The 288,358-nt window shown below is 32.4% G+C and overlaps 1 protein-coding gene across 1 annotated transcript; it reads left to right on the top strand.

The window, feature by feature from the left end:
- The first annotated feature begins 133,527 nt into the window (after positions 1 to 133,527).
- On the top strand, positions 133,528 to 240,127 carry LOC129231182 (metabotropic glutamate receptor 6-like). Its single transcript, XM_054865429.1, has 8 exons — positions 133,528 to 134,092; positions 134,864 to 135,006; positions 155,051 to 155,239; positions 158,283 to 158,453; positions 190,454 to 190,598; positions 211,389 to 211,922; positions 230,999 to 232,246; positions 239,913 to 240,127. The coding sequence occupies exons 1-8, from the start codon at positions 133,528 to 133,530 to the stop codon at positions 240,125 to 240,127; spliced, it is 3,210 nt and encodes a 1,069-aa protein (XP_054721404.1).
- The last annotated feature ends 48,231 nt before the right edge of the window (positions 240,128 to 288,358 follow it).

Here is a 288,358-nt window from a genome sequence, read left to right as displayed (position 1 = left end):
TTTTATCGTTTTTCAATTTTTCTTATCTAGAGGATGTAGAACTAGATTGTGAATCCTAAATTATGATATTTCTTTTAATTTCGGACAAAAACATTTTTTCTTGCTTTTAGTTTAACTTGTTATTTTTTAACCTCATTTTGACCTTTTTCAAAACGTAATTAACATATAAACTTCTTTACGAATAAACGTCAGCTTCAAAGATATGGAGCAAAAAACTTTTTAAATTTTCAAACTTAGGATGACAGACTAAGAAGACTGTCCTAGAGCATGAAAAAAAATCTTCACTAAATGTTACATAATAAATTGTTTACAAAAATGAAAAGCGACGCTTTTTGTTCAAACAGCTTCAGTTCGATTTCAGCTCAAAAGGGAGGAATATCTGCGACAAGGACCAACTAACGGTTTCAAATACTATGAGCGTCATTACTCCTTACATTGGTTCTTATGCCTTCCAGGATAAAACGAAATAAGCCAATTACTAAGACATGTTATTCGTTTCTTTTATATAGAAACGGATTTCCCCTTTTTGTGCTATTTTTATCCCCATTTTATTTTTATTTCAAAATTATGTCCGTTTAAAACAAAAGTAACATTTAAAAATGGAATAAACAATTGTTTCAGGCAATGGCATTTTAAAGTAAGTGAACAAGAACTTCTTCAAGCCTAAGAAAGCCTCTTTTCCTTTATACCAACTTTTTCAGCCAGTAATTCTCTCATATCTTCAACTCTCAGCTTTGCATACTTATGCAAATGATTCAAACAAATGCAAATTTTACGTTTAAAACTATATTTATTCGGAACTCCAGCGCTCGAATACGCTACCTTGCGGTGATTTACAAAACTGCAAATGAAACTAAAACATTGCCACGTTGCGTTCCACGTGTGTCTGTTGACGTAAACACAGGCAGTTTGTTCTGAGTATTTATTAACGCAATCGATGTGTCTTAGTTTGCTTTCAGCTACAGAAATTAATTCGTCCCTTAGTAGTATTCTCGAGCTTCTCAAAATAATGTTAGTTTTCATTATTTCCTTAATAATTGGTAAAAGCGAAAATACTGGATTAACAAACCTGGATAACGTTATACAAGGTAAAAATTTTATTGTTTTGTATGAATTTGTAAGAATATGGGGGTTCTTTTTAATCTTAAATTAATTAAACTTACCATATTTTACAGCAGCATTTAGTTGGAATGGACAGTATGCAAAATATTTTCTTGAATATATTATCATAGAACAAAATGAAAAATGTTTAACCGAGAAAGAATTTACTTTATTCCTTTTATTCTCAGCTGAAAGGTATCGCCAAATTTGTTTAGGGTTATAGTTTTGGTATTGTGCGAGCAAAGTAACCTTGGCGAGATTTCGCGTTTTTAGTTAAACTATTTTCAATTTTTATCATGAGTGGAATAAAATGGTAGTAAGATTACAGAATTCGATAAGTAAAAAGAAATAATTGTCAATCAACTGAAAAGAAAACTACCACCATATATCCGTGAGAATTTTGTTGATGATTTTCATAACATGACACAATTAAATCGTAACTCAGAAATTAGAAAAATCGAAACAGAAAATTTTTAAATTAACCGATTCGGGAATTCAAGAGAAATAACTCAGCTACAAATGGAAAACAAGCGTTAGCCAAAGCAAAGCAAAGAAGTATCATCTTCTTTTGGTAATAATTTGTAATGTCATATTAAATTTTCTAGCATTAATTGTTATTCTTGTCAGGCCAGAATTATTATTTAGTTTTATCAAGAATTGATAAATATCGAATTCAACATCGTGAAAATGGCTGCTTCGAACTATGAACTACGTACTTTGCATTAATGTTTGACGTTTAGGAATGCTTCTTGAATTCTCATTTCTTTCTACGTGGGTCAGAATATCAACAAGACTTTGAAAATTAATTTAAAAAGAATAAAGCGAAAAAATCATACGTACGAACAAAAATCACAACACTTTTAGCATTTTCTTCGTTACCATGTGCGTTTGTTTTAGTTTTCAATTCCGCCATTAGACAGTGACTTCAGTGCCCCCTATAGTTCATTGGAGTTGCGAATTACTGCAAAACCATTGCTATAGATCTTGAACTTTATTAAATTTTGAGCGGTCCCTTTTCAGTAAAAATTCACTTTTTAATTTTTATTTCTTTTTTAAATTTAATATAGAAGACATACGAAAGTAATAATCGAGAGATAAACTTTTAAAAAGAAAACGATTATAAATATAACATTTTAAACTGCAACAAACGTCCCCTCAATAAATTTAAAATAAAAAAAAATCAAGCATAAAATATATATCTCATTTAATTTCTTGATTGTCTTTATTGTCATTTAATGATATGCAAGGCTTAGTTGTAGGCCAAACAGCAATCTCTGAGGCTCCTAGTCCATTTTGTATTACCACTGCATTAATGCCACTGTGTGTGCAGGGAGGGGGAGGACTAAGTGACAAGGAGCCACATTATAAATTTAACTTACATGTGATCTTAAGAAAATATTGTCTTTCTTTAGAAAAGGAAAATACATGGTTTTTATAGTCCTTTAGTTTGCTTAGCTTTGCATAAATCTTTCGAGATTTTTTGTAGTTGATTATATTTTTTAAAATAAAATTTGTTAAGTGCTTATTAAAAATAAATATAAATAATATTTCTTTGAATCATATGAGACAGTGAGAAGCAAAAGAAATGTAAAAGCCAAAATTTAAAATTTGGAGATAGCCAATACAGATGGTAGGTGAACCGCTCCTATGTCTTGGGACATGATGTAGTACTATTAGCGCTGGTAAATGCTGCTATAAAGCATAATTTATAAAAACCTTTAATGAAAGCCTATTTAGAACAGTTACTTTAAGGGTCATTCTCCAGAAAATAACTTTTGAATGTAAATATTTCTTAATTTCGAAACCTCTTTGTCTGATTGTTTTCTATCCTTACATGAAAGTGTAACATACTAGAAGTAACCATAAGCAATGGCTCAGCTAAGTTCCAATTAGTTTAAGCATAAATAAAAAAAAAAAATACCTTGTTCACAAAAATAAAAAATGTTTAAAAATCGACCCCAATTTAATATCAAAGTAGTAATTTTGTTAATTGTGCAAACAATGAGCTATTTTAATGATGAGTGGGGATCTAGTATTAAGCTTTCTTAATTAAAGTACGGCTTAATTTTTAGTTAATCTTTTAGTTCAAATGTGTGTTAAAGAATAGTATTTACTGAATTTGACAATATACTAGCAATTTATTATTTTGTTTGAATGCCTAATACTGATGTATTTCCCCTCCATCATTTGTCACCTCAGAAATAATGACAATGATAAGGTCTGTCACGGAGGTGAGATTTACGGAGGTGAGGATCCTTCCATTAATATAGGCCTAATGGATACATTTTTCGGGATTTTTTTTCCTTCGTTGCTACAATATGCACATGTTAAACATACGAAAACATAAGATAAATAAATACCTTTGTGCTGAATAGTAAAGTCAGACCAAACAACGTAAGTAGAAGCACAAATTTATAAATTACAGCAGACACGTGTTTCGGCGTTACAGGGAACGCCTTTTTCAATGCAAAAATAATGAGCTTATGGATGAAAAGACATCCGACAAAAGCCAAGAGCAGATAAGCATGCAGCTTAAAAGATAAAAACAGCGGATTAGCCAAACACCAATGACAAAGTTATAAACCTTTCAGGAACCAATAGGAATGCAAGTTAAAGGTTCGAGGAGATGTCCACTTTTTTTAAATTAATGTACATCCCTGAAATTCAAGTTCACGGAGGTGAGAAGTTAGACAAACCACACACAAAATCTATCTTCTTGTTTTTCGACAAAAATCTCACAACCTCTCTATGGCTGAAAATAACCAAAGGGGATTACCTTGTATCATGGAAAATAAAAAAGGTCATTGCTATTATTTGTTAGTGAGAAATGGCAGTTTGAGTTTAGGTAACGGAGGTGAGAATTTATTGTGTGGCATGATTCCTTTTCCTGCTAAAACGAACTACAATACACAATTAAACAATTAAATAAAGTTAAACAATTAGTACTTGAGACACTTGTGAAAGGAATAATAAATAAATAAGTATGTACTTTTAATTAAATAAGTTATTAAGCAACATAAACAGTTACACCAGGCGTGTGAAATGCAACGGAGGTGAGAATTCACATGTTGTGATAATATATTAAACAAAATATATTAAACAAAAAACCTGAAAAGATATTAAACAAAAAAATATTATGAAAAAAAATGTTGGCAGGTTTAAACAGATATATTTTTGATGAAATTACCAAGCAATTGTTAAATGAATTGTTCCCTAAAGTTTTTACAGTAAAGGGAGTGTGACAAAAAAAAAAAAGCATTGTGAAGAATGACCCTTAAACGCGTTTCACTCAAGATTTGAAAATGTCCACTTGCATCCCTTTGCTTCTCACCTCTTTGCTTCTCATATTCCTATTTAGATGTTCTTTGTAATGAAAATGTATAGTTCAATAATTTCTTAGATTGAAGGAAATTTATCTGATGATTGTGTTAGCAATATGATTTATTTTTTTAAATATCCGATTTTTTAGCATGCTTTTCGTAAGATATTTAGTGAGCTCTTTATCTTGAGAAGGGTACATTGTGAAAAATTCAGAAAAAAATGCGAAGAAACTATTACCGTAAAATGAAGGGTTTGCAAAACAGAAAATTGTTCCAATAAATTTTATCAGAAAAAAAGAGCTGATGTGTGCATCACATGACTTCCTTTTACTTCAATTTAATGTCATTTTCCCATTATTGGCAATTTTAATGTGATTCAATTGCTTACTCTCTAAATATCACCAACAGTGGCCAAATTGAAACTAAATTAAAAAAAAAAAAATTGCCAAATTTGTTGCCAAGTTGGCGACAAAACTTGGCGACCAAAAGACTGGCAATATATCGCCAAGTGTCCGACAAAATATAGCACCACTTGAGTTTACATCGAAATTAACAATGATTTCCCCCCAAAAAAGAGAAAAAGACCCCCTTAGGAACATCCGAATGCAACCAAAAGGAAAAGTACACAACTAGACCCAACTAGGAGTCTATGTATCAAATTTTAACTTTCTAGGACATACCGTTTTTGAGTTATGTGTGAGATACATACACACATACACAAATACGCAAGTACATACGGACGTCACGAGAAAATTCGTTGTAATTAACTCGGGTGTCTGTACGTTTCTAGGCATATATCCACGTATGGTCGGGTCGAAAAAAAAACTCAACATTTATTCGGGGGTGAGCAAAATGGAAATTAAGACCGATTTGAGTGAAAAATTTTTCGCGAATACAATACTTCCTTTTTTGTAAAAGGAAGTAATAAGCGATTGCAGCACCAATTACGGGACATATGAGGCAAAAGATATATTGTCCATTCTTCGTTCTCCTGTTGAGAGCTGTTACGTATAAAGGCTAGAAACTAGTCTGCGAATCATAGGAACTCTGATTTGAACTTCACTTCTTGCATCTCGTTTGTACTCAGCTCAACCAACCACAACGTACTCGTTTTTTTTCCCCGCAACATTTTACCAGTAAAATAAGAATTTACGGTAAAAAGTACTGGCAACAAGGATGCCTGTGCTTGTTGCCGTAACATTTCAGGAGCCATTATTAACATCGTACTTTATTCTCTCTATTTTAAAATTGATTTTTACTATTCTCATACACATAATAGCCAAAATCCCTGATCGAGTAACGATGTAACGTAACCAACAATGAAACTTGCATTAGTGAACAAGGGAGGGCATTAGCTATTATTTGAGCGCCTAAAATTTGGAAACTTCTTTTAAAAAGGTAGTGGTCTCACAACTATTTTTTTTTAAATTAAAAAGCAGTAAAATAGTAAAATTAAATTGACATCGATTCATATAAAATTTATTATGTTGTAATCAGTAGTTCCTGAGAAAATTTAAATATTATCAATTGTATATATTTCGAATTAATTTTATTTTAACAAAAAGTAGTAAATTTAATCAGATTTTATCCCTCGCGAAGTTGGTCGCTACGGTACTTCCGATTACTCAGGGCTGAACTAGATCCAGTAACTTTCCTGTTACCAGAACATAAACGGTTCAGATCAAGTTCAGCCTTGGATTTTTTATTGCAACTTTACAATATTTTTTCGCAACGGTGACGAGCTAAGAACAACTTGATGCTGATTATAATTTCGAAAAGAAAATCCATAAAAGCTTAAAACGTTTGATGAGTTGCTTATTTCACGGCCTAATGAATAGAATCGTTATTTGACATTTTATATACGATTCAGTGTGTATTTTTCAATGTGATTTCATTCATAGTTTGCTTTTCAAATATGAAACAGTTTACACTTTACAATATTGGCTAATGAGTAGGCCCTATCTCAAAGGACGACAGATGAAGAAGGAAAGAAATGAAGATGGTTCCGCAAAGCCATGAAATTGCTGGACAGCGCAACTATATGCTAAAAAAACAGCCTTTTATAGAAGATAATTTCAAAAAATAAAGAATTAGAAATTCAAAAAGCTTGATGAGTCAACTTTAAATACAAATTGGTTCAAGTTGATACACACGAAAATTAATTATGCTGACGTAATAAGTAACGAAATGAAGTTTTTAGGTGTTGCTCTTAAAGAAAAGTCGCATAAAATGTTTGAAGTATTATCCCGAGTAAGATGATAAACGTAAATCTGATTTACAGGTAATACAACCATGATATATCTTCTCCGAAATACGCTCTTTTAATTATTTAAAGAGAAATGACCTTCCTTAAAAGGTTTTTTTTTTTCTTTTTTTTATTATTTCTCAAAGGAAAAAAAATAAAATTTAGGAGTTACACGTTTTAACTTGACCAACCGCTGCAAATACAAACAACTTTAGATAAAATCATGCTGCCTAGTGAAAAAACAGTATCTTGTTTTCGTTTATGTAGTTACGTAATCACCTTATAAGACAGTTGAAAGCAAATCATAAAAAATACTTTGGTGTACGAAAAGCAATTTCTTAACAACAACTATGAAATAAAAAATGACATGTTCTCCTGCGTACGTATTTCAAATCAGTTTGTGTCTGTTACTTCCTTATAAGACTCAGTTCTGGGGACCAAAGTACTTGATAATTAAAGTATTTGTACCAATCTAACCCTGTATCAACTAACCCCGGGGTCCCATAATATTCATTTCCTTGATACCTTCAATCTGTAACCTTTGTATGGGAACATTTTCGACTAAGTCTGGCAAAATTTCGCGATTTAGTTAAAAGTTTAGCTTTTATTCCATTATTACCTCAATTATCGAATACATTTTTGATTGAATCTTGTTTTTGTGTGTGTTTCAACTTATTATTTATAATAATTTTATAAATTTGTCAGAATTCCGGGTTATTTACATCACTATTTTCTATGTATTTAGAATGTATGTGGACTTTTTTTTTTTTTTTTTTTTTTGCACTGAAAAAAGTTAAGCTCTGAAAAATACGTACACCGTTTTCATTGCTTACTTACGTCTTAAAAAGTTACGTCTTAATATTACTCGAAATTTAAGACTTAATACAACAATTGAAAAAATATTTTTTTCAGTTGAAAATCATTGTTATTAGCCTCAAACACTACTAGTAACTACTCTTTAGTTCAATAATTTAGTTAATAACTTGACATTACTGTATGAGGAAGCGAAATCTTTGTTTAATTATGTACTGTTTAAAATTATATTGAATGACACCTTTTGTCTATATTATGCCTTTTATGCCGTTTTGCTAGTGAACCCCGGAAACTTTTGCATTGACATTAGTGTTCCACGCAACCTTGAAGTAGAATATCTGCAACGAAAAGTTCCGGATTTTGCATTTATAATATGTTATCCAGAAACACATTACTAACCAACCAAAGTGCATAAGTTTATGCATTATTAATAATGGATCTTTCAAAAAACTGCCTACGCTCCACACTTACTACATTCTACATTGATGACCTTGTAATAACGAGAAAAACGTACGTAAGTGATATAATAGCGTCGGTTTGCTCGTGAATTATTTTAGTACATGAGTAAACATCATTTCTTTTTAAACAAAACTACTCGCATATTTTATGCACCTAAATAAATCAATTTAAGGACTGGAACGAAAGAACTTATCATAATTTATGATGTCATTCTTCTTACTTGACTTAGTCTGAAGCTTCTGGTTCGCTTTTATCGCTTGACTGTTCTTTTGTACAGTCATCGATCATCGTCGATTATTGCTTCCAGCGTACAGAATATTTCAGAATTCATTAGCCTTATTCTCACATCGTTGATCTGTAAGCCGCAAAACCTAGCCTCCAAAGATAAATCTGTGACGAACGAAAAAAAAATTGTTTTTTTTTTCCTCGTGAATCAATGATATTAAAAATGTACTATTTCATCGCATTTCCTTATGAAATAAGAAAAAAAAATGTTTGGAGAACTGTTCAACATTTTTCTACACGTCTAAACAGAATTGAATGAAAAACAACAATATTAGTGTTTTATTGTCCAGGCATAAGAAAATAGCTGCTGCAAAAAAAAAAGAATAAATAAATAAAATAAATAAAATTTGAAACTTTTTTTTACAATTTTTGTTTAATTTCTGCGAATAAAATTGTCATTTAAGGTGTTATGCTAGTGTATCCATTTGATCTTTAAAAAAAAATAATGTTTTGCAAGTATGATTGTTCTTTCTTTTGCAATTTTTGCTAGCTTGATAGTATATTTTCTTTCAAAAAGCTAATCAAATTTTGGCACGTTACTAAGAAGACAACAATGAAAGAATTCATAAAAATGTCAGAAAAATGTTAATTTCGCCAAAATGAAAACTTCTATATTACTGTATTTTTTCGATGGGGAATGTTCTAAGAAAGGACAATTTCCTGTCCCAGGCTCATAGCAACCTTAAAAAAGGGTTTTTCCTTTTTTTTATTATTTATTTCAATTTTGTTATTTATTACCCTATAAAGAAAACAATAACAGGCGTTTAACTTAATATAAATATTAACATGACATTAGCATTCCATGTCCCTAATTAGATTTTCAGTCTTTAAAAGGATGCCTAAGAAAGCACAAAAAAAAAAATGTATCTCTAAAATATTTTTTTGCAATGCTTTCAGTACCCTTAGTTGAAACTAGGTTCATTGTTTGCTTGATTGCATACAATGTTTCTTGCATAGTCAAAATTTGTCCCCAGCATTTACCAACAGATTTCAGGGCTTTCATGACTATAGTCACACCTAGTATACTAGGTGTGACTCGCAGCTCAAAAACCTTTCAGTTTTAGTAGCAACCATCATAACTCTAATCGTAAAATAAGAATTTTGTGCGCAGAAATTTCTAAGTTTTCTGGTTAGTTGTACTTAATATCAAAGTAAGTAGAGAGAAAAAAACTACGTCAGTCATTACTTTCCTTACTAATAATGAGTTACTTAAACATTATTATGCAATTTTGTTCTTTTTATGCTTATCATTGGTGAAACTTCGTTCAATTATGTAAAATTGTAGCGAAGGTAGCAACATTTTATGTCTTGTCATGTGAAATACGTTGAAATCGCGTTACAATCCAGTGCAAATTTACAAACATGTGGAAGGTATAAATAGATGGAGGATAAAATGAAACTAAGAGCATTAGAACAAATATTTTAGCAGCTTATTTTTTTCGGAACTTATTTTTTAAACTTTGGATATTGAATACATAAGTTTAGTCAAAACTTAATTGAAGAATTAGTTGATAAATACTTTTAAGCATGTTCAGCACTCAAGCACTTCAAATAAAATTGTTTTAACTTTAAATAAATCTAATGAAATATTTATGATTCAATTCATTTGTTAACAAAGATCAAGGAAAATTTTTAAAAAACGCATTTAAAAAATTGCCAAACTTAAAAATTTAACCCTGAATATCTCTTAAATGAATGACGATGTTTTGTGAACGTTTATAGCAAATTAAAAATACATATCTTGCCTTTAGAAAAAAATTACAACGGCACCCTTGTGAAAAGTTATAATATTTGCAAAGAATTACCCTATCTGAACCTTGCTATACTTTTAAATTATGTATAACGTCTGGCAAAATATTTTCAATACTTTAGAATTTTGTTTTCAGAAAGTTTTTTTTTTTTTTTAATTCTTTCATGAATTTATAAAAGTAAACTAATAATGAGTTTTATTTGTTAAAATTATTAGTTCGTATATGCTATCATCATTCAATAAATACGTATTGGTGTATTTTACACTAATACTACATTTAGAAAAGTTTTATTAGTACTTTTGTAGGTGATATATGCCCAGAGGATGGAAATAAATATATGTTTGAGATATAGTTAGAAAATATAAATTTTTTCAAATTTTAAAGCTGAAAAAATTCGTTTGTTTACGTCGATTAAACACTCAGGAACATTGAAAATAGCATATCCAAGAAGGAAACATTGGATTGAAGTGAAATTTAATATGCAGAATAATATAGGTGAGAGATACACGTGATCCCAAAATCTAGACAATTAAACAAATACAGGCTAAGAAATGAGATAAATACAGTGTTACTTTAATAGCGCGTTGGACCCTCTTTTGCTGCAATACAAGCCGCAACACGGTCCGGCATTGAGCTAATTAAACGTCTGATGTTGTGCTGAGGCAGATGGACACACAAATTTTGAACAGTCACTTCTAAATCTTGCATAGAGTAGCACGGCGGTATCTGCGGTTTCATCTGATCTCATACATGCTCTATAGGGGATACGTCGGGGGAGCGGGCTGGCCATGGAAGAGTCTCAAAAGGACTTAAGAAGTCTTGAGCAACTCTAGCTGTATGCGGGCGAACATTATCTTGCTTGAAAGTTGATCCTGGAGGGCCATTTAGGAACGGTCCTGGATGTGGTTGCAGAATGTCATGAACATAACGCTAGCCCGTTAAGGTTCCACGTACCACAACTAGAGTGGACCGGCTATCATAAGCTACATCTTCCCAGATCACTTTGCCCACTGTGCGGGTAGTGTGTCGCGCGATAGAATGGGTGGAATGGTACTTTTCTACAGGGCGCCTCCACACCCGTGCACGGTTATCATCCGACCCCAAAACGAACCGGAATTCATCACCGAACACCACCTTTTGCCAGTCAATGACATCTCACATCGCTCTGGCTTCGCACCATTGCAGATGGAGTTGCGTATGTTTTGATGTTAAAGGAAGTACACGAAAAGGACGCTTGGACTGCAGATTCACTTCCGCTAGACGTCTAGAAATGGTTCGAGGAACAACTGCTACCCTTACGTCTGCTTGAATGGTGAACCGAGTCACAGAGGGATCCACGAGCGCTTGCTGGACGATCCTTCGATCCTCTCTCCTCGCTGTCGTCCTGGTTGCTCCAGACCCGGTTTTTCGCACGTAAGTACCATTTCGTGTCCACTTCCTCCTACAGTTTCTAAAGAAACACTTCTAACGATTCACCTGGGCAGCAACACGCCTCGTCGACCAGCCAGCAATATTCATGCCGATGATCAAACCTGTCTCAAACTCACTTAACTGTGAGAAGCGTTTTTAACTCGCCTACCTGGCATCCTTCACTCATTAAGGTTCTCCAACAATCGAAATGTAATCGTAACGTTTATAAATCTTAAATTATGCACTGGTTTATTAAGCACTTTTTTCCCGATTGCACCAATACTGTGGGTAAATGGTTATGCGCATTGACACATCAAACTTTGATCATTTGCATATCAAATGTCACTCTTATATGCAAAATTTCGCGATTGTACCTTTCTTCTTTCTTGGGGAGCTCTTTTCAATGTTCTTGAGGGTATTTTGGGGGGAAAATTCAGTATGTTAGTTTGACATTAGAAATGAGACTTGTCATTCTGCATTGCAGTTGTCATGAATTGTATACTAAATAAATAATCAAAATTATTTTTACTGACTATTTGTCTAGTTGAAAACTAGCTGTATAGTAGAAAAACCAGAATCATACTGTGTACAATGAAATCATTGAATATTAATATTCTTCTTATACGCAAAGTTTCGCGAGTGTACCTTTCTCGGGGCGCTATTTTCAATGTTCCTGAGTGTATGTTGCTAAGCAAGAGGCTATGATTTTTGCTTATTTATGTATAAATAGGTTTGTTTAAGGGGATAGTGGAATTTAAAAAATAATAATAATATTATTCAATCGTCCTGAAATTTTGCACAGACATTCACATGACTATTATATAACTTACCTTCAAATTTCATAAAAATATATTTAAAGTAACAGAATAATTAATTATTTGGTAATTAAAATTGACGTATAGTGAGCAAATAAAGAAAAGTCCCCTGCGCTACAATTTTCAAAATACACTAATAAAATTGATACATATCATTATTTACATACATATACATGAAATTAAATGATAAACTTATTTTGAAATTCCAGTTAAGTATTAAAAAAAAAATCTTCAAAATCTTAAATCCTTAACCAAAAATTCCATGTACAAAAATTTTCAAAAGTAAATCAGAAATGAATTTAGACGTCTATCGACTTACTTCGCATTTAATTTGATTTGGAAGACTTTGAAGTACCAAACGCTAAAATTTTTAAGTAATCCGACAGTTTTTATTGTGCAGAGAACTTTTTGAACTTTGTGAAACGTGGAAAATTTTCGTTCTGAGTAAAATGAGTTTTTCTTTTCAAAACTTGATAAAACTATACAAATATGAAAAACTTCTTTATTTGGCACTGCATTTCAATAAGTATAAACATTACAGTTTTTCCAATAAATAGGTAAACTTATAAATATTATTTTTATTTTTACAAGATTCACTATAGCTGCCACACTACCTCGAATCCGCAACAACTACAATAAAAGCCTAGATTTCAAAAAATACTCTCATAAATTTTTAAATGTTACTGATCATCTATTTTCATGTTACTGTTCTATACAAAAATTAATTTTCAAGTAAGTAGATGTTATACGCATAAAAGTAGTGCCCCTAGGCATTTGGTTTCAGGATAACATATATTCCTTCGTACTTAGCAAAAATACCTGCTCAGTGATATGATTAGTATTTGAATTATTAGTAAATAATATAATGGTATATTTATTTATAAGAAATACTACTTGAATTATGAATGAGACGCATAATATGAAATTATAGACAAAATTCGAAAATATGGATCATGGAAGCATGTTTTAGGATGACATGGAAATAATTAATTTGTGCGTAATCAAAAATTTGAATTATAATTGAAAATTTGTGCTAACAACATTTGTTAGTCAGAAATGATAGATTTAGTTATAAGTAATAAAATTGTAAATGCGACATAGTATGAAATTATACACATTGCAAACATATTTTGACGAAAAGTATTTTTTCAGGAAAATCACATCTATTTATAATTATTGTTCGACAGTTCGACCATGTTTACAGAAGAAATGTTATCTGAATGAGTCTAACAGGGTAAAAGTCAAAATTTGATTCACATATTTTTTTCTTTTCAAAGTTTCACTGCTCTGAATGCAACAAAACTGACTCCCCTGTAAAATAAAAGAAACGCCTGCAAGCTGGGTGTTTTGTCTTTTCATCACATGAGTAGTGGAACAGTATCTGCTTTGCATAATAGTATTTAAAAAGCACCGGCACTATATAAACCATCACTAACTGTTTTTTTGAGTAATTTTTTTTTATTCTCATTTGTTTATATTCGTTCCTTGATTTCCGTTTGCATTGAGATAGGGATCTGCTGTCCCGTCTTTCAGCAAGTAGTAGGGTTTCATGGTTCGGATTAGTATTAAAAAGTGACTTATAAATCTGAACTGTTTGCACACAACCTAAGTGAAATTCACTCACGGCAAACATACGGCAAATTCTAGTCTTTTCCTCGACAACAAACACTTCTTTAGGGCATTTGTTCCAAATTACATGGTGGAGACGTTTATTAGCATTTTGGGTCTTGCCAGAAATGCAACGCTGCAACAACGCATCCACAACTAGACGTTGATATACTGGCATAATTTTTCCCCCGACACTTTCTGACAATTGTGTCTTCACCACGTGTGAATGGCTTTTAGGTGTTTTGTTGGATGCCAGTGCACGTTGATAAAAACACCACGATGTTGCTCCTTCAGGACATTTCTTGTGCTGTGGTTTTTCATCAGTTGACATGCAATGAGAAAGGGTAGCAAGTACGGAAGTTTTCATTTTCTGTAAATCAGGGGCATTTTCTTTCAGGGGTTTTCTGTAATAGTTTTGCAGTTTCGCGATAACAGCTTGAGTGAGGTTTCCTTTCTTGTTACCCCCAAGAGTCAATTTTTTCACCAGCCATTCCTTAACTTTGTTGCGTAAAGCTGTGCCCAACCTTTTTGCAACGTGGTTCATGCATTCTTCTTTTTAAATGGCAATATCTTCTCCATAAATATTCTCTTCGGTCAAACTCTGGAATGTTTTTGAATCACTATCACTTATTATTGTTGTATAACGCATTTTATTCTTTTCAATAGAACGTTTAAAAAGTTTTAAAGCTGCGTGAACCTCCATTTTTCCTGAGGAACCACAAAAATTTTTCTGGCAAACAGATTCATGTCCTTTTTTCCAAAAGTTGAATTCTGCAGAATCCTCTCCAAGATCACGAGTGGCATTTGAGCACTCTGTACAATATTTAGACATAATTTCATAGTCTACAACTAACTTCGTAGTCGAGTCAATTACCAGACCAATGCCATGTAGTGAAGTATGTCCCCGCTTCATCCACGTACCGTCGTAGGAGACTGTAATGTCGAAAACATTATTTAACGCAAGGTTGGCATCCAAATATGACTTACGAAATTCATTGCGAGAAACTGCAAGCACATTTTCTTTGAATGTTTCATTCCGATCGCACAATATGTCCAGATACTTTGAAATTTTTTTCCGATCCATAGTTGGCATCTCCATAGTTATCGAAAAGTTCTCCATGGCAGCATATCCTCTACCTGTGCTCAAAAAAGCACCCACAAGTTTTTCATTCACATCAAATCTTCTGGTGAAAGGTTCGCGGTGACTTGAAAATGTGGATCCAAAATCCTTCCCACAAGACTCGCAAAACACATTCAATTTTCTTGAATAACCGTAAGACCCACCGAAACTAACATTTAACGAGTGTACACCACATTCATCAGAAGGTAAGTTTCTAAGGAGAGGCGAAAAAAGATTTCTCACTCATCAAAACATATCCAACTGCATCACAGGACTGATTCACTAGAACTTCGGAATGTTCTGAAGGAGAGTTTGATGTTGAAGGAATTTCGGAAACTGTTTTTAGTTTTTACTGGATCAACTGGGTGATTTTTTTTTTTTTTTTTTTTTTTGCAGCAGCTATTGCTTTGCTGCGTTTAGTTGGACGCCCCTTAGGCTTTCGATAGCTAGAACTTATTGAATGCATTAACAATTCACTGCTTCACTCAACGTATAGAAACGAGCTGATGTGTGCATCACATGACTTCCTTTTACACCAATTTAATGCTATTTCCCTATTATTGCAATTTTAATGGGATTATCTCTCTAACTCTTTAAATATCACTAGCAATGGCCACATTGAAAGCAGATTTAAAAAAAAAAAAAAAAAAAATCGCCAAATTTTTCGCCAAGTTGGCGACAAAACTTGGCAACCAAAAGACTGGCGATATATCGCCAAGTGACCGCCAAATTATAACACCACTTGAGTTTGCATCGAAATTAACAATGATTTCCCCCCAAAAAGGTGCAAAAGACCCCTTTAGAAATACCCGAATGCAACCAAAATAGGAGGTGCACAACTAGACCCCACTACGAGTCTATGTACCAAATTTCAACTTTCTAGGACATACCATTTTTGAGTTATGCGAGATACATACGCACATACGCACATACACACATACGCACATACATACAGACGTCACGAGAAAAGTCGTTGTAATTACCTCGGTGATGGTCAAAATGGATATTTCGCGTGTCTATACATTCTTAGGCACTTTTCCGCATGTGGTCGAATCGAAAAAAAAACTCAACATTCATTTGGGGGTGAGCAAAATGGAAATTAAGGGCGATTTTTGAGTGAAAATTTTTTCGCGAATACAATACTTCCTTTTTTGTAAAAGGAAGTAAAAATAGTAACCACAAAATTACTAAGTAACACTAATCAACAATTACTAAATAATAAACAATAATTACACTAGTACTAACTTATACTACCCAAATTCAAAATAATAGAATATCAGAACTGTTTGAACAAAACTTGTCCCTGAATCGGGAAAAATGAACACATGCAAATTAAAAAGACAAACTCATTATTCATGAATGGGTTGTTGTTGAAATCAATTTAAACAACTTTTCAGATATTATTTTATTAATTTATGGATCATTAACACATTGGAAAAATAAATAGATTTTTTATATGGGTAAAAAAATTAGAATAATATATTCATTCAATGTGAGTTTTAAATGTAGCGAAAATATTTGCATACCTGTTATCCTATAGTTTGTCACAAGTATGGAGTTTGGCGCTCGGATAATTTTACGCTCTTTTAAGAGCTTTTTACTGCTCAAAATGGGTCGTCAAGGTGATAAATAGGAAAAAAACGAAGTTACATATTGTATCATATCTTAAAGTTAGAAAAAACCTATCCAACTCAATTCAAATGAACCTTTTATAATCTATGGTATGTAAGATTTTAAAGGAATATAGAAGGACTGGCCAACTAAAAAGTAACCGAAGTAAACGAAGTAGAAAAATTGTAACACCTGGAAGAGATGAACCCAAATTAAAGTAATTTGTCCAAAATAATTGTTGAAAAATGCTTCTGTTGTCCATAAGTGTTGGACAGAATGTATAGTCATTTTATCCACGTCAACTACACTTGCACGGTTGCATAAACTGCAATTTTAATTGAGGATCTACGAAGTAAGACCAAAGATAAACATGAAGCAGAAACGTGCACGATTCTCTTGGAGCAAAGAGAAGCTCAAACAGGTGCAACAAGGTTGGAAAAGAGTTATATTCAGTGATGAATCTTTTTTTTTTTTTTTTGAAATATTTGTGAGCAAAAAAAGTTGTTCAGGTTTGACGTTTAAGAATAAAAGCGTATGAGAAATCTTGTGTAATACGTTCTCTCCACTTTGACACATTCTTCTTGGTTTGTGGGTGCATGATGGCTGCTGGAATTGGGAAGATATGTATATCGCGTAAAATGAAACAATGCGTGACTTCCACTGTTTATCAATAATACTGCATGATACTTCATCTGAGGCAGAGCAGTTACACATTTAGTGACACAAGTTACCTTTCAGCAAGATTCTACTCCGCGTCACATCTCTAAATCAACTCGAAGGCTTAAAACACAAAGAGGATTTTCGGTATTAAACTGGTCAAGCAACTCTACCAATATCAATACGATCAAGAATTTGTGGTACCGTCAAATCTAAAAAAAGGAGTTCAAGACCTGGTGCTCGCGAACAAAATTGCGCTCGTTGCCGCATTGAAGAGGATATGGAAACAGTGTCAGAAACAATTAATGGAAAAAGGTGGTAGAATCCGTGTGAGAAAGGATTAAAGCATTGAATCCAGCAAAAAATGACGCATTCTAGTATTGATATTGTTTGTTTTGAAAGTGTTTTTCCCCCTTTAATTTGAATATTCTAATTTTTTGACTCAATGTAAATCTTCATCACTATAAACTTTTGGATTATTCTTTCCAAGATTATTTTTAATTGAGTATATTTGAAATGAAATGCACACTTTAAAGTCTAAGAAAGGCGGCACGGTCATTTAAATGCCTAATTTGCACTTATATATGGTTAGAATAAACTTTTTTCCAAAAAAAGGGAAGTATTATTGTTTTGAATTTGGGTTGTAGATAATATTAATAACCTATACTAATAGAAAGGTACAAATAAATGCCTAATAGTAACCTAATAATAAACAATAACTAATGAATAAGTTTTAAAGAACTAGTATAATATAATAAACTAATAGTAGATTAGTTCTGAAAAGAAGTTTTTGTTGAGCAGTTAGCAGACGAATTATTATAAACAATGCACAGAAACAGTTTCAAGCGAATTGTAAACAGAACAATAAGTGACAGTTACAGTTAAACCTAATGTTTTTGCCAAACTAAAGCATGTAAATGATATTTGCTGAGCAAAAAAATAATTTTTAGTAATTATAAATCGAACAAAATGCAGCTGAAAAATTTTGACAGCTGCCAAAAAAGGGGCGTGGTCGTTTTTTATACAAACTTTGTGAGCTAACAACTCTAGAAATAATCAGCGAAATCAAAAAAAAAAAAAAAAAAAAACCAGTTATGGCAGACAGTGTCAATTATTTTTGAACAAAAGTTTGAAAAATCGAAAATTCTGCCGATTTTTGGGAATTTGAAGGTCCACTATCCCCTTAATATTGTTTTTAATATGATTTAACCGTTCATCGAAAAATGATTATAAATTATCAGCATTCAGAATATGATTGTGGACACGAATGAAACTTTCTCTATTGAATGTTTTGCTAATGACTTTGAACAATACATTTATAACCACAAACATTCAGGTAGTTGAAAAATATGATCTAATTTTATTATTTTCTCTGTTTACCTTCAACAAAATAATTTTATCTCACATAAAGGTAAGATAAACCCAAGATTTTCTCTGTAACGCAACATACTTTTTAAAGGTTGGTTTCCCAGTTGTTTTATTTTGAAACAATAAAAAATAAATTCATTTTCTCTAAAAATGCTTTTAAAAATAATTATATATTTCATAAAATGATCTTTTGCAAAAAAAAAAAAAAAAAAAAAAACGGCTCTAAATGTATATACATATTTTTGGGGGAGGGTGGTTTTTTAAGAAAAAAATAATTTTAAAATATCATTCCAAAATGAGAGCGTATAATATTTTGAAAATACTCTTCATTTCGTAAAAAGTAAATTTTCAAGTCACATGTATTTGTTTTTAATCAGAACTACGTGTGAAAAGAATTTTTTTTAGCTGTTCGCAATGTATTTTTACAGCTAATGTTTACACAATAGCTACAAATATTGACGCTCCTTATACAGATTTCTTAAAAAATAAGGCCACTTAAATAGCTAGGAGAAGCACAAAGCTAATCACGCTTTTTCTCCGCAGTAGAAATAAGCAGTCACGGATTTATTTAAAAAAGAAAATTTGGGGTGGAACGAAATATGTTTTTGACGATGATTTAGGAGCAAGATATATTTTCATAATCCTCATTTGCCCTCGGTTTCACCCCCTCCACTCAAAATCAACAGGTTCACTCCAAAATTACAACAAATGAGAAACCGCAATTCGAAACAAGGCTCTTGCGCAGATTTAAGCGGCTCTTATGATACCTTCTTTACCACTTGGAGCGCGTACAGCGCAAGAGGGCGCTAACGTAACTCAGGAGCGCTTAAAAAGAAATTGGGATGTTGGAGCCAGTGGCGATCAGTCGCTCCCCAAATCTTCTCGACGGCAGTCAATACCTTGTGATCTACCCTAAAAAACCTTCGGCAGAAATAAGGAGAACACAATGCCCGATAACTCGAATGAACCTCGTTTTATATGCTCTATCGTACTTATGATTGCGCTAGTGGTCACTTTTTTTTGTCAAGTTAAATTTTCGCGCGGTTCCTTTCTTAAAGAGGACCATTTCTCACCGGCCGTCCAAGATAACTTTACTTACGTGCCAAAGTGGAGAAAGTTTGAGCTTCCGCTCATCCCCCCGCACCACTCTTATCGAAGAAAGTCGGCTGCGAAGGCGCGGCAACTTAAATTTTCCGGGAGAGGTTTTTCAAGGAGAATACGGATTGCAAAATCTTTGGAAGATAATTACACGTGGCCTGTTAAGAGAATAGCGGAGATTGATGGTAATATTGTTCTCGGCGGACTCATGATGATTCATGAGAGGGAAGATAGGAAGATATGTGGACCCATTATGCCACAAGGGGGCATTCAAGCTCTAGAGTGCATGCTCTACACTTTAGACTGGATTAACAATCAAACCAATTTTTTGCCTGGGATAAAGTTGGGATGTTATGTATTAGATGACTGTGATAAAGATACGTATGGCTTAGAGCAAGCTGTTGATTTCATTAAAGGTAACTTTTTTTATTTTCGATATTTGTATTTTTCTTCAAGGATTGTACTTAAGTAATATTGTTTTCCTGTTCTCTTTTTTTTTTTGTTGGTAATTACAATGTTTCATCTTGGACGATTCTTTCTTAAAATAACATTACACATTTTTCCAAGTTAAATTTTACGTATTTATTTTTGACATAAACAGTAAGCCAGTGGTTTTCTAACCATCTCCAAAAATATTTATCAAATGCGAATGAATTTCTCTTTCGAAGGGAAACTCGGTTACAACAGAAATTTTATCGATGCGGATACTTTGTCAGAGAGGAAAAATATGAAATTTATTTTAAGAAATCTGCAGCATTTATCTACACTGCTTTTAATTATTTCTCTTAAATTCTTCTTTTGCTTGTTTCAAGTTAGAAGTTTCTATCAGGATTTCTTAGGTTTTCATAAGATTTGTTAAGTATCTAAATGTTGAACGAGCATTGTGAGTATAATTAAACAAATTTATTGAGATGGAAAAAATTTAAAGTTAAAGTTCGTAAGTATGGAATATTTGTTGTGGATATTCTACGTCATTTTTTTTTGTTTCAAGGTTTAAATAGAAATAGTTTATTAGAATTGTTATTTTTGAATATTTTGATATCCCTGAACAATGTTTTCAACATTTTTCTTTGGTAATCTACAAATATTATATATATATATATATATATATATATATATATATATATATATATAATGGGATAAACAAAAAATCATAATATATGCATATATATATATATATATATATATATATATATATATATGTTTTTACTATGAAAATTAATTTTCCAGACCATTCGAAGCAGCGCAATCAAAAGTTAAAAATATTAAAAATAAAATCTTGGTGTAGTATTGTCATGAATCTCAAGTAACTTTTCTAAATAAGTAATTTATTTACAAAACAAAAAATATCATATTGATTATACGTTTTTTTCTAGACACAGCAAGTAACTTTATCATACACGCGTTGAAAAAACTTTACATTAAAAAAAAATAAAAGGGATTCTTTATTTGTTTAGAAAACTTTTGTCCTGCATGTTAAATAATTTTCTCAAAGTAAAAGTTAAGAAAATATATTTAAGAATTACATTCAAAACAAAAAACATCCACTACATCACTGTATTTTTCTGCTTATTTTTTAACACACCATTCTGATGATTTACCTTTATATTGTGTACACGATTTAATCAAAACTAAAATCAAACATTTGCCTTAACTTCATAACATTAAAAACATGTAATTACCCATATCAAACTAATTATAATTATATACACTATATTTTAACAAGCATTGGAATTTTTTTAATTCCATTTAGCATTTATTTTACTTAAATTTAAAATTGTATAATAATAAGTATTTCCGTCAAAAATATGTAGAAAAAAAATATTAAAAAAGGGAAAACGTTTTGCGCTAAAACTTTGAAATATTCTTTGCAGTTTTATTTTCGGAAGAAAAATATAATATAAAATTTTGAAAAAATACTGAGTTTTTATTTTACATTTTTAAACATTTCTGTTCTGGATAAAAGATAATGTTTCCGAACCGTAAACGTCCTAAAAGATAGTGAAGAATTGTGGATCAAAATTCTGTATAGAAAATACTTGTATCATTTAAAACATTTTTAAGAACCTATTTTTGAGACTAATTTATTATTACGTATTATTTTTAATATATATTTTTGTATTAATTTCTTTCATGCGTATTTGCTTAAATATTTAATGTATGATAATATTTTCTTCTTAGCTTTAATTTCAGTAAAAATAAAAAGCAGCATAAAAACCTAAATAGGGGTTGCTTTGATTTATATGTCAGCTCAATCTAAAATTAAATTCTACCAGGAGAACTTTTCTACAATAATCGCAAGTATTGTGCGAGTATTGTTTTCGTTATACGTATATCTTATTATGAATCTATTTCGTTATGCTATGCCTGAAAATCCTTTAAATAAAAAAAATGTGATATTCAAAGCTAGTTTGTGTAATCAGTGTTTATAACTCTTACGAGATAATTTTGACTTTGAATATTAATACTAAATTGGGCCACCTGAATGACTTCCATTAGAAATAAACTACAGCGGTGTTTTTATCCAGAAGAGTCCCTCATGTACTTAAAAGAAGATACTATACCTAGATTAGTTTTTCACATTAGTATACCTCTGGCAATATTAAAATATTTTGATGATTTCATTTAACCCGAATTAACAGGACATGTTTAATATAAATTTAGTATTATTTAATACTATTTGAAAGCATTATTGAGTTTGCAGCATGTCTCCAAAGTTTTGTGCTATACACACAGTTGTTTCTTAGCGTTTCGTGAATATTTCTATGTGTTAAACCGGACGAGAAAAATATACAGTGGATCCCGTTTTTTTGGAATATCGGATAATAGAATATCCCGCTTAATGTAATAAAATTTCAGTCTACTGCAACGTTGATGCGTGTTATTTTTATCCCGGATAATGGAATATCCCGCTTATTAAAATAATTTTTCATGTAAAATGCCTATTCCATTAAGCGGGCTCGACTGTACAATTATGCTCCTGCATCTTTAGTTATTCTTTCTTACAATTCAACAATTTAGTTATTCTTTTTTTCAAGTTTTACGAGCGCTCATGTACCTCAAACAAGATACCCTGCTTTCTACATTGTTATGCATATTCATAGTTACAAAAGTTGTCTAAAATTTTACTATTTCGACATTTTTTTTTTGTCGATACTGAAAGGTGGAAGCATAAAAATAAAAAAGGAAACAATTATCTCCTGGTATTTAATTAAGTTTAATACGAATTAAAGTTTCATGCGACTGTTAAATCTTGAAAATTGCCGATTTTTTAAAAACAAAAATGCTTTCCAGTCTTTCCAGGACTATTTAAAACAATTTGGTTTGAAAAATCTATAATTAAGAAAGTTAGAGAAAACGTATCATCTGTTTTTTATACAATTTACCGTAAAAAATTAATTAAAAGTAGTATTTCTCAAAATGTTTTTTTTTTTTTTTTTGATATTGAGCGCATGATACCTCAACACCTAAGGCAAAATTTTACGTGAAATTTTTACTGAACATGCATCGTGCCTTGTTTTACAAAGTGAATCACAATTTGTGCATAATTTTGTCCCTGGAAAAATACGGAAGGCATAAAAAAGATTCAATTTTCACAATTTGTGTGACACTTTAATTTAAATTGCTATATAAAATAGAAAATACACATAAGTGCTAAAAAAAATGTTGTTTAATTTCTTGAGTGATTATTTAAATACAAAAATTATTCTATTCTGATCAATATGTTTCTGTAATAATGCGCCACAAAATGACTAATTCGTTTTTTATCAAAAAAATATTTAAGTAAGTAATAAATATGAGCATAAAGACTTGCCAATGTATGGGTTTAAAATACATGCAGTAAAAGAACATATGTTTTTTTTCCAGAAAAAAAATCAGCGTCTCAAACGTATTCTTTCAGAGTTATAGTTTATCGAATTCTACTGTAATTCATCCATTTCTTGAAGTTTACAGGGTCGTATTTCCCCTTAATTGTGCAATAATAATTTCAGTGGTAAAAATCTTAAATCTTTGAACATTCCTCTTAATGATTCTACTTTTAAAATCACTTTTTGTTTCCATGTATTTTTGGTTTTTAAAAATCATATCAAAATACGTATAGTCACAGCATTTTTTTTTTTTACTTTTGTATGTTTTTAAACTTAGGTACAAATTTAACATTAGATGTTTTACAGACATTTTTGCGGAATTAACTTATAAAATAATAACTATAAAAATGCTACACTTTGCTCTATATTTAAAAAATGCGCACTCTTACATATAAGTTAATTATTATTTTTGTAATTAAAGTCACTTTTTAAATACTTGAAATCATTGAAAACTTATCGATTGCAGATATAACCAAGCTTACTATTTTAGTTAAATGCTCATTATATTTTAAAATACTCATTCTAAAAATTATAGATTGTGATTTAACTGTTTTTTTGAAATTAGTTTTTTTTTCAAATTAAAATCATCTGGTACCTAAATTTTACGCTATGTACTAGCCTGTACAATCAGAACAGGGACTCGATTTAGCAATTTATTATAATGATGTTGTTGATGATGATTTTATCCATGCGTTTTACTGTGGACACATGGTACAAACATGGGTAGAGCTGGTTTTGAAAAAAAAAAAACTGGCTTTTGGCAGTCGTTTTCGGTTTTATTGAGAGGGTCTCGTTTTAAATCATCTTTGTCAAGATTGTATAGATAACATGATAATCAAATTATGAAAGAAAAACTTCCGAAAATTCATGGATGGAGAGGGTTTTCTTACTAACGCTACAACAAAATATAATTGAAATTTATTTTACCTTAATATTGTGTATTAGTACACAAACCAGGTAGGAAAATGGGGCGGGGGGGGGGGTCATTTGACCCAGCGGGGATCTTATTGTGAGCCGTAACGTTTAAGCACCACGCCGTACATTTTGCTTCGTACATTCGACTACACCGGTAGCAGGAAGTAACACATCGGGAACGGGTATTTTAGGATACAAGATTTTGCACGGCATATAGTTAATTTTAAAGATGATCAATTAAAAGTCATTTTTAACTTATCGCCGTACAAAAAAAAAAATGGTCCGGAAAGGCCCAAAAGTTTTGGTTTTCCCATTTTTTTACGGGGACTTGTCCAGTGATTTTTCCACGTACGGCATCAGCATATTATCTTTTCTTTTTATGTATAATTTCATATTTTTTAGTGCCGTACACATTTATTGGTACGGGGGGGGGGAATATAGGGGTGTCAACTCCTGCTTTCCGACCAAAGGTTGCAGGTCATTTGATACATCATAAAATTTTAGGATCAAAAGATTTTGTAAGCATATTGTTAATTTTAAAGATAATCAATTAAATGTCATTTTTAACTTATTCCCAATTTTTTTCAGTGATTTTACCATGAACGGCATTAGCATATTGTCTTTTCTTTTTATGCATAATTTCATTTTTTATTCATTACCCTACCAATTCATTGGTACTGTGGTGAAAATATGGGAGTACCATCCCCTCCATGCAGACCGAAGGTTGAAGGTTATTTGCTCCGTCATAAATTTTTAAGATTCTAAAACGTCTTTAAATAACAATATGATTTGATATAATGCCGGACATTTTTCGTGGAACATATGACTCTTGAGGACGGGGATCAAATATTTTTATACGGCATATACATACTTTTTAGTGATAATAAAATTTAAGAAAACTAAATGCCGCCTGAAAAAATAGTACCTACTCGATAAAAAATTTTCTAACTTTTTTTTATAATTCATATAAATCAATCACTTAATAGATTACTGCAGATAAGTTGATACCGTACAGTGTCCGCAATATTCAATTCAAATTCTGGCATTATTTTTTTTTTTTTGTCATGTCGTATGTACGAGTATTTACAGGGACAAGATTGCAAACAATACCTTACATCAGTATTTTTATTCAAAATTTATTGAAACTGTTTTTGAATTAAAGTATCGTTTTCGTTTTTAATAAAAATGTAGTGTTTTAAAAATTCATAAGTTGTTAGTATAATAAATATATTTTAGACGTAAAAGGTCAAACAATGGTGTGTTTATTTCAATTTTCTTGCTGCATAACATAGATTATTACATTAAAATTAAAATCAAGTAAGTATACGAATCATAACAATAATAATATTTAGAATATTTATTTAAAATTTAATTGAATAGATTGAAAATTTCAATCTATTCAATAATCAATTAATAAAATAAAAAGTTTGTCTGTATCTGTGTGTGTGTGCATTTGTGGTACACTTCCAGAGAAAACGGTTAAACCTAGAAAGATAACATTTGATACACAAAAAATTGGAAATTTGTCCCGTAAATGCCCACCTCCGAGCCCAATTTTTGATAATTTAGAAAAAAATGTTATTTAAGGTTTCATGCGATTTTTGGCAAATTTTTTCATTTTTTACTTCACAGGCGGAAGACTAATTGAGTCACGGGAATATTTTTCTTATCCGAGTGTAGGAAATGTAATTTTAATCAAGATAAAAAAGAAAAAAAAAACTTTGAAAAAAGAGTGATTTTTGCATTTTTTAGGAATTTTTGACAAATACCTTTATTTTGGACTTTATCCGTCCTATGGCGTTTCCTAAAACCATCCAATAAAAAGTATGAAAGCTTCTGTTTTAAAACTTAAGTACCTTATAAAACAAAACATTTCGCCCTCTTTATAAAAAAAATGTAAAAATGCCAAAATATGCAACAGGTTTTTTTTCCACGATTTTCCGAAGCAGAACAACCACAGATCTCAATTTCTCCAGATCCTTCACGCTCGGTCGAGAGAAATAAAAAAGAAAACGATCTTCTCGACTTCCAGCCATGACGTCACAGCATCGGTTGGATTCCTGAATCGAATACTGCACTGAAGTCCCACTTAAAATGTACGACATTAGAATTTTTTTATAAGAACTACATGCTCTTAATAAAATAATCTTAATGCCGTACGAAAATTTATGACAAAAATATACCCTTAAAAAATCGTTGAAAAACACATCAGTTACAATTAACCCTTTACTGAAAAATGTACGGCATTATTATTTTCTTTTTAAACCTTAGGTAAGCTCATAAACCGTATAATATTACCAATTTACTTCTTCAGTCAACCACACTGAAAATTTAAACTTTTTTTTTCAAACTATCAATTTTACCTCATTGTTTAAAATTATTATATTGTTGTACCACTCATTTTAAACGGCAATTGTATAGAAAGATTATATATTCCGGCCTGTATTCAAAAACTTATTGCCGTAGAAATAAATGGAACTAATGTGAAAAGTTCATTGTTATTATAAAATTAACGTTTTTTTTAAATAATATTGTCATTGACCAAAATTTTTAGACAGCATAATTTTCGAAATTGATTTTGAATATTTAAGAATGTTTCTCAACTAATGCCGTACATTTTCAAATGACCTGCAACCCTAGTTCTGAAATGAAGGGCTGGCAGTCCCATATATTCATCCAACGTACCAATTGAAAAAAAATGAAATTATATATAAAAAGAAAATATGCTAATGCCGTACATGGTAAAATCACTGAAAAAGTCCGTAAAATAATTGCAAAAGAAAAAAATAGGGGCCTTTCTAGACCCATTTTTTTTGGTACGGCAATAAGTTAAAAATGACTTTTAATTAATCATCTTTAAAATTTTATGCCGTACAAAATCTTTTCATCTTAAAATACCCTTTCCCCGGTGCGTAACTTCCTGTACCAGTGTAGTCGCATGTACCACCCAAAATGTACGGTGTGGTGCTTGAACTCTTTTTTTACGAGCTACACTACGGCTTAAAATAACATTCCTGGAGGGTCAAATGACCCCCTCCCCCCATTTTCGACAGGGCTTGTGTACTATATGATCAAAACGCGATATTTTTTTTTTTTAAAAAAGAGAGATGTCAATTACAGATTAATCCGCTGTTGATAATCGGCCGAACAATCGGCGGAGCCGATTAATGATCACAATAGTTATTTTCATCAATACTACCAGTTTCTCCGCCTCAGTTTGTTTTTTCTTTAAAAACGAATAGCTTGTTTCTGAGCGACGATTAATTTTCTTCATTTTCCTAATTTTCTAAAAAAATAAAAAAAATAATCGAAGTTCCATCTAATTTCTTTGCCGTGCCAATTTTCTTATTACTGTTAATAGGTTACATTATGATAACTAGACATGAAAATTACTTTCAAAGCATTTTGGGTTGCCTATAGTCAGAAGGCTAATTTAAAAGCACTTCAAAGTTAATTTTTATATTTTAACTATTATTATCGATTTAATCCAAGACTTACTTTTTAAAAAACTTCTAAGGATATCTAAACTCACTATGCTAAACGAGAAAAGTATGTTGTATACGAAAAAAAGTAGCTACAATGTATACATAAGTAAAAAAAAAACGATTAATTGCATAAATTTGCAGATTGTTGCAGACGTGTGTTGGCGTAAAAAGGAATGCCTTTTTCACTGCAAAAAATGTGAGCTTAGGGATGAAAAACATTCTACTATTATTGTAAATGTGTTTTTTTTTCAATACAAAAAATTAATTTGAAAATTCTTATGCTCGCAGAAAATTATTGTTAGTAAATTTATTCATTATTGTTTCCTGTTTAAAACATTGTAGAGTAACTTTATTTAAAAAAATATTTTATCCATTGGTTAATTATAAAAATTTACCAGATTCTAATAGAAATGAAGTAGAGGAATGTAGGGCAAAGTGAAATATTTACTCTGCTTTTAGCGCCACTTACCTAGTAATATTTTAACTATATAGTAACCCAAGTAGAGTACACTAGTGAAAGAAATTAAGAGAATTTTCAGATTTGGTCAATTATTTCCAGAACTACTGGACCGATTTCAATGAAATTCGGTATGTACATACATTGAAACAATACAAACCAAATAGCCGTCTAAAATTTAAAATGCACACTCATGGTCATAAAAAACGCTCGTTATAGTCGGATGGTATAAAACAGCAGTTGCAAAATTGAACAAAAAATGGATTAGTAGGGGATATGATCCCCTGTAACAGACATATAGGCCTCGCAGAGTGATTCTTTACTTGAAATTAAGCATTTTATGGGATCCTGGGGGCAATTTTTTCCACTCGTTCCACAACGCTATACTCAGGCTGAAGAGTGTACCCGGAGGGGTATTGCGAGTTGCTATTGCCCTCCCGAGAGCGTCCCAGACATGCTCTATAGGATTGGAATCTAGAGATCTGCTTGGCCAATTTATCCTGTGAATATCCTCCGGTTCAGGAAATTTGTCGACCAGAATAACTCTATGTGGTCGTGTGTAAACATCCATTAAAATTAACTCAGGGCTAACAACGCCCCTCAAGAGGTGAGCGTAGGGCTCCAAGGCCACATCCCTGTACCTCACAACTGTAACAGAACCTCTCTCAAAGACATGGAGGGGTGTGCAGCCATCCAACATGATGCCTGCCCAGACCGTCAAACCTCCTCATCCATAATAGTCGATTTCGCGGTTATTGGAGGGCAGGTAGTGGCTCCCGGTTCTGCTTAAACGACTATTATTGTCCTACGTTCATTGGATTGAAGCAGAAACCTGTTACCTACCCTCCAATATGCTCGAAATCGACCATTATGACGGTGGTGGTTTGACGGTCTGAACAGGCATCATGTTGGGTGGCCGCACTTCCCTCCATGTCTTTGAGAGAGGCTTTGACAGTTGCGAGGTATAGAGATGTGGTCTTGGAACCCTATGCTCACCTCTTGAGAGGTACTGTTAGCCCTGGGGTAATTTTAATGGATGTTAACGCAAGGCCACATAGAGCTCTTCTGGTCGACGAATTTCTGGAAGGGGAGGATATTTACTGGAAGGTTAAGCCAAGCAGATCTCTAGACTCCAATCCTATAGAGTATGTCTGGGACGCTCCCGGAAGAGCAATAGCAACTCTTCTCCGGGGACCATCCATAGTCTGAGAACAGCGTTATATAACGAGTGGAAACGATTGCCCCAGGATCCCATAAACTACTTCATTTCAAGTATGGAGTCACTCTGCAAGGTCTATAGGTTTCTTAGAGGGGGCCATACCCCCTTAACCCATTTTGTTCAATTTTGCAACCGCTGTTTTCATACCATCTAACTCTAACGAGTGTTATTTATAGACATGCGTGTGTATTTTAAATCTTGGACGGTTATTTGTTTTGCATTGTTTCAATGTATGTACATACTAAATTTCATTAAAGTCGGCCCAGTAGTTCTGGAGATAATTGACTATATTTGAAAATTATCTTAATTTCTTACACCAGTGTATATTCTAGACAAAAAGAAAATCTCTGAAAACCAAAGAATGTGATTATACAGGCATTTTTTTTTCTTAAATGATCCTCATTTTGTAATGTTTGGTTAGAATTTTGTGTCATTAAATAAAAAAAAAATTCTTACCACCATTTTATATTTTAAATGAGACACACAAATATTCGGTGCTGTATTTATTTGTTTTAATTTTAAGCTTATTTACATTTTAAATTTTTTGTATAGTTAGTCAAGTGCATGCTGGGCAAAAGGGAGGGAAAATGAAATATTTCATTTCATTTACTTATCTTGTTGTTTGTGATGCCTCTAGGAAAAACCCATGGTAATGGATAACCCGTTTTTGAAGCTGATATAAGTGGCTTCCGTTTTACTGAGCCCCATTTAGGTGGAAGTCCGACTCGTGCTCGAAAGCATAAGACAGATAGCTCAATTAAGATTTCATTACAATACAAAGAAAACAAAAGAACACCCAGGGCAGCAGGCAGAAATCGAAACCCGCGCCTATCTGCTTGCAAGCAGTTGCTCAGCTATACCGCTCGGCCTCCCTCCATTTACTTATTCAATCCTTTATCAAATGACTTATGTATTCATTTATTAATTATTTCGTTTTCCATTCCTTCCTTTTTTAATCCACTTTTGTATTCATTCTTTCACTTGTTTTCTTATTTAATTCACTATTTTATTCATTTTTTTCCTTTTTTTGTATATTAACTTATTTGTGTATTCGTTTGTTTTATTTCCTCTTAATTTTATTCATTCATTCATTCTTTAATTTACTCATTTATTTGATCAAAAATATCCTTAACAACCGAATAGATAGTATTTTCATTAGAAAAAATGCAAATTTTTGTTTTAAAATATATTGTCCTTTCTTTATGTACCGTAATTTTCAGAACAAATTTCCAGTTTGGTAATTTTTTTAAAAGGTAGCTTTCGTAACTATTTCACTCTGCCCCACATTCCCCTACTCATGTTTTTCGCATTCCTATTTAAAAGTGGAATTTAACTATTCATAATAGTGTCATTTGAATATCAGCTGTGAGGGTTATTTTTTAATATTTCATTCAGTTTTACTCACTTTTGTTTTTACTATGCATATTTTCGTTTTATATGTTATAGTAATTTTTGCAGAAAAGTACACTCATTTATAGTAGATAAATATTTTCATCATAGTTTCTTGCTGGAGGTACTCTCACGAAAAAAAGAGCCGATTAATTGGCAAAACGGCCCATTTTGTCATATCAATCGGTACTGCCAATTATTCGGAACTCCAGCATGTATATTTAACTCCTTTTACTATAGAAGTTAACTCGTCTTTCCTTGCAGATAAGAAAATTTTGCGTTTACCACTCTTTCCGCAAAAGTAATATGACCTATCAACAATTAAACTTATTTTCTTACGTAACATCCTAACCTCCCCCTTTCCCCCGAATCGAAAAAAAACAATCTCATTTTAAAGTATTTAGCCACAAAAGTTCAACTTGGTTCTAAAATGTACGGTCAGTTATACATTTAAATAAATGTAATTATCTTTCGCAATTGAATGTGAGCTAATAATTTTTCTATAAAGATGTATACAATTATGCTCGAGTAAAAATGTAAAACAATCACAAACGTTTGAAAAAGTATTTACAGCTCTGATTTAATTTGAAGAAAAAATATGTAAATCCAGTGACCCTTAACAAAACTAATGTCTTACGCATTGTTGCATATTGTTAATTATTTTTGAAACTTAAACCATCGTGTTCTATAAACCAACACTTACTATCAGCTGCAATGCTAGAGACTTCTTATAAAATTCCTTTGTGTTTACAAATCTGTCCTTTTTTCAGCTGATAAAAGAAAATTTACGCAAGATATACAAGTAGTGATTGCAAATACCGGGATACCGAATAACCGGTATTTCAAGCAATTTTGCAATTTCGTACTGCCGGTATTTGCTGAGGTAAAATACCGGTATTTTCGGTATTAGCTGAAAATAATAAATCGTTTTAATTAAAAAAAAATTCAATTTAACTTAAATATTTTATTTATATTTTGAATGTACATTCCTTTTTCCACGATACAGAACCAAAAATCAATCTATTGATGTAAAAATTTCGCTTCAAAACCATGAACTAATAGAATATCATTAAACAAAAGTACATTGTGAACCATGTTTTTATTTTTTCCCTAATCACTCACTTTCCCTTTTGCAAAAGTTAATTTCGGGTGTAATTTTAAATGCATTTGTCCGATGAACACTTTATTCCAACCATTAATTGCAGGAATACTACATGATTTTATTTTCTTAAATATTTGTCTCAACTGTACTATATTTTGCCATAAATCTTTTCTTGTTAGCATTACAAATGGTAATTTGTTGTCACCAGTATTGGTTTGTTGTGCTAACTCGCTATTTGGTTTCATATGTGTTAAGATAATATTTAGAAATTATATAGTGCCTTGAAAATTTGCATAGAGGAAAATCATAAATGTGTTCCATGAATTGAAAGATAATTTTCAGATATTTACATAGTTTATAATCGTAAATGCCTTTGAAAAGAAAGCGAAAACGAATAAGAGAACCGAACAAGATCAAATTTAGTCAAGTTTATCGTAAATTTCAAACCAAAGGACTAATAAAAAATAAACACAAACCTCTCCTGCTCAAGAGAAAATAATGTTAATATTGGAAAAGTATAGTCTCTCGGAAAGAAATTACGACTAGCTTTAGATTAAAAAAATAATAGTAATACAAACAATACAAAAGAAACACACTAACACGCTAAAGGGTTTATCCAAAAAAGAAATGCAACAGACCGATTCATTTGAAGATAAAAGACTTTTATGCAATTAAAGGAGGTGCATCACGCACTGTTAACAGTACCATCGACCTGCGTGAATTCAGAAAGAGCATTTTCAACTGTTGGAAAGTTGAGCACTAAAATTAGTTCCAGGCTTAGAGGCAATTCATTAGATGCGTTCTGTTTTTTACTATAATTCATTTTTTATTATGAGATTAGTTCCTTCATTTTATATTTGTTTACAATAAGTCTTCATAACAATACAATTTTTGTACAAAACTATGAACGGTGGCAACAAAACAATATGTTTTCAAGCAATTTTTGAGAAATTTGAAATACCGCGGTATTAATGCCGGTATTCCGGTATCACGTTTTAAAAATACCGAATACCGGTATTGAATTTTTGGTCCGGTATTGCAATCCCTATATACAAGCAACCATAATAAAGTATTTACACATATATATTAAATGCGTCGTATTTCCAAAAAGTTAGTTATGTACAGATGGTTTTGCCTTTGATACCATTGCATCTTAAACACCCAGAGAAAGGTAGTTTTAAAGGAACGCCGTTTATAAAGTATGCATTCAGTCTGGCTTAGCTTTGTTCAAGTTTGCAATATGTCTCTCTTAAATGGTTTTAAAAACCGTGCCGTCACCCACGGTTTTTAAAACCATTTAAAACCACGGTTTTTAAAACCATTTAAAACCATTTAAAACCATTAAAATCAACACACTTTTTCTACCGTTTATTGACTGATTTTTTTTCGACGGTAATACAATCATTTTTCTTCACCAAGACATGTTCGCGAAATACAGTGGGAAAAACCGTTGGTTTAAAAAAATGACTAGAAAAACAATAGGCATTACATAAAGGTTTTTTAGCCTATAAGCCAAACTATCTCCTCACAAATCTGTCGATACTTCATCAGTGCGTAAAAAATTGAAAAGGTTGCCGAAATGCTATAAATAATTCTATGTTTGACCAGTAGGGATTTTTTAAGTGCAGCAACCTTTTTTTAAATATTAGCAATATTTTGCCAAAGTCTCAAATTTTTATCTAAAACAACTGGTAACGAAGCTCTATTTTATTATAAAAAATAATTAAAGCAACAAAATTACCAGCTGACATGTAAATATACAAAAAATTTGTGTTAAATTTTCTTTCTTGTTTTTTCAAGACTTTGCTGCCCTTATACAAATTATAAATGAACAGTCTTGAAGTTCTATATCCTAATTACGTGACGAAATTTTTATGATTTCCTTATAACGCTTTCATCTTTAATATTTCGCAACATACAAAACAGTTATATATATTTGTTCAAGAAAAGAAAAACAAATAGTGGTGAATCTACAAAATAGTTACATTATCGGTATATCATTTTCAAAGTAATAAGCACTAAACTATTCAAATTGATTTAATTTATTCAAATAACTCCTTCGATAACTTAGTTTTAGTAACTAGTACTTCATCAGCCACACAGAAATTCTTGTCATCCATATCAAAATTGACTTTTCTCGAACAAAGAAATATTGACAATAGTTCCATTAAATGTGATCCGTGGATATTCCCATGGCATTATTCGTATCTCAATGATCGTCGGCAAAAGGTTTGAATAATGTTCGTCACGTCACCTTCAGTGGCAAGTCTCATTCTTCGCAGGTAAACGAATCTACCGTTAATATTTATTGCATGAATCCAGTTTTTATTGAGTAAGAAGTCTTATTGCAGCTAGATAGTAGTTGTTTTTATTTTATGTGGTACAGCTTCCGTAAAAATAAAGAAATAAATAAGAACGAAACATACTCGTTTTGTTCGTGATATTTTAGCTATAAAATAATGTCATAATTTCCATAACTCATCATTAGAAAAAAATCATGTCTTATCTGTTTCAACGACATTGAAGCAAGCATAAATTTTATGTATACATTCGTAAATTGATACAACTTGATAGATAGTAATTTATTATTACTAAGCACAAATACTTTAACTAGAACATTGACTGCAGAAGCAAAAAATATTCCTATCAAACAATGTTGAACTTAATCAGATTTTTTCGGTGATAGAGTCACTGTAGGGTGGAGCGAAAACGCTCAAAAAAAAAAAAAAATATTAGCACACAAGAAAATGGCCCGTCAAGATATGACGGATGAAAATCACTTCTACATTTGAACGAAACAATTGCCTGTTTGAGGACATTTTGATAGTTGAAATTTTAACCTATAACTCCAGTGGATTAAACCTAAACCCCAGCGTTAGTTGTTGACCACTTTCATTCACAGTCTTACCTAATCCAGTTCAGTCTTTTTGAAATAAGCATTTCCCTGCTTGTAAAACATTCCCAATTTTTTTTGTCAAATTATAAATAACTTAGTGAATTTTTGGTGCTTCATCATTGAAATGCTGTCGCGCATGCTATGGCGAGAGTTTAACTGTTGATGACGTCAGCGTTACTTGATCAGTATATATATATATATATAGTATTATGTATATATAAAGAAACACTATTATATACTGTATTTGTAACTTGGACAATTCAACCAAAATGAACTTCACTACTCAGTTCAATAGGCGCCATAGGAAGTTTAATAACCCATAATCGATGTTTTAAATAGGATGTGACAAATAATCAATGTTTCAAATAGGATTTTTGACAAATATGAAAAATACATCTAGAAAAACACTCTTGGATTAACGTTGTTAAATTTTGTATTTTTGAGAATTACTTATACAATGGTTCAAATTTCTACAGACAGATCAACGGAATACCAATGGGTACATATTTTTCTAGTGCATTTGTAAATCTATTTTTGCATTATTATGAATCTATTTTTTTAATAAACAGTATAGAAGCATTTAGATATATTGATGACATCATTTTTAACAACAATGATTTTCACAATTTACATAAAGAAATTTACCCAAATGAACTACTGCTGAAACAAACAAGAAAGGATGAGTCAGTTAATTTCCTTGATCTCAATATTCAACTAAATAATAAAGATCTCAGTATAGATTTGCATGCTAAACGTCAGGATTTAGATTTTAAAGTGTATTCTTTAATTCATTTTCACAGTTGTAGCAGTAAAAAAGTGTTCAAAAATATAATTATTTCACAAATTACTAGATATAAAAAAAATCTGCAATTATAAAACAAATCTGAAAACAGCGATTCAAATTTTAACTGCAACTCTAACTGAGAACCTATATGTGGAGCATCTTACGAAACATTTTATTTGCAAGCTTGTGGAGGATTAGCGGTAGGTAAATTTTTCTGTTTCTTGAATTTGATTGTTATACGTTCTTTCTTTTGATATTGAGTTTAATTATGAGTTTTGTTCTCCTGTAGTTTAAATTAGTTACGTAATGGTTCTAATTATCTTTATATAAAGTTTGTAAATGTTCATTGTTCTTACTTCTTGTCATGCTGATATTCTGGACTCTCGGTACACCCATTTGCTTGTTTTGGGCGATGTCGGGAACTAGTGCTGCTTTTTTAGGCAATTTCACCAGCAAAACTCACGAAACATCTCATGGTTTTTCCCTACCCATGGGGAGTACCCGCTGATGAGGCCCCAGGGTAGTTAGGGATTTTTTTCAATTTTTCGTTCTCCTCTTATTCAATCATTATATTACTATTAAATGATTATATATATACACATATACACTGCTCGACATTGAAAATGCAACACCAAGAAGGAGTGTTCAGAAATTTATGCAAATTCTAGAGTACACGTACATCACTAAGTTATGTAAATGATGTGAAATGCGCAGCTCTCCGACGCACGTGAAGATATAAGGGAAGGAACTTGCAGAATGGGCAATATTCGTGTCGTTATTTCTGACTGAAGAATTATCGAAGAAATTTTGTTTTTGTTTTGGAGGAATCGTGTAACACGAGAAAATGCCAGGCCGCCGTCAACGAAGGCACTTCCAGCAGATAGGCGATTTTACGAGAGGTATGGTGATCGGACTGAGAAGGGGAGGTTGATCCGTACGTCAAATCGCAGCTGATACCCACATGGATACGAGAACGGTGCCTCGGCTGTAACAAAGTTGGTTAGAACAACGAAATGTGGCAAGATTGAGGGGTGCAGGGGCAGCCAGAGTGACGTCAGAACGCGTGGATCGACGCATCCCCCGACAAGCTGTAGCAGACCCACAAGTCACTTGTTCCTCGATTCTGCAGTAGGTGCAAGATACCCTGAATGTTCCCGTGTCAACCAGAACCATTTCCCGTCGTTTGGTCGCACGTGGTCTGCAATCATAGCGTCCGGTAAGAAGACTGCCATTGACCCCACAACATAGACAGCAACGTTTAGTATTGTGCCGGACTAGAGGTACGTGGGTGACAGAATGGCGAAATGTCGTGTTCTCAGATGAATCCCGCTACTGTTTCTCCAGTGATAGTCGCCGCATACGTGTGTGGCGTCGACGTGGAGACAAATCTAATCCGGCAGTAACTGTGGAACGTCCCGCCGCACGACAACGTGGCATAATGGTTTGGGGCGCAATTGCGTACAATTCCATATCACCTCTAGTTCGTATTCAGGGCACTATGACGGCCCAACGATACTTGGGTAATGTGCTGCGGCCGTAGGCAATCCCTTACCATTAAGGGCTACCTAATGCAATTTTTCAGGTGGATAACGCCCGACCACACAGTGCTCACATCTGCCAACATGGTCTCTAAGGCACACAGATGCTTCCCTGGCCACCATACTCTCCTGACCTGTCACCAATCGAACATGTGTGGGATGTGATTTGACGCCGTTTGCAGACTCTGTCCCTGCCTCGTTCAGAAGACAAACTGTGGCAAACAGTTGAAAGGGAATGGAAAGCCATCCCTCTGGACACCCACCGCACCCTTATTTACTCTATGCCTAGACGTGTTTCTTCGTGTATCGCTGTCCGCGGTGGTCCTACATCCTTACTGAGCCGACGCCGTTCTCGCTCTGTATTCTGCATATCATTTTGAAATAAAGATCATTTATTATTCCTTGCTGTCTCTGTCTTTTTGCCGAATTTCATCACTTTCTGACCACTCCTTTCATTTTCAATGTCGAGCAGTGTATTTTAGTATAAATATATTAGGTTTGCCCTTAGCTATAGGGCATTTTTCGAAAGTTAAAATTTTATTGCTCCCAACCTCTTATCTTGTTCTAATGGACAAAAGAACAGCCTGTGCAAAATTTCCCTTCAATCGAACAGTTTCTAGGGGTGCCTCAAATGCCTTAAAGTTCAGTCAGTCCTAGAAATCTTGTATTTTTTTTTTTTTTAATTGCATTTTTCTTAAACATCACAACAATTTCTAGAGAATAAATACTTTTTATTAGGACTAATAATTCAAGAGAATCAAAACATAGTAAAATAAGCCAATGTTGAACATCATTTTTTCATAAGTGAGGATTTTGTATCAGTAGGGCAGTTTTTAGTCTTCAGCAACGATGTGTGAACCAATTTTTTTCCCTCACTTTCATCTTCTATGAGAATATTATTGTGTTCTTGAATTGATTTTACTTCTCTGTCTGCAGCATCATTCACCAAAATTATTTTGTCAAGTTTTTCCATTCCTCTTATAATATCCAAATTCAACCTTCCAAGTTTAAGCCTTTGTTTAGGAAATCGGAACTGATAGAAAATCGTTTAAAGAAATATTTTGTAACAGGTATTACAAAATATGTATCTTCTTCTAGCATAATTTGAGTCATAGTTCTCTTAACCGTGGTTGGAATAATAGCTGATAAGGAAAGACCCATAGTTTTGTGAGCCAAATTTAAGCTATGGTTTGAAAAAAATCCGAGAGTAACTTGACTGATTTCTGGATCAATATCCTGATAATTGATCAGTTGACGCATGAATAGAAAATCCAGATAGAGAACTTAAACAGCTTCCGGAGAGAGAAAGCAGGCTCGAACGTAGACTCGAGCACAATAAAAATACATAATGTTCCTAAAGAGTTCCTCTCCCTTTTATATATCTGAAACTGACGCTAAAGAGAAAAATCTTGAGTACATAAAGAGCCTTTGACATCTACCTAGCATGACTTTATAGTTCTTGGCGTACGAAATGATATCCCATTCTTTAGAATCCCGGTAAGAGTATTAGAACTAATTTTAACAAATCTCGATAATCATCACGATGTAGTTTCTGAATAGAAGAGTGTTGTTCAAGAAATCCGAACATGGTTGAGAATATATCAAGTACTCCCATCTTACCAGATATATATCTTTTTTGCCAAATTTTGTCCTCGTCCTCTGTCAATGACGTCAAAACCATCGTTGCTTAGGTTGTTTGAAGCTAGAAGCTAAATTATAAGCTGTTTATGAGAAATTGTTATTCCATTTCTTTATAAGTTCTTTTCTTTCGAACAACTCTTTTTTTTCCTTTTCTTTCTTTTCCTTCTCTTTTTGTGCAGCACCAATCATGGATTTCTGGCGTTCTTTTTCGCACTGAAGAGAGAATTCAGAATTTCCTCTACTTTTCATTTTTGATCTCTTTCAAAGCCTCTGCACGCGCAATGTCATAGAAATCAGGGCCGTCCGAAGGGGGGGGGGGCGAGCGGGGCAATCGCCCCGGGCGCCACGAAATGAGGGGGCGCCGCAAGGCACCTCTCGTTTCGACGGAACACGACGACATTCACACGAAATGAGGGGCCGCCTTGAGGTGCCTCTCTTCGTATAAAATGCCCCGATTGTATAAAATTAGGGACGCCTTGCGGCGCCCCCTCATTTCAGGTATCATAGATACGCAGCCATAGACACACAAAATAGAGAATCATTGCAATGATTCTCTATTTTGTCCTATGGCACGAAAATATTCCTGTCTCTCAGTCTCCAAAACATTCGTTTCCTTTGTATCATTGAGACAGATACAATTTCTGAGAATATAACTGTTTAGAATCAAACAAAAGGCACTTCTCATTTGTCTAGTTCTCACCAAATTTGCTTGAGTTCTACTCCTGCATGCAGTGACGTAACGAGAAAACTTTTTAAGGGGGCACTTTGAAAAAAAATGTTTTTTTTTTTATTGATCTGGTAGGAAAAAAGGTCAAAAGTTGTCCGGTCAAAATTTTGAAACTTTTAGTTTTAAAAACTCAATTTTAGCCTTAAAACGCGATTATAGGCCATGTTTATTGACTTTAGGGTAAGGGAGGAAGCTCAGAGAGTGTTTTCGATCGTATATTTTTAAAAATAGATTGAAATCAATTCCTTCTCCCCCTGAAGTTTTTGAAATTGAAGTTTCAAAAACGCAGCTTTAGACAAACTTTGAAAATTTTATGGATAGGAGAATCTGCAGCATTTTACAGGAAAATTGTTCAAAATTATGGTCAAAAATTTTAAACTTTGTTTTACTTTCAGGGGCTATCCCACTTAAATTTTTTGTAAGTGTCGTTTGAAAAACCCATTGCTTGTGATATTAAAGAAAAGCGGCATGGAGAAGAATATTTTCTTAAACTTAGTTCTTAAAAGCAATTTGTAAGGCTATATTTTGTAATATTAGAGCCAGTGATTTTTTGAAATTCGAGCTACAAAAACGCAATGGGGTCGTTTCCAAAATTTTAAAAGTATTTTTTTCTGAAAGAGCATGCTTTAAAACATAGAATCTGACCATTTTTCAAATAATTTCTTTAAGTTTAATATTTTTAAAAAATTACCTAAATCGGTGCTCATTCATTCGTTTAACGCTTCTGCCGATGACATCACAAATGATGAAATGCCATTCAGTGTTGCCATTCACGGTCCAAAATATTTAATTCGCATCTTTACTCACGTGTATTGGCAACAATATGGTTGATAGCAAGCGTAGAGCGCAATTGTTGTTCGCTTCTTGATTATCATTACGTGGAAATGCGGTAGAAAGATGCGCCATAGTGCATCATTTGTGACGTCATAAAGACCACACCGTGTTTGAAGAATCGGACATTTTAAAAAATTAATTAAAAAATAACTGTTGGGAAAATGAAAGTATTTTCCGAGTCGATGATTATTTTTTTGCTTATTCTATCAATTTTAGTGTCAAAAAGTATTACTTTTGACTGAAGGAAACAACCCCATTCTGAGCGATTTTCGGTGTTGTTGAGTATTTGTGGGCTTCTCCCTAAAACTTACAAATATTTGATGGAAAAGAATAACATCTTTGTTTATAACATATAAGAAAGCTAATATTAAATTGGTATACAAGTAAAACCAAAAAACTCTTGAAAAGAATCATTGGATGAGTTCAGATCAAAAATTAATTTTAATGTAAGTAATTTTCTTCGATAAATACATGTTCTCTTTATAATCAGAAAATTATATTCGTGTTCTTAGTTTGATCAACATGAATACCCAATTCAGTTTTAATTGTTTGTTTTTTATCTAGTGTGATAACATTTTACTAGATAAATATTTGGATTTTTAACATTTCCGTTTTTCGAAAAGTTTTTGGGGCATTAATGTTTTACAAATATTAAAAACAGATTCATTGCTTGTGTTTTAATTTGCCTTATGCATAGCCCTTTGATTGTTCTGTTTAACAATATGTAAAAAATTCAAGTATGTACTATGCACTGATGTTATAACTAACTTCATTTTTCTGTGTGTGTATGTATAGGGGGGGGGGCGCCAGGAAACTTTCGTTCCGGGCGCCGCACAGTGGGGCGAAAACGAGAAAAACCGCTTAAAAGGGTATTTTTTTTCTATAGTCAACCAATTGAGGATTGATATATTTGCACAGTCCTACATCTTGGGCAATCATAACTGAAATTTTAGAGCCATTCGTCCACTACAAAGCTGTATGTAGCCTTTAGATGGTGAAGAACCATGAATGAAGGGGATTTAAACAAATTGCTTTTAAGCAATCTATACATTTTTTTCTTATTAATGGCGGGTATATTTAATTTCTCTCGGGTCCGACGATAGTAAAACAGCAACAAAAAAAGAATAATCGAATATTCAAACCAATAATTGGTTTTGATCAGCACCGAAAACTGGGGAATTCAAAGTTATTTTTTTCAAAACGCTCTACAAAAAAATGTCCTCGTATGTCCTCTTAGAAATTAATATTAATCGGTCATCAATAGTCTGTAGAAAGACCCTGAAAAGGAATTAGCTGCGTAAACCTGCGAACTTTGGACCCAGAGCCCAAACAAATCGAGAAAAATCCATTATAACATGCCTGCGTAAACAAACAAGCGAGAGAGGTTTAAAAACACTTTTAAGCGCTTTTTGGCGTTTTCGCCCCACTGTGCGCCGTCAGCTCTTCGGACGGCCCTGGAGAAATGATTCATAATTTCAGGTCTCTCCCCTCCAAAATATCTTTTCTCCTTTTTTTTAACCTCAACTTCTTGAAAAAAAAAACTCTGTAATTGTTTCATGCATCATAGAGTTAGGCTAATTTATCAATTCATTGTCCGTTCTTCTAGTAGGAATTCGTGCATTTTTGCTAGAAAACAGAATTTCCTGAAGCAATAATGCTGCACTTCTTGCTGTTTGGTCATTGTAAAAAAGAAAAAAAAAAGCGCTTAAAACTTGCCTATTTGATGGTATTTTCAGTCCAACAATTTGATTGGAAATGTAATCGAGAAAATAGTTATAAAAATACAGCTACTGGTAGACATTGGTGCTATGTTACAGGCCTAGTTGGATTGCACAATTTTCAGGCAGAAGTTATCAGCAGAACAAACCGCTTCTTAAGTGGAAATTAGTGACAAAAATTAGTGTTTCCCCCCTCAAGCCGAGTTAGGTCCCTAGATGGAATAATAAACAGTTTAAACCACTGCAAGTTGCTTAATAACCCTCACGATATAAACTACCTCAATGAAATTACAAGATTGCGAAACTTACCGTCTTATAATCATAATAACTATGATAATGAAATTTAACTAGAAAGTGCAAAATAAATTTAAAAAAATTATTAAATAAAAACAGAAAACCCGACCGTGTAAAAACCAAACAAACTAACTATATATATATATATATATATATATATATATAAACCCAGTAGTTGAGAATGTTATTAAGTACTACTGAGTAACTACACCATTGAAATAGTTTTATAATCAATACACACATAAGACAAATCATAAATTCAAAAGCAGAATAGATGGATCAACAGTAGGGGGCTCATTCCTTCTTAATCAATCAAAGAACCCCGTAAAATTTTTTTGGTCACATATTTATTTTTTTTTTTGGTTTTAACACAGTCGGGATTTTTTTTTTCCTTTTATTCCTGCCATATCTATAAGTAATGTCTTACATCCACATACGAAGGTAGAATTTTACCTTTACAGTTATCAGGAGTAGGGTAGACCGGGGCACGTTTACGCATGGGGCACGTTTACGCAGTGCCTTTTTCAAAACGAATTATTACTGGAGAGCCAACAGTCATAATAGATTGATGATACTCCTTAGCAAATATTCTCACAACTTTTTGAGCATTAGTCGAGCTTTGGTCCAGCATGCAGAAAGAATAATATGTTTTCTACCAAGTTAATTAAACTTTGCCTTGAACGTTTTGAAGCTTATTGTGAATAAAAATGCTTAGTTAAGAAAAAAAATATATAAAAATTAGCAGAATTGTATCTATTTTTTGAGAATTGTATTTGTATAAACTGAATGTTATTTTTTTTTTTTTTTTTTTGGCACCATAAAAATAAACCTACACGTGGCGACGGGTCAAGTTTATGCGTTAAATGTCGGAGCACCTTTACGATCGTTCTTACTGTATCTTACTTAAACGTGCCCCTGACACTTTTTTCGCTCCAAACTGTCTCAAACATTTTTAGTATTTTCCGGCTACTTAGTTTTGAAAATTACCATTTAATTTGTAGTTTAGTTATACATTCGTATCTTATGGCTTACAATCATATAGTGCTGTCTTCATGCCCCTTCAGCTTCAATTTTATACACTATTCAGTCTGTAATAAATTTGCTTTATCTTAGCGATGTTAAGAAATTATGTTCAAAACACTAACAGAACCACGTTAGGTGTCAAAATAAATATGCGTGAACGTGCCCCGGTGTCCGGTGCAAGTTGACGCAACCGACTTGGACTCAAAAATAATTTTCTGAACGATTAAAACACAAACTGAGCAACAACCGAATATACCAATTTTGACTCCATTAACTGCTTCATAAAACCGCAATGTCCTAAGCTAAAACATAAAATTTAGAAAATTCATTGAAAAAAATCCTCGTAAATGTGCCCCGGTCTACCTTACCAAACACTAGATGAAACTATTGTGATAGAATCTGAGAGTTTTGAAATGCCATAAGTAAAGCAAGCGTTAACCAAAAATACACTGAACTTGAGGGGAAAGGCAAATTGGGTTACCTAAACTAAACTGTATGCTCTAATAATAGAATAACAACCATTTCAAATGAAAAACGCAGTTGTCAGCATTGAACGCAGAAAACTCCTTAGTCATAGCCAGAAAAACATGCGCGATACGCTTGCTTATGGGACGACCAAGGTTATTCAAATAATTATGCATTGTTTATATTTATTACTCTAAATATTAATTTTTATTTTTCCTAGTTTAAATTGGGTGACATTCTATTTTATCCATTATATGTTTGCCAGTTTGGTGAGAAATTTGGATAAGGACTGAAAAATTAAAGTTATATTAGCAGCAAAAGATAATATTTGAAAAAGGTTAATATTTTGTATCTATACAATAATATAAAGCTGAAGAGTTTGTTTGTTTGAACGCGCTAATCTCAGAAACTACTGGTTCGAATTGAAAAAATTCTTTTTGTGTTGAATAGTCCATTTATTAAGAGAGGCTATAGAGCCTATATAACATCACGCTATGACTAACAGGAGTGGATCAACAATAAATTGAAATTCAATCAATAATAATCATGATGCATTTTTTGTTACGTCAATAGTTCGAAATTTTGGGCCCCGAATAGCTCAGTCGGTAAAGCGCTGGACCAGCAACCCTAGGGTTTATGTTTGAACCCGACTTCGGGCGGGAAAATTTTCAGCATTTATTAACCGACTTTAAAAAAAATAATTTATAGCCATGCAATGATAACTTGTATCTGGAACGCATTTTATGCCTTCTATTTTTAACATTACTGCACGGAGGACGGCTTTCTTGATTGTATGATGCTGAATAATGTTGGAATTTACTTTTTTCCGTATCTTGTACTGTTCGAGTCCGTCGGTCTGTAAGTTGCTTCACTACATAGCACATGCTAACTTGAATATACCTAGACGATATTTTTATGACTATAGCCCTTGTCGTTCAAATTTCTTTGAAATGTCAACGGGCTCTAGCGGGTGCACTGTATTTCTTGCTTTTATTTTTTCACGTCAATACAGAAACAGCTATACCCATTCCTATTTTCCATTTCTTTGCATCATTCATTTTTTACTATGATAGATTTGTTAACTTCAGTTTTAAAGAAAAAAGGAATGGTTAACTTCGGAAACATGTTGATCATGTTCAAACAGAGTTACTCGTTACCCGGGCGGCTGATTTTCATGGCGTTTGATGAGGTCAGTGGTGAGTGCAATGACTGTCCGTAGTTTGTTTTTGTATCACTGTTGAAGAACAACAGTGACGTAAAAATAATTTTTTGGGAAATTAAGTTTTAATGTTTTTTGATATTGCGAAACCTTAAAGCGTACGGTGAAACAGCGACATAATTGTATTTCGACTTTTGGTCGCTAGATCGTAGTATCAACAAACAATAACGTAAATGGTTGTAACGTAGGGTTAAAAACTAATAATGTTGAATTCCAGGTCGATTAATTTAAAAGTAAAGAATAGGTACACGGATACGCCTGTGTCATCACTTTCAAATACGTTTTTTTTTTTCTCTGCTAGTATTTCACAGATTTCTTTTCTTTTTAGTCCAATTTTAAGAACATTTTGCCGAGCAAATTACCATAACGTGAACGAGTAAAATACAATAGCATGGGTGAGCAAATAAACATAGCAAATTAGCAAGAAATTCATCATCCATTACTTGTAAATATACAGGCTAACCAAATGAACTTTTAATTTTATATTACGGGCAAAGCCGTGCGGGTACCGCTAGTTATAAATAAAGATAGTATAGTGTACAGTATATTGATTATATTATATCCTTAAGTTCTGACCCCCTAGTATGGATGTGGCTTGAAAGAAGTGCTTGTGTTTATTATTAAGTTTTTAATAACGTACTGCCCACAAATTCTTCCTAAATCAGTAATCAAAACGGGGTTAAAAAATCTTAACCATATGAATCATAATTTTAAATAGCAGTAGTATAAATTAGGGTACAATGATTCGATTTCATCCGTAACTCCTTATTTCTTCAGCGTTGATGAAGTGCAAACGAAGAGGTCCGATAACGATAACATGTGGCATATATTTTTAAAGAAATTAGCGCACTTACAAGTAACCCTACCCAAGTGTGAATCACCGATTGAAATAAAACTTTGCTCATCAATAGAACACTTTAAAATATTGAACACGTGTGCATTTTTGTTTTTTAATTTTAATTTGCAACACCACTTTTAACGGGGGGAATTTACCCCTAAACATAGGACAGTCGATAGATTGGAGGGAACAATATGTATTTTTATGTTAAGTTTTATTTACAAAAATTCAAATAATGAGTTTTCTTTTTTTTTTAAACTACACAAAATAAATTTGACGTTTTTCAGAATTTTCCTGAAAATACAAAAAATTGTGATAAACCACCTTTTGCAATATTACCTCGTCATGGTGAATGACCCTGAAACTTAAATCTTGTGAGAAAGTGATGTTATGTATCAATAGAAAGCTTTTTTATCTACTATAATTAGGATATGTTTAGTTGCAGTCCTTTTTATAAACACACATTTTGTTTTGCACATTTTAAGTTTTTTTTTACAGGCCAATTTTTATTTTGAACAATTTTCAAAATAGAAATCTTAACATTTTTTAAGATTACTTATCTTGTCATATGGGAGCTTCATGACAAATTTTATTGAAATCGGAAATGGTGAGATCAAGAAGGTGATTTATCTGGCAAGGAATTGCTCCTAAGCTACGCAACGGGGTAAGAGATTCTGAGTAATGATTTACTCCTATAAATAGTATTTTCAGAATAATCCTGAAACACGTCAAATTTAGTTTTAGTTTTTGAAATGTTTCGATCATTAATTGACTTTTTGACATCAAGAATACAAGTAAAAGAATATAGTGTGCTCACTAATATCCCAATTATCCAATATTTAGGGGGAAATTTCACTCAGTAAAGATGTCTGTTGCCGATAAAAAAATAAATAAAAAAAACACAGGTTCAATAATTTAAAGTGTTCTATCGATGAGCAAAGTTTTTTTTCCAATCGGTGTTTCACACTTGGGTAGTAGGGTGGGCCGAAAAAAGGAAATTTTCGAGAAGCAACTTCCAATAGCAAGAAAAAGTTGTGTATTGCCATCCCAAACATGGGGAAAATAGTGAAAAAAAATAATATTTATTACTTCAGATCGCGCATTGGCAGGGAAGTTTGGAAAAAAGGTAAAAAATGGTCAATTTTCCAATATTTTTATAAACATTCAAATGCTCAAAATTTTTGTTCTAATACCGTTTACTTGCTTCCTTTTAATACATTATATATCTTTCAAAATATTTGCATTCCTTTACAGCTTTTAGTTGGCGCATAAGCCACAACGTGAAATTAACCAAGAATTGACGTTTTTAGCTTATTTTGTACATTGCAGTATTTCTTCTTTTAGATCCCAGTTATGATTTTTTTACATTAAATGTGCATTGAACAGTTTTTGCCTGGAAATGCAATTATATTTTATTGCATTAACATCCCAGAACGCACCACAAGTAGGTGGTTGCACTTTGTGCTCCACCTTGCTTTTCCCTAGAGTAGTTATTTTCAGGACTTATATATTTGTGAAGTAACTTACGTTCACAATTACTATATGATTTTAATCAATGCTAAACGTTTTGATCAAGATTTGAACTTGAATTTACGACTCAGTTTTGTCATTGATATTTCCGAATGTAAAGTTTTTCCGATAAATCGATCTCTTGCGCCTAATACATCAAATGAACGACACTGTAATCCAATTCTTTTTATGTTTCGCCTCTTGCCGACTGCCATGACCACTAACAAATTCTCAGAAATAGCAAAAGCAGGCATTTCTTTGAATCACCGGATCCCTGATGCTTAGAGGATCATCTAACACCTGACTTGTAGATTTTGCAACTTTAAATAAGTGTACTGGTCCATGTTTCACGGACGTTTGTTCTTTTCTTTAAAATTTTATTTTATCGAATATTTGGGAGATGGAGATCAATATCACATTTTCATTTCTGTAGTACATTGACAATATCCATCAAATATACTTTTGCTCGCTTTTTAAGTCAGTTTTTAAAACTCGATTTCTTCCGACCAAGTTCTATCTAGTTTAAGTATACATAATTATACAAAAACAGTTGAAGCTTTACCCATAATTCTGTTTTTGTTCCTCTTTTACACTCCGTCTGTTGAAATGGTTATTTAATTGGTTAGTGAGTCGGTAGATTGGGTATTTTGGGATGAATGAGACATGATATGGATTAATGTGAAAAACTTTATACTCGCTATCATCAATGCAAAAATCGAGTCCCAAATCTAACTTTAAACCTTGATTCAAAGTTAGAAAATTGCTTAAAACAATGTAGTTTTTGTGAATGTATTTTTTTTTTTACAAATGTATAAGTTCTGTAAATAACTAGTCTTCTTTGAAATTGCAGGGTGGAACGCCAAATGAAACCACCTACTTGTGGTGGGTTCTGGGTATAATGTAATAAAATATAATTGCATTTCCAACAAAGAGTTGCATATTACACATTTATTGTAAAAAAATTATAACTTGAATCTAAAAAAGAAGAAATACCGCAATGTGCAAAATAAGCTAAAAACGTAGATTTTTGATTAAGTTCACGAAACTTTGTGGCTTATAACGAACTAAAAAAATGAAAAAAGGAATGTAAATATTTTCAAAGATATATGAAGAAAGTATTCAAAGGAAGCGAGTAAACGGTTTTAGAACATTAATTTCAAACATTTTGGTTTTTATAAAAATATTTGAAAATTGACCATTTTTTACCTTTTTTTTCAAACTTTGCTGCCAATGCGCGATCTGAAGACTCAAATATTATTTTTTTTTATTATTTTTCCCATGTTTAGTATGGCAATACACAACTATTTTTTGCTATTAGAACTTGTTTTTCGAAAAGTTCCTTTTTTCGGCCCACCCTATTGGGTAGGGTTACTTGTTAGTTTCTCCAATGGTTGAAATCAAGCCCGGTTGATGGTTTCTAGACCATGAATGGTGTTTTTGTGTAGAATTCACATGTAGAGATTATTGATTCTATAACCTCTATAATTTCTTGCCGATTAATGTAGAGATGGTGCGGAAAAAATGGCTCCTAGTTTTTTTTTTTTTTATTGTACTAATAATTCTTATTGTCAGTTACTTTGTGCCACGGCAGGAGCAAGGGTAAAAAACCTAACAAATGACGACAAGTGACGGGTTGTTTTCGTCAATTTTTCAGTTCTCTGAATTTATTTTGTTCTGCTTCTTGGCGTTTTGATTGGTTGTTTTCATCTAATGCCATTTTTTCGATGGTTCAATTCTAATCCGTAAAGTTTGGTATAATTGCGGGACATTTACTGATATGCATTTACTCACGACTTGCATGTTTTGTGTTGGGCAACTCTTTCATTGATAAAAGGGCTACATTTGAGATTTAATATAGCTGTTTGCTACATTTTATTCGCATATTTTCTTTTTTTTTGGAATTTTACCTATAAAATAACACAAAACACTCTTGATCATTTGCTCATTTAGTATGAAATTCAGTATCTCTGAAGTTAAACTCGAATCTAACGTCACATTGACTTTAACGTTATGAATGCCACGGATCCATAAATATTCCGTTATAACCAAAATTACTTCTTTTTGAAGTAAGACAAAGATTGGAATTCCTTTGTTAAATATTTAATTATTTCCTTGCTTGAGTATATCTGAGTGAGTCATGGAGAGAGAACTATTTTGCAAGCTATTTGTACAACTGGAACACAAGCAGCCAAAGTAATCGCAGCGAAAAGCAATGAAAAGTAAAAGCTTTTCGTATAAACACGCATAGTTGCATTCAAAGATCGCGTAGTTCCTTTGAGTTAAAATATACATCAAAATAAGCATACAATGTTCGCTGCAAACCAAAATTACCGAAAGCATGAATTAGATAATAATTTGTTGCGTTGAATAAATTTCTAACTGAAAATAAGTTTACTTTATCTTTTGTTGAGCAAGCCGATTGAAAGATTTCGCAAATTTTACCAAACGTAATGAACACTGCAAAAGTATTTTTAAATCTCCTGCATGTTTCAAAATCTTTTGAACATTACCTTTGAATTGAGTATTCCTCTTTTAAGTAATCTTATACATTAAACATATTTCCCGCCCATCACTAGTCCTTTATTTGACATTATTGATATATGGGGTTAAAATTTCAGTTAGTTGAGATCTTAAGGGAATATAAATAACTTCCACTATGTGCTTGTCAAATAAATATATTTTTTGGGAGAAGTCTTTAGATTGCAACAGTGTCCAATTGTAACGTTTTCGAAGTCTATAATTAGCTCAGTGAATTAATTTATATACATAATAAAGATGTTTAGCTTCTTTTTAACTTTAAGAAAATTAAAAATTGCGATTTCTACAGTACAGTTCACTGCCAGACAAAATTATGAACTCCAAAATTTTAATAGCCTTTTAACCCTATATACTTAACTCAATGTCATTTATATCTTTTATAAAAATGAATAAAAGCAATAGTTAGAAACCTCGGCGCAAGTTGGGGACAGTTCAGATTTTCCCGGGTTTTGTTTTATATTGTCATATATGAAGAAAAAAAATCTTTCATCATGTAAAAGAACTAGAGATCTCCAGAAAATCTGGCCGCTACATGTGCTCAAGCAGTCAACGACCCATTTGAAAGTGAAGTTAAGATACAACTATTTGTGTATGCTAAATTTCAGAAAGAAAATGTAAAAATTAAAAACCAATAAGCGTACTTTTAAGAATAGGACTGCGTGCACGACATCAGTACAAGTAGAGGTATGTGGAGTACAATAACAATGACATAGTCAGCATTCCCCGGTGTTACTAAAACAAGCATTCCAGTTTAAAAAACCAAACACCACTTTTGCCCTCTCACAAATTGAGATTATCCATTTTCATGGCCTCTGTATATAAAATGATGTAAAGTAATTCGACAAATATGTTTCACAAAACTGCTTGAAATTTTACAATGAACTTCTACACGAAGATTATGCTATAAGTGATACTGGTGACGAACTAGTAGACTGATTATAAGTAACACACACACGAAAAGAAAACAATAAATTGGGTAGACTGAACAGATAGATATTGACCAGCACCCAATGAATAAACAACTCGTGATTTTTTGTTTCTTAAAGGTCCCAAAATATTTTTTCTAGATTAATTAGCTACAATAGTTTCTTGCTTGAAATTTTACGGCTTCTAACACCTGATTGGTTACCACCCTTGGTCATGTATTTTTTTTTTTTTACTGATAAAATTCTAGAATTTTTATGACTGCATCCCTCATTTTTCTTGCAAAATAATAAGGATGGTTTTGCGTATGCAACTACTGTGAAAAATGTTAGTTATATTTATAAATTTTATTTTTTGATTATACAAAAGTTAGACTATGAATATTTCGACTATGATTTGAACTGTTTCAGTCAATACAGAATGCGTTTATTTTCAGGTAGAGGGGTGTTCAGTCACTGGTTAGAAAAATTGCGAAAAATCAGTTAATGAACGCAAGTTCACCCCCCACCCCGTTAGGACAAAATATAATCCTGCATCATCGAAATGACGCCCTAGATATGTTTTTCTTACACAATATTTCTTAAAGGGTAAGGAAAGGGAAAGAAAAAAAAATCCCCACGAATTGAAAACTAGCTTAAAACAGGAGGTTCAGGGCTGAAAATTATTCAGAAGACAAGAGGCTCACCCTTATCATTTTTCTCCGTATAGATATATATAGGAATACTTGCTATAGTAATTTCAAGCTTGAAAATTTTTCCAACTTCTTATTGGAAATTTTTCAAAATTGGCAGAAATCGTGTTTTGGCAAATTTTAAAGTAAAATATCTCAAAACGGATTGAGTGAAAAAATATGAATTAATGCAGATAACACCTTTTAATGACAACAAAATATGAGAACAATTGGACAACTAAGACTCAACTGCTTATATTGCATCAAAATCGGACGAACATTACATTTAACATGCATAACATTTTAGCTTAATTAATGGTAAGAATCCTAATTTTAACAAAATGTTGTTGGGACTGAGCGTGTAGTATGTGTGTGTAAGTAATGTAGTATGTGTAAATTTCCTTACTTAGTATGATACATTTATAATCTTATCAACGTATCAAAAAATTTCAAATTTCGGTGCAGTTTTTCTGTCATTTCACAAACGTTCCGCTCAAAACCATTGTTAGTTATTCAGGGATTATCTTCCTTATAATTTAACTTAAGGAATGGAATGTACACTGAAGTGTACTTCCATTCCGTAACGAGCACTGAAGCATGCAGTTTTTTTTTTGCTCATTAAATGAAAAACCTCTTGCGTGGAACAAAAAGCTACCCCCCCCCCCCCATCCAATGCAGTATAATACCTATAACCAAACTGGTCAAAGACGCAAGTTAAATATATAAAGATTTGTTACTGACAACTGCGAGAAGTGTTAAGCTAATTTAAGAAGTTACTTCAGTTACTTACAAGAAATCTTTATGACGGTAAACATTTTTTTTTACAAGTTGTTGAAGAAATTCGAAAAGTCACCACACCAAAACAATCTATGTTGAAAGTCTATTATTTTTTTTTTTTTTATAAACTGAAACTGCAAATTCAGTTACAAACTGTTTTAAGTGTCTGAATAACACACACTTACAGTAAGTTTAAATATTTTGCCTTTAATTGTAAATGACTAGCAAAATTCAGTATAAATACCTAAAAACCTTCCAAATTCACAAAAAATTGAAAACTGTTGGACATTTAAGCACACGTTTTTTTTTATGAGTAAGAGGTCAAAATTTTGTCAAATTGTTAGAATTGATAATAGTAAAAAAAAATACGGAGTTCCTTGATCTCTACGGATATTTTTTTTTACCATATGTTTGTGAACCACTCTAATGGGTATGGAATGTGTAGAAACTTTTTTTTTTGATCAAGGATTGTAAATGACGATGCTTTCAGGCTAAAGTGTTCTCCAAATAAAAATAGTAAAATGAGGAAACATTAAGACAGTTCAAGGAGAATTATATGTCCTATTATGTACTGAATAAAAAGCAAGCATGAATAATTTTTTTGTCTGATTTTTAATTGAATCGGTTTTTAACGAGCACTCGGTTGAAGGTCTCATAAGCGAACTCGACTAAATTTATACGCGCAAAGCGTTTTAAGCCGCATTACTAAGTTCATTTGTAAACTAGTAGTAAATACGATATGGACCGATACAAGCCGAGAAAAAACAGATATCGGTAAAAGCTTTTGGAAAATTTTCTCTTAATCTTCAAGTCAATATTTATATTACACAGCTCTTAAAGCATTGCAAGTAGCAAAACATTTTCACAATGTGGTTTTATCTCATTTAAAATTTCGAACAGTTTAGAAGAAACAAGGAAAATAGCATTCCCTGAAATTTTCATCTACGAAAACTTATGAAACTACGAAGACTATGAAATAAACTTTTTTAAAAGAACAATGGACGTATTTGTTACTCAAAAAAATAACACTGCATGCATCAGAAGGAGTGAAAAGAAGCGCAAAGAGACGAGGTGAAAAAAAAAAAGGAAAGCTTATAGACCTAAGAGAGAAAGGAAAATGAAGAGAAATAAAGGCAGAAGAGGAGAAAAAAGAAGATAAGGTGATAAAAGTGGCACGAGAAAATGAAAAATAAAGTCAAAGAGAGGCAAGAGAAAAAAAAATCAAGTACATTCAACGAAGAACGGAATGTAGTTTTTTTTAAATTAGTGCAATAAAAGTAATAACCAATTAATTCTACCTGAATATAGAATGCTAACAGTAGCTAACCAGATATTAAAGCAGAATATTAATACTCTCGTTATTGTATTTTCTTATATTTTTGGATCAGGAAATGGATTCAAACGAAAAAAAAGCGTAGTTTTAAAGAGTCACTTAAAAAAGAAAAAATATACTTATCAGTACTCTATTGATATATCCTATATCAATTGAAAAAATTACAATGAATACGCTGTTAAAACTGCGGGATGCATATGACACCTATAAAGGTAAAACGTTGTAGCACCAGCTGCAGCCCCTTAAGAGGGCTATTTTGTACTTACGGGAACCAGAGGGAGCCAAATGGCATCCCTCAAGGTGCCACACGAACAAAATGGCACCTTTAAAGGTCACATAGGGATTACATAAGGATTCCGTTGGCAGTGCTACAGAATGTCCCCCTAAGGGAACATCTGTAAATGAAACCCGCAGTTTAAATACTGTGTACTAAAGAAAAATTACTCACCAATGAGCTCGCAATTAACATGAAATATAGTATTAAAAGTAACGATAGCATAATACTCAGTTTGAAACAAGAAAATATTTTTGGTATTTTTCAATTCCTATCCCATTTCCAACAAAAATACATTTTTCTGATTCTCAAAACACTTCTAGCGTAACGGGAAAAAAAGTAAAGAAGCTCAAAGTATAATAACAATAAAAAAACAAAGGGAAGTTTGGGAAAACAATGATAAAACAAATAAAAAAAATCATTCTTATCAAAAGCAAAACATCCTGAATTATTACGTACACGTGTTTCAAGATAACAAATAAACTGTTTGCCAATGAAAACGTTTTGAGTTTACTAAGTTAAGCAGCAGTGTAACGGAATAAACTTTGAAATTCAATTTTAAGGAAGTATCTTAAGTGGAATTTCTTTGATATGCAGCTGATGAATTGGGTTTCAAAGCTTTATCGAATCGCAAAAATGCTATTTTGCCGAGTATAAGTTACCGAAAATAGTAAACAATTAAAGAGCTTTCATCTTAAAAATTTTGATAAGTTTCTTGATTGAAATACCAGAAAAGCTAATCGGTCTAAATGAATATTTAAAAAAATATATGAAAGCTAACTACGACATTTCTGCTTCTAGGAAATGGAAAAAAAAAAAAAACCCGTCAGCTACCGCTGCGCTTTTACATTATCTTTCCTTTGATGATAAGTTAGGAACTAACTGCAGGGGTACCGAACCGTAATGGTTCGTTTTGCACGGAATTGACAAGTCGTTACATCTTTAGGTTCATTTATTTGAAAACTAGTAGAAATACAACTATGAAGCGAGGTATTGTATTATTAAATAATATATAACTGACATTAGATACTAACGTTAAAAACGTGTTATGTTTTCGTACAATTTTAAAGTAAAACACACACACACACATATTGAAGCATACTGCATTTTCTGAGCGGTAAAATATGTACTAAGAATAAGAACTGCTTTAATGTTAAATATTAATAGAAAGAATATATATAATTTTATGATCGTTGTAATAAGATTCTAGCTGTTATCATCAATAAGTACTTTATTAAACAACATTTTCTTAATGACTTCTTTCTTTAGTTGAAACTATCATTTTGACGTATGCGTGCACTAATTCAAAATTTAATCCTCCTGCATTTTCTAAGAAACATTTATATAAATGCCTTGATTTGTATTTCAAATACAGGAAAATAGATTACGAGCTTACTTGTAAACATTTGTATAAAGTATGAATCATTTCGTCAAACTTATCCCTTAATGCCTCTTTCAATGGAGCCAATAACATTTTCCCGCATACACTGTAAAAAAAACTGTAAATTTTGAAGAAGTTATCCGTATTTTTTACAGAAAAAACTGTTCATAATAAAATACAGGATTTCTCTGTTTTTTTGAATCTGTAACCGGTTATAAGCGTTAACTGTTACCATCGCCTCACCGCGTACTTTGTTTTTCTTCGAAATTTCGCCCGCCTGTTTGGATTTTGGTTCTCGTGCTCGAGGTTTTTGATCTTATATTTATTTAAAGCGAGTAAGTCTTAAATCGTTTGCAACTTCCATTTCATTGCATCCTAATCAATATTTTATTATTATGTTTTTTTGTCATCTGTTACAGAGGCATATTCGGAAATTTACCTTTGTATACATGTATTTCGTAGTAGTATAGTAAATATTGAAATGTATTTATAAAAGTATAGTTTCATTTTTTAATCTTCATAAAATAATAAATCAGCTTGAATAAATAATAAAAATACGGAAGATTTCTGTAAAATAAACGGAAGAAAACTGGCGTAGTGGATGACAGTTTTTTTCCGTAAATTTTACAGATTTTTTTTACAGTGTATAGTACAGAAAATGTTTTCTTTTTCAAATAATGCATCATCTTGCTTTCACGTCAGTTTTCAGTCTTTTTTTTTTCCTTTTTTTTTTCCTATTTCCGTTGCGAAGGTAGGTCCGTCTTTCACATTACAAATTCGCATACTTTGCTATGGATTGTATTCAGGTCTCATTAGTTTTAAATATAAAAAAGCAAACACGTTCGAATTATTTCTATGCGTTGAGTGGAAAATCACAAAATAAACTATTCATCACTTTTGAATATTTGCTGCGCCATGAATCACAAAATGCTACTTCTAGTCCGACCAGTGCATTATGTTTTCTTTAGTATTCACAAGCGCCCAATGTACGGAAATTGCTTGCACAGCAAATATTTACTGCTTCGGTTTTTTCCCTTTATTACTTGGTACTTTAAATGTAGTTTGTTTATTTTTTGCAATATTCTGCAACCTTTTTTTTATTTAACAGTTCGGTTTAAAAAATCGGTAATAGCTGAAATCTTAATTATATAATCTAAATGATCTAAATCATCATCTTTTTTTTAAATTGACTAAAAGGCAAATAAAAATGCATTTAATTACTGCAACTAATATGAAGTCACTCGGCAAATAAATTCTGGAGAAGGAAAAACATATACAAGTGAGAAAGTTAAAATAGTTGCGAGATACAGAACGATCAAACAAAGCTAAAGCATGAAAACACGACGTTTTATGCGTAATGTAACATTTAGTGCGTAATTTATAGAAACTATTGTGAAAGCGTGTTAAAATATTCGTAACAGCGTTTGTTGACTGCTGTAAATGGGCACTATGACAATCCAATGAGACCAACCTGTTCCTAATTTCGTTGGATCCATGTACAGGGGCAATGCCACGGTAGCAGACATATCAATTGTTGCACAAAACACCCTATAAAGATTCATTTTATGTTAGATTATTTTTTTTATTGCATGAAGAACTCGAACTCTACTTTCATAAAATGCAATAAAATTTTTTTGAAGATATCACATAATATTCGTCCGCTACTGTTCCAAAACATAATATTTGAATATTGCATCTGGAAATATTCAAAATTTTATTGTATCACATTGAGTAGAGCCAATGTTTTTTTATAGTGTTGATGCAATGAAAACAATGATCTAAAATGTTTTGAAGTCATTATAGGATGGGTTTCTGCAAAAATGTACACTTTTATCAAACTCGAATCGTACACAGATATCAGACTATGGGGATAGTATATCAGACTTCCGTTATAGACATTCAATTCCCCTTTCAGTGTATGTAGTTTTCGCACTTTTTCAATGCAAGACTCGTCTAACAAGATATTGTGTCTTGTCGAAACGTTTTCAAGTATGATACGTAGGAGAAAAAGTGTCCATGGTCCGAAATTATGCACTTTTGTTTAAACATATCCAACAGTGTCCTTTTTTTTAAACTCCACTCCCTTTTCTGCCTAAATGTTATGAGAAATAGAGATTATCGAGGTTAACGTCTACAAGCTGTATATTAGGGAAGGCAGAGTTTTTTTGTTTTTTTTTCTTTTTTGAAATTGATTTTGACATAGTGCAAATCTATTTTAAAAGATAATAGTTTGGTTTGATTTAATACTAGTATTTTTTCTTTTTTTTTTGTTAAAGACCAAGACACCCCCCCCCCCCCCACTCCTTTTTTTTTACATCTTTGTACTAATTCATAAAACATCAGCATCCTACTCTTAATGGAAGGTTGGTCTCAAACATCCTTCATTTTTACACTTCTTCTAATTTCCCATTTTTTAAATTGTAGACGGGTGAGAACCTTTTTTCTACAAAAATGATTTTTTCTCAGATTTTCCGCCTTTTAAAAATGATGTTAGTCAAAAAGATTTGAAAGTTTTTTTTTTTTTAATCCATTGGACCTGGAATTACCTTTGACACTATCACCTATTGTTTGTATACAGCAAACAATCTAGATTGCAGTAGTAACTCTGTAGGTTTTGTGCGATGGATTTTCAAAAACTTCTTGTACCAAAGTAGAGCTGTAGAGGAACTCCGCAAAATGTTACTAAAACTGCTTTAATGCTTTTAAATGAGCGAGTGTAGGGAGAAAAAAAAAGTAGTTTTTTAATGTTGATAGTGATAGATTAAACACTAGGTAACGAACACATAATTACACAAAATCAACTATTAAAGCTCACCTGCCGTGACCTTGTCATGGAAGCAATCTGTAACCTTCGCAAAGGTATTTACTTTGTGCGTTCTTTGAGCCATCAAGTTGCGAACATTTATATAGTCCAGTGTACCACCGCACAGCAAAGCATAAGCAGAAGATCCACTTGTTGCTCAAACTTCTTGGAATACCTAAAAATATATAAACTACTCGATGTAGCAGATAAAATGGCAACAAGGACAGATGAAATCCCTCATGATTTATATTTCTGATTAATTTAGAATTGCTCGGTTTTATTTTAGCTTTATTTTATTTTACTTACATACTTCGAGCTGCAGAAAAAAAACATTATTGCAGGAATAAAGACGCGAAATATAGAAGGTCTAGCAAAAGTAAAATTATAAAAAGATGATGCTGGCAATAAAAAATTCGCAAAGAACAATTGAACTTTTTTTCTCATATAAATATCAGGTATTCTTTTCTAGCAGTCGAGTTTACAAAACTATTAGTTCAGAAAGTTCAAAGATTTCAGGTATTCCCAGGAGTGATAGTAGCAAGTAAGGGTTCTATGAATTATTTGCTGTACATTAGTGCACTGACCTGTACAAATTTTTATACCTGAGTTTGTTTTCTAATTATTAATCAAATGAAAAACCGCTAGCTGATCTCGGAACATAAGTAACCCCTCCCTCCAACCAATGCAAATATATTCTCAATTACAGATTTTTCCAAAAACGATTAAAATATAAAAAGAATTATGAATGACAATGATGAGAAAGATAATCAGCTGCGTATAAAGCTAGTTAAAATTCACAAAAAAAAAACTCGAATATTGCTCAGTATTGAGAAGCCTCGATTTGACGGTAAGAAAGTAGGATTAAAAAGTGAAAAACCGTTTTTCATATTGAAAAAAAAGCATTTTGAAGCACAGGACAAATTTCTTTGTTAGTTGTCAATAAAAATGTTGCATAATGGGTCGGGGTTAAGGACCACAAAAAGAAAAAAAAAATCTTTAATTTCAGTATTTAACCGCAACCCTCTTTCTTCAAAATGGAAAGGGGAATGGAAAAATAAATTACATTAAAGCGAACTGTTTTCTTCAAAATAAAAACTGATATTTGATTAAAAACAGTGCTATAAATAAAATTCTATAAACAATTTTTATTAGTAGTGTTTCTTAAATGGCATGCAGAGAAACAGATTTTAAAAGTTTGTACAAATTTAAAATATATGTAAATCCCTGATCATGCACAACATTCACGCTTGACAGCGGGAATTCTATAGCTGGTTGTCAGTGTTGGGCATTAATCAATTATTTTTTCAATTGCCTTGTTAGTTGATTAAAAAAGTAATTGCAATTAAATTTATTTTTTTAAATTGTTTTATGAAACAATTAAAACTAACAATTAACTTAATGTATCAATAGGTACAGCGCAGCGTACAGATTTCAAAGTATTATTCGAATTCGTATTTTCGTTCAGTGTTGATTGTTTGCTCGCCGCGTGAACTATTCTTGTCTTGGCAAGTTTTTTCCACACGTAAATGTTTGTGTTTTAATTAAGTGTTTTAAAATTGTGCAAATCATTGTTTTATAGTTTAACCTGTAACAGAGGAAATCAGAAAGGACATAAAAGGGGACGTAAGATCTCAGAAACCGCTCTGTTTATTTTTTTTTAATAGTGTAATTAAGATGCATATCTGTAATTTCCCTCAGATGTTCTTCAGACTTTTACTAGCACGATTTTTTTTTTTTTTTAAATTGAAACATACCTTTTTTGAGGATATTTTGCTGTAGTCATAAGATTTTTGAGAAAAGTCATATGCTGCAGTAAATAATTCATTACTCGTTATAAAGTTACTAATACATGAAATTCACCGCCAGCTCAGTCATTTCCAGCCGAGGACTGCAGTTTCGTACTTATTAGCACTCATTAGCCAAGCATAGGAAAGTGCATGAGCTGGAGATGGAAAATATCTTAAGGAAGTCAAGAGTGCCAAACAAACTGGTAGCTAATATAGAATTAGCGCAGACCAGACGAGTTACCGAAGCAATGGTTCGGTTCAACTTTAGTATTTCATATATTTCTGCTTTAGCCCTGGCTATTGGGTGGTAATTTACTGAAAGTTACTGATATTTTATTGATATTTTATTTGTTGCTAACATGTGTATTTAAATAGATAGTAATATGGTACCCGTTTAGCATCCACGTTCCAGGAAGACCTGTCGTCTGTAGCATATATTGTACAAAACCAGTAATTTTTTTATGAGTTAGTTTTAATTAAAATTCACAGAACAATCGACAATTGTTAATTGTAGTAAACTGCAATTAACAATTGTTAATTGTAGTAAACTACAATTAACAATTAATTGTTAACTGTGGTAAACTACAACTAACAATTAATTAATTGTTAACTGTAGTAAACTACAATTAACAATTAATTGTTAACTGTGGTAAACTACAACTAACAATTAATTAATTGTTAACTGTAGTAAACTACAATTAACAAATAATTGTTAATTGTAATTTTCCACAATTACAATTGATAGTTGTTGTGGTTACGTTTATCAATTAATCAATTGTTAATCTTCAATTGTCAATGCAATTAAAATTTGCCCAACTCTGCTGGTTGTTAAGCGCAATTTTTCGAATAACATCTACAATGTGACTTTTTTTGCTTATTTTTTGCTGGTAGAGGTGAAAAAAAACTTCGAAATGATCTTGCATTTAAAGTTCGCGTGAATATTGAAAAATTAGCTTGAAAAAAATAAATAAAAACTCAAATTACGCGAGTTCTTTGTCTTTTCATTTCTATCTTCGAGAACACACCAAACTGACTATTCCTCTATACGTTATCAGGAATCACTTACTTTGTGATAAATATGAACTAGGGATGAGTATAATATGCATTTTTTAAAGATTTTGTAAATAATTAACTTAATATTGTGTGGAAGCTGCTTTGCACGATATGGCAAGAGGGGTGCGATACAAATATTGATGGTCTAATTTGCTTTTGGGCATCTATCGGATACAAAGGCTGAAGGGTACAATCAATTTCAAATAATTAAACCGTATCATTTTCAACAATTGAATTTCAATTTGTTTCCAACTTAATGAGATTTTGCTTAACTTTTTCAAAACAGCTGACAGAAGAATTTCATTCGTCGATCGATAACAGTTTCGGACACTTCTCCTTTCATGTTATTATCACGGTGAAGGTATTTTTTTAGTAAATTAATATATATCCTACACAATGCGAAAAGTAAGGTTTTTTTCTGCTTGATTCTGTTTTTCCTACCAGTTACACAAATCAAGTTATTTGCTTCACCAATCAGCTGGTTTCTTAGTAAAAAGAAACCATTTTTTTCACTAATCTTTCGTCGTGTAAATTTAGATAACGATTATATAGCAGAAAAAACTCATGCCAGGCATAGCAATTACTCGGCAGTCGAGTTAAGCGAGAACCGTCAAAAACATTTCCCAACACGCAAAGCAAATAAATAAATGTGACAGCTTAAATGAAAAGAATACAGTAAATATCATAATATTGTTTATAAATAAATAAAATAGCTGAGTGGACATTTGTTTGCATTTTACTAAATGGTGTTGAAGCAATTCACACAGCTTTCAAAAACTAGAAACATATTGGCGCGGATTATAGGCAAATATAGTATCTTGAAATCTAAAGCGTACAAAAAAACTTCTTGCAAATTATAAGAATTACTGGGTCCAATTAAATTTTTAAACTTTTAAAAATCTGTTATGCATAAATATTGTTCGACATGATTTTATATTTTTTCTATAAATAAAATAATCATAAATGCATTATGTATTTTTATACATAATGCAGTAAGCTCGGATACTTGACACTGGCGTCATATAAAACGTACATTTTTTTAGCAAAAGTTAGCATTTTTCTTTTTACACTCACACCCAGGATAACCAGTTTCGTTCTTCCGACATTATCTTCATTATCTAGCAGCGTAAGTTATATATCCAGATAGAACGTTTCGTTTTAGAAAAGTTTTTAAATGGTTACTAACGTTGTGTCAAGCATTTTAAAATGTACATTAACCATTTAAACGTCAATGTGCTTTCTGGATAGGGCTGGGCATATTGCATGACATAATTTTTGCTTCATTTTTTAGGTCCGGTTTAGAGGACATGTTACACCCCCATTTCATTCGCGCAAAACTGCTAGCCAGGTTAAATTTTCTTTTTCCCTTTACGTTGCTTATTACGTAGCACACGTAATAATATCTGGAGTTATCTAAGACTACACAGCCGTCATAAAAAACAATTTTCTGATTGAATTTAAAATTGTTGACGCGTTTTTCCACTCAACAATTTTCCCTAGAACTATTTAGCTACTAAACGAAGTATTTATATATGAGTTGCAGAGAAGTCGTTCGGACGAGAATATATGCACATTTGAAAATAAATGGTTTTTATCTACGATAACTTTAATACAAGACTCAGAATGTGTATTTCGGTCGTTTAACTATTTCTAAAGCCGCTATTTCTTCTTGGAATGGCTATTATGACGAAATAAATTGTTACGTAATTAATTTTCGCCGCAATAAAGTATGTTATTCACATATAACTCTAAAACCCTCGCGTGACATTTTTCTTTCATAATAGTGCTTTAGTACGTTTGTTCTCAATCTACGCAGCGCAAGGCTAATAATTTAAAACCTATTCACCATGTTTTCTGCGACTGAGTCTTCCAGAAGCAAATTCTATTAGAAGCACATTTGCAAATAAATAGCTTTCCGTTCTTGAAACTTTTAAAAAACGCATCCAATGTACAGTTCGTTCGTTTGTCTATTTCTGATTACAGTGAAAATGTCTTCCCCGATAAAAGATTTAAAAAGAAAACAGAAGCTTTATTTGATAACTAGTAGTTATCAAATAAAGATTCTGTAATTACATCTTCTGTTAAAGCGGAGTTAAGATACAAAAAGAAGTATTTTAAATTAATAAGAAAGTAACCTTTCTTCCCACCTTCAGAAGGTAAAAGTTTCATTTGAAATCATTTTCAATAAAAGTTTAATCTAAGCTTTAAGCGTATTCTGCGTAATAAGAATCGTCCTTATAGAATAACGACAACACCCCTCAAACAACCCTGACCCCTTTCCCACGAAATAAAAAAAAAAAAAAATTGAAATAGGCATTAACTTGTAACAACTGGAACGAAACGAAAACTACCCCAAAACTGTGTGAAAAACTTTCAGAACAAAAAAACAAAAATCAGATTTTAAGCTCGTCCTGTTATAATATTGTCACGCCTAGTCAAGTATGTTTAAAACTAGTTAAGTTGTATTTATTTTTTTTATAATAACAAAATTTGATTTATTAAATACAATCAAAACCAGATGCAAAATTTTATTATTATAGTAGCTTTTAAAGTCCCGATCGAATGTGTTTTGTTTGATTGTGGAAAATATTTTTTTTGCTTATTCATTCATTTCATCTAGTAACATTTTTAAGTGCGTTATTTTTAATTTTCTATCAAGAGTATTTCATGCATTCGTTTAGGTTTGTTTAATTAATCAAAAATTCTCAAACTGGATGATTTCCCTAAAAGAATAATGTTGTAACATTAAGAAAAGTAGTTGAAAAATGATATCAGTGAAAATATTTTTTTAAATGCTAAACGATAAAAAAGTAAATAGATTTGCTTAAACTTGATTATTTGAATTTAAAAATCGTGGCTTCAAAAATAGATTTTCAATGCAATATTTTTATCTATACTTTTTGGCTAGTATTTCCCACACATTACCTAGAATAATGGCCGCACAAAGTAAATATCGACTTATCAAATGTTAATTTGATTAGATGTCAAGCCACATTTCCGTGCAAGTTGTTCAAAAAAAAAATAAAAATCTGCTTCGAAACTTAACTTTTGAAGTTTTAAACGAACTCTCTGTTTGCGTGCAGCAGCGAAGTTACCTGAATCTTTTGCTTAAGCAAAACAATTTTACTTGACTTCCTTGCCTTCAAGTTTTGCTGAAACTTTTAAAACGGAAATTCGGAGTTGATGCGCATTTTCACAAGACATTTCAGAACCACGGCAATTAGTGTAAAAACTTTTTATTTATTTTTACAGAATGCAGCGTTATGAGCATGAAAGTCATGATAAATCTCAAATAAATAACTGAGTTTGTATTTTAATAAATAATGAAATTAGTAAGAGGTTGTTAATTTATCACTTATTCAATTAAGTATATTTCATCTAATTCATAGTTATAGGACCTATTGGACTTGCGTGGTTCTTTGAAAGAAAAATGCTGTTAGAATGTTGATACTCCATATGCATAAATGTACTTTGATCGGTTGCTACAGTATTTAATTGAATCGTTTATTTCGAAACTTGGTCAAGTGACAAAATTGCTAATTTTAGGAAAACATCTATGTTACCATATAAAATTATTTAACGATGATTACAGCATTGTTTATTGAAAGAAATGTACCTAAATATGTATCCATTTTAGTTTAAGACATTGTAAAGAAAAATTTTAATACGAAGGTAAAAATGCTTTTTCAAAATTTTAGAGTTGTTCGCTTCACTGGTTTTTGAAATAATCGGTTCAATTGCACTCTAAGCATGCCCTAAGGCCCTTAACAACAGTTTTAGAGTTCGCCCTGAATTATAAAGACTATATCAGGAGGCTTAAAAGCTGTGGTTAATCCGGGATGATGTCGACTATTGCGGGAATAAACTATCATTAGAAGGTAAATGGCAGTACCTGAAGAAATTAATTTGAGATAATTGAAGAAACGTGTTTTGGATTAAATTTTAGCAATAGTGAAACGTTGGAATTTGATGTAGTTTCGTAATCTACTTTCAGCTAAAGAACAATATCTGCCAAACAGGCAAAATAATGAAAAATGGGAAGATATTGCTCTTTACATTCGCACAGTAGTATTTCTGTCCTTTGATTCTCTTTCGACTTCTGTTAAAATCTAAAATGATTAACCGAAGTAGGAGTCTCAAACTCCTGACGGTTCCATTGGCAACCAAGTCCGTCAATATTTTAAGGAAAGAAAGTGACGCAACTCAAAGTTTTGGCAAAATGTTCAAACTATTGACTTAAAATCTAAATGTAATGCTCTTTCTTGATACAAAGGCGCACAAAGTTAGCTTGCACAGCTGGGGCATGGTGTCGTAAAAACGTCACATTATTGAAATTTCGTTATTTAGAAGAAACATTCTCGAACTGTAAGTATGTATGTTTGAATCAGACAATAAAACCTAACCAGTAAACGTAATTTTTTGTGCGTATTGTAATATTCGAGATTAACATTGCTTAAAACTACTATTGCGCAAAACCATGATTTTCTCAAACGCTGTTTTTTGAGTTGAGTCACTTTCTTATTCCGTCGTAATTATGAAACCTTAAAATGCTAAATGTTTTCATCATATTCTAACGCAAAATATCAGTTACAAACCATAACAGCATATTTTTTTCAAACCTGATATTTGAATGCTTAGAAGAATAAATATTAAAAGATCTTCAACAGAAGTATTGCATTAACTTGGTAGATGTTTCCGTAACAAGGACTTTCCCCATCAAAATGTTTGATTACACAAGCAGTAGAATGTTTCTTAAAATGCTTTGAGGTAGCTAAGAGTTTCATTTAAGCACTGAGAGCCTTGAGACATATCTATGCGGAAAAACAGTCTCAGCGTGTTCGTCGAGACGCAATTGTTTTTACCTTTGTATATCCAAAAACCCATCATATTCGATTGAAGTTGAGTTTTTAATCACCTTTAAAATAAATCCTCTTGCTTGACTGCATTTTTTCCTTTCAGAGTTCAAGTATATTTTCTTATTATGCTTGATATTTTTTTCCCCAGAGCCGCTATAAAATACTGATCTAGTAACATCTGTTTAATATGTTAACCATAAGTCTGAAGCATTTCGGCAAAAATCCTTTATTGACAAGAGCCAGCAAATCCTAGAAGTAACTGATTTCTTGATAAACAAAAAACTAAAATAATTAATGAAATAGATGCATTAAACTGTAATTAATACTGTTGAATGAATGTAGAGGCAGACAATTCAGGGGCGAGGGGGGGGAATCTGTTGTTAACCACAAAAGTTGGTACAAAATCATGTGTAAATAAACAAATCTCAGTGCGTAAATGCATATAAAATGCAAAAGTAAAACACACAAAATATATTAAAACTGTATCATATCTAACGGTGTAAAAATCATTGATGTTTAAACAAAATAGTTTGATTTCCAAAAACATGACAAAAAAGTTAATAGTTGCATTTACTGGTTTTGAGAAGAAGTAAAACTAGTAACAACTGTTCATTGCAAAACATTTGGAATTAAAAATTTAATTCCAAATAATGGAAATATATCTTATTCAATCCATTTGCACGGGTTTGACAGTTTTACACGTATAGTTGCAATTTTTTTCCGGATTTTTAAACTTTGGCTCATAATTGCTACACATTCGAATACAAGGATCCATGTATCATAATATGCCACATCAACTTAAAAGAAAAATTCTTGTATTTCAAAAATAATGATTTGTATGTCTGGCGAGCCACCCGGCACTCATACAAATCGATTTTCAAGCGCACTCAAACCCGTTTTATTAGGTCTTTTTTGAGCAATCACGAATTGCTTATTGTTTTCACTTGACAGTTGAATGACGTCCGTCCTTTGACCTTATTCTTTTATGCTTCTAATGCAGGCGTCCATGTGCTTTGGAATAGAATTACCTTTAAACTATCTTCTCGACTTTACACAATATTTTTTAGCGAAAACAGTATCCAAAACACAACTTTCAACATTCAACACGTAAAATCCAGCCCCTGGCATTCATTTGAATTTTGACGTTTTTATTTCAAATTATGGTTACGATAAAAGCCATTAGTAGGAACAAGAAACCAAACGAGTTGGGTCCTATTGCAATTCGTGATTGCGAAACACATAATTTAAATTCAATTTTCAATTTATTTTTTGTCCGGTACTGAAATAAAATATTCAATCAAATTCAGACATAATTGACGAAACGACCTATGAAACGAGTGCAAGGCAGTATCTTTAAGTGACGGTGATTTTGAACTAGTTTACCACATGAAAGTTCGTATGCCTTTTCAATAATTTCGTGTTTGCAAAATGGAAACATATGCAAATAAAATGCTTATTAATGTTTGCATGTGTATTTGAAAACAAATTTATAAAAGCTTTGGAGATATTCTAAGTGGCTGCTGTATCTTGAAATCATTTAAAGAAGCAATTCCTAGTCATATCGTCAGGTTTTTAGTTATTTCCAGGATATGCGGTTCCTATCCACCATACAAAAATATTTTTTTTAAGTAAACCTCTCTTCTGTCTTGGGGCAAGACATAGTATTAGTAGTCCTGGTAGTTTGTTATACAACATGATTTAGAAAAAAAATTTCAATGAAAGCCTACCTAGGACTTCATCTTTTAACGCGTTTTACTTAAAACTTGAAAGTTTCCACTTACATCCCTTTGCTTCTCGCTGCCTCATGATAGGAAATAGTGGTTCCTTTTGTTCCAACAATTAAAATCTAAAGTTTAAAACTTAAGTTCTAATATGCAACAATTGTAAAACCCCGAATTTAACGATTGTCAAGGGACTGGAAAAAGGTATCGTGAAATCAAGGATATCTTTAAATCGAGGAGCATAGACATTCAATGCAGTCAAACATGACCGAGAATTTAAAATTAATAGTTGAATTTACTGTCTTTGAGAAGAAGTAAAACTAGTAAAATAACTCTTCATTGCAAAACATTACAAGCATAACAAAAATGAAAAAGGCAGTAAAAGAAACGAAATAATAAAAAAAAAATCACAAACTAACCTTAATTACCATGTCTACAACACAAGTCCTAAGGCAGCACGAACAAACGCGGCAAAACTTCTCTTGGAACTGATGTGATATACCCCACCCTTGGCGACTTTTTCCTGTTGGCGCTAAGAAAGCGTCGCCAAGAAAACGATGTATGACGACATATGTCATACATCGTTCTTAGCGATGCTTTTTTAGCGCCAACAGGAAAAAATCAGATAAAAAAAACATGATCAAAGCACTTCAGAACACAATATATATAAAAACAACATAAAAGCACAACAAAAAACATCACGAATATATGCTTCAAAAATGTACAGGGCCGGGGTTTTTTGTAAACATATTAAAATACAATGAAATAAATTATTGTATTAATTACAAGTCGAAATTAATGCATTAATTTTTTTTTCATCATTTCTCCGGGATACGAGCCCTCGGTCTCATAGTACTTTCGTAATGAGACCTCGGCTCGCCGGCCCTGCCTCAGTCTCATTACGAAAGTACTATGAGACCTCTGGCTCGCCAGGACCTCGCTCCGCTCGGTCCGTTATCCCTCCGACTGTTAATATACATTATAGTCGGAGTATGGTCACAATTCTGTATATTTATGTATATTATGCATATTCATGTGTATGTACACCCAAGGGTGGCTCCTTCCGTTCAGTGTACAATAATGACAGAGTTTTAAGTGTGAAATATGCACCATTATTGTGCAGATTTATTTATATATAAATTCAGCATTTTTAAGAGTACAACCGAAAGAACTTTCAATTGTTAACATAAATATCAGTACCTAAAGGAGGCACGTTAATGTCTAAATAATTCGTGGCATCGATAAGAATTAACTTTTAGAACAAAATAACCGTACTATTTCTGTAAAATTAATTTACATACAGTAAAAATAAAGTTAAAAACTACAAGAACCCCTCAAGGATTTGTAAAAACAAAGAATTTTGGAAGTGAGAGGTTTTTTTTTTTGAATTCTAAAATAAAGAACTTACCTTTTTATATGGTATAAATATTCACACTCAGTCTAAAAACGTGCCATCATATGACAATGGCACGTTACAGATACACACCACGTTGGAGTTAACTTTTAATTAACCTTCAAGTTTGAAGAAACTTGCATTTTCTAATGTTTTTACTTCAAAACACAACTACTGAATTTAAACTAACACAAAATAAGCATTAATGTAAGGTATATTGCACGAAACAACACCACGTATATCTCCTGCGTGAAACCCAAACAACCCAAGGTAAACAAGTTTGAACAGATCTGTAAGATTGCCTTCGGGTTGCTAAACACAGGTTAGTTTGGCCAGGGGATGCCATGCATAAAAAATTATCGCCTCATTGGCGAGAAAAATATTTTAATTTTGTGCAAAAAAAATCGAATGTCGCCAAAAGGGGGGGGGGTATATCACATCTGTACCGTTTATTTTGATGAGGACTACAATCTGAGTGCCTTGCGTCCCTTACGCATGATATATTTTTATTACACACATAAACAACACATGAAGGAGTTCACATCACAAGGAAGGGAAAGTACAACCGGAGCGGGGGTGGGAGTGTGCCAATGTCAAGCAGTCACTCAGACCGCTCGGCCATTGAGGCCCCCACTTCACTTCATCTTATGAATTTCTAGAGAGTATTGGAAAGGTGAAGGGAGGTTGCTAAAAAAATACCTTGATTGATTTAGGGAGCTACGCCCGTTTCCGAGGAAAATGAACTGGACTTGTCTTGACTCTGGATGCATGTTAAGTTGAATAATCGAGCAAGATAGTATGTATCTTAACAATGACGGAGCATTTTTTTTTTTTTTGGAAAACGTCTGTAAGTAATAGGGGAAACTATGAAATGATACTATAAACACACGAGCAAAAATTTAAAATAAATCACAAAGTATCTTATGATTTCACTAAGGGTCGAAATTTTGCAAAAATATCCAAAACTCACGTAAATCTTAGTATTATAGTTTTTTTTTTAATTTTATTGTTTTTATTTTCTACTTGCGCAATAGCAAAAGCTTTGGCTACATTTGGAAGGAGGCACCAGTGGATTTTAGTGCTACGCTAGCGGTCGAAAACGGACTGAACGCTACCGTTTCCGAGCAAAAGGACTCCACCGGCATCGGCGTGAAAGGGACCTGTTTCCGAATGAAGCCGTTGTGTAACATTTCACAAAACATTTCTATAACATTTGATGTCAATCAAAAAATATTTTCTGGTTCCATTTTGGTCCCGGAAAACTGCCAAAAAACCCTGACAATTTTGTAAATTTTATTATTTTATGTAATTTCAAAAATACCAATATATATAAATGCTATATTATCAGCGTACATATTTTTATTTTTAATCTTAATGGGCAATTCCATGGGTAACTGACTGACATTCACAGAACAAAACGATAAGTATTTTTAAACATAAACAACAAAATATATATTTTAAAAAAAGTTATTTTCCCCTCGATTATTGTACTTCTTAAGCTGAATTTCATGGTATAATTGAATTTCTGAAATACATGGTTGGGTGATTTTAGAATTTTTTTTAAAAGCATGGTAACTGATTGACATGAATGCAACCTGTGTGAAAAGTAATACTGATTCAATAAAAGATTTTTCTGAAAGTAAAAGGAATTTTTATTAAATTCAAATCAGGATCAAGGAACAATGAATAAACTTTCGGCCTATGGTATTTGAGTTGAAAAATATTGCTACAATAAAGAATTACAGTAATTAGAACAGCTTGGTAACTGACTGACATCCCGGTAACTGACTGACATTTCTGAAATTTTCTAACTATACTAATGCAAATGTTCAAAATTAAGCAGCAAAACAAATAAATAAGTTTACATAATAGGTAAGCAATGGATATACATTTGTTAGATTTGATACAGTGGACTCCGGTTAACTGAATCAGTGGTTAATTGAGTCAACCGCTTTAATGAATCAAATTGCCAAAACAGAACAAAATCCAGCTTTATTGAACTAGCCGCTTTATTGAATCAGCAGCTTTATGGGATCAAATCTGTTTAGAACAAATGTGATTCATATAATCGGTGACCACTGTATTGCTAAAAAAATATTTCCAGTATTTACGACAATTTGGTAACTTACTGACATATTGGCAACTGACTAATTTTACAAACATGCAACACAAAATATCCATTAAAAAAACCATTTTCTCCTAGTTTATTGATTACTTCAAGCTGAATTTAATGGTACTAGGGGGCTATCGCCCCCTGCTCGCTATCGCTCGCCAACCCCCGGAACTGCTTACGCAGTTCCCTGTGGATCGCTTCGCGATCCATGCTCGCTTCGCTCGCTCGCTGTATGCCAATACATTAGCCTAGCTAAAATTTTCCGTAAAAATTAAAGTTGGTAATTGCATTTAGGTCACCATCCATTTAACCAATATGAAAATTACGTTCATAATGTTAATTTGTCTGCTTTAGCCAGATTTTCGACAGTTTAACTTTGCTGTATGTAAGATGACTGCCTTGGCAATGTGCACAACTTTACCATTATAGATACAAAAGTGTCTGTCATTGCTTTGGAGAGATTGCACTTCTACCTGTTGGTCCGCGGAAGGTATTTTATTTCCCTTCTACCACCCATTGGAAAACCAATGAAGGCATTCCCCTATCCGCCACCTGGGGACGCGCCCTCTAGGGGTTACAGGCTCCCCCGAGGGATGTATTTACATTATTTACACTCTTATATATTTACATATTTACACTCTTATATATTCTAATCTGAGAAAACATCCTCATATACACAATTAAAAATGTCCCGTTTGGGAGCCACAACTGACACTGCTTCAAAAGATCTTGTTCTTGATAATGCCACATAGAGCTGGCCATGACTAAAAACAGGCTCAGAGAGCACCAAACATATTTTCTCAAACGTTTGTCCTTCTTGTTGTTATTCTGAATCCTTGCCACGTCACGAACAAAAAATGGTTTAACTAAAAACGCGAAAACTCGCCAAGGCTACTTTGCTTGCACAATACTAAAACTACTATAACCCTAAACAAATTTGGCGAAACCTTTCAGCTGAGAATAAAAGGAATAAAGTAAATTCTTTCTCGGTTATTCATTTTGAACTGAACTGTCGTACTGAAGCAGAGAATAGACGACGCTCAAAGCGCCTACGCGTTCAAAACAACATTGCCGATGAACATGATTGTGGAGCAATGTGTGAAGAATGCGAATTTTGTGGTGCTCTTTATTGGCAGAAAGAGCGTAATACTGCAAATAAATATACTAAATGTTGCCATGACGGAAAGGTGCGGTTACCGGCATTGTGTGACGCACCTGATCTGTTGAAGGAACTGCTGACTGAAAATTCCCCAGCCGCTTAAAAATTAGCGGCAGCGAATCAGAGAATACAACTCTGGAAATGGCTCGTCTTAAATTGGATTCAAGAACGGTTTCCTGCCTTCTTTGAGCTTTTCTTTGCTGATTAAGGTTGAAATGGGCCACAGCCCGACTCAAACTCATCTCAAAAAAAAAAAAAGTTCGTTGAGTATTCTGTGATTCAAGATTTCAAAACAACGTAGAAGTTTGTTTACATGATTTATCGGCGAAGTGTTGCCAACAGAGGTTTAGAAATTCACCCCTTCATTTGCCGGCACGTAAGAGAATTATATATATAGATAATTGAATTTTCAAAATGCATTTTTGATGATTTAAACAAAATGTTAAAAGCATGGTAACTGACAGACATTAATGCAACTTGGGGGAAAAGTAATATAGATTCAATAAAAGATTCTCCTCTAAAAGCAAAAGGAATTATTCATAAATTTAAATTGGGATCAAAGAAAAATTAATAACCATCCGGCATATGGCATATGGTTTCAAAAATAATACTAAAATAACAAAATTACTGTAATTAGAATAGCTTCGTGAGCTAACTGACTGACATTTCTAAATTTCCTATGTATCCAAACATAAAAAATTCAGAGTTACGCAGTAAAACATACAAATAAGTGTACAAAAAAGCAGAGCTTTCTTTGCCATTAGGGCAAGACCAGGGACCCTCAGCCTATGAGGACCCAAAATAATAGACCGTATAGAAAATTACTACAAAATATAGTTTTAATATGTAAATTATGACGTTTAAAAGCAAGGGCGATACAAAACGTATAAAAAAATTGATTTTTAATATCAAAATAACAATTTTTGTGCTACCTAGTATTTTGTTCAAGTAATTTACATCCTTAGTGTACCTTAGCTGTAATATATGAAATAACAAAAACTGTAGGCGCTTGCAACTCTACAGCACTTCCTTCGATAGTATTTTTTTTTTTTTTTTTGTAGCATCTATTATAATGTGTTTGACCGAATGTCCAATAGCCTTAAAATTTGTAAATAAAACTCTTTGCAAAAGAAAAGCAATTAAAATAAGATTTTTTTTTATCGATAATCTCTTCTTTCTTCATAGTTTTTTATTATTATTATTTTTTTAAGTGCTAGAGGATTTTTTTTTCTTTTTTTTCAATGTTTAAAAATAGATCACATCTTGTAAAACTATTGAGCTATAAAAGGTAAGCTATTTCTATTTCGTTTACATCATCTTAGCCACTCATATGTTTGAACAAATCCTTTTTTAAAGAATTTCACCTTAGCCTTTCCCCTATTACAATCTATCAGTCTTTCTACAAAATATTGTAGATCACAAGAAACTCCATAAAAATGTTCTTTACTAGCAGTCGCTTCCCATACTTTGTCTTTTGGCTGTATTGACTGCAGAATGCTCTTCTGTTATGAATTGATGTATTTTTTTTTGAATATTAGGCAATTAGTTTTGAAATTTAGGTCCAAACATTACTAAATTATGTAAGAATGAATAATTAATAAAATCAATAAAATATATTATCATTCTTAAAAAATAAAAGAGTTGGGTTGTTTGATATCACTTAAAAGGCAAAAAATTAAAAAAATATGTTTTCAGGAGTATTAAATTTAATACATTGCAACCATTTTATAATTTAACCAAATGTCAGTCAGTTACCGTATCAAGTGTGTCAGTCAGTTACCAAGGAATTTTCGGTGTTCCGGATGTAAACTTCAATTCTACCTATTCAGCATTTAAATACTCCTGATATAACGAAACACTATAAAGATATTTTTTTAATATAAGCTTAAAGTATAAAACTGTATTATGAGTACTAAAAATGCACTAACCTGTTTTCCTTTTAGTTAGAATTTGTTTTTAGGAAAAACTTTGATTACTACATTCAAATTTTTCCCCAAAAACCCGGAAAGGACATACGCAGCTGTTACGGCTTTCTTTCAATACGAAAAAAATTATAAATTAAAATTTAACTTAGTATACTTTACAAATATACATTTCAAGTTTTTAAATGATGTACAATACTTATAGTTTTGTTAATATTGAAATGTTGATGCTCAGGTTGACATTTCCGTGGAATTTCCCTAATTGTATTTCTAAATGTAATCTATACTAATAATATAATGCTGAAGAGTTTTTTTTAAACGCGCTAATCTCGGGGTCTACTGGTTCGAATTGAAAAATTATTTTTGCGTTGAACAGTCCATTCATTTAGGAAAGCTATAAGATATTTCTTTTTTTTTTTAAACCAGATTGACGAAATGTTTGTAATTGCAAATAAAATTTTTAATTAATTATTTAGTTTTATGAATTCCTAATAGATGGCGGGGGTAAGTTTATTTTCTATGCATTCTTAATAGATAGTGGGGTAAGTTAACTCATCGAGAGGGTGCTAGCCGACAGTGTCGATAGTTACGAGGAATCATGCTGCGCGGCTCAGGCGTGTGGTCGGCTACGCTATTATTGTGGGACTGTTTTGGTCAGCGAACTGATTTTTGAATGCGTTTTTTTTTTTTTTTTTTTTCGATATTCGGGAACATAATTTCATTTTGTAGGATTTTTCTATTGGATTTGGTTTTCCTTATTTCTTTAAATTTTGTTTTTGTTCTTATATTTGAAGATCGTTACTTATCTAAGTAAATAATTTCATTTGTCATGCTATTCAATTGTAATTGTTCCTTATAACGTTTTTATTACAGTATTGTTTATTTGGCGAAACATTTTAAATTGCAGAAATAAAAAACACTTCACTCACTGAAGGGCAAGGTTATGGCAGCGTGATTGCTTGGCGAGATTAGCAATGAACTATACAGTTGAAGGGTTATTTTGAGCTTTAAAGCTAATGTTAATCTTATTCTGGCGAATAGGAAAAAAATCCAAAGAGACTCTAATAGGTTTTTGAAAATGAGTGTACGCATTTTCGTTAAAGAAAATTGATCATTTCATACAGAAGGGATGGAATAGATTGTGATTTTTTTTATTCAACGGACTTCCTTTAAATTCTAAGAACGTGCATCGCCGTGCTGGTACTGCTAGTTTGAAATAAATATAAACTAGCTGACCCGCACAAAGTCTTCGCGCTTAATAGCGGTAATTTAAAAATCCGAATTTTCTAACGGCAGTTTATTGAGAAACAGTGACAATGAATTGTTTAGGGTACGGTGGGCCACATTGTTACGCGGAGCACACTGTTACAATTCACATATCTCCTTCTCTGTATTTACGACGAAAAAATAACTTTTAAGCTTTTAATTTCTTTCCGAACGTATTATATTTAAGAAAGTGATGACACTTTTCACTTTTTCCGAGTATTTAGTTACAAACTACCGTTAAGTAGCTTTTTGTAAATGTAACCTAAAATGTCCACTTGAGTTTTATAATTCGTTTTGCCTCTTCGGGGCACTGTGTGATACTGTGCCGACAAATTAACTGACTAACATTGGGGATAATAAATATGACGTTAGGACGTTAGCTATTTACGTAGAAATGGCAAAGTTTATAATCACTTCTACTTTTCTATCACTTCTACTACTATCACTTCTAATACTAAAATAAATAGAGTTTGTATATGATTTTAATGCAACGGCGCAAAAGTGGTTCATAATCCTACGATGACTTTAGATTATGTATTCTTGCAACTTTGGATAAAAAATTATCTTAGGGAAAAAAATTGTTTTAAAACGACAAAACCCATGGTGGGGTCGAACTCATGATCTTTGCGTTTTGAAAACGACGCTCTAACCAACTAACCTACGCGGTTTCTGCCGTAGGGTGTTATACATTAAAAACGATGTGTCTTTAAAAACAGAGTAAACCGATATTTTTTTAAAGAGCCACTATGTGAATTTTATGTTAATTTTTTGCTGGAAAGCGCTGAAAATAAAATCTTTAAAATGATGCCTTACTCACGAAAATTAAGGCATTTTTCATGAAGATTTGTCACAAAAAAAAAGCGTTGTTGAAAATGACGTATATAGCGGACCGCACACGAAATTTATAACTCTACTCCAAAAAAAAAAAAGTAAATACTTTTTTAAAAAATTAAACTTATGCTTCTATTTTGTTAAAATAATTTTAAAAAGTTAATTTGTGTTTTAGCGTGATTAAATCAACCTTTTGCTTCCTGATTTTCAACAATAACACTGCAGCTCAGAATCGTGCAATGAGGTTATATTACATATTAATAGAAACTTCGGTAAGAAGTGTTTTCATTTTTTTTTAAATTTATACAATGTCATATAGCAGGCATTTTTTATGATTTCCTTCGTATTCTAATAAATATTCATAGGTTAAGTAAATAAAAAGCATAATTTCAACTTGGGGTAGTAATTTTTACTTCCTTTTACAAAAAAGGAAGTATTGTATTCGCGAAAAAATTTTCAGTCAAAAATCGACCTTAATTTCCAGTTTACTCACCCCCGAATAACCTAAGAAACGTATAGACACGCGAAATATCCATAATGACGATTCCCGAGTTAATTACAACGAATTTTCTCGTGACGTCTGTATGTGCTTGTGTATGTATGTGCGTATGTGCGGATGTGCGTATGTATGTCGCATAACTCAAGAACGGTAAGTCCTAGAAAGTTGAAATTTGGTACGTAGGCTCCTAGTGGGGTCTAGTTGTGCAGCTCTTCTTTTAGTTGCATTCGGGTGTTTCTAAAGGAGTCTTTTGCCCGTTTTTGGGGGAAATCATTGTTAATTTCGATGTAAACTCAAGTGGTGTTATAATTTGGCAGACACTTGGCGATATATCGCCAGTCTTTTGGTCGCCAAGTTTGGTCACCAACTTGGCGACAAATTTGGCGATTTTTTTTATTTTTTTTAATCCGTTTCAATTTGGCCACTATTGGTGATATTTAGAGAGTAAACTATTGAATCACATTAAAATTGCCAGAAATGCGGAAATGACATTAAATTGGAGTAAAAGGAAGTTATGTGATGCACACATCAGCTTGTTTTATTTGTAAATAAGGTCAACAACTGTCATTAGAAGAATCTGCACTACGCCATACAAAGAAAACTGTTTTTTCTGCAAAAAAAAAAAAAAAAGATTCCCTTAAAGTCTGAAATAGTGATTTCAATACCGGTATACTGGTATACCGAACACCGGTATTTTGAGCAATTTTGCATTTTCGTAATACCTGTATTTGCTAAGGTAAAATACCGGTATTTTCGGTATTAGCTGAAAATAATAAGTAGTTTCAAGGCGACAAGGGAGTTAATTTCAGTTTTTTTTCCAATTTTTGCTCTATTTCTTTAAAAATTTGTGTGCTAACATATTTTGGCAATGTATAACACTGTACCAAAATTCATTGAAAATTTTTCAAAATTTAATTTGTTTTTGAAAAATTTAAATTTTAAATGAGCGTGTTTAAAAAAGCTCAGAGCGCAATATATTTTGAAATTTTGCTTCGATAAAAATGTTGCGGGGTGTTTCAAGACAAGGTAACAGAATGCACCCTACACCAACTATGTAGTAGTTGTCTAAAAAAATATATAATTTAAAAAAAAGTGAAATATTACGAAAAATTTAAAAAATCACGATTGAAAAGAACATTCTTGCATGTTATAGTGCTATTTTTATTAGAAAAATTTAGTTTGATAGCACAAGTTAATCTTACACATATATTGAATGCACACAAAACATTTTAAGTAAATTGAACAAAAATTAAGCCGCCTGGAACTTTTCGAAATAATTGAAATGTTGAAAAACCGTAATGGGAGGAAAACGGCAATTTTTATGAAAAATTGTCAATAACTGCTTTTTTTACATATAAGTTGTAGGTAATTATCTTTATTGTATAGCAGTATGATAAATAGTTAATGTAGTGTTAAAAAATAAGAATTTTTTTGAAATATTGAGTGTTTTAAACTTTTGCCGTTGTAATATCATACAATATGAACTTGCTAAAAAAATCAGAGGAATGGTAATATCTTTATAAAAAAAGTAGAAATATTTTGGCTGAATGTTATACTTTTTTTCACATAAGTATATATAAATATATTACTTGGGCATTCTCTGTTTAATTTTTATTATTATTTTCAATTTAATTTTTTTTAATATTATGTAAATACTTCTTGGTTACTGGGGTAACAAATGTAATTCGGGGACCAAGTCCACGATGCCAATTGCCGCATTATGTCAAATGTCGGCATTGCTTCAGTCACCTTGCACCAATCATTTATATTGATATATAAAATTTTCATAGTTGTTTTGATTTGCACAGCAATTGGTGAGATTTTCTGCCTCGTCATCTTTAAGTGTAATCTAGACAGCTACTGTACTAACTTTAAAAAAGCTTGGAATGCTCAACGATGATGCTTTGGTTAAAAAAAAATTCATACAACATTGCAAATTTTGATATGTTGAAGGATACACCAATAAAGATAACAGCACCTGTTCAATTATCCAGCTGTAAAAAGTAGTCTGGATTTTGCTGCGTGTGATACCCATGTTGCTGCAAACCTTTTTTATATTTATAAGACAACCTTAAAAATATGGATGAATAATATAATGAGAATACATATGAAATAAACTTCAATTATTTGAAGAATGAAACTATATGCATAAATATAAGCTGCGAATAAACAATCAAATAGCCAATAACTCATGGCAAAAAACAATTAGCTAATGTGTAGAACATGTAATGATTTTTGACAACATTAGGGAAATCTGATGGTTACAGTAACATGATCAAATAGAGAGCAGATCTTCTATGTGGGTTCAGCTTGTTTATTATCCTGTTACTAATATATAATCAATAATAGAACTTTATACACTAAATATTCAAAATAAATTTTCAACGAGAGTGTTTTAAAATTGACCGGCCCCATAGGTCACGCCCTCGCGTTTCAAAATTTCAGCATTTTTAGTTCAACATTTTTGTTTTTTTAGATTTCTCTTGTGTTTATAGTCACTTGAGGTTCTCTTTTTGATTTGGCTCTGTCGTCGTTTATCTCTCTTTTCTGCAATAGCCATAGAAAAGTCATTACGGTCAACATTAGTTGTGATCATTTCAAATGACCTGACGCATCCAAGGTTGAACTCTCTAACAGCAGACAGTACCGCTAGTTCCAGTCTCTTTTTTGATAAAAAATCTCCTTTGGGCACTTGTTCCAAATTACACTATGCAAACACTCATTTGCATTTTGCGTTTTAGCTGAAGCACATCTTGCCAGTATATCATCTGATGCCAGTCGTTGATATACTGGCATGATCTTTTCTACTACATCTTGTGACAATACGGTTTTCATTGTTTTGTGGCTACTTGGCTTCTCGCCTTTGGCCAATGCTCGTTGGAAAAAACACCAGGAAGTTTTACCAACGGGACATTTATTATGCATGGGCTTTCTATCTGTCAACATGCAATGAAATAATGAAGCAAAAATTGCAGACTTCATTTTTGCAACATCAGGAATCTTTAATGGCATTCCTGTAGTAGTTATGAAGTCGTTGTATGGTGTCATCCTTTAGAGCACCTCTTTTTTTCCCGCCTAGTGTGACGCCTCTGTTTTTTCATTCTTGCACCGTTTTTTTTAATCCCGTTACTAACCTTTTCGCAACGTGATTGATGCATTCTTCTTTCTTGATTGTAGTCTCCCCATAAATATGTTTTTCAGTCAAATGCTGAAATGCTTTTGCATCCCAATCGCAAAGCATAGTGGTGTATCGCATTTTGTGGTCAAGTGATCTTGACCACAATATATCAGCTGCAGATGTTTCCATACTGTTTGATAAACCACTATAATTCTTTTGGCAATCAGACTTATGACCGGCATACCACACGTCATATTCTGCGCTGTTTACTCCTAAGTCTTTTCCAGTTACTGTACACTCATGGCAATATTTGCTGCGCAACTGGACTAGTTGTTGATTACTTCGTAATCAACAACTAGTCCAGTTGCGTTATCAATAACGAGGCGTATGCCATATAATGATGAATGGCCTCGCTTCTGCCATGTTCCATCGTACGAAACGCAGATGTCCAGAATATCCGATGTTTCGGAGAGTTCATTATAGTAATCTTGATGCACCATGTCCCCCCCACGAGACAGCTTTAGCACTTTATCCTTAGCTTCTTTATTTTGTGCGACAAGTTTGTACATGCACTTCGAAAAAGTTTTACTATTCATGCAAGGTACACCGAGCATTATCGAAAAGATTTCTAATGATCCATATCCTTTGCCCATCGACAAAAATGCACCAACTAAATTACTGTTCACAGAAAAAGCTCGACTGTTAATATCACGAGCACTGGAAAAGGATGACCCATGATTGTAATTGCATGACTTGCAGAGTAGTTAAATTTTTGCAGAAGAGCCATAAACTTGGTGAGTAATCACATCCAAGTTTTTGTTCTTGCATTCACTGCATGAAACTTCGGCTAAAAGTGCACTCCACATTGAGTTATCCATAATTGTGTATGCTGGTTGACTATTACCAGCATTCACTAAATCATTTGATGATGTGGACTGAGCAACAGTTACATTTTCGACTGTTGATTTCCACTCAATGCCTTTTTTATAGTTTGCTAGTCCAATAGCACGCTTTTTTTGATGGGCCGCCTTTCGGCTTCCTCCACTTCGAACTAATGGCGTGCATTATAAAAATAACACGAAATAAATCAACAAATAAAGCTCTAACAATGAAATACTATAACAAACAAATAAAAACAAAACAAAATAACAAGCGGGCAGAAAAAACTAGGAAACTGAAGTAAAAAGCAATCATAAACGAGCGTAAGAGACAGCAATGTAAGCAAACACAAAGCTGACGAAAAATACGGTTACAGTTAAAGATACGCCAATTGAAAAATTTCCAAAAAAAAAATATTATTTTGATAGAAAAATCACATTTTTTGATTTGTTTACATCTTTGACAGCTGTCACAGGGGGGCGTGGCCCTTTGTTTACAAAATTTTAATCGACAATAACTTTGCTAAAAATGGTCGGAAATGAAAATTTTTTCTTCATCTAAAGGAAAACAATTTCGATTATTTAAAGCAAGTAAAACAGAAATATCGATATTTTGGTCGGTTTCATCGAGTTTGAAGGTCCCTTGTCGCCTTAATTAAAGAATCTTCAATTCAACTTATTAAATATATACTTATATTTCAATGTACATTTCGTTTTCCATGATACAGAACCAAAACCAATCTATTGATGAAAAAATGTCGCTTCAAAAGCACAAACCAATAAAGTATCATTAAACAAAAGTAGCGGAAAGATTGCAAAATAATATTTTCATTACTAGATGGTGAGATGAATCGCATTTTTGCGCGTTTTTGTGCACCGTGTTTTTATTTTTTCTATTCCCTGATTACTCACTTTCCCTCTTGTGAATGTTAATTTCGAGTTTAACTTCGAATGTATTTGTTCTATTAATAATTTATTCCAACCATCAATTGCAGTAATACTTTATGATATTTTCTTAAAAATATTTGTCTCAATTGTATTGTGTTCTGGCAAAAAACTTTGTCTTGTTAGTAATACAAATGGTAATTTGTTGTCACCGGATATTGGCTTGTTGTCATGTCTCGCTTTATACTTGGCAAGATAATATTTAGAAGTTATATCACCGCCTCAACGCAACAGTAGGATATCTTACTGTTATTCCTGGGATTAGATGTCGTACTGTTGCTCTGAGACGACGATATAGTGCCATGAAAATTTGCATAGAGGTTAAGCATACAACATATTTTCAGATCTTTTCATACTTATAATAGTAAAAAATTTTGAAAAAAAAAAAAAAAAAAAAACCGCGAAACGAAAAAGAGAAACTAACAAGATCAAACTTAGTCAAGTTTTTCCTAAATTTCAAATCAAACGGCTTTTATAAATATCAAACACAAACCTCTTTTGCTCAAGAGAAAATGATGTTAATATTGGAAAAATATCGTCTTTTCAAGGAAATTACAACTAAAATTAAAATAAATTAAAAAAAAACAAATACAATAACAATACACATAATACAAAAGAAAGACACACACGAAAGGATTTTTCCTAAAACAACACGCAAGAGATCAAAATATTTGAAGATGAAGGACTTCTAAACAGTTAGAGGAGGTGTATCGCGCATTGTTAACAGTACCACAGCTCTGCGCGAATTAAAAAAGAGTATTTTCAACTGTAGGAAAGTTGAGCACAAAAATGAGTTCCAGGCTTAGAGACAATTCAATAGATGCATTATGGTTTTTAATATTAATGGTTTTTTATTATGACATTTGTACAATTTTTGCTCTAAATTATAAAATGATGCAACAAAAATATATGTTTTCAAGCATTTTTTGAGAAATTTTAAATACTGGTATTAATACCGGAATTCCGGTATCACGTTTTAATAATACCGAATAATGGTATTAAATTTTTGGCCAATTATTGCAATCCCTAGTCGGAAATCTTAAATCTGATACTTCTATTTATGCTTACACTATGTCTCTCCAAGAAGAGCCAATTTAACTACAGGCTGAAGCGTTCCCGTCTAATTTATTTCATTCCCTCACGGGTGATGTTTATTCTATGTTAAGTACATTTAATGCGTGATAACACTCGTTCAACTGCTTACCAGTCGACCGCTCTACCGATCGAGCTATTTAGCTCTGTCGGTCACAGCGCAAGTTAAACTTAGAAAAATTTCCCGAAAAACTCATTCCTATGCTTTTAAACAGGTTTTTTTTGAACGAAAAAAACTATTTTTAGACCGTCTATTTTTCGTCATTAGCCTGCACGATAAGTTTTAAAATGAGTGGTAAATCAAAGAAATTGATCAAGAATTGAGGAATGTCTCGCGTAGCGACCAAAAAACCGGCTACAGAAATAACATATAAAAATAATGTGGGAAGGTTCTTTACTGAAGATCTGCGATACGAGTCGTATACAACATAAGATGATTGTAAGATTTTTTTTAAATATATATATATTTTTAATCACGCGAAAATGTTTTCGGACTTTAAACCTATAGGAGTAATGCCGCTAAACAAAAAAAAAAAAATGGGGGTCGCAGTCACCAAATAGTGGCGGATGATGGTGAAAATGGTTGTCATATACGAATTCAGGGACCAATATATGAAAGAATCAGCTAGTATGGTGTCAGAAGCATTTTGAGAGTTTTTTTTTTTTTTTTGGAACGCAGAGAGAGAGAGAGTGAAATTAACGAATTTTTACATAGGATTTTTTTATTAGACGAAGATTTTTTAAATTTTTTTATTAAAACGCAAGAGACGTACTTTTTATACATGGCATCGTTATACACCGTTACACTGTCCTTTCACGAAAACATTTTGGGTAGTTGCGTACCGAATTCTTTTAGAACTATTACAATTGGTAGAAGCATCAAGCGGCTTCAAAAAAAAAAAAGGCCAAGTGAAAACGTGGACACCGTTTCTCAAGCATAAAGTATTCTTTACCACAAAATTGAAATATACTTGTTTTAAAACCTTAAAAAATATGACGAAGTATGAAAAAATAAAAATAAATGATAGAAGCATTGAAACCTTTGACGATGAAATTGGTAATGTAATTAAATGTTTAAGCAACTGTTTCATTTACTTAAAAACTCAAATAGATTCAATGACTAATTCCTTTAATAATATTATTAATATAATAATTTACATGTTTTAATTTTTTATTGACTTTCTTTTCTTTTGAAAATCTATAACGTATAGTAAAACGTAAACATTTTCTTATTCTTGGAGAAAAAAAAGAAACATTTTAGGTAACGAGCTCAATAACAAACAACAGAGAGGAAAGAAAAAATATTATTTTTTCATGCTTCGTTTATTTATGCATAACTTCGTTTATTTTTTGTTAAATAACGTTGTACTTGAATAAAAAACAATATACATGCCTCTTACCATCTATTTGCCAGTTATTTTTATTTTAATAAAACTTAGCTCAGATACTGAAATCTATTTCAAACTTTACTTTTCCTGAGCCTTTTCTGAAACAAAATCGATTTCGTTTTATTCTTTTTTGTTATCGATGTCGTTTCCAAATATACGACTGGGATCTTTAATTTAGAATTCACCATCGTATTTCCAGAATTCATTTATCTCGCAAAATATCAAAAAGAACTTTTTTGCAACCTTTTCTCTGATAAATTACTTTGACAAATTACAAAGTATTGAAAGTGTTTTATTTAAACTTGGACTGTTAATTAAAAGCATTATTTTTTAGAAAAATATAAAAATTCATAATTGAGATTTTTGATTTTGTATTTTTTTTTTTTAATTGCAAATTTATCTTACACTATCTAGTTGCTCGTTTCATGTATAAAAAAATTACATTTTCCGAGACATTTTAGGAACTTTTCTACATTTTCTAAATCATATTCTTCAAATTATATTATTTATAACCTGAATTATCACTGCTTTGAGTAAAAATGCTTCCATTGCTGCAAGTTTTAGTAATACATTCACAAATTCACGGGAAAATTACGAATCTACTGATACCTAGTTCGATGGTCAGTTCACTGGCGTTCAGGAGGAGTAACTCGGACGTAGATAGGTACGTACATAGATACGCTCAGTTTTTAATTATATAATATAATACAGTTATAATATAATTATTTGCAATTACTTTGACTTAAGCCATTTGGCTCGCAAATCTCAGAGCATACGCTCTTTCATAACCACTCCAGGTCAAGTCTGGTGCAGGACCCGGAATGTTCTTCTATTTTCCCTGCCCCTAACCTTTCCGGTTGTCCATATGTCGGACACCTGTTACACCATATTTCCGCTTAGGCAAGTACAACTAGGAAGTTGACTGTTGCTGTGTATATTTTTCCAGTAGTATTTTGTGTAACTTGAATATAAGAGCTAAAATAAATTCATTTACATACTAGTCTTTTTCGACCCAAAATAAGGAAAAAATAGCTATTTAAAACCAAGATGCTGAGTTTTTTTTTTTTTTTTTTGCCTTGTGTAATTAAAGCAATAGTCACAAGTAAATACACCAACGCACACGAGGATTAAAACTGCCCACAGCGTCATTCTGAATTATTGTTTTAAAGATTGCAGAATATTAATTCCATATTACCACTTTAAAGTTTGGTTGTATTTGAGCAAATTAAGAAGAGTTGCATTGCTGTACCAAAATAACTAGGGCTCTTTTAGCTACCACGATGTTTAAGTCGAGCACTCAAGCGACCATTTTCAAAGCCTTTGAAAAATATTTGACCCTTATGCAAAAAAGTTATTTTTGAATTACCCTGGAGAATAAGTTTTCTATTTTTCTAACATTTTTAAAAAATGCGTTTTTTTTTTTTTTTTTCCAAGGATAAACAAATTTTAAACACCGCACAAACTGTGAAACAATACAAGAAGGAAGAGTGCGAAAAGTATCTAGTTTCTATTTTTGAAAGCTGCAATATTTTTACGTCTTTTAATTGCGCACACAAGTTTGACAATACTATTTTTCTCAAAAGAGTGAAAATCAAAAAAATGAAAAAAAAAAAAAAAAAGAAAAGCAACCGGTTCAAGAAAATTTAAAATTAAACTAAGAAATTTCAAATACAATAATCCCCCATGAACTACACTCAACAATTAAGTAAAAACAGCAAAATAAGTACTACTCGAGAAGCAGAAAGGTTACAGTAATAAAATGTAGCCATGTTCCTTATAGTGGAATTCGAAAGCGTTTCGACAGTAAAATATTCGTATTTGCATAACTTAACGCGACTGACTCTAATACAGTAAATATAAAAACAAACTCATTTCAGCAGTTGCTATTTCTTTTATTGCGTTACTGGATACGTTTTTTTTTTTTTTTTCGTGCCCATGTCTTCATTAATCTCTTCCAAATTTCTTAGAAAGTGTCTGTATTCCAGTAGAAATGGTCACACATTCTACTAAAAAATATTTACAAGAGTGCATATTTAGCATGAGTTAGAGACATCATTTTTTATATATTACACAACAAAAAAGCTACCGTAAACTGGGGCTACTTGAGCCTCCAGGGGCTACTTGAACCCATGAGGAAAAAGTGTTTAAAATCCGTCCTGGTCCTATAGAACTCAATGTAAAGACTTAATAAACTTTCTCCATGACAGGTAGCACTACTAGGTAGAGGCGGAAGCATGAAACAAAGTTTCTGCTATTCAAACCTTTTTCTGATCGAGGTTATGATTGTAAGTTGTCTAAACAGTTGTTTTTTGTGTCTGCAAACTTTCATATGTATGTTCATGGAAACATCTGACATCATCAAGGTAAGATAGTTTTATGTTTACATCTTATTTCTTAATAAAATAACAGTGTTTCAAGAGGTTATAGCTATATAATTAACACAGTAACTAATATCAGTTAGTAAAAGTGCACTGGTTGCCTTAAAATAGGGCTACGTGAACCCAGCGTTCAAACAGCCCGAAACCACATTTCATCACTAAATTATGTTAAGTAAGGTTTGTAATCTTTTAAAATAAAGAGGTCAGTTACTATTTATACCCGTTTTTTGCAGATCTGGGGATAAAAAGGGTCCGAAAGTAAAATATAACCCCTTAAAGTAGGATATAATGCGGATTATTAAGAAGAAAAATTACAATTGTGTCCAGATTCAACTAATTCCGAAGAAATGTCTTAGAGAGTGGCATCAGCCCATTTTGACTTAAGTATATCAATTCTTAGAAGGAAATTTAAAGATCGTTCGCAAAACAAGCCTGGATATCCTGTAATATTTAGTCGCTAGGAAGAGCAGGTATTAAATAATATCAGAGAAAAAAATCCCCCCAAGTCATTAAACTGAAGGTTTTCCATAGTTTAAATAACGAGCATTTCAATTGGTTTTCTCTGTAGTTGCAACATATATAAGTCTTTTTTAAAAAATATTCATGTTGGCTGATCAACGAGGATTTGACACACAAATTTTAGCAGCTCATGAAATTTTGGATTACTGCAAGTACTTTGTTGACGCAGAAGGATTTTATAGGAAATCTCCTAAATATCGGAATTCGCTCTTGAATTCGAAAGTCATTACAAGTGCGGTGCAAACACGCGGATGGAGATTTTCAATTTACGAAATTCTAAAATTTTTATTGTTGATAGTATGGCACTTGTTCACTGAATTCCAATAAAAAATTTCAACACCTTTGGCGACTTTGCTCAGGCATTCTTCAAAAAAATCCACGATTTTTTCTTGCAGGTATGATAATCAAATGTTTGAGTCAGTTTTACGGAATAAGGGTCAAAAGGGTAAAAATGTTATAATTTCAAATAATAATACAAAAGTCCCAAGCAATTGCAAAAATTTCTTTTACAGCACTGAAAATAAGTTACAGCTCGTTCAATTTCTCTGTACTGTTGCTTCGAGATATGCACAAATAAATCAAGATTGTGAGTTATATATTTGTGGAGGATTTGATGATCCATCAAAATGTTTTAAATAACTAGGCTCTTTATTTTTTGAAGTACCTGAATTAAATTTCAACCACTTAGAAGCCGATTCTGGAATGTTTTGAAATATATTTCACACTGCAAAAACCATAACTACTCATATTATAATTATTATCGCTGATACAAATGTTTTCATCTTGGGAATTTATTTTTGGAATAAGCTAGCACGTCTTGGTTGTTTAGGTCTATGCTTTGACGGTTCGTACAAGAATAAATGCATTTCAGGATGTCGTTTGGCAGCTCAACCACTAAGCAAAAACATTTGTCATATTCTGCCCAGCGTTACAATTTCTAAAAGACTGTGATTCAATCAGCAGAATGGGTAAAAAAAAAAAGGTTTAAAAGTTGCATCGTTGGATTTTATACAAAAAGCTCTGCGACATTTAGAGATCCAGATCTTAGTGTCGAACAATTAACTGAATTAGAAATTGTTTGCACTTATCTTTTCTCGAAAAAAAAAATAACTGCTGATGAGTTTCGGCATAAATTAATTACGCAAAATATCGGTTTCCGTTTAAATTTATTAAAAATAATTTGCACATCACATGCTTTACATTTAATAAGAGCTTCATCACAAACATATGTTTGGATAAATGCTGACCAAACACTACTACAGTCTATTGATTATACCTTATTTGGCTAAGAAGGAAGAAATGGTAAATTGTACCCATAGCAACTAACGAAGCGACCTTTACCGGAATTGTTGATTCATCCCTGTAAATGTTCATCCAACTGTCAAACAAAGGCTCGTTCTTGTAAAAAATTACAAATAAATTGTATTTCTCTTTACAAATGCATCAACAATGATTGTCAAAATAAAAAAGATTGATTTTTATAATTTTCTTTTGAAGATCTATGTGAAAATTTGATTTTTGGTATTAAATAATTTTTTTAACAAAAATTAATCTTTTAATAACTTTTTTTTTTGTTTTAGTTTAAATTACCTAGCTTTAAATATCTTGAATCTTAAGAAACAAATGGACATTGTGACAAGGGTAATCATTAAAATGGTTCAGATGAGTTTACTCAATTTATTTACTTAGTACCTAAGGGAGCTACAAACCTCCTGGCAACATCCAGAATCGTAATCTGCAAGCTGTTCTGAGTTCAAAACAACTTACTGAATGCGGTCCTCACATTTTGCATACTCAACTCCCTTTAGCGCCTGCGCTAATACGATGTGAAGAACTGGTGTTCTTGTGAGTATAAACTTAGAAACAAAATAAGAATGCTTAGTCAAAATTTTGCTCTTTGAAAAAAATATTATCCAAGATTTGCTTTTTCTTGATGAGTCTGATTATTGTATACATATGACCCTATTGATTTACTTGACTTATGATACTTTCTCCAAGTTAAACTACGTAAAAAATGAAGCGTTTTCATTTAATTAGCAAAACTATTATACCAAGAGGATTTTGATTATAACAGTAGAGCCATTCCATTTCAGATCAGGCAGGGTCTGTCACATGACCATCACCGATTTTTTGAAAAAATTACGGTAGTTACAACTAAGGGACATATGAAATATCCCAAAAGGATTTTGCAAGAAAAATTTTTTTTCTTCAGTTACAGCCTATTAAAATTCTGCACAAAATCCGCCATTTTGGAAAAAACCGGCAAAACACTCCATTTGAAATTGACACTATTTCAAAAGTATTTAACCTATTCGAATAATTCTTTTTTCTAAAAATAAATAAGGACCCATATATCCTCTAGACATCATTTTTGAAAGTTTAGTTAGATTTTTTGATTTAAAAAAAAATTCATTTTTGCCGCGAAAAAACTGCATTTTTACCGATTTCATGATTTTTTTTCTCCATGAAAAAAAAGTTTTTTTTTACTAAACGGAGATGGCAGTCTAAAGCCCTTATATGATAGTTTCATAATACATTTTATTAGAAACCTTGGATGCATACAGCCTCGGAAATAAAATTTGAAATTTTGAAAATTTTCAAAAATTAGCGATTTTTGAAGTGATTTTACTCAAAAAACCCATTTTTTAAAAATCTAAAAATTGGCTCATTTGAACCCCATATAATGCTGAACAAGTGGATAGACACCGCATCCAGTATTTTTTCCCATAAAATGTTTTATGATTTTTTGAAAGTGACCTTATCGCCCATGGCATGCATGTAAAATAAAAATTTCTAATAATTTCAGTCACTGAAAATCTGATCATATTAATTTATTAATGCCTAATAGCTACAATGATGGTGCACTTTATCAGCAACAAATAAAATTTTACTGACTTTTAATAATATAGCAATATCAAACCGCTTTTGATGACCCAGTCAATTCGTCTTTTTGTAAGACTCTGTGTGTAGCCTTTAGATAGAAGAGCCTTTGGTGATTATATTAATGACTAATTCAGTGGCTCCCAAAAGCGTTCGTACACCTTGAAATTTTGTAGCAAAACCAAAATAACGCAAAACTGAATTCGAATATGAAGTCCAATTTTTTTTCACATCATTCCTATGCCATTCTGAATAAAACCCAGCAGTTTTTTTCAAAATATCTGATGACCCAGTCAATTCGCCTTTTTGTATTTCGTTATATAAATATATTTTTCTGTTGATCAGCGCCTAATTGTTATGGGAACTGAGCTCCCATACTTCCTTATTTGTTTTACTCGAATTTTTGTATTTTTGAACGAATTCAGGCCACTTAAGCATTAAAACAAGTTCTGAAGACTATAGGGATCCTGCACTTCTTTTGTTAGAAATTGGATCCCTGGCTATAATAGTCACCTTTAGTGAGATCTGTTTGGTTACCTCAACTTACAACCATGTTCAATTGATTACTTCTCTCATAAAACAGGTGGGCTTTTTAAATTCTTAAACTACAAGTGAGTTTTACGGTTTGAATTTAGTATAAATATTCTTACGTATAAAAGTAATCATACGAGGTAGGATCCAAAAATTATGTGACAACATTCGCCAATGACAACCAAAGCACGAAATTAAAATTAATAGTTTTAAATGCATTGTATTGTTTTTCCCTTTGATGGTTTCCCCTGTCGCGTAATTGAATTGAAGAGAAAGAGAATTGAAAGAGAAAAAATATGATTCGTTTCTGAATATGAAAGTAACGGTGGATGCATAGCTTTGGAGACGAAATAAACTAATATTTATTTAAAAAAAAGGAAAGATTTTAACTGTTACTGATAAAGTACATCATTATCATAGCTAGTCATTAATATAATCACCAAAGGTTCTTCTACCTATAAACTACACACAGAGTCTTACAAAAAGACGAATTGACTGGATCATCAAAAGCAGTTTGTTACTGATATATTATTAAAAGTCAGTAAGATTTTAGTTGTTCCTGATAATGTGCACCGTTTTTGTAGCTATTAGGCATTAATATAATCAGATTTTCAGTGACTGAAATTATTAGACATTTTTATTTTACATGCATGCCATGGGCGATAAGGTCACTTTCAAAAAATCATAAAACATTTTATGGGAAAAAATACCGGATGCGGTGTCTATCCACTAGTTGAGCATTATATGGGGTACAAATGAGCCAATTTTTAGATTTTTAAAAAATGGGTTTTTTGAGTAAAATTACTTCAAAAATCGCTAATTTTTGAAAATTTTCAAAATTTAAAATTTTATTTACGAGGCTGTATGCACTCAAGGATTCTAATAAAATATGTTATGAAACTATCATATAAGGGCTTTAGGCAATCTCCGTTTAGTAAAAAAAAACTTTTTTTTCATGGAGAAAAAAAATCATAAAATTGGTAAAAATGCAGTTTTTTGGCGGCAAAAATGAATTTTTTTCTTTATCAAAAAACCTAACTAAACTTTCAAAAACGATGTCTAGAGGATATATGGGTCCTTATTTATTTTTAGAAAAAAGAATTATTCGAATAGATTAAACACTTTTGAAATAGTGTCCATTTCAAATGGAGTGTTTTGCCGGTTTTTTCCAAAATGGCGGATTTTGTGCAGAATTTTAATAGGCTGTAACTGAAGAAAAATTTTTTTTTCTTGCAAAATCCTTTTGGGATAGTTCATATGTACCTTAGTTGTAACTACTGTATTTTTTTCAAAAAAATCGGTGATGGTCATATGACACTTTTCATACCTGCCTGCCTGATTTGAAATGGAATGACTCAGTACTTCAATTGATCAGTTACGCATGTCAAAAAAAAAAAAAAACTAAGTGTTAAAACAGAGATTTTTTGTACATTTATATCAAATTTTAAACATAAACATCCAGATTTCTTTTTTTGGGAGAGTACTTAGGCGAAATTCTTGTAGTAGAATTTTTATATTACAGCAAATTATTCATCAAAGAAATTTTCTCAAACTGTTAAGATGAAAACGCGATTAAATTATCTCCAGAAAAATAGTTATCCGTTTTATAACTATAAAATAGCGTGTTCAAATGTGAAACACATTTTTCAGAAAAAAAAGATAAAATGCGGCGATTTTATTTCACCTTACTTCCTCTAAATCACTTATCATGGTATATTTTAAAATTTGTTCTCTGAAAAAGTTTGAAAAATATTTTTCGTAGCAACATCAATCATAATTTAGGAAAAACAACTTTTTTTTTTGCTTTAAGAAAAGCATTACCTTAATGTTTTGGTTTTCGTTAACGAATGTACTTTTCTAGGCTAAAAAATGTCTCTGAAACGTTAAGAAGCATTTGCGCATCTGATAAACAAAGAGTAAGGTAGTTTGACGAAAAATTTAGTTTCTTTTGAAAATGAACTTAAATTGTGTTAATGTAAACATATATTGATTTTTGCGTTTAGAATGATACATGATTTTTTGCTATTTAAAAAAGAAATAAGAAAAAAATATTATTTCCTTTAATATATTTTTTTTCTTGACTAATATTTTAAAAGAAAGATTACTTTACTAAACATATATAAGGAAACATGGGGCAAAGTGAAATGGTGAAATATTTTGTCTGCTTTTAGCTACACCTATCTGGTATCATTTTAACTATGTTGTACAGTAAAACCTGTAAAGTTGACCACCCTTGTAAGTTGACCACATGTCTAAGTTAACCACTATTTTCAAGCACAGAATTGATCTATATCATATAAACCAACCTCTATAAGTTGACCACCTGTTTAAGCTGACCACTAAAGCAGTGCACCGCAAGTGGTCAACTTATACAGGTTTCACTGTACCATATGTAGTCTATTCCAGTTAGAAAAAAAATACCGCCGAAGATCAAAGCATTTGGTGATGCAGGCATTTTTTAAAAAATGATACTTATATTGCAATATTTCGTTGTAAGTCACAAATTATTTTTGTTACTTTAAAATGATAAAGTTATCTATATAAACATTTTAGATATTATAACTGAGGCCTCCTAATATTCAATTCAGTATTAATTTAATTAATATTAAGATCATTTGTATATTTAAATAAATTGTATAATTAGTCAAGTACATACTGGGCAAAGTGGATGGGGCAAAGTGAAATAGTTTGTTTCATTAACTCACTCAATCATTTAATATAAATATCTTGTGATTTCATTTATTAAATAATTCATTTACCATTCCTTCATTTGGTAATTCGCTTATTTATTCATTCATTCATTAACTTATTTTCTTATTCATTCTTTTACTCGCTCATTTATTTTTCTTCATATATAAATTGATTTATTCATTTTATTTTTCATTTATTTATTCAGCCTTTTATTTACTAAATATTTTGATCATAAATATGTTTTACAATCGAATAAAAAATATTTCATTAGAAAAATATTTTATTTTTCACTTTGCCCCATGAAAAAATAAAGTGAAAATTTCCCCCCCCCCTTTTTTTTAAAGATTCAAATTTACTTTTCTCATTTGTTCATTTTGAAAAAGATCAGTCATCTTAACCATTTCACTTTGCCCCACATTCCCCTACTAGTTATTTCACTATTTCTAATTGATAAGTTTTCAATACTTTAAACTACGTGAAACAGTTATATATATATATTTTTAAAAAGAGAATAGGGAAGTTGCAACCTATTAAATGTTCATATTTTGACTATTGGATATTGTTAATTGACCCTCAAAACTAAAAAATTTACCATTGCCGAATTTTAAAACACCGTGATTGAGTTTTAATGAATGCTTAAAAATCCACGCGCAAAAGTGCGCTCTTCTGAAACGTCACGAGCTTACGTCACAGGGCACTAATGGACAGCCTTCCGCCGAAGATCCCTTGTTTTCGCTACGGACATTTTGAGTGCGCTGATATTTTTATTTTTCAGAAATTCAATAATCACATTTTGAACACACTATGGAGGCCGGATTCGTTAAAGCACAATCTAATAATCTTCCTCAAGTAACATCAATGATGGTATTCGAATATTTCCGAGAGGATGAGACGTTTATTGTTCCAGAAACGCGAGGAGATAAGCCTTAAGTTTCGTCTTCGAAGCCAACTGCACGTCCTTCGGCTTCTCTCGCCGCTTAAGAACGCATGACGTCACTTCCTGTGCTATTTGACGTCACAAGCGCTTGAACTTTAAAAACTAATTTAAAAAAAACTACTTATCTCATCGCAAAATGTTTTTCACTTATGATGTTCATGCATGTTACTCTCATCATCATCATAGTTGGCTCGACAGCCCAGGGTGGGCCAAGGCCTTCCTTTGGAGAATCTTCCAAGACGTCCTACTTTTTGCCTGGGTTTTCCAATTTTTAACTTTGAGAATATCGAAGTCAGATTCAACAGAATCCAACCATCTCATTTTTGGTCGTCCCCTTCCTCGAGTTGTCACAGGTTTTGCAGCAAAAGCTTTTTTAACTGGGTTTTCTTCGTTCATTCGAGAGACATGGGCCGCCCAGTTCATTCTCCTAATTTTTATGCTTTTTATTATGTCAGGTTCTCTAAACAATCTGTAAATTTTAAAAATGAATCGTCGTCTCCAGACACCGTTCTCATTGATGCCTCCAAAAATGCTTCTCAAAACCTTTCTCTCAAAAATTGATATCTTGTGCTCTCCGGTTTTAGTCAAAGGCCATGTTTCAGAAGCATAACTTAGAACTGGCCTAATAAGAGTCTTATAAACCAAGATTTTTGTTTTTCTTGAAATCAAAGACGATCTGAAGATGGGGCGTAGTCCAAAAAAGGCCTTGTTTGCCAACGTTATTCGGTTCAGTATTTCTGAGATTGTGTCATTTTTGTTGTTAATACAGGACTCAAGGTACGTAAAACTGCTAACGATTTCAAATGAATGAGTACCAATTTCTAAACATGTGTTCCTGTCATTTGGCGGAATTTTTTGTACAGGCATATACTTGGTCTTGGAGTCGTTTATTTAGTCCCATTCGACCAGCAGCTATCTCCAAAGATGAAAAAGCCTCTTTCAAGGCTGGTACAGTCCTAGCAACTATATCAATATCATCAGCATAGGCTAAGATCTGAACTGATTTGTAAAAGATGGTGCCCCTAGTGTTGATATTTGAGTCACGAATAGCTTTTTCCAAAGCAATATTAAAAGGAAGGGAAGACAATGAGTCGCCTTGTCGAACACCATTATTAACATTTAAATCCTCAGAGAGGACACCCTTGAATTTTACCTTGCATTTAGTGTTGTTCATAGTGCACATTACAAGTCTAATTAATTTGCTTGGGATCTTGAATTCATACATTGCATCCATTAAATGTTTTCTATCCACACTGTCAAATGCAGACTGAAAGTCAATAAACAAGTGATGAGTGCATGTTACTCTATCATATAAAAATAAAATTGAAAAATCGAAAACTTCCCTATAATAGAACTCATTGTTTGAACCAGTATTTGGAAAAAACTCCTTTTTTTTTTTTTTTTTTTGAACTACAACTACTTTTTTTTCAAAATGTAGCAACTACAAACTACTTTTGAAATATAGTCCCTATCCCTACGCCGCTACCTTTTAAAAATTAAATAAATAAAAAGCACACATACACACCATTTGAGGATTGAATGAACACATTCAAAAAATGGTTTAGATTAAGATAGTGGCTCATTTGAACATGGACAATTACTAAAATTATTTATTCTTTCTTTCATTTACTGACCCAATTCGTCAATCCAAACTTTTTTTTAACGATTTTTACGAATATTTCCTGCAAGAAAGGATTTAAAAGTAGAATGGAATTCAACTTTCAAATTTTTATTCCATTCGTGACAATAAATACTTAATTCAAGAAGTGCAACTCGGCTACTTGAAAATGTAGATAGAAATAGTCATAATTTGATTTACATTTTACAAAGACATGCATATACAAGAAATTGATTTAGATGCTAAAAAGCATCTTAATGGATTTTTATTATATTAATATATCATCAATCAGTAAAAAAGAAAAAATAAATAAAGAAATAGGAAAAATATCCCAAACAGTACACTACTATTTATAATCACACATCCGAATTGTCCGAAATATGAAACATGACTAAAACTGCTTACTTTTACTTCAATGTGTAATTTCTAACAACAGAGGGCTACAACGCGATGCGACTTACGCGAAATGACTAAATAGCGAGTTTTATCTCGAGTAACGAATTTTCCAGCTCACTCGAACTCCTCACCCGCAACACGAAAATTTTTGGAGCGGAGGCGAAGGGCTTCGGTATTGCCTTCTTTCTTGGGTACTAAATATTAGTTTTGCGAATGGACTTTCCCTTTTTCGTCACTGAAAGCGGAAGTTCCCCACACCGTACTAGTCGAATATCGGATTGTTAATGTACAAATCGTCACTCCGCATCTTTTTCGGTCTAAATATAAGGTTGACGAAACATAATTTCACATAAGCGGGCTCTTTATCTTATGTTTGAAAATGGAAGGAAAATCAAACAGTTTTTTTACAAATAAGGAAACGCACAGATTTTTGATGTGCTTGAACTAAAAGGTGCGTCGAATATAATTACTGTGTCTACTAAACTATTGTAGTGCTACATTTTATTATTGCTACATACTATACGTACCGTACCTACTGCTTCATTTTATGCATTTCTCTCCCATTGCTTTTGTGCATCCTAACAGTATTTTTATTCAAAAACACAGCTTTTTTTGAGTACAGGATAATTTCAGTTCTCTATGTTTAAGTTCGTTAATGTGGAGTTACGAAATGGAATAAAACAGTTTGAGAGGTGTTCTCAAGAGTCTAAATAATTAGTATGTTCATAAAAAGTCGCATAGATACAATTTTCCACAACGTGAAATATCAACCTACGCGAGGCGTTTTGGAGCTTTTTTTTTTAACTTTATTTAAAAGAAGTTTTTAGAAATCGCTACAAACTACTTTTCGAACAACTCGCTCCTCTATTTTTTTTTTTTTTTTTTTGTAATGCGCTACACTACGAACTACTAAAAAAGTAGCTACTACCGTTGCGTCGCTCCTTGTAGCGCGCTACTTCCAACCGTTGGTTTGAACCTTAATTTTCCTAGATTTCTGCTTATGTTTTCGTAATAAACAGCAAGTATTATACTTACAAATCTTAGTTAAATAACCTATGCTACCTATTAACCCGGTGAAACTCGCGTACTTAACGGTACACTAAAGTTTAAGCGGATTACTTCTATGACCCCATCTATTATTTTTTTTGTTTAATGCAGTTTATACATGTTAATTTTAACAAAAATTCATTGTAGATTTGTAAAATAGATATTTTACGAATAAATAAAAATTTAATATACTTTAAATTAGTTACTACAACAAGTTTCCAAGAAAAACTTACTGGAGGAAATGGTACAGTTACGGTCCCTCATAGAAATATTGACCAACTCAAATCTTAAGTAATAAACTAGTAACCCTCTGATTAAAAGCTAAGAGAAAAACATGTAAGGGCAGCATGATTAATCAGTGTTAAAAACATTTCAACGAATTTGTACTACATGATTTAGTGGGTTATTTGGGACAACTTGGTGACCATTTTCTTTAGGAAACAAGAGGAATGTAGTTTTTTTTTTTTCTTTTTCATATGATATTTTGAAAAGGACGTAATGTAGTCCACTTATTAAAATCCTATTAAATATACAAATGGAATCAGAACGAAACTTCCCAATCAAACAAAAAAAAATCCCTATCAAAGTATGGTTATTTTCCGTTGCCAATTTTTTTCAGTAAGAAAATACCATGAGTATAAGGGTAGCACTTATTTTTCAACTTTGTAATAAGTTAGCTCCCCCCCCCCCCCCAATTTTGTTTCATTGGACAAAAAAAGATGATGTGTGCAAAATATTAGCTCAATCGGAAAAGTTTAAAGGGTGCCTCGAATAGCATGAAATTATAGAATTTTCACCGAAAAGACATTTTTTCATCTTTTTTCAAGTTACACAAATTTTTAGCAGATCTGGACTTTTCATGGCCTTATTTCCTGTCCTGTTTTTTTTTCCTGTGACTTTGTATAGCTTTCCCGCTTTTCATACAGTTCCTTTTTAGGCTGCAAGACGACTCTCGCGACTCATGACATTTTTGCAATCATTTCGACAACAATCTCTCAAAAGCCGAGCTATTTTTGTAAGAACACATACATTTATAAGTGTATTTAAAATTATTTATAAATATAATGTAGTTTGAGTTTTATTAACTTTGTTAGCATAGAATGTTTTCTATAACGTTAACTAACCATTTACTTTTGTTGAGTGAATGTGAGAAAACACTTATGAAAGGATTATAAAAGAATTATTGATATTACAAAACAAATCCATGTATTTTTTATTTGCAAGTGATTGGATAAATAGTTAGAGTTAGAATAGTTCTATATAGATTAGATAATTAGTTACTTAATTTCTAACTCTATTTTTATGATACGTTATTTAGTCTATTTAGTTTCTAAATAAGTAAATCAATATCTTTAACATTAACTTTCACTTTGTGCGGTAACTCTATTTTTACAAAATGTTCGTCGTTTACTTATTTTCTAACCAAGTACAGCATTGTCTTTTATCACTAATTTTGTGTTAAGAGCGGTTTGTGCTGATGGTAACTTTTGCTTGACTATTGTGACGATCCAACTAGGCTTGTAACATAGCACTAACCCCTACCGGTAGCTGTTCCCGCAAGTTTTGAAGAGATTTTTACATCGATTTTCTCGATTACATTTCCAATCAAATTGTTGGTTTGAAAATACCATCAAATAGGCAAGTTTCAAACTTTTTTTTTCTTTTTTACAATGACAAAAAAGCAAGAAGTGCAGCATTATTGTTTCAAGAATTTCTGTTTTCTAGCAAAAAAATGAGAAAAAAAAAATCACAAATTCATACTAGAAGAACGAAAACTGAATTGATTAATTAGCCTAACTCTATGATGTACGAAACAATTACAGATTTTTTTTTTCAAGAATTTCAAGTTTAAAAAAGGATTATGAAAGATCTTTTTGAGGGGAGAGATCTGAAAGTATGGATCATTTCTCTGACATTGCGCGTGCAGATGCTTTGAAGGAGATCAAAAATAAAAAGGATAGAAAATTCTAAATTCTTTAGTGGGAAAAAGGAAGCTCCATGGTTAGTGTTGACAAAAAAACTAGCACAAAAAGAGGAGAAAAAAAAAGAAGTTGTTCAAAGAACTTGTGAAGAAGTGGAATAACAATATGTCTCATCAACAGCTTATGATTTAGCTTCTAGCTTCAAACAACCCAAGCAACGATGGTTTTGACGACAGTGACAGATAATCAGGACAAAATGTGACAAAAAAGACTTTATATATATATATATATATATATATATATATATATATATATATATATATATATATATATATATATATATATCTGGTAACGATGGAAGTTTTTGATATATTCTCACAACCATGCTCGGATATCTTAAAACAACACCTTTCTATTCAAAAATAACAGCGTGATGATCATCGAGTGCCAGGTAGATGTCAAAGGCTCTTTATGTACTCAAGATTTAACTACTTTAGGGTCAGTTTCAGTTATCTAAAAGGGAGAGGGACGCTTTAAGAACATTACGTATATTTCTAGTGCCCAAATCTACGTTCGAGCCTGCTTTCTCTGCATGGAAGCTGTTAAAGCTCCCTATCCGGATTTTCTATTCATGCGTCAACTGATCAATTATCAGGATATTGATCCAGAAATCAGTAAAGTTACTCTCAAAAAATTTTCAAACCATAGCTTAAATTTGGCTCTCGAAACAATGGCTTTTTCCTTATCAGATGATATTATTCCAACCACGGTTAAGAAAATTGTGACTCAAATTACACTAGAAGCTGATAAATATTTTAAAATACCTGTTACAAAATATGTCTTTTCTATCAGTTCCGATTTCTTTAACAAAAGCTTCAACTTGGAAGGATGAATTTGTATATTATAAGAGGAATGAAAAAACTTGACCAAACAATTTTTGTGAATTATGCTGCAGAAAGAGGTGTAATATTAATTCAAAAACCCAATAATATTCTCACAGAAGATGAAAGTGAGGAAAAAAAGTTGTTTCACACATCGTTGCTGAAAATCGTAAAAACTTCCCTACTGATACTAAATCCTCACTTATAAAAAAATTATGTTCAACATTGGCTTATTTTACTTTGTTTTGATTCTCTTGAATTATTAGTCCTAATAAAAAGTATTTATTCTCTAGAAATTGTTGTGATGTTTAAGAAAAATGCAATTTAAAAAAAAATTGCAAAATTTCTAGGACTGACTGAACTTCAAGGCATTTGAGGCACCCCTAGAAACTGATCGATTGAAGGGAAATTTTGCACAGGCTGTTCTTTTGTCCATTGGAACAAGATAAGAGGTTGGGAGCAATGAAATTTTAACTTTCGAAAAATGCCCTATAGCTAAGGGCCACCCTAATGAGTATTTAAGAAAATAATTTTTGTCATTCTGGAAACACTATTGGCACATTAACAAGAAATGCACGTGTAAAGCAAAACCACTTCGCGTTTTCATTGTCTGCAAAACTTTGTATGTAAGCAAATACTTTTTCCTGTTCTATACCTCAGCAAAGTAATTTTCATTAGGCACAGGTCTGACAACGGTATACCGTATTAGAATTTACAAATTGTTCAAACTGCGTCATAAAAGTTTAGGAATTTTCTCACGGAGTCATGGGTTTAGGATTTACGAGGTGTATCGCAACATCTTTGTTGTTCTGATTCTTTCTGAAGACTACGACGATGGGGTTAATTCGACCTTAAAGCAGTATTTTATCTCTCTCTCTCTCTCTACATATATATATATACATACACTGGTGTTCAAAAATTAAGGACGAAGTCGAAAAATTAGCATATCAGCTGAACGAAGAGGCAGAGAGGACAGAAAGACCAATCAGGAGATTAAGTAAGGTGATGTACGGTAGCGCATGCGCAGATATGCAGGCAGACGTAATGGGGAGTGTCTGAGTAGTATAAAGCATGTTGTCGGTGTAAGATCAGTATTTCTGGCAAAGAGATTGCACGCCGTATAGCAGTTAAAATCAAACCGAGTTGCTGCCTCAGCGAGAAATGGCGAATAATCAATCTGTTAGACGACATCTGCATGTTTTTATCCGAGGTCGAATCATTGGGAAGTTGGAGGAAGGCCGCAGTGTGATAAGTGTGGCTGCAGAGTTCGGAATTGCTCACAGCATCGTTTCGCGGCTTTGAAGACAATTTCAAACTACAGGAACAGCTATCCGGGGGTTCAGTAGTGGTCGTCCACGAGGAACCACACCCGCAGATGACCGGTATATTGTCTTACGGGCCAGAAGAAACAGGCGGCAGACAGCGGGAGAAATCGCTAGACACACGACACAGGCGACTGGACGACCGATATCGCGTTTTACCGTGGCCAGAAGACTGCACGGTGGTGGTCTGTTTGCACGACGCCCTATACGGTGTGTACTTCTAACGCCTGCCCATTGGAGAAGGCGTTCTCTGTGGTGCCGGGAACACCGGAATTGGAGAGACAATGAATAGGGACGAGTACTCTTTACAGATGAGAGCAGATTCAGTCTGAGTAGCGATTCTCATCGCATACTCATCTGGAGAAGGCGGGGAAGCCGCAATCATCGCTCGAACATCATTGAAAGGGACAGGTATGGAGGTCGCGGTGTTCACGTTTGGGGAGGCATCATGCTTGGTAGTCGTACAGACCTTCACATCTTCGACGCAGGTTCAGTCAACGGGACCCGTTATTGTAACGAGATTCTTCTTCCATATGTGCGTCTTTTTAGAGGCGCTATGGGTCCGCAGTTCCTTTTCATGGACGACAATGCACCATGTCATCGCACAGTAGCTGCCGAACAGCTCTTAGAGAGTGAGGATATTGAACTTATGGATTGGCCGGCACGATCTCCGGATCTCAATCCCATCGAGCATGTATGGGATTTTCTAGGCAGACGCTTGGCAGCTCGTACCTTACCACCAGTAACGATTCGGGAGCTTCGATTGGCGCTGCAAGACGAATGGGCAGCAATGCCTCAACAACTCATTGACACCCTCATTCTCAGCATGGGCAGACGCTGTGAAACCTGCCTAGCAGTCGGGGGAGATCATATCCCCTACTAAAGACCGGATGTTTCTTGCTGGACTCCCATCACAGGGATGTTTCGGCCTTCAGTCGCATTGCGCTCCATGCTACTTTTTCAATAAAGCTTCTTTTTATCCCTCTGATTTCTCTTTTAGTAAGTGTTGCTTACATTACACATGTCCTTACGTATTGGGGATCTTACGGCATTAAATGTGTTGATTTGAAAAGCTTCTGTACAAAGTTATATTGAAAAAACCGTCTCGTCCTTAATTTTTGCACACCAGTGTATATATTAGGGTGGTCCTTATTTTTGAAGTTGTAGATATTTTACGCGACGCTCCCTAAATTTGTTCCCTTATACAAATTAATGATCCTTGCAAAATTTTAAATCAATCCATGAATATTAACCCGTGCCCCTAGGGCCCCTTTTTTTGAGTTTCAAAGAAAAAATTGCGAATTTTCTCATTTTTATGTAAAAATAATTCCTACGTTTTATACTTAAAGTAATTTTTAACCTCAATCGATGTTGCTACTTACAGATTAACCATTCTCTCACTTTCATTCTGTAAAATTTTACATGTTACAGAGGGAACGGCCTTGGGTTCGGCATTTCGCTCTTCTGCACTCATTCCAAACCAAGCGGCAGGGAAACCATTCTTCCCACCAAGATGGACCTAAAGACTATTAATGAATGACCTAAGCCATTAATGAATGATCCTTTGGCAACAACAAATTCTCTTCTCCAGGCTTTGGGGGTGTAGATTTACAAAATTTCCTGTAATAGGTGTGGCATATAGGGTCGTTAGGTTTCAATGCTATAAATATAAGTGATGGCAATTATATTTTAATTTTCTGTTCTTTAGCTATAAATATACTTAAATGTTTATGAATATTTTAATTTTTAAAATATAAATTTCAAAAAATCCTCGATTACTCTAACATAAAAATGTACTATATTTTCAATTTCTAAAATATAAATTAAAAAAATTCCAGATCGGAATAATGTAAAAATCTATACTTTAAATTGTTGTTCTTCTATTCCAGTACATAGTCCTTTATAATCATCAAATACGTCTTGCGATTCACAAGATTTAGAAACCGAAGTAAGTATCTATCCTAACTTGTTGAATCTTTTTTCTACATCTGGTCAACCGCAACGCAAAAAACTTGACAACTATTGATATCTGCTCGCCTTTTAGAACTGTTAAAGAAATGACATATTATGGATAAAGCTGCTGATGTTCGTATATTAACAGTCTATGTAGATGAAGTAAATTTAAATCCAAATGACCTTGTGATCAATCGTACATACCTTAAGAGAGCAAGATAAAATCTTCGAGAGGTAAAATTAAATTTCATGAGTCTAAACTTAGATTTTGTAGCTATTCACTGGGATACAAAGCTACTTCCAGATGTAACTGGAAAAAGAACGCCGATAGGCTTACCGTCATAGCTTCAGGTCCCAATGTTGAACAGCTACTCGGAATTCTCGAGATAACTTCAGGTACTGGACTTGACATTTCTTCAGTTGTATATGATATCTTAAATGATGGCTCTTTATTGCTAACTGTTCAAGCTGTAGTGTTTGATACAACGGCTTGCTATAACGGTCGTATAAATGGTACATGCAATTTTTTAAAGCAAAAACTGAACTATGATATATTACATTTGAATTGCCATCATCGTGTATTTGAAATCGTACTGCAGAGTGTGTCTTTAAAGAAATTCTTGCCTTTCTTAGTTCTGGACCCCATGTTCCATTATTTAAGCGCTTCAAAATTTTGTGGAAAGATCTCCATCACTCAAAACTTAAAATGTTTCAATCAAGGTCGCATACCACTTAAATTCTAAAAGACGATGTTGATGACATATTATTGTTCGTAAAAAGCGGAATTGAGAAAGATCTTTTCCTTTAAGATTACAGAGAATTCTCGTAACTTGTAATAATATTTCCTGCTGAAGTCCCTCTTAGAGGGATATGTTTTCGGCACCCTGAGCCAGATGAGTGATGGCAAAAGTAATTTATTGTTTGAAAATTTATATATTTAAGATACAATTCAAATTGACCATACTTGAAGAGAAAGCCCTTTAATACTGTTTTACAGTTAAATGCTGTATAAAGATATGGTTTTTCGCAAATAACCCAATCGAGGCTCTTTTAAATAATATAATGTGTCTAAAAAAACTAGCAGCGTACAAACATATTGACAAACATGCAGCAGAAGCAGCGATCGGAAAATTCATAAACCACTTATAGTATTTAGGGGATGAACTAGTGGCTTTGTCCGTATTTGATGAAGGAATTAACTTTGAAGATAGGAAAAGACTACTCCAAAAAACGCTTGCTGATAAGGAAGATGTGTCAGACGGTTATGAAAAATTTCAGATAACAGTAGATGATTTGGAATACTTTCTTAGTAAAGATCGTCCTCTTTATAGAATCAATTACAAGTCAATAAAACTGTTTGATATATTACAAATACCAAAATATATTTTCCTACTTGATCCTGATTCATGGCAAAATGAAGGAAGCTATTTAAAAGGAAGAGAGATCTCTAAAATGCTGAAAGTTGTGAATGATACATCTGAAAGAGGAGCACAATTAATCGAAGAATTTCACAACCAATTTACTAAATATGAGTCACAAAAGAATTTATTTTACAGACAGTCCAAGACTATAGGAAAAAATATACACGATCGAGATGCATTAAGATAAGCGTACGATTATGGTAAAGTTTCTAAAGCATTATTTCATTCTTATTCAAAGAAAAATCTTTAGATGATATAAAGTGATTAAAAAGATTAATTTTAGTGCTAAATCACTGTAAAAAATATTTTGCAAACCTAGGAGAAACGATGTACCGGGTCCGAAGTAAAAACTTGAAAATTTGTGATAAAATTATCAAAAGTGTTAAAGTTCAACGTCCTAGGGGCACGTGTTATTATTGACCGATCGAGTTCAAATTTTGCACACGTTACTTTTTATCATAGTGTCACAAAACTAGGGGTCGTCAGTTGTTGAATTCCTAAAAAAATATTTTCCCATATAAAAGAGGACCACCCTAATATATATATATATATATATATATATATATATATATATATATATATATATATATATATATATATATATATATATATATATATATATATACAGTCGAATCCCTACTTACGCTAAGGGATGCGTTCCAAGACCCCTCGCGTTAGTCGAAATTCCGCGTTGTGGAAAAGGGTAAATTATTTTATTAACATATTTTATTATTTTAGACACTGTTAACACCACCTCAAACCGTTTTAAACTATTCCTTAAATATACATTACCGTTTCTTACATAAAGAACTGAATTCTTATTTGTATTTTTAAAAAAAGCTGTTTTAATCAACATAAAATAATGTTACGATGCACAAAATCAATGATCAACGGGAAAGAGAGACATAAAATAAGCCAGTGCGGTGCGTACAGTATGTAGTAATAATGAAATGATGTACTATAATATTACTGTATAGTAGATCCAGTCATCCAGTAATGATATTTGTAACTTTAAAAAATGAAGTTGTTTATTGTTTATCCTGCTTAATAAAATTGTTTCTGTAATATATTTTTATACTGTTGCTTCGTTAGTTCTTTTATAATGTTTTCATTTATGGCAACACCCCTTTTCCTGGTTTCTTTAATAATCAATACAAGAGCAGCTTCCATTTTCATTTTTTTTTCTCATTAAGACAATTCTCGGCGATCGTTTAACGGTTTCTTTTCTTGACTTTTAATCGTACGTATAGAAGATTCATTCACACCTAATTGTCATGGTACCTTTGACGTATTTTTTAGTTGTTCAAGCACATTGAGAACCTTTAGCTTTTCATTAATTATCAGAAACTTTCTCCTTTTTTTTTCTATCTTCCCAAAATTTAGACGGAACAGTGCTCTTTGGTGTCATTATATTTCATTAACGTTTCATTTAGAATGAAAAATATATGGAAAATGCGGAGTAGTTATTTGTATACACCAACAAAGATATTTTACTAATTACAAACAAAGATATGTCAGACTAGTACAGTGTGGGAACTTCCGCTTCCAATGATGCTAAAGGTATGACGGTCCATTCACGAAAAAATATTCTTAATAGCTAATAACAAAGCCGATACTTTCACACCGCGATTACCTTCCGAAAATTTTCGTGTTGCGAGTGAGGATTTCGCGTTAGGTCAAAAATTATTTACTGGAGAAAAAAATCGCGTTATAGCCATTTCGCGTAAGTTGCATCGCGTTGTAGTGGGAGTCGACTGAATATATATATATATATATATATATATATATATATATATATACACAGGTACAGCGTGAGAGAGAGAGACACGTAACGGGGGTTGTGGCGGGGGGGGGGGGGGATTGAGATAAATCACTCAGAAGCTTTAGTTTTAAGACATATTGCCGGTCCTTGTGTGTTAACTTAGGTGCATGTATGGGTCTGCCATACACCCCCTACCTTCAGAAGACATTTGCTTGCTGCTTGCTGCACTAGTGTATGTATTAATGGCAAACCAAAGTCTTGGTCAAAATTTTAAAAGTACAAAAAAGGAAAAGGTAAATAAACCATTCATAAAATCATCGTCTAATTTCAAACCAAATTATTCTATTCAACAGAATGCCGAAAAATTTATATTTTCTGCAATTCTGATGTTGACAGTGATTTTTAAATTTCAAAAAAACTTCAAAGTTTCAATCACATTTATTTCAAATGTTTTTCTTATTAAAGTTCTTCGAAGAAAGAAGAAAAAAAAAAAAAAAAAAAACTCATACCGACTTAGCATGGTCACGTGGTCAAAATCATGTGCCCAAACGATGACGAATGTGTGAGAAAAATTGACAAAGGGTTGTCCAATACCTGAATGTATCAAGAAACGGATATGTAGACAGCCTATCTTCCCGAAAAATTTTCAGCGAAATGAAAATATCCAAATATTTGCTCGTTTCAAGGCACGTTTTCGTAACTTTTGTAAATGAAATATAGAACAAAATTCGGCTTAAGTCTTCTTATATTTCTGTATTTAAACAGCTTTTTTTCTACCACGAATTTTAATCTTTATTGAGTCCTAACTTTCTTCGAATTTTCGACGAATAATCATACCTTTGTACAGAAAATTAAAGATTTTGTTTGAAGGTAACTAAATACCCGGTCCTTTTCGCTCCCTCCCTATCTATTACTTGTTTTTATTAGCACACAAAAGTTGAATTGTTACAAATAAATATTTTAATATATGTGTTTCGATTCACACAGATTGAAATTTATAGCCAAACAATCAACTTTAAAAAAATCTTTAATATTTTTTTTATGTTTAAATTTGAAAAGCGTTCCAAATCATCCTATTTAAGGGCAGTATTTTTATAGTTTTAGTGTGTGATACATTTTTCTGTTGCATTGCAGGACATTTGATTTTAACTCTTATAAAATTATCCAGAAATGCCCAAATTCATCAGATTTTGATTTCTGGGAGTCTTTCCACATTCTCCAAGACTCGTTTTAATCTAGTTAGCAATATTAAAGCAATTCAGTATTTTTCAGTGCAGTTTGGCATCCATTCATATAATTGGTAGTCTTTATTCTCCTTTTTTTTGAACTCCTATGATTTTTTGTGTTAAATGTGTTTCTTGTTACGTGTCTTTCTTAATTACTTTTTTCTGAATTTACGTTTCCATTACTTGTTTTATTTTGTACTTGGTGTGCTTTCTCGTTGTTTTTCCAACATTATTCTGTTTTCTAGAATTATTTTTATTCTTCCTTTCGCTGAATGTGACAGCTGATTCGTTGCATAATGTTTTTCTAACAAGAAATATTTTGCTAATTTATTAATTAACGGTTTCATTTGGACAGCAAAATTAATTTTATGCGATTTTTTAGAGAAATTTATTGTTTAAAGGTTTCTTCTCGAATATAATCTTTCAATAAATTTCAGCTATGAGTTTCAATTTGTCTTGTTTATTTTTGTTACTTGTTGTTTTGCAAGTATAGCTAACTGCTGTTCATTTTCGTTAATTTTACCGGGTGTCTTTACATCCAAAAGCTCGCAACTTTGAATTGAAAAACTGTTCCTGGAAACCCCTAAACACGTGTATAAAGTAATCTGTTCGTTTCTGCTAAATAACGTTGGATGTTTCTTGTTATTTCTCAGCGCAAAAGCAATTATTTATTTCCTGATGTATAGTTAAACTTCTATTTAAACGTTGTATTCAGAAAATAATGTGGTAGGTTAGGCCCACTAAGTGAAGCGATTGTTGCAACTGGGCCGCACGCAATGAACAAACCTAAAATAAACTGTCAAATAATGATCAGGAATCGAAATGTGGAATCTAATTTGCGCTAACTGTTATTTAAAAACATAGAAAGTCTTGCAGTATGCAATGAAATGAAAGACTGGTTCGCTCAGAGAAACGTCAATTCATAATAGAATATTAAATAGAATCAATGAATTATTCATCATGTCGTTTACGATTACTCTAATTATTACGTTAAAATGCATGAGAACGACTTACATATTACCGAGCGGAAAGCATTCATTATTAATGCCTATATAAATACTGTTTCATATTTTTATTTAGAATAGGAGGCTCCGCGTCGTGTTCGCTTCGTTCACCAATCCGCGTTCGCCACCAGCTGCAGGTGATGCTTTTTTTTAATGCTTTTTAATGTTTTAGGATATTCTCAAAATTGTTATCCGTTTTGGTTTAGAGGGGTGAGAACTTAAGAAAATTTCTTCCCCTGGATGCTAGCCAACGATACCAGTATTAACCTGATAGACATTGCCAGTCGCGAGTAGATAGTAATACAAACACACACACAGACGCGCTCAAGTTTTAATAATATAGATTTTTAGCATGTATGATATACACTGGTGTCCAAAAGTTAAGCATAATTCATAAAATGCGAGAAAAATCTGTAAATTTTCGTAAAATTATATAAAGTTACTTATGGAGATTCATTGGTTGAAGAAGAAACAATATGTTTATGCAAAATAGTATAGTCGATGGTGTCATGCGCGAATTAGGTGCGCGTTTCGGAATGTGGATAAAACAGCTCGCACGCTTTAGAGAGTTCAGGCGCGTTTCATGCAATTGCTGTACCAAGAAACATTGGATCTGGTGAAACAGAACTAATAATGGCACAAAGACGCCAATTGGACATGTTTGCGAAAGGAAGAATCGTTGGAATGCTAGAATCTGGACGATCACAAACTGAAGTGTCTCGTATTCTTAATGTGCCTCAGTGTGTAATCTCGAGACTGTGGCAGAGGTTTTCAAATACGGGAGATGTTACCCGCCGATCAGTACCAGGTCGACCAAGAGTCACAACCGCAAGCCAAGATCGTTTTCTGGCAATTTCTGCACGACGTCATAGGGACAGCTGTGCCAGAGAACTGGGTTCGGCGCTCAGTGCCGTCACAGGAATAACACTTTCGAGGCAAACTGTTTACTGGAGACTCAATCATGTCGGTCTGTATGCCAGAAGACCAGCTGTTTGCATTCCTCTCACATCAGCGCATAAACGCGCACGTTTAAACTGGAGCTTGCAACATCGGCATTGGAGTCTGGGACATTGGGCTAATGTGATGTTCAGTGATGAGTCCCGCTTTACTCTACAGAGTGATTCTCGTCAGGTAGCAATCTGGAGAGAAAAGGGGACTCGTTTCCAACCGCAAAACATAGGAGAAAGACATCACTTTGCGTCAGCAGGAGTAATGGTGTGGGCGGGCATTATGTTGGATGGCCGCAACGACCTCCATATTTTTGAGACAGGCTCAGTCACTGGTCAAAGATACAGAGACGAGGTTCTTGAGCCTTATGTTCGCTTGTTTCGAGGTGCTGTTGGTTCTGAGTTCATATTCATGGACGATAACGCGCCATGTCACCGAACAGCTGTGGTCGATGACTTCCTCGAATCAGAAAATATCCAGCGAATGACGTGGCCTGCGAACTCCCCTGATCTGAACCCTATCGAGCATGTCCGGGATATGCTCGGGAGACAACTTGCAGCCCGTTCGCCTCCGCCAAGCTCCGCTCCGGAGCTAAAAAAAAAGCTCTCCAGCATGCTTGGAACTGTTTAAGCCCACAACTCATCCACCACCTTATAGAAAGTATGAGTAATCGTTGTGCAGCGTGCCTGGCAGTCAGAGGTGGCCATATACACTATTGAACTTCAGCATCATCTTTTAAAGAAAAATTTTTGTGCAAAGAGTAAACTCCTCATATGCCTAATTTTCATTTAAACTATTTTTTGGGATGATAAAAGTAAATATTACCGTTTGTTTGAGTACTTTCCTTATGTTGTAACCGTGTTGCACTCGCATATCACGTTTCCCCCTATTTCGATGTATATTTCTCACATTACTCACATAAATAACAATTATGCTTAACTTTTGGACACCAGTGTATTTTTGGGCTTTTACTTATCCTTCTGCCGCAATCATCATTTTTTTAAAATAAGAATCCCATTGACTAAAGGCACAAAACTTTATTGACATATTTATATTTATTGATTTACCTCTTTTTTTAAGGTTTTATAATGAACAGTTTTTTTTATATATGTACATGCCTTAAAATTGACTTCTAATGTGTGTGTTCTAATATCTTATTTTAAGAAATAAGTCCCTTTAATGTGTTTAAAAATCGGAAAATACTGCTAATAGTAGCAAAAGCGTAATGTATACGTTTAAGTTGTTTACATCTATCAAAAACATTTGCATACTTTTCACTGAATTATACATTACTTCAAAGCTAAAAACTAGACAAAAGACCTAATTAAGAAAAAAAAATCGACCAGCTCATGAAGTCGAAAGCTTTTATCAAAAAAAGAAAAAAAAAAAAAAAAAAAACAATATATAAAGTAATCACTTTTTGCGTTTCAAGAGCAAAATTTTTTTCTTCTAATAATATTTAGTGTTTTTCTAAAACACACGCGAATTTTGTCTTTTTTTCTAGCAAATTGCTATTTATAGTTTTTCTTTTAACCTCTTTTCTGCTGTGGAACCAAGAAATACTGAATATAAAAACCACATTTTTTTGCTCGGTTGCCTTTGATCAGAGCACTGAAGATGAAAAAATATCAATTATGTTTTGTAAAATTGATTTCCTTATTACTGTAAAGGAGGATTAATTAATTAGATGGAAACCCTTTTTTTTTCTAGCTCTAGTCACATTTTCACCGCTACATAAAACCATAAGCAACTTATTATAGTCTTGTTTTCTAAGACCTCGCATTTGTATTTAAAAAAGAAAAATAACGAATGTAAGCAAACTAACCAAATTATTCTTTTGAACAGTTTCTTTGGCAAAAAGTTTACGAAGATGGCCGAATAAATTTGATTTTTTTTCCGACACTTTCTGAAACTCGAAGAAACTACCGCAATTTTATTTTTCTTACTTATTATTAATTTGATTCGCTTATTTCGATATTTAATACTGCTTTCGCGTTGTTTAATGTTCGAAAGGAAGAGATTATGGGGTTCTCGCAAAAAATATAAACCATAATAATATAAATGCGCAAACAATATCTTAATCAAAACATGTACTTTTTTTTCTTTAATTAATTATAATTTCCTATTCATAATTAATATTTGTTTCGTCATTTTTAAGTTTCATATTTACAACACGGTTATTTACTACTCTCAAGTAATTTCACGATTAGTAATACTTAGTGATTGCAATTCCTTTATACCGGTAGTCAGTATACCGGCATACTGAATATCGATATATCGTGCAAGTTCGCAATTTCCGAGAACCGGTATTTACATAGGTAAAATATTCGTGTTCTCGGTATTAGAAGCAAATAAGAAATGTTTTTTTATTAAACTTTTAAAAATCACTTATTAGAAATTTTCTGTTATTGTAAAAGTACAGTTTTTCATCAAAGAGAAGGAAGAAAGATTAATCATTTGAGGCCCAAATTTGGCGTCAACCCAATAGAGAACAATGAATAAACTCATTGTTAAAGTATATGTCCATCATTAGAAGATATGAATAAACCCAATTTTCATGCATTTAGCGAAAAATTACAACACAACATACACACCTGTGAAATTGCAGCTGCCATTTTAATGTTACTTCTTAGAAAATTCAGGTTTTTTTTTTTTTTTTTTTTTTTTCAGGGAAGGTAAGGATTTTCATTTTGTTCCAAATGTGCTATTTCATTTAAGTTCTTCATTCATTGGGTAAGGGGATTTTCACTCGATTCTGATTCAGCAATCAAGATTGCTTGCAGTAGTTACTTAACCCAATGCCTGAAGTTTGTTTTAATCCATTGTCTTTGCAATTAGTAGATATCCAGCCACGGGATTCTTCGCTGCATGACAAATGAAATTCATTCGGTCGATTTAAATAGAGTAAAAGTGGGAGAGACGTCATACTTTTTGTGGAAATTAGATAAAAAACTAAAAAGGCAATTTAAATCAACCCGTTATGTCTTATTTTGAAGTTACACTATTATTAAGTATTAAAATTACCATTAACGAACTTTAGACTTAAATAAAAGAGAAATAAACAATAAAAATAGTAAGTTGACGACAGGCCATCTCTCCCATAACGTGTGGGAGACAAGAGATATAAAGTGGGAGAGATGCTCTTTGAGTTATTATTTTTTGTTTTTGACCTTTTTGCGGATTATTTCTCTAACACAATTATTACAGTACAATGTACGAATCATGCAGCCATTTTTAGCACAAGAAACACTTAATCTAGTCAGTTTTTCTTCTTCTTTTTTTTTTCTTAAAATTTTTTCCAACAATTCGCGCACACAAGCAATTTGTTTTCGCTTCACTGTCATGCTAGTTAGTTTTGGAATCAGATAAGATTTCTCAAGAATCTTTCTAGGGCTTTCTTTACTAGTGGATGTTTGTCTGGAAGTTGATAGTTTTTGTGGAGACAGAGCTGTAGTGGCAGCAGTTTCAAGGTGATTGTCAGGAGTAGCTACGTCAATTAACTAATCAATAGCAAACAAATGATCTGGAATAGCATTAGGATTGAGTGGGACTATTACAGAAGAAGTAAAACCTGATGTAGCATTTCCCATATCATTCCATAAAGTTTTTGAGCTTTATTTTTCGATATTTCTCTTTTTTTTAACTTTTTCAATAGGCAGAATTAAGTTTTCTTCATTCCACTGCCCCCTGATTACCGTATGCTTCTCGCTTATTTTCTTGGCATTTAACAAAAACTCGGAAAAACAAAAACATTCTAAACAAACGCCCCTTCATTTACACTTTTGAAAAGTTTGGCATCTCTCCTCATTATGTGGGAGAGATGCCACATAGTATAAAGTACATCAGTTTTAATATACATTGCAAAATGTAGTTGAAAAAGTTAATAACAAGCTAAATCAAACTTTAAAACCAGTCCATACTTCACAATGTCTTTGTTTTACATTTAACACTAATTAAAGTCAAAGTGATTCAAAAATTTTTTTCAAAAAACACTCGCGCTAAAATGATCTTTTCATCATACACACGTCACACTAGAGCGTAGTCGAACAAGAACTAACACGTTCTGAAGGTACGGCGTCTCATCTCATATGGCCTCTCTCCCACTTTTCCCTATATATGTTTGGTTTGTTTGAAAAGTTTGAAAATTTTTATTGCTTTCATATTTATTATTAATATTTTTAGATGGTAAATCTCAACCTTATATTTTTATTTACTGCTTTTCTATTGGCAATTTCTTCCAAATTGGATAGTTGTAAGTTATTATTTAATAATTTAGTTTAAACGTTTAGCTACGGTGGTTTTAAATGATTTTAAAACTTTTTGTACTTAAATTAGACCTTTTTTTTTCTTTAAAAGAGAGTTTTGACAAAGAGTTGTCGTCACTGTATCATTACTTTTTATTGCGTCATTTAACAGTCAAAGTTTTGCGTGCATATTTTAATTAACTATCATTTTTTTTTTTTTTTAACTTTGGAGTTGGAAGGAGAATTTAAATGCGCTCAAAGAGCTTTTTTTAATCTGATGGCATGAGCACAGCCGTGCGGATAAAGCTAGTTTATTCATAGTTTATTCAGAAAAAGTATGCAGTGTTCATGTTTCTGTAGTTATTTTCCCTTATAGGTTAAAAGTAATAAATCTTTCGAAAAACGATATTCACATTAATATATGTTTCTTTGTCCATTTAGATTAAAATAAATCTTCCGCTGTATTTTTGTATTCTTGAAAATATTTTTTTGGAAATATTTTTCCGCTGTATCACTGAGTGTCAAATCAATTAAATGCACAATATCAAAGTAGAAACTTCTTCTGTAAAATATTTAAGAAAAAATCAATTTATCTTACATAAGTAAGCCTGAAAAATGCCGCCGTTATACCATCGTGTATTTTTTCGGATCATTTTTTAAATGACAAGCAATCTAAGCAATCAACTTATTGATTTTCTTTTGCGTTTTGTATAAGACTGCCAATTCTGCTCATTGCTTTTTTGGGGGAGAAAAACTAACGATGAAGCACCGATAAGCGTCTATCATAATTCTATTTTGTAACAATTTCTGATGTAATAAATACTCACCTACCGAAGAAATTCTACAAGATATTGTTTTGCCTTATTATCCAAAAGTTAGTCATCAAGTTGCAAAGATTTTGAAGAAATTTGGTTTCGATATAGCTTTTTCTCCAGTAAACACGATAAAATATACAAACTTAAAGGACCCTATTGATTGCCATAGCAACTGGAGTATTTTATAGCATCTCCTGCAAGTGTGGACTTGGTTACGTTGGACAGACTAAACGTGCTCTCAAGCACCGTCTGAAAGAGCACGAAAACTATGTTAAACATAAAGAACTTGCTCGTTCTTCCATCGCTCAGCATTGTTGGACTTCTGGTCAGTGTTTTGATTTTTCATCTGCAAAGATTATTTGTAAATGTTCTTCGGTTTATGACCTCGATTTCTGGGAAGATTACTATATTTGGAAAAATTCTCATTCTCATGTCAATGATTTTTCCAGAACTCTATTTTTCCATGATATTTGGAAGCAATTTCTGTAATTGCCTTTCCTGTTTCTTCGGTGTCTCGCACTCTTTTTGTCTCCTTGCTTCTGATTGGTTGTCTCTCCTCCTTGCTTTGAGCCCGGAGTGTACATGCTGTTCGCTGATTGGTTGTTTTATGTTTTGTGTTCTGAATTCTTATTGGTTGGCCCTCTTTGGTATAAATACCGGTGTCCACTTGGTTGTTGTCAGTTCTCTCGCAACTTCTGGTTGTGTTGGTGAGCTTTTTGCGCTGATGAAGAGGCTCCGTTGTAGCCTTAGATTAGCTATATGCTGTATTTTCTTCAAAATTTGTACTTTATTTACGTTGGTTTTTTTCACTTTAATCACACTTGCTTATACTTATACTAGTATAGTGAAAACGATAACAGTATGTGTAAAAATATATGTTAAAGTAAAAAAAAAATCTCTCATTATTGCAGGCTGATTGTACATACGCGAGCAAATCCTAGATTAAGCTAGGTCACACCGAAAACATATAGGGGAGGGGAATTTTTTTGAATAAGACCAGTCTAGTCACTCATTTACGTGCATAAGTAGTGTAGATCTAAAAATCAGGATTAAACTAGCCAGGTTTCGCTTATCACGGAAAGTTTGATGTCATTAGAAGAAAAGGAAAAGGAAGAAATAGGAATATCTAAAATTATACATTGGACTTGTGAAAGCAAAATGTACGCAAATGTAGACGCAGTTAATTATCGCCGAAAAAAAAGTTTTTTTGGAAGTGTAAATGGTGCGCGAATAAGCCACCAGAGAATAATCGGGAGTTTACTGTACGTCTATTTATTTTATGAAGATAACTTCACAAACCCTCAACATGAAAGTTCTTAGAAACGAACTTCAAGAATATTGAACATCATGTACATCATAGACATTTTTAAACTAAACAGTATCGATTTAAAAAATATAGGTATTTCTATCTATTCTATATGATTTTATAGATATACATTTATATAGAAAAATTCACAAACTATACAACTTACACATATTAATTCATAAAGAAACTCGTGCAACTAAAACAGATCACTAGTGAAGACATATCCTGATATATATAGTAGCTGAAACTCACTGATCGAGTAACGCTCTGACGTCTCTAAGAATGAAAGTCGCGCCATAGCATGCGTGACTGCAATATTTCATTGTTGAGGCATCAAAAATTCAGTAAGTTACTTATAAATTGATAATACTGTTTGCCAATGTTTGATATGCAGGGAAGTGCTTTATTTTGACAAGGCTGAGCTGGATCCGGTAACTTAACTGTGCTACTGGTAAGACTGCAATTTTAGGAGAATGAAAAAACGAAAAAGTGGTCTACAATTCACGCTATCTATTGGAGTTTAAGGTTAATCCACTGGAGTTAGGGTTAAAACTTCACCAAACAGGCAATTGCTTCGTTCAAATGTAGAAGCAGTTTTCACCCGTCATACATTGACGGGCAATTTTATAGTTATTAATAAAACTAAATAATAGTTTAATAATTCAATTGCATAATTGCATTTTTCTCCTGATCAATAAATAAATAAAATGTAAGTTTGGTGATATATGCTTCATTAATTAATTCATAAAAGCATTATTTTAAACATTCAAATTGCTTCTTAAAAAGCACAGAATAGCAATTAGTTTTACATTTCTATCTTAATTCATGTTATTGTTTTTATAAGGTATTTGTCATCCATGTTGCTGAAAATATATTGAAACACGAGTTTGAACGATTGTTCCTGCAATCACTTACCTGTAAGGCTGTCAGAAGACAATGTTTCTGCAGGAAATGACCCCAGAAGAGTAGATGCATTACCTCCTGATGGAGAAGGGCAAAATAGATCGTCACTTGGGAAATCTCTCACAAACAATCTGAAATAACATAGGAAGAACGAAAATCGTCCATTATACCAGACCAGATAATGGATTAAAAGCAAATTCTCGTCCTTGATGATATTATACGATATGAGAAAAAATCTGAACGTTATTTCTTTCGAGCAATACGATGTGGTGGTAAAATATTTTCACGGTCCTATAAACCTTCGCACATGAGAATCAATTCTAATCGTAATGGCCCTTTTTATATTATTATTCTTTTCGATTTCCGATAATCGCTAACAAATATAAACCATACTACAGGAGAATGTATTATGTAATAGTTTTCTGAATAAGTGTATTGGTGTTAAAATCTTATGAGATATGTATTACCGTTCATAGAGCTGTTTCACCGATTTATTTATTATAAAAAAAATACGATTCTTGGTTAAAACTACAAAGTATTATATATAAATAGCAGGAGGGTACAAAAAAATACCGTTTTAATTCTTCTGAAAAACATAATTCGGTTTCGGATTTAAAAATTAAAAAAAAAAAAAACATCCTCAAATTACTATGTGCACGCATGATAAATAACTGTAGTAGTGAACTGCCACTTGGAAAAAAAAGTACTACCTATTTTGTAGTTGATAAAAAATAAATTAAAAATGGTAAATGAATGGAGACGAATAATATGGTATAGGTGGTAAGGTGGTAAATAAACAATAAACGTTTCTTTTTTGGTTTTATGGAGCTTCTTGCTTCTTTTATTTTATATTACATCTCAGTTTTTGAGTAGGGAGTAGGTTGTTATACAGGGTGCTCCGTCTTAACCTGCAAGACTTTTATTTTCGCAACCGTTAGTCCTAGATGGATACTTCCAATTGCAAAAATTTCCAAAAATTAGATGTACAGTTAAGATATTGAAAGTTTGAAGTAAAAATAAAAATGAGCCAAAAACTACAAAATTTAACATTTTATACGGTCCCCAGATCCCCTAACTTATTTTGAGGGAAATAATCTCCATTGAAAAATAATTCCAATACACAAAGTTTGAAATTAGTACGACCAATATTCACCGAGATAAGAAACGCAGCGTTTTGTCACTTCCACCACTTTATACTCGCCGTCAATAACGCCTTTTGGGGAACAATATAGCAGTTAACGAGGGTTTAAAATTATGTGTGTGCATAAGAGTGTGGATATTAAACTGATTGAGTAGTGTGTTTTTGCGTATCATGGCATAACATTTGCATTTATTTTTGAACAGCAATGAAAAATATAAATACTACTATAATATTTGCATTTATTTTTGAATAGTAATGAACAATATAAATAGTTTTGCTTTTTTACATCGACAACCTGTCATTCTTCTGAAAGGGCGATAAGTTCTACTCTCATCTTCTATGTAGTCTCTTAAAACTTTGAACTCGAATATGTCCTTGAGTTTTGGTGAGTTAGCAGATTATGCATTTTTCCCTTTGTTTGCCTTTTCTTTTTTTTTGGAGATGGCCGTGTACAGGTAATATAATATTTGCTCACTTAGGGTCTGATTCAACTTGATGGTGTTTGTTTCAATCGAATCCTATCTACCAGTAACGTGGTGAGAAAATTTTTTCTGGGTGGGGCAAGAGACGTTTCTAATTCATTGTTAATAAATACAGTTGATCCCATTTGATTCGATCGAATTCTGTCCAAGTAGAATGTGCTAAAATAGTACGAGCTAAAAACCGATCACAGTAAAAGAAACTGCCATTTCTTCGGTGTTCATTACGTGGGGCAAATTAATGTTTTTTCACTCCACTCTAATTTACAACCCTGCGTTGTTTGGTTACGAAAAGGTGACACAAATTCTTGATTTTTCAGAGACCTGTTAACCAGCTTTCAAATAGTATTATATTATTTATTACCTCGTCCTAAAATGAAGTAGTTTAATATAAAGTAAAGTCATTCAACCAAGTTAAAAAATGAAAATATTTCTCTCACCAAACTCTTGACATGATTCTTTTAGAATAAATATTAGAAACTGTTTTGTGCAACATATTTTCTTCCCGCAGGAAGCAAGTACAGTATGCGAACAACCATGTTCGCATACAATACCCACAGAAGCTAACTACTATGGCACATGTGAAAGTAAAAACAAGCTATTTCTATGGTGCTGCTCTAAAAATTGCATGAAACTGGAAATTGTATGTGGAATTTCTGCAGGGATATTGCTCACACATTAGAAAGACAATTATACTATACACACTATTGCTTAGTAATTTCGATACACTTGAGAAAAAGTGGAAACAAGTGCAAATAATGTGTTTAATGTGTATGTTTTATGCAATGATGCTTCTTTCGAAAGAATACGGTTTTAGGATCAATCTTAATCACATTTGTGTTGGGATTAATAAATTATTACCTCTTCAAAAAATGAAAAAAAGGGCAAAAAATGCAATATTTAGTTTAACGTGGAATTATGCAATAATATAAACAAATAATGTAGTCAATGTGAATTTCAAATACACGAAATCATATTACGAGGGCTATTAAGAATTAAAGAACATTTCCATCTCACACCACCAGGAGCGCGTTGATCACTTATATTTTGGTGTCTGCATGCTCGGCATCCAGCCATTGCAACGGGAACTTTCCCGCACTGCCCGCTTTTTCGATATTCAAATTTAAAATGTGCGCTGCAATTCAAAAACCCGCGAGTTGTGAGAATTCGGTTTTTGTTGTCGAAAATCCTAAAACGTTTTGAAATTTATCGGTTAGTGCACGGAAACAACGTAATGAAAAAGTTTCGACCGCAAATTGTGCATTCAGTTTAATAGCGAAAAGTTCACGATGAAAGGAGATAGTTGATGAGAAATACAAATACAAATACAAATACAAATGTGACGACCAGCAACAGGCACTGGGCCCAGCTAGGCTGGTCCTAGTCAATTAATTAGTCCCCAATGAAGATCAATGGCCCTCTTAAAGCTATCCACTCCCTTGCTCATTACCACCTCTTCCGGTAAGCTATTCCAAGTGCCCACGACCCTGCTAAAGTAGTAGTTTTTCCTGATTTCCAAGTTAGCCTGAGATTTAAATAGCTTAAAACAATGACCCCTTGTCCTGCTTTCCCCGCAAAAATTTAATCCATTTACATCTTTCATTTTGATAAATTTAAATAACTGAATCATGTCCCCTCTGACTCTCCTTTGCTCCAGGCTATACATGTTAAGCCTATTAAGTCTGGTATCATAATCTAAATCTGAGAGTCCCCTTACTAATTTAGTTACTCTTCTTTGAACCCTTTCCAATACAAAAATATCTTTCTTCAGATAAGGCGACCAAAACTGAACAGCATACTCCGAATGAGGTCTTACTAAACTCCTATATAAAGGCAGAAGAACTTTCTTAGATTTGTTTGAAATAGATCTATTGATGAACCCAAGCATTTTGTTGCCCCCCCCCCCATAACTTTTACATCGTCAGCAAAACAATTCATGCTTCCAGAAATATTATCATTGATGTCATTCATAAAATATAATAAACAAAAGAGGCCCTAAAACTGATCCCTGAGGAACCCCACTTAAAACATCACTCCAATTAGAATGATTTCCTCTCACAACTACTCTTTGCTTCCTACCAGTAAGCCAATTTCTAACCCAAAGTAAAGTTTTTCCTCCTATTCCAATGTCAGCTAACTTGCTGAGAAGAGCAACATGCGGTACCTTGTCCAAAAGCTTTTTGAAAATCAATATAAACAACATCCACAACATTTTTTGTTATCTAAAGCTGAGGTAACCTTGTCGTAGAAATGCAATAAATTAGTAGTACAGGATTTACCTTTCCTGAAACCATACTGCAAACTAGTCAACAGACTATTAGTCTCTAAGAACATCATGATCTTAATTTTGATCAAAGTTTCGAAAATCTTACAAATCACCGAAGTCAAACTTACAGGGTCTATAATTCCCAGCAATACCTTTAGACCCCTTCTTGAAGAGTGGCATTATGTTAGCCAGCTTCCAGTCCTCTGGCACCGTCCCCGAGTTATAAGAAGCATTGAAAATATTCAAAATAACATCCACTAATTCCTCTGCACATTCAACTAAAATTTTTGGATAAATATTATCTGGTCCCGGAGCTTTAGTTGCTTTAATCTTTTTCAAATGAAATAAAACCTCCTCCCTGGAAAATACAAAATCCTCAAGCTGTATAATAGCTTGTGTCTTGTTAGTGTCAACTGTTGAGATACAGTTATCGTTAAACACACTGGAAAAAAAGTTATTTAGAACTTTTGCAATATCCCTATCGTTTTGGATTAAATTTCCATGCTCATCAACCAAAGGCCCAATTTGGACTGTTTCGAGCTTTCCCAGAATTAGCGTAAGCAAAAAAACCTCTTAGGGTTCCCATCAATGTCATCTGCCAGCCTTTGCTCCAATTCCCTTTTCTGAATCCATACCAAATACTTAAAATTTCGCCTTGCCTTACCATACTGGAGTCTTTCCGCACTCTGACCAGTTTCTTTAAACTTACGAAAAGTGGCTTGCTTATACTTAAGAGCTTCTTTAGTCTCCCTGGAGAACCACATGGGCCAAATTTTGGTACTAACACCTTTTCTCCTAAATGGAACATAGTCCCCAACGGTTTTAGCAAGTTTATCCTTAAATTCCGTCCACTGCTGATCTACGTCGCTATTTTCCAACCCTGACGAAAAAACCTCTTTCAAGCTCTGCCTAAGTGCAACAAAATCGGTGTTACTGAAATTGGGCACAAACCTAAAATTATCATCTTTGCACACTTCAAATTTAACCCGGAACCTAATGCTGTTATGATCACTATCTCCAATATGCTCCCCTACACTCAACCCCTGAACAAAACTACCTATGTCACAAAAAACTAGATCCAAAATGGCCTCCTCTCGAGTTCCCTGAGTTACAACTTGATCTAAGAAACAGTCACCAATTACTTTTAAAAATTCCTCTTCTTTGCCATTACCAGGATAAAAATTATTCCAATCAATACCCGGAAAATTGAAATCCCCCATTATGATAACGGATCCCTTACTGGACATGTCACTAATAATACGGTACATCTGTTCGTCTTGTCCCTGGTTTGAATTAGGTGGCCTATAAATGTTTCCAAAGCGTAGCTTTATGCCCTTACTGCTCATCAACTCCAGCCAAACCATATCAATATCAGTAGGCTTATCATTTATGACCAATTCATTGCAAATAAAATTGTCTCTAACATAAAATAAAACCCCACCACCTCTTTTACCTACTCTATCCTGTCTGAATAAATTATACCCAGCAATATGTAATAACTCTGCATCAGATTCGGTAGCCCATGTCTCTGTAATTCCGATAACATCCAACTTCTCATCCATAACTATGCTTTTCAATTCATCCATCTTGTTCCTAATACTGCGAGCATTGGTATAGAAAACTTTAAGCATGCCTAAGTTGCTTTTATTTAACACCCTGAAATTTCCTAAATTACAATTGTTAACATTACTACTCTTGTTTGTCACTTTATTTCCATTTCTAGCAATACCCAAAAACATATCATTCTCTCGATACCTGGTGCTTGAACCATGCCCCCCATTCCAACTTAGTTTTTTGACTCCAAAGCCCTTAAAATTAATCCACTAACCATTTTGACCCCTGTAGAGCTCAGATGTTTCTGCATCCGCCCTATAGTCGCGATTTTGCCCCTAGTGGTTATCACTAGTTTCCAAGAATAAAAATCTGACTAGGAACACGACGAAGATGACGAGGAGCTTCGGATGCGCGTCACTGAGTGGCTGAGATCGCTGGCGGCAGAACTTTACAATATAAAAAAAAAATAAATAAAGCTTATTCACCGTTATAATAATTTCATCAAGTTTTATGGTGACTATGTAGAGCTTTTGCCACTCTTTCAGATGTATATTAATTTTTTTCTTGTGCTTGTTTTACATTACAATACGTTCCTTTCTGAATAACCCTCGTATATATCTTTAGAATTGTATACGCTCATGATAAGCGCTTTCACTTTAATATTTATTAAATCCTCTACGAGTTAAGGGGAGAACTTTGCAATGGTCCAGCACAGAGGATGTCATCATCTGATTGTTCCCCAGACTAATTCCGCGCCTAATAATGATTCAAGGAAGATTTTTCGATTTAGCTAAAGATGCATTTGTCACAAAAGTTTACAGAAATTTAAACACTAAAAAGTGCGATGAAAACATAACTAAGGAGTTCTAAAACAGTGTGTTCTTTCATACAGAAATACTTTCGAACTTATTTGTTTTATTTATAAGGATATGCTTTACATATTTTCCTTGATTTATTTTCTAAAGATAGCTTGATTTTAAGAGAGATATACTTTAAAAAAAAAAGGTTTTCTAATAAGAAAGCTTGCCTAAAAAGAACCAGTTATTTTCATCACTATAATTAAGGAGAGTAATAACTGTTGTTAATGTTGATATAAAGTAAATGTAATTCAGATAAGACTTAATTAAGAGAACAAAGCATGTTCGTGATTTTTCAATCCGAAACAGCAAACTTCTTTTGTTTTGGAACACGTAAACGCACTCTTGTATGTCCTGAAGTTTTAATTACTTAGGGAATGTAAAGTTTATTAACTGTTTAGTTTGCGAAGAACTTCCTGCATGAAATTCTTCAGTACTCTAGGTAACGAGAAAACTTTTTTTAAATTAAAAATTTGATGTCTCGATAGTGTGTACCTTGAATTTTTCAAAAATACACTATTAAATGAAAAATAAGTTTTTATGATAATAATCTTAGTTTTAGTCCTTATTTTTATCTTTAGTTAGGAGAATTCCTGCATTCATGTAAAACAAGGTTTTTCCCATAAGATTTTGAGTCATTATTTTGATGGTCTAATTAACTGCCAAAAATGAGGAAAACAAATGTAAAATTTACACGTTCTGTTTTGTTTTCATTTATTGGGAGCTTTCAAATTGCTTAGAAAATGTAGAAATAAAATATCGGTTGCTTATAAAACCTTTTCTGGTTCATACTGAAGCCGACTGGCTTAGGGGGAAACTAAATTTCCGGCAGTGGACTGTATTTACCGATTTTTGACTGCATTGATGAGTCGTTGGTAAAACAAACAAACAATTTATGTACAAGTTAGGCATTAAACGATATAAGAATAGGATACGCATGTATCCTTACTGCAAATTGATATTGAGAGCGAGAGCCCTATGGCTGCATCCGCAAACGTTCAAAGAGCATCTCAGTAGTAGTTTAAGTGATGTAGGAAATGCTATCATTGGAAAACTGAAAATGACATGAATGAAATGAAAATATAAAACATTCAGCATCCACCATTCATTTAAATTTTGACGTCTTGAATTGTAATTATTTTTTTCGCAATCTAAAATTGCGCCAGGACCCTATTCGTTGATTGTGTTTCTCGTATAAATAAATAGGGATGGAAATGTCCACGAAATTTGTAATCTTCATATTGTGACTGATGTTTTTTTGGAAGAGACAATACTAGGCGTAGCCAAAAAAAAAAGAGGGCGACAATAAAGATAAAAATTCTAAGGCTGATATCCATCAGTACGCTTGTCATAAAGATTATTTACAGCGTATAACGTTATGTATTTTCATTTATTATCAATCTAAATGATGGGAATCAGTAATCTGGAAATTTTATATTTAGATAAAGTTTTGCTTTTTAAGTTCATCTATATTCTTGTTTTTCCTAAAAAACGTAATTTTACACCCCCCCCCTCCCTTTTTAAAAGTAAAATCTGCTTATGTAAAGCCTTGAATAAACGAAAACGCTTTGTCCCCTTAGTAAATCTTACAACAACGAGTTAGCTTATTCTCGTCGTCATGGCAATCTGAAAAATCAGAGCAACATTAACTTTGGCCTAGTGCGGATAATAGCAATTCGTGATTGCTCAAAATAGCCAGTGCGGTCTTGTACCTGTTGGGACCTGTTAATGACAAACTATTTGTAAACCAGTCTTTAATATTAATGCATTTAAAGATACGTAGGTGCATTTGTTATCGAAAACAACAGACGGGTGATTCTCCAAAATCCTAACAATAGTATGTCCCTAGAGCCCAACACAAGAATTGTTTGACCTAGAAAGTTTTTTTCATTTTTCAATAGTTTCAAATAACTTTTACGATGTTGTTCCATTCTTATGAAAGCAAAAACTTATTTATTTATTCCTACAAAATTATTTGATTAACCAAAAAGTCACTCTAATCCGTTTCTCAACTGAGGCAGTTGAGAAGCAAAGAGATGTAAGCAGACTTTATAAAGGTTCAAGTAAAACACGTTTAAGCTTCAGGTCCTATGTAGACTTCCCTTGTCTTTGCTCTAAATCATGCTGTATAGTACCACCTATCAGATCTACTAGTACCATCTCTTACCTTATAACAAAGGAGAGATTCTCCTACGATTTGTACTGATTATCTCCAAATTTTAATTTTTGTCACTTACATATCTTTGCTTTTCAATGGCTCAAATGCACTTAAATTATTTGCAAACTTTATATCAACTTTCCACAAATTCAACTTGTAGTACTAAATTTTCCTTACAAATGCAAGGTGTAAAATAATATTTCTTAAAGGACTTTAGTGATTTAAATAATCAAGGTAGGGGAAATCAACGAAATGAACTACTTCACTTTGCCTCATCCACTTTGCCCTGCATGTACTAGTATAATTGTACAAAATATTTAAAATTCAAATAAGCTTAATATTACTTAAATAAATTTTGCACCGAATATTAGAAGGTCTCAATTAATAATTCAAGTGCTAGTTACAAAAACTTTGTAAATTTAATAATACCTAAAATAATTTTCTACTTACAACAAAATATTACAGTATCAGTATCATTTTTTTGAAAATTGCTTGTATTATCATAGTCTGTGATTTTCAGAGTATATTTTTTCTCGACTAGAATAGGCTATATGTGTTACTACATAGTTAAAATATTACTAGATAGGTGGCGCTAAAAGCAGAGCAATTATTTCACCATGTGACTTTGCCCCCACATTACCCTACATCTTTTTATAAAATTTGTCGTAAGGTTTTCATGTCACTCTCCTGTCCTAGAAATGAGTACAATTATTATAGAAACAAAAAAGAAATTTTTAATATGCTGTACTACAACACTGTTTATTATCACCATTTTGTTCGATTTCTTGAGTATTTGTTACTATGATTTGTCTAAAGTTCTTGTTAAAATTTTGAAGATTGAAAACGGGGTATGTAACATTTTTGCTGACGATCACCTTTACAACATTTTTACTGTCGATCACCTTTACAACATTTTTGCTTTAAATAAAAGTAAAAATGTAATTCTACTCAAAGGGTGTAACTGAATTAAGAGGTTAGAATAGAAAAATAAAATTTTCTCTTGATTATAACTCTGGGGCTACATAACAGGCAAGTTGTAAGGAAAATTTTCATTCTCCTGGCGCAAAAATAGTCACTCTTCTGGCAGCATCATTTATAAAACACTGGTATTAAATCCAGTAGAATTAGAAAAAAATACAATACATTAGTTAGAAAGTAATATTATGGGTTTTAAAAAAGCGCTAAATTTGGCAAAAAAAAAAAAAAAAAAAAGCAGCAAAAAAAATATATATTTATTTAATGATTTTTTTTCTTGTTCAGACGAATCTTTGAAAAGATATTTGTTGGTAATACTTTTTTTTTTAATTTTAGTGTTGTTCGAATAGGTAAATGAAGTTTTTTTCAAATTTCTGACTTTGATAAATTAAAACACAACTTTCATGAATTTAGTAAGTATTGTTCTAAATTAAAGACTTAGAAATAACAAACAATGGAACTTAATGTGAAAGTTGTTATTAATTTGTGGGTCTAGAATTTTAGTACAACAATTGAAACATGTTTTTTTTTTTTTTTTTTTAAATAACTGACTGTTATTTTGAGTGTAAGCAATTTAGAGTGAATAATGTGGAAAAAACCTATAAAAAGGGACTGGGACTCGAAGAAATGTTCGCTATTTTTGAGTGTCCGTTAAGGGAGGTTTCTCATAGATTTTGCTTTGTCATGCAATAAACATACTTTATGATTTAGGCTACAGTTATCTCTTTATTACTATAGTTAAATTTTTAATAACCTTGATGAAACACATTTGTCCTAGTACCCTGGTGAGTTCCCTCTATTTTTATCTTAATAAGTTCCTAACAAAGAGAAAGAAAAATTGGTTTCAGTCTTTTTTTTTTCTTCTTAACACTTTTTCTTTTTCTAAAATTGTGATTGAAAAATGTCAGTTTTTTTTTTTTTTTTGCGAATCACCCATATTTGCTACTACCTGATGCCAGAGCACGGCAACACGGCTTTCAGGGATCAGCCGACCATTACCCTTGGTTTTATAACATTTTGTATACGACGGTTTATAGCCGCACAGTTATAGTTATGGCTAAACTCACAGTCACCAAGTTAACCCTTGGCTGCTGTAGTGCGTAGCTTGGAGCTAAATTCTGTGTATATTTCCTCGGAACTACCAACGTTTTACGCGTAGACGTCTAATTAGGCAAATGGTAAAACTTTACCATAGCCTTAAAGGATGAGGAATAAAGCTAAAATTCGCAAAAATTTGGCTAAATGTGATTTTTTAAAATATGTTTACTTTATCAGTGCAAGTTTTTATCAACACAATGTAGTACGAACCCGAAGACTGAGACGCAAGTGTGAATAAAATTCCAAATCCATTTCGATAATAAAGAAACAGATATATATATATTTTTTCTTATGAACAGTTTTGGCAAAGAACAAGAGGTTTAAGAACACAGAATACAAAGAAAAAAAAAAGGGAGTCCATAACCTCTATAGAGCTGCACAGAGTGCAGATCAAAGAAATAACAATTTGAAGCTATGAGGATGATTTCCCGAGGAGTCATGTCCGGTGACAAGGCGGAATTCAGCTACCATTCTATGTCTTAGGTCATTACACGAATTCGGGATAGCAACTTTCCAAAACGTTTGAGACACTCGGTTATAGATTTCTTCCTGAGCAGTATGAAAAGGCGTAGGGCGAGAAATATTCTGCACAATTAAAGCACTCTTTTAAGATTGAAAGTCGACTTTCTCATTACCGATAACCCCACAGTGGGCTGGAACCCACTGGAAGATTATATTTTTCTTAGGTGATGAAAGGGTTTTTAAATAATGGAGACCATCAAATATATCCTGTGCTATGGGATTTTCCAAAAGTGCATCTCGGGAATCACATTGCAAAAGGTATGATGCGTCGAAAATATCTCCGCTGGTATTTTACCGGGAAATTATTTGATTAATACTTCTCTTTATTTTTATGATTAATAAGCTCTGATTTCAATTTAATCTTCTTTATTTAAATTTAAAAAAACTTTTAAATAGTCTAACGTTACTTATTTCACAGGCACTAAACTATACGACAGTATCGTATATTTTAGTCCCTGTGAAATAAGTAAAATTAGACTATTTAAAAGTTTTTTTTTTTTTAAATTTTACTTATTTCATTATTGTTTCACTATCCTAGTGTTAAAATATCTCGAAATCTAAAATATACGACACTACAGGGTACTTCGTACCCTGTAGTGTCGTATAGTTTAGTCCCTGCACACGTGTTTCAATTGGTTGTATAAGGGTCTTTTTTATCCAAACCAGGAGCCAAGCAACTTCTGATACAGCACCCTAGACGTATTGATTTGAAGAGAGGACACAGAGGACTTTGTGACCACGGCAGATTTCGCATAAAACGGGCACTCAACACCATTAGCTAAAATGGAAGAGTTTTTACCAGCTGACATTAAACAAACTACCATCCACTTACAAACCATTGCACCGATACTTAATAGCAAGAACTACACTACACTCTGTTCACGGAATACATAGACCAAGAGAAAACAAGAAAGTTTCCAGAAAGTTTGACAACATACCTTTTTTTTTTTTTTTTTTTGAGGATTTTCTCTCCAATAAAAAAAAAAATGTTTACCGATTTAATTCACATTTGCGTCTGCTTGGTACCAATTTGTTCTTGTCCAAGCCAAGCACCTGATTGAGGTTGCCAAATGGCACAATTTTTAGTTTACATTTTCTCTTGAATGAAGCTACAAAAAGAGCACCTACAGTTAGCACATTGTATACTAAATACATAAAGTGATAAAAGCCGTGGAGAAGAAAAAGCTATCACGGAAAATTGCACCTTGAATTTCATGACTTTAATGGGAAAGAACCGCTCAGTGAATTAAAAAAATCACATTTTTGAAGATCAGAAGTGAAACTAAACATTCCCTGATCGCTCCCGGAGTAAAACATTTTCACACTACGAGTTGGATATAAGCTTGATGTTTTAAAAAATACGGCAGCCCTACTGAACATTTTGTCCTTTAACTTCTACAACATGTCATTTCGTTCGCCCATAAATTGCATGAGGCAAAATTGCACTTTTGAAGTTTTTCTACTTGTGTTCCGTGGGCGTCAAAGTTCTGTAGCAACGGCATCCACCTCCACCGATAAAGTTGCAACACAAGATAAAAAACACCATCGCTTGGGGAACGCACTAGGTTTGCAAACTGTCAGAAACCAATACAAAGCACCATTTGGAAACAAAAATATTCATTTGGAGGATGTGTTGTGATGATTATGGATTCCGATGGAAATAATCAACTTACAGTTTTAGTTGTACCTGAATTGGAATGAACCATTGAATCATGAACCAACTTCATCAAAAGAGGATCATCAGCAAGGGGATCAATATATTACATAAATCATTTTAATTTAGGGCAGACTGAAAAAAAAGAACTACTTAACGACATTTTGTAATTATCACTTCGGATAATAAATTCTAGATGAATGTTTAATATATTAAGTGCACATGAGCAGTAATTCTGATTTTCAGAAATTTGATCCCGAATTATTGAGGCATAATATATTTCTCTTTTCAAATATATAAATTAATATCAGTGTAGAACAGTGATGGCAACCTGACGGTGATCATCCCCAAATGGGTTATTTCGCTCCTCAGAGGGGAGATAAAACCGTGGTGGACGATTAGGGTGTAATGATCATTTAAAACAATAATAAGAAACAGCTAGCAAATATCGATATTGAAAACGTAAACGAAACCTATCGTTCAGAATTAAGACATAAAATCACGGGGTTTAAAAAAAAGAAACCAATAAGTTTAGAGGAAGCGTCCTCTTTGTACGCTCAGCTGATATATCCCTCCTTCTCTCTCTCTCTCTCTCCTACTCTCACTTTTCATTTCATTATTTATCGCTAAGTTTCATATTCATAAGACAAATATTAGTCGTAAAGAGTTTTATTTTAGGACGACTACGTAATACTGCACGAGAATCTAGCGCGTCGGGACCTTTTGAACCTGGTGTAGGCTTTCCTATACCAGGGAGATAGGTAACAACAACATACTTCCAATTATACCGAATCTGAACAACTATACATACAATAAAATACGATGTTTGTATGTGTGTGTGTGTGGCGCGCTTCCCGGGAAAACGGTAAGGCCTAGAAAGATGAAATTTGGTATACAGGTGCCATTTTTGCCGAAGATGTGCACCTCGGGCTTCGATTTTTGATATTTTAACTAGAAAAATAGTTATTTAATGTTTTATGTGGTTTTTTGCACTTTTTACCTCAAAGACCCCGAACCAATCGCACCAGACAAATATTTTTTGTACTGTAGTGTAGAAAATTGAATTTTAAATATGATAAATGAATAAAATTTCAAAAATATAGCAACTTTTGTATTTTTATGAGTTTTTGAAAAAAAAACTTTTTTTTTGCATTTCTGTCTATGTTTAGTTTCTTTCTAAACCCATCCTGCGAAAACTATAGAACCCCTTCAGAAGAAAAAAGTTTTTAAAAATAAGCAATAGTTTTTTTTTACAATTTTTTTAATGCAGAACACAACGCGAGCTGTACGCTTGCCAGCTGAGTTCCGAACTTATGGTATGACGTCAGATCACGTGATTAAACTGAAATCGTTTGCTTTTTCTTTACGTTTTTTTACGTCAGGGATTTCATCTCTTTATTTTTCCAACTTTTTTTTTCTTTCTGGACGTTTGCTATATTTTAGGTCAAATATTTGTACGCATTTTGTGCGGGGTCAATAGCGCCTCCCCCTCCCCACGACACGAGCTTTATGTTATTTTCCGACGAAATTTACATTGAGAGTACGCCTTTTGCCCCTCCCCCCCATCCTTTAGAAAAATTCCAAACGACGAAACTGGAGACAGGTGTAGAAATTAATTTGTTCAAATTAATATTGATACAGATAAATAGACTGATATATATCGCCGGCAAATTTATTTAAGCAGCCGCCGAGGGCGTCAACCCTGGAGTAAAAATGCGAATGACAAGCAAGCCAAACAGCAGTCGTAGGCGGCTGCTTGCATAAAAGACGAATGGCGTAAAAAGGCGAACCAGCTGGTCGCCGCAGGCGCACAGAGGGGCATTTGAGCCAAAAAGCTGGCCAAAAGTCGAAAATGCAAACTTCAATGAGTAGCTTTGACCTTAAATTTCAGAAAAGGTAGATAAATTTGGCATCACGTGGAAGTGTTCCCTCTGCACTGAGACTAACCAGTCGAATTTACCAGCAGTCAGAACTTAGCGCTTTCGAAATACGGCTGTCTTCGTTTGAGTCATTACAGGTTCTCGAAGTTACTTCATTGTACTATTTTCACGTCAGAAGTAACTCTAGTGAAGTAATTTACTATGGACGGGGTTGAGCAAGGTTTGTGCACTATTATTCATCAGTTTTTATTTATTTTAAACTACTTTTTTTAACATTAGTACGGTTCGTCAAACTTCACAAAAATTATATCTGTTTTTTTTTGCAATTCTTAAAAAAGTGAAGGTTTTTAAACATGTTGTACTCATTTGTACTCATTGAAAATTATACCCCGTGATACTTCAGAATCTCTATTTTGATAATCTGAACTAAAAGTTTGCCCGAATTTGCCCGATAAAATCATAACGCGATCAATAGAGCAGTTGTGATTTTTATTTATTTCTCTTTTTTCGGTTGTTTTTAGGTTCACAGGCTTCTGTTACATCTATGAGTCGAATACAACTGCATAAGATGTTAATTGGCAGTACAGAAAGGTCCTTTGATGGAAAGTTTAAAGAACTAATTAAAAATCTAGCTAAAATTACTAACTGCCCTTGCGAAAAATTGTCGGAAGTTAAAAACACCATTAACAGTTTTAAAATTGTTTACATGCGAAAATGGATGGCATGTAATAGAATGGAAAGCCGATTTCTAGAAAACAACCAAAATTGGTTAAAAGAAGGGGTTATGTTACCTACCTACTCAGTTCCGGGTCTTTTACCATTAGGAAGACCCAGTAAGGATTTCGGAGAATCGAGTGAAAGAACGAAGCGCCGAAAAACATCGGAACTAAGAAAAAATGTTGCAGTTGATGAATTAACGTATGCTGCTCAAATGAGTCATCGTGCCATAGGCAACACAGACGTGGCAAAAGTTATCCAAGACATAAATAAGTCTCCAACCAGAGCAACAAAGTTTCGAAAAGCAGTCACTGCTGGTTGCATTACTATCAAAAAACACTCGCCGGAAGAGGCTTTAGCAATATTTGTTGAAGCTAATTTGTCTAGGAGTCATTATGAAGTCATACAGCAGGCTAACAAAGATGTTTATCCTTGTTAAAAATATGTACAAAAAGCAAAGCGAGAATGTTATTCGAAAACGTTTGTCGATGAAACGCGTGCTCAAATACAGTTGCAAGATTTAGTAGATCACACAGTCATAAGATTGTGCATGTATTTAGAGCCAGTGTTCCAAGCATACAGTCATGAAGAAGCTGCAGATTTTGTGTTGATTTTTAAGTGGGGTTGTGACGGATCAAAGCAAACCCAGTACAAACAAAAATTTGAAAATGAGGATGGCACTGATGCTCACATTTTCCTCAGTTCTCTTGTGCCTCTTAGATTAATGTCTGGCAAAAATGTTATCTGGCAGAATCCTTGTCCATCGTCACTTAGATTTTGCAGACCTATTAGAATAAGGTTTATTAAAGAGAACAAAGACATCACAAACGAAGAGATTTGGTATATAGAAAATCAAGCAAAAAACTTAGTTCCAACAAATGTTAGTGAAACAATTAAAATAAAACATTTGTTACTGCCTACAATGGTGGACGGCAAAGTGTGTAATGCGGTCACTGACACTGCATCTACTATGCGCTGCTATATATGCGGTAGCACGTCAAAAACCTTTAATGACTTATCAGCAAAAAGCGCAGAAGATCCAGAGACTTTTAAATTCGGGCTATCTATTCTGCACGCTAGGATTCGGTTTTTCGAATTTTTATTACATTTATCATATAAGATAAAAGCAGGAGTATTCAAAGGTCGTATTACAAAGAAAAAGAAAAAGATCAAATTAAGGCAGCCAAAGTGATAATTCAAAAAGAATTCAAGAATAAAATGGGATTGCTGGTTGACGTACCTAAAGTTGGCTATGGAAACACGAATGATGGAATCACGTCTCGTAGATTTTTTGGTGACGTGAATGAAGCAGCTGCCATTACAGGGATAGATTTAGAACTAATTCTCCGATTTAAAATAATATTGGAGGTGATATCTTCGGGTTTCGACATAAATGTGGAGCAATTTGGCATGTATACCATGGATACTGCGAAGTATTATGTAAATTTGTATGCCTGGCAACCTATGTCACCAACAGTCCACAAGATACTAGTTCATGTTCCGAGTATTATATCGCATGCCTTGTTACCAATCGGTCAGTTGTCCGAAGAGGCCGCAGAAGCCAGAAAAAAGCATTTTCGGCAGTACAGAGAAAAATTCACCAGAAAAATTTCCAGAAAGGATTGTAATGAAGACGTTTTAAATAGACTCTTGTTAACTTCTGATCCATATTTGAGTAGCGTTAGATCATCTAACATGAAGAGAAAAAGGCAAACGATATCGAAGGAAGCCATAAAATTTTTAAAATCTTTTTGTTTTGAAGATAGTGATACTGATGACAAAAGTTTGTAGACTTTCATCACCATCATCCCATGTACATGTAAAACAACAAAACTATAATTAATTTGCTCTGCTTTAATTTTTTGTACATTTCACTGTGTCGAATGTCTGTTTAACAGTTAGTAAATATGTACTTCAACATTGTTAAATTGTTTGGTTTCCTTTTACATATCTAAGCCAGTTAATAATCGGTATAACTTTTATGGGTTGCGTTTGAGCAAGCAAAATTAAGAGTATACATATAACTTGCCCGAGTTTATTATTAGCAACCATTTTTTAGTGAAAAACTAGTAGAATAATCGTTATATTTGGAAAATTTGATTTATGGCCAGCTTTTTGGTTCAAATGCCCCACTGTGAGGCGGCTAGTTAAGGTATAAAAAAAAAGCGAAATTGTCCGTAAAAAAATCGCGGTCGCGGGACCAGCCAACAACTGCTATGCTTCATTGAACAACATAAGCATATAATGGTATGTTGGAACAACAAATAGAGCTCAGTTTCAGTTAAAGTTATCAATTCAACATTATCAACTTGAACATTATAAGCATAATTTAACAAAATCATAACCTCTGTCGTCCAGTCCGACAGCAGCTACTCTTTTATTAAACAAAATAAGGTTATAATGGCATGTTGTCACAACAAATAGAGTTAAGTTTCAGTTAAAGTTATCAACTGAACATTATCAACTTCAACATTATAAGCTTTTGTTATTCAATAAAATCATAGCCTCTGTCGTTAGTCCCAAGAATGCATTTTTTTTTTTTTTTGCGATATAGAAAAACATATTGCTTTTCCGAGTCAGGTTGAAGCATTAACCTTTCAGTTGACAACTGATTATGCTAGCCGATTGCGCCTCGGATGCTTCGCATTATATGAGTTGTTAAACGGATTAGCTTTAGAGGTTGCAGGTGGAACGTTTGTTTGTATCGGTTTCAGTTCACTACCAGTACCAAATGTGCGATTAGAAGCATAACATGAAAACATCAATCAACAAATTTAAAAAAAAAAAAAAAAAAAAAAAAAAAACATTTTTTCAAGTTTTAGGATTTGCTTTTAAGTAATGTGTAAGGCGATAGTTGCATAAGGCGAACAAAAGCACGTTGTTTTTCATCCATTTGCACATTGCAAGTTATAATTTGTGATTCCTATTTCTTATTTCATAAATAAAACCAACTTTCATGAATAATAGAAGCTTCGAAAAAAATATATTTTGACTTAGAAAAACAAGTCTCATGCATTAATAGTACTTGGAAGCAAAACATTTTAAAGAATTGTACAGTAAATGTGAACCTAAGATCACCTTCAAGAATAAAAAAATTGTTCAAACTAAATTGAATCACAGTAAACGGGAATTTTTGAAGAAACATCTACCATAAAGTAAAAAAATAAGATTTTATGAATGATAAAATCCAGGTGCTAATCTTATCTTCATGAATGAATCAAGCTATTTGAAGTGAAGTAAAATCAACCTCGTGTGAAATGAAATTTCTTAGAATTAAAATTGAGCTTAATTCAAAAATTAATTTTTATGAACTTTTACTTTGCAAGAAAACTTTGTTTTGGAGCAATCGAAACTTAAATTTACAAACTAAAACTCAAAAATGAAAATATTTATAGAAACCAAACTTATTAGTCGATATATTTTATCCTCATATGCGTATATTATAGCCAAAATCACTGATCGAGTAACGCTCTGACGCAACCAACAATAAAGCTTGCACCATAGCATGCGTGACGGCATTATTATTTCATAGTAGCAGCACCAAAAATCCCGTAAGTTATTTATAATTTGATAATATTTTTTGGCAATTCTATTCTATTCTATTCAAGAGTCACAACTGACTTCAACTGTATTTATGTCGAGGACTGCATACTAAGTGCCTTGCCTCCTTTTTTTTTGGCAATGCTTCACATGCAGGGAAATGCTTTCTGTTGCCAAAGCTGAACTGCTTTACTTGTAATTTTAGGAGAATAAAGAAACGAAAAAGTGGTCAACAATGAACGCTATTAACTGAAGTTTAGGGTTAATTCACTGGAGTAAGGGTTAAAATTTTAACTCTCAAAATATCACCAACAAATGTAGAAGCCATTTTCACCCGCTATACCTTGACAGGCGATTTTCTATTCTTTAATAACCTATTTTTTCATGTTTCATGAAATTGCTATGGGATGTTGAGAAGCAAAGGGATGTAAGAGCTAAAATGGAAAATTAGGAAATAACCAGTACAAATGGTAGGGGAATTTCTCTTCTGTCCTGAGACAAGATATAGTATTAGAAACACTGGTAGTGCTGCTATACAGCATAATTTTAGAAAAAAAAATTGTTCAATAAAAGCCTACCTAGAACAGGAATTTTTATCGCGTTTCGCTCAAAACTTGAAAATGTCCACTTACATCCATTTGCTTCTCAGTGCCTCACATGAAATAGCACTCTTTTCGGATTCAAAACGATTGTTATGTTAACTGAAAAAAAGCCAAGTATTAAAATACGCATTAACTGGTGTTCCACATTTATAAGATATCTGTCATTAATTCAAACAATTATGTAATCCTCTTTTTTTCTTCAACCTCATCAAATAACTTGCCTACATCGAAATGAATTCACTAAAAGATATTTTTCTATAATTAGCTGTCTTCGAAGAAAACTTACAACGAATGACTTGATACGCAAGCAACAAAAAATATTATAACTCTCGTTCTAATTAGATAGAAACAATATTTAAGCGTCCTTTTAAGCGGAAAAAGACGGAAAAGTTTTTTAAATTATAAAAAAAATGAAAATTTGACAATTTGTGTGTCTCGGACCCCCTTAAATTCTTAAAATAGGTATGCTAATAAATGTAGATTAGATGGCAAAAAAAAAAAAAAAATGCGTCTACGTCGACTGCAAATCGTGGCATGGCGATTTTACTGAAGACACACAGTTGAAATATTTATTCTACACATTAGAGTTTCTGATAGTATTACAGAATTATTTACTGCAACTGCGCATAAATAACACTTTTTTTCCGAAATATTAGTATTTTATTTCTTTGTAACCTAAATGAAATCAGTTTAACAATGAAAATAAGTGAGACCTAGAAAAAGTATCATGTTCTAGATACCTGAATCATAAAAAATATTTTCTAGCAATGGACACAAAATCCTTCAACGAAACAAAATGAATGAATTAAGCCAAAGAAATCAAATTTAGAAAATTCTGAACGTTTTTCGCTAGATATTTCTAATAACTTTTGATAAGTAGCATTTTCAAGAAATATATTCGACTTTTACTTTTTACTAAAATAACAACATAACCCTTACTAAGTAATCTGAAGCATATTTTGTGCACATAATATTTTCATCAAGTGAACACTCTTTACAAACGCCTCAAGAATTGAAGACACTGTTTACTTTATTAACGTTAACAGAAAGGAAGCTGACCTAAATCTTTCTAATAAAATAACAAGGGCAGTAAAGCATAAAAGAAAATACTAGTGTTTTATCTATTGTTAGTGTGGTTAGTGATTTCTCAACAACCTAAATATTTTCATCCTCCCACTATTCCCTGCTTTGTTGTATAAACATCTTTACAATATTTTTTTTAATGCAACGTCGATCTTTGTGGTACCTTTCAAGAAAAAATTTTTAAAGACTTGAAACGTACAAATGGCCCCTTTTTTTCATATTCATACGTCAGCTATAACCGCTTTGAAATTGCAGTACTGTAAAAAAAATCCGGAAACGTTTCTGAGTATATCGTGCAGCTGTGGTTCATGAAAGTTTCAAAAACGTTTCTGAGTATTTCGGAATCCTCTTTTTGTAATGTCCAGAAACGTGTCTGAGTATTTTGGAATCCTCTTTCTGTAATTTTCAGAAACGTTTCTGAGTATTTCGGAATCCTCTTTCTGTAATGTCCAGAAACGTGTCTGAGTATTTCGGAATCCTCTTTCTGTAATTTTCAGAAACGTTTCTGAGTATTTCGGAATCCTCTTTCCGTAATTTCCAGAAATGTTTCTGAGTATTCTGTGCAGCTGTGGTTCATGAAAGTTTCGAAAACTTTTCCGAGTATTTCGGAGTTCTCCAAACAATTTTCAAAAACGTTTCCGATAATTTCGGAATCCTTTTTCCGTGATTTTTTCTAAAATATAATTCTTTATTATAGTATTGCATACCATATCAGTTTCAATTCTTTCATATCTAAGAGCAAAAATACAAGCAATTTTAGAATCATTCGTGGATTTTTTTTTTTTTTTGAATTTCTATTGACAAATAGCATGGTTAACAGCATAACATATGCACAGTTATAAATTTTTGAAAAATTATGAAATAATCTAATAGTTTCATTCCTAATCACAAAATCGTCGGGGAATTGGAGGGGGGGTACCTTCTGAAAAGTGGGGATTGTTTGTTAAACAATCTTAAACTTCAGTTTTTCTCTCAATATTTTCAAGACAAAACTATCAACATATTGTATTTTTAATGCAGAACTTAAAAACATATCTTGTATCAAACTTGATAGCTTTTATCTTCGGATAAAATTTGACAGGACTTACCTACCCTTCGCGTTCCGGAATTCGTTCACCTCAAGTCAATTTCTCTGACGAACAAAGTGTACCGAAAAGTACCAACACAGAAATTGATGAATTTAAATATGACACCAAGTCCCCCTGCTGGAACCATTCGGGTTGATTCTTCTGTTCTTGCCCTTTTCCAGCTCATCACAAATATAAATACTTATTCAAAATAGGTTACTGATTTTATTTTTACAGTGTGCGCAAAATGCAATATATATTTTATTTATTAAAACATTGAACTCTATTACATGATTATTCCATTTCATATATACGAGAATCCCCCCCCCCCACCATAGGAGTGATGGTGCACCCATAAAATGCTATGAAGCGCCCCCCCCCCTTGAAAAAGCAACCCCCTGAAAATGTCAATGGCACAGTCTGAGTGGTGAACGCCCCTCGTCTTCTCCCCATATATGTACATTGTATATTAATAACATAGTTTTTTAAAAATGATCACTTTTAAAACAATGACATGAAATAATATTACTTTTTATTTTGGCATGTAAATGCAGCTGTTCCTTTTTTGCCACTGACTCATTCCTCCTGACTGTCCTACATTAAGCTAGTATGCATGCAGTAGGTACTGTCCTGAGGAAGACAAATTATAGGGACTTGTTTCTTAATTTAGCCGAGGTAAAAAACCCCTACTTTTAATTTTAGGTTTAAGCTCTTGTTTATTGCATATAGTTTAGCATATGGTGCGTTTGGCCCAATGTAATGCATATATTACAGCTTAAACACTCTCTACTTAGTAAATAGTTTAATATCTTTTGGTCTTTTGACCATATTTATCGAATCTTCCACGGCTGATGAGCTCCGGATTCAACCTTTCAACTTTATTCTAATAATTGCTACTTTTAATTTTCTTTTTCTCATTGCTATTCATTGCTTGTGTATTTCATATATATACAGAAATATATTATTGAGAAATAATTCTTGTTTGTTATATTTGCAGCTACTTTCCCTTAAGGGCAGGTACATTGCAACTAAAATAAATCGTACTAATGAAGCTCTGCTGAGATAAATATTATTTCATGTATAATATAAATTATAAATCAAAGTATCATATACATTATAAATCAAAGTATCATATATATTATAAGTCAAATATTTTAATATGGTGTAAAAATACAAAATTATTTTATTAAGTCTTTTTTTTTTTTTTTGCTTTTGTAAAATTGAGGCTCGTAAAACGAAAAAAATGAAGACACTTTTAAATACATATATGTATCTATTTGTTAAAGAAATTAATACATATTTAACTAATTTAAAGCGTTTCGCTAATGCAAATATTTAAAGAGATATCGTCATTTAGATAATACTGAAGCACTATGTTCCTAATTACAAGAGATAGTTTTTTTTTTACTTCATACAATCTAGCTACACTGTTTACAAGAGAATGAAAACATGCAACCTTAAAGACGAACTATCAAACCTGACAATTTGCATATTATAACATTTAATTCATAATGCTTGATACATAAATGTTCAGACAAATATTAACTGAGATTGACACATAAAAACAAAGTACACAATAACACTTATTTCAAGTTTTTTATAATCTTCAATTCATAAATTTTACAGAATAAAACTAGACACACTTGCACTTTAAATATGTGTTCTATGTAATGTAAAATATTTTCAAATTGCAATAGTTCACAACGAAGAAATAATACTGAGGAAAATAGTTTTTTTTAACGAGATTTATATGAACTAAATCTCTTTAAAGTAATAGAGTTGCAAGGCGACTTACCTATTCGTCGGTGGTGGTCTTTTGCAGGCTTTGGTCACCAAAAAGGTGATTTTTATGACAGAATAAAATTCTGCCAACAAAAATTACCCATTTGGTTGAAAGAAGAAAAGTATCCAAGAAAAAAGTAAATTACCTACACAAGTTATGCGACGCAACGAATTTACATGGCGTCCTCTCGGCATGCGTCGAGAAGTTGCACTTCGTACTTAAAAATAAGAGACATAGCTTCAAATTCAATCTCATGACGATACATAAGCAAGAACGTATAAGACTTTAAAATTATCTTCAGTGAATTCATTCAAGGAACAAAACTTCTACTAATCCCCTTCATGAGTGTTACTTCGCATACATGAGTCAGCATTTGTTTTCATTGCGTGCTTTCGAAAGTTTCAGTTTGGATTTGGTCTGGACTATAAAATTGCCGTGTGAGCTGCGCATGCGTCGACTCTTACTTTCTTGCTAAACGGGAAAGGTTTTTGATTATAGCAGAAAACTGCTGAGGGCGTACGAATCTGTGTATTACGGAAAACTTTTTTGTATATTAAGAGAGTTTTCCGAGATTTTTTGCATTGTAAAGCAGTTTACTATTTTCTCTTTTTAATGTTAGGGAAAAGATATTTTTTCTGAGAATTTCATTTTGAAAAGATCAATCATTAGAGTAATTAAGGAGTAAAAAATTAGAGCAAAAGTATATTTAACTGGGGTAATATTGTTTCAGTTTTGGGTTGAAAGAAACCAAATTTATGCGCAGTTTAATAAAGAAAACTACCAATATGTGTAAGAAGACATTTGGAAGTAGGCATTCATTGACAACATATATTGCAAAAAGGAAAACTAGACATGGCAATCCTGCCTTATCGGCAACAACCACGTTTGCTATTGATCCTAACTCTATTAAAGTTCATATCAGAAAGAATGGGAATACGAGATTCTTAAAATTTTAGAATTCTTCGTATATATTTCTACCAGTCTACGTAAATATTCGTCATTAACTCACATAGTATCTGTGGTGTTAAGCATACAAAGATCTGTAAATACTTTCAAAATGCGAAACTTTTATTTATAATATGATTAATATTTTAGAAATTAGAACTTTTCTGCACATCAGACAACTATACACAGATATACTATAGTATAAGAGAAATAAATAACAGCTTTTTAACGTAAAAAGTTACAAATTAATGCATAGATGTGTTTCGGGTTTTCAAGAAACCTCTTTTTCAATGCAAAAAAAGGAGCTTTTGGATTTGAAAATACCATATACTAAACCAAAAACGCTTTAGTTGAATGCCTTTACATCCACAAGCTCTCTTTCTTGCATTGAAAATGGGGTTTTTTGAAACCCCTAAACACGCTGTTGCAGTAATCTGAAAACCCTGTGCGTTAAAACGTGTTCAATTATTTCTCTTACTTTTATGGACAAATGTATTTATTTACTTCTTACAACATAGTGTGTCTATAGGTTGGAATCATTATTCACTATGATAACAATAATCTGCGGTATTGGTTGTAAACTATATGAGATGGTAAAATTATAGTGCGATTTAACTGTTAAGACTACGTACTTCTGCGAAGAAGATGCAAAAAGCTTAGAGTCATCATTTTTGGGATAATATACGGTATCCATGATTATGAAGGCATATATTTGGACTTCAAAGTCATTTCAGATAAATACTAACGTAGCCAAGAACGTGTGTTGGGCTCTTGTGAGAATGGAAAATTGCATCATATACTAAAAAATAATAATAATGAAGCAAAAACAACTCTTCTGTTTAATAGTACAACATCTTTTTAATATTTAATACACATGCATCTCATCAGTATTATAAGCGCACGAAGTAAACTTAATAACAAAGGTTTTATAAAGATAGCAGTCATACCAACGACTTTTATCCGTGATCAAACTTATAAATAATGATTAGCCGGAGCTGTATGCCAGAACTTCAAAATCTTTAACAATGAAAAAATGGGCATTTGTTAGATAAATCGAGTTTTGCACTGTTCCATGCCATCTATTCTACCATTGCCCAATCATATCATTATTGAGTTACGTTGTTCTTGTGTAAAAGTAGAAGTTTAAAAGCGATTTTTGTTCGCATATTATTTACAAACTCCAAAATAATTCAATGAACGAATAATTCACAATCTCCATGAAAATTATTGGAGACGTTTATTTATCAATGTTTAGATAATTGCACGCAATTCAGAATACTAAAGAAAGTTCTACGACACGTTCTACCACACGGTTTATTGTTTTTTATTGCGTTTTTTCATATCCTGTCTAAACTGTAACTGTTTCCCTTTTTTTTAAGAACGTATAAAACCATGTGTTTTATGTAGTTAACCTCAGACTTCCTTTTGTTTTGCTCTTATTTCGGTTTTAACTAATTTCTGTGTATATACAAATGTTCGCATAGATGGATGCACCTGTCTTTTCTGGCGGTCTTTTTTGGTGGTGTGAGTGACATCCCGATGCTTCCATTGTAGTTTTCCACACAGCCAGAAAATGCCAACTTAAAATAAATAATCTCCCAGCAATAAATAAACAAATATCAACTAAAAAAATGAACAACTAAGAAACCTATGTAGCTATTAAGTAAAATAGGCGACTGGTTTGAAGAGTTTTGACTTGATAATAAGGCCGTGTATTTATTTGATTGAATAAACGACAAACGAGTATATAGTGGGTGCGGCAAAAAAACTCGGACAAAGTTTGCATCATCGAATGGAAGTAAACTAATTTCTTTTAGATGAGTGTGAGTGTTTCTTTTTGTCTCTCACTTCAGTTAGAAATCATCTTATAATCAATCTCCTAGTTTATGTTTTGCTTTTTGGCATTTTTCTAATGTTAAGCAGCAGATCTGCTACTTTAAAGCTGTTTAACTAAGGAGAACGACAGTTTGTTTGCTTGATGTTCCTCGACAAACAGTGTTCGAGTCAATATACCATTTCAAGGAGTCTGAAAATGATAGTCGACGTCCAGGAAGTGTTTAAAAACGTATAATGAACTCTTATGTTAATCGCAAGGCCAACAAAAAGCAAGTATAATAAAATCCTCGGGTTTTCATGAGAGAGGTCGTTGATGAAACGGTAATTAGAGGTCGATCAGTGGGTCTGTCCACGGTGACTGACGTTACAATTTGACTCAATTTTTAACTTATAAATTCAGCACTGTCTTGAAATTAAATTTTGTTGCTTCTGGAATTGATCTAAAATATCATGATAAGGTACATCACTGCCCCCACACTTGTTTTCAGACTTGAGGGGTTTTTTTTTGTATGAAATTAAGGGGAATAAAAAACGTGACTGATGTTACGCAGAAAAGACATTGAAAAAAAGTGACTTATACATAATTTAAAATTCCCTACAAACTAATAACGTAAAATCTAAACAGATTTCTTCCCCTTAAAATAGAGGTTTTAGACTTGATGAAAACATTTTGTTTTATCGAAAAAACTTGAAAACTGATAGTATAAAAATTATTTAACACCCGTGACTGATGATACAAAGATTTTGTGACTGATGTTACATTTACAATAAATTGCTGCAATTATTAATTATTTTTCCTTAAAAACTAAGAATTAACATATATTTTGTTTAAAATTGTATTTAAATTACAAGAAAAGTACATTTATAAAGTTTTAAGAGTTATATTTTTGATGTATTTCATAAATAAAAATTCCTCTTGCATTTACTACATCTAGTGCACAAAATATTTTATTCCATTCTCATGTGAATAATAAATTTCATCCAAATGGCTGGCTACTTTCAATGTTTTACTGCTTGAACCTTGACAGTTACTAAATACTCCTAGTTTTCAATTTCAATGCATTCAACTTCTCGTGATACAATTGTTTGTCATATTCTTCAAGAACCCGTTCTCCAGTTGAAGTCAACAACTTTGGAACATGTTTTGCTGGAAGAGATTCCCTCCTTTACTGTATAAAAAAATAATAATAATAAAAAATAAACAAAAATAAAAAATATAAAAAAAAACGTTGTTGCGCTAAACACCTGCTACAGCTTCTGAATTAAAAAGACTCGACTCAAATATAACTCTTTATAACATGACTGCAAGTTGGATTTTTATAGCTCTGAAGTTTGCATGAAGCTGTCACATTTAGAAATATTTCTCTATCGATGATGTAGCACTTTTATTCATATGTAATACATGAAGGACTAGGAGTATCTGTTTGTTAAATTTCATGCTGGAAATTTTTTTTACAGCTGCAGTTTTCTTTTGTGAAGATATAACAAAGAGCACTTTGAATGACTAGCAGATTTTACCAAGGTTTCATTATTTTAAAGAAGGATAATGCAGCTGCTAATTTAAGCCTGGGACTTCAATACTTTAAATTTGTTCTACTCTTGTTCTACTTCTTCACCTAATTTCTGTTTTTAATTTTATTCTGAACTAACTTTGGTAATCATGCTAGGTTTTTAAAAATTATTTATTTATTTTTTTTTTTTATCATCCGCTCTTTTTAGCTTCTACTTTGTTTTTTACTTTTTCTAATTTTCATGTTTTCCTTTCTTTCTTTCTATTTATCTCACCTCCTTTTTTGCCTTTCTGCAGCAGTCAATGCTATTTGTGCAATTTGTTTGAGATTTATTAACGAAAAGAGAAATGTGACTGATGTTATTGTGACTGATGTTACATATTTTAAATAAGTTTGAAATAGTTAAATTCAACTATTTCTAAATATTTAAGGGATTAATATTAAAGATATCATCATAAATGAAGAGAATATGACTTTTTATAACTTGGGTTTGTTTTTGTTTAAGTAATGCAAACTTTTATACAATTTGTGACTGATGTTACATTACTATGAAGCCTACATTAAAAACAATTGTTACTAGACAATTAGAACAGTTTAAAGTTTCTTTGTTGGTCTAATCTCTTCCTATGTCAACTAAATTTCAATAAAAAATAAGATTATAGACTTAACAATTAATTTTCTAAGCGAAAAAAAAGATTAACTTATAAAAAACGCGTATACACCGACACATGGACACTGAGCAGTGTTGTCAAAACTCACCTATAAAACTTACAAAAATTGTGTTTATAATTTTTTCGCATAGTTTTATAAAAATACTGTTTTTTTTTCCCTCATATAAGAAAAAAAAATACTGATACAATGAAGTTTATCTTTTACTGTGATGTCCCTAGTTTCATGGACATGTCCCAGTGCTGCTAAGGGTAAAAACAGAGCTCAGCCAGAAGCTTTACAAGTTCCAAAAAGTTCTGCCGTTTTCTGAAGAAAACAAACTTGTGCTGCTCCGAAGATACCAAAAACTTTTGAGACGGGCCGCAAGTGAGCGCTGGGGAGATATGACATTTCATTGATGAGCAGCTTTAAACCGTTCAACTAACTCATAACTCTATTAAAGATATGATTTGGTTTGTAAACACTCCATGCACCTTGACAAACGCTGAACGTTGAAAAATTTGAAGTTGGTATGTGGCGGAATTTGAACGAGTGGAAAAAAAAATTCTGGTTTTCGTGGATGAGGCCGTTAAAATGAACCAAAAAGTGTACCAGAGGGACATTTTAGAAGCTGTTGTACTTTTGTGAGTCAAAATGGACTCTGGTAATGTAGACTATCCGTTCTTTTTAGAAACTTCGCACCAGATTACTTTTTCAAAAAGACATTAGGAAAAGCCAAAAACTGCAAGGTGAATTTTTGTGATAATGTGTCTACTCGCTAGACCTCAATCACATGGATTACAGCGTGTGGCCTTTTCTAGAGTCTAGAATCTGCCCTAAATGACACAAAAGTTTGGACTCTCTAAATCAGTTTTTTTGGTGGAAACAGGATAGATTAAAGGTAATAGACTTGCGGCCAATGGCTGAACATTTCAAAAAGCGGTTGCGCTTCTGTATGACTAACAACGGCGGCCAGTTTGAAGACAATTAAATTTATTAAATACTTAAGGTCTACTCAAATGACTATTGGTTGTGTTTCATTAATTTATTTATTTTCAATAAAGTGGAATGAAATATTTACTTGGCCGGGTTTTTTTGCCGCACCCTGTAGATGTGCATTCAACTGCACTAGAGTCTGAAAAAAGGACACGGTGACTAGTATCATAAACATTCTGGAACAGTAAACTCCCGATTATCCGCGAGCAGATTATCCGCGGGTCGGGGTATCCGCGAGTCAATCAGGAACATGTATTTTCTCTGTAAAAAGCGAATACCAATGGCTGTTTTCTGTCGAAAATTTGTAAATTTGAACTCGGTTGTTATTCAAACATTTATTTTTTTTTTGCTTTATTCATCGTAAATAGGGGGAAAGTGGGGTAAAGCCGGGAAGTAGGGAGCAAACCGGGTACCCTCTTCTGACCTCTGTAAGCGCTGCAATCGCATGGACAAGAGAGGACCTACCTTCAATCTTGATGAAGAAGCAGCGGCCATTAAATTAGAACACTCGCTTCTTTCGTTCCTGTGAAAAAATTCAGTTTGAGTGTTTTTTGCTTAAAATTTTTGAACAAAACTATACCGATTATACTACGTTCCTGTTTCTGCAGCAGTAAAAGTATGTAACTCTCTTTGTTAAACATTTAATTACTTTATTTTTATCATTCTAAGTAATTTTCTGTAACGTTCTGTATAGTCATATGAGGGCATTTTTTATAAAAGCTGTACGTGCGGGGCAAAACCGGGTACTACCCCCATACACTGAGAGAAAGATGCAGCCCAAGGAAGACAAGAGAAAAGTAAAAACTCTCATTTTGACAGGCTCCCCATACAAGCTTCATCTTCAGGCAACTTTAGAAGAAAGGAAAAAAAAATAATGATGGGGAAAGAAAACCAAAAAAAGGACGGAGGGAAAAAAATCTGAAGGAAGGTAAACAAATTAAAGAAAAGACAACATTATAAAGATGCCAAAAAGGAAGAGAGAGAAAATAAGCGTCCAAAAAAAGAAAAACCGAAGGAGCAAATGAGGGATTAGTCTAGTGAAGAGGATGACAATACTGTCTGCATTTACGGCAATGAGCTTTACCCGGACTCCAAGTGTGGTGAGGGACGGACCCAATGCATCCAATGTCGTCGTTGGACCCATGTGAAAGCTACTCTGGGGCCGAAGAGGAAGATAACTATTTTACTTGCGACTTCTGTCAAAAGGTCTTATATTACAGCCAAAAATTAAAGTTAAAGACAATTAAATTTACTGACAACTCATCAATATGCGTCCTTTCATAGGGTCTGGTGGGGTAAAGTGGTCGTAAAATCGTAGGTTTTCAACTTAGGTGGATAATAAATACAATAAATTCTTTAAACGCTTCAAATTTTTTATTGTAATTTTATATTGCATTATTAAAGAACACGGTACAATGAATTTTAGGAAAAAGAATTACTGATTTAAGCAGTTTTATAACACTTTCATTTCCCTATGTATTTAGGACCAATTTACCCCATGGGATGGAGGGAAAGTGGTCATAGCATGGGGTAAAGTGGTCATAGTTAAAAACAGATGCAAAACCAGTATAAATAACACTAATATTGGTATATTTCAGTTATTTTTATAGTTACAAGTATATGCACAAGTCTATGTATGTATACACGAGTATATGCGTATTGTGTAAACATGAGTAAACGCATGAAATACACCGCCAGCTCAGTCATTTCCAGCCGAGGACTGCAGTTTCGTGCTTTTAGCACTCATCAGCCCGGCATAGGAAAGTGACTGAGCTCGAGATGGAAAACCTCTTAAGGAAGCCAAGAGTGCCAAACAAACTGGTAGCTAATATAGAATTAGCGCAGACCAGACGAGTGATCGAAGCAATGGTTCGGTTCAACTCGAGGATTGAAGGCAAGGCATGGTATATTCAGTAAATTACCGGCCCAATAGCCAGGGCTAAAGCAGAAATACATGAAACTCGTCTGGTCTGATCTAATTCTATATTAGCTACCAGTTTGTTTGGCACTCTTGGCTTCCTTAAGAGGTTTTCCATCTCCAGCTCAGTCACTTTCCTATGCCGGGCTGATGAGTGCTAATAAGCACGAAACTGCAGTCCTCGGCTGGAAATGACTGAGCTGGCGGTGTATTTCATGTATTTCTGCTTTAGCCCTGGCTATTGAACCGGTAATTTGCTGAATATGAGTAAACACGTTCATATTGTGAGGCTCTGAGAAATTAAGCTCCGACTCTGACAATGTTTACCTCTGTTTCGGAAAATATGGAGGGATAATTAGCGCTAAGTTCAGTTGAGAAACTTTCTTAGTAGTTTTTCAAAAATATTCCAACTAAAATCCGAGCCAATAACACGTCTATTTTTCACTAAACTCCCCAGAAACAGGTAAACATAGTCAAGGTCACAGCTCAACTAACCAGAGCTGCACTATATATGAGTGGATACATGTATACATCAGATGCATGTATGCACTTGCACACACCTATACTCAAGTATATACGCATACGCACGAGTATATAAGCATGAATACGTGATTACCTACAGGAGTGTATACGTGTCTACCCGAGTATATACGTGTAACGTGCATATACGAGTATATACGCGTATAAACGAACATCATATGCGCGTATGCACTTGTATATCGGGTATACACATGCATACCTAAGTAAATACGTGTATAGTAGACGTATATACTCAAATATAAATGTACATTTATACGTATACTAGTATACATCAGTTAATTCGTGGATACATCCAGTGCGTCTTTGTACGTGTCTACTCACGTGTATATATATAGAAGCACGAGTACATACGTATGTATACGTGTAAACACGATTATATACCTGTATAGACGCATATACGTACATGTACGCACATACACCGTACCATGTAGAATACCGTATCTCATGGTGAGCAAGGTTCAAATATTAAGGGGTAAACTCCCAGCTGGGCTGACGCCCAGCACGGAGACCTTCCCCGGCGCAATAAGCACCAAGACCGTCCGTAGCAACCAGACGACTATCGACCGTCGCACCCAGCTGTGCGTACCCCTCGGACAGTGGAACCTAAGGCTTACAGCTAAGTGGTGGGATGTGTGCGGAGAAAAGTACATGTATGTATGCAGGAGTATATACCCTTACATACATCTATGCCTAGAGAGTGAATCCAAGCTCTTTGGCAATAATCTAAGGGGTTTGAGAGGAGAGGGTAAGAAGCAAAGAATCATAAGAAACTTATGTTCGCTGACGCGCTACATGCACACAAAGCCTGAAACTGATGGATGCAAAACAAGTCACGAATTTGTTGCACAACGATGATTTTACCCAACATTTTACTTTTTAAGCAACATTTAGAGCAGATGTTAACGTCCTGTAGTAGCTCTAATACACTCATCGCAACCAAGGCGCAGCGACTGATGAAAGTTTTTCCAAAGTCTCGTTTTTGCAACAGAGAGGGACTTGTGATTGCGAGGCATTTAAAAAAACAGCTGGAGACTGCGAATTTCATCAATCGCTTTAAAACTTTATTAAGACCTAAAATGTTGTGTAAAATTGTCTTTGTGTAATAAATTTCCGACCTGTTTTGCATCCATCAGTTTGTGGCTTTACGTGCATGTAGCGCGTCAGCATTGGGTTTGTGAAAATATGTTCCTCATGGTTCTTACTTCTTATCCTCCCCTCTAACACATTTTAATAAGTTGCTTAAGAGTTTAAACTCACCCTGTATACTTTTATATCATATGTTTGTATGTAAGTGTTTACTCGAGTACGTACGCGTATATATGTGTCTACCTCAGTATATAAGTGTTCGTATCTATACGAGTATAAGCGAGCATATACGTGTATAGTCGAATATATATCTGCAAAGATAAAAAATACTTGCAGATACCCATATACGAATTTATTGGCGCATTTATGTGAATACGTCTATATACGTGCCTACACGAGTATATATGCGTATGCATACGCATATACTTATATATTTAGCCCCTTATTAAGTAAAATCAATATTTAATTTATATCTGCCTTATACTTAAGGATTAAGTGATATTGGAAGAACAATATTCGTTTAAGCCTAATATTATGACCACTTTACCCCACATCTTACTTAAACTGCTCTAAAAAATTATCTAAAATAGTTTCAGATAACTGCTAATGGGTAAGCATTCTTGACACATGTTGGAAGCTTCCTGTGCAGTCAATCTGTTCATAATTCCAACAAACAAAATTTCCTAAGGAAGTTAAAAGAGGTGGTTAGATTTTTAAATTTTTCATATTCACACAAATAATTTTCTTTTTACCAAATAAAGTTTTTCCAGTTGTAAAATTTTGTATTAAAAATGTAGTTTCTTACTTTCCTACTCTAAAATAAAATTTTTACATTCATTCGAACATTTATTTCTTAGCTATAGCCATTTATTTGACGTATGACCACGTAACCCCATTGACCACTTTTCCCCACCAGACCCTACTTATTCTGTTATGTTATGACAATAGTTAACATATGTCACTAAATAAAATTTGAATTTTGTGGAAAATTTTAAAATTTTTATTTTTCCATAGCAATAACATGTTTACCCGGTTTTACCCCACTTGTGGAGCAAAACAGGGTAAAATGACTTTTTTTTTAGAAAAAAATTAATAAAATTAAAAAAAAAAAAAAAACACTTATGTTTTTGAAATTGTGGTTACATTAATAGATAAGTAATGCATACTTTTGCAAAATTGTGTTCCTTCATGCTAGAAAATGATTTCTGGAAGCCTGCAAAACTTAGGGTCCCGGTTTTACTCCACTTTCCTCTACATTAGTTCTTTATTGATGTTAAGTTCTGTAAAGCCAAAATACAAATATTTTTACTGTACTGTATAGAGTTTCATTGTTTGAAAACAAATATTATGCATCAATACAGCTAATATTTTAAAGAAGGACAATTTTTACCTTATTTGTACCTCATTTTAGCCTTTAGAGGTTTATCCGAGATTTTGTTATCCGCGGCACTTGGACCACCCAATTCTGTGGGAGTTTACTGTAATTAACTTTTTAAAAGGCAAGTAAAAGCGTACGCCTTTTGTTCATCCCCCTTTTCGTCTCGTTGAAGAGCCAAGACTTAATAAAAACTTAACCAAGTAGATTATCTTTAGTAGGTATCCCTATTTACTGAAAAGTGGCTTTCTTATACTTGTTAAAGATATAAAAAAACAATAGCAAAGAGTTCAAATAAATGCTATCAGTTTGAATTGCCACTATTTATTAAGATATTTTCCTCGCTATTCTAATCCTTTCCTATTTTCAGTAAACTTAAGGAGCAGCGATCTAAAACATTAGTTAAATATTAATACAATATTAATGCGATTTGTTGGCTTGCGTTAAAGTGCAAATTTTCTCTGTAGTGTCCTCGAAAAAATATCTATGCTCGTAGTGCTCCCCAAAAGCGTTCAAACCCGAATGCCATGTTTTGCCTATTCTTATTTTCCGAGTATATATATATATATATAAATGACCAAAAGTATTGAGACACTTTCAAAAATTCACATTTTTACGGATTTTTCAAGAAATAAAAGATCAATTACTCTGTAATTTTTTCACATAAAAGGCATATTCCAGACGCAATTTTCCAACCAAAATTAAGTCTTCTATTCCTTTAGGGGACAAACAACAAATTGAGAAAAAAAAAATGTTTTTGATCATTTTTTATAGTAAATAGCTATGAATAAACTATAAATTTCAGAAATAAGTTAAAAACCTATCTAGATATTATTTTTATATTTTCGTGAAAGTATCTTTTATATCCACGGAGATATAAGCATTTCTTTAAAAAATGCTCATTTTTTTTAAAGGTTTTCGGCTCATATCACGTAGAGTTTTCCGTCAAACGTTACTAAACTTTCAGAATATTTGACAGCATATTAGAGAAACATAATAATAAAATTTGAAGATAAAATATGGAAAATTTAATGAAATATGAACGTTTAAAGTAATTACTTTGTCACTGCGCACACGCGAAAAATAGCAATTTATAACCTTCATAATCGGAAGCCCAGATATATCCTACATCTCATAGTAAAATTTTACGTTGATATCTTTAAAATCTAAAAAGTTATCAGCGATCAAACGAGCCGAACTTCAATAATTCTTGGCCAGACGAGGAATTGTGAGGGATCGTTCGCAAATAATCCGTTCTTATTATGAATCACTATGGAAGGATAGCAGGAAAGTGTTGCCAGTTAGCGAACGACCCCTTACCATTTGTCGCCTATACAATAAATATAGAAATTCGGCTCATTAGATCGCTGATAATTTTTAAATTTTAAAGATATTGAGGTGGAATGTTTTTCAATGAGTTGTAGGATATATCTGAGTTTTGGATTATCAACGTGATAAATTGCTATCTTTCACGTTTGCGCAGTGAAAAATTAATTGCTTTAAACGTTCATATTTCATTAAATTTTCAATATTTTAACTTCAAATTTTATTGTTATGTTTCTCTAATATGCTGTCAAATATTCTGAAACTATAGTAACGTTTGACGGAAAACTGCGTGATATGAGCCGAAAACCTTCAAAAAAAAATTGCGTTTTTGAAAGAAATGCTTATATCTCAGTGGGTATAAAAGATACTTTCACGAAAATATAAAAATAAACTTTAGATAGGTTTTTAACTTATTTCTGAAAATTATGGCTTATTCCCAGCTATTTGATATGAAAAATGATCATTTTTTTTTTGTTTCCTCAATTTGTTGCTAGTCCCCTAAATGAATAGCAGACTTAATTGTTATTGGAAAACGAGAGCTAGAGTGTACTTTTTATGTGAAAAAAAAATCACAGAGCAATTGGTCTTTTATTTCTCGAGAAATCCGTAAAAATGTGAATTTTTGAAAGTGTCCCACTTTGGTCATATATATATATATATATATATATATATATATATATATATATATATATATATATATATATATATATATATATATATTCAACAGTTTACTCTCTAAATAACACCAACAGTGGCCAAATGTCCGCCAAATTATAACACCACTTGAGTTTACATCGAAATTAACAATGATTTCCCCACAAAAAGGTGCAAAAGACCCCTTTAGAAACACTCGAATGCAACCAATAGGGTAGGTGCACAACTAGACCACACTAGGAGTCTACGTACCAAATTTCAAATTTCAAGGACTTACCGTTCTTGAGTTATGCTACTTACATACGCACATACATACGTCACGAGAAAATTCGTTGTAATTAACTCGGGAATCATCATTATGGATATTTCGCGTGTCTATACGTTCTTAGGCACTTATCGACGAGTGGTCGAGTCGAAAAAAAACTCAATATTCATTCGAGGGTGAGTAAATGGAAATGAAGGTCGATTTTTGAGTGAAATTTTTTTCACGAATACTTCCTTTTTTGTAAAAGGAAGTAAAACTTTGGGAAAATTGTGTATCCCTACAATAATTATGTGCTGCCCTAGGTAGACTCGCCTCACATAGTGTAAATTAATGAATGGCATCTATGAAGCTGTTCTTTAAAATAAATGCAATATCAAAACTGAGGAAAATATAAAAACCATTGTTGAAAGATCAATCAAAGAGAAAATAGTGTCCGATTGCCTCACTGAACAAAAATAAATAAATAAATAAATAAATGTTTATAATAATTTTAATTTAGTGTTTCGTTTTGTAATAAGCTTAAGTTTTTTTTATTTTTTATTTATTTATTTTTTTTTTAATTTTTATTCACTATTTTAAGTACACTATACGTTAAATAATGTTCTTTTCTATGATTTTCAAAGTAAATTAACATTTATTTTTAAAATATAAATTGGCTGTTTCTTAACTGACAGACAGCATATATCTAATTTGATGAATGTAGCCCACAAGTCTATCCGTAATAAAAACTTGACCCTTTATTAAGATAAGGTTAAATACTACTGCTATTATAGATCAATACATTGTTCGTTAGTCTCATCCAATATTACAGCTGTTATTTCAAGTTCATTTTTAAAAAGCATCTTTCCCACGTAATTTCCGACATTCATTAATTTCTTTGATGGATAAACTTTTCATTAAAGTTTAAGGCTCGCATTTTTTGCCGTTAAAATAAGTGTTCCATTTCTTACTGAATAATATCTTTAAAACCATTGCAACAAATAATTTGAATTATATATTTTTTAAGCAAATTTTCTAACCAGTTTGTAATTTTTTAAATCAAATTTTACTATATTTTTCTTCTGTGATTTTTCTTTTGATTACGTCAAAACCTTAATAATAATAAATAAAAAAAAAACATACAAAAAGCTTCCTACATTATGTTTACACTACATTTTGATATTTTTGCCCACGAAACTATTCCTACTTAATATTTCCGCTTTTGAATTAGTACTTTAAGGTAAATCATTCTGCAGTGAGGTGAAAGTAAATATTTTTTTCTAATGATCAAAAATGTGTTCGTTGTTAAAAAAATATTTTATTGACTGATTTACGCAAAGCAATAACTGCTATGATGTTAAAAAAAATATTATACTTCGTAACAACTGGATCCAAAATAGAGGATCCATTATAGGGGTTTTTGTTTTAAAATACAGGGAGAAAGCAAAATAAAATTATTGCTGTACTTTTCTTTTTTACATCATCAGTTGCATATCAAATAATATTATAGCTAATATTAAACAATGATATACAGATATTATACTTTGACATAAATAAACATATTTCATAAATCTTATGCATTTTCAGAAGGATGGATTAATAATTTTTAAAACTCTTTTAGGTTCCATGAGTAACATAGATGAAGGATCATACCGCTGTCCAGATGGATCATCTCCAATCATTAGACATAAAAAAATATCTGGGGTGTTAGGAGCAGCATCCAGTGTCACTTCTATACAAGTGGCTAACCTTTTACGACTTTTCAAAATACCACAGGTAAATAGCAAATATTTCATTAATGAAACGAAATGTGATATCGTTTATTTACAATTACTAAGCAAATATTATATTAACTCAACATATCATTTTAAACATATCGTCGCCTCAAAGCAACAGTAAGATATCTAATCCCCGAAATAACACTAAGATATCTTACTGTTGTGTTGAGGCGACGATATGCACTTTTGTCATTTAAACATTATTTTAACTAAATGCAAGTTCTGATATTATTAAGGTGAGTTGTACACTTCCGTTCTCCTGAGCACCGGCCCTTAGTGATCTATTTCAAAGGCTTCACCCCCTACCTGCCTCTTGAGGCAGTTTAAATTTGAGACAAAATTTTAATTGACGTTTTTAAGACGTAAATTAGATTCCTTCAAATATCAATGAAAATATCATCACATCAAAAAATGTCCATCACTTACTCCACTTTCACTTGAACCAGGCATTTATTGGCATGCGTTGACTCAATCCCCTTTCGTTCGAAGCAGAGCAAGGAATTATTGGAAACGTATCAGCAAAGGTGAAACGTTTCCGTCGCTGAGGCGGGAGAAAATATGACCCAAAATCTAAGTTTTAATTAATATTTCTGCTTGTTAAAGTCATGTATACAACAGGTTACAATACGTTTATTAGGTTCTCGGGAAAATTACAAATGTTCTTTTTCCTAGGATGAACCTCAAATCACTACCGTTCTGAAAGAGAAGTTAGAAAGACATAGATAAATAGACAGATTGGATTGTCAGATTTTAATATCGTTGACTCAGAGCAACACTAAGATATTTAATCCCGGAATTAACACTAAGATATCTAACTGTTGCTCTTAGGCGACGATATAGTAGATTAGTTCAAGTAGTGTTTATACAGCATGAGTGATCGTGCGAATTGGTGTTTTTCTTTTCTGAACTCCTATTTTTTGACAGGTGTCTAAAATGCTTTTTTTTTCTTTTCCACGTTCTTATGGTTAGTTTAAAAAAAAATTAACTGTGGTATCCGGGAAGCAGAGATCCTGATTATCAGTTAGAAGCACGCTCAGTCACGCAATCCTTTCTGGTGCTGGTCATAGTGTCCATATTTCTTTAGTGGTGTTGATGTAATTAAGAGAACCCATTTTACTACTTAAATACCGCTTCTTAACCTGACAAATGTTTTGAGGTAAGAGAGATCGTTTTAACCACAGAACTCAAACCAGCGAGGTAGAAATTTACCACTGGAAAATACTAAAAGGATTAGTTGATCCAAGTCCCTGTGCAAAAACAGGGCTCAAGACGCACTTGAAATTTTAAGAAATAAGTAAACGGCTCAGGTGCAGGAGTGGGAAGACCAAAGGCATTTAATAAAAGAAAATGTGACTCGCAAACCGTTACGACTCATGATCACACTTAAGTTTTCTGCGACTCTCAGCTGTTGTCAGCGACGGTGATATCATACTAAATATCAATGAAAGAGATAAACTTGAAACGGTGTAATTTGCCTCTTTTGTGATGAAATTTTCTTTCCGTGTACTCTGAGAACTGTGGGTTAAATGGGTTGAATTTGAATTTTCCTCTCTCTCTCTCTCTCTCTCTCTCCCCCCCCATTTTCTATGGTTTTTTGCATAGCTCTTGAACATACAGGGTGTTCCAAAGAATGTATGTCCTCTTTGAATAACTAAAACACAAACATTTTTTTATGGATTATAGCAAGCTTTGTGCTGTAAGCATTTTACTTGACGTGCCCCCTCAGAAAAGTAATCATTGGGGTCAAATCCAGTGATCGTAGAAAGTTGTGTGGGAGATGAACGTCCTGTGTCATTTTATGGTACCCCTCACACAATTCAATTCTCCGGTCATGCCCATCTTCAAGAGTTTACAAATCTAAGAATACAACGCTTTCATCGGGAACGATTTAAAATGCGTTAGACGCTCAACTGTCTCACGAGTCGATTGCCGAACAGGATTTCTAGGAGATTGAAGTAGCATTTCAGTGTATTTTCTTTCTTGTTTGAGGCTGTGAAAGATTTTTAAATCGTCCAAAACTAATCTGATTGACATTCCTTAGAGTTTCTTCTCTTTTAAACGTATTCCTCAAACAACTAATCGCGAGTTTAGTTGGTATATCGCATTGAAACTCCTTTCTAACCTTTTTTTTAATACTACTTTCATGTTCTCAGTTTTCCAGTGGCAGTTAAAATATAATTTTGTTTACTAAAAATTAAGTCTGACTTCATCCATTATTTTAATTTATCACACTTCAAAAAACGGGCAAAAAGTGTGACCGTTGCAAACATTCTTTTTACACTTTATTGATACACCATGTATTTTTTCGATTTAAAATAGTTGATATTGATGATTTTTTCTCAATTTTTCATTTACTTGATTTGTATAGTTTTTAATTCAACTAAAAACTCTATTAATCATGAAAAAGAAAAAAAAAACAAGTCAGGAAGCGGGAAGAATCGGCTCATATTTAACCTTTCCATCTAATAAAAGAATGTGCTATCTACAACACCTCAATATCAAATCCAGTAAAACTTTGCGGGGTGCAGTAAAGTTTCTCAAGCATAGCTATCAATTTTAAAATTATGTTGTTTGAACAAAATTAATTTTTCGTAACGTTTAAAATTTTCCAAAGAGCTTGTAATTGCGTCACTTTTGAAACGAAGTCAGATACATTTAATGTTACAGGAATGTGACATAAAAGGGTGGTTTAAGCACAAATTGATAAGAAGTTTCAGCAAACAGTTCTTTGAAAAAATAACGGTTGAGCCGTTCTCATCGGTCTGTTCTAAGATGAGGCTTTAGGAGATAAAAGTTCTGCTTTTTGAAATTTTCTGGAAATATGTCCTCTGTTTATGCTGTCTATTAACTTAATGTATAGTTCAGTAAAAATAACTGTCATTATTTTCAATGTATCAAATTTTAAATAGAAAAACTGAGACATGTTTATAAAAAATTTTGATTTTGAACTCGCTCACGTCTGTTTGATTTTTGAAATTTTTTTAGAATTTCTTTACTTTTATTAATTAATGCATTCATTTTTTATTATTATTTTTACTTAGGTCAGTTTTTTCTCTACAAGCCCAGAACTCAGCAATAAGAACAGATTTGAGTACTTCTTACGCACAGTGCCATCTGATACAAATCAAGCTGACGCAATGGTACAGATAATCCAGCGCTTAAATTGGACTTATATATCTATATTATATGAAGAGTCGACGTACGGAATCCAGGCAAGTAATTCTTTTAAAGGAGCTTTTTCTAACTTCAACATAGTAAATGTTTAATTGCTCTGTGAAACAAGTTAATTAATAAGTAAATGCAGAGCTTCTTAAGTTTCATGCTTAGTTAATTTATCAATATAGGTAAATCTATCTTTCTTTTCCCCTCATGCATCTAATGGGCCATTCTTCACTGTAAACCCTATGAAACCAAATTTTTAAAAAAGAGATATGTATTTTTTTATTTATGTAGCATTAAAGTATGTTAGTTGAACCTCAGAAAATAAGATAAAATCATTGTTTTAACAGAAATTTTAAACATAGAATCAATTCTGGAAAGTCAACATTATGATTTTTAAGTTTTCCCATTACGATCAACATACTTTGCATGTTGTTGGCTTAAAGTAAAAATATTATATAATTTTAATTTTTTACTTTTAAATGTGTCTACATTATGTCTCTTTTCATGAATGAAAGAAACAAAATAAATATTGATACAACATTTTTCAAAAAAAGGGGACTTTTTTGAACAAAAATTTTATGTTTCCAGAGTAACACAAAAACATGATCTTTTTTGTTTTTTAAACTTTATTTTCACAAACAATAGAAACTGCTTTGACCATACTTTTATTTTCCTACTTAAAGTCATTCCTAAAAGGTTTTTTAATGAATGTTTAATATTAAAAGAAATATGAGCATTTGTTTTCATGTCCCCTGCATAACGCGAATTTCTCTAAAGATCCAGAAAGTCAAAATTCTACAATCATTTATAACTGCAAGTGGATGAATTTTTTTCAACAACTTCAGTTATGTTGCAGAATAGTACTTAATCATCTCGTGTAGGTGATTTTAAAAAAAATCTTACTTTTCTATGGCAGAAACCTCTATATTGTAACCCAAAACGTCGTAACTTCTTCAGCATACATAACAAACTCTTGTCATACTTCACCATTACCCAATTTTTGCAGGAACATTTCTAGTGCTCGTGTCAATATTTTTGTTAACTAGTGTAACATAATTTAAATAATAATAAAAATAATAACAAAAAATTATTTTCCAAATCATTAATCTGTTTTTTTTTTCCTGAAGCATTTCTGGTTACTTTGCATAAATTAGATTTCACCTTTTTTAAATAACGTGAAAATTTTTGAAAACATTAATTTAAAAAGAAAACTTAAAAAAAAAACCAGCATGTTTTTGTTAAATCCCTACATATTTTTTTTCCCACGGTTTACATTATTATTTCTCAACATATGAGATGTGTTTCCTTCACTTAGGAACCTAAGTTTTCACAACCTGTAACTTGTTTTGTCATTGCTATATTAATAGAACAAAGATATTAACTAATTCATATAGCAAGTTACAAGAGATTGACTTTGGACGTCCCGCACGTGACGCATGCAATTAAATTAAACGTCAAAAAACACAATTATATATTTAATAAAAATATAACTGTGTCAGTAGTATCTTTGAATCAAATGTAAAGGTTGAAAAATGTGCTTACTTCTGTATAACTAAAATATTGAGATTTATTTCAAAATATTAGTTAAATGTTTGCCTCTGATTTTAACCGCATGTGACGGTGGAATGGCCGTATTTGGTTTAACACTATAGCCTTCATTTATTGTAAAAAAAAGTGTTTCTATAGTTTTCCAATTGTCTAATATTTGAATTTGTTATCTATTTGGTTGGTGAATATAGCATTCGACCGAACCGAATATTCAGCTTATCTATCGAATAGGCAGTATACCGAAATCCAACCAATTGATCGGTGCATACCTGGTTTTGAGAATAGCCACGAAAAGAGATTCCATCCAAAAAAAATTGAATTATTTTTTAATGATTTACTTGAAGAAAGATGTTTACATAAAAACGCATTTGTATTGATCTTCTGGTGTTAGATGCATAAGCAACACATTTTCTGGTCGTAGCATGCAAAACTTTTAAAAGCTGATAAAACAGTTTGGATTTTCATCTTTAAATTAGAATATGCTTCTTTCAGATGTAACAATTTTACTTATTTCATTTTTTGACCACTTTTACAAATAGTGATCTCAATCTCATCTTTCGTCTCTGATGTTGTAAATACAACATCTGGGTAGAAAAATACTGGAGCGGAGCACTTGATTCTGAGACTCTTGATAACTGACTATATTACACTAGTAGTTTATAAATGTTTAACCCCAACTTTTTTGCAATAGCCGAAACCGCAGCCTTTTTTTTGTTTTGTTTGCAAATGTAGGTAAATATTTCAATGATTTTTTTTAGTATAAAGTAACGTATCATCCTAATGGTTAAATTATAATAATTTAAAAAATATAAATTAATTATGTAAAATACTTTTAATGTAACTTTTACTTAAAATGGGATATATTATTGCTAATATTAGTTTTTATTTCATTAGAAACATAACTACCATTTTAACTTTTGAATTCTTATAGCTGAGATAGAGTAATATTCAGACATGTCCCGTGCATAACACAAATTAAATGAATCTGCAATTTTTCTAATTGATTTATTTGATTAAAATGTAGCATAATTGGACCAAAGTACTATTTAGCTACTAGGAAAAAAAAATACAATTGTTAGATAGAAGTTCTAAACTCACAGAGTTCATGAGATATAGAAGTAAGAGTGATTTTTTTTTCTTTCTGAGTCCCGTGCATAACGAGCATATTAAATTCTTTTTTACATACTTAAACTAAAATTAATGTTTTGTTTTTCATTTAAATTTTCAGAAACAATTTTGATTTATGATCAAATTGCAAAAAAAAAAAAAAAAAAAAAAAAAAACATAAATAAACATCCCTTTTATTTTATTTTATTTTTTTTAATTTTTTTTTTTGCACTTTAAACGTCTGCAAATGTCCCGTGCTTAACAGGAGAATGTCTCTAATTATATTTTATTATAATCTTATTTTTATGCGATTAAACACACGAGCCAAAAGCTACAAGTTAACGAATGCATTAACATAATTTACAGCATAACGATATGCGTGCCGAAAGACGTAATTTAATTAAGGATAATTTCATTAAGAATGCAACATAAATATATTTTAATGCCTCAGAGAAAAAAATAAGTATTTTTAAAACTTCGTAAGTATGGCACTGTTTTTAATAATAAAACAAAACATCGGAGGATTAAAAAAAAAAGCTAGGTTTTAACGTTAGTATTTTAAATGTATATCTTATATATCAAAAGAACCATTTTTTTTAAATTGAATAAACAAGAAGGATAATTTTTTGTACGCATCAATTTCAAACAGAAATAATATGCTTAAGAAGTGTATTCTGACTCAATTGTGGGAACATGTGGTAGTCTAAAGCTCAGAAGAAAAATTGTTTTTACATGATAGCGATGAGAATATTTGTATAAAATGCCTTGAATTCGTGTTAACCACAGCTACTGCCTTGTAACAATGCAGAAACGGAAAATGTTTTTTTTTTTTTTCTTGTGAGACGATTTCATTTATTTTATTGTAAAAATAAACCTAAGTGAGACATTAGCTTACTCCATGTATATATTTTAAAATGAAATCCACATATTGCTAGAATAGAAAGGTCTGAGGCCATTTTATTCAGTTTGAGATCGATTTCGCATTGCTGCTAATATCAACGAGAGAACTTTTAGCTATATTGCTGTGTTTAGTTCAGTATAGTTTGATGATAGTTTAAAAACATATCGAAGAAAATGTTTAGTTACGAATTTGTTATTATTTCAAAGAATGTTTTAAGACAGTTTAGTAACAAATGTGTTGTTTACAAGTCAGCTTTTATAAAACATAATTATTTTTTCCCAATGGCAGGCCACACAGTTAAGACAAAATAAAAATAAAAACAAAGAAAGCCACAAAGAAACAGATTTAGCCCATTAGAGCCCTGACCTCCCAGTAACGACCGTGTAGAATCGAGGAGACAAGTCTCCGTTAATTTGCAAAACCTCTATTTTTGCAACCGTTATTCCTAGGAGCATGCTTCCAGCAAGCAAAACTCTTCAAAATAAGCTGCAGAGTTAAGATAGTAAAAGATTAAAGCAGAAAAAAAAATAGTGAACATAGAGGAAATTTATTTGGTCCCCTAGTCCTTTCATTGCATTTAGGAACATAATTTTCATTGAAAAATAATATCTACACAGAAATGTTGATGCACTTGCGACGAAAATTCAACCAGATTTTGCGTTCAAAATTAGTAAGGACGGGCAGAAAATAAAATTGGAGTCTATCGGCCTTTCAAAGAACTGACATGTTGTCAGTATAAAATTAAAATATTCTCACAAGTTTTTGAGCATTAGACGAGCTTCGGTCCAACATGCAGAAAAAATAATCTGTTTTCTACCAAGTTGAGTAAATTTTGGGTTAAACTTTTTGAAAGCTTATTGTGAATAAATAATACTTAGTTAAGAAAAAACCAATATATAAAAAACTAGCAGAATTTTATCCTTTTCGGAGATTTGTATTTATGTAAACTAAAATTTTATTATTATTATTATTATTTTATTTATTTATTTATTTTTTTTGCTCGTTAAAAATAAATCCAAACTTGGCGACGGGGCAAGTTTACGCGTTGAACGTCGGATCACTTTTACGTTAGCTATTACTGTTTCTTACTTAAACATGCCCCTGACACTTTTTTTGCTCCAAACTGTCTCAAACATTTTTAGTATTTTCCGGCCATTTAGTTTTAAAAATTACCATTTAATTTGCAGTTAAGTTACACATTCGTATCTTATAGCTTACAATCATATAGTTCTGTCTTAATGCCCCTTCAGCTTCAACTTTGTACAATATTTAGTCTGTAATAAATTTGCTTTATTTTAGCGATGGTAAGACATTGTGTTCGATACACTAACAGAACCACGTTAGGTGTCAAAATAAACATGCGTAAACGTGCCCCGTGTCCGGGGCAAGTTTACGCAACCGACTTGGACTCAAAAATATTTTTTTACGGTCAAAACACAAGCTGAGCAACAACTGAATGTACCAGTTTTGACTCTATTAATTGCTTCTAAAAACCGCAATGTCTAAACTTTTCTAAGTTAAAGCATAAAAATTAGAAAATTCATTAAAAAAAATCCGCGTGAACGTCCCCCGGTCTACCCTATCTATCTTTTTCATTGCAATTTGAAAAAATCATGTACATGTTATTCTGTGATAACACTAAACACTACAAAAGTTTGTTCAATTTCAAAAAAAAAAACTTACTATTTGCACTCATGTAGATTTAAAGAATTGTTAGCCGCTATATTCCACCCCCTAAAAGGTGTAGTTGACTACGAATGTAAACTGGTTTATGTCACAAAACCTTGTTTTTCATATATCGGAGAGGAAAGAGAGAAGGAACCACATCAATTAAATAAATACCAGGTTATTAAAAATAAATAGTTAAACCCTTGCTAAAATCAAATCTTTAAAAATAGAAATGGAAATAATCACGATACGAACATGTCGCGATTGTAAAGTAAATAACATAGAAAATCTACAAATTCGATAGAAAATATATAATAGAATAATTTAAAACGATATTAACAGTGCAAAAGAATGATTTATCAAATAAATAATAAGTGCTTTATGATATTTAAAATACTGTAATTTGTTTGTAACAAATAAAAATATATTCATTTAGCTGATGGCATACAAATAGTTCTGTCATTCAATATGATAAATTAGCCTCAATTATAAGTTAATTGCATGTATTGATAAACGATGAATTGACCTTTGCAATGCTTTGATATTCATAATTCAATTTCAGATACTTGTAGTGTATCATTAAACATCATTTCTAATTAAGCTATCTGTATAATGTTTCTAGTTAGTTATGTTAATAAAATCAAGTGCTTAAAATAAATGCATCACATAAATCACTAATGTAACCTTTTTCTCTCTCACAATCTTCTTCCGAACATTTTTTTTTAGTTATGCTACTTTTCATTACAATTACTAAATTACTAATCCAAGCAATAACAAAAAAAAAAAAAAAAAACTTCCACTCCATGGCCTGAGCAACTACGTTTTTTAATAAGAAGAGAGAAAACTATGTTATTTCCCTTTGCGCTTGACTGGGCACGTTATTTAATTAGAGCGGATTAAGCGACTCCTCTTACTGGTATCATCAATGATCCATGAGTAAGATGTCAATCGGTATCATCATCTTATGTGTAGGCTTACTAATACCGATTTTGAAACTCTTAAGGGTATTCTATAGAGCATTAAATTGGTTTACATATCTCCTTTAAGGGTTTGGTTCGACAAATCGAAACTACTTAGAACTTTTTCATTTCACAAATAAACGATTTCTTTGTTTGAGTAATATAACTTAGTTACACAACTTTTTCCTAAAAATAATACTCGTTAATTCTTTTGGTAATCCAATTCATCCTAAGAGAGATATAATAGCTCTTCTGTAATTCCGTACTGTGCCATTTCTAAAGAAAAAAATACGCGTTTAAGGCAATGGTTTTAAATAAGCAATATAGTGTCTGCCAAAATCTATATTCCGTTCCATTTAGAGCCGAATTGAGCTCCACGCCGCCACAAGGCAGATTTAAAATATGCCAACACATCCCCCTTTCCCCCCTGCTAAAACAGTTTTTGTACTCTAAATGCGTGCACGGTCTATAGAGTGATATGTGCAGTGCTGTATGCCATATGCTATGCAGAGTGATGTGTGCTAAATTACAACAATTGACCTTTAGAAGCAACTATCACGTGCGACTCCTGTAGAGTAAAGTCGCCATATTTAGTTCCCGCTAAACTTTTTGGCCTCTGAGTAACGTATGTTACGATCAATTAATCCAAAAATGTTAATGTAACACCACTAACTAAGCCTACACATTTTCATGTGTTTTAACTTTAATAAATGAAACGCAATGTCTGATGTTAAATATATATATATATATATATATATATATGTAGGGTGTTCCCGTTTAACCTGCAAGACCTTTATTTTCGTAACCGTTAGTCATAGATTCATTCTTCCCATCACAAAAATGTTCAAAATCACATGCGGAGTTAAGATTTTGAAAGCGAAAACTAAAATGAGTCGAAAAATACAAAATTTAATTTTTATTGGGGCCCTAGGTGCCCTAACTTATATTTAGGGAAAGTATCTCCATTCCTGTTTATAGCATCAATTATTTTATTTTATTTGTACTATGGGATCTTTTTACACAGTTGAATAAAAAAGTGTGACTTTACTCTCGGATATTCCCTAAATGTAAAACTTTATTTTTATTAATTGTTTTGTGTGACTCCGGTTTTGCCTTGTTTATTACTCTTACTTTATGAAAGTTTTGCAACGAGTCTTTCTTATTAGGTAAAACAATCCACTTATTTTATAATAAAATGACTTATCAACACGTTACTCGTAGTTTGGGAGATGTTAATGTACAGTAAACTCGAGCTACTTTGGCCCACATTTTGGAACTTTTCTCATTCTTTTCTCAATTATTTTGTAACTATTCATATTTCCTAGATGTGGGAACTTAAATTACACATCAATTTACACTTTCCCTCTTCTCCCTTAAGTCACCAAAGATAATTTTAAATTGCATTTTTGAGACATCCATTCCCAAGCATTTCAGGTGGATATTCGTTTTTTTTCTTCATTTGATCAAAAACTTTCTTAAATGGTGTTCCGGTGATTTTGATTTCAAACGGTTTCCGGGGAGAGACTCCGAGGGGCCCTTTCCAAACGTATCAATATATAGGGGAGGGTGGCCCAAAGCAGGTAGGTTTTCGATGAACGTTCGAAAATTGTAGTTTTTTACTTTTATCGCAACGATTTCGGTTTTATTTCCTAGCAGGGTTCTCTTAAACTTCAAAAAATAAAAGTTTGATTTTTGTATTATTTCACATCCAATATTTATTTATTATCGAACTTTACAAACCTTTGAAAAATCCGCTTTGCCTTACCCGGGAGCCCAAAGCTGGTAAGCTTAACTAATTGTGACTTGGTACATTTGCCAATCAAATATGAAGTTATAAATGATTAAAATAGTTGACTAGATACCTGCCATTATAAAACAATATATAAAACAGTTGTACTTATGCAATTTAAAGTCATCACATTTCTTTATAAAACATAAAGAACTAACTGATTAAATTAATAGACTAATTAATTGCCATCCTAAAAAATAACTTTTTAAAGTTATACTTATTCTATTGAAATAGGAAATATAAGTCAGTACACAAGTCAAGAAATTATAAACAAATATATGATTAAATCCTATACCCGCTTTGCCCGACGGCACGTTTTTTATATCAATAATTATAACTTTAAATTTGAAAAAGAAACAAACAAAATAACTATCGTAGTTTGTAGGTGGGTGGTGTCAGAATAACCTAATATTATTGACAATAAAAAAATAAGCTGGTCTTTGTCTAATTACAAGTTACAAAACTTCATTTTTTTAATTTTAAGCCTGGTTTCGTCATGCCGTTTCACTGCTGCTTCGCTGAGACTGATTAAAACTCTGGGGTATTTATTTCAACACGACACACGTATGCATCGCCGCTTAAACACCATGGGTAGGGGAGGGGTCATACGAAAGCCTACCTGCTTTATGTGACCTACCCGCTTTGGGTCACCCTCCCCTATAGCTTAAAATTGGGTTTTTTAAACTTCAATATTAAAAATTTCTGGAATAGGTCCTGAATTCTGACTATCCTTTTAACATAATCAAATGTATCCTGAAATGTGTTTCTAGTGCTTCAAGAAAGGATCTGAACCTTCCTCACTTCCTTAACATCACAAATCACCAAAGATAATCTAAAATTGCGTTTACAAAAGTAATTTGTAAGGAAGAAAAACCTTGGAATTTACCAACGATAATCCAAAATTGACTTAATTTTTGAAAAATAATTTCGGGGCGATTAATTGGAACCTCTCTTTCCTTTACTTTGACTATAGTTGCCTGAAAATGCAAATTTTGATGTGAATTTTGGAAATCTCTCTTGAGATGGATGACGAAACTTGTCCTGCACCATCTCTAACACCAAAAAAAAAAAAAAAATAAATAAATAAATAAATAAATAAAAATAAATAAATAAATAAAATAATAAAAGAACAAAACTGCGTTTTTAAGACTTCAATTTGGAAAAATTTCTCCTCATCTCCGTTCTTCGTCTTATTCAAAGATAGCATAAAACGTTTTGGGACTTATAACTTTTCGCTTCTACATTTTTCCTTCAAAGTAAATACATTTTATAAATTCACTCATTTCATTTTTATAAAATAAACATTAGTAAAGGAAATTGAAGAAATATGTGTATTGCCCCCCCCCCCCCCGAGGGGCAACTACTTTTCGCACTGTGTATCGGTGCAAGATGGGTACGGATGGCAGCATTGAGTTATTGCCTGGCCTCGAAAACTGGCACTGGAGCGAAGAGGCAGCTAAACCCACCATCTTGCTGTAACTTGGCTCGCCTGTCTCTATCGTGAATCCTTGTTACATTCATGACACTGAGCGCTTATTTAAAAAAAAAAATAATAATAAAAAAACCGTGGGTGAGGGAGGTGGGGGAAGGGGAGCTAGTGTTAACTAAAATCATCTGAATTGAAATGCTGTTAGATTATTGTCCTGCCTTGCCTCGTAAAAATTAAAATGTAGCCCTTGAACCAAAAAGGTTGGAGACCCTTGGTATACACTACTGAGTGCTTGGGACTATGTTGAAAAATTGTGTCCTAAAGGTTGACAAAAAGGTTAACATTACCGCGTTTGCGGTGTAATGTTAAGGCATGTTAAGCTAGTAAAGCGTTTTTGAAAAAATAAAAAACATATTGTTTCTTTTTTCAAAAAAAAAAAAAAAAAAAAAACTGCTTCAGAAATTCGTTATTTCATTTTTACACACATAACACTTTGTTTAATAAAGTTTTTCTAATGGGGACAAAAGTCGCATGGGTCTACGATCAGTAGTTTGTTCCAATTAAATGTAGCTACGTGTTCATTACATACTTTTTGCTGACTAAAATAATTCTTTAATGCAACCCCACTATCGGCGGAAACCCATTACCACTCTAGGAATCGACAACGAGTGCCTACCAGATGGAAGCACCTGTCTGTTATGATGAGTTATTTTACTCGAAATTTAGTTTAGCCTTAGCCAATAGTTTCTGTGTCAAATAGAATCACGTTATCTCAAACGTGCAGCATACTCATTCGTCACAGACGTTGACGTTTTTTGCGTATTGAAAATCCACGAACTGAATGATCCTAAGTTTTGACTAGGGAATCCAACGCCTAACTGATACGCCAACCTACTGGCATGTTTCACTGTGAAAATCTTTGTTTATTTTCATGGGGTGCTGTGCAATGTCAATTATCTCTCTGCTGCATGCTCCAAGTAAATGTCTTTTATAAAAATCACTGAAAAAGTAGAACCACTTAAAGCTACTCCAGAATAACGACGTAATACAATCAGCAAAACGTAAGTTCCTTGTCAGTAAGTTGTACTTGTCAGCAAAGCGTAAGTTCCATGAAAGAATCAGCAGAAACAAAAAACTCATTGTAACTTTCTTAAAGATGCAGCTATATAAGTTCCAACTTGTTTCTTCTTTACTTTGAAGTAATTAAAGAGAAAGGAAGATACAACAAAAAATATATAATTTATTGTATAAAAGCACAACTAATTTAGCTTAAGAATTGCTTTTTCTTTTATCAGTCCTTTGAAACATGCATTATTATTTCCATCTTCCGCTTACATAGTGTTAGCATTTACTTCGTAGCAGTAATCAACTTCTGTGGGATTTGTGAATATTTTTCAAAAGTGCAAACATTAAGGTTTTTGTTGAATTTAGTTATGAAACTCGAGCTCTTATATCTAAAAAGTCATTCTTTCCTCATAAAGCTACACTATTTCGTAGGTGCGTGTAAATGGATGCTATTAAGCTGTATGATAAAAACACCATGAATGCAGAATTAGTTTATTTACGCACTTTTGGATTAAAACTACTTTTTGTAACGTAAGCAAGCTTTTGTTTAAAAAGAAAATTATACAGCAAAATTAAAGTAGGAAGCTTAATAGCTCATATATCTATGTTAGTACTCAGATAATAAGGTAACTCTTTGGGCTGTTTTCTCATTTAAAAATAAATGCCGCAATAATGGCCTATGTAAACAAAAGGTGGTTAAATAACTTAACTGAGTTAACCGTACAAAATAAAAGATAAGTTTTATGAATTATGCTCAAATACTAAAAATAAATATCTGTTCATTCCAGCTAAGAATCTTTTTAGCAACAAAAATCTTACTAATAAATGTCTTATAAAGTTTTAAAAATCAGTCTATTATTGTATTGTGGTGTGATCTTTGTTCATTTGGTAAGGTACAAAATTGTACTAGAAAAACTATCAACTTCATATGCTCCTAAACCCACGCATAGTAGTAACACAAATCTTTATGATTTAAATGTTATATCTAGAAGCATTGATCATGTATGGCAATATTTTTTTTTTCGTGCCAAAATTTAAAATAAAGAGCTAACTAGTACAAATGGTAGGCAAGTCTGTTCTCTGTTTAGGGAAAGCTCTGAGTGAACAGTCACGTGACCATGTAGATATTCTGCTACAGTGAGCGTATTTTCAGTAAAATCTGATAAGCTGAAAGTGTTGCGACAGAGAAAGTTGTTTTTTTAGTGTTAAGTATTTTTTCTACAATGAGTAATTTTTGATACACACTATAATAGTTAAATAAATTACCGAAACTTATTAATATTTAATAGCCTATATTTATACGCAACAAATGGCGTCTTATTCGGATTATTTTATGAAGCCATTCTTAAACCAGTAACTTGTTTTGAATACGGCGAGTTGAGGGAAGTAGGGGAATGTTTTTGGGGGGTAAGTATGTGAATTCACATACTTGCCCCAAATTAACTTTTTCGAGTCAAAACGTTACAGAATTAAAATAAAAAATCTATAAAATGTCAGTTTAAAGAAATAATTGCATTAGTTATACTATTCTTAAGTTTATCATTTCTTATATTCATCCCAAAACAATAGCCTAAATACGTACACTTATTTCTGGATTTGTGAAACTACGAGATAAAAACCAACAACGCGAAGATGTTGCTTGAATGGTGCATACCCTAGTGGGTAGATGACACAGAGAACTACTCTCTTTTTCACCACATTCTATTCACAAGTTGCACCCTCTGTAAAAGAGCGTATATGGCCCATTGAAAAGGTGTTAATTCAGCCTGCTATTCTTGAATTTTGCATTATCCAGGAAAAACAAGAGCTACGACGTACCAACGGTGGCAATAGCTGCTTTACCACAAGAAGCAAGCCCCATAAACATTATCAATGGTTTCAAGGGAATTGAAGTGTTTTCCTTTAATCCAAGCATTTTTCAGGACTGTAGCTACATGCCAAGTTATATCACTGATCGGCCAGACTCCCTATCTCCTGGATCTACGTCTGTTTGTCCCAGCAGCAGCCCTATCTTATAAAAAAAGTAGTAAAGCTGGATGTACCAGTCCTACGTTGGAAAAAAGTAGTAAAGCGGATGTACCAGTCCTACAGCAGATTCTGTTGCTGATCTATTCAGTAATTTAGATTTCGAGTTTTCTACTGAAGATAACGCTATGGGTCAGCTAAACCCTCATACGTTTCTAAGCATAATTCCAGATCGAATACGACCTCTTTTTCAGTCTGGATTAAGTAATATCAGAAAATGAGGAAAACGAAAGAGGTCTACAACAATACTCAATGATACTCCACTCAAAAAGGCTCTTCAAAAAGAAAAAATGCAAATCAGCACAGGAAGTCCCAAAAACGTACAGGAAATCCCTAAATCGAAGAAAAAAGGAATGTAAACCCAAAAGAAACATTAAAAAAAGAAATGAGGCAAATAAAATAGTTCAGTTTACATAATGTCTGCGTTCTTTAGCATTTTCTTCTAAAATCAAAGTTAATTTTTTATATAGTGTAAAATACATAAATTTACAGCAATTAAAATACTAATTTCGCTTTTTTTTACTAAATGTTAAGTTTTTCTTGTTTATCTAAAACATCATTAATGCTTTACATGAAATGTTCTGTGTCTATTTTGAATTTTTTCTCAACTCGCTTTCCCCGTACGGCTCACCAACTTACCCCGAGACGGGGCAAGTGCGTGAACTCTGCTACGGTTCACAAAAGAAATTATGTAAAAAAATACACAAAGTATAATACTGTATAAACAAAAATAAGAATTTAGGGTTTATACTATACAGCTTATCCAAGAAATAAAAGAACATATTTCTACTTCATTTACAGCCTTTAAAAAATAAAGTTTAAACAGTTTGCAAACAAATCCCGGTCTCATCTACTTGAGCCCTGGTAGGTGCTTCTATACAGCATCATTTAGAAAAAAAAATCAATTAACGCCTACGTAGAACCGCATCTTAAAACGCATTTTACTCAAAACACATAAGTGGACTTTAGATAGTCCACTTACATTCCTTTGCTTCTCACTGTCTCAACTCTAATATCTAAAAATAACTCTCTCAAACATTTTTTTTTTCTTGAGCACAAAGCGTTTAGTATCAAATTCAGCACATTAATGATCGTTCAAAATTTGTTTTTTTTTTTTCCATAATTTTAAACCCTTTTGTCTATACTATTATGCAACAAAGCCGTTTGGAAGTAATTAATCCCAATCCGGTAAAAAAAAAAAAAATCCTTACTTACTCTGTTTTACTTCAAAACCAGCGCACTCCATGTTTTTATCATAGGGAGAGTATGCAACCGCATGCACAACATTATTATAATAAATTGCTCAATAAACTTCCATTTTTTGATTGAGAGAATCTTGTAACCGGCAAAAATTGAAACTGGAATGGATAACTTTAAAAAAAAAGAAGAAATAGAGTCGGTTTACTTAAAAACCAGTTCCCTCCACATCAATGATTTACTATTGGTAAAAAAATAAATAAATATATAAAATAAAATGAAATCGTATATTGAATGTTATTCAATTGAAAAAAAAAAAAAAAAAAAACAATATTTTGGAAAAATGGAGTGGGCAGGGCGTGAATTTTTTTTTTTTTTTTGTCTTTTACGTAAAATTGTATAAAACGTAGAGAGCTCATTTCGACACTAAACGCCTGATGTCCTTATTGTTTTTAAATATGCATCAATATTAAAAAATAACATTAATTATCACACCATATTATAGAGTAGGTAATATATTATTCAGAAATACGTTAAATATAAACAATTTTACTTAATGAAGATTTAAATATGTCATAATTTGACTGCCTTTGTACTTTTTGTTTCAACTTTTACATTTAAAAATAAACTAAAACCCGAATGAGATAGAAGATCAAGAAGATTGATTTTTTGCTGTCGTAAGTAGGACATGATCATGCAATTTCGATATTCAACCTCTTAACTTCGAAAAAAAGAGTCTCTGCAATATTTATAAGGTCAACATATTCTCACTTACTTATGAGGCAAACAAATGTGTAAAATTTATTGTTCAGGACTAGGGTAGACCGACCAGTGAATGAATAGTTAAGCACAATTTCATTTTTTTAAAAATACTAGTACTTTTAAATTTTATACTATACAGATCGTGATAGTTAAAACATTTTAATTGATCTATGTAAATGTCTCTAAGAAATCGCGGGAACTTACATGGTACCGCTTCCGACTTTTTTAGGTGTTTAAAGTAAAAATGGCACAACGACCCAGTGAATGAACACCTCGAACCAGTGAATGAACACAAATTGGTCCAGTGAATGAACATGATAAATTTTTATTCAAAAAGAAACTAAGTTTATTTGAGATCTATCTATCTATATAACTATCTATATATATTTATCTATCTATTTATATAACTATCTATATGTATCTATCTATATATCTATATCTATCTTTTTATATCTCTATCCATCTATCAACATACCTTTTTATCTATTTTTCTATCTATACATCTATCGGTCTATCTCTATGTCTATTTACCTATTTATCAATGTACTTATCTATTTTTATATCTATCTATCTATATATCTACTTATCTATCTATCTATATATCTACTTATTTATTTACTTACCTACTTATCTATCTTTTTATCTACTTACATATATATCCATCAATTTATCTACTTATCTATATATCTATCAATTTATCTACTTATCTATCTCTTTATCTACTTATCTATTTATCTATTTATCTACATATCTATCTATTTAACTTTCTATCTATTTACTTATCAATTTATCTATCTACTTATCTATCTATCTATCTCTATCTCTATCTACCTAACTATCTACCTATTTATCTGTCTGTACATCTGAATATCTACCAATCTATTATCCTAATTAATCTATTTATCTCTCTATCTACCTGCTTTTTTACCTGTCTATGCATCTACTATCTATCTCTATATCAGTCTCTCTACCTAGCTATCTATCTCTATATTAGTCTCTCTATCTACCTATCTATTTATCTATCAATAAATCTCTCGATCTGTCTATCTACCTACCTATTCTATCTCTATATTTATCTACCTATATGTCTATGTACCTCTTATTCTTTATATATCTATCTCTATATCTTCCTCTATCTATTTATCTATCTATCTATATACAAACATACATACATATCTACCTATCTATTATCTCTCTCTTTGTATATATATTTCTATCTCTCTATCTACCTGTCTATCTATAAAGAGAGATAAAGATATAGAAAGATTGATGTAGGTAGGTAGGTTAATATACAGATATAAATATAGATAGACAAAAGATAAAACTCTGTAAAAAGTGCATTGTTTACAAAGACAAAAATAAAGAAATTATAAAATATATAATGAAATACATAAATGAATAAGCATATAAAACTATCTGCATTACAAAAAAGTACGAAAATGAAAATATCTCAAAGAAACTTCAAATTTCTTTTTAAATCAAAAGAAATTTTGCCATTGTTCATTCACTGGGTTTTTGCAATTTTTCGTACCCAGTGACTGAACACCCCTCTACCTGAAAATCTACGCATTCTGCATTGAATGAAACAATTTAAATCCATAACCTAAATATGTATGCTTAATTTTTCTTTCGTGGAGTTAAAAAATAAAATTTATCGATAAAAATAATATGTATCAAAATATTTGCTTGCACGAAACCAGCCTTATTATTTTGAAAGAGAGAAAGAACGATTCACGGCAGTAAAAATTTCAATTTTTTTCCAGGAAAAAAACTGCGTATCAAAAGTAACCAATCAGGTGTCAGATAGCTTAGAATATCAATAAAGAACGCTTTTGTAGTGAATTTATTCAGAAAAAAATTTTTGGAAGCTTATTTTTTTTTTTAAAAATGACGCGCTGTTCATTCACTGGGTGGTGTTCACTCACTGGTCGGTCTACCCTATTTACTTTAATAAGATGCTAATTGGTTTTCTTAACCAATTTTGACAAAGAAAGTGTTTAACCATAGGCACCAGTAACATACAAGGGTCCAGTAACAGAAGGTCATAACTTTGTATTTAAATAATAAGAATTTAAGGCGGGCAAAACTGATGTTGCTGTGACCCATGAATACGGTGCAACCATCTAGTGTTATCAGAGTGAATTTTACGAGCCAATTGGTAATTACAAGGCAGTTGTGGAAGCTTATGAACAGCTACCACGAAGTCAGCTGGTGGTTCTTGTTAATTTAAATTTAATAAGGCTTTAGTTCTAAAAATAAGGAATTTTCCACATTTTGAAGAGAAAGAGGGAATTTTGTTCATTACTCATCCTTTCCGCATCCTATCTATTACTGGGTATTATCAGATTTTTTAGTATCTCTTACTAAGGATGGACTTTTTGAGCAATCACGATTGCTTATTGTTCTCATTTGACTGTTTCTGACATTCCTATCATTTTATTTTCCCACCGCCACCCTCTGCAGCACCACCGTCGACCGGATCCTCACGATGCTGCACCTATAGCGAAAGCCGTCTCCAGGTTGCATCCATGTCCTACACACACGCGCATTACATACACAACTACACACACACGAACACACACACACACACAAACACATACACACACAAACACATACACACACGCATACATACAGACACCTACACATACACACACAAAAAAACATACACATACACATAAACACAACTATCCACACATTCATGCCTGCACACAGACACAAACACATATGCCTACACACACATACACATACCCCCACACACACATATTCATACACACAACTACCCACACACTTATGCCAGCACACAGACACAAACACACATGCCTGCACACACATACACATACCCCCTACATACAAGCACACATACCCCCAACACACAAACACACACGCCTACATACACACACTCGTCATTGCGAAAAACATTATTTGAATTCAAGATGTCAAAATTCAAATTATTATTTTTTTCGAAATGAAGCAAATAAAAATAAAATAAACTAGTTCAGAGGATCCAGAAGCAGCCAAACGTTAGATGAGATGCAGTTGCATGAGAGAAAGATAGTGTAAAAAGTCTCAGTACATTAAAAAGCTCAGAAAATTGTGTTAACCTGAGAGCGATGTCTTAAGCCCGTTACCCTACGTGGCACTGATTCAAAATTTGAAAAATGGCACAAATTGACGCTGAGTTTTCTTTCTCCCTACGATGATAACTACTTGGTATGTTATTAAAGGAATAAATCATATTTGCTGTAGCAATGCTCTAGCATTCTCTTGAAGGGTTTTGTGTCCGCTAAGAGTTTTAAGGTCAGTCGATACTGTTTTAATAGTAAGTGAAACATTTACATTAAACCAATGATAAAGCATATTACACTTTTGATACTAAATGAAACCTTTACATTTATAGAATCTATCTTCTTTTAAAGTTTTAGTTATAGTATGTCTTTTATTGTTTCTTTAGCGTACAAACCATTTAATGTATGCCAATGTTCTGCTCTTTATACTATTTTAATTGTTAGTAAAACATTTACATCAGCCGATATTTTGCATTTCAATAATAAATGAAACATTTACCACTGAACCGATGGGCCATACTTTATACTGTTTCATAGTAAATTAAACATCTAACATTAATTCGATGGTGTTCAATTTGTACTGTTTTAATAGTAAGTGGAAATTTTATATTAAATCGAGAGCATCTGCGTTTATGCACTTTTAATAACACTGTGAAATTAAAATTTATTTTTTTCCTTTCTTAAATGTAATTTTTTTTCTTTTTTTTTTTTTTTTTTTGGTTAGTTACGCTCATGAGTTCTAAAAAGGATGGTAAAAATGTTTCCTTGGTTCGTACTTTTTTTTTTAAATCTCGAGTATGTATTTTTAAATTATTTGAACATCAGTTCGAAAGATTATGCACTAAAATTTCGTAATTTAAATTCAGCGTATTGGTATGAAATTGCAAATCGCCGAAGTGTTTTAATCAAGTACATTAATATATGTTTTTTGAGCAATCACGATTGCTTATTGTTCTCACTTGACGGTTTTGAATTCCTATGATTTTATTCCCCCCCCCCCGCCTTCCTCTGCAGCACCACCGTCGGCCGGCCTCACGATGCTGCTCCTCTAGCGAAAACCGTCTACAGGTTGCGTCCATATCCTACACTTACACGCACCTACACACACACACACACCTACACACATACACACACACACACCTACACACATACACACACAAACACATACACACACAAACATACACATACCCCCACACACAAACACACATACACACAACTACCCACACACACAAACAAACATACACGCCTACATACACTCAAACACTCGTGATTGCGAAAAACATAATTTGAATTCAAGATGTCAAAGTTCATTTTTTTTTTTTTTTCGTTCAGGATACTTTGTTGATGAACCAATAGTAGACGTGAATCACTGCTTCCCAGAAGAAAATAAATTCCTTTTCCTTTCCGTCAGCACAGGTTTTCTCATTTGAATCAAAATACTCAATCGGGTAATAGTTATTTCAAGGTATCATAAGTTTATTTTCATTAAGCGTGAATTCAGAGAGAGGCCGTAATGGCCATAACCCTTATCCCCTTATTGGACCAAGTATAGTCTAAAACTGCATGTTGGTGACTTTTACTTACCAATGTGATAGCTAAAACAATGTTTATAGGTGGTTTTAGTTTACGACCTTATATTTCTTCTGCAAGTGCTCACGAATTCGTCTCATACATACATTTTAAGAAGTTATTTTTTTTTCAGGTTATAAAATGCTATGCAAATCACTTATTTGTTTCTAATCAACGGTAAAGTTTACTTTGCGACATAATGTCTGACAAAACCTTTCTAAAAAGATCCTACCAATCACTTTCATTATCATTTTTCTGCAAAGACAAAGCACTATAAAAATTAATAATGGCTTTTTTGATATCGCACCAAGGCAACGAGAGTGACACAACTCAAAAAAAAAGAAGAAAAAAATGCAAAAAAAAGTACATGGTTTTGCGTGATAGTACTTTTAAGTGATTTCGTCTCAAATACTATAATATGTTGTGATCTTTACTGGTTAGTTATTTGCAGTCTAAACTAATAATGCATAGTTAAAGTTTAAAAACATTTTTTTTTAAATTTTGAAATGGTCATGATGTGCCACTATAGATTATATCGTTTTTCCGCCACCACGAACTTGTTATTTAAGATACCGTGCGAGTTTAGTGGCAAAAAATAACACTTAGGTTACAAATCAATAGTTAGTACGTTTTTCACGAATTTTGAGTTGTGTCACTTTCCTTGCTGGGGTGCGATATATTTAAGGGATAGTAATTCTGAAATGAGAACCAACTTTACAATTTTATGAATATTTCTGAATTCCTACAGGTAGGTGCACTTAAATTTGTTAAGGTATCCGACTGCGTTAAAATCGGCACTTTCGATGAAAGTTTCGAAAAAAAAAAATCTGATTCCATTTTGTAGTCTGAATCACTGGCTTTCCCCAACTGTCTTACTTTTTACTTTACGTGAATTGCAACTGGAGTTTCATCTGTTTAGTTACAGAGTTGAAAACCAAACTCTTGACCGGAAGTTGCATTTAAATGAATTTTCAGAGGAATTGTATTTTTGAAGAAAGCTGCCTACTGTAAAAATAATGTACACATATTAATAACAATAAAGTTATTTAAGTATTGATGTAAAATTTAATGAGATATTTTTTTGTAATATGCTTGCTGTTTTACTCTAAAAACTAAGCTGAATTTTAGAATTAAGTAATATTTTTATGTGCAGACGTTTAAACAGGAGCATTTTTTTAAACCAAGTATAGAAAATTTGTTTAGCTATATTTTAAAACTGTTTTGAAAACAATAAATGTTTAAGAGAAAAACCGACATAAGTGTCATAAAAATGTATTCTTACAAGGATTAGAACATAATTTGCTCCATAGCTGTTAGCACAGGACACGCAAAAATTATGTTTTTCTTAAAATATCTCCAATTTAAAATAATAATAATAATTTGAAAGATTGTTTTTACATTTTTTCATAGTTTTGAAACATATGCAGCTAAAATTAAAAACAAAATCCAAGTTATTTTTAAAAAATAAAAAAATCCTTCTAACACAGTCAGATACCTTGAATATTTTTTATCAGTGTAATACGTAAATCATTTAGAGTTGTATGACTCACAAACTTTAGAGTGTGCACTCAAACGCTGAACAGGTAAGTAATAGAAGGGTACGCATATATTTGTACAGAAACCTATTTTCATATGATACAATATCTTTGTAACTAAGCATAATCGACAACAATAATGAATTTGAAGTGTCAATAAACGTCATAAAAATTCTTAAAAGGTAATGTTGAGAAAAAAAAAAAAAAAAACAGTAATTATTAAATGTTGATAGATATATTTTGTTGAGTACAGCATCCAATATTAACAGTTGAATCAAATACTAACATTTGTGTTATTTGTTTCAAACATTGTTTTGCACGAAGTAATAAGCCTTGCAATGTGAAAAGGTTTTTCTCTCACGTAAAATTTATATATGTAGCATTCAATTTACTATGAATACCGTACAGAATGTCTTTAAATATAAACTTTTAAAGTAATACGAAACTAAAATCATAGTTTTCATAGCTTGAAATTGCAATTTATATTTTAGCTTTAACCATTAGTTTAAGTTTGGAAGCGAATATATATTCCGGACCCAAGCTATTTTGTGGTTAAAAAAGGTAATTGGAGAGGAGTCTTTATACAGATATCGAATATTTTACTTCACAAATTGTGTTTATAATCTGTTCAGAAATACATTTTTTTCTTGTTTTAAGAGCAAAATATCACAGCTAAAAATAGGTGTCGTTAGAAAAACTGTAGGAGAATGTGGGGGAAAGTGAAATTCTGAAGATGACTGAGCTTTTTCGAAATGAACAAATTGAAAATTTATAGTTCGAAAATTACAGAACATAAAGAAAAAATATTCTATTTTATAATGAAGCTAGCATTGAAACAGTATTTTTTTTTATTTTAGGCAGTAAATTTGCACCTTCAACAAAAAGTGAAAACCTTTTTTTTCCATGGGGCAACGTAAAAAATAAAATATTTTTTTGATGAAATATTTTCTATTTAATTATAAAAAACATTTTTTATCAAATGAATCTGCAAATAAAAGGTTTTATGAATAACTGAAAAGATACTGAACTAATAAACTGAAAATTAAATTAGTTAATTAATATATGAAAAAAATAAATGAACAAGTAAAAGAGTGAATTAATAAGAACGTAAGTCAATAAATATAAATGAATTACTAAATGATGAGATGTAAACGAATGAATTAATAAATGAATACGTAAGTGATTAAGTAAATGATTGAGCTAGCAAACAAAATAAACTATTTCACTTTGTCCGATCCACTCTGCCCCGCATGTACTTGACTGATTGTAGAAAATATTTAAAATAGAAATAAGCTTAATATTAAAAAAAAATAAATATTTTACAGAGCAGTAGAAGGTCTCAACTAAAATTTAAAATGTTATTAACAAGGATTTTATCATTTTATAATAACGAACATAATTTTTGACTTGTAACAAAACATCAGAATTTGAGTATCATTTTTTAAAAATTGCCTGTACTATCATATGCTTTGGTTTTCGGTGGTATTTTTTCCTGACTGGAATAGAAAACATGTGGTAGTATATAGTTAAAATATTATCAGATAGATGGCGCTAAAAGTGAGTAAATATTTCACCATTTCACTTTGCCGCATAGTTTCCTACTTGGTTTAAGAATTAAATAAAAGTAGATAAAAACATCACATCATTAGAGGTAGTGAGAAGCAAACTGATGCAAATCGCAAAATTAAAAATTTGGAGATAACCAGTACAAATGGTAGGTCAACCCCTCCTCTGTCTTGGGGCAAGACACAGTACTAGTAGCCCCGGTAGGTGCTGCTGTACAGCATGATTTTGAAAAAAAAAATTCAATGAAAGCCTACCTAGGACGTAATCTTTATACGCGTTTTACTCAAAACTTGAAAATGTCCACTCACATCCCTTTGCTTCTTACTGCCTCATTTGTACTTTGAACCGTTACAACGTAGTTAGAAATGCTACGTAGCTCTGAAAGAACAATCACACGGTATAATTATCCTAGATAATCAGTAAGCTTAGGCATCGAAAAAAAAAGACTCTTTTTGAGCTATATTTCTATCATAACTGAAGCCTATTAACTGAATTGTCTCCACAACTCCTATCTTTTAGTATAAAGGGTTATTCCATAGTATTTAACTTAACACTTGCAGCTGATTTTCTAACTCTTTTTATATAAACCTGAAGTAAAAACAAAATTTTTTTGGTTTAATCTGCAGATTTAAAATGCACAAGGTGACTATTTTTCATTTCTACCAAGAATTTGAAGCAAAATAATGACTAAAAGGGCATTTTTTCAGCAAAAAAGGCATTGTGACTTACGTAACATTTTTGCAACCCTGAGAAATAAAGCTTATGTTACGAGCCGAATTTTTCTGAAAGTTACGCAGGCATTTAAAATTGACTAATGTATTTGTAAAAGATACAGATTTACAGGTATGGATTTTAAAGGTACAGAAAGAAGGCTAGTTTTTAAGAAAGATATACTACATGTTTATTGCAGCTGATTTTTTTTTTTTTTTTTTTTTTGGTCCTTAGTCGTACTTTTATGCAAGACTGTGTGACTAACGTATCCATCGAATGACAAGCAATGCATGCATATTAAACACTTTTTGTAATTAATATATTGCGCTTACATTACTTTTACACTTTTTAGGAACTTTTTTTATATTGCATAGTGATTATTTCTTTACTTTTTTTCCACATTAGTCTAAGGATTGGAATGGAAGGATTCAGTTTAATTATATAAATTTGAATGTGCGAAAAAAATAATCTAACTGAACAACTTCATTTTTGGGCTAATCAAATCCAAAATATCTCTCTTTAAAAAAAGTTAACGTTATATACGTTGATAGTTTCACAAAATTCTAGTATTCTGCCGATATACTATTTATCATCATAAGAATATCCGTAGTGCTTTTCAACGACATATTATTCTGCAACGCTTACTGATTCGTCGAACGAATAGTGCTGAAGATCCTTAACTAAAGTGTAATATTGAAAAATTACTGTTAAACCATTTTTCAGGATGCAATTTGATTCCAAATATCACTGCAAGTGTTAAAAGTTCTTAATCATCATTCATGCATTTTCTGCAATATGCTACAGCAGCGTTTATTGTCACTTTATCATGTAACATCTTCAAATGTTTTCCAACGAGCTGCCATTACTTTATTTTAATAATTAGTATAGATATTTTCTAAAAAATATAAACGTTCTCCTTTGTTAAGATTGTCTTTCTACACTGATTGGCAATAGCTAAGGAACAAGTGATTTATGCAAATTTGTGTCTCAGACAGCTGGCCAATGGAAATAAATCCAAGTTCAGATGACGAGAAAGAAGAGTCTTTATCTGTATAAAAGACAGTGCATACAAGCTCAAGATTCATACGAAAATTCACGCTGTTTCGTATTTAACAAAAATAGTGCTGGATGTTTAAAAAGTTTTTTATCAGAAACTTTGTTTAGCTCTTGAAATATTTAAGAGTAAAATGTCAGCAAGACATCATCTGAGTACCTACGAACGTGGACGAGCGGTTCGACGACTGGAAACAGGTCAAAGGGTCACCAGTGTAACTGCTGGAATGAGTGTATCAAAAAGTGTCCTCTCGCGATTCAAGAAGGAAGCTGAAGGTGGAATTGCTCTGCGAAAGCATGCCGGGGGTCGTGGTAGGAACACCACACCTTCAGAGGATTGCTTTGTAGCCCTCGTGGCAAAAAGTAATAGAAATTTCACTCCTGGAAGTAATAGAAATTTCACTCCTGAAAGGCACAGAAATTTTACTCCTGGCAGTAATAGAAATTTCACTCCTGGAAAGATAACTGCAAATCTTGCAACCGCTACCGGTACGCATGTTTCTGCAAGAACCATCTCACTGCGATTAACTAATGTTGACTCGTATGCACGAAAACAATTACTTTGCATCCCACTTGAACCATTCCATCGTCGAAAGACATTACGCTGGTGTAAGGAGCAGGTTCGTTGGGATCGTCAAAATTGGTCTAGAGTGATGTTCTCCGTCGAATCTCGTTTCAGTGTGACAAGTGATTCTGGTCATCAATTACTGTGTAGAGAGCGCGGAACACGTTATGAACAAAAATGTGTTTGTGAACGTAATTGGTACATCCCAGGCGTGATGGTGTGGGCAGGCATCATGCACAATGTCAGAACACCGCTTCACATTTTTGAACAAGGAAGCCTTACGTCGCAAAGGCACTGCAGAAAAGTTATACTGGATCATGTCCATCTTTTTAGGTGGGCTGCAGACCCACTTTCTCTTTATAAACGACAATGCACGGCTACACAGGAGCTTTGAAGTTTCAGACACACTGCAAAGAGAACATATTCTCCATATGCAGTGACCTGCTTACTCTCTCGGCTTAAATCCAATTGAACATGCCTGCGTTGCTCTTGGCAGACGTGTTGCGCGAAGAACCGTCCCTCCCAGAAAAGTACAAGAACTCAAATCCACCTTAAGAGAGGAATGGGAAAATATCCCCCAAGCACTCCTCGATAGTTTAATGGGGAGTATAGAAAACAGATGCAAAGTGTGTATTATAGTGTTCGTGGTAATCACACATCAGACTAAGTACTCATGTCTCCATCATTCTGACATAAATCAACTTTTTGTGGTTGTTTGAAAATAATCTAAAGTAGTATTTTTTTTTTTTTAAGTTTTTACTTCATCGATGCAGTAATATTTACTATTTTGTACTTAAATTATAGGCACGTCCTCCCAACTAACTATGTACTTTTTTTCTGTTTCTTCAATCATTGTCTATTCTTTACTATTCCATAAAACGTAACTGTTCCTTAGCAATGGTCAAGCTTAGATCTTTAGCTTGATTTCTTGTGCTGAATGCATGTTCAGCAGAGTACTCATTCTGCTTTGACTACCCTTCTTATCAAAAAATAATAATTCTTCTTTAAATTGGAAGTATTTCTTTTTAAAGAAGACGTTTAAAAAAACTTTTTTTTAAGTAGACAGAAAGTCTACATTGTAACATTACTAAAGGTATCCCCCCCCCACCTTATATATTTATATTTGATGTAGAATGTGTACTCATTAAATATTGTTAATGGAATGTACATTCAATTAAATAAACTTTAAATAATAGCAGTAATTTAAAAATATTAAGTTTGTCAGATCTAAACAGTTACGTTAGTCACAGCTCAAATGTTACGTTTTTCACACTAATTACTTTATATCTACTGTATCTAAAAGAAATATTTTTCCCCTTTTAAGTAGATATGGTACAGATTTAAGAAAATAAAATGTGTTGACTGGTACAATTATCTGGTTTAGTTTTTAAACAGAAACTAGTACTTTTCGTGAAAAACGCAAATACTTTTAGGTAATTACTAAGCTAATATATGTACTTATCTTATTATACATGGAAAAAGAAAACGCGTAAACGCAAGAGACTTCGCAAGAAAACTTAGACGTATGTTTTTTTCGTATGCTAAGCCTTTTCTGCAACCTTGCGTGTTTAGAACCAGAAGAATAACTGCGAATGGAATTTTTGCAAACTCTTAATGGATTTATATACTAGCAAGTATGCTTAATGAAATGATAGGTCGCAATTAGGGCTTTGTGAAGATAAAATTCTGAGACTGAGGTTGACATTTCTATAGAATGACCCTAAAGTCTAATTATATATATGCGCAGCCTCATGGAAAGGGATAAAAGAGAGGTTTTTATAATGACTGGGATCGAGTCTAGCTGTTCTGAGGAAATGATAGTAGTCCTAACCAATAATTTGTGTCTGACAGCCAATTGAGTAATATAAAAATAGTAAGACCGTAGTAGGCCGCTGTAGATACAATTATTATTGATGTTTTGTTACTGCTGCTCTCTTGTTCTAGTAATTATTGTCTTAAATAATACTCGAAATTTTACTCCTTGAGAATCCTGATATATATATATATATATATATATATATAATAGCCAAAATCACTAATTGAGTAACGCGCTGACGTCACCAAAAATGAAACTCGTGATAAAATTTTAAATATGTCCGTCAATCCCTACTTTAGTACGTAACCACTGGTTCTAAATGATTTGCGTGAGGGCGGTTTTAATTGTTGGAGCTCCTGAAATTCGGTAATTTCATTTTAAAAATATAGTATCCGTGAAAACAAATCGATGCGCCCATTTCCGCCTGTAAATCAGATGTTAGCCTTTCCATCTCATCAGTGATCAGACTGTGTGAATAATTTCCTATTCCGCAACTAACAACGTAATATTAAAAAAAAAAAGAAAAAAAAACTTTATAATTATTGAGCAGTTTTATAAGAATCCGAGTACTAATTAATCTTCGTATTAATTAAATAAACGTTTTAACGCTCTCCTAGGAAGTAGTGAAAGTGTGACTAACGTTAGTTTGGCTTTAAAGTACAAAAATTTATTGGAACACGTGAAAATCAAATTTGAAGGCAAAATATCTTTGATAAAACGACTAAACGCCCCCGTCATACCATGACGGGTTATTTTCTAGTGCTTTAAAAATAGTCACCAACTTTCTAAAACTGAAAATACTCCGCCACAAACAAAATAGAGATAAATACACATCTTGTTAGTTTCGAAATAAAAGGAAATATGCTCTTATTTTATTTCACTTTTCAAGCTATGCTTTGCTTAAATCACAATCATTATGTGAGGGAAAAATTCACGCTAAACTTAAAATCACAATGAGTAATAACGGTTTATTTTATTTCAAAACATATTAGTGTTTCCTCTCTCTAAATTTATACAACCGACCTTCAAAGTGGCATATCAAATATAATAGTATCCCTCGAAACATCGTCAGTGAAAGACGTCTGTTTAAACGGATAAAAGTTAATCATATTTAATTTGTACTTATTGCAAAGTATCCAACAGGATCGTAGCCGGACTATTGTATCACTTTTTTTTATTTGAGGGAGCTCTGTCTAAAAACATTTTTTATGATTTTGAAACATACTATCTTTATATCCGTTACTGTACGCAGGCATCTGCTTAACTCGCTATTTAACGGCCAAAAACAACAAAAAAAATTACTACGAGATGTTCAGTGATTTAACTCGCAAACGGAATCGTCCGATGTTTTTCCCTTGACATTGTAGCTTAACAAATGGTAGATGTTGTGGTATGATGGTTGGCTTGTCCGTGTGGACTTACCTTTTCAACATCCCTTCCCTAGAGATTTTAGAGTGCTTTGAAGGTAAAATGTTGGCTGAATTTCTTGCACAAAATGCGCTTGGTTATTTTAACTCATATTTCTTAGAGTAAGTTTTCTCTAAGAACACTATCTAGCGATATCCTTGAAACATTTTGAACAGTTTCGCTTAGTTTTTTGAACTAACTTCAAAACATTTTTGAGCCTTTTTTTTTATAATATAGTTTTCATGTGTTATAACTGTTTGATAATTAGACATACGTCCGTCGACGGTCAGCATGTACTGCGATGAATCATCAGGTAAGTACTGCTTATACATACAGCTACTGGTAGTTCATGTGGAGTTCTGAAGCATGCTCGGGTATCTGGTGAAACTTTTGAATACGCTATTTTTTAACCGATCCACCAAGTCTTAACCAATGTTTTATGGGAAATTGCCTAAAACTTTGTAACCTACGCGCGCGCGAGTGTGGTAGGGATTAGAAGTTCCTTTCCACATAATTTTCCTCGCCTACTAAATTACTTGTTGCTTGTCCTGTACGGCCGTTCTTAAAGAATAGGGTCTGGTTCGCTCAATTCTGTTTGAATTTTAAATTTCATCTTTCTTCTGAGAGCACATATCCCACCACCTTTTAAAGCTAACAGTGCACTTGTTTTTCGCCTCTTAATAGTTTCAGAATACAATAATTCAGGTTGGTTTTCAAAAAGCGTATGGACATTCGTCTGTTCATTAGATGTTTATATCTTATGAACGGACTCTCTCTCAACGCTTCTTCTTATCGTAATCAACAGTCTATACTATTAAGAACGTTCAAAGACTACTTAAATAGTGTTTATTACTGAACTTCTTTTTGTATTACTTAGCTTCCTAAGTTAAAAATCTTTACTTATTTTAAAATCAAAATAATTTTGAAGGAAATATTTTTGCAGTTGTCTTTAGTATTTTAGTATTAAAACTTATAAAATCGCAAGAGGCATTTTAAATATGGTTTACAGAAACGCTTTTGCAGCCAAACTTCATTAGAAGTGTAATTGTTTTAGGAATCTGCAATACTTAGATGAAATTTTAAAACTTCCTCAAAGATAGGCGAGTTTTGTCTTTTAGAAAGTGTCGATTTATGTACCTTGGGGCTTGTTATGTACTTTTTTTCATTTTTTTTTTGTCAGATTTAACAATGCTATTTTACAAATGTACGAGATAGTTACGCAAAATACAAAATTAATTTTAATCGTCCATTTAAAACAAGATCATGTTGATTAAATATTCATTTTAGCGTTATTTTACTACAAAGTACAATCGTTTTCATAAAATACAGTTTTGATATATAGTATATTTAATATGCATGAAAAATGTAAATTGTGTTACAAATTTAGCGTGGTTTTGTCTCTTGTCGTCTATTTCTCTTAAAGTAAGTGCACTTACTTTAGCTGCCGATAGAGTGATGTAGTGGTTTGTCGCTGGCCTCTTTACGCACAAAGCCGCAGGTTCAGCCCTGATTCCAGCCGATTCATTTTCAAGGTGCAGAAAATCGACAATGTCCTTGTCGTGTGATTATGCGGAATGTAAAAGAAACCTCGTACACGCTTTGGCTTAGAGTGGTCTCGGCAAAATTAAATTCCTAGAGCAATTTTGCATCAACAAGAGCCCAGGTGCTTCCATCTGGTGGGGAAACTGAGCGTCAAAGTTTTCGTGGTAAAAGCGTCCTCCGATAGTGGTGCTACATGAAAGAATGGATTTTATATCGGGGGAGCGCACTAAGTCTGCAAAAGGTAATGTTCCTAAGGCAGCCATGTTTGAGAGGGAAAAAAATAACTACTTTAGTTTTTTTTTCATTGAGTCGTAGTTATCAAAATAATAAACCGTTTCAAAGTAACCAGGCAATTTCTTTTTTCATGAAAATTAAAAAATGCATACAGGGGAACAAACGATGATTTTCAATAACATTAACAACATCTAAAGTAAATGCAATCATTTGGCAATTTTTTTTTATACTGTCTCTAATAATAAACAGCAATTTCATGCTATTTTCTACACACTTCGCCTAAAGCCATAAACTATTCAGATCCCTTAAACTTCAGGCTTAAAAAAATAGGCTTTGCATTTAATTTCTTGCTCTGGATGTATAGACTGTCTGAAAATGTCCGAAAGCGTATTTCTGATCAGTTTTGATTAATCTATGATCTGTATGTAAAAGAAAATGATAATAATAATTAACATGAAAAAAAAAAGACAAATTGGTTTTTAATATCACATTTGAGACAAAATAATACTATATCCAACCATAAACAATAGTAGCTGATACATTCATGACTTGCTAGCTCATACTTCTCGTCTGACTATCTTTACCATCACTTATCTAATTATAGACTAGTACCATGGAAAATATATCCTGGTATTAATACACGAAAAAAAAAAACTTTTGGAGTTTACTGACAAGTTTTGAACATTGAGAGACATTTTTTCTTTTTGTCGGTGCAAACAGCGAATTACATTTTCGTCACTTATCTTACCGTCGAATGAATTAATGTAATAATGAACCCCTTTATAACCGCAAGAGTATATGAATGAATTAAACCATTTACTTCAAGCAACATTTTTGTTTCAAATAACTTATTTCGGAAGTTTGAAATGAAAAAAAAAACACTATTCTTAAATCGCAAGAAATAGTTATTCAAGAATTCAATTGACTACCAAAAGTCGTAGGATAGCGTGACATCTTTACACATGGATTGACTTCTTACACATTATACTTTTTGTATATAATTATAATTGGATAAAAACACGTATTCCAATGTGAAAACAGTTTTGTGAGCAGTAAAACTTTGCTAAGAAACTTGAAGAGTCTGCTGCTACTGGTTTTGCTTACTGTTTTAAGTTGCTCTTAACATTAAGAAATTTAAATTGGAATTCATATTTTCAAAAACAAATCTATTAGCATTGTTTAGATCGCATTTTTACCGTCAGGGATTAAAAACTAGAAACTAGGTTTAAAAACTTAACCGCACGTGGTGGAAAGTTCATGACGTTTTTTATTTCTTGTCCTTGTAATTTGTATGCAACAAAATCTATGTGTAAAGTTGACTGTTTTATTTAAATATCGAACACACTATTTAAAGAATGAGTAACTTATCCATATAAGATTTATTAAACAGAAAATTGGATACATCACAATTAGCTTTTATTCACTCGTCGTCTCACTACTAATAACAATTAAAACACTTTTCCTCTCTGTTAATATTCTAATAATTGCCAGCTATTAAAACGAATAATATTCGAATAATTCTCCTCTCCTACATATTATCTAAAGGAAACCTTATCAAGCGAAAACAGTTATCACCCAAATACGAAAACAATCTTCGTTTGTTTAATTAAGAACAGTCTTATCTATTAATTACAGATCCTTATAGAAACTACTGCAAAAATAGGAGTAATTAATTAAAATAAATCAGCTATAAATTATTTAAACCAGGCAGATTACAAAACAGAAATGATTATGTGTCATTATAATTTTATAGATTCGCAACAGCGTTATAAAATCAAACAAGCATAAAAACAATGATGCTTGATTAATAGCTGTTACACTGCATATGGAACAAAACGCCTGCAAACAAGGAAAATGGTTATTTGTTTCATTTTGTAAAGTAATAAAGTATTCCAAGTATTTTTACGAAAACAATAAAAAAAAATTAATACGACTTTCGTTGAAAAGGAGTAATATTTCCTTTCGTACGTATAAGCACTTATAAATTAAATACGAGTTTTAAATAGTCGGGCATTTCCCTGAAAGCCAGCTGGTGGCGTGATGATTAGGCTCTGGCCTTCTACGCTCGTAGTCCCAGGTTTTGACCTGGGGTGGCCAATACGTGGGTTTTTGAGATGTAGAAAATCATCAGCGGCCATGTCGTATGATTATGCGGTATGTAAAAGAACCCTTGGGGTATTCGTTTAGCTTAGAATTCCCTTGGCAAAATTAAATTCCTAGTGCAATTTCGTATCAAAGAGAGCCCAGGTGCCTCCATCTGGTGGAAACTGGACGTCCTAGTTACCCCTGCCCTTGAAATCCGCGCCTTAATGGTGGCACATGAAAGGCGGATGCCGCACTAGGTCTACTAAAAGGCTAAATAGCCTAAAAAAACGCAGCCCCCATCAGAAAAAAAATATTTCCCTAAATGATATTTCAGGAAATATCCCCTACCACCCCCCTCCGTTCATAGCAGAGATTAAAATAATGTCTTTTGAAGTATAATCTCTTGTAAGAGTAGACCGTTTAACCAACTTGGAGGTCTTTGATACTTTCAGGCATTTACGGTATTAGAGGAACTTCTGCTAAGAAAAAACATCTGTTTAGCAGTTAAGGAAAGACTAACAAAAGATTCCGGCGTTGCGGGAGAGTCATACTACGACAATATTGTCAAAAGACTGATGGCGAAGCCAAATGCTAGAGGTAAGTTATATTACCTATTTTTACTTGTTATACAATAAATAAAAGAGCAGATGTTTGCTGCACTCATAACGATTGATCTTAATTTCTAAGACAATATTTCAGAGTTAATGCAAAACATGTTTTTTTTTTTCAAAAGGTAAGTAAAAGAACCATAATGAAAATAAGGAATGAGACAAAAAGAGGTTGTTTTTAATCAAAGAAAAGTTTATTCCCTAGCGGACAGTAAAAAATGCAGCTCCTATCATCCAACATTAGTTATTGTCGTTTTAATTGCTGGAATAAAAAGCTGGTTTTTATTGACCTTAAAAAAATGATATTGCTTTGTTCAAACAACGTGGTTTTTCGTTGGCATGCAAAAATATTAAGTACATAAATAATTAATACAATAACATAATTTCTCGTCCTCCCTCTCCCCCCTCCCCGCCCCAAAAAAAATAAATTTTACTTGAAGCAGCTAGTTTTTTACACCTTCTTCGCATAAAAAAAACAAAAGAAAGGGAACCAACTGTTCTAGAAAATTTCAACAAAATCGAAAAATAATTCTTGTTAGTAATCTTGTGTTTCATTTAAGATAAAAGTTTTTAAAAGCTTTCTGGTGCACCTTTATACTCTTGAAAAAATGATATTGTGTTCTTAGACATACATTTTTTTGGAGTTGTGCGCAATAATGAGAAGTCTCGATAAAGTTTCGCTATATATAAATATCATTACAACTACTGTTTTGCATGTGAACCGATGAATTGAAACCGATTTCTATTTACGAAGGTTTTTCAAGTCATTTTAATAAGCATATCGAAAGACTATTATAGGATATCTATTTATAATACAACTATAAGGTTTCTCCAGCGCGTTTTTTTTTTTTTTTTTAGCAATCAACCAAATACGGCAAAATATTTATATTTTGTTGAACGGGCAAAAAATTTAAAATAATGACAATAATGATTATTTTCATTATTTTGTGGTTACATAATAGTTTAACTTTTAATACAAGTTAATGTTAGCTTATAACTTAAAAAAACTCATTTGTCTATAATTTATTTTTTCAAGCACTTGTTGGTTTGCTGAAAAAATTCATTTAAAAACTCGGTACTATTGTTAACTCGTAGCATGCGTTTTCTTAATGGTTGACTTTCAGATTTTTGATTGAAGCAATTAGCATCGGTTTATGTATGGGATATAGTCGCCTCAGAGCAACCGTAAGGCATCTCAAAATAAGAGTAAGATATCATACTGTTGCTCTGAGGAAAGATCGTAGCAGATCGTAGATGATTGTTTCAAGAAAAAAAAACTAATATTCATTTACATCCAGGTGATAAGGACGGGGGGGGGGGGGGGGGTCTGAAAATACTTTATCATTTGACCTTGCTCTGATATTTCCGTTTGTAATGCATTCTCTTACATTTCTTCATTAGTAATATCTGCAAAGATTTTTATAATTTCAAATGAAATGGATTTTAAAAAAACATTACTAGACTAGGAATGCAATATTGAAAAAAAATATCCTTTGCTAATTTATCAAAAGAACTGGTAATATCATTTCTGGCAGAGAAGGCATTAGTATATAAATGAAAGAAAACTTTCGGATGATTACCTTTTCGCATAGTCATTTTTTGTTAATGGAATGGTCTTTTGAACTAAAGATATCGGCAAGACATTCAAAAAAAAAAACAGTTAATGGTCTTTGAGCCTCTTCTTGATGAAATATGTTTAGACTCAATCAACAGTTTTCTGTCATTATTTTTCTCACCAGGAGTTAGCTAAGTAATGGACTTGCTGTGCTGCAACTATAGATAAACTACATGTAATTTTTGCGCATAACCTACGAATGCTTAAGAAATCACGTCTGGCAGGTTGAACACACACACACAGATATATATATATATATATATATATATATATATATATATATATATATATATATATATACGACTTTCAAGGGACCACAAAAAATCGTCCTTAAATAGAATGCTTTTAACAGTAAGGCGGACCAGATGGGACCGTGAAAAGCCGTCGTTAAATAGAGCGTCGTTAAACAGAGAGCCAACTGTATATATATATATATATATATATAAAAGCTTTTTACACGTTAGTTTTCTCTTTTAACCATCTGCTAGAAAAAAAAATTAGATTTTGCGACATGCAGGAAAGACTAAGAGGAAAAAAGAAAAGAAAAGACATGTTTTCAAAAGTTTAGAACCACGTAAATATGTATTTAAGTAGTTGGTAGAATTTTCATTCTTCAAAACAGTTAAATATAAATATTATGATAGTGTTTTTGCTTTACATAACGTAAGAAAAATATATTTACATTTCAAAATATTCTACGTTAAGCGCCTTGACAGTACCATGGGAATTTCATGTGTATGTTGTCTAAAACCGTATTTATTTAATGTCTCCATAACTCATGTTTAATTTGAATTGCTTCTAAAGTGCATAGGATGTTTGGTCAATCCTTTGAGTTTTAAGTTCTAGTTTTACATATTTCATGGAAGTATTTATTTGAACGATTTAAGGGTGCTTTTTTACTTAAGATACGTGCAAAAAAATGAGAATGGCAGGGTTGAAAATTTTGATAAAAAACGTAATAATTATTAATTCAAAATCTACATTTCCTTTTTCTTGTCACAAAGTTCGCACAATTTAGGTTACAAAACTGGCGTGTGATGGCATAAAGACGATATTATCTAGAGTCAATAGCGACACATTCTTTAAACTAAATAATTTAGTCCTTTTTTGGAAATGTATCTATGTGCTATAAGTTAAGACTAAGAGAACCAATTAGTAAGTATATCTTGAAAAAGGTTTTGTGCGTACCATTTAAAAGTAAATCAACTAAAACTAGCATTTTGGAAAATATTGATTTTCCGCAATACTTTTTTATAATCTGTTCCTAATAAAAATAACTTTTGTACGTTTTTGCTGGCTTTTGACGTGCAAAACCGTGCAAAAAATGAGAATAGCAGGGTTGAAAAATTCGATAATAAACGTAATAATTATGAATTCAAAATCTACATTTACTTTTTCTTGTCACAAAGTTCGCACAGTTTAGGTTACAAAACTGGCGTGTGATGGCATAAAGACAATATTATCTAGAGTCAATAGCAACACATCCTTTAAACTAAATAATTTAGTCCTTTTTTGGAAATTTATCTATGTGCTATAAGTTAAGACTAAAAGAACCAATCAGTAAGTATATCTTGAAAAAGGTTTTGTGCGTACCATTTAAAAGTGAATCAACTAAAACTAGCATTTTGGAAAATATTGATTTTCCGCAATACTATTTTATAATCTGTTCCTAATAAAAATAACTTTTGTACGTTTTTGCTGGCTTTTGAATAGTATCGCATTGTTATACAAGAGAACAACATTATTAAATGAAAAGCTTGCGTAACATGCCACAAACGGAAGGGAATTATAAAGGAACAAAATTTAACTGACCATTTGCTAAATATCACTTTCTTTGTTTCATTATACAGGGTTAGCATAAAAGAATATCCCGGTTTAAAAAAAAATATATTTCATAAACTATTACACTTAGCACTATACATGATACAAAAAACATGATAGATAAACAGTCCAAGTTACTTTTCTCTCAAAAATGTTCGATGTATGCTCCTTTCGTAACGCGACACACATCTAACCAACATTTTAAAGTGTTTCACTGTCAATTTTTCGTAATCCTACTCATATGCGATCTTTCGGTTATTGCAATGTTGTAGGCAATGGTGGTGAAGAAACGCCGTCTTTGACGAAACCCCATGAAAAAAAAAAAAAAAATCACATGGGGCTAGGTTTGGAGATCTGACTGGCCAACGCATAAAGGGAAAACCATCATCACCTCCACGGATAATCCAGCGTTGCGGAACGTCATTGGCGCAGTGAAGAAAGGGGGTTTGGGGGTAAAAACATTGTTGCCAATCCTAATACAGCAGTTAATACACGTGTAAGGAATGTCATGCCCAAAAACCCCATCCAGAAGGAGTGCTATAGTTTATGAAATATAAATTTTTAAAACCGGGATATTCTTGTATGCTAACCCTTTAGATAAAAGTAATGTAAGCCATTACAAATAAATTTGTTTTGTTTATTTCTTTGCATAGCAGTGACACTTAACGTGTTAGTGTCACAACTATAACGTTAAGTAACGTAGAATTGACCTGCAGAAAGTGACTAATAGCTTTTTAAAAGTTCTTTAAAATTGAATGTTTCAGAGTAGAAATAAAAGTACATAAAGTTAACTTCTAATTTTTTTGCACAGACAAACAATTTCATCAAACCTCCTGTTTGCAATTTGTTATTACCGAACAACCTAGGTTCTTTCCAATGCGTATCTGGATAAGGTTTTCTTGATAATTTGAGGTTCGTTTATTGTTGTAATTTAATTGTTTTATTTCGAACCTCTCGGGACGGATAAAAATTCGCGATATCGAGTTTTCGAGTTATCAAGGTTTTTAAAAAATAACGCTAGTAACTCTCACAATTGCACATTCATACGCTATATATATTTTTATACAGGGTGGTTATAACTAAGCTGTTTAGAACTCTCTAGCAAGTGAAGTAGTGGACGAAACATTGCCAAATTTCATGGGCGTACACAGTTGATCATGGGATTTTGATTTCTGAAATAAAAAAATAGTGCAAAAAATCGTCACCAGGGGAAATTTTGGCGTTGAAAAGGTGTATTATTGTGAATATTGAAGGATTAAATGCTAACTGCCAAAATGAATCAATTTTATTCCCAAAATATGATTTTTACTAACAAATGAGGTTCAATATGACCAACATCGAGGTACTTTCCATGTACTACATACAATGCAAAATATTTTCCACACATCCGAGTGGGGGGGGGGGGAATTAATTTTCTCTACCTGCAATGTTATTCGAGTTTTCAAAGTTGAGACATCGGCAACATGTACAAACACAACACCATTAAGAAATCCCCATGGCGGAACGTCACAAGGTGAAAGATAGGGCGACCACGGTGGCTATACTGTTGGAAATGCATGACTAATAAATCTGCTATTAAAGAAATGTTGTCGCCATACACTCAGTACCTAAAGCTCAACATGGGGTGGTGCACCATCTTATATGAACATTATTCAAGAAGAAATCCTTACTTCCGCTCTAAAATTTCTTCGCGACGACTTTTAGTATTCTTCTTCTCTTGTTACGAATTGAAATGTCTTGTTGATTTTATTGAACTTTATTTGAAGGAAAAACATTTGTAGTTAAATACTTGCTGTGTGCTGAATGTTTTAGCATTTAATTCTTTAGTATTCGCAAGTAATACGCTTCTGCAGCGACAAAATCCCTCCTGGTGGTGAATTTTTGTACTTTTTTTTTTAATTGCAGAAATCGAAATCACATGGTCTGCTATGTACGCCCATGAAATTTGGCAATGTTTCGTCCACAACTTCACTTGCTAGAGGGCTCTGAACACCTCACGTTATTTTATAACCCACCTGTATGTACTACGGGACCACTTTGAACCACGATTAAATAAGTTAGTCTTCAATATTTTACAAGATTTTGAATTTTATAAATGTCGTTAAAAAAAGCAGAATAATGAAAATTCGCTTGAAAACTAGCGAAAAATCGACACCCTCTCCTCAAAATGGACAACATGTTTGAAAGGAAATGCAAGGATTCTAAACTTTGAGGAAAACACTGAGAGAAAAAGAACTACAACACCCCCATCGCACGCACACTCCCCTATTATCTTGCCCCAATCCCCTATTCTCAAAATTTATAAGGGATGAAAAACTTCAAGCTGGAATGGGTTTTACTACAAAAATACAAGGAAAAACAACAGTTGAAGCGTGTAAAAATTTCGACATATCAAGGGTTTCGAAACATAAATTTCGGAAAACTACGGTAAGTGCAGGGAAAAAGGTTTTTTTTCCCCGAGACATCAAGGGTTTTGAGATAAGGAGGTTCGATATATCAATGTTTGAACTTTTTTCGGTTTGTTTTATTTAGCCTACAATTTTTTTCTACTGCCTGGTAATCAGTTTTATTTTTTTCCCTTGATGTTTTAAACGTGTTCCTGTTTAGATTAAATGAAGGATTTTATGATCATATCAGAGTAACAGTAGTATTTGAGCACAAACAGAGTGTCTAGCAAAATTGATTTTAAAATTTGGATTTTTTCTTAATGCTGAATTTCTAACGCTGTAAGTCATTGGTTAGAGAATAAACTCGTTAACTCACCCAACTTTTAAATGCATTTTAAGAGGTTTACTGAAATATTTGATTGATATTATGGGAACATAATTAAATTCACTTATCCTACTGTTGTTCTTGATGTTTCTGTTGGTAACTAGGATATAAGAAAGAATAACAACATAACCTAGTGCTTTACCTAGAAAAATCATTTTCAATTAGGACTCTACTAGGATCAAGGCAGGGGAGACGGAGAGAAAATGACCCACGATTCCTCCGATTCTTACTCCTTTACTCCAAAATCTGTCCGATTCTTACTCCGAAGTACTGGAAGTCGGGACGTTTAGGGAAAATGAATGACTCTTGGAAATTTTAACCTTCAACTTCTGATTCCGACTCCTATGTCCCTAATTCAGACCGACTCTGATTCTTGAACACAGAGTCTTTAGATCTGGCTAAGATAAATGTAGAGTTTTTGTTTTGCTGTTTCCAACTCGTCAGTGATGTTGATCGAAAATAAGGGGTTTTGCGGTTGTGTTTATAAAGCAATTAAACATATTTATTGGAAGTACACCCAAACTAGATATTATACGAATCACAATTATTATCATTGTCATTAGTTCGTGTTCCCTGAAAATCATGGTTTCTTAGGGGAAATCGCCGATCCACGCATTTTGAGACGTGAAGAAGAAATTGTGTTTCTTTGGAATCATGTTTTGTTCGCGTAAGGAAACCAGATCATTCTTACTTTTAGTTGGAGTGGGTGGTGGTTCTGTATAAACTGTATTTAGTAGAACTTGTTTTCTTTTTGCTCAGGTTATTCTTCTTACATCAGTTGTGTTATACTTCTGAAAGGAAGTCTTGTAATATATTTAAATTCATAATTCCTTCTTTACAGGACACGGAAAATAGTTCCTAAAATTTTTTATGCTAAAATGTTTTCCAAAATTACTTCAACAGATTATCATTAAGAAGATTAAAAAAATCATCATACTGTAAACAACGGCCTCACAACAACCCATTCGAATAAAGATAAAAGTCATCAAAACTCAGAAGTAGCGTAAAATCCTTATTATCGAACTATGGACTTCAATTAAAAATAAAATTATCCTCTGATTATGCAAAAAAAAAAAAAAATCATTAAATCACAAAAAAAAGAAAGAAAGAAAAGTAGAACCGACATTAAAAGCCGTCAAGGTAGCGCCCGTTTTTAGATAGTTTGCTAAATCATCTCCAGATAAAACTACTAAGGAATAAAAACTAGTTTTAAGACATTCATAGCTCCAGAATTCGAGAAAAGGGATAAAAAGAAAAAATAAAATATTTTTTTCTATCGTGTAAGGAAAAAAAGTACAGCAAATATGTGCAACATTTGAATTTAAGCTATTTGTTTACTTAGAACTTGTTTACTTAGAAGATGAGGCTACAAGCAGACATACTGACAAATAGATATACGCCCACAGATTGTAATAGGATAGATTACGCGTATAAAGAGACCCAGAAAAAGTGTTCCGCATTTTTGTACTAAACAGTATGATTTAAAATAAAATATTCATTAAACAAACACACAAAAAAAAAAATAAATAAATAAATAAAAATCCTTATCTAAAACGAAATACTACTTTTTTTTCCTATCACTAAAGGAATACGTTTCTATAAAATTTTCAATAGAATTCTGTTGAAAACTTTTCCAAAGAATTTTTTCTATAAAAATGTCTATAAAAACGTCAAAAGGGCAGAAAAATGAAAATGATAAAAGAGCAGATACTGCACTTCAGCTTTCCACGGCAGATTAGAACTCTATATCAGCGATTCTCAACCGGTGGTCCGACAGACCAGCACCGGTCTGCAGAAAAATTTGACCAGTTCAGATATTTTTGCTTTTTCACATTAAAAAACTTTTCTTAAGTAAATTTATAAACAAAACTGAAATGATAATAACAATGTATAAAAATAATATATATTCCTGTACGAAATTTTCTTCATTAATTCTTGTACTTCTCTCTGGCTTTTTACAAATATTTGTTTATTTGGTTATTGCTTGTGCTTACATAAAAAATAATTGCGGGTTCTTTAACACCAAGAATAGTTTTATTTGTACGTTGTAATGAAAACTACAAACGTTTTCAACAAGCGTTCCCAAGTTTTTGATGTTCGGTCGTGTGCCGAAGGTTTAAAAAAAAAGACAAAAAATAAAAAAGCTCACTGATCAGCGAAATTTTATCAAAAGCTTTCGCGGTCCAATGGTAAAAAAAGGCTGCGAAATACTGCTTTATAATGCTATAATTGAACTAAATATTCACTTTTTGATAATGGTGTCACGCACCAACTGCGTATTTTTTAGTTCATATGTTTAGTACGCAGCAATCATTTTTGGATTCAAAATAAAACTCAATTATTCTTTGCTTCAAATTATGGCAATGTTTCAAAAAAATAGAATTTTTTCTACTGCAGATCGGCATTAACATACAACCATGCCTAAAAGAGGTACTTAAAAACTTTAGACAGTTTTTAAGAGCATTTCATTGTTAAAAATAAAATTATTATATCTCTGCTGCAGAAAAACTATTAAATCATAAAAATAAATAAAAAAAAAGATAGTGTGCAATAATATGTTGGAGTAGCAGTAGCACATATTTTGGTACTCACATTTTAGTGAAACATAAGGATATCTCCTTAAACCTAGTGTTGCCTTAAATTATGATAAATTCTGGAATTTCTGAAACACTCAGTTAGGTTTTGCACATAAATGATTTTAAAATATTATTAAAAAATAATTGAACTGTCTACTAAATAAAGGCTTATTTGGAAACATTAACAAGAATAAAAACTCTTTTTTGTTTTATTTTTAAGATGCCTTACTGTTGCTCTGACGCAACAAAATTATGATAGTTCTTAGATTTCATTTGATTTGAATGATGTAAATTGAAGTATGTGTTTATATAAAATGATGAACAAATTTAGTGAATCAATTCTCTGGGCATTATTAGGAAAACAATTAATATTGTCAAAGAGGCGGACCGATTTTCGACAATATCAACTATCACAAATTGTTCCATTCAACAAGCGGAAATTGGAATTATTTTAGGAAACGGTTATTTTTAATTAATAATTGAGATGATTTATGCTACTGCTTAAAACGTTATTAGTGAACAATTCATATAAACAAAATAAAAATTAGATCAGTTCACAAGTTCATATAATTTATGGCAATTTCTTACACTGACCAATGAGCATTTATTTCAGAGATTTTTTTCATTATCCGGAGGACAAAAATTCTCTTTTCATACGACATTTCCCGTAAAGTTTTGAGTTATTACCATGCATCAATCTCATTTTGTGAATCCTATTACAGGAAGCGCATACTAAGAAAAATTTTGATCGATAGTGAACATATTTTTGAAAAACTTTCGGTTTCTCTCTTTGCTCTTAAATTTCATTAATCAGAAGACAAGTTTCCAAACATTTCTTGGAAAAGAGTTCGAGTTATTTTCACTCGAAATGACAAAAGAAGATAAATTTGTGTACTCAGTTTTAGCAATAGTTAAACAAAAGTTAAAACCAATGACTTATAAACGGCAAAATTTAATAACGTCATCTGCATTAGCATACCATGTGATTTTGTCAATAAAATTACGGTATTAAGGGTTATTCTCAGCTTATTTTAATTTAAATGCAATTTTTTTTACAAAAAAATTGCCTTAACTAATCTTATGTTAGTTAAAATTATTCCAATTTATCTTAAAGTAAGGTATACACGTTAAAAATTATTGCTCGTACTTAGGACTTTTGTTAATATTTATTTATGTATATATTTATTGACAGTTGAAAGCTTACCTCGGTCTCATGTGCCGTTTGGGAGGTCGTATGTGCTGATTTCAAAAGCATATAATAATTAATAAAGCATTTACTTTTAGATTAATGTTCCTCTGTTTCATTCAGATCAGATTATCACTTTTTAAGGAGCTGGATCCTAGCTTATCTTTACCTTATTAAGAAAATTCCTGCGTTTTATGAACACGCAGGAATTCCTTGCTTGATTTCTTATCACAACTGTCTATGAACTATATGACACAGCAGATTATATGCGCCCCTCGTTTAGAATAACAGTTGGTCCACGATACATCTGACTTGGTTTAATGCTTTTAGTGATCATCGATAAAAAAAGGGGGGAAGCATATTTTGAGGCCTAAAATCATAAACTAAATAAACAACAAAATATTACGTAAACAGGAACGTGTAGCTCTAGGTTACAAACAGCAAAAGTGAGGATTTCACCCGATGCTAAGAAAATTTTAATGGTGACTAAAAGTAGATCTAGGACAGGGGGAAGAATAGGTGAAATCAAAGGTTCGCGAAGCGATATTCGGCGTAAAGTTATGATACGAAATTACCTCTTAGTTTATATCGCCGAAATGCTGAAAGGTTAGAAAAAAAAAAAAAAACGAGCCCGCTGAATGGTTAATCAAGTAAGATTTTCGTGTGTAAAACTGTCTATACTTCCTAACTAGGTGTACTTAATATTAAGATAAATAGATTAAAATGCGGCTGTCATTACCATCCTTACTTATAATGAGTTATGTTTAACATTACTCATTAGTCAATATTGTTATTTTTATGCTTATATTAAGTGAATCTTTGTTCAAACTATGCAAAATTTTAAAGAAGTTAGCCATATTGTATTTCTTGTCAGGTGAAATTCGTTGAAATGTTAATTACTTTCCAGCGCATAAGGTTTAAACAAGTTTTTGGTTGAGGATAAAATGATACTAAGTGCATTTTTTCTAGTATTATAAAGTATTTTTTTTGGATGCGTTATTCTATAAGATAAGTCTAAATTTATTAGAAAAATTAGTGAGGGTTTTTCTTTTTTCTTTCTTTCTTTCTTTTTTTTTTTTTTTGTTTTCAATTTTTCGATTCTGTAGCATTTTTAGTATTATTTTGTTTTTAGCTCATATTCAGCTCATAGCTCAGAGTCATTAGTCGGCTAGTAAATTATTTTTATTTTAGCTCATTAATTTAATAAAGAATTTTACAATTAATTGATTCAGGAATCAAAATTAAAGAAAACCAAGAAAACAAATTGTATAAAGACACTTTTTATCCAATTTAAAAATTTAACTTTCAATACCTCTAAAATAAGTTTTGCACTTTGAACTTTTGCAGTTAAGCACAAATCTTGTCTTTCTTAAAAATGAAAAACTACACTGCTTGTGAAACGTTTAGAAATTTAAAAGTTTGGAAAGCAAAATAAAAAACTTTTCTGGAAAATGGCCCATATATTTTTTTGGTTTTTTTTTTAAATTTCAGCGGCACAGAGTTCGGTTGCTAAGTTGGCTGAATACTTAAATAACTAATAAACTGATATATAAAATGCATCAAAAATGCATACATGCATTGCTTCACCACAACATTTTGTTTTGGAGTACAAGTTTAAATTTTTGAGAAAAGCAGGGCGGCAACATATCTAGAGAAACGTAACTTTGGTACAATTTTCCGTACAGTGTTTATACTGTGCAGCAATTTTTATAACAAAGAAACCAGTGTTCAGTCGTTGAAAAAATGTAAACAAAAGAAGTACAGTAAAAATAAGTTTGTTTTCTTCATACAGTAAATAAAAGTCGCAAGTAAAAATTTCGAAGCCACTGGAAGTCATTTTTGGAAAACACAATGTAAAAACTGAAAAAGAAATGTGAAATATATCTTACATCACTTGTTTATTATTATATCATCAGCTAAAAAAATAATTAATAATAATTTTTAAATTAAGATGAATACTATTTTTAAACATAATATTTGTCTTCGTCTAAAAGCTAGCAGTTACCATTATACAACCATGTTGTTTCAAATGTAATGCATGTGGCTTTTGTGTAGTTTAATTAGGAAGTATCGACAAATCTAGTTTAAGTTAAATTTATATTTCCATCTCACGTGAATGACGTTCCATCAATATGAATGTGTGCATCATTTTTTTCGCCGACTTTAAGTTGCCTTGTTGTTGCTTCAAAATATATATTTTTTTCTTTGAATTTTGAACACAATGTACGAGTTACATTGGAATTGCAATCAATTATACAGTGTGTCGGAAAAATCCTTGGCACGTTTTAAAATTTCAAAAAAAAAAAAAAAAAACAACAACAAATTTCCGTGTGAATATATGCGGTTTCCGCCATAATACTTCACAGGTTTCATAATTTTTATGACATCGTAAAGAAAAGAAGGAAAAAAAGTGTAAATAAATGCAATTTGCATTGACGGCTGTATTGCCACGGCAAGAATGTTTTTTTTTTTTTTTTTTGTTACAGTAACGGTACAGCCGTCAATGTAAATTGCTAATGATTTTTTTTTCTTTACAATGTCATAAAAAATCAAAGATCAGTGAAATATTACTGTGAAAACCGCATATTTATACAACACTTCGTTGTTTTTTCTATGAAATCGTAAAATATGTCAAAGACTTTGCGGACACCCTGTATATTTTCTCCATTCTTACTTGATGTAGATTTTTTTATTTATGGCTTTATTTTAATTTTTAAAAACGTGGATAGGCAAGGCATTGATTTTTTGAATGAAATAATTCAGAACTTATAGTAGAATAGCAATTGCATTTTACGTAAGACTGTTGTTTTGTTTATTTTACGGAAAGCTTTAAATACATTTTTAATTTTCATTGATACGAATATTCATGAAAACTGTTTGAAACATTTCCTTTAAGGTATGAGGTTCATTTTTTATCATTTTTAATTGGAAGAAATCTGACACATATAATACCGCGTTAGAAAAATTACTTAATCTTACTGAGTATTCCTTAGTAATTTTCTACAATATTGATTTGCATAGGCATGATAATTTTTTTAGAATTACCTACTGTCAAGAAATTAATCAAATTAATTCCACATTGGAAAGTTACGAGAAGACAATAGACGGTAAAATAAATATGTACATACGAGTTACCTTTGGGTCGCTCAGTCAGTTTTTTTAACGAACATTTTTTTAAAAATCGTATGACTTCGTCCTGTGAAATTCTTGTAGTAACCTCTTAGTTATTGAAGTTCTCTTATTATAGTACGCTTTGGAATTCATCGTACATTTCCATAAACTTCGCATCCTTGCTGTTTACGTTAGCTTTTAAAGATGCATATTTTTGCTTTATAACGTCATATATGACATCTACTACCCCTCAGAGCTAATTTGCGAGGCTGGATATTTGCTTTGCTTATACAAGTATGCGTCCATCTTGATATTAGGTTGCATGTTAATAAAACTTTGATGGCATGTGTTTAAGTTTGCAATTAAGTAACTAGATTAGTTTAACCGTATGAGGGGACGCTAGGTACGGTACCGTAGTATCAGATAAAGTGCCAGAGCTTTACAGTGTTAACGACATTGGCTATGTTATTGACAAATAAGTTTAATCCTTAAATACAAAAATGGTTATTTTTTTTAAAAAAAGTATTTACTTCTGCATTGCCATACACAAGCTTTGTACTAAATGAAACTCTTATTAGTTTTACAAGCCCAGAGTACGGCGAAACCTTTTACTGTCGACAGTTTACTACCTGTAAATTAACTAACCGTCATACAACCACTTGCAGCCGTGAAGCTCTAAGTTATTTCCTAATGTTTTACGAAAATGGCGGCAGAATAAAGCGAGAACCTACAAATTAATCAAGAAAATCTTTGAGAGCATTTTGAGAAAGGACACAGATTACTCTATATTTCTTTCAAAAAAATTTAAGTGCATGAAATTATTACAACTTTTTCCATGATAAATGTGCACTTAAAAACATTGTATTTATGAAAAAATAGCAAAAAAAAAAAAAAAACCATATTGTAATATATAATTATAGATAACGTTCATATAATGTTATAATATAATGTTTATATCAAACAGCATTGCAATGTTTAAGTAATATAGGGAAAATCATGGGAAACGCCATATCCGGTATAGAGGCTGCCCCTTTTGTCTTTCTTCTAATTTTATGCCTAAACTTATGGCAATCAAAAGTCAACCAAAAGCAACAAAACTAGCAAGACTAACTAGTTAGCTAGCTGGGTAAACTATTGTAACACTTGAATTCAAATTTGAAAATAGTATTTTCAAGGTCAAAGTTTACCCATAAATGCAATTGAAATTACTAAAATTTTATTGCTTTTTAGAGGAAATAATGTAGTATATTGAGTAGCATTACTTAACTTTCGGTAATTAATTGACATTTCCCGGGTGTTGTTAAATGTATCTATTTTTAGCCAACTTGGAAATTCACAATACTACAGATTTGGAAAAAAAAAAGTCTAGTATTTCGCTTAAAACTTAGCTTTACGTATAATCATACTCCCACTAGAGTAAACAGAATATACCTTCCAGAGGATGTTCAAAATTCGGTGCATGAAACTACTGTATTGAGATCGGCAATAATGTAAAAAACAGTGTCTTTGGAATAGGTTTTAGACCCCAAATCTGCGCCACTGCCTCTACGGTGTGTGACTTCTTGAACAGTCTCTGTATGAAATCTAGAGGGAAATTTATTATTGCATTTTGGTCTTTTGTTTAATTTTATTCAAGAAACAGAAGCAGCTGGGTGATTCTCCAAAAGCCTGACCTTTTCGAATCACATTTAAAACGACCATCACATGACTTTCTTTTACTCCAATTTAATGTCGTTTCCCCGTTACTGGCAATTTTAATGTGATTCAATAGTTTACTCTCTAAATATCACCAACAGTGGCTAAATTGAAATCAGATTTAAAAATAAAAAAAAAAGTCGCCAAGTTGGCGAAAAAATTTGGCGACCAAAAGACTGGTGATATATCGCCAAGTGTCCGGCAAATTATATCACCACTTGAGTTTACATCGAAATTAACAACGATTTCCCCCCAAAAAGGGGCAAAAGACCCCCTTGGGAACATCCGAATGCAACCAAAAGAGAAGGTGCACAACTAGACCGCACTAGGAGTCTACGTACCAAATTTCAACTTTCTAGGACATACCGTTTTTGAGTTATGCGAGATACATACGCACATACATACGTACATACGGACGTCACGAGAAAATTCGCTGTAATTAACTCGGGAATCATCATTATGGATATTTCGCGTGTCTATACGTTTTTAGGCACTTATCCACGTGTGATCGAGTCGAAAAAAAAAACTCAACATTCATTCGGCGGTGAGAAAAATGGAAATTAAGATCGATTTTTGAGTGAAAATTTTTTCGCGAATACAATACTTCCTTTTTACTTCCTTTTACAAAAAAGGAAGTATTGTATTCGCGAAAAAATTTTCACTCAAAAATCGCCCTTAATTTCCATTTTGCTCACCCCCAAATGAATGTTGAGTTTTTTTTTCGATTCGACCACATGCGGAAAAGGGCCTAAGAATGTATAGACACGCGAAATATCCATTTTGACCATCACCGAGGTAATTACAACGACTTTTCTCGTGACGTCTGTATGTATGTGCGTATGTGTGTATGTGCGTATGTGCGTATGTGCGTATGTGCGTATGTGCGTATGTATCTCGCATAACTCAAAAATGGTATGTCCTAGAAAGTTGAAATTTGGTACATAGACTCGTAGTGGGGTCTAGTTGTGCACCTCCCCTTTTGGTTGCTTTCGGATGTTCCTAAGGGGGTCTTTTGCACCTTTTTGGGGGGAAATCATTGTTAATTTCGATGTAAACTCAAGTGGCGTTATAATTTGTCGGACACTTGGCGATATATCGCCAGTCTTTTGGTCGCCAAGTTTTGTCGCCAACTTGGCGACAAATTTGGCGGAGTTTTTTTTTTTTTTTTTGGTTTCAATTTGGCCATTGTTGGTGATATTTAGAGAATAAATATTGAATCACATTAAAATAGCGAATAATGGGGAAATGACATTAAATTGGAGTAAAAGGAAGTCATGTGATGCACACATCAGCTCGTTTGTAAAAGGAAGTAAAAAAATTAAAATACTGAAAAATTCTGAAAAAAATTATACTTACTCTTTGTTAGGAACGTATTAAGAGAAAAATAGAGAGAACTCGCTTTAACTATGTTACACCCTCAAAAATTAAATTAATTAAGTTTTCATACAGCAAGAGACTGACAAGCAGCACCAGGAGAGTTACAAACTGAATTTCTTCATGGGTTATCTAAAATGTAACTATAGAATAAAGAAATAACTGAAACCTAAATCAAAAAGTATGGTTATTAAATGACAAAACAAAATTTATGTGAAACCTCCCTTAACGGACACCCCCAGTTTCTTTGAGTACAAGTCCCACATAGTGTTTTTTCATATTATTAACTCTGAACAGCTTACACTCCGAATAACGGACATTCATTTTAACCAAAAAAAAAAATAGATTGGTACATTAAAACTTTCTTTAAGTTAGCCATACACAGTATGATAAAATTTGCAAAAAGAAAAGTTACCTTCTCATTACCTGCGAATTGTTTTATGGTTAAGGAAATACAAACATAAAACAAAAACGGATCAGCAATATTTAATAACTTATATTTTACTTTTAATTTAAAGCAACTGCAAAATTTATAGCAACTTCACTATCTTATTCGAGCAACATTTAGATAAACAAATGTCTAACGAATAAATCTCTTTTGGAACGATTCATTGGAACGAACAACAAAAAAATATTAAATAAATATAATTGTTCCACCGATACATTTTTTATTTATCGTTTGCCAAATTTAACTTTCTTTTTTTCGATCAATCTTATTTTCCAACTAATGTATTGGAAATAAATCCTTCCATTTTACGGGATGCATTGCCAGTGCTTGAGAAATAATTCTAGGAGAGTGATTTTTTTAGGACAGGAGTATGACATTTTCCATACAATTTACCTGTTAAGTAGGTCCAGGATTATATTTAAGGTAAATCATGTTATTTTTCTATTCTAACCTTTTCATTCAATCACACACTATTAACAGAGTTAAAATTTTTCGTTGATTTAAAACAGAAATATTGTCCAGGAGAATAACAGCGAAAATGTTACATACCCTATTCTTGAACTTCAAAATGTTAATGAGAACAGCAGACAAATCATATTAAAAAATGCTCAATGATTCCAACAAAATAGTGGTAATAAACAGTTTTATAGTACAGCATATTAAAAATTTCTTTTTTTTTTTTGTCTATAATAATTGAACTCATTCCTTGGAAAGGAGAATGACATGAAAACCTGGGGACAAATTTGAAAACGATGTACCTGGATGATTAAAATAACTTAATTTATTTTTAGAAGGCTATTTTACACCATTAAGTATGCTTAATTTTGTACTACAAATTTAATTTGTGGAATGTTGATATAATTTTTTTAAATAATTTAAGTCCATTTGAAAAACGGATGGGGACACACCAAAAGTGTGACTTTCTGGTTATTTAAAAAATTTTGTAGAAAAAAACTAAATGAGTTATTGTTTAAATAAGAGTAGAATAACATCAGATAAGTTATTTCTAACTATTGAAAAAAAATACTTTCTGAGTCAAGCAATTTTTGTGTTAGGCTACTGGAACATAATATTGTTAGGATTTTGGAGAATCACCTAGCCGCCCTAAATTTATCAGTATTAGGAATTTCTAGGAGCTTCGTTGGCCTCTTTTTTAATGCCAAAAATTTTACATACGATTTATGTCTGCATTTGAATTTTATTTATCCCATTTTCTCTCCTCTTGTACAATAGTGCAATATTATAAGTGAGTACATTCTTCTGTTGATCAATTTTCCTCTTTCTTTAGATTGAAACAAACTTCCACTGTTTCTGTTTAAACATTCTATACAAAAAATATATATATTAACGTATCACAAACACTATTGAATATTTTGAGCTCAAATTTTGTATATCCTTGTAAAATCCTTTCTAGATTGTTTTTCTACTAAAACATGATGTCGTTCAAGGTCATATTTTTTTCGAATATTAATTTCAAAATTTCAAAAAAATTAAAATTGTATCTTTGATATAGTAAATGACGTTTATATTGTTGGGCAAGTTCATATTTTGATATAAAAAAGCAATATTTGCCGTATCCAAAATGGTTTAAGAAAAATACGCAAAAAACTCACAAATCTTTTTAACATTGCCAGATGGTTTTTCTCAATTTAATTGCGAAACAACGGCTATAGCAAATCAAATAAAATTTGGTGTACGAAGGTAAATATTGATGCTGATCACAAATATGTGATAAAAAAGTGGGTTTTTCATAAACATTTTTTGAAGTTGATGCAGATTTTATTATAAAGGCTAATGTTTAACAAAAATTAGGTAACGTAGTTACGTGAGGTGCATTATTTCTAAAAAATAACTCCTTATACGTGTCTCTAGGTGTTAATAGTCTTCGAATACGCACGATTGTTTCGTTTCCTTTTCTACGGCTCTACCATATTGGTGAACGTTTAAAAATGAGAGAGTTCAAGACATATTTACTTATATCCCGAACTGGAATTTTTGTTAAGTTCACTTATCGCAGTATCAGCAAATAGCATTACTTATAGCTTATGACGTTAAAAATTAATATTTGTGTTTTTCTATAAATTTCATTACAGTTCTACATTCAGTCCAAGAAGCCACGAATTCATTCAGAAAGCATTTCTTAGTTTTAAGAATATGTAAACTACTGAAACTAAAGAGCATTAATTACTAGATATTTACGTTTTCGTTTAGTAGCCACTATTGACCGAGGGTCCTGTTTTATTTAAAGAAAATTTAATTTTTCAAGTTTATTTTATTAATCTAACTCTTAACATATTTTGATAGGGGAATGGTTTGTGAAGCTATTACTAATTATAGGTTTCCCGTACAATGAATTCACTCCAAGTAGTACAACCAAACCTGTTTTTGCGCGGTCTTTTTTTGTGCGGATTTTTTTTTTTTTTTTTTTTTTTTTGTGCGGTATATGAAAATTTCAATCAGATTGAGATTGGGACTCAATTGACGAATTTAATTTTTAAAACGTACAAAGTTAACTTTAAAACGAACGATTATTTTATGCGATTTTTTTTTATGCAGTACGTATCCACCACACAAAAACAGGTTTGGGTGTATTAACAAGCAGAAAAAAAGTGTTAAATACTATGGATTTTAACTTACATTACAAAAACAACACAATGTTTTGATATTTTGTTAAATTACGAAGTTATAAAGAAAATCATTTCTGAAAACACTTTATAAACTGATAATACTCAATGCGCTTTAAAACAGATGAAAGGTAAGTAAGTAGGTGTGTGCAAATACGCTTAGTTGTTCATTAATGGTATAAGTAACAATATTCACGTTGAATTATTCAATAAATCACATTAAACAATATTGACCATTTTGCTACTTCGCAAACATTTAATCATTCTTTATTAAAATGCACACTGGCATTTAAAAACAAACGCTAAACAAATGATAATGATATTTCAAGCAATTAATTTACTTTACGAAACAATTGTATATTTTACAAAATTAATGTTAGATTGCATTTTAGGTTTAGATTGAATAGAACTACCACAAAACTCCAGATTAAATAAGAATGTAGTTTAAGTTTACATTATATTTAGCATTACTTTTCTATACTATTTTCTGCAGAGGTTTCATTTCCAGATAACTTAAACATGTAAACAACCATTAAAAAATACAAAGAGCTCTTTCATCAATTAGAAAATGCAAAAATTAGTCGCTCTTCGTAAATGATATTCTTAATTTGACGTTGAGAAATATGTATCTTTGATCACTGAGCAAACACTACCACGTTAATAGTCTACGATTCAGTCGTATAGATGTTACTTCTCTTTTTTTTTTTCTTTTTACACTAAAGCTGAGAACATCACTAATTTTCTGTTTTGAACGATAGTATAGATAATTAAGAAAATTTTTGTTTCAAACGGGGAATTGAACTGCTCTGAGGCAACTAAAATTAACTGTTTATGAAAGCGCTGAAGAACAGAAATAAACAGTGACGAAAAATTACCTTGATCGCGCGCGCGCTTTCTAGAATCATTAATCATCTAAGACAATATAAAAATAATGGATTCTTACGGCAGTAATGCACCTAATATATATATACAAAAAATTAAATACGATACTCTTTGTCTTGCCCCGCACGCCATCTTGCCCCTTGTTTCTTTATGTGTAACTAGTGGCACCCGCACGGCTTTGCCCGTAGAAAATTAAAAGGTCTTTTGGCTCGCCTGTATATTTACAAATAATGTATGATGAATTTCCCGCCAATTGGCTTGCCCATATTACGGTTTCTCGTTATGATAACTTGGTAATTTACTCGTCCATCTTATGATAATTTTGCTCGGGAAAATGCTCTTAAAAGTGGAATAGAAAAGAACAAAATCGAATTTTCGAAAAATCGCTTCGAGGTGCACATCCCCATGCTACGCACTAATTCTGTGCCAAATTTCATGAAAATCGGCCTAACGGTCTAGGCTCTATGCGCGTCAAAGAGATCCTGACAGACAGAGAGAGATCCGGACAGAGAGATATCCAGACAGAGAGATTTCAGCTTTATTATTAGTAAAGATAACAGATTATACGTTTAATAAGAACACGTGGAGTTTATCTTGATTATTAAAATTCATCTTTTGTAATTAATATATATATATATTTTAAATAATTACATGAAATTTATACTTTCATTGTAGGTGTCATAATATTTGGATCAGATCAAGAAGTTGCTGGAGTTATGCGTGCAGTTCGTCGTAATAACGCAACTGGGACGTTCACATGGATTGGAAGCGATGGCTGGAGTGCAAGGTCACTAGTTTTTGAAGGAAATGAAGACCAAGTGGAAGGAACTCTTTCAGTGCAACCACAGGCGCATCCTGTCGATGGCTTTGACGACTATTTCAAACGACTCACTGTACAAAACAACCAAAGAAATCCCTGGTTTACTGAATTCTGGGAACATTTCTTTAGCTGCAAATGGCCAGGAAGTGCAGTGACTCCATATAACCAGAGGCATAATAACTGCACGGGTAAGGAAATCATTTCAAGTGAGACTGGTTATGAGCCGGAGAGGCAGTTGCAATTCGTGAGTGACTCAGTGCTGTCCTTTGCTTATGCACTGAAAACAATGCACAAAGATTTATGCGGAGGAAGATTTGGACTGTGTCAAAAGATGAAACCCATTGATGGATACACATTATTAAGCTACCTAAAGAACGTGTCTTTTCGAGGTGAGAAAAATATTTCCTATTCATTTTAAGTAAATAAAAAGGATATGTTAGCATATAAAAAATAAAATCTCTATTACTTGCTTAAAAATAACTCTTGTGCAATGATGCAAAATTAAGTGATTACATTCTTCTGTTGACCAGTTTTCCTCTGACTTTAGATTGAAACAAAATTCCACTGTTTCTGTTTGAAATCATAATACGAAAAATTGATATTTTAACATTACACAAACACTACTGAAAATTTTGAAATCAAATTTTGTACATCCTTATAAAATCTCTTCCAGATTGTTTTTCTACTAAAATATAATACGGTTCCAGGTCATATTTTTTTCGAATATTAGTTTCAAAATTATTAAAGAGTCAAAAATTTATCTTTGATATAGTAAATGACGTTTTTATTATTTGACTAGTTCATATTTTGATGTAAAAAAAAAAAAAAAAAAAAAAAAAAAAAAAAAAACAATCTTTACCGTATACAAAGTGGTTTATGTATTATACGCAAAATTATCAAAACTCTTTTTATCATTGCGAGATGATTTTATCTTAATTTAATTGTGAAACAACGGCCGGAGAAAATAAATTTTTTTTTTTTCATTCATTTCGCGTATTGAAATGAATGAAAAAATATTCCAAGAACATAGTGGTTAAAGTTTTACCAATGATTCTAATGTATCGCTAAATATCAATTAATGTAAAATATATATGATGTTTCGTAATCACTGTAAGAAATTAACTTTAATTTTCCTAAAACCATCAATGTCTTTTATAATTATGCATAATTCAGCTTGTTTTCAGCATGTTTTTTTTTTCTTTTTGAAAATAAAAACATAAACAATGTTAGATAAGAAAGATATTTTTATTGGGTGCCAGAAAACTACCTAGTAAAAAAAAAAGGCTCCATAAAAAGTAACAAGGGACAATTTAGGTCACGTATGCTATTAAGCTTCTGTCATTCTTATCTAATAATTCATGTTTTACTTCTATGATTACATCCCTGAAAATATTCTGAAACCAAGATGAGCACTATAAAGTAACCAGAAACCTTGCATTTGTTTTCAGAATATTTGTGGTATAGGTAACTTTGTAAAATTTGTAATGCATCTTCCCCGCCTATACTTAGTAAAAATTTTAAATGGCATATCCATTTAAACAAATTAATGTTTCACTTTTATTCTGATTTTCATCGAATTGATCAAAATTTCACAACGAATGCTTATGATCACCAAAATATAGTTTAACCTTTACGCTGCTTTCAAAAAAAAAATTAAAAAAAAGAAATCTTATTGTAACAAAGAGACCTTTCTGAAATCAGCAATCAATTTATATATATTTTTTTTAAATACATAATATATCTGTTACATGTTAGGTCTATGTATATAGTTGTACTCGTAAGTATAGTTACACGTATAGCTACATATATAGTTGTAATAAGACTATTTGACCTATTTTTTAACATCCTCTAAAAGTTGTCACACATTTTTTCTCTCGTTAACACTACATTTAACACAACAATCGTTACCACTATAGTTAAACACAGTTATAAAATAATATTTTTAATAAGAAATGTTTGTTAAGAACAACGTAGAGAGTAATTTTCGATATACAATTTAGAATCAAGACAAACCTTGTTTACTTAGATATTAAAAAGCTGTTTCTTTGCGTGTGTCTAAAATTAATTATGACACAATCTACAAGACATTGTAGAAGTTAAATTTAAAGAATGCTGTGCTTCAATATTTTAATTATACTTCTGGAATATTTAATGTGTTAGCATCTTGTTAATCCTTCAAAGTTCTCCTTATTTTCACCAGCTGAACATGACGATGGAATGTATTAAAGCATTAAGCCGCAAAGTTAAGTATGCTGCTAAAAAGTATTTTCGACTACATTTTTCGTGTTTGACTTTATTATGAACTATACTTTTCTGAGCTTAAGCACTAAAAGGATCATTGAAATATTAAACCACCCAACTGTTTGAAACTCCTTTGTTTCCAGTAAATTGTATTCTAAGGTATCTTACTAATGTATGGATAATACCATTCAAGTTTTTTTTTATTGTATTTATATATTTACACTATATAATACAATTGTTTTATCGATTCAACTTTACTGCGTTAAATGTAAAGTAATTTTTTGTGCAGTGTTGCTCCGTATTATGAATTAAAAGGAGATTCATGAAAGCGACTACTGCCGTGGGAAGGTAAAGCGCAGTTTCTGCACTTTTTTTTTTTTTTTTTGTAATCTTCTGTACTTTAACTTAATTGAACAATCATGCTGACGTTATTTCCGCAAAAAATAAAACATGAAAAAGAAAAACATCAAAACAAAACATTCCCCTATCATTAGTAGCTATGAAACACAAAACTCGTTTAACCTTCACACATCTGAAAAGACCATTCCGTCGTTTTGTTACAGCAAGATTTTAACAATGATATAAACTTTAAAAAAAACTAACCGACAGCTACTATTGCGTAATAATATGTAATTTTAAGTTTTTTTCCTGCAACACTCAGAAGCAAAATATATCAGTGGGATATATCACATGGGCTTGAAATGAATTAATACATTTTACATGTACAATAAACTATGCAGCGTCCAACTGTTAAATATTTAACTCGATTTAAAGTCTAGAATTCCTTAAAATATTCCGCCATTTTTAAATACTGAAAATAGAAATATTGTATGTGTGTATTGCCTGGAATATTTTTCCGGAAATAATACAGAGCATCCCAAAAGTATTGAGCGCATTCAATCTATGCAAAATAAAACAAAGAATGTATGTATATGTATACACAGGGTGTTACGTTTTAAACTGAAAGACTTCAATTTTTGCAACCGTGAGTCCTAGATGCATACTTTTAATTGCAAAAATGTGTTCAAAATCAGATGCAGGGTTAAGATATTTAAAGTTTGAAGCAAAAATAAAAATGAGTCAAAAAATACAAAATTTAACTTTTTATACAGGCCCTAGGTACCCTAACTTGTGTTTAGGGAAATAATATCCATTAAAACATAATTCCAACACAAGAAGTTTGACATTAGTACTACCAATATTCACCGATATATAAAACGCAGCGTTTTGTGACTTACACCACTTTACACTCACCATCAATAACACCTTTTGGGGAGAAATATAGCAGTTAACAAGGGTTTAAAATTAAATATGTGTGCAGAGAGTGGTTTTTTAAACTGATTGAGGTTCTGAATAACATTCGCATTTATTTTTGAATAGAAATGAAAAATATAAATACTTCAGTTTTTTTACTTCGACAACGTGTCATTTTTCTGCAAGGACGATAAGTTCTACTCTCATCTTCTATGTGGTCCCTTAAAACTTTAAACTCGAATACCTCCTTGAGTGTTGGTCGCATAAATGTCATTTTATTTTGTGTTAGAAATATATTTCAAAGGATATTATTTCCCTAATTATAAGTTAGGGGACCTATGGCCCGTATAAAAAGTTTAATTTTGTATTTTTCGCTTCTAACGTTCATTACCTAAATTCCGCATCTGATTTTGAGCAATTTTACAATTGGAAGTATGCATCTAGGACTAACGGTTTCAAAAATAGAGGTCTTGCAGGTTTAAACAGAACACCCTGTATATGTGTAATGTATATATGTGTGATGTTCCCTATACAAACTTACAGTTTAAGCCGGATCTCGGCCAAATTTCGCAGATAAGTACTTGGCCACCCGAAAAGGAACGTAGGGGGATTTTTGAACGCCAAAACAAAACCGAACTGTTCGAATTTGAATTTCAGGACAGCAACAATTTCCTTTTTTCTATAATATGAGAGTGAAAAAATGCCCGCAAAGTTAGAATAAAATATCCATAGAGACTCCTGACTTTTCTACATCAGATAAAATTTGTTCAGAGGTAATTATAATGTGAATTATAGCTGTTTTTAACTAATTCCATGATAAAATGTAGGTAGGCCTCAATTAGAATTAATTGTTGATCACGGTCATTGTTGAACAATGCTTTTATTAAAATTTGTTGCGTGAAAAACATCATTGAGAAGAAAGATCTCTTGCCTTTTTTTTTTTTTTTTTGTGAATAAATAAAATTCTGGGTTTTGTTTCAAGACTTTTCCTGTAATCGGAGGATGAAAACATTTTCCTTTTCGGTTATTGTTCCTCAATCTGTCGGGAAATTTTATTTATTTTTATTTTCAAAGAGACCTTACGGTCTCGGAAATGCAGATCGGGATGAGATTCAGCAGATTGGTAGTACCCGTTGAGAGTATCCACACAGTAAAGTAATAAAGCGCACTAGATAGAACATTCCGAGAAAACAGCCTCTAAAGTTTTATGTGTAGCTAATATACTAGTAGCGATTTCTTGCCAGCAAAAGCTCGGTGGCTATGTGGTCAGCGTACTGGATTCCCGTGCAATCCATCCCGGGTTCAATACCTCTGGAAGAAATATTTTTCTCAACAAAATGTACATCACTCGTTCAAGCTTGCGACGTCTATTTTTATATACAGGTAAAGAATCTAATAAAACGTAAATTGTGCATATCTCGTTGAAAATAATAGAAAAATAAATACCTGTGAAGGCTGCATAAAAATATAATCAATAGTTCATCATCAGCTGTTATCGCCAATTTTTAATAAAATGATTCGATATGCCTGGTATACTTCCAAACGTTCTGACAAAAGAGAATTTGTTATCAATGCTAATGAAGCATGTTTCCCTACGAATCCTTTACAAAAAGGTTGCTCCTGTAAACAACCTTTATTTATACATTGTGCAAGATGTCAAAACAGTTTTTGTTTTCCATGTTTTTACGATAGTTATCATTCTGGTGTATGAATATAGATAAATAATTCATATACAAAAGCTGTCGTTAAATTTTATATATAAACTAACAAGTCTTACCCTAATTCTGTTGCCGTGGTAATTCAAATTATAATTAATAATCGATTACATGCATCTCTATTTTATCTGTTAAAAATACATTACTTATTCAAAAATAAAGTATTATCTTCAATTCAAATTTCAATTAGCTGTAACAGTCGCTTTATAAATTCATATGAAAAAATTCTTCGAGAGGTATCGAACCCGGATCGACCGCACTGGAATGCAGCTCGCAAACCACGTAACCACCGAACTGTTGCTGGCGAGAAATTTCTACTAGTATATATAAGCTGCACGCAAACCTGTAGAAATTGTTTTCTTGGAATGTTCTGGCTAGTGGGCTTTTATACTTTACTGTAAAAATAATCTCAAGGGGTACTACTAATCTCCTGAATTTCATCCCGATTTGAATTTCCGAGACCGTAAGGTCTCCTTGTAAGCCTGATTGTATAAGACGCGTCATTTGACATACAGTTGGTTCTCTGTTTAACGACGCTCTATTTAACGACTTTCTCTATTTAAAGACGATTTTTACGGTCCCGAAAGCTCCACCATAGTTTTAGAAGCATTCTATTTAAGGACGCATTCTACTTAAGGACGATTATTTGTGGTCCCTTGAAAGTCGTTAAATAGAGAGCCAACTGTAATTCTTTTTTTCGAGGCTGACCGTGCATGGCCAGATGACTCACCTAGTATATAAATAAAACAAAAACAAATTGTGGAACGTCTGAAAAGACCACATAAAACAGTTTCATAAAACCCAGTTTTAACATTATAAAGAGTGATGTAAGCTTCGTTTATGTAACCTACAATATCAAGCCGAAATTTAATTTCACACCATGGTTTTGCAGTGTTTCAGCAGGTACTCCTCCAGTAACTTGAATGATTCATTGTTTGAGCTTATCTAAATCAGAACTGGAGTTGTTTACCCTCGACTCATACTCCTGCATTTCATTTAACCAAAAAATGCACATTGTTTTTACCCCTCATTCGTTGCTTTTTCTCTGGCAAAGATTTTTTTTATATAATTCAGTTTCAATTTATGAAATCCAGTACATAATTGCTGAAAGTGTTAAAAATGTAAATCGGTTTTAGGTCCTGGTGGTGTACCTTGATCCCAAGTGTAGCGAACCTTGGATTCCAAATCCTACAGATATTGGCTTTCTTTTAGATCTTACATTGTCACGTGGTGTACACATCGGATTTATAATATATACCGTGTATTTACTCTTTTTTTTCTGGGAAAAACCTTATGGGATGTTAGAGGGAGTATACTGAGCAAGAATCATAAGTGGCATATAATCGCAAATGCAATGGTGAAGCGCTACATGCAAACACGGCCAGAATTTGATGGATGCAAAACTGGTTTACAAATTTATTACACAAACACGATTTTATGCAAAACTTTAGTTTTTAAGAAACGTTCAAAGTGTAACAACGAGCTATTTTGAAACCTCATAAATCGCTGCTCCTATGTTGCAACGCGTGCATATGACCTACTACAGGCTGTAATTTTCAACAACCGATTTAAACATTTCATAAAAATTAAAATACTGTGTGAAATCGTGTACAAAGTTTGTGTAATAAATTTGTGCATGTAGCGCGTCATCATTGTGTTTGCGCCCATATAATCCTACATGATTTTTGCTTCTTATTGCCTGCCATTACGACCCTTAAAATTTTACTCATGAGTTTAGACTCACCCTATAGAGATATAACCTAAACATGAAAATGATTTGTACTTGTGTATTATCCGTATGCCAGTGATTAACCGCCAAAAAGTTTAATATGCGGGAAAGGGGGCAGATGTGAGCACGGGGAACTTGTGAATGTTTTACTAAAATAAATTAAAGGAAAAAACTTTAAACATTCTCAATTAATGGAAATCCCAGTTCTACTTTTTGGCCAAACATTAGGAGCAATGAACCAGTTTACATTTACGAGTATCCGGTAACAACTGCTTTGCAGGTGTTTTATGTAATTTTTATCGCTGTTATCTTCACGTGGAAACATATTTTAAACTAACTAAATAGCTAAACTTAATAATTTCAAACCATTATTTAAACATTCAAATACATTTGTGACAAGGTTTAAATGTTTTAATTAAATTAAGTATTCTTTATTTTTGAAAATTAGTTTTTGGTAGATGACGATGTACTTGTGAACACAACATGTTGGGGCACATCTGAATATTTTCCATATCCTCTCCGTAATATTAGTATTGGTGTAGGGTTATTATAAGTGTTAAAGCAAGCTGTAAAGGTTTAAAATTATTATTTTACTAATATTAGTTTGTAAATTCATTTTTCATTTTTATTAAATCATTATTAAATATTCATTGATTCATTTTGTATTTTTTTTTTAAATTATTCTGTAACTAAATAGTTGACCAAGAATTTAGTGTTACATAAGATTTACGAGGCGTAAAAAAACAATGTTTTACTTTAACTAAAAACTGAAGTTAAAAATAATTTTAAATTTCATTATCATATTATGTATGAAGTTCAAGCGCACTGTATAGCAATAATAAACTTTACATTATAAAATATTCATTATATTGTTTAGCTTTATAAGTTTTTTATCGTCGATCCAGTGATCAGAACATGCTACGAAACTTTAAAATTTGACAGTAAACTGAGTTACATAGTTCGGCAAAAATATTTCCTCAATAACAGTTACTATACAATTTAAACTGGCACAGTATAGATTCCTTCGATATTAGTTCTTCGATATTTCTTCGATGTAATTGGTATATTCGTATTTGTTTCATATTAAAGAGTTTTTCGTTAAAATATGATGCTTGTCCAAATTTTTTCAATCGCGTTCATAAGTGCCCCAAGCCTCATATGCCCCTCCCCCCAGGGTTCATATGTATCTCCCTATAGGGGCACATGTGAATAATTGAAGATATTTTATAAAAAATCCATTAAGTAAAGAAATATATATATATTTTAAGCCGAAAAAGTTCCAACGCAAAAACAATAACTTTTACTTTGAGAAATTGATAATATTTTTTGAGAAAAATTAAGAAAAGAACAAAAAAAGAAAAAAATGTACACTTGTGTCCTTCTCTCTCTTACTCACTAAGTCAAAGGTAAGAAGAAAAAAAAACTTGCTAAGATTATCTTTGAAGTGTTTTCTTATTTTCTTTCGTTTTTAAACAATTTGCATCGTATGCGAAAATTTATTATCATGTCAAAAAAGTTTATAGTCACGTTTTAATCAAAATAATAAAGTTGGCACTTAAAAAATTAGCATTAAGTCACAATGCTAATTGTAATAAAACTCGTGGTGATTTTGTCAGTACTGCCGTGTGCAGGTAAACGGCAGTATCTGCAGAAATTAGTTTTCGAGATATTTGAAGAAACGCGTTATAAATTCAATACTAACAATAGGGAAATGTTGGAATTAGACGTTTTTTTCGCGCCTTTTTTCAGCGGAAACCAAATAAGCGAGCTTGTACAATAAAGATAACGTACAATCGATGACAAAGACACAAAAAAAAATGAAAAATGAAAAATTTGCAGTTACTGCCCTTTACCTGCACACGGCAGAGTAACTCTAAGTACCTCATGAACCTGTCTAATGTACACCTAATTTCATAGGTTCAAAGTAAATTATGTGTCCAATTACTGAAAATTTCTGATTCCCAATTCGAGTCTCATTTTAATCTTTTGCAATAATAGCTTAAACTATACAACATAAGGTTTTCAATTAACCATTACGCAAAATGTTTTAGTTTAAAATAGCTGTAATTTTTGAGGTATATAACATAGAAAAAGGCGTAAAAAAATACTTTTATACATAAAACTACTGCTCAGCATTAATTAAACTACTCTCAGAACTATGGTCATAAAGCTGCAAATTACATGCAAAGTGTTGCCATATGACTAAAGCGTTATGCTTAAAAATTACATATATATATACATTCACGTTTACACAACGAGCCAGCTGAAGTTCATTTCACCCCAAAAATTTCTGAAAGAAAAGATCTATAGTCAGAAAAGTAGGATCATGGTAGAGTAACGTTGCCTTGCCCTACACGCTGAAGTCGTAGAACGAAGCGCCACCTGGAGGCAAAGTTCGAAGTTAGCGCTCCTATCTCAGAAACGACAAGAAATACGGGGAGAATACCAATTCAAAATTGTTCAGTACCATCAAATTAAAAAAGCAACGACATTTCCTTCATAGCAATGTTAGAATGTAACGTCCTCACGGTTCACCTTGCTTGAATCATTAGACCTTTTTTGGTGCATCACACAGCCAGTGTATCCAACCTCTCGAACACTATGGCGCGGATCATGTTGTAATAAAATCAAATAAATAATAAAATCATGTTGCGGATGTTTACGCCGGTGTGTCACCTGCCATATTGTACCATGTGCAGCGGGAAGTGCAGTCCCTTGTTCAGATATGTATTTAGGGTCAAGTACATTAATTTGAGCATTACATATAGATGCGGCTCTTTTCCGAAAAATGCGGTTCTGTTCCACGCGATCAAACGAAGATGGAGTTTACGTCTACAATTCTTAGCTTTGCTTCACGAAATATCTCTATTCTTGTGAAATCGATAATCATTTTTCCCGTATATCTTACTGTTTTTGAGATTATAGTGTTAACTCGGGAGTTTGCCGCCAGATGATGCTGTAGGCGGTTTTCTCGCGTATAACACATGGTTCTTTTACTATACTTAGACCAAACTTTTATGAAAATAGCTCTTGCCGTTTAGAAGTTATGGGGGTTATAAGGGACTACAGCGTGCACCATGTATATTAGTTTTTTGAATCGCTTTTTTTTCTGACTTGTTCGTCTATCAATTTAAAACTTCATAATATTTAAAGTTTAAAGTGATCATCACTAAGCTCTGAACGTAAGAATAATAAAAAACTAGCTAATATACTTACTTTTGTATAAAATAATACAGTTAATTTGATTTAAAAGTTCTAATTGTTCCCTGTGCATAAATATGTAAAGCAGTAAAAAGAATTTTATAATAAACTTACCAAGCACACAATTTTTTACACTATTTAAACAAATTAATCAAAATGCGCATATTTTATTTTAAACTATTTTGCTTGAAATTAGTTTGATGCTAGAATATTTGACTATAAAACTTTACTCAGGGGGATAAAATTTCGTTTCAATAATATGTGGTTTTTTTTTTCGCTTCCTCCTTTCAGAACACATTAGTTTTGCACACAAAAAAGTATTTCAATGTCTTTTATTGAATGAAGTTTTGTTATTGAAATTAAAACTCGTTTCTTGAGAAAAAAATGCACCTTTAATTAAGAGCAAATATATTTATTGAAAAAGAGAGATGGAACTTTTCACTAAACTGTGAGAATTATTGATCATAATTTTTAGAAACTGAATAAATTCTTAATATAGTTATGTAACTTGCAACTAGTATTATGTAACTGGTAAATATAGTTAAGTAACTTTGCAAGTATTTTTAAGCTAACGACAGTATTACTGATATGTTTACTTAAATTTGCATAACTTTTTATGGTGAATGTGATGATAGGAACTTTTATATTTTAAAATAACAAGTATTAATCAATTTAATTCCGTTTCTCTGTGTTATTTTCACGGTTATTTTATTAGTCCTAGAAAGCAAACGATACCAAAAGACAGAAAAGAAAACAACTGTTATTTTCTTTAAATGTTTGCTTCAAATTAAAAACGGCGTCTAATATAGTTAAAATGATTGCTTCTCTACCCATTTCAATGTTTATTGTCGTAAATATTTTGCAGAGGAATTATTCAGAATTGACTTTTAAAATAGTAATATAAAACCTGCAAATAATGCTAAAGTCTTTATTTGCATAAAAATATTTTTTAATAAATACATTTTCTTCAAAAAGTGTGTCACTAAAAAAGGAAAAACTTGCTACTAATGTTTGAATAAAACGTTACAAATTCAAAGAATAAAATAAAGCAGCCCCGTTCAAATTCCGTGATATTGACAAGAATGCGAATGCAAATAATAATAAAGGGACTTTTTATATCTCTGGAAAAAGAAATTATGCAATATAAAAAAATAAGTGTGAAAAATCAACCACACACAGAAAATTACGAAGCCAAATGAATACTGAGAAAATATGAAGGAAAAATTATGTATGGGTCATTCTTCAAAAAGTAACTTTTCTGTCACACGCCATTCACTGTCAAACTTTTAAGGAACAATTCATTTACCAATGCTTATTAATTTCAGCAAAACATATATATTTAAACCTGCGAACAATTTTTTAATAATAATTTTTATTTTACTATATTTTTGGTTCCCAAGATGTGAATTCTCACCTCCGAGGCATGTCACACACCTGGTGTGACTGTTTATGTTGAATAATAACTTGTTTAATTAAATCTATATAATTATTTATTTATTATTCCCTTCACAAGTGTCTCAAATACTAATTGTTTAAGCATATTTAATTGCTTAACACAGTGTTTTAGTTCGCTTTAGTAGGATAATTTATCATGTCACACAATAAATTCTCAACTCCGTTGCCTAAACAGAAAACTCAATTTCTCATTAACAAGTGGCAGTAATGACATCAAATTTTATTTTCCATGATACAATGGAGCCCCGTTGTTTATTTTCAGCCATTAAGAAGTTGTGAAATTTTTGTCGAAAAACAAGAAGATATATAGATTTTGTCTCAAAAATTCCATGAAAAATGTATCCATTAGGCCTATATTAACGGAAAATTCCTTACCTCCGCGACAGATCTTATCAATGTTATTTCTGAGATGAGAATAAATGATAGAGGGGAAATACATCAATGTTAGGCATTCTAAGAAATTTTAAATTGCCAGTATCTCTCCAAATTCACTAAATACTATTTTGTTACACACATTTGAACTAAAAGGATAACTAAAAATTAAACAGTACTTTAATTAAGAGAGCTTAATATTAGATTCTCACTAATCATTAAAATAGCTCATTTTTTGCTCAATTAACAAAATTACTTCTTTGATATTAAATTGGTTTCGATTTTTAAACTTTAAAGTTTTTTCTTCTTTTTATATTTCCGTAAACACACACACAAGGTATTTTTTTTTTGTTACTTATAAGTAAAATAATTGAAACTTAGCTGGGCCATTGTTTATGGTTACTTCTAGTGGGTAACATTTTCATCTAAGAATTTAAAAAAAAAGGAAAACAAAACAATTTCGATACTTTAAAAAAAAAATTGCGTTTAAAAGTTACGCTTTCTGGAGAATGACCCATGCAGGAAGTGTAAAACACTTGTGTAAGGTTATCAGCATTAGTGGGTGTAACGTTACACGAATTCTGGAGTGTGTAGTATTATTGATTTTAAGCTCAAGTTGTTGGAGAAACCTTGCACTTTTGCTTCTGTAAAGTCCCTCCTGCATTCAGTAGAAATCAAAGCGCATGCGTAAAGATCAGCATTGACGCAGAACCGGTAAACTCTCATCAGCGGATCGAAACCAGGACTATGTAGTTGAGCGTTGAAAACTTTTGCTTTGTGACAGCAAAGCAAGACGCAAGCACTGCAACGAGCCCTTGTGTGGGTTCGGACACCACTCTAGTGTCATTGGTGTTATTTTCTATCTTAGTGCTGTAGAAAAGTCTTGTTTCTATATTAAACTAAATGAAAACTTGGTGTATATTGGTTGTGAAAAAGCATGCAGTTAATAAATATTGAATAACTGAATGATTTAAAACAACAGCTGTAAAACAGACAAAAAACAAGGAGTTTCTAGCGTGGTTTTTAAAATTTTATACTGTTATAACGAAATTTCAAGTATGTTTACCTACTAATTTATTTTTGTACTTTCAATTCAAAACGTATGGAAAGAAAATATTACTTGATTGTTTATTATATTTGGATAATTTAAACCATGCCACGAATACCTTTGCTTTCTCATTCTGCTTGTTTGAACTAGTTCTGAAATACTGTCAACTCGAAACTATAAAAGACCTTCGAAATCCAAATGACATGATGGGACGTTCCTGGGGAGCGGAAACTTACACTAATATTCTCTTGCATAAAGCATCAGAAATTGACTTTGCGCAAATTCTGTTTTTAATTGCACATCGCTCTGAATAGCTACCAACTTCTCAGCGTTTCTCACTCCAGGATCAAATTCAAAATAATCTAACTTTGATTGCTGAAATCTGCTTAGAAAGCAGTATAGCAGGTCCACTGGAGAAGGATGGTCCTCTGCATTACGTGAATATGGTATAACGCACGATTTCTAGAATTTAGTGCCGCCAAGCAAAATACAGAAGTCTTTCTTAGCTTCCGTTCAAAATTCAAACATGTTCAAATTTTAGTACCAGTGTTACTGTATGTCATATCGAGGCACATACCTTCTACGAGCTCCATAAGTTTCACCGTAGCTAACAGTTCTCCAACGGCATTTGCAATAGCAATATCTTTTGCCGACTCTAATTAAAGAACACCCAGTAGTTAATCACCAATGTTTGGTCCTGATCCTAACACTAGTAAGCGATTTTCCTTTATTTTTTTTCCAGATATAGTTTGCATTGGTTTTATATGCCAGTGAACTATCAAGGGTAACGTTTTTCATAAACAAAGTTTTTCGTAAGTAAATGGCTAATTCAGAGCAAATATTTTTCCTCTGCATTCTTACGGACGAGTGGCAAAGTGTAAAATCATTCCTTTTTAAACTATAACTTCTGTTGTACCAACTGCTATCAAAGTGGCTTTTCTGCCACTTATATTTGTCCTGTCTAGAATGGAAACTAGTTTTGATGTAATGGCTGCGGGCATACGTGTGCTGGTGTTTCTTTTTGCTATGTTCTGCGCGTTGCCAGCTTAAAAATAATCTTAATCTTCAATATTAACACTTTCTTCAGCTCTGTCGCTAATTGTGGTTACATCGTCTTTGAGATAAGTGTCCAACATAACACTCCAACACGATCCACTCCTTATTAACGCTGGCGGACATGAACACGTGGTGAGTTTTTCGTTCCAATTCTAAACATCTCTGCCCTCATCATATCTGAGTTATTGTTTAGCAAGAGTTGTATCAACTTCTATCATACAGCGCTATCGTCCTTTTTCTCGATTTTCAGGAATAAATTAGCTGTATTCAGTCTCTGTAATTATTCTCATAGCATCAACATGTGCAATAAAACAAGTCCAATGTAACAACGAATAAAATTTTATTTAAACAAGCGTTTCAGTCTTTCATTTGCTACATTTCTTTAACTACGAGGCGTATCCGGAAAGTAAGTACCGTTTCGTTCTAATGCCGCTGCAGCGCTGCTGTCGGCGCTCAGTGCATGCGTACTTGTTTCCTCTGTTCATCGGCTACAAACTCGCGCCATTACGGTTGATTTGTCTTGTGTTTTGCGTTTACTGTGGCCGTATATAATGTTTAAAAAAATCGATGATCCCGCCGACTGTGAAATTCGTTCTGTGATCCGGTTTTTGAATGCAAGGAACGTTAAGCCATCCAAAATCCATGGAATTGTGTTGCTGCATGACAATGCTCGGCCCCATACTGCTCGTGACACTCAAAGACTAATTGAACAGTTCGGTTGGGAGCAGTTTAATCACCCGCCGTACAGCCCAGACTTGGCACCGCCTGATTTCCACTTGTTCCTGCACATGAAACGAGAACTTGGAGGTAGGCGCTTTGCTTGTGATGACGACGCAAAAAACGCTGTAAATTTATGGCTCTCTTCATTGGCGGCAAGTTTCTTTGAGGCAGGTATAAATAAGCTGGTGAGCCGCTACGACAAGTGCCTCAACAATGGTGGAAACTATGTTGAAAAATAATTTAAGGTATGATCTTTCATGTAAACATTAAATAATCTTTAAAAAAAAAATTATAGCTTTTTTTTCAAAACGGTACTTACTTTCCGGATACGCCTCGTATATCCATCTATCGAAAAGTTGTTCCATCTTGTCGAATAAGGATTGTGCATCACCGAGTGGAAATTCGAGCTTTTGACCGAAACACTTCTACTTTTCTTATTACTGCTCGTTAACTCTGGTGACTACTGCCGTGAGCAGGTAAACGGCAGCATCTGCAGAAATGAGTTTTTGAGACATTTGAAGAAATGTTGTGGTGGATTCAATGCTAATAATAGGAAAATCTCGGAGTTAGACTATTTTTTTCCTCCTTTATTTTTCAACGGAAACCAAATAAACGAGCTTGTATAGTAAAGATATAACGCACAATATATGACAAAAATTTAAAAAAAAAAGAAAAATTTGCAGTTATTGTCCTTTACCTGCACACGGCAGAACAGTCCGTTTAATGTTTGATGATGATGGAAAAACGTACTTTTAACTTGTAGATTGGATGAGGACTAAATTGCTTTTTTTTCACTTTCTCCAAATGTTTCTAGTAGGTAAATGACGTTTTGTTTATTGTCTCTACAAGGAAGGTAGCTGAGGAAGAAATTGCATCATCTTTAAATACAGTCTAAAATTAAATGCAATCGATCGTTTCGAACGAATCGATTGCCCAAACGATAGCCGAATAGAATCAAACACTACAAAAAAACTGAAAAGAAAACAGAACACACAGCCCTCGCTTACAACTGCCTTTTCTATGCAAAAGTTAAAGCAAGGGATGATGCAACTTACACGGCGAGGTGGAGATGGGGGGCACCTCGCTGTGAGTTATTATTTTATTGACTCATCGGAGATTGTTTACCGCGTAGAATAAATCAGCATCTGAAAGTATTCCCTTTTAAATGCAGTAATATTTCATATTGGTCCTATTCTATCACATTCTATTCTACATCGGTCCAAATGGTGAATTGTCAACAGATTTTGATTGTGTTGCGCGTCCTATAAATCTATTTATATTTAACTGAAATTTCGCATTCAATTTATTTATGAATAGTGCAAAAAGAAATTCACAGAAGAAAATTTTCTCATGGAAAGTGACACAATTCAAAAAACAGCATTGAAGCAAATTATGGTTTTTCGCAATAGTAGGGGAATGTGGGGCAAAGTGAATTGGTTAAGGTGACTGAGTTTTATCAAAATGAACAAATCGGAAATTTGTTTTGAAAATTACAATACATAAAGAAAGAACATTGCATTTCATAATGAAACTTGCTTTGAAACAGTATTTTTTTTATTTTTGTTAGTAAATTTGAGTCTTCAAAAAAAAGTGGACATTTTTCACTTTTTTTTCCGTGGGGCAAAATTAAAAATAAAATATTTTCTAATGACACATTTGCCATTTGGTTATGAAACATATTTTTGATCAAAAGAATCAGTAAATGAAAGGTTGAATGAATAAATGAAAAGCTAATGAAACAAAAACCGAATAGTGAAATTAATAAATCAATTATTATATGAAGAAAAATAAATGAGGGAGTAAAATAATGAATGAATAAGAAAATAAGTGAATGAACGACAAAATATAAGTGAATTACTAATTGAATTAATGTAAATGAACTAATAAATGAAAACGTAAGTGATTTATGTTAAATGATTGAGTGAGTAAATAAAACAAACTATTTCACTTTGCTTCATCCACTTTGTCCCGTATGTACTTGTCTAATTTTACAATTTATTGAAAATACAAATATGCTCAATATTAACTAAATTTTTGCTGCATTGAATATAAGAAGGTCTCAGTTAATAGTTAAAGTGTTAATAACAAGTACTTTATTATTTTATAGTAAAAAAAATAGTATTCGACTTCCAAAAAAATATTACAATATGAGTATCAATTTTTTAAAGTTGCCTGTAGTATCAAATGCTTTAATCTTCGGCGGTATTGTTTCCTGACTGAAATAGACTACATATGGTACTATATAGTTAAAATAGTACCAGATAGGTGAAGCTAAAAGCAGAGAAAATATTTCACCATTTCACTTTGCCCCATGTTTCCCTACATATAAGTGATTTTTTTTCTGAAATACCATAATACGCAAAAAAAAAAAAAAAGACGTGATGCTTATTGGTAATTTTTCGTTTTAATTAATCATGCATGCTTAAAGTTGGAAAATCTTTCCTCAAAATTTTTCAATTTTAATAATGTGCTACTATTGATTATATGGTTTTTACACCTCCACGCACCAGTTATTAAAAAAACTTTGTGCGAGTTTTGTGGCAAGAAAGAGCATTAAATTTAGGGATAAATCAACAATAGTTACTACGTGTTTCTCGATTTTCAAGTTGTATCATTTTCCTTGCCTGGGTGTATGTGTTGTTTTATCGTATACTTTGATCTCCAGAAGTAACTTTTTCCAGACTGGAATAGAGTAGGTATGCTGTTAAAATATTATTAGACAAGTGGTGCTAAAATAAGAGTAAATATTTTAGCATTTTACTTTGCCTAACACTGAACCACGTCTTAAAGATTTAAGATCGAAGCGACGATGTCTCAATTTTAGCTCACAATACTGCCGTGTGCAGGTAAACGGCAGTATCTGCAGAAATGAGTTTCCGAGATATTTGAAGAAACGCGTTTTGTATTCAATACTAACAATAGGGAAATGTTGGAATCAGACGTCTTTTTAGCGCCTTTTTTTCAGCGGAAACCAATAAAACGAACAATAGGTGACAAAAATGCAAAAAAATAAAAAAAATGAAAAATTTGCAGTTACTGCCCTTTACCTGCACACGGCAGAATACTCGATGGATAAACGTATTCTGCCGGATTAAAGTAACATCGCATCATAAATTAAAGTCTGCTCTTTATTCACTAAAGCCTTTCATGACTTAAATATATTATGTTCAAAACAAACGTAGGGGCTATCATCTAACGCTCTCCACCGTATATCACAAAAACATAGATTATCGCTATTTCCATTCTGCTCGTTGTTTTATTAGAGGGTCCCATACTACTTCCTGAAACCGACTTAACCCATAACAGTGGAAGGTGAAAAAGTAGGACGTTACAGGGGACGTGAGGTCTCAGAGACCGCTCTATTTACATTTTTTTTAAATCGTGTAATTGAGATACATTCCTCTAATTTCTCTTAGATGTTCTTTGAACTTTTATTAGCACGGAGAAAAATTATTTTTGAATCAAAATATACCTTTTCCGAAGAAATTTTGCTAGAGTCTTGATTTTTCGAGAAAATTACATGCTGCAGTAAATAACTAACTATTCGGAATAAAAATGAATCTATAATTTATTAATTATTACATTTTAGTTCTTTAATATAAACAGCACGTTTTAGTACCAGAAAATAATTCTATCACGTTACGGGAAACTTTTGACAGCCTTTATTAGTATTTCGTGTCGTATTTCGAGGAATAATTCAGCCTTAATTGTCCGTAGAACATCATTGCGTAACCGTTTGCGAACATTTTAAACAAATCTCTACCTTATCTAGAAAATTTTGCCTCTCTTCCGCATAACGCGGATAAGATAAATGAATCTATATCCGGGTTTTGCCTCTCTCCGAATAACGCGGATAAGATAAATAAACCTATATTCGCGATTCTGACGTTAAGATCCATGTTTATTACTGGCGAAAATTGTAACACTGAAGGGAAATTTCGGTCTCACAAGATTGCTTCTAAAGAATGCAATAAAATTTAAACCAGGTGCCGAAAGATACTGATAAGCAAGGGGGATGTTCAAGGTCACAAAACAAAAAACTATTGGGAAAAACCATTCAATCGGACTGAAAATGATATAGGGGAGATAGGATGAACTTTTAAGCGGTCATTATTCATTCCCTTATATCACCACTTTCTAAAGTAATTGAGGGTGACTTTCCAAGTGAATATCGGAATCACTCGAGCTCAAATTTGCCTTTTTTGCAAGTCTATTCTCTAAAGTTTTGTCCTTAATGCCCTTGTGTCCTGAAGCTCAAACTTTTTCAGTTTTTATTCTCTTCCTTCTAGCAAACATCTTGTGTTATTCATCAAAAGCTCTTCGTGTTTATTGTTTGTTTTTTAGCTTTTTAATAACGCTTACAGAGTCTAACAAAATCCACACAAGGGAATCACATCTGATTAAAAATTTCGCTTAGTACCATATAGCTGTGAATTCAGCTGTATCGACGGAGAAAAAAATGGGCAGTCTCAATTCAATCCCTCTAATTCAGTTTTGTGTTACACGGGGTTAATTTCCAACGTTATGTATTTCAAATTTGGTAAACTCCATGTGTTTATTTTTTTGGAGGAAATACTAAAATCATTTAGTAATCCTACTCGACTTTTCTGATTCTGAGTCATTCATTTGCTATTATTTTATCAAGCATAACGTAAATTTTACTCTCTTTTTCAGGTTTAAGTGGTGATGAATTTCAGTTTTCTGAGAAAGGTGATGGCCCAGCCCGTTACAACATAATTCATTTTAAGCAAGTCGCTTCAGGATTGTACAAATGGGTTCGAGTTGGTAGATATGAAGATGGAGAACTAGAGCTCAACTTTACTGATATTCAGTTTCGTCTTGATGAGCCAGAAATGCCAACGTCAGTGTGCAGTTTACCTTGTAGTATGGGTGAAGCAAAAAAGTTTGTAGAAGGCGAAGAGTGCTGCTGGCACTGCTTGAAATGCAGCAAGTATCAAGTCCTTAAGACGGAAACGGTGTGCTTTGAATGTCCATTTGGATATCGTCCTAATGAAGATCATACTGAATGTGAGGAAATTCCTCTTCGATTTATGCGGATTAATAGTGGATGGGCAATTGGTGCCATGTCATTTTCGAGTGTAGGAATACTTTCAACAATTTTCACTATATTAGTTTTTATTAAACATAACAACACGCCTGTGGTAAAAGCATCAGGAAGAGAACTCAGTTATGTTTTACTAGTAGGCATTTTGATGTGCTACAGCATGACTTTTATACTAGTTCAGGAACCAACGGATGTTCTTTGCGGTGCTCAACAAATTGGAATCAGTTTATGCTTTACAATAATTTATAGTGCTCTGCTTACTAAAACTAATAGAATAGCTCGCATTTTCAAAGCAGGCGCCCGAAGTGCCAAACGACCTAGTTTCATTAGCCCAAAATCTCAGTTGTTCATTTGTGGATGTATAACTATGGTACAACTGATCATTTCCGCAACGTGGCTAAGTTTCATGCCACCCAGTGCAATCCATTATTATCGTACCAGAGATGAAAATCATTTAGTTTGTGCAGCTTCCGTTGACGCTACCTACATGGTAGCTTTTGCATATCCAATGCTTCTCATTATTATTTGTACCGTGTATGCTGTGTTGACAAGAAAAATTCCAGAAGCATTTAATGAATCCAAATTCATAGGTTTTACTATGTATACAACATGCATCATTTGGCTTGCTTTCATTCCCATTTACTTCACGACATCTGCTCATGCTGAAATCAATGTGTTCATGATGTCTGCAACGGTGAGTTTAAGTGCTACTGTGACACTGATCTGCTTGTTCTCGAACAAAATCTACATCATTCTCATTCATCCAGAGAAGAATGTAAGGCAGTCCCTGATGAACACAGATCGATATAATAACCCCACAACATCATCAACCAGGATAGAACCAGGTACAGTAGATGGTAAGTTTGCTTACAATATGTATCAAAATTAGTCTTGCGTCTCTCATTACAGCTGATTCTTTATTTAAATTAACGTGAAATCTTGAATCTATGCGGTAATCTGATGAAATAATGTAAAAATTGCTTTTTCAAAACACAAATTAGCAATAACCAATTTAAAAAACAAAAACAAAATATGATTAGGTAAAATTATCAAATATTACTTTTTAAATTATTCACCTGTTTATGCAATAAGTTATACAGTGTTAAAAAAATTTTTTTTCTTTCTTTTTACTGGTTGCAATGTTTCCTATATAAAATTGGGAAAATTTAAATACAAATTTATCAGAGCATCTAACACAACAATGTTTCATTTATATTCAACAAAATACGACAAGTAATATTATTTAAAGTCACTTTTCTAAAGGATACATTTTTGTTCACCAAAACATATTTCATGCAAACATAGCTTTTTTGTAACAGCCATTTTTCAACTAAGGAGGAAAATATACGTATTTATACCAACAACTAAAGTGTTGCAAAGATCTTTTATATAAAAGCATACATTGTACAGTTTGAACGCTGCCAAAATCCAAATGAAGGGAATAAAAGAGCAAACATTGGCATATTTTGCAGAAAAACCCCGGATTTGACAGTTTTCGCCGAAGTTAGAAAAGTCAAAGCAATCCCTCCCGAAACACTTAAATAGTACTTAACATGATTTAAGTGAGTGGAGTAGTAGTTTAAGTAACTTCCTATAAATGAACACTTAAACACAAATTCAATCCAGTTATATTCAAATACTTAATAAGTTCTTGATAGTTCAAACATTTTAATTGATCTATGTAAAAAATATCGAAAAAATGCGAGAACTTAAATGATTCCGTTTCCGGATTTTTCGGGTGTTTATAGGAAAAGTGGCACACCGGTCCAGTAAATGAGCACTTTTAACCAGTAAATGAACACACATTTTACCACTGAATTAACACAACCTTTTTTTTTATTATAAGGAAACAAACTGTCTTTGACATACTTTAATTTTCATAGTTTTTGTATTAACGATAATTGTCCATTCTTTTATGTATTTATATTTTTTTCCATTTTACTATTTTTTTTTTTTTTTCATTCTTTGTAAACAAGACTCTTTTTCGTATTTTACTGGTTTTTATTTTATTTTATTTTTTGGTTTCTTCATTATTTATTTTATTTTAATTATTTGTTTATTTATTTTTTAGCAGACTATCCTCTTTTGATTAAATATAAAATTTTATCTTGCATTACTTCCTGCAACATAGCACTCAGAATTAACGAGAACGAACGTTTAATTGCATTTCTCTCCATATCCTTGTTCAAACTAGCTCCGAAAATGAATTAGTACCTACTCTATGTCAGGTGTACTTGCATACCGATTTATTTTGAATCCGTCCATTCTTTCTAGAGATACGGCAGTCAAAAATGTGGAGAAAAAACGTTGGATTAATGCTCTCCGTCGGAGCTCTAGGTAAAACATCGAATCATAGACCTTTTGAGGTCTGCATATGAACAATTTGGACTGAATCCCTGCATGATTTCCAGGGATATAGCATTCAAGCATAACGCAAGAAACGTTAGATTGCTCCATCTCTTGAGAGGAAATAGGGTTCAAAAACAAAAATCGGCAGATCGGCAGAGATACGGCAGTCAAAAATGTAGAGAAAAAACGTTGGATTAATGCTCTCCGTCGGAGCTCTAGGTACTAAAATCGAATCATAGACCTTTTGAGGTCTGCATATGAACAATTTGGACTGAATCCCTGCATGATTTCCAGGGATATAGCATTCAAGCATAACGCAAGAAACGTTAGATTGCTCCATCTCTTGGGAGGAAATATGGTTCAAAAACAAAAATCGGCAGATCGGCAGAGATACGGCAGTCAAAAATGTAGAGAAAAAACGTTGGATTAATGCTCTCCGTCGGAGCTCTAGGTACTAAAATCGAATCATAGACCTTTTGAGGTCTGCATATGAACAATTTGGACTGAATCCCTGCATGATTTCCAGGGATATAGCATTCAAGCATAACGCAAGAAACGTTAGATTGATCCATCTCTTGAGAGGAAATAGGGTTCAAAAACAAAAATCAGGTCTAATTCATATGCGGGTACAAATGTGCAACAAATTTAGTTTACTTTCATGCAGCAATTTATGAGCTAGGGTGACCATGAGAAATGGTTCTACATATACAGACACACAGATATTTTCCAAAACTGGTGAAAATGGAAAATGGTTTTAGCATACGTCAAAACGTATAAGTCCGTCAAAACCGGAAATTTTCCCGAATCCAGTTTTTTTTTCTATATATTAGATATAGAAGAAGTACTAGGGTTTTCGAACTGCAATTCTTAATTTCGAAAACTTTAATTTGTCTGACACGAATTCAAACTTTCCTTAACTATGACTGTCTTTAAAAAATCGCGTGGTGGTACGGGCCAATTTTTCAATTCTTTGAATGATGTAAGTAGGTTACACTGATCTTTTGTTTGCTGGGAACAAAAGATCAGCATCAGATTCAGTTGCATTACCAGTAAATAAACATGCTTGTTTAGTCACTGGTTAGAAGAATTTGTGTACATATCCTTAGTTAGTTTTATACAGATGAATAAAGGAGAAACCCTGAAACAAGGACTCCGCTGCCATAAAAACAAATGGACTCGTGCTCTGCCTCTGATTCTATTAGGAAGAATAATATTCTATAGGATATTATTCTTCCTACCTCCAAAGGATGCAATTTCTATAGGAAATTTGTGAAAAACTAGTGAATGATCGTGCGTTCATTCACTAGTCTTTCACAATTTTTCTAAGCTGTGACTGAACACCTTCCCTCCTTAAAATCAACACGTTCTGCATTGATTGAAACAACTAAAACTAATGCCTAAATATGCTTACTTTTTGCAGAATAAAAAAATAGAATTTATAAATGTACAATTGATATTTATCAAAGTAGATGCATACATATTACACACAAGCCTTATTATTTTGGAAGGGAAAAGAAGTGATGCGCAGTCGTAAACATTCTTTTTTTTTTCAGGGAAAAAATATGCAACCAATTAAGTATTTAAATCATCTAGCAAAAAAAAAATATATTTTGGAACCTTAATTTTTAAAGCAATATCACAAATTGTTCATTTATTTAAGGGGGGGGGGCGTGTTCACTCGCTGTTCGGTCTGCCTAAGAACAGTAATATCATGTAGAAGAGGTTTTTTTTTTCATGTTTTGCAGGAAATTGGAGAAATTATCCGTCATTATTACAAAAGTGTATTTTTGAAACTTCAGCCATTATGATAAATGGATTTTGTAACCTGTTTAGAAAAGTATGTGTAATACGCTATTTCGCTACGTTCACTGACGTACGTGTTAATGGATAGGGTCTGGTGGGGTAAAGTGGTCATAAAATCGTAGGTTTTCAACTCTGGTGGATAATAAATACAACAAATAATTTAAACACCTCAACTTTTTTTGTTGTTATTTTACATTGCATTATTAAAGAACACAGTACACTGAAGTTTAGAAAAAAAAAATTGATTTAATTAGTTTTATAACACTTTCTTTTCCCTTTGTATTTATGACCACTTTACCCCATGGGATGGGGGAAAGTGGTCATAGCATGGGGTAAAGTGGTCATAGTTAAAAATAAATGCAAAACCGTATTAAATAACCCTAATATTTGTATATTTCAGTTATTTTTATGGTTACAAGTATATGCACTAATATATGCTTGTATTCACGAGTATATACGTGTCGTGTAAACATGAGTAATCACGTTCATATATGAGTAGCTACGACGTACGACCATGCATACCTAAGTATATACGTGTATAGTAGACGTATATACGCATATATGTACAAGTGTACATGTGGGTATATACATAACTGTACATAAATGTATATACGGGTATACACGAGTTAATTCGTGGATTCATCCAGTGCGTGTTTGCACGTGTCTACTCACGTATATACACGTATATATGGGAGCACGAGTATATACGTATGTATACGTGTAAACACAATTATATACCTGAAAAAACGTATATACGTACATTTATGTGTCCGTACATACTCGTCAACCAGTACATATATGTATTCACGAGTATATACGCTTACATACATGTATGCCTACAGAGTGAATCCAAGCTCTTGAGCAAAAATCTAAGGGGTGTGAGAAGTGAGGATGAAAAGCAAAGAATAATAAGGAGTTTATGGTCGTTGACGCGCTACATGCACACAAAGCCAGAAACTGATGGATGCAAAACAGGTCACAAATTTTTTACACAAAGATGATTTTACTCAAAATTTAGTTTTTAAGAATATTTAGAGCACTTTTTAAAAGTTACGGCCCGTAGTAGTTCTAATACACGCATCGCAACAAAGGCGCAGCGACGGATGAAAGTTTTTCAGAAGTATCGTTATTAAAACAGAGAGTGCTTTGTGATTGCGACGCATGCATTACAGCTGCAGGCCGCAAATTTCTTCAATCGCTTTAACACTCCGTCGGGCGCAACTGATCTATAAGGCACACCTCGAATTCTTTAGTTAGCCACGCCTCCTCAATAGCTCATGGAAAAATGTATATTCATTTTCTCAAACTTATGTTACATTCGAAAATCATGAAAAACTGTTTTATTTATCTTCTTTGGTGTTTGTAGTTGACAATTTTTTCGTAAGAAAATGTAAACGTGCGTACAAAAGATCAGTAGATCAAAGTGTGCTTCCCAGGCTCAATGCGCCCGATCGTGTTCTACAACATATTGCGCCCGACGGAGTGTTAAAACCTTCTTACAACCTAAAATGTTGTGCAAAATTGTCTTAGTGTAACAAATTTGTGACCTGTTTTGCATCCATCAGTCTTTGGCTTTGCGTGTATGTAGCGCGTCAGCATTGTGTTTGTGACCATATGTTCCTTGGGATTCTTGCTTCTTATCCTCCCCTCTAACACCTGGTAAAAATTTTCCCAAGAGTTTAAACTAACCCTGTATACTTGTATGTCATATGCTTGTATGTAAGTATCTACTCGAGTACGTACGTGTATATACGTGTCTACCTGAGTATATAAGTGTTCGTATACATACGAGTAAAAGCAAGTATATACTTGCATAGTCGAATGTAAGTCTGCATAGATAAAAAATACCCATATCGCAGATACCCATATACGTATTTATTGGTGCATTTATGTGAATACGTTTGTATACGTGCCTACACGAGTATATGCGTATGCATACGTATATACTCTTATATTTAACCCCATTTACGGTAAAAACAATACATATTAAGTGAAATTAATATTTAATTCATATCTGCCTTATACATAACTCTTAAGTGACATTAGAAGAACAATATTCGTTAAGCCTAATATTATGACCACTTTACCCCATCTTACTGAAATTGTTCTAAAAAATGATCTAAAATATATTCAGCTAACTGCTAATGAGTAAGCGATCTTAAGACATGTAGGAAGCTTCCTGTGCCGTCAATCTGTTCATAATTCTAACAGACAAAATTTCCCAAAGAAGTTAAAAGAGGTGTTTAGATTTTTAAAATTTTCATATTTACACAAAATATTTTGTTTACCAAATAAAATTTTGCCAGGTTTGGAAATTTTGTATTAAAAATGTAGTTTCTAACTCCCCGAATCTAAAATAAAATTTTCACATTCATTCGAACATTTATTTCCAAGATATAGTCATTTATTTGACGTATGACCACTTTACCCCATTGACCACTTTCCCCCACCAGACCCTACCTAGTTTTATCTCATTCTAGCATTTATATTTATAATGATCTGAAAATAGAAGAATTTTTTTTTTAAATAATCAAAATAATGATTGTGTGAATGAATATGTTGTTATACAGTTCATACTTTTGAAGAAAAGACTGGCGTACTTCACAAATACTTATTGTTAAAAGTTATCCCCTTCCTGATATATGACATAATAGTAGAACCAAAAAAATCCCGAAAGAAAATACAAAAATAGCAAGTCGGATATGCAGGCTGATTAAGTTTACATAGATTAACATAAGTATGTACATTAATAACGCAACTTTGAAACGCACAATTATTTTCAAAGAAGCAAGGCAGATGGATATCTGCAATTATGCGACCGTATGCCCTTAAACATAAAAACTCTCTAAATTTTAGGGGGGGGGGATATTGTTACAATCCTTCTAATTATAGCTCAAACAATATACTAAATCATCCCTACGTAACATTTATCTCTGATATTTTGTTTTCCTTGGCTAAAGAATATACGACTTATTTTATTACTCTGGCAAAAAATTTAAGAAACATTTACTACCTGATATCTAAAATCTAAAAGAGACGGAAGATTATAACTCACGTGTCCAAACATAGCGTTCATGATTGGAGCTCAATGAAGCATATTTTATTATCGGAACAAACATCATAACCTTTATCTCCCGTAACACATATACCTAATTGTGCAGTTCTGAACTGCGTAAGGTTTTCCGTTGTAATCGAACCTCAGTCCACCGAATCCGGTCATTAAGAAACGGCAAATGGTTGGATTAAAGACACTGGGCAGATTGCTAGCAAAATTACCATGTTCAAAGTACGTTAAACTAATTTTAACACTAGATAAATTTGTTTGAAGTTATTGACACAGAAAATATCTTTTTAAAAAAATCGATAGTTCGTTATGCATCAATAACATGAATGAATTAATTCATACATGAGAGGTAAAACGGAGAGAGTTTTTTAATTATTTGTATAACTTGTCAGTAATAGAAAATTGAATTCAAAGTATTTTGTTAAGTGTATTTTGTAAAAAATGTATTTTCAAATGTATTACTGTAAAGTTACAAATGAGGTATAAACTTACTACAATGATTTCTTATAATTGATAATTTTAGATACGAAATGTTCTATAAAGTTGAACCGTGGCGTAGCAACAAGTTTGGTTTATACCTTGATGTTTCTTCATATCTGTTATTTTTTCCTAAATAGCGATTAAAATTTTGTCATTACTTTCAAATGAATAAATGTTTTAATTGCAATTAACACCTGATAATGGCACATAATACTTTCGTCTATTATCTTGCATCATAACTCCATACTTTTTTGCTTAGTATCTTGTCGTTTTATGTCTTTTTAATATCCTGCTAAACACTATCGAGATGAATTGTCATAATTACAAAGATTATCCCCGTTAACTTATAAAGGTTTGTTTGCTATAAAGAAAAATGACACAAGAGCTTTTATAAGCCATAGAATGTCAAATTTTTACTTCGTTCAAGGTTTTTCTACGCAGAATCCATTGAACGAAATAAACTTATATTTGATCTACCCTTCATTAGTTCCTTAAAAAAAAAATATGTAATTCGCTATTTGTTTCTTAAACTAACCACTTTAATGCAAGGAAGGGTTCGAACACGAAACCTACCGATTAGGCAACAATCGGCTTCACTGTTTCTTGAGTCTAAAAATTTTTCCCATACTGACAATAAATACATACTTCCCTTGGGTTCGTGAAGTGTTCTATGATACTGACCGCATTTATTAACAAAAAACAGTTTGATATGATTTTTATATATTGAAGAAAACCGTATAATTTAACCCTTATTTTACTGTGGTGATTTGAGTAAGTTTGATCAGGTTATGTTTATTGTACTCTGTATTTTTTTCTTGCAATTTCAGAATCAGGCATGGCTATTCAACAAAGCAGAATGCAATCCACCCTAACAGTCAATATGACTCAATGCCGAAATTGCGGGACTCAAACTACAAACAGATTTCTTCCGAATAACATGAATAATAGCGGCGAAGAAAACCATACACCAAAAATTGCCAGATGTTCCAGCTGTTCTATCATTGGCAAAGTACCTAAGAACCAAAATGATGTCCAACTCTGAGTTATCAATTGTTGTTTCTAAGCATATTTTCTCCCATATGATTAGATGTAGTTTGTATAAGTGCCAAACTTTTTGTTCACTGCTGATAAGGACCACACAGTGACTCTAATTGTATTGTAAGAATACTTTGTATCATTTTTAATTCATATCTTTTCTATGAAAGTTTATTGTTAGCTATTGAATGTTTTTAAAGAGAAAACTATTTATAACGGAAGACCAAGTGATGAGATTAATATGAGTGGATAAGGGAAAAATATGATATGCAACGATAATAATTTTACACAGAAGATAAATAATTATACGCGACGTAATGCATTGATATTTTTAAAGTTTTACTGCAATCAATATAATTTTAGATACTTGATAAAATGTTAATCTAAATAGAAGACGTGATATGTGTAATTTTTATATAATATTCTAATCAGTATACGCATATTTATTCCTAATTATTTATGAGGGTAGAAAAAAGGATATTTAACAGTTATTACTTTTAAACTGAAATATAATTTAAGTCCAAAAAAAAGGATTTTAAGGCTAAACATAATATATTTTAACATTCATAAAACGGTGCTCGAAAGGCGAAATCCTCATGCGCTTGTTGTACGAATGTTTACTAATTTCTGAGGTTTCAAATCAACTCTATTTACGCACAGTAGTGCACATTTTGGCAGCTTATTTGAGTAAATGTATGCTGAGTTTGTAGTAATACGAGTAAACCTTAAAATTGAAAAAAGAAATTGATAATTAATAACTTAGTTTTGCTGTGCGAAACAATTTGCATAAAATATAACAGCTTACTAAAGACCTCTAATAGTTTCTTAAGACCTTTAGTTACCAATTTGTTAATAATGGAATTTGGACAAATAAACACACCATTTCATAGATAAAAACGATGTTTTGTAGTTATAAATACAAGGAAAAAATGTATAGTGACTATGAGAAAATATCTCTTTTACTTGAATTCTGTTTCAGGAAAAACCAAAGAACGATTCTTTCTACATTTACGTCGCTTATGTCACGTATGTTTAATCAGAAACTAAAAGGAAATAAAGATGTGATTTTTTTTCGAAACTGATACACCAGTTTATTTTTTAATTTTTCTTATAAAAGTATAAATCTTTCGATTCCACTATCCATCTCAGAAGACACTCCAGAGAACAAAAAATAGATAAGTATTGATAAAAAGAATTTGATAAAAGATTCCGAAACATATCTCCTTGTATCAATGTACAATTCTAGTGATATTTTTCAAAGAATTAAACCATTTATTCTGCTTTATATATACATTTGCTCAGTGTAAGTAGGTTTAAGTTATTGTGAACAAACAAGGTCAATAATGTATATTATATCTTTAGCTATTTTTTCTAAAAGAGTGAGTGATATGTATAAATTTTGTTGGGCAGGAAAACACACATGTTGGAAATTCAACTCGTACTAATCTTTCTGACAAAAAAAAAAAAAGAAAAAACAACGACTAAAAGATGTATTCATAAACATATCTCTAATATGACTGTAGGAAAAAAATTATAATTTTGTTTAAATATTTCTAACAGTAAAACTTTTAATTTACTTTGCTTTGGATTAAAACCCAATTTTTTTCAATAAATGTGTCTATATATTTTAAGGAGTAACTAATGTACTGGGAGTAAGGAAAAGCTAGAAGAGTTTTGCCCACAATTCAGCTCAATAGTAAAAAAAAACAATCGTGTTATTATTCATTTGCTAAACTATTCTTGTATAATTGTAACATCAATTGTTAGTTATTAGGGTGGGTCGAAAAAAACTTTTTTTTTTCTTTTTTGTAATGTTATACCGCGGAAAACTTGCCTATGGGGTAGGCAAGTGAAATGCACATTAAACAAAGAAAAAAAAATTGAGTCACCCAGCTAGCGCATCGTGCATGAAATTTCGATTTTTTTCGAAAATCAAGTCATTTTACAATTTTTTTCGCAGTACTCAGCCAATAATATTTAAAACTGCTATAGTAAAAATTCTTTAACAAAATAGTTAAAAAAACACGAAAAATATGTAAACTGGTCAAATTCTTTCAATTTGCGGTAGAGCAAAATAGTCTAAAATTGGTAAACTATTGCATTTCAGGTGCATACTAACACATTAAACAAAAATTTAGTAAAGCATGCTGAGTGTTGTATTAAAGGACTATTACTTTATTTACTTTGCAGTACAATTAACTGTAATAAAATGACCTTATAAAGGATAAAAATAAAAGAAAAAAATAAACTTAATTTTTTACTATAATAACGTTATTGCTAATAAAAAAAAAACAGAGAGAAAAGAAACTGCATTGCAAAATGTAACCGTAAGGTAATGAAATCGTTGATACCTAATAAAGAAAAAGAAATATTAAAAAATAAAGTTGAAGAATTGTTTGACATGGTCTCACATGTAAGTGCAAAATGACATAGTCCTGTAGCTGTCAAAAGGTTCCTGGAAAATAAGAGTGTTCGATAACAATTTCCTGTGACTGCGATAAAGCGAAAAAAATCGCTACACTTCAGCTGAAATTGATGTATATTCAAAGAAATGTATTAAAAGGTTAAATCAGAGGTGTTAATGTAAAAGAAAAATGTGTTCGTCCGAAGAAGTTGACAAAGAGATAGATAAAAACTATGAAGAATCCTAGCCGGATTCTGGAACTAAGCCACCATGACAGATGCGTATAAAACCGGAAAATACTACATTAACCTGTAATCGCTTCGGAATTTCGGGAGGAGCAGCGGCTACTGTAGCCTCAAGAAAGATGCTGATTTCGTAACTAATAAAGACCAACCCCATGTTGTTGACAAAACGAAAATTAAAAAAGTAAAAAAAAAGCTAAATCCAAAGAACTTCAAAAACAAAGCATAGAAGAACGCAATCCCCTACAAATACTTTATTTTGATGGGAAGAAGATCAATACCCTTTTAATTGAGTATGTCAACCAAAACATTTTCGAAGAACCATAAAATAAGAACATTATTCTATATTGCAATATTCCGGATCTGTTTATGTTGACAAAGTTACACCCTCAAGTGGATCAGCTCAAAGCATCGCTAATAGCATTAATCACTCGTTTTATCCAATTTTATCCAATCTCTCGTTTGACTGATTGTGATTCTTCTTTGGACGAACTTGATGTATTGAGATGTGACTGTACCGTTACATCACGGGATGGAGACTGAAGAATAAGTTAAAAGAGCTCTGTAGTGGGGAGCTTTACACTTCAACGAGTTATCATTCCGGCATTTATTCCTACCTCTAGAAGACGGTGAAACGACTGGAGCGAAGTCATTTAGTGGGTCAATAGGCACCCAGCTTAGTAAGTGAGAAAAGCTTCCAATAAAGGATTTTGAAAGTGTTTATTTTGAAGACATTGATTCCAATTGACACATATTGATTCCAATAATTTAAGCAAAGATCAAAAGTACCTGCTAGACATTAGTTATGTTATAAAAGTCAGGTAGCTGCTCTGTGGATTTATCTATTCGAGAACCAGGGCCTTTTTCGCACTAACAATGGCCGACAACAACTAACAGAATTTTGAGACTGTACGTAAGTGTGGAAGCCCCTTCAGATGAACCTAAAATGTTAGCATCTTTCATTCTCAAATCTTACATGCTTGTGTGTTTCAAAATAAAGAAATATTACTAAAGGAGTATGTCATTTTGCACAAACATAAGGCAATGTCAAACAGAAGTAGTGCTTTTTTCTTAAATTATTCAACTTTCTTTTTTAATGTTTCTTTTTTTTTATCACGTTTAAACGATTTCATTACCTTCCGGTAACTTATTGCGATGCAGTTCTTTTCTATCTTTCTCTCTCTTTTTTTTCTATTTTTTGTAATAATGTTATTTTAATAAAAAGTGGCCATTAATTTGTTTTTTTTTTATTTTCATCATTAAAAGATCATTCTAATGTAATTAATTTTACAGTGAAGAAAATCAAGTAATAGTCTTTTAACATAACTATCAGCGTCTCAACGTACTTAACTACATCTTTCCTTAAGGTGTTAATACGCTCCTGAAATGCAATTTACCAATTTTAGAATACTTTGAGCAACCGCAAATCGAAATCTTTTGACCGGTTTACTAATTTTTTGTGTTCTTTAACTATTTTATTAAAGGATTTTAACTATAGCAGTTTCAAATAATTTTGGCTGAGTAATGCGAAAAAAATTGTAAAATGGCTTGATTTTCGAAAAAAATTGAAATTACAAGTACAATGCGTTAGCTGGGGACTTTTTTTTTTTCTTTGTTTAATGTGCATTTTACTTACCTAACCCACTAGCAAGTTTTCCGCGGTATAGCTTTCTGAAAATGGAAAAAAAAAGTTTGTTTCGACCCACCCTATTGGTTATGCATCTCCGTTGCTATTTTACTGTTTTGCTTTAACGTAATGCTACAGTTTAAACAAAACTAAGAGGGAGTTTTTGCGCATCCCGTCATTGTGTCGGAGAGATTTCACACATAGAAGAGATTGCTCTTAATACTTTTAAATTTTCTACTTTTTACTACTTTAAGTATTACTTTTAATCTTTTTAATTTTCTTCGGTACAGGGACTCTCATTCGAACTCCTTATGTACTTATTGGCATTGAAGAGTTGAAAGTTGCAAAAAAACAATTTATTTAGTTTAAAGGTCAAACACACGTTACTTATTTGTAAAGAATACCTCAATTTATTTGCAAAACATTGCCATTAGTAAGTTTGTTGTTGATGAATTGACAAAACATTTATAAACATTCAAGTTTGACTGATTTATTAACAAATGTTTACCTTAAATTGATTTGATAACAACTTCAATATGTTTTAGTAAACTGTTTTTTCAGCACATCAGTTTATTACCAAAGGCAATGTGTGTTTCTTTTTAAAATTTTCTTTCAAAATTCGTTTTATGCATTTCAAACCCAATTTGCAATATGTAGACAGTAACCAGTAAGCCGCATAACCTCTTCTACCACGTAAACGAATAAGAAAAGTGCGTCATCTCCCCTAACGAACCACACGGTTAGTGTAATATGCAAAAAGTTGAAATAAGTAGCAATGGAAAGAACATCTTGACATATATTTTTAATTTTTGAGTCAAACATTTTTTGATCGCCTCCGCTACCTATCGAAATATAAAATAATCGATAGAAATCGTCCTAAAGTCAGCCAACATTTTAAGAAAAGTACAAAATTTGCAGAGTTGGTGAGAAATTGATCAAGCACTTTCATTGTCTGCATCCATCTGCAAATCGTGTGAAAGATGTCTTCCATTACTCACTGAAACTCGCTAAATTTGGCGACTTGTCAGCATTTAAGACAATGAAAAAAAAAAAAAAAAGACACGAGGGCACATTCGAACACTGTTCTAGTAAAACTAGATGAAGTTTATCCACGATTACTCATCCCTTACCTCCCGAGTCTTATTTGTGTGGAAACTGTCCACCCGCGCAAACTCTACATGCTTTACCTAATGCGATATCACATAATCAATAGGATATTTAATCAGCAAATTTTTCCTTTTCACCACTGAGATTTGTTACGTTGACCAGACATGTGTAATAGAAGCTTGATAGCAAAAGTCACACAACAGTGCTTTTTTTTTCCACTGCAAATCAAAAAATCAGTCGTTTGTTATGAATTCAAATCTCATTACGATCACATACGCAGGGATATTGCAAAATTGTGTTTAAGATAATCCACCCAAACATACACTATCCATGCATGAAGATGTACACCAGAGCATCCGATGTAATAATTTTAATGAATTTGAAACATATTTTTTTTTAAATAATTTAATTTAATATAAAACAAAAAGGACCAAAATAATTTAGTTCGCTTCAATTTTAAGACTCTTTTTGTAGTCGATGATATGTAGACCCTATGACTCTACAAAAATTATATTCGTAGCAATAAAAAAAAAACTTTTTATTTCCGTAGATAAGACAAATATGGCAAATTTCAATCTTTAACAAAGCATACAATAGCAGAACAGTCGATATAGTTTTCCAATGAATTTATCTTAAAATTTTAAACAAAAGCTTTTAAGTGCCTAAATTTATCTTTAAATGTTATTAAGCATTAAAAAACATAATCGCATTGTCTTAAAAAATAACTTTTTAATATTCCGTTAAAGTAGCTGACTTTACAAAAGTAACAATTTCCACCGTTCATTTTCTAAAAATAATTGGTTTAATCAAATGGCTTGAATACTTTAGAATCAAATTAACGAATCATTTGTTATTTTTCATGAAATTCATATTTTTTTTTCATGAAATGCATTCACATATTTCTTTTTCGTCAGGGATTTTTAACCACTGGTTGGCAAACCGTCATCGGTCCTTTGAAAAACTTAACCACTATTTGGAAATTTTTAGATTCGGAAATTTTTGTGAATTTTTGGATTCTTATTTAAAAAATAATATATCATTCATTACTTTATTTATTCCATATTTTAATATTCAAAGTTTAAATAATTTTATAATTCCTTTTTATACTTGTCTGTGGTTATTCTCAGACTTATTCACTATGTAAAATAAGTATAACAATTTCTTATCCTTACATTTAATGAGCATTGTAAGTAATTCATAACAAAACTATTAGAATTATGCTATATTTTTTTAATAATGGGTTAAGTTACTTTCCTTAAAAAAAATAAATAAAAACACCGCTCCGCTGCCCAAGAACTTTTGAGAAATGGTACTCTATGTAATACAACATAAATAAAATTTCAATTGTCAAAAAGGACCTGTAAGACACAAGCATAGAATAAGAAATACAATGAGGTATACCAAAACTATGCAGTGAATACTGTTTACACGTGCTTTAGAGCTACACGTTAGTATTTCTGTACGTAAACGATAAAAGCTATTTAATAAACAATGATTTCATTTTAAATGAATACCTTACCGTGCTGACTTTCTGAATTAAAAAATCATTTCGCACAGCTTGCTTGCATTTCATAAAAAGATTAAATCCTTTTAGTTACGCTTAAAATTTATTCCGTGTATATTTTCCAATTAATTATTTTTGCAGTTAATGTCCTCCAAAGCTTTCAATAACGTTTTATTAACGTTTATGTGCATAATGTAATAATCAATTAAAAGTTTATTCTTTTTAAATGACCTTGTACTTAAAACATAAATAAAAAAGTTAATAAATACATAAAATTTTACCTTAAGAGCATATCATGAATGAATATTAATTTAAAGTCACTTTATGATTATTGTGAAAGTACATACATATCTAAAAGGAGAGATATCATTTTTATATAATAAAACCTTGGAAAGTTTGTGTTCTGTAATGTTGATCCTCTTTCTAATGAAGTAAAATTACTTTTCACTGTTTTACAAAAGTTGATGTTGTGAATTTCACTATATATAATAAATTACCGCTGTTGAAGAATGCGTAAGTCTTGGACATAGTTGTGAAAAACAAACATATGAAAATTGATGTCCTGATTTTTATTGTGATGTAAAATGTGTGATTAAAGTGAGAAGCATTTGAATGAAAGCTTTCCCTCATTGCATAAACATGTAAGGTGATGTCAATAAATTTGATATTTGTGAACGCTTATTGTTTTTTCTTAGTGTAGTTTTGAGAAAGGATACACAATTTGCAAAAATAGTGTTTGCCACAGGTCAGGTTTTTGTCGAAAAGCAAAAAACTAAAAAAGAAAAAAAAATACAAATGAGGAACCTCGAGAACTTTCTACAATAACCATATACATTAAAGATAAATCAGTAGTGCTGAAAATTTAACTTTTCTAAACGCATTTTCCTTATAACTGAAAAACGAGCTTGCAAATATCGCAAATCTTTCAAATATGCCCTTGCTTCAAAAAAAAAAAAAAAAAAAAGAACCATCTTTCATACAATAACAGAATTCTTAAATTACATATTTTTATGTTTTTACAGCAATCTGAAATAAACTAAGTATTAGCCAACGAAATATATTTTTAATGTGATAAATTTAACTTCCATGGGAGTCTCTACCTCCTCATGCAATAATAAGTCCAGAATCAAAACATGATGTGTGAATAATGTTGTATGACATATAACTAATGTGCAATATTGTTAACTTAAAGTATAAAGCCTTTTTTACGATTTGTATTTTTCTTTAAAATATCTCCTGTATAATTGTGCTTTGACTTTTTTTTTTTACACTTGCTTTAAAATAATAAAATAAACACTAACTAGTTAGAGTCTTTAACATGCAACCTTTTCAAAACAGTATTTATATATTTGCACTTAGGACCTATGGGTGCGTATGTGCGTCCGGATGGAACCATCAGTTTAGACGCAAATGCGCACTCAAAAACATTATAGCTTCAGCATTGATGATTAAACTATAGTAACCATTGTGCGCGGAAAAACGAACGCTGCTATCGGCTTTGCCCCGTTCACGAGAAACACGTGCGCTAAAAACAGTTAGCAGTAAAACAGTTTTGAAAGTTAATATCAACTTATACAGCTCTTAACTAATTGGAAACTCTCTTTCAAAAAATACGAAGTGTTTCATTTTCTAAATTGAAGTATATTAAATACTGAAGGTACAGTAAAAATGTAATGCTTTTCCTGTTCTTATTTCAATATTACGAAGGGAAAACGAAAAATATATATACATTAAATATCACATCTTACTGTTCAGTTACAAACAATTATCTCAGCATAGTAGGACACAGGAACTTTAAAGTTCTTTTGTTGGATAGTTATCCCCCACGGTTATTAGTTTTTCTTTTAGAATATGGATAGTGAATGTGCCCTAAATCTAATGGAAAACTAACAGGGAAGCATTAAAACTTCTTCAGATTTTCACTATTACCATACCAAAACTTATTGCTCAGAGGTTTTTATTATGATCGAAGTAAAACTTCTATATTACAGGGAATCATTAAATTGGGGGACGGGTTGTACTGCCCGTCAATTTCAAAAACTCTATGAACCAGTGACTCGTCCTAGTACCCCTTCAGAGGACATGCCGACCTATCCTCTATTTTGGTTCCTGAGCGCTTTGAATCCAAATTTGTTTCAAGAACTTGTAAATGAGCTTTACTATAGTCGCTAGTTTCTGTGTCGTAAAAAATAATTCAAGTTGAGATGAAAAGTTGATTAAAACGTACTTTCAGCAAATCTAGCAAGGAAACTAATTTCTTAAAATAAACACTAGCTCCTTGAGAAATATTTCCCGCAAAGAACGCAATTTCCATGTTTAACATGTTTTAAACGTCAACGAATGAAATAATCTCCTATTCTTAATTGAAGCAAGCAAATATTAATCAAACTATTCTTCTGAAATTTTTCTTCAACCCAGTATTCGTACATATACTAACGTTGAGGGGCTCAATCGAAAGAGAACTAAGCTTGAATCCCACTGGACACCGGTTAGAGTCCCGGTAAAAACGTTTCAAGTATATTTAATTAAAAAATAATATATTTTAACAAGGGGAAAATAGATTATAAACCGCGATAACACTAAACAATACTCGATATACGTAGGTTTTCCACACGTGTTTCAACGGATGCTCTATGGATAACCTGCAGTTATACTCAGTAAACGTCATGCAGTACACCCAACCGTGGGCATCGAGAAAGAAAGAAAGTGACAAAAACACATGTGCGACTTTTCGTCGCACAAAAAGGTAGCGGGTCAGAATTTCAATGACCTCGCAAAAAAAAAAGTTTTCCCTCAGAAAAGTTGACTTTTCAGGGCGAGTACCTTCACTATTGATTTGTTTCTACCTCAAATGTTACCCATGAAAATGCACTCATAATCCAACAGTAATAGAAATCATTAAAGTCAAAACTGAAGAAACTTTCTTAAAACAAGTCTCAAAAGATTTGTTCATTGCAAAAGTTATGAAAATATGGCTGCTGTTGTAATGACGTATATGTTACGACTGTATAAAATAAAAAGGTTGATAAAAATTAACTGAGTTTTTACATCATTATGTTGAACGAAGGTGAAAGATCTGGGATCATTATTTTACATCATTATGCTGAATACGGCAAAATATGTGGTCAACTTTTAATGACTAGATGAAAGGGAAGAAAAAACAAGTGATTTAAAAACCAAATGAGCAAATTTCACTCTTGTATCAATCCAAGACTTTATACTACATGTTAAAGCCGCTGTTGTAGTGAAAAAAGTGAGATACTGCTTTTTGAAACTTATTTGTATCATCAAGTTAAAAAAAAAAAAGAGAAGGTAAAAACGGGGGAAAACTAAAGTCAAAAAGAAAGTAAAGAATATCATCAAAGTTAAAGGTTAGTCAAAAATAACGTATTATTTTAATAAAAACATGCAATTTGTAATGAGTTTAGTGGGAGAGTGTGTGTGCTATTTAATCTTTTCTCTTTCCCTAAGCAAATTTTGAGGCTGTCATTTGATTCAAAAAGAAGGTTTTTATTCAAAACATTCCGACTTTAGTTTCATTTTCGGTTTGTGCAATGCCGAGCTTCTTTTTAGTTTTCAACAGTAGAGAAAGATGAACAACACAGGTTCATAGGTAAACGTATAGGGTCATGTGCGGTGGAATGGGTGTTGGGGGGTCGAAATAGGTTATTTGATATTTCCTGTGTTACAGAAAAAAAAGGTAACAACGAAGTAAAAGATAAGTTTTAAATGGAAAACATATTTGTAGATTGTTGCTGGGTTTACATTATTTTGCTTCAAGCAAATATTCTGTAGCTGCAATCGTTTTAGTGGAAACTCGCTTTGTAATGCACATTACGAAATTTAACGAGACCTAAAAAACTTCGCTAACATAAATTCATTTTAATTTAAATCTCATTTTGCTGATAGTTATCTGCTGAAATTTATTTGCTTAAAACATATCTCAGTCCTCAGTCAAAAGCAAACAACTGAGAGAGAAATTGTCTTTATATTTTTTGAAATATATTAAAAACATTTGAGTAGCTTAAAACGGGTAATCGATTTTGCTCAGTGGCATAAAAAGTGGAATTAATAGTAACTTTTTCTTAAGAACACAGTTTATGTACAGTCAGCGGTTGTAGTATTCGTTCCTTCAACAATGTCTTATAACTAATAATAAGCTACAGTAAAACATGTTCGTTATTTTTGCTATTTCATGTTAATGCTAGTCATTTAACAAAGTTGAAGAAGTTTCGCACTTTGTTCTGAATAGCAAGAAATATGAAGTCCGAAACCTTACATTAGTTATTGTGCGGGCGAAATATGTCTCAAAGTTTAAAGCTTGCGTAACATTTTGAACAAATTACTCTCTCTCAATTATTTGAAATGCTCGGAGCAAAAACGTGATGAGCCACACTTTTGAAAAGTTTTTTGATAGATGCTGCTTTGCTGTTCTGTCTAGCAGTGTATTGCATTATTTTGAGTAAATTCCGACACATGGCACCACTGAACAGCAAATGTCATTGCTCCGAAAAAACGCAAGCTGTTTTTGATGAAGAATAGGACAAGAGCTTGCTAAGAACCTGGGAAGGGCATGTCATGTATTTGGAAGAACTCTTTGAATTTTAAGAATTTATCTAACAATTACAGTGATGGTTCTTCTTTAGATTTTGAAGTAAGTGTTGAAGAAAAAGATTATCGACCTTCAAATCATGATTCATCGTCTTCAGAACAGGTAAGTTCATGAAATAGTAATTAGTGACTTGTCAATACTATTGCTACAGAAGTTTTTGATGATTATTGGCAGCAAATAACGAACATTAAGTTATTTTTTCTTCCAAATAAACACTGCCCTTTGAGTTATTGAGTGTAAATTCTTCCTGCTGAAAGTTTATTCACTAATAATACAAAGAACTTGACATCATTGGTTGCAGGAGTCAATATTGTTTATAACCTTACAGGAGTATAGTGTGGCATGTGACACTATTGCTCCTTAAATGTCCTCATGTTTATCCAGTTTAGTGTTTCTTCAAACTTGGAAACACGTTGAACAGTGTGGGGCGCCAGTTAACTTTTCATCAGCTTTAGCGTTTAGTTTCCCCTCCAAGAACACATCAAGCTTATTTATGAAGCGTTCATTAAATGGAGACTTCAATAAAGTGCAATTCATCAGAGTTGATAGACCTGCTGATTAGGATGTATCGAAAAAACTCGAAATTTTCCAGATCTTTTAGTGGTAGTGCGGAAAAGTTGTGAACTGCCAACATTAAAATGTGTGAGAAATCTCAAAACTCTAGGTTACTATCTTCTGTTGCCTCAATTGGCCGAAGGTTTTGAAAATTGAACTAAAAATGATAAAATTAAAAAAATAATAATAATAATAATAATATCTGATATTGTCGATCAGTTTGGGGTAGCGCTTAAAAGTTGCTTATTTGCAACAACTTTAAACATAAAAATATTTAGAATTATGAGTTAATATCTCCTGCCGCCTCATTGGCATCAAATTTTGGAAATTTTGACGCATTTTGGTACTTTGCTGCACAGCTGTTTATTGCTTGCATAATGCACATTTAAGGCAAACTTGCCAGAAACTTAAAAGATCCCTAGCTAGTAAAATAAGGAATAACAACGCCAGACCGCACAAATTTCTGATTACTGCAGACAATTGTTTCGGTGCTACAGGGAACCCCTTTATCAATGCAAAATAGTTGAGAAGCTCACTGTTTTGCATTGTTCCACTTTATCTGGATTTTATTTGGATGGACGGATCCTCGAGGGATTCCGATTTTATATCAGAAACCCTCGCACGCAAGCAGTTCCAAAGAACAATTGTAGAAGCATATTACTCTAAGGTAACGGAGCCTGGTTCTACGTACATGGGGCATGTTACCCCTGAAAGTGGTCCCAGTTTTGATACATCTAATATCTTTTTCAAATACGTAACAAATGCTTTATTGGATGATTTTAGCAGCCTTTTAGTTCTTCGGCGAGACGGTGCTGTAGTAGTCTAGTCAATGAACACATTATAGCGAGCGTGGAATATGCGATGATTTTTAACTTCAGAATATTGTTAGGGGTAGTTAGTAAGTAAGCATACTAAAAGTCCCCGCCCCTAGGGGGTGAGCTAAAGGCTAGAGAGAGGGAGGTGAAGAAAATTTTGGGGTTTTCAATAAAATGTCGGAAACGGTGGAAAAAATTCGTTTAAAATAAAATTTAAAGCTAAATAAACTTCCTATGAAACTGTTTCTACACATATGTTTCAAATTTCCAATAATTTTCCGGGTATATGTTATGAAAAATCGATGATTTTCGGGAAAATTCTCTTTTTTGTCAAACATTTGCTCCTAGTGCCTCTCAGGATCAGTAATGAAAATTGTCAATAACAAAGTGGTAGAGCTTTAAATTTCCTTCAATATGATATCATATTTTGTTATATTTTATTCAACCAATCAAAAGTTACAGAATTTCATACACCCACTTTCATCGCAAAACATGGAACACGTGCCATTTACAAATTTCAAAGTGACTCAAAAGGATCGCGCTCATCCACTTTCCTCAATGAATTCGACAATTTTGATAGACAATAAAGAATTATTTGTGGATTACTACAACACAAATGATGTTTTGAGAGGGTGTCGTAGAATTGTGACTTTGTGGCAAGGGGGAAAGAAAAAAGTAAGAAATGTGACATCAAGTATTTTTTTAATACGAATATGTTTATAAGTATCTAGTAAAACGAACTTTGTGACAAGGGGGCGGGGGATGGAGTTAAAAATAATGAACAAAAGTGACATTATTTATGGACAGCCTTTTACCGAGGAATGGGACGAAGATTTTCAAAATTATGTATATGCAGTATGAATTGGCGAACTGAGGACGTGAAGAAAGTCAACACTACACATAGTGTTTAAGGAAATTGATAACGACATTAATTTAATTAAATTTGTTGTTACTGAGAATATCTAGTCTACAAAACTGTTAGGCAAAACGAGACGACTGTATAAGCCATATGGACATCAATTTCAGTTAGAAAATTGAAACGACGGTCAAACAAGAAGGTTTCTGTCCAACTTTCATAATAACAGTCAGCTAACAAATCCGCTAATGACGAAGCTGTTGAAAAACGACAGAAATACGCTCCGAGCTTTCGGTGTTGTTGACGTTGATATTGCGAAGACGGCTATCATCAGATGGCAAAATCCTTTGGTAGCTATCATTTGAGAGGAAGTCCTCCTGGTTGTTCTCTTGATAGCCAAATCCCAAACTGATCACAACATTCTGCTGCCAAAATGTACCAGAAATCTAAAATCATACAACATAAATCTAAGGTATATATCAATAGTTCTTCTTCCCCTGAACCCATTGAGGCTGCTGGGGTCATATGTATCTCTTATGGTATAGTGCTCTAGCTAGAGAAAGTCCCTCAACGAGTTCCATTACAGATCATTTATCAAAGTAGCTGCAAACATTAAGACTGATCTCGAACTCTACCGTACCATCAGGTACACCTATAGCTAGGAACTTAATGGTGAAATACCGGATTGGGGGTTTGGGAAAGGAGGAATGACCAACTCGTGCCGAAACTCTCGGAATCGGGAGTTGCTCCTGACGGAATCTTGAAGATAATTTTGACCGATTGCTTCTGTACAAGTGCCCGGAAGTTCACTTGTAGAAAATCATCGTTAAACTACTTTGTCGCAAACTTGCATTGCAAGGGCTGTTGCAACAACGGAATCAAAATATTTATCCAGGACGAAGGGGACGACGATGACATCAATACATTACCAATTTCTTAGAACAACTTTTCCACTGCTGGTGACATAACCCTTCCGCCTCAGAATGAAACCAATCTTAAGATGATTAACCTTAAAGATGATATTTTCATTTTCTAATTACTGTAAGTCCATATTCAGTATAAACACTTTCAAAATATGATTAATAATAATGTAATAAAAACTATGATTACAAAAAGGTGCTGCTGGTCATCTACATTTACCTTATTTATATTATTAAAATTTTCATTATCATGTTGTAGCGTCACATATTCATTTCAATAAGAATAACTAAATTGAGTACATGCTAGAACTTCATAATTTTTGATTGCTTGTCAGTTGGGGGTCGCGGTTATTGGGCATAGGCTTCGTGTTTCTTTGGTATCAGGTTTGAATCTGCAATTCAAGTGTTCAGCCGGTGGATTTTCAAGACACAGAAAACCGTCAGGGTCCTTGTCACATGATTTCTGCACAAGATCCCTTGAGAGAATGCTTGGCACAGACACTCTGAGACAAAAAGAACGAGATATGTTTTTTGCGCAAAGTATTGGTTTTGAAGTACTCATACCTAAAAAAATACTGGAAATGTGACATATATGTAAGAAAACAATTTCACAATAAATTTAGTCAACTTTCACTTTTATACGGAACACATTTTTTCCTGCCGTTTCCAAGATGTAATCGAAAAATCACAAAACTTTGCTCGACTTCCCACCTTTACCTCCCTCCCCCCCGGGGGTCAGGGTCTTTCAGTATGTTTACTTGTTAATTACTCCTAACAAATTTCTTACTGAGGAAGTGCGGGCTTTCTGCACTTCCTCAGTTCACTTTCGTTAAATAATGCTAAGGGTATGGAACTAATTCATACTGCATATACGTAGTTCTGCAAATCTTCGTCCAATTTCTTGGTAAGGGGCTGTCCATAAATGATGTTACACTTTTTTTTCAAAATGTTTGACCCCCTCCCCATTTGTCACAAAGTTCGTTTTACAAGCTACTTTTCATAAACATATTCGCATTAAAAAAATGCTTGATGTCACAATTCTTACTGTTTCCTTCCCCCTTGTCACAAAGTCACATTTTCACGACCCCCCCTTAAACATCATTTCTGTTGTAGTAATCCGCAAATACTTGTTTATTGTCCATCAGAATTGTCGAATTCAATGAGGAAAGAGGAAGTGCGCGATCATTTCGTGTCAGTTTGAAATTTGTGAATGGCACGTGTTCCATGTTTTGCCATAAAAGTGCGTGTTTGAAATTCGGTAACTTTTGATTGGTTGAATAAAATATTACTAACTAGCATATCAAACTGAAGGAAATTTAAAGTTCTACAACTTTTTCATTGACAATTTTCATGAATACTGATCCTGGGAGGCGCTAGGAGCAAATGTTTGACAAAAAGAGAGAATTTTCCCGAAAATCATCGATTTTTCATAACATATACCCGGAAAATTATTGTAAATTTGACACATATGTGTGGAAACAGTTTCATAGGAAGTTTAACTTGAATTTTTATTTTAAACGCCTTTTTTTCCACCGTTCCCGACATTTTCTCAAAAACCCCAACATTTTCTTCCCCCATCCCTTCACCTTTAGCTCACCCCCTAGACGCGGGCACTTTTAGTATGTTTACTTACTAACTTCCCCTAATAATATTCTGAAGTCAAAAATTATCGCATATTCCATGCACGCTACACCCCTGTTTTAAGCACTCATTGACTGGGCTATAATGAACACAGGCGTATTTAATGGTGTAATTCGCAGGTTTGAAATGGAACTTCAAAAACTAACCCAATGAATTATCTGCTCACTTCATTTCAATGAGTTGCCATAACATCTATTTCAGTCTATATACGGCAAGTCAGCTGACCCAACATCTTACACGGGAGACTTTGGACGAAACCTCAACAGATGCGAAAAGCTTACAATTGTTACTTTTAACAGTATTAAATGCAAGTTGCAAAACATTGACCCCACCACTCTCAGTGCAGATCAAAAGTACCTGTTAGACATTTGCACCGCCATTAGTTCTGACGCTTTTTGTTCAGGTCTAACTAACCGGAAACGTTGAATTAGGCCCGATGGCTAACAACTTCAAATCGTTTTCTGAGGTTATATATATCTACGTCAGACTCATCAAATGAGTTTGCTAACTTTGGTTGCATTCAATCTAAGAGTCTACTCACCATTTTGGTTCGGAATAAAAATTCATTATTCCATAAGGGATGGCGCTAGACACCTGTGGGATCCCATCAACTCATCTCGATACTTGCCTAAGAAGTATCGTTACGTAATTGCACCGGTTATTTCTCGCAACGCTTACCTTGCTGCTCCTGAAAATCTTTTTTTATTAATGTTATCGGATGAGAGATGGCATATTAGAACTCTTGTAGGTCCGCGGATTCTCAAGGCAAGGAAAACTAGCTCAGAAGGAAACTGTGTTCGTAGATTCAGTATTCCTGCTATTAACATTGGAGCTATAGACTATGTAGATCTCAGTGACTGGCAAGCTTGTTATGGGACATCGACTCCAGTTCTCAACATGTTAGAGATGAAAATTGAATTAGTAGACTTTCTTTCTTTTGGTGCTTGTTGCACGGGTTTATTTTGAAGAGGACTGCAATTTGAGTGTCTTGCCTTCGTTATGCATGATATATTTTTTATTACAGTACAGAATTCATATAAAGAATACATGAAAGAATTTACATCAGAAAGAGGGGAAAGTACATCCGGAGCGAGGGTATCTTGACTCACCGCCTCAAAAAAGAGAAGCAATCGCTTAGACCACTTGGCCACTGAGACCCCATTTAGTAGACTTAGTAAAGAAAAATTTCAGGCAGTGAAAACTACCTGCATTTGTCACACGCAGGTAGCGTGCGACACCAAGCGTGCGCCGATCCCAAACTGACAAAATGGCAACTGGTTTTTGAAATGGTACTTTTGATTACTGTCATGTGTTTAGTGACACTCCCAAGGTTAAGACAAATCGATTGACGTAAGAATTAACAAAATTGGCCAAGGCGTTTAGCCTGTAGAACGCCACATAGGAACATACATAGACTGATAAACACATTACCCTCCTTTGCGTCGCGCACGCGCAGTCGGGTAAAAAGACAATGTGCAGCTCGCTCCATTAAAAAGTACGGCATTTCAGGAGCTTATGCCGAAACCAGAGAAAATTATGCAAAAAAAAAACACCAATTGTTAGAAGAAAAACCATTAATTATTGGAGAAACCCAGTCATCAAAGACTTGTTTGACAGAAATCAGAAAAAGAAGAAAACAAAAAAGACTTAAACCCTTAATGAAGGAAATGATACTAAAAAAACGATGCTATTTGGTACTGTCATACACTTGTGAGATAAGATGAATGACATGAGACTATTTCTAAAATGCGGTATGTGGTATAATAAGGAATGCGTCGGTGTGACAGTCTATGACAAAGATAATTTTGAGTGCCCTAACGGTAATTGACTTCAAGAATGATTAATGCATATATATTACAATTGATCTCAATTATCAATCTTAGAAGCGGATTTTGATTATTTAAGAGTGTTAAAGTTATTAGGATTTATAATCCTACCATAGTATAATAAGGCCTAATGACAAGGTTTTAAAAAATGTTTTACTTCATGCTTGTTTTCTGCAAAACTGGTGATTTTTTGTTAGTTTCTTGTAGTAACTGATCTGTATGTTTAATTAACATTACATTTTTTTTTATTCGGATGTACATTTTATATTTTGTTTCAAATCTCCCTTAACTACCCGCACCTACCTTATAATACCATTGATATTTTGGAACTGAAGCAATTCATGTTACTGACAACCATTGAGAAGAGATAAAATGGAGGGAGTGAAGACTTTCATTCATGAAACTATGACCCCAAGTCACGTGATGAATTTTAAAGCAAAGCATTGACAGAATTTAGGTCTCTTTCGCTTGCTTCACTTAAAACGTGCCAACCATTCGTCGTTGATGAGTCACGTGACTTGGAGTCTTTGGGTCAGCTTTTGCTAAGCCAATGATTGGACTTGCTCCATCCATTTTAATTCCTGCTCTAAGCTGACAACATTCTACTTCACATTTAGGATTTTGTTTAAAAAAGCTTAATTTAAAAGCACGTTGTTGTAATACACGTATTTTTAAAATTAGGCTTGAAAGTATGTAGGTACAATAGAACAAAAACATAAATATTTCCTTAGGTTTTTTATTAAACAATCGGCAAGCAGATATTATTTTGCGAATAAAAAAGTACATCTTTACTAAAAATTCTAAAGTTGTAAACACTAAATGCTTCTGTTCTTCGTGCTATAAATTTGTTCAATACTTTTCTTTTGGCTTTTTCCTCTTTTTCGTAAGAAATTTAGATCCAAAGAGCCATTTTTTGGTAACAAATTATTAAGCTACTTAAAGATATGTTGAAAGTTCAGCGTTGACTGCTGTATCTTGTTCCTTTTTTCCATTAGTTCAATACTTCATCTCGAGTATGTGAACTTTGATTTCTTTCTCTAACGAAGGTTGCTCGTAAATTGTGAACGGGAAACTGGTTTTCTGTTTACACTCCTTCAATGTTTGCTTTCAAAAGAAATAGTAATACTTCAAAACTTGTCTAGCTTTAAGCAGTCGCGTTCTTCAGGCTTTAGTTTGTCATCAAGCTTTCGGACGAGAAAAAATTAGTCTATTTTCGTGATTACTGTGCGAAGCAAAAGTAACGATATATTACGTATTTATTTATATGTTTGGCTGCAATCGTTGGAAGTTTCGAACTTTTTTTATGAGAGACTTATGTGAACGAAAGATTTAATCCAACGAAGCACACATACAATTGTTTTTCAACGAATTATCTCATGCAAAACATATTTTTTTTTAAATATGCATACATGCATCTCTTGTTGAAATACTGAAATAAGCTAAACAAAATGTCTAAACGCGAATGTATTCGTTATGCAACTACTCGAAAAATCGTAAATCTTTGCGTGCTGGTTATAATATTGATATTGTTACGTGTTCGATGCATCTTCAAACTTTCTTTGAATGATGACACAGTCCTTGAGAAAAGCACAGGAGATTTATTTAACACTATGTACAGAAAATGTAGTTACAACTGCTAAACCAATCATCAGCAATTAAGCAAATATCAAATAACATCTTAAACTCAACGATGGCACACGTATTTACATCCAAATACGCAAAAACACAGCGGAAAATGCCTCACAATAAACAGAACAACGGCCCAGACGAATCTCAGACAGTTAAAAGTACAACTGACTATGCCCTCATTCACAAGACGCCCGGCGTTTCATACCGAGCGAAGAAATATCTAGAAAATCCTACAAAGTTCTACAAATTTCTCATATTTTCTTTTTATTCCATTTACAAATCTTATCGTTCAGAAATGGGGGGACCGTGTACTTCAGTCGAATGTTACGGGGTTGTTTGTACATTACAAGAAACTATTTACGGGTTACGTTAGTAAGCTAATTTTAGATGAAAGATAATGGAATAAACGCCGAGTTTAGCTAGATTACAACAAATTAATCATAAAAATAATTACTATTTACAGAATTCGTAACAATATCCTCAATTCTTAATTCAGTTTTGGTAGCATACCATCACTGATGGCGCTTTCTTTTCACATTTCTTTACACTGTCGATAATTTTGGTCAGTTTTTAGGCCATTTACATGAATAAAGCGATTCGTAGGAGGTGATTTTAAAAAAGGTGTAACATACAGTTATGTTTTAAATGCAGCAACTAAAACGATCTCGAGTAAAAACTTTAGTGGCGTTTGTGACTAATCAACCAGCATATCAACTCACGCGATAAACTACTAATAAGAAAAACTTTCGATTCTCAAGAATTACAGCTCTTAATACAAAACTAAAGAGTATTTAGAAGGTTTTTATTGTCGAGTAGTTTAATAATTTCATCAAGATGTCCGTCAAATGCAGTAGCTGAGCAGAACGAAAAGCTAATTTATTGCATTAATGAAGTTACGTTACATCTTTCATAAATGTAGAACAGGAAGTTTCATATAAAAGTAGAATGCAATATTTTGAAAATTTTTGTATTTCCGTAGTAAATGACGCGAAAAAGAACTACGGTGAAGTTTTCTGTATTCCAAAAGTTTAATTTTTCGAAATCTATTAGAACATTTTACAGGTATATACAGAGTCTCCAGCCAAATCGATGCTCAATAGCTAATTTATAAGCTGTTAGAGATAGGCATATAGTTCCAGTTGGTAAATATCTTTAAACTAGAAAATTGCCCTTCAAGGTATGACGGGCGAAAATTGCTTCAGCATTTGAACGAAGCAATTGCCTGTTTGGTTATATTTTGATAGTTGAAATTCTATGGAAAAAGATGGGAAATGAAGAACATTTAGAGCTAAAAATCAGCTGCACTAAGAATTATTTGGGCTCAAAATTGCTTTTATGCTTCCAAATATCGAGAGAAACGTGGAAATATTACATTCAAAAGAATTAAGATGGCTAGTGAGACATTCAATATTTTCAGGGGCAAGTGTACATTCTAAAATATTTAAACGTTTACAAGAATACATAATTTATATCTAATGATTTTTTTTTTCTTTATTGAGTTTTAAAACATACTTCTTTAAAATGACAGTTGGTGTCCCAAGTTTGGGAGGGGAGATCCGAACTTGAAACAATGAACGAACATTCAATTGTTTTATTTATAAGGGACATATGTACACATCTATACCTTGTCCTGAGGTGAAGTACTAAGGCACATCAAAAGAGTACTTTGTTCAAATGGAAAACATTATTAATGTGCTACTAAAGGTAAAAGTTCAAAACTGTGCCAAGTAACTTGAACTGTGCCAGGGAACTTGACTGTATATATATCAGGGTGATCAGCGAATAAGCCCTGATTTCAAAATTAAATATCTCTACAACAAAGGTCGATAAAATTATGCGGTAAACTGTACGTTTATTAGCAATACTGTAAAAATGGTGCAGACAAGTTTAGAAAACTTAGTTACGAAAATCGTCAACAGACGGCGCTCTGCGCTGAAAACTCATTCTCTGAAAGGAGTCTGACAAAAAACCTAATAAAGTGAAGCAGTCTTTGCAATCAAAATACAATTTTTTTCAAAGTGTTCACCGTTCGAAGCAATAACGTGGCGTAAACGAACTATGAAATTAGACATGACGTCTTGCAATGTTTCAAAGGAAATGGAATCGCATGTAACACCAATCAACGATTCAAAGCTCATCTAGAGTAGCGGGATTGCTTCCGCATACACTGCGTTTCAATGCACCCCACAGAAAGAAGTCACAAGGAATCAGATCAGGAGAACATGGAAGCCAATCAATTCCTGTGTTAGTTTTACCAGTCGATACCTGGTCAATCCTCCAACGCTAGTTGATTGCTGAAAAATTGTTCCAAAAGTTTAACGTAACGTTCAGTAGCACATTGAATCGGTTTTGAAAGCTGCGACGTGTTGCCGTTGGACTGTGTTGTACTCGGTGGAATTCCAGTACCAAAAACACACGTTCTTTAATTGAATACATTATTTCACTTTCTTAGCTAGCCATTTTTCACCATCCAACAGTCGTACTGATCGCTTTATACTTCGAAGCACATTTTAAAGGGTAATGATAGGTCATTGTGATTGCAGCGCCATCTGTTGACGATTTTCGTAACTAAATTTTCTAAACTTTTGCGCACGATTTTTACAGTTTTGCTAATAAACGTACAGTTTACCGCGTAATTCTATTGATCTTTGTTGTAGAGATATTTAATTTTGAAATCAGGGCTTATTCGCTGATCACCCTTTATATATATATATATATATATATATATATATTAGCAATATAAACTTGAACAAGAAAGAACGAAAATTTGAAAAAATCCCAAAATACCCTGGGGCCTCATCAGGGGGTTACTCCCCAAGGGTAGGGAAAAAAACATGAGATCTTTCGTGAGTGCTGCTGGCGAAATTGCTTTAAAAAGCAGCACTATTAGTACCCCGACATCTCACAAATCAAGCAAAGGGGTTACCGAAAGTCCAAAATATAAGCATGACAGAAAGTAATAAATTTGAACATTTACAAACCAAAAATACAAGCATTACAGAAATTAATTAGAAAACTTTCATATCTAATTTAAACTACAAGAAAAAAAAATCACAATTGAACTCAATAGCAAGAGAAATAACATGTAACAAACAAATCCATGGAACAAACAAAATACCTACCGCTTCTCTTCCATAAGCTTGCAAATGAAATTATCCGTAAGATGATCCGGATATTGGTTCTCAGTTAAGGTTGCAGTTAAATTTTGAATTGCTGTTTTCAGATTTGTTTTATTATTGCAGATTTTTTTTATATCTAGTAATTTGTGATATAATTATATTTCTGAACACTTTTTTACTAACACAACTGTGAAAATGAATTAAAGAATATACTTTAAAATCAAAATCGTTACGTTTATCATACAAAGCTACATTGGGATCTTTTTTATTTAGTTGAATGTTGAGATCTAGGAAAATAACTGACTCATACTTATTTGTCTGTTTCAGCAGTAGTTCATTTGGGTAAATTTCTTTATATAAATTGTGAAAATCATTGTTGTTAAAAATGATAATGTCATCTATATATCTAAAAGCTTCTATACTGCTGTTTATTGAAAAAAATAGATTCATAATAATGCAAAAAGATATTGGCAAATGCACTAGAAAAATATGTATCCATTGGGTTCCCGTCGATCTGTCTGTAGAAATTTGAACCATTGTATAAGTAATTCTCGAAAATACAAAATTTAACTAGGTTTATCCAAGAGTGTATATCTAGATTGATGTATTTTTCATATTTGTCAAAAATCCGAACTGAAACGTCGATTATGAGATTGTGGGGAATTAGTGAAAAGATTTTCAAAATCAAAAGTATTAATACTATTAATATTGTATATGCCACTGTTAAAGAGATTCAGAACTTTCTGGTTGTTCAAAATTATGAAACTTTTTTCTTCTGCAATTTTGGTTAAGATATTTTTAAGTTTTTCGAAAAACATATAACCAGCTTGATTCTTGTAGGAGTACGTTCCACTAGAGAGTAACGAATCTGAATTTTACAGGACTTTTATGAAACTTAACAGTTATAAAAAGGAAAGGAAAATTGAAATGTCGCGTATTTCGAATTTTGTCAAAGGCGAGTATTCTTTTCTTTAAGTTGGATTCAGCTTCTGTGACTTCTATGTATGTGTCAATATTTGTATATTTCTTCTGAAGCATAAGTTTATTAAAAAAAAAAAAAAGCATATGTTGGCAAAATTGTTAGCCGCTTTATCAACGGTAGTTATAATAAAGCTGTTTTTTAGGTCCTCTATATTTTTTTTTTCCAGTTTTTTATCAATAATGTTGTTATTCTGAATCTCCTGAAGATTATAACAATAATTGAATTCATCCAAAATATTTTTCCTCCATTCTAGAAAGCCTTCAGTGGGCTAATTGTATTTATAAGCAAGTTTTAATATAAGAATTTCCAATTCTTTTCAAAATAATTTGATGATCGCGTTCTTTCATTAATGTGACTTTGCTGTCGGAATTTCGAACCCTATTCCATCAAGATTTTTAATGATTCATCTTGAATTATTCTCAAATCCCCTATAATAATATGCTTATAATCTTTATCAATATAGTTTGCAAAGATATTTTCATTGCAAATATTGTGCAGGTTACAAATACAGTTTATGATAATGTTTCTTTTATATATATATATATATATATATATATATATATATATATATATATACATATATAATGGAACCTGCATTAAGTGACCACTCTTGGGACCAGCTAAAGCGGTCACTATATAGAGGTGGTCACTGTATGAAGTTAATATAAAAATGCTTATTTATTTATGGGGTCATCAGTGAAATACTAAATTAGTGAATTGATTAATAACAGCTATAATAACCATAATATTTTAAGGCATACAACAAAGAATATAAATAACTTTAAACTAACCTTATTTCTTTTAAATTCAGCAAGTAAACTTCCATATTAATTTAAATAACGTAAAGCAAGATTAAAAATAATCATATTGCATTTATATTTTATTGTATCATTCTATTACATAACCAAAACTACGTTATTCGTGACATAATCTAATCATTAAAAAATAGCTCAAACATTTATAAACCATCATTTGTAGTCAGTTACAGCCCTATAGCCAGAGCTAAGGCAGAAATACAAAAAATACACCACCGGCTCTGTCATTCCATCCGAGGACTGCAGCTTCGTGCTTACTCAGTCACCTCAGTCCACCTCGAGCTCAGTTACTTCCTATTCCCGGCTGATGAGTGCTAATAAGCACAAAACTGCAGTCCTAGTATGGAATGACTGAGCTTGCGGTGTATTTTATGCATCATTTATAGTCAAAAATCAGAAATTTTTAGTTGCTTAAGGGACTTCTTTTCAACAATTATATTTTTGGCCATACCTTCAACTTTCCTGATTAGTTCCAGCATAGGGGGACATTTATTTAGGGCATATGATATTTCCTTTTTTTTTAACATTCCAGCATCGGAAATGTCATCGATTTCATCTACTTCACTTTCTCTCGGATCATCTTCTGTTTCTTTTTTAGTTTTTTCCTTAATTTTTATCGTGTCGCAAATTTCCTTCTTTAAACTTTCTTAGTCAACAAAAGAATTGCAAAATACGACCGCACAGTCAAAATCAATGAATAATTTAGCGTTCACTTGTTTATCATCTAATGGCAAAAGACTCATAAGATTTTGGAAGTTTGATAAGCTATTTTCCTCCATAGCAGGAGAGAAACCGCTTTGGTCTTTAGAAATGTGTTGTGGAAAAACTACACTTAAAGCATTTTAAAATTGTACTTTAACTTACAAAATTCCATGAATCTTTCATCCACTTGATGGTATCGAGGGCATTCATATCTAAATCATTTTCATTTTGTCGCCCAATAGCAACATTAGGATAACGTCATGTCATTCCATGGATTAGATGTCTTAGTGCTGCTTTGAGCCGACGATTTGTTGACTTGAATTGTAAGGGAGCAAATGGGTAGGAAAGGTCACCTTGGACAGGTGTAAATATCATTACAATACAGAAAGAATTGGTCACTTTACACATTATGCAGGTGGTCACTATGGGAAGATAAATGCCGTGTACTTTACTATAGAATTTTTTTTTTCTGAAAAAGATGGTCTCTTTAGCAGCTTCCTCTGATACTTATATCTAACAAGGAATATTTATTTTAACATGCGGTAAATACTCTAAATAAGAACAAAATACATTAAATTTGCTTCCATTGAAAATATTTTCCTTAATTTAAGAACTGAAGAATATACTCGTCGTTACCTAATATCATTATCTTAGGGACTGCATAATAATCTTCCCTACGCGTAACATTACTGAATCAAAACGGGCAGAAGATTTTCTTAAGACCAGGAAAGCTTTTGCCTTGCTCAGTCAAGCAGTGCTGTTTGAACACCCCAAACAATGTATTATGGTTAGTGAAGAAAATACAGCTAACCAGAATCTTATCTCATGGATGATTTATCAAAATAAATATCAAGTAGATTAAGTGTGTGGGGCTTAACAATCACTAAGTTCGAGTATTGTCTTTTTCGCCATGCGATCAATCAATTAATAACTTTTGTGAATTCCTTCCGAAAGCGAAAATATCAAAGAATGTATTTTGTTGCTAAACTGTAGCTAGAGGGATCTTTTTGTTTGGTATAATATCAGCAAAAATCGATTTATCCTCTTATCTTAAGGATATGCAACATGCAGGAAAGTTACAGCTCATGTCGAATATTTCAAGTTCAGAACAGCAGCGATGGGTTGAGATGGTTCTCAGTCAACTCCCTTTAGCTTTATGTTTTAAACATATTGCCAATCCTTAGAAAAACAATAAAATTTGTTATAAACAAGCCTGTAGAAAATTCCGGCTGTGCAAGCGTTTAAGAATTATCATATATTTTTTCCTAAAAATGAATTTTTATATAACAGACAGTTTCTATATTGTAAGAAACACTCACACACACTCACATATAAGGTGAGGGTGCCAAATAAGGCCATTAAGATAAATAATGCCAACCACCCATGTTTCTATGTAGGATAGAAAAAATTCGCTAGATCGTGGTTTTATCGTCATAGGAAATTCTAACTTATAAAGCGCTATCAACAAGCACTTTGTTATCAACAAACACAACACTTGCACCAGCTATTACATAAGTACTTTCCAAACTGCCTCATGTTAATTTTACAATATATTTTATTTATCTACGGTTTACTGTAGTTTACTAGCATAAGAAAAGTTTTTAATTGTTTTAGAAACCTTTATTTATGTAGTTAAGAAGTTCAAAAAGAACAATGTCACTAAGCACCGCCATTTTTTCTGTGATTTGAAACCCCTACAAAAGTAGAATGCAGCCCATTAAAGCCATGATTGGCATTATTAAGACTCTAGGGTCTTTATAAAGACAGCGAAGTGTCGGATGGAAGATTAAAAAAATAAAAATCCCACCCCCCTCCCTACTGCATATGCTGTCAATATGTGCTATAACTATGCACGGGAGACCAAAATTAGAAATTAACGACTTATCAGTGTTCCAAATGTAACGATCGATTCATTTTCTTTTGATTGAAAAAACATGGAATTTTTGATAATGTTTTTGAGCTTACCAAATTTAATACGTTTCTGCATTGACAAAGAATTTTTCAAAATTTGGTTTTGAAGTTCGATAGTCTTTTTTGGCATTTTTTTCAGATTTGGTCTTATTAGGGACCGCTGTTTCTAATAAGACCAATTAACTATTTCCTGCTAAACTGTTCAAAAACATAATTTAAACCAAACATTTTCGCATGGAATTATATTTTTTTTAATTGGATAAACAAGAATGGGAGACAATTGAATAAAAAATGAGTGATATATGAGATTTAGGTTAATCTTATTTGGTGCCCCTATCCTATATCGAAGAACGTAAGACAAAAATAAAGTAACTGACTGAAAGCCAGAAAAAAAAATCTGGCTTCATCAGGAGAGACTCTCCAGTAAAGGGAAGAAGCTAGAAATTTTTTGTGTGTGTCCCTAGTCGTGAGTCTAAAACTTGTTACATTACTTTCTGGACATTTCTGAAAACTAACTAAATCTGGACGTTCATCATATGAGATACATACTAAAGATCAAACATTCAAAAGCTGAATACAAAGTAACAAATAATCCATGACATACCTGTTTTGACTAAATCAGCGACGTACTTCATGTAAAACGTAGGGTAAAGGTTATCAATTAATGCTTTTTTTTACACTGAGAAGAGTGTACATTACATAAACATTCTTCTCGAAAAATCGTTCCCCTTAGCCAACTCAAGTATGCCTTTGTTTTCTTTTAACCCATTAAGCGCCGCTATATGAACCACATTGAAAATACTTAAGTTTTCATGTGTTTTGATATTCAATATGTCTCTAATCATATGTAGCTGAAATTTCGCAAAAATATTTATTAGGTTAGGAGATATGGTATGGTCACAAAATGGGAGACTTGGCGTTTAATGGGGACAACATACATATCCCTGCCACTATGTTGACACTTGAATAATTTCTGGCTAAAACCAATTAGAAAGCCCTAAAATCGTTTTTATGTAATTAATATGGCTAGGTATTGGTACTTTATGTACATATTTAACATATTCAAGCTTTAAAATGTAGAACTTTTAAGTTTTCATGACATCCAAAGCTATACATTTTGGGCCCCTTTGCAGCAAAAGCTGTAGAGGCCAGTCCCAGAGGCTAGCAGTGTATATTTGCAACATTAATTAGTATTAGTATGCAAGTTATTTTCAATTTCTTGAGCCGTTGGGGCCCTTAAGAACGTCTCCCCCCCCCCTCTGCCCGTACATCACTCCGTGTCTGGTTTTCATTCTTGTTGCATTCCTTCTTCTTATAAATTTTTGTACAAAATGGAACTTTTCTCACACATTTTACTACCTTTTAGCAAAAAGCCTTAGGATTTTCATACACAAAAAGAGAAGAGGTACCTTTTTTCTATTAACCATGTAGGGTGATCGAGCAATAGTAAATGACAATGACATGTTGACATGAAAAGTCATTTACCAGTACACACTGCCACACTATATAAAATGTATCTTATAAAATGGAACTAAGATATTTTTGGGCTCCCTGATGGTGTAATTGTGTTATTATAGGCAAGGGTTTTTTTGCAGTCAACATTTCGGTTGCTTCACAGCATATTTGATGACATGATTTATTCATCATCATAATGTTTTTAGAGATAAATGTCTAGCATGCTTCGCATTGAGGAATTATCAACGGTCATAGTTTCTCCGATTTTATCCAACAAATTACGATAAATGGTAAAAATATAAAGTGAGACAGTTATCGCATTATCTGTGATCTAAACGATTTCGATTAAAAAAATTTTTTCTCAACTATCTGAAAAGAATTTGGCGATTCACAAGCAAGTGATACTGCACTCATCTTCTTGTTTTAAGCTAAAATATATTTTTTTGATAGTGTTTGAAGCTCGTAGCTAAGTCAAAAATTCTTACTACATTTTTGATTTCAAAAAAAAAAAAAAAAGTGAAGAAATTTCTCTATTGAAATTCAATTTCCCTAATTGAAGGGGGAGCGCCCTCAAGGGGGAGGGGAGCATGGAGCTGACTGAACTACAAAATATTTTTATGGAGGGGGGAGGAATAGTTTTAAAGGGAATTTGAACTCCTTTTACGGAAATATCTTTCGTGATCTGCAGAAATTCAGGGAAATGCGTCATCCTCCTTAGGGAGGATTGGCACCCCTGTTTTTTCAGAACTTTCTTCTAAACGAATGGAATGTTACTTGTTTTGATAAAAGCACCTGCTCTTGACCTTGAACAACAAAAGAGTGTTTACAATGAGAAACTACAAAGGGGGCTGTGGCTTCAACAGGAAAAAAAGGGAGAATTCATTCATGCAAAATGGGTGAAGACGATTTCTACTGGGCATGACTTGCTCTGCTAATCAGAACACGCCTAGTCTCCCATTTTGGGACTTCAGTAAATAAAGTCCTCTAAAACTACTTTAAATTATTCTTCTTGGCCCCTGCTTGTTGTGATTTGAAAAAAGGTCTATTGAGCTTCATATTCCATATTCCTAATTTCCTGCATTTGCATTTATTATTTTTAGGGAATTTTTTTCCCCGCGTAATGCAAAAACAAGAAATTTTCGCAAAATTTAAAAATTTTTCAAAAAATAATTTACATTCCAAACCTTTTTGAAAAAAATTACCAGTAAAGTTTGGTTCTCTATCATTCATTTTAAAAACTTCAAAATGATATCTTAATTACTTGATGAAGAGAAAAATCTTAATTAAAGGTTCCCAAAATTGGAGACTTGGCGCTTAATGGGTTTAAGTTCTTTTGTATTTATTGTGTGAATGTTGTTCTTTTGAATTTATTTTGAGAATGTTTGTCTTTTAGAATATTTCCCGTGTGATAGAGTTTCCATGTTGGTTTGTAAAGATGTCGGGGAAATGGTGCCATACGTTTTAGATTAAGAGTAAGGGACACCCATGAAATATCTTTTGCTTATTTCCATGTCCGGAAAATCTCCCCTGATGAGACCTCATGATTATCTGGGATTTCGTTCTGTACGTTTAGCGTTATTCTTGTTTGTGCTTTTCAGGGGTCTAAGGACCCTTAACCTTCAAAATTTTCGACTTTCTGGAAAAAATATATGTTATGCATAATTTGATTCTGAACAATTTGATACCTTATTTTTTACCATACGCCAAAAACTTTTCAAGTTATCGTAAAAGTGCGTAAACTTTCCCCATAGAGATTTATGTTAACAGCAGCTGTTTAAGCCTCTTTTTCTCAGGTACCAGTTTCTTCGGTTTTCTCGTTTTGCGCGCATGATATCTCAGAAAGTTTCTTATATATTTCCGTAAAACCTTTTATACATGTTTGTCTGGAATATATTTATGATCTGAACCTAAATTTTAACTAAAAATGAAAGGTAATATTAAAAAATATATATTTTTTTGCCCAAAATTTTGGAAATTTTTGATTATGACTTGTAAAATTTCAAAAAATAAATAAATAATTTTAAAAAAAATTAAACAAATTTAGGTTCAGGTCATAAATGTAAACCAGACAAACAAGTATGAAAAGTTTTACGGAAATATATAAGAAACTTTTTGAGATATTATGCGCGCAAAACGAGAAAGCCGAAGAAACCGGCACCTGAGAAAAAGAGGCTTAAACAGCTGCTGTTAGCATAAATCTCTATGGGAAAGTTTACGCATTTTTACAATAACTTGAAAAGTTTTTGGCGTATGGTAATAAATAAGGTATCAAATTGTTCAGAATTAAAATATGCATAACATATATTTTTTCCAGAAAGTCGAAAATTTTGAAGGTTAAGGGTCCTTAGACCCCTTAAGTTGCATACAGAATATGTTTCTCAGTTTTTGTTTCACTTTGTGCCTGAACTGAGTATATTTTAAAAATATAGTTCTATTCAATTCATTTTATTTTAATCAGGGTAATATTTTTTACAAAAAATGCATTTCACAGATAAAACAACAGAAAAGAAATTACAAACAGAAGTATATTTCACCCTGTCTACTTGAAAATCTCCGAGTAGGTGGGAGTAAAGGCTATAACAACAGCCTGACTAGCTCCCACCACTCAGAAAATAACTTAATACCTTTTGTTAAATCTAAACATATTTAACTTGTTGCTGGTACGGGACATTTGGTTCAATGTCCTAAACTCTTACTTCATTATTTTACTGAATTTAAAGTCGAGAAACAGCACTAAATTTCAAAACTATTTATTAAAAACAAATTAAAAGCATGGTTAGTTTACACACCCGTGTAGAAAAATGAAAAAACAAGTCCTGACCACCACAACACCTGCAATTTTATATATTAGACAACACACTGTTGCCAAACCAAAAGTAAACGTATTAGGAAACAAGAACAAGGTTAATTTGCATACACATTAATAATTTAACAACGTTAGTAATTAAACAATAACGCAAAACATTGAGAATATTCTATTTAACTTCTCTTTTCAGTTTCAGCATACTCCCCACTTTGAGTTAGTGGCTAACAACTCAAAACATACAAAGGACGAAGAAGCAAATCCAACTTGTCAGAAATTTTAATCAAAGAGATGCATTTTCTGATATTCCTCTCCTCCAAGATTAGTTCTCTTGTTTTCATTTGCAAAGAAAAAACCCGCTGAATAGGCCGAGTAGTTATTCCAGACTGTGTTTTGAGCTTAACGGTTCGAATTTTCCCGTCACGCCCTGCAATTAAATCAACTACTCTAGCCAAAGGCCAATATTAAACGTTTCTTGAAGTCATCCCCAATCAAAACTATTTCATTTAATTTGAGTTTTTTACTGCTTTCATTCTGTATACTTTTTTGAACTAACCGAATGAGATATTCTCTTCAAAATCGTCCCTTTAAATCCCCTAAAAGTTTAGCCCGGCACCTAATTCGTTTTACCTAAATGTTTGCTATCTATTTCATCCATATCTCTAACATCGGAACTACGATTCTCAGTGAAGAACATAAATGGAGTCAATGGAATTAAATCTTGAGAATTTTCCCCAACGTAAGTTAAAGGCCGTGAATTTATTACTGCTTCGCACTCGTATTAAACTGTTTCTAGCTCTTCATAGGATAAAACAGAATTTCCCAGAGTACATCTCAACAGTTCCTTGACTAGCCTAACCAATCTTTCCCACCAGCCTCCCCACCAAGCAGCTGTGGGTGGAATAAACTTCCAAAATATTCGCAACGTGTTAGTTTCCCTTTGAATTTTCTCCCAATCTAAATTTGAAAATTCATTGAAAGCTCCTCTAAAATTAGTTCCGTTATCAGAATAAATTGTTCTTGCCCTTCCCATCCTACTTATAAATCTTCTTAAAGCCAATAAAAATGTTTCCGTCGATAACGAACTTACAAGCTCAAGATGAATCGCTCTATAGACGGCACACGTGAACAACACAATCCAAATTTTTATACCAGATTTCAAAAACAGCGGACTTGCCAAATCAATTCCCGCAATTTGAAAAACAGCACAATCTTCTATTCAATCTGCTGGCAGTGTTGTAGGTTCACACGGCATTGGCCTAGCTTTAAATCTTTGACATTTAACACAATTACGCAAAACACTACGAATTGTTTTACGAGCTTTAAGAATCCAGAACTTCTCTCTCAAAATACATTGCATCATTTGAATTTCTGCATGACAATTTTTTCTATGGGTATATTCAATTAGCATTTTTTGTAAAAGTACAATTACCAGGTAAAAGAAAAGAATACAAAAAGTTCAATTTATCTTTACGTTTAGTAATACGAGTTTTTACTCGTAAACGGTTATCTTTATCAATAATTAGTTGACCACTTTTAACATTTTCAACAATGGAAAACCAAAATTTTTTAACAGAACGGATCAGTGCTTTCTCATCATTTTCTATTTCATCCACAGAAATGTCAGACATATTAGCATATTTATTCTTTTTACAATTATTTATAAAACGTAAAACCCAACCAATTACTCGAATCATTTTACCATAGTCAAAAGTTCTTATGGCGTACCAAGGGGGAGAGGTGTCAGATGCATTAATATTTACCAATTTGACACGTTTTCTTTATAAATTAATTTCCTCCGAAGGACACTCGATTTTGTCTTTTGGCCAATATTCTGGATCTTCCTTAAGCCACAGAGGTCCCCGGTCCACCATTCGGACTTTACCATTTTCTTAATCGAACAGCCCCGGGATACCACGTCACAAGGGTTCATACTCCCTGGGACCCATCGCCAAGACTGAGGTCGAGTCAATGAATTTATTTCTTTCACACGATTTGACACGAAAACTGACCAATCTCCTCCTTCTTTGATCCACCATAAGGCTACAGTAGAATCAGACCAAAAAGTTACTTCACTATCAGGTAAATTAAGAGCATTACTTAGAGCAAAAGCCAATCTAGCCCCAATGCAACAAGACATCAATTCCAACCGCGAAATACTTATTTTTTTTAAAGGAGTAACCCTTGCTTTTGCTCTCATAAGAATAATCTTAACTTCAGATTTTTCAACGACTCTTAAAAACACACAAGCGGCATAAGAATCTTAACACGCATTAACAAAAACATGCAATTCAATGGTTGCATGGGAGCCGATATAGCGAGGTATTGCCACTTCTTTCAACAAATGAACCTTACTAATCCACTTATAAAAATCCTTTTCAATATCAGGTGGCAATATCTCGTCCCAAGAAATCCCAAGTTTCCAGGTATTTTGCAGCATAAGTTTAGGAATTAGTGTAACTGGAGATAACAGACCAATAGAGTCAAATATAGATTGCACTACAGATAAAATAAGTTTCTTAATGAGTTTCATATCACAATTTAAAACATTCAAGTTAATGTTACATCTTAAAGAATCCGCATCTACATTCCATAACATTCCAAATAGTGATGTGTCACCGGTGTGTTTTGTTGTGTATTTACAAGCCACGTTGCTTTCCCAATTTCGTAAATTTAGACAAACTTTAGATAAAATAACCTGAGCCTTTTCAATAAAATGCTCTTCTTCATTAATATCAAAAACACCGGTAATGCAGTTGTCAACATAAAAATATTTTTTTTAACTTTTCAATAACATCAGTATACTCAAGAGAAGAATGATCCAAAAGGTGTCTAATCGAGGCATTGAGCAAAAAAGGGCTCGGTGAAAGTCCAAAGACTAAGCGACAATGGCGGTAAACAATTTCATCATCAGAAGGATAGAAAAATCGCAAAAAAATCTCTATCCCTCTCAGCGATACCTAATTGCAAAAACGTCTTTTCAATGTCTGAACTTAAACCAATGGGGTACATTCTAAACCTGTCTAGAATATCCGGTATCAGTTCCATAAGATTTGGACTCTTAATTAGACATTCATTTAAAGATATCATTCCCCTTTCCCTAGCTGAAGCATCAAAGACTGGCCTCATTTTCGTTGTTGCACTACTATCTTTGATAACAGGTCTATACGGCAAAGAATGACATTTTTTATTTAACTCACTTTCAGGTATCTTTTCTATAATATTCATTTGTTCCTATTCATTAAAAATATGTTGATAGTCTTTTAATAAAGTATCACTACGTAACCGTTTTATCATTTTCACATTGCGTTGAAATGCTAAATTTCTATTATCAGATAGTTCTACACTATAATCTTTCCGAGGTAATTCTAACTCATATCTTCCGGAAGGAAGTATAGTTAACTTTTCCGGAAATTTAACAGACTCTTCTGCATACTTTTTATTATTATCCATTTCTGCAATGGGGTCAGAAATACCCAAGCTTTCTAAATTCCACAGTTTTTGTGGTACAGATGTGATATACCCCCCCCCCCCCTTGGCGAGGATAGAATTTTTAGCTCATTTCGAAAATCGCCAACGTTGGCGATAAAACTTTTTCCGGTAGCTCTAGTAACCCTGCAGAATATACCTGGGAAGTACAGATGTGAACTAATTCTTTTCGCACGTGTGTCCGTGGAGGTAGGTGCACACATGTTCCGCTCTTAGGGGGATTTTAATTTGAAGTATTTTTAAGTTGAATACTCTTAATAATTTTAACGTAATAATAATAATAAAAAAGAGGATAATTTCCGTAAGAGCGGGACATATGTGCACGACTTGATGCGGGGGTGGATGGAAAAGAATTTAAAAAAGAGGTAAGTGCACTTACTTTTAAGTATTGTGTTCTTAGATAGTTAGTTTTTGATATCTTTGTTACATATATCGCGATGTTTATTGTTGTTTTATGTTCTTTTAATGATTGTCTTCTTAATGTATTTGTTGCTCAGTCCTACTCTTAAAAATGCTGAATTTTATTAATAAATCTGCACAATAATGGTGCATATTTCACACTTAAAACTGTGTCATTATTGTACACTGAACAGAAGGAGCCACCCTTGGGTGTCTCCATGAAAATATATATAACTGTGACCATACTCCGACTGTAATGTATATTAAGAGTCGGAGGGATAACGGACCGAGCGGAGCGAGGTCCTGGCGAGCCAGAGGTCTCATAGTACTTTCGTAATGAGACTGAGGCAGGGCCGGCGAGCCGAAGTCTCATTACGAAAGTACTATGAGACCGAGGGCTCGTATCCCGGAGAAATGATGAAAAAAAAATTAATGCATTAATTTCGACTTGTAATTAATACAATAATTTATTTCATTGTATTTTAATATGTTTACAAAAAACCCCGGCCCTGTACATTTTTGAAGCATATATTCGTGATGTTTTTTGTTGTGCTTTTATGTTGTTTTTATATATATTGTGTTCTGAAGTGCTTTGATCATGTTTTTTTATCTGATTTTTTCCTGTTGGCGCTAAAAAAGCATCGCTAAGAACGATGTATGACATATGTCGTCATACATCGTTTTCTTGGCGACGCTTTCTTGGCGCTAACAGGAAAAAGTCGCCAAGGGTGGGGTATATCACATCAGTTCCGTTTTTGTAAACTACTGTTATTTACATGTAAGGAAAGCGAAGTCAAAACATTGTCCCTTTCATGTTTATAATCTATTTTACCCATAATTAGCCATCCTAATTTAGTTCTAGTAGCTGTCAATCCAGAATTTAACTGTACATGTTCCCTGTTAGTAATTTTCCGAGAACATCTGCTCCTATCAGCATATCAATGTCTTTTTCCTCACAAAAAGAATCACTCAATACAATGTTTTTACTTTTTAGTTCTTCGAGGACATGAAAATCGCCAACATTCGGGACAAACCCGCAAATTTTCCTTCCCGAAACTTGATGAAGCATAGGTTCCGTTTCTTTATCTCCGAATAGGCCGTGAATGACCCTTTCTTTACGAAGAGGTTTTAATTTTAAGTTTTACAACTCTTTCAGATCGATAAGAATTTTGTGAAGCACAATCTATCAAAGCTCTACACTTTAAAGTTTTACCATTATGACTTACATTTACATATAAAGTTTGTAAAAATACTTTTTCGTTTCTACTATTATTTGACATTGAAACATTTGTTTTTGGATCATGTAATTTATTTTTATCAACATTGTCGCTATAAAAACTAGGGCACATTAACTTAAAATGGTTCTTATTACACACAGGACATGTTATATTTGCTTTACATTGATTTTTAAAATGGTTAGAATTTAAACAGCTAGAACAACATTTTTTCTTGAAAACAATTTTTTCCCTTTCACTTAAACTCATTCGCTCTGCTTTAAATCATTTAAAACTTGGATGGGTTTTTTCACAGAAAATACAGCACAAATTGCACTTGCCCTTCCCAAAATCAGTGGACAAAAGCATAGCAGAAGTAGGCACTTCACAATGCCCTGAATTTACACTACCCGAAACACTCGAATTATTTTTACTTTTTACGTTTCCAAAACCCGATCGAGCTAGTTTTATCATCTCATCAGCTTCATGTCGTAAAAAACACATCAGTTTATCTAATGTTCTTTCCGAGACTCTGCAATTTCCGCCAGGCGTTCTCGTCCTTTCCCAGGCGCGCAAAACACTTTCTGGCAGACAAGATTCAACGAGCGGACCCAAGAATTCCGCAAATTTCTTCTTCCTTCTGCCTAGACTTTTCAAGGCAAGCAATTTGCCCTCTATGATATCGTACAGCGAAACTAAATCTATATTCGAAAGTCCAGCAGCATTTTTCATAACCAGACTTAACAAGTCTCTCACATAGATTTGTACGAGTAAATCATCTCGCCCAAATCGTTCTTTGAACTGCTCAACTGCCCTCGGGTAGTTTTCTGCAGTAGGGGGAAAACTGCTTAGCAACTGAAATGCACTGGAATTTGGCACAACACATTGGCACAAGTCCTGGAACTTATCTTCCGGAACAATGTCAGAGTCTTCGTGTAACTTTGAAAACTGACTCCAGAAACACAATTCTTTAGGATCTCTCGAAAACTTCTTTAATTCGAGAAGTGGGAGCTGAAATTTACGAATCCGGGGTGTAGAACTTCCCTTCTCGTCCAATTCCTCAGCAGCTTTTTTACTCTTCGTAATCGCAGATAGCCTATTTTCCAACTGCACTTTCAATGCCATGAAATTATCTCGATACGTTTCCGATGCTGCAAATTCGCTCCAATATTCCGCTTCTTCACTTAACTTTAGAAGAATGGCCTGCTGAGCTGCGTCCAAACGTTCAAATTTATCTTTCAGCTAACCCAACAAAATCCGCAGATTCTCATCATCACTAACTTCATTAGAAAGTTCCTCAGTAATTTTCTTCGAAAGCTGAGAAAATGCCGTTCTCTGACCTTTCCGTTGAGCTTTTAGTGTATCCATGACTCAAGTACAATGTCCAATTCTGAAGCAAGAAACTTTCACTTAGCGGACGCCACTAAAATTATATTAAATCTAAACATATTTAACTTGTTGCAGGTACGGGACATTTGATTCAATGTCCTAAATTCTTACTTCATTATTTTACTGAATTTAAAGTCCAGAGACAGCACTAGACTTCAACAAAACTATTTATTAAAAACAAAATAAAAGCATGGTTAGTTTACACACGCGTGAAGAAAAATGAAAAAACAAGTCCTGACTACCACACCACTGGCAGTTTTATACATTAGACAACACACTGTTGCCAAACCAAAAGTAAAGGTATTAGGAAACTAGAACAAGGTTAATTTTCATAAACATTAATAATTTAACAACGTTAGTAAATAAACAATAACACAAAACATTGAGAATATTCTATTTAACTTCTTTTCAGTTTCAACACATTTCATATGGAAGTCACTAGGGCTTAAATTCACTTCTTCACTTTGACTTAATTCCTAAGGAAAATTAATCAATTCATGGTATTGCTTCAGAACTTTGTTCCAGAGTTTCCTGTGTCAGTAGACCGCTCCATTCGAACTATCGACAGAACAGACGCCATACTTTATGTGTCCTACGACTTTCATTACTGAAAATGAGGTTTCACAATGAGGGTGACAATATTGAAGGACAGTAAACCTTGGAGGCATGTATATAAATAGTGTATATAAATAGTTGACACTATTTAAGTTCCGACCCTGGAGTAAGACTTTGAGGAAATTAGTGCTATTAGGTTATAAAGGTTTGACACTGTCCAGAGCAGATGTTGCTGTTGTCGTGTGCCAGCTAGGCTAGAAATTTGGAGTGCGCTGTTTCACTTTTCCAACTGTATCGTATTTTGGTGTGAAGTCAGATTTCCACAGTACACACATGCCATAGAAACCCTTTTTTTAGGGTAGGCCACCATTCACAGCATAACAACACATTCACACAAAGAAAGGACGAAGACAGGAGAGAGAATATACATCCATGCCCGACCCAATATTCGAACCCGGGACCTCCCCATAGCAGTCAAGACTCCTCTGACCACGAGACAAGGGGGTCGGCATCCGGAGCAGATGCTAAGATTATAACATTTTCAGTGTTCGTTTTTTTTTTTTTTTTTTTTTTCATTATTAATATATTAAAGGTACTTTTTTTCACGTAAATGCTAAATTATGTCTGAACAAAGTTTAGAATGAAAGTGTGAATAAAAATTTTAAGTTTTCAGAAAAAAAAATCCTCTTAATACTGAAATACTTTCCTGTTTATATACTTAACACTTGATTATACGATTCATGTTAATGCCATTAATTAGCTAATTTTAATCTTCAATTAAAGCAGGTCAGTTTTATATTTTAGAAACAATTTAAAAGATATGATACTTTAGCTAGTTTTCTTGGTTTCCAAAGAAAATGTGTTGCATTAAAGAAAAAAGTAACTACTAATAAAATTGCTTCTACTCGCCGCTTTCGGCCAGCAAATCTCTTCAATCTTGATCTTTACCCATCGGACACAAAAACTGAGCATTGAGCACGTGAACATTTTCACTTTCTGTCAGTTATTTTCAGTGTACTGAAATTAACCTTCATGGACGATAATGAATTATAGAAATGTATTTTATTTATCAATAACAGCATAAACTAATGAAAAACTGAAATAATCTATTTAATCTGCTGTTTCGGTTTGAAACAGTACTTCCCTACTCGGCTACGAAATTATGAATATTCAAAATTGCTGTCTTTTGTGCATGCGTAGTAATAAATTAATATATTTAATTTCTATTTTAAAAAGCTATTCTAAAAAGAACTCTGTTTTTTTCTTCAAAACTTAAATAAAATATTTCGCTTTTATGGAAAAGTATGAAATAATAAGCAAACATTTTTTGACATAAATTGGCATTACATCTTCAGTGATGCACACTTTATTTTGCGAAACTGTGTACAATATACATATATGAGTTATTTTATGAAGCATGCAGATATTTTCTTAATGCATTTTAGAATGCAGTATTATCAAAACATACTTTTTCATGAGTCCCATAAATATACACGTGATTGCCTTTTTACAAGATATTGGAGTTCCTATTTTGTTTTATAACAATATAAAAGTGCGAACGATCAATAATAAAGTTGAATAGCTGGCATATTAAAAACAAAAAGTGTTATATTTACCGTTTAGTTATCGCAACACGCTTCATGTGTAAATAGTACAGTTAAAAACAAAAACTTTTCTACTAAGACTGTACATTAAAAAAACAACTTATATGTTTTACAGGAAAAGCTACATTAAGTACCAAAGATAAAAAGTAATTATACACTTGATAGTTACACTGGCGTGAGCAAGTAAGTAGCAGCAACTGTTTTTTTTTTTTTTTTTTGAGCAATCACGATTGCTTATTGTTCTCATTTGACTGTTTTGATGTCCTATCTTTTTATTTTCCCACCGCCACCCTCCGCACCATCACCGTCGACTGGGTCCTCACCCGGGGATGCTGCTCCTATAGCGACAACCGTCTCCAGGTTGCATCCATGTCCTACAGACACGCGCATACATACGCAGCTAACACACACACACGCACGCACACACACATACACACAACTACCCACACATTCATGCCTGCACGCTGACACAAACACATGGGCTAACACACATACACATACCCCCCACACACACATACACACATTCATATACACAACTACCCACATACTTATGCCAGCACACAGACAAACACACATGCCTACACACACATACACATACCCCTACACACAAACACACATACCCCCACACACAAACACACACGCATACATACACACACTTGTGATTGCGAAAAACATAATTTTAATTCAAGATGTCAAAATTCAAATTATTTATTTTTTTATTTATTTTTTTAAGCATTTGCTTTTCATCAACTGTACGTTAGCTTTATTGTGCAAAGTAGGGGAATATGGGGCAAAGCGAAATAGCGGGGCAAAGTTAAAGGGTAAAATATTTACTCCGCTTTTAGTGCCACTTACCTAGAAATATTTTAACTCTGTAATAACATATTTAGTCTATTCCAGTCAAGACAATATTAGCACTGAATATCAAAGCAAAGGATAATACAAGCAATTATCTAAAATTGATACTTGCATTGTAATATTTTGTTGCAAGTCAAAAATTATTTTGCTATTATGAAATGATAAAGTTCTTGTTATTAATATTTTAAATATCAATTAGGACCTTCTCTAATATTCGGTGCAGTATTTATTTAGTTAATATTTAGCTTTTTTTTATTTTTAATATTTTTCACAATTAGTCAAGTGCATGCTGGGCAAAGTGAAATACTTCATTTCGTTTACTCATTCAATAATTTACTTAATCACTTAGGTATTCACTTATAAACTAATTTATTTACATTCATTTATTTAATAATTCACCTATTGATTCATTCTTTCATTTGTTTTCTTATGCATTCACTATTTTATTCACTCATTTATTTTTTTCATGTATTGAATTATAAATTGGTTTATTGCTTCATTTTATTTGCATTTATTAGATTGTCCTTTTATTTGCTCATTATTTTATTCAAAATTTTTTTCAGAAACGTATAAAAATCATTTTACTCGAAAAATATTTCATTTTTCACTTTGCCCCATGAAAAAAAAGAGTGAAATGTTTTCACTTTTTTTTTTTTTTTTTTTGAAGGCACAATTTTACTGCAGAAAATAAAAGAATGTTTCAATGCAAGTTTTATTACAAAATACAGTGTTCTTTCTTCATATACCGTAATTTTCAAAACAACTTTCCAATTTGTTCATTTTGAAAAAACTCGGTCATTTTAACCATTTCACTTTGCCCCACATTCCCCTACTTATTTGGTTTCCGCTTTAAAAAAAGCGTGAAAAAAAAAACGTATATTTACAACATGTCTCTATTGTTATTAGAGAATAGATTACACGTTTTTTAAAAATATCTCCTAATTTTAATTTCGCATATACTGCAGAGTACCTCCCCACGGTAGCGCAGAAATTGTTTTATGTATTATTTGAATTTAAAAACTAATATGTCTATGTTGCATTAACCTCTGAACTTTATCCTGAAATCTCTAAAGCCTTAACAGTTATTTAAATTTCATAAACCTTCTCCTTTATCTGAATATGGTATCAAGTTAAGATATCTTCTCTTAGAGTTATCTAGGTTACATTATCATTTGCTGCAGCCCTGCAATCTTTAACCGTCACTAGGGCAATTGGTGTTGAATAAAACTAAGGGTCAGAGAACGAAGCTATCCCATTACCTTCGTATCGATAATGTATTGAGAGGAAATCCAAGTACTTAGAGTTAGAGCATAGATAATTCTATTTAAAATGGGTAAAAAAGAATATCACGGATATAATATCAAAATTTGGCAGGTGGTCAAATTCACATAAAAAAAGAATCGGGTAAATCATTACTTATAGTTGAATGTTAATTCTGAATTTAATCATTATTTGTAATTGTTTTTATTTTCACTTATTTACATTTTAGACTAGAAAATCACTGGTCGAGGTATGACGGGTGAATAGAGCTTCTGCATTTGAACGAAGCAATTGCTTGTTTAGTTTGGTGGCCCGATTGGATAGTTGAGCCTAACTCCAGAGGATTAACCCCAAATTTCAGTAGATAGCGTTAATTGTTGACCACATTTTTGCGTCTTCATTCTCCTAAAAGTAGTCTTACCAGTTAAGTTTCCGGATCCAGTTTAGCCTTGTCAAAATAAAGCATTTTCCTGCAAGTCAAACATTGCGAAAATTAATTATCAAATTATCAAAGTGAATATAATTTACTGATTCTTTGGTGCTTCGACAATGAAATAAACCGTCACGCATGCTACGGCACGAGTGTCATTGCTGGTGAGGTCAGATTGTTACTCGATCAGTGATTTTGGCTATTATATATATATATACAGTTGGCTTTCTGTTTAACGACGCTCTATATAACGACGGCTTTTCACGGTCCCAGATGGTCCACTGTAGTGTTAAAAGCATTCTATTTAAGGACGGTTTTTTGTGCTCCCTTGAAAGTCGTTAAACAGAGAGCCAACTGTATATATATATATATATATATATATATATATATATATATATATATATATGAGGGTTTCAGTTGAAAATTAAAGAGATAAGCTAAGTTTTAGATTATGTCACGATTTTTACGGCATCAGGCAACATGTAATGGTGGTTAGTTTTTGGATTAAAAAATATTGGTTATTATGTAAGGAAATTGTTATGTAAGTTATACCGCAAAGTAGGGCCTGTCCATGATTAGTGCAGTATTTATTTAATACTTCGCATGTTATGACTTAAGACAAATATTAATTTCCTTACTTATTCATAGATTTATTCATTCATTTCCTCATTTTTCAAATGTATTCGGAAACAATAATTTCTTAATTTATTTTCGTTTATATATATTCCTATTTCTCTGTTTTATTCATCTCATAATCATTATTTGTTCCTTCTTTAATACATTATTTAATTATTTATTCAAAGAAAAATGCTTTAATAATCAGAAAATAACAGATTAAAAACATCTTCGACTTATCAATGTGCGCCACACATGAGGACAAATAAAAATATATTTTCTCACTGTTTTTAACAGCACACATTTTCTTTAAGAAATGATAAAATAATAATTTTAGAAGCAGTTTTATTATTAAATTCATCATTTTTTTGTGAAGTGAAAATTTCAAAATGAGTTTATAATTTGCGCATTTTGAAATATTAAAGTTATCTTAACTATTTTACTTTACCTCACTATAGTTTAATTTAAATTTGAAACTGATTTTATTAATAATAACGCGTAAATTAACCGTGAAAATGCGAAAGTTGTTGTATACAATTATTCTAGTACAGTGAACTCCCGTTACAACGAATACCAACACAAAGAAATAACCGATACAACAAAATAAAGTTTCAGCCATGTTTTAACTGTCATTACATCACCTACAGTCCATTACAAGGAAATTCTCATCACAACGAACAAAACTTGCAGTCTCTCGAAGTTTATTGTGACGAGATTTCATGAAAAACAACTAATAATGATATTACTCTAGCTTAGCTATTTGTTACAAATTCAATTTAGAATATCAAGAGTATTAGTAAGACCAGTATTAGCAAATTTTACATTTAATCGAAAACAATATAGAGGGCATAATATCAAGTGATTTAAACCATCTTCGACTCAATAAACGTAACTTATGAAAAATGTACGTAAATATGTGTATAAAATTTGTAGAATAGTTTTATTGATCTTTCCTAAATTTTCAAAATCCCTAGTTCTCTAATTTTTACAATAAAACAGTTTTCTACTTTGTATTATTTTTATCAAACATTTCAAGCCTATTTTCCTCTCGCTTGAGGAAATTAAATAGATTTCAATCAATAAAGAACTACTGAAGGAACCAAAACGAAAAACGAAATTTAAAATTTATTCTTGGCATTATAAATAATTAAAACCCTAGATAGTTGTTTCATTATGAATAGTTTACAATAAAAATAGTTTAAAAAGCCGTTTAATATGTCTTATCGAATTTTTTATTTCTTATTGCAAATAGGTGGTGAACTGTTTTTTCTGGATGAAAGTAATTAAAACATTTCATTAGTTAGAAATATATAAATAAAAAATAAATAAAAAAAATCTTGCGTTTCTGCCTTTCAATAGAGCCATGTGCGGCAATGAATTTTTCCAAATGAGTGATAATTAAAGTTTTGTGTTCGAGATCAAGAGAAATGAAGAAAACTAGTGAATTTAATAATGAAAGTTTAGCGTTCGCAAAGAGAAATTAAACAAACAAACAAACAAAAAAAAAAAAGATTCAAAGAGTGATTAATTAATCGGGAAAGGTATGTCCAATACTTTTTTTTACTTATTTTATATATTCATGTAATTAAGACAATTTCTTTTACCTGGTGAGAAACATGATTACCGGAGCTTTAATGAATATTATTTAATAAGAAAAATGTTGCTGACAAAAGAAAACGTCTAATAGGTTTTGTAAAGTATAAGCAAATCACTCTGATGGATATATAACCATTTATTATACATTAGGAATATTTAATAATTCAAATTAAATGGAAAATGTTTTTATGAGAAAGCTTTCCGCTATAAAATGACTTACAAGTCTGAAATTTCTAAACGCCTACATTCTTTTATTATTTATCATTCGATTAGCAGCAGTTTCTTACAGAGAGCATACAAGGGTTTAAAAAAAAACATATCGTCTGAAGAAAGTCTTAAAATATTACGTTAAAGGACTAATATCAACGTGTAAAAGAAAGGAGTTTGTTATGTTTCAAAAATTCATAATGTTCATCAAAACTCGTAGTTTCCTTATATTGTTCAAAATATGACATTTTGGCATCTGCAACTGGTATCATTTTTCTTTACATGGTGCCGTCCTGAAACTGCTGAAATTATCAATCCTTGTGGGTTTATCACCAAACTGTCAAGAGTCTCGGAAGATAGGGGAAGGCAGATTTCCTCTCTGAGTTGTTATCAATAATTCCCACGTGTAATTTTAAATAATGATTTTATAAAACTATCAACATATTTAGCCTTTTCATCTCAAAAAAAAATCTATTTTATAAAATACTGTATTTTTCAGTTGCCACAGGCTACATAATTACATATATGAAGTAAAACTTCCCATCGTCGATCTACCTCTAAATGTTGTTAAATTGTGCTAAACGTGAGAAGATGATATTTTCTTACTCCACCCAAATAAACACGCAAACACGCGCACACACACACAAACATTATATATATATATACAATATATATATATATATATATATATATATATATAGGGTGGTCCTTATTTTTGAAGTTGTAGATATTTTACGCGACGCCCCCTCAATTTGTTCCATTATACAAATAAATGATCCTTGCAAAATTTTAAGTCAATCCATGAATATTAACCCGTGCCCCTAGGGCCCCCTTTTTGGAATTTCGAAAAAAAAATTGCGCATTTTCTCATTTTTATGTAAAAATATACTTACGTTTCATATTTAAAGTAATTTTGAACCTCAATAGATGTTGCTACTTCCACACCGACCATTCTCTCCCTTTCATTCTGTAAAATTTTACACGTTACAGAGGGTCCATGTACACACCAATGGCCTTGGGTCAGGCATACCGCTATTCTGAGCTCGTTTCAAAGCTAGCGGCAGAGGAACATTTCTTTCCACCAAGATGGACACAAGGGATTCTAGAGGCCATTAATGAATGATCTTTGGCAACAAAAAACTGCCTTCTCCAGGTTTTGGGGGTGCAGATTTACAAACTTTCCTGTGTATGTAATAGGCGTGGCAAATAGGGTTGCTAGGTTTCAATGCTATAAATATAAGTAATGGCAATTATATTTTAATTCGCTGTTTTTTAGTTCTAAATGTACTTAAATGTTAATGCAATTTTTAATTCTTAAAATATAAATTTTGAAAAATCCTGTATTACTTAAACATAAAAATAGACTGTATTTTCCATATCTAAAATATAAATTAAAAAACTTCCAGAATGGAATAATTTAATAGTCTATACTTTAAATTGATTTTCTTCTATTTCAGTACATAGTCCTTTATTATCATGAAATTTTTCTTGCAATTCACAAGATTTGGAAACCGAAATGGGTATCTATCCTAACCTGTTGAACCTTTTTTCCTTATCTAGTCTAAACAACGCAAAAAAGCTTAACAACTATTGATATCTGCTCGCCTGTTAGACAAATGCCCTTTTAGGGTCAAAGATGCTGTTCATTTAGTAACAGCCCTTAAGAGAGCAAGAGAAAATCTTCGAGAGGTAGAATCAAATTTCATGAATTTAGTTTTAGATTTTTTAGTTATTCACTGGGATACAAAGCTACATCCAGATGTAACTGGAATAAAAAAAACGACGATAGGCTTACCGTCATAGCTTCACGTCCCAATGTTGAAGGGCTACTCGGAATTCCTGAGATATTTCTTCTGTTGTATAAGAAATCTTTGATGATTGCTCTTCATTGCTAACTGTCCAAGCTGTAGTGTTTGATACAACGGGTTGCAATACCGGCCGTATAAATTGTGCATGCAAATTTTTGTAGCAAAAGCTGAACGGTGATGACATTTGGATTGCCATCATCATGCACTTGAAATCTTACTGCAGAGTGTGTCTTTAAAGAAGTTCTCGCCTTTCTTAGTTCTAGACCCGATATTCCGTCATTTAAGCGCATCAAAAATTTGTGGAAAGATCTCCATCATTCAGAACTTATAAGATTTAAATCAAGTACACATTCCACTTAAATTCTAAAAGACGAAGTTGATGACACATTATTGTACGTAAAAAGTGGCATTGAGAAAGATTCAGAGAATTCTCATAACTTGTAATAATATTTCCTGGTGAAGTCCTTCCTACAGGGACATGTTTTCGGCAACCTGGAGCTTATCCCTGACCAAGATGGGTGGCAAAAGGAATTTATTGTTTAAAAATTTATATATTTAGGAAACAATTTAAATTGACCTTACATGAAGAGAAAACCCGTAAATGCTGTTTTACGGTTAAATGCTGTATTATGAAGATATGGTTGTTCGCAGCAACCCAATCTAGGCTCTTTTGAATAATAAAATGTGTCTAAAAACCTAGCAGCGTACAAAATGATGACAAACATGCAGCAGAAGCAATGATTGGAAAATTCATAAATCACGTATGGTATTTAAGGGATAAACTATTAGTTTTCTCCGTATTGGATGAAGGAATCGACTTTGAAGAAAGGAAAGACTACTCTAAAAATACTTTCTGATAAGGAAGACGTGCCTGATGACTTTATAAAAAATTTCAGATAACAGTAGATTATTTGGAACACTTTTTTAGTGAAGATCTTCCTCTTTATAGAATCAATTAGAAGTGAATAAAACTGTTTGATAAGTTACAAACACCAAAAGATGGTTTCCTATTTGACCCTGATTCATGGCAAAATAAAAGAAGCTATTTAATAGGAAGAGATATCGATAAAATGCTGAAAGTTGTAAATGATACAGCTGAAAGAGGAGCACAAAAATAATCGAATAATTTCGTAATCAATTTACTACATATGAGTCACAAAAGCAATTTATTTTACAAACAGTCCAAGACTATCTGGAAAAAATGCACACTATTGAGATACATTGAGAAAAGCGTACGAAAAAGGTAAAGTTTTTAAAGCACTATTTCATTCATATTTAATTTAGAATCT

The sequence above is a fragment of the Uloborus diversus genome, chromosome 10 (genome assembly GCF_026930045.1).
Source record: "Uloborus diversus isolate 005 chromosome 10, Udiv.v.3.1, whole genome shotgun sequence".
Taxonomy (NCBI): domain Eukaryota; kingdom Metazoa; phylum Arthropoda; class Arachnida; order Araneae; family Uloboridae; genus Uloborus; species Uloborus diversus.
The sequence above is the reverse complement of the archived record's forward strand: the minus strand, read 5'-3'. Positions and strand labels throughout refer to the sequence as shown.

What these genes read in the sequence shown, in the direction of transcription:
- LOC129231182 (XM_054865429.1), top strand. Translation starts at nt 133,528, where the DNA reads ATGGGATTGCTGGTTGACGTACCTAAAGTTGGCTATGGAAACACGAAT. An exon ending in AGTCGACGTACGGAATCCAG is followed by an intron (nt 158,454 to 190,453) that starts GCAAGTAATTCT and finishes TGATACTTTCAG; the next exon opens with GCATTTACGGTATTAGAGGA. An exon ending in GGCGAAGCCAAATGCTAGAG is followed by an intron (nt 190,599 to 211,388) that starts GTAAGTTATATT and finishes CTTTCATTGTAG; the next exon opens with GTGTCATAATATTTGGATCA.